This window comes from Oncorhynchus gorbuscha, linkage group LG16 (genome assembly GCF_021184085.1).
Source record: "Oncorhynchus gorbuscha isolate QuinsamMale2020 ecotype Even-year linkage group LG16, OgorEven_v1.0, whole genome shotgun sequence".
In the NCBI taxonomy this organism is placed as follows: domain Eukaryota; kingdom Metazoa; phylum Chordata; class Actinopteri; order Salmoniformes; family Salmonidae; genus Oncorhynchus; species Oncorhynchus gorbuscha.
In genome coordinates this window covers 50,727,006-51,008,336 of record NC_060188.1, presented here as the reverse complement: position 1 = coordinate 51,008,336, position 281,331 = coordinate 50,727,006, and the positions used below count along the sequence as shown (strand labels likewise).

Here is a 281,331-nt window from a genome sequence, read left to right as displayed (position 1 = left end):
AAGCATGAGGAGAGGAAGGACGAGCATGGATTTGTGTCCAGATGCTTCACTAGGAAATACACGTAAGTAACACAACGTCATTGCCAATATTAACAACGATGATACAACTCACAGTGACACTCCTATCCACGAACCTGGCAGACTGTGCAACAGATGAATAACCCATTGTTGCGCAACCCGTCGTAGCCATTTTGTCACCGTGCTGAACAAGGCATCATAAAAAATGTGTGTAGTGTCTCTGTCAGTGACTGTCCAAAATAATGTCTCTCCCATTTGTTTCAATGTTCATTTACATCAACAACAAAAGTCTAGTGATACTGTTATCATGGGTGTGGTCCTGTGAGCCTCTTTTGGTTGATTGGTCAAGCCTGCAGAGGGTTGAGTGTAGCGGAAGGCTGAGCAAAGCAACACCGGCGGCGACTGACTGTGTTTGTATAGTACAGCCAGCCGACCTCCCTCTGCGCTGAGCTCCATGGGTCTCTGTATCGCCATCCACGGGCCACTACATATACCATGACTCTGACAATCAACATTGCCCCACAGGCAGGCTGGAAAGCCTATAATAAATGAAGGTTCTATCGAATTACATTTCAAGAAAATTAAGATGTCTCAGTAAAGTATTTTATAGGCAGCATCCAAATAGAAGCCTTCCTTACTTGCTTAGGCTCATACTCCCCCTGGAGCATAAGCCACCGATAACAGCTTTCCAGCGTATCTGGTCTTGTACAGCAACCTGACTGTGCTGTTATCTCTCCTCCCTGCTCCAGACTGCCCCCTAGTGCTGAAGCTGAACTCTTACACCAGTGATTCTGAATAAAGTTGATATCAAATGACATTAAAGATACTGCATATTGCGAGATAAAAGCACTGTCTGCCTCAGTAAAGTATTTGTGTACTGTACAGTAGCCTGACTGTGATGTTCCCTTTCCTCCGTGGTCCAGACTGCCCCCTATGGCTGATGCTGAGAAGGTGACATCCACCTTATCTCCCGAGGGAGTGCTGACCGTGGAGACTCCTCTGAACAGGCAGGCCATCAAGGCTGCAGAGATCTCCATCCCTGTCGCCATGGGCAGCAGCAAGACCAAGCCCTACGACATGACAATGAGGAAGGGAAGTGGCAATGAAGAGGAGGAAGAAGAGGAGTGAAACAAACATAAACATAAACACACACTCACACTCACACACACATAGTAGACACAGATGAAATGGTTAGACAGAAATAGAGAAGGTAGGCAAAACTGTGATAATTCCACACATATTGTATAGTTACAGTAGGCTCTGGAAATGCATCTATAACGTTATACGTTTCACGTGTGCTCACACTAACACCACTTGCCTGCTGTATCCCACACTGCAGTAATTACTATCTGCATTTGAGTCAAGCCACAACAAAAAACAGTTACACACACACACACACACACACACACACACACACACACACACACACACACACACACACACACACACACACACACACACACACACACACACACACACACACACACACACACACACACACACACACACACACACACACACACACACACGCACACACACACACACACACACACTCTCCTCATTCCTACTATGCGCTTGCTAGGAACTGAAAATGATTAGATCTGCAAACAGTGACTGCAGTCCTGCTGTTGCATCATCATGCTGTGCTTGCTGCCTCTCTCTCCCTCTCTCTCTCTCTCTCTCTCTCCCTCTCTCTCTCTCTCTCTCTCTCTCTCTCTCTCTCTCTCTCTCTCTCTCTCTCCCTCTCTCTCCCTCTCTCTCTCTCTCTCTCTCTCTCTCTCTCTCTCTCTCTCTCTCTCTCTCTCTCTCTCTCTCTCTCTCTCTCTCTCTCTCTCTCTCTCTCTCTCTCTCTCTCTCTCTCCCTCTCTGCTTACAGACGTTAACACAGCCAAGAAGAGCCAGGATACCAGTGATACTGTAGCTAGTCCCAGATCATTTTGTTGACAATGACCATAGGAGTTGGAAAGACTGCACAAACTGATCTGGACTAGGCTAGTGATACACACAGAACACCAAAGAACCAATGGGCCAGCACATGGGCCTCTGACTATTACACCCATAGAAATTATATTCATTCTTTTTCTATGATTTCACCATCCTCTGACTGTTACTGGCCAATCACTGTTGTTAAAATATGGTCTGAAATACTGGTCTGTACTGTAGTTGGATTTGGAAAGCTGTACCCACGTATAACGGTGAATAAAGAGAAATCCTAAAAGCGTGGGCCCCCTTTATCTGTTATCTATTCTATTTAGGTACGATGTGATCTGAGTGATGTGGCACAATTATTAACACGTTGTTTCGAATAATATGATATCAATTATGTCATACTTTGTTGTGGCAGTGGTATCAGTAGCGTCTGACAATCTACCATGTGCTAGTCTGAAGATAAACACAGTAGAGAGAACGGGAGAAAGGAGCAATAGATATCAGGTAGATAGATGGCCAAACCGGAGATTGAGCAACACTGCTGTAAATCACATCCCAATACACATTGATGGGGTGTGATGATCACTGTGTCACACTTTGTCACACACCTGTTTCCTTGGTTGCAGGTACAATAGAGGACTCACACGAAGTGTTGATCAGACCACTGTGGAGAAACCCAGGACTGGCATTAGAAAAGGAAATTATGAGAGGAAGTGTTAAAATCCCTACCGTCACTGTTCCCTACATGGTTATACCATGCCTTAGTACACACACACACACACACACACACACACACACACACACACACACACACACACACACACACACACACACACACACACACACACACACACACACACACACACACACACACACACACACACACACACACACACACACACACACACACACACACACACACACACACACACACACTGTCCCCTCCAGCAGCATGCTATTACTTAATGCCATCTACTGAAGTTCCTGTGGCAGCAGGCTACATTTATACCACAAAAGGTAAGTCTATGCTGTAGATTTGCCATTCTGACATTTTCCCTAAGAGGCTGAATTAACTTACTACTACAGTTGTTTGGTTTTCTCCAACCTTCATTCCAGTTGGAAAGGTCTGTCTGAGTTGGGGGTGTAGTAGAAAGGGGCTAGTTGTTGTTTATTTACAACTTTCATTCTCTTCCAGTTGAAACCCAGGCAGTGTACTAATGCACACGCTCACTAGCTCTCCTCGATTGCTATTTATAGAGGAAGAGGACTGCTTTTTATTCTCTGGGCTTCCGGCAACTTCTCAGACCACACTAGGAAGAAATCTGATGAGCACCAGGAATTTTTGTTCTTTCCCTATCGAGTGAAAAGTTGTTGTTGGCCAGGCTTTGGCATCTTGACCACACCAGGGTTAGGCGGTATCCAGATGTTCATACCATCCTACCATTTCTGTACCATACAGTATTAACGGAAGTGCACACAAATGGCTCTATTTCGAAAAAACGAAACGATTTTAGACATCAGGGATTTTGCAATGAGTAGGTCCGGAGACACATTGGACAAAACCCATTGAGCAGATAATGGCTCCGAAAGCCTTTTGGAGTGGGTCTATGGACTTTTCCATGTGGCCTAGGAGGCCTGTAAACAGTAGCAATAAAAAGTGATTGAATAGGCTGCAAAGATGAAAATGCAGTCAGGCCAATCACATCAAGATTATGATCAGTGATTAGTTCATTGACTCTGTGACTGCCTTGGAAGTGAGGGATCTAACATTAAGTAGCCCCATTTTGAGATGTGAGACATCACAATCTCTTTCAATAATGACAGGAATGGAGGAGATTGCTAAAGCGAACACTGCCATGTTTTGTTTGCCCAACCTAGATCGAGCACAGACACGGTCTCAATGGAGATAACTGAGCTGACTACACTGGCTGTGCTATAATGTTATAATGAACTTGTAAGCAGTGGCGTAGCATGCAACACCGCAGCCCCGAGGTGAGGGTCAAACATGTTATGGTCAACCATGTTCTTTATTAGGCACTTAATAGGCACTTACTATAGTCATTTTATAGTCATTTTAACCTCTTGAGATGGGAAAACATGTTTTTTAGGAAGTTGAAGATGTGCTCTTGATGATCATGTTAAAATGAGGTGAAATCAAACGTTTTTTGGGGACCTTTCTGAAAAGGCACTGAATTGGTTGAACGACTCATTACAGTATCTACTGCAGAGGGAGCTTTGTGGAAGTTCTATTTCAAAGTCACTGATAGGGCAAAACACTGAACTTCAGACTTCTGCTTTTTTCTCGTATATGACTTACCATCCCCATTCCATTTCAATGTCTTGTTAAATTAGTCATCTCTATCTCATCTATCCTATCCAGCTGCAGCCACCCAGCCAACCCTAAGCCAGAGATATCCGGGGCTCGATCTCCATCTCTCAGCCCTGTGTGTGTGTGTCTGTGTGTGTGGGGGGGGGGGGGGGGCTATTAGCAATCAGCTCTCTTATTGGCTGCTTCATCCCCTGGATGCCTCTCCATCCACCCCAACCTCCCCCATCCTCCCTCCATCCTCCCTCTATCCTCTCCACCCAGGCTGACAGGTCTAAGTAGGCCAGCTCGCTAAAGGCAGCAGCCCCCTTAACATGATCTGGAGACAATGTTTATAAATGCAAGGTGGGAAAGAATGGAATTTGTTCAGATACTTTCCCCACCACTCTCAGAGGCATCACTTCAGTATCTAAGTACCAGTTAAAGATGGACTCTTGGCAATTGAGCCATTTTGCACTGCACTGCACCACCACCAATCCCCTATAACTACATTTAACAGGCAACATAAAGCCACAGCACCTGTTCACTGTCTGTAACATATAACTGTCAGGTAGAGGAAAGGTGAAGACAACCAGCGTCCACAGATGATGCCCCTTTCACACCCAATAAACAAATAAGTTCCTCCTTGAACTCACTCACCACATAGGACATCACCCTGAGAAAAATTGATTTCAGAATGTTTGTGAGAGACTGCACCATCAGCAGTACTCTGTGACCAAAAGTGAACACTCACTCCCAAGATCAGATGGATACACTCCAGCAGAGATGTCTGAGAACACAGGGTCACAGAAGCCAGTCAGGCCGCACAGCAGCCTGCAAGACATGAGGACAGGAGACACCTTCCTTATCTGGGAACAAACCAAGAATCCTCTTACCATATTAGTTTGTGACGTGATGATGTATGAGGTCTTTTTCTGCTTGGAGGGCTGAATCACTGTTGGAAATGCAATCCCATCAATCCTGTGTCTCAGACAGTAACAGGCAAAGGTAACCCACGATGACACTGATTGAGCCATGTGCCCCATTGTTAAAAGGTTTTGAGCGTGTAAAAGTATGGTCTGATGGCTTTGTAAGATATAGGCCATGTGTGTGTGTGAGAGAGAGAGAGAGAAATACACACACACACACACACACACACACACACACACACACACACACACACACACACACACACACACACACACACACACACACACACACACACACACACACACACACACACACACACACACACACACACACACACACACACACACACACACATATGCACTACTGTATCTGTATTAGTCATTCTGCCTCTTGCTGTGTATAATATAATGCATACAGGCATTATATTATAGAGAGAGAGAGAGAAATACACACACACACACACACACACACACACACACACACACACACACACACACACACACACACACACACACACACACACACACACACACACACACACACACACACACACACACACACACACACACACACATATGCACTACTGTATCTGTATTAGTCATTCTGCCTCTTGCTGTGTATAATATAATGCATACAGGCATGCGTGTCCTCATCTCTACCACTCACTCCATCCCTTACTATATACATTTATGCCCCCTCCTCTGTTTGATCCGCTGCGAGGAGAGAAACATGAGTAAGCAATCCTCCTCTCTGTGATGAGGGCACTTCTTCTCAGAAGAGTGTGAAGAGTAGGATAATGAGAAAAGGAGCAAATGAGAATGGAAGCAAAGGAAGGAACAGCCTTGACTCAGACTGATTGACAGCTGCATCAACCAATCCCTGCAGTTTATTTTGGGCATCAAACCAATCACTTCAGCAGGTTGTGGGCATAAACCCATCACATCAGCTCGTGGTGGGCATCAACCAATCATGTCATTTGTCTAAGAGACCCCTTTAGTCAGGCTTCTAGTGTATAGGAGGGTTGTCATTTAAATCAACGGTAAATCCATCAGACAAATGCGCTGTGTGTTGTGTGTAGGATATGACTTTTAACAGACTGAAAGACATCCCAGCTCAGCTATGCTGTCTCTGAGTAGCACATGGATGGAGGCCTTTGTGTCGAGCAGAAGCTATGTCATGAATCAACATCAAATCCTATTGAGAAAGTGGCTGTCGAGGAGGGATGTGAGGATGAGCCTTTTGTTATGTAATTATCATCTGCAGACTTTGTACTTTCAGATTTGTAAAATATATTTTTTAAATATTATACTTTAAAAAAATACATATAATTCTGTGCATGTCCAAGCACAGAATGATAGATTATTGTTTCAACTGAATCTTTCTGTTTCAACAGAAAAACATTTCAGCTCCTGCAACAACTAGACATAAAGAGCACACTTCCTCCCAAATTCCAAATGCGCTTCAACACAACTAGCTTTTATCTCCAGCAAAATGGGGATGAGAGAAGTGTATGTGTCTGGTACAGTAGCCCTATAATGAGGAGGACTGCTGCTGAGAGTGGGGGATGCGTATTCTAGCCTTAGCAACAGCAACTGGATTGGTGAGTGCTGATGCTCTAGCCCGGCTACCATTGGCTAAAGCTTTTACAGGAGAACAGGGCATGATAATTCATCTTCTGAAAGAACTTATTTGACAAGACATGGCTTAGTACAGTGCAGAGCCAAGTGAGGATGCATTTGTGTCATTTCATGCTTCACCCTTTCTCACATCAGTAGTATTTCTTCCCCCAATGGTAGGCAATGAATTTGATTGTCATCATATGAGAAGATATGATGGATATTTACAGTCATTTGCATCTGATACATTTTCAGTCAGTAAAGTAAAGCAATTTCAAAACCAACTGGGTATGTGCACTGATAGATACAAGTTTTATCTGGCAAATATGAAAGCTTGGTGCCATTGTAATTTACTGGTAGACTATGTGATGGGCCCCTTGTTCTCTGTCCATCAGCTGTTCTGGAATAGCCCTGCTCTACCAGAATCGTCTGGGCCCCTTGTTCTCTGTCCATCAGCTGTTCTGGAATAGCCCTGCTCTACCAGTCTAGTGTTTCATCAAGGGCTTTTCTCCTTCCCCGTCTTCGATTGACTGTGGAGGAACTGAGCCTGTTACCAAAATCAATAACTACTATGGGGAATGAACACAATCTGCTTACAGATGGCCTATTGACTCCATTTTACTCAGCCAGATAGATTGTGCTTTTGACTTTGGAAAGGGGGTAGGGGTGGGGTTGGATGGGGGTTAGGCCTGGTTCAGTAACATTTCTCCCCTGATTCAGCATGAGGTGCTCTTCTCCTTCTGTCATCCAGAGCTAACGTAAGACCTCAAGTATCAGCCTATACTATAACCTATACCTATACTGAGGTGAAGCCTGGCTCGTGTGTGTGTGTGTGTGTGTGTGTGTGTGTGTGTGTGTGTGTGTGTGTGTGTGTGTGTGTGTGTGTGTGTGTGTGTGTGTGTGTGTGTGTGTGTGTGTGTGTGTGTGTGTGTGTGTGTGTGTGTGTGTGTGTGTGTGTGTGTGTGTGTGTGTGTGTGTGTGTGTGTGTGTGTACGCATATGCCCATCAACCTTGCATTGAAAGAATTTGTATTCAGATGTATTTTCTATGAACCAACAGTTTTATTGATACATACCAGTGTTGCATTTGTTGGACGAGAAAACATTGGGTTTCAGTCATATGAGGCATCTTAACCTCCAGCCAGGTCAGGGGCGATCATAATATTATGGTACAGAAGAGTCATACTTTTGGAATAAGATTTTAAAATCACATTCATATCTAAATGAATGTGAATTCATGTTTAAATTCATGTCACATTCACCTCTAATACTGTTTGCCGATTGCATTATAAATGTATTCACCAATTGTGATGGGAAACCTGCAGCATCTGTCATAGTTCTTTCTATCAAGATGTATTTGTTCATCTATGTTCATCGGTAATGTCACCGTGACAAAATAGGTGTATATGGAGAATAGGCAAAAAAATAGATCTAGGCAAACAAACAAATAAATACATTTACACTTCACTGTCTTAGCAGGGCAGACAACCATAACCATCACTGTGTTTCCAGGTCAGCTGAACAGGTCACAGTTTGATGATGTCACACTGAGGACAACCAGCTGTTTGGCTTTCAGGATGTGACATAGGCAGATGTTACATTAAACCGGCATTGTGTGGTTGGATAAGCGAGTAACCAGCTTTCAAACTTCAGTTGAGAACTGTTGGTGCCAGATGCTAGATTAGATGCAGCATTTAGTTAAGAGGCCCTGAACAATCTGAGAGATTGCATTGGGTGGCACTGGAGGAAGCCTGGACCAAATGCTGCTTTTCAACATGACAGTACACTACAACACAATCTTAGTTAAGTTACTGCAGATTTTCTCCAGTAGAGCAACTCAGTGGCTTGCTGTTTCTTATCCAAAATGTATATGTTATAATTTGTTAACACCAAACTAGAAAAATATATATCTAGCGACCGAGCTATGTACCTAATTACAATATCTATCTATCTATCTATCTATCTATCTATCTATCTATCTATCTATCTATCTATCTATCTATCTATCTATCTATCTATCTATCTATCTATCTATCTAAAAACCTACCTACCTACCTACACTTAGACAAAGGTGCTATCTAGAACCTAAAAGGGTTATTTGGCTGTCCCCATAGGAGAACTCTTTGAAGAACCCTTTACGTTCCAGGTAGAACCCTTTTTGAGTTATATGTTCAACCCTTTCCACAGAGGGTTCTACATGGAACCCAAAGGGGTTCTACCGGGAACCAAAAAGGTTTATCCTATGGGGACAGCCAAAGAACCCTTCGTGTACCTACCTACCTACCTACCTACCTACAGTATCTAGCCATCCATGAACAACTGTACAACTGCATTGACAACAGATGCAACAGAGGTGTTCACAATATATGATAGATATCTCATTATATACTATATAAAATGCACATGTAACTATATTTAGTGTACAATCAATGTATAACTATATCTATCCATCTGTATATCTTCCTTCCTTCCTACCTACCTGTAGTGAACAACAGCTATAACAGTACTACATCTGCCTCGTTGTACTAAAACAGTATCCATTATATTGCCATGACAAAAATGGGAATCTAAGGAGCCCCTTTGGATTCATCAAGAAGAAGTAACATTGTAAGAACACAAAGCAAAACAGCATCAGAAAGTCATCTGAAAAGGCCAAACACCTACTGCTGTATATGACGATAGGAATTCAACAACAGCAGCACTGAAATGTGGACAGAAGAGCTTTGTAATATTTGAATGAAGTTGTTATTATCATTGTTATTATTGTTGTTATTATTTTCTCTTGTGCAACCGCTACATTATTCACATTTTAAGATAGCAGAAGACAGATGAAAGTAAAAATGGTATTAAAAAAAACCTACAATAATGTTTCAGGAGTATTCCTACGTATAAAATCAAACACGGTTCAATCTTGACTATCTCACAGCATCATGTGACATTAAAAGCACAGAAAGGTGACCCAAATAAATGAACTATTTTACAGTGCGATCATTCTACATCTACACTATATGTCACTATGACAAAACCTCCAGACGGTAAGGTCAAAGGTTGAGCTAAACACTGGTGCTGTTTTTCCCCTCTGTGTTTATTATCATTATTTTGGATCCTCCGCCTTTTGTTATGCAAAAGCACAAATACAAGAATTGCATGTCACTATAGCAATGTCCATTACAGATCAATTTATTGTTAACAATCATTGTTTTGGCATAGCGTACTTTCAGCAAATGGAGTAAAGGAAACACAGATTCAAATAAAAATGTCAACAATCCAATATAAAGTATAAATAGAAAATAAATCAGACTGAAGTCTAGTCATTTCATGTTCATGTGAATACGTAACATCCACAGTATAGGTTAATAATAATAAAGTCAAGCTACTGTATATAAATACATCACCAGCATGCACAGTATTATATTATGGAGAATATTGGAGCAGTTATCGTCTTACACTGAAGAAACAGTTTAATAGGCAAGTGCATTTCTTGACAATTAAAAAAGTTAACACAAAAAGAAAATCCACAAACCTCAAATATGCTTTTAGATTGGGAGAGACTATATGCACATTCCTTGTGCCCAAAACTGTCACGCAGCGAGCGTTGAGTGGGAACAAACGGATTCGGTCCAGTCATTTCAGTCAGGCATCTTAATGAGCTTTTCCCAGCTAACTAGTTTATGCTTGTGGCTACAAACTTCAGACAGAATCTTTTAACTTGTCTGCCAAAGCTGGGACTTGGGAGTGTTCAGAATCATTCTGTTTTTAACGGAAATATTTGTTTCGGTTAAAATCATTACAATAACTGTGCTTTAGTTGTCACCCGGCCTGATATTGGCTAAACTATCTAGCTACTTTCCTCTCCTTACAGCAGGATAGCAGTGGTCAGCAAGTGGGGTGAAGGACACACTGTGCCCCATTGAGCAGTAGACTGTATCACGGTGACATCCAGATGGTTACTATACTACCAATATTACAAGTTATTTCTCGTGTAGGCTGCTATGCTACTCTAAATATAATGAAGTGGGATGAAACAAATAGCTACCGCCAGCGAAAATGTGTTACAGCTGCCTGGTGAAGCAACTGCTGCCCAGTAGGAAGCAGCAGTGGGAACTGGGAAGTACCTCGATACAACACTGTTGCACTGGTCATTCACACCGGCTTGTCGTTACGTTAGCTAATTGGCATGTCACGGTGACATCCGGATGGTGACCAATCTACAAGTTATTTCGTCCGTGGAAATAAAAAGCACTTTCTTTTAACTATAACTAGTGCCACGCTACTGTTGTTGTCAGCTAGCCAGCATAAACTAGCTAGCCGGGAAGGGTTCATCAGGACGGCTGACTGACTGTCAGTACCGAATCCATTCGTCTCCACTCACAGCTGTGTGACATACGTCATCAGTTTTGGGCACCAGGCATGTCCATATAGCCCAGGTAATGTGTATTTTGTCCACTGAGTATGTGGTTCCAGTCAACTCAGTGGCATGGATCCAAGATGGTTGTAAACATGAATAAACTGTAATTTAGGACAAAATATTCTGTTGTCTTACAATATCAAATGATCTCCTCTGCACAAATGTTTTGTTGTTGTTGTTTTAGTGATTTTCTTTGTATAGTAGTTTCATATTCTATTAATATGGCACCCCTGACAACCTAGGTAAGGGGAGAGTAATAATAATAATCATAATAACCAGGTGCTTGAAAATGTTTATGTATGTATAGCATATCAGCGCATTAGAGGGCTGCACTGGCTGTGTATTTACTACTTTAGTGACAGTAATATAGTCTGTGACTGAGTACAAACACATTCCTGACATCATGGGAACAAAACATTGGTTATGTATGTTCAATAATCACAGAGGAGACCTGCTTTCACACAACGATTACCATTACAGGGTGATGCACACCTTTTACATTCCATGTTGGTAAATCTGAAGTGGTTAGCTAGAGGTACGATACCTATTTCTCCCTCTCTGGAACCTATTTGCAACTCTTTCTTTTTGCGAGGCGATGACATTCAAGTTTTTTTTTTTTTGCACAAGCTTCTATCTCCCCTTACGATTTTGAATGCTCCTCCTCCCTCACCACATCAGTTAAATAAGGAGCTCCATTTCATTTAGTGCCTTAAGAACAGTCTTTATGCCAGTATGAGGGTGTCATTTCTAACCAAATAGCCAGACTCTACTTCCTGACTGAATGTTTGCGATACAGAACTTCTTCCTCTTAAGTGGTTTGGCAAATGTCGCAGAGGTAATCAAGAAGGAAGGGGTTCAACTATTTATTTTTTAACGATACTAAAAACTAAAATCATCTCCCTTCCTACTCCTCTTTCAACTTTTTCTTAACTTTTTAAATTTGTGTACAAATGAAGAACTGCAGCTGCGGTAGTATCATCAACGGCATAAGTGGCTGCCAAAGTTCCACCAGCCAAATCATTTATTTCTAAGAACTGGTTTCATATTTTGTTGTGATTTGTGAGGGAGCGGGGTGTTGTGTGTATTGGCTGAAACAGGACACGGGAGTCTCTTTAGGGACTCTCTAGTTGTTGGTCTCACCACCCTCGTCATCCTGCTGGTCGCTGGTCCAGAGTGTCAAGTTGTCTCGTAGCAGCTGCATGATGAGGGTAGAGTCTTTGTAGGAGTCTTCGTTCAGGGTGTCCAGCTCAGCGATGGCGTCATCGAAGGCGGTCTTGGCCAGGTGGCAGGCCTGCTCAGGTGCATTTTGGATCTCGTAGTAGAACACGGAGTAGTTGAGGGCCAGACCCAGGCGGATAGGGTGGGTGGGCTGCATGTGCTCCTTGCTGATCTCATGGGCCTCGCTGTAGGACTTCTCAGAGGACTCCACCACGCCGACCCTCTTCTCACCCGTGGCCACCTCGGCCAGGTAGCGGTAGTAGTCGCCCTTCATCTTAAGGTAAAACACCTTGCTCTCGTGCTGCGTCTCGTTGCAGTTCTTGATCAGGAAGTTGTCCAGGAGGTTGAGCACGTCCCGACACACGGTCTCCAGCTCCTTCTCGATCTTCTCGCGGTACGCGCGCACCATCTCCATCTTCTTCTCGTTGCCGTCCGCCGAGGTCTTCTGCTCGATGCTGGAGATGACGCGCCAGGACGAGCGCCGCGCCCCTACGACATTCTTATAGGCCACAGAGAGCAGGTTCCTCTCCTCATTGGACAAGGCCTCATTCAACTCTGTCACCTATGAGACACGGAGGGAGAAAGAGGGACAGCAATGTTTCAGAGTTGCAGTTTACCTTAAAACAGCATTTTAATCTTGTTAATTACTTTTATTGTCAGATTTGAAAATGTTTTTTTCGTTAGGCCAACATGCAATCATTCATTGATGCCATGTTCTCTGACTTCTGCCAACGTTATGGATTGGAAAGGATATAGTAATGCCATGCCATGTGTTCACTTGCTAGCTGAAATCTCCTATTATATTGATATAACCTAAATAGCTATTCACATATCGTCATTCCTGATTCACAACGATCGAGGTCAGAGATGGGCTAACTCCCAGGATCTTCTACACCAGTGATCATGGCATCCAGAGGCTGCAGGCTGGGGTTGGACCACGCCTGCCTGTAGCAGGCTGACATCATCCCCCTGTCCCTGGCTTCTCATTGGCTTTCTCCTGCTCTGAAAGCTTGTTTTGTTTTGTTTCCACAGGCCTGTGTCTGTCTGGCTAGAGGATTTAATCCTTTATACCCCCACGAGAGGAGACCATGCGGTGCCGCACACATCACAGCCATCTTTACATACCTAACCCTCTGCTCTGAATATAAAGCCAGCTACTCTCTGGTTGCAGGTCCCAAATGGCACCCTATTCCATTTTATAGTGCACTACTTTTCACCAGGGCCCAAAGGGCTCTGGTCAAAAGTAGTGCATATGGACGCAGCCTCTGTTTCAGGGCCTAAATTCCCCTCCAATCCCATTCAAAGCAGAGCATGGGGCCCTGGCTGTGGCTGTGGCAGTATAGTTCGCAGCAAGCCCCCTTTGTCTGATGATAGCCCTACTGAATGTGTTGTCTATGGAAAAAAAAATCTTTCTATTCTTAACCTCCCGAACTAGAGAGATTTTGGTGATATTTAAATACACAAAAATCAGAAAAGCACAGAGCTAAACCCACTTGATTGCTTGCTTGATTTAAGCCGCTTTGCTCTCTTGGCCCGTTGGCCGAGGGGTCCAGAAAAACAATCTACAGCTAGCTGTTTGATGATGTCAGCTTGGGAGCTCAATGATAGTTTACTGCCAAAGCTAAAAGCATTGCTTTGAAGGTATATATTGTCATTTTCCAGTGCTGTTAGAACAACAGTTAAACTTAACCCTAACCTTAACCATCAGCTGCTTATCAACAGATAGTTTGTTAATAGTATGACCATATGTCGAGCATCTACAGATGGATAATCCGGACAATTCAAATAAAGTGTGACACTTTGCTCTACTATATTTCTAATCAGAATCCTCAAACGTATAACGAGAACACTTTTTGGTACTTTTTGAAACTTTTGTTAGCCTGGAGGTTCTCTAAGTCTTTCTCCAGCATAGCACATCCAAGGGGCAGATAGTAACTACACTCCCGGCCCTGCCTTTCCAATGACGTCTAGGCCGAAATCACTCCTTTCATCTTTCCATGTCAGCTGTCATTTGATTGAGTAGGAGATTGTTCACTATAATTTATTCTCCAATCTTTCTCAGTTCTCTCTCTCTCTTTCAATTTCTCTCACTCTCTCTCCTCATCTATTTATCTATCTATAGTCTGGAACATATCCCTTTCCCAGTCCCTTTTTCTGCCTCCCCTAACCAATCAAGAGGGGTTCCACTCTCTCCTCCGACAAATTCTGTACATTACAGCTTACAGTACACGTCCAGAATCAGAGCTAGTCATCTATGAGTCATGGCTCAATCTAATATTCCAAGCCGCTTATGATGATTACAGCCCTCGAATTGAAGAAGAAAAGAGATTACTTTGCTGTCAGTGTTTTCTTCTGCCACACATAAAGCTTACTAAATTGTCCAAATGGGAGTTGTTATTTTCGTTGCCACATGCTTGGAGCCTTGGACTGGCTATACAAGGAACTTTTTATTCCTGCAAAAATGTAATATATAAAACACCAAGTTCAACTGCTGATACCGCTCACACGCACAGGTGTATCCTCCAACACACAGAAATGTTATCATATAGGAGAACACTGATTTCACCCCTAACTCTTCCATAACACTACAATCCTTCATAGATCAACTTCCTTCAGTGATTCTTCAAAGTCAAAACAACACACAATTTTTTTTTTTTTTTTTTTTTTTTTTTTTTCACCTTTATTTAACCAGTTCGGCCAGTTAAGAACAAGTTCTCATTTACAACTGCGACCTGGCCAAGATAAAGCAAAGCAGTGCGACAAAAACAACACAGAGTTACACATGGAATAAACAAACGTACAGTCAATAACACAATAGAAAAAATCTATATACAGTATGTGCGAATGTAATAAGATTAGGGAGGTAAAGGCAACAAATAGGCCATAGTTGCAAAATAATTACAATTTAGAATTAACACTGAAGTGATAAATGTGCAGATGATGATGTGCAAGTAGAGATTCTGGGGTGCAAAAGAGCAAAAGTAAATAACAATATGGGGATGAGGTAGTTGGATGGGCTATTTACAGATGGGATGTGTACAGGTGCAATGATCGATAAGCTGCTCTGATTATTAAGGTTATGGTTAGGGCTAGGGTAAGTGGCTAGTTACAACCAGCCAATCCCAGCCTTCTGCTCTGGCCAGATGACTGGCTAGTGTCTACCTACTGTAACAGGGAGGGGCCGAACTCTGAAAGGCAAAAAATATCTATCTATCATGCAATCTTCAGTTTCCATGGGAACTGACTGAGAGATCTGCTTTGTTTGGGACAACCAGATGTTCTATCTCTACAGCCCAAGGACAGGATAAGGAGAATGGCCAGTGGAGGTAGTGGATTGGGGTATAGTGTGGTAGTGGGTCAGGGGAAGGATCTGCTAATACACACACACACAGTCCACAAATAGCTATGTCAAAGACAATCCCCTCTATGGGCTAATTCATAGTATCTCACAAGGAATGACCTTTTCGCCCTATCTGTATCCACTGCTAAAACAACAGATCTTCTTCTTAAAATGTTATTTCAATTGATATAACAGTAGAACAGCTAGCATCTCGCTGACACACGCTACAATTTCAATGCTTCCAAGACAATAATGGACACATTATACTACTGACCTTGAGTTACCTTCATATAATGCAACGTGTTGCATCATAAAGCATCATAAATTGAACAATGGCCATATAGATGACCTCTGGACTGGTGTTGTCGTGCTATTACTGAAAAGGTGGGGAAACAGAGAAATGCGCATGACCAACAGAATAAGCACTTGACACTACTTTACAAACACACACCCGCCCGCCCGCACGCACGCACGCACGCACGCACGCACGCACACACACACACACACACACACACACACACACACACACACACACACACACACACACACACACACACACACACACACACACACACACACACACACACACACACACACACACCATAAACAGGCCATGGGCTTTGTAAAAACATGGCTGCCTTTATTTCAGCAGCCTGGGGGTGAAACAGAAAGGACTGACGGAAGCTGTGGTGCAGGGATCACAATAGAGCCCTCTGTCTGCCAGCAAAGCTCATCAATCGCCCTGGCTCGCTCGTGACTCATCCTCACACTGGCTGCTGTCAACTCCCAAACATCTGTGTGTGTTAAACGATAACAAAAGCAACAGGAAACCAAAAGATCAATTATTTCTCTCTGATGGCTGTCTACTGTGAATCATGGCTCAGGCCCACTAATGTCTAATGTCTATAGAAGGGAAGGCATGTAGCGGAGGAAGTGAGGTTGGTTAAAGTTGGAAAGGGTGCGGAGTGCCACCACACTCATTTTGTTCCACCTCTGCAACCGATCCTACCTACTTGAAGGCCACACATGGATGCAGGGCTGGGTCATTCCTCAAATCTGGTGCCTTTTGGACCAATATGTTTGACTTTCAAAAGAACATATTTGTCAAACTCAGACATATAAATCCTAAAAATTATAGGTGGATTGTTTACACAATGAGATATTTCCACCCTGTTAGGGACATACAACAAATTCGTATCTACAGTTGAAGTCGGAAGTTTACATACACCTTAGACGAATACATTTAAACTCAGTTTTTCACAATTACTGACATTTAAAAATTCCTTGTCTTAGGTCAGTTAGGATCACCACTTTATTTTAAGAATGTGAAATGTCAGAATAATTGTAGAGAGAATGATTTATTTCAGCTTTTATTTCTTTCATCACATTCCCAGTGGGTCAGAAGTTTGCATACACTCAATTAGTATTTGGTATCATTGCCTTTAAATTGTTTAACTTGGGTGAAACATTTCAGGTAGCCTTCCACAAGCTTCCCACAATAAGTTGGGTGAATTTTGGCCCATTCCTCCTGACAGAGCTGGTGTAACTGAGTCAGGTTTGTTGGCCTCCTTGCTCGCACAAGCTTCTTCAATTATGCCAACAAATGTTCTATAGGGTTGAGGTCAGGGTTTTGTGATGGTCACTCCAATACCTTGACTTTGTTGTCCTTAAGGCATTTTGCCACAAATTTGGAATGTGCTTGGGGTCATTGTCCAGTTGGAAGACCCATTTGCGACAAAGTTTTAACTTCCTGACTGATGTCTTGATATGTTGCTTCAATATATCCACATACTTTTCTTTCCTCATGATGCCATCTATTTTGTGAAGTGCACCAGTCTCTCCTGCAGCAAAGCACCCCCACAACATGATGCTGCCACCCTCGTGCTTCACAGTTGGAATGGTGTTCTTCGGCTTGCAAGCCTCCCCCTTTTTCCTCCAAACATAACGATGGTCATTATGGCCAAACAGTTCTATTTTTGTTTCATCGGACCAGAGGACATTTCTCAAAAAAATACGGTCTTGTGCAGTTGCAAACCGTAGTCTGGCTTTTTAATGGCGGTTTTCGAGCAGTTGCTTCTTCCTTGCTGAGTGGCCTTTCGGGTTATGTCGATATAGGACTCGCTCTGCTGTGGATATAGATACATTTGTACCGGTTTCCTCCAGCATCTTCACAAGGTCCTTTGCTGTTGTTCTGGGATTGATTTGCACTTTTCGCACCAAAGTACGTTCATTTCTAGGAGACAGAACGCGTCTCCTTCCTGCGTGGTCCCATGGTGTTTATACTTGCATACTATTGTTTGTACAGATAAACGTGGTACCTTCAGGCATTTGGAAATTGCTCCCAAGGATGAACCAAATTGTTTGGAGGTCTACAATTTTTTTCTGAGGTCTTGGCTGATTTCTTTGGATTTTCCCATGATGTCATGCAAAGAGGCACTGAGTTTGAATGTTGGCCTTGAAATACACCCACAGGTACACCTCCAATTGACTCAAATTATGTCAAATAGCTTATCAGAAGCTTCTAAAGCCATGACATAATTTTCTGGAATTTTGCGAGCTGTTTAAAGGCACAGTCAACTTAGTGTATATAAACTTCTGACCCACTGGAGGTGTGATACAGTGAATTATAAGTGAAATAATCTGTCTTTAAACAATTGTTGGAAAAATTACTTGTGACATGCACAAAGTATATGTCCTAACCGACTTGCCAAAACTATAGTTTGTTAACAATAAATTTGTGGAGTGGTTGAAAAACGAGTTTTAATGACTCCAACCTAAGTGTATGTAAACCTCCGATTTCAACTGTATATACACATAAAATATAAATATATTAGTCATGTATTTAATATCTTTTCTAACAACATTTCCACCCTGTTAGGTGGAATCCTAATAATTGTCCATAGCCTAAATTGTCCATGGCTCTGTGGGTGATTGAGATTGAGTTCTCTATCAAACATATTTTTTTTAAATATACACTTCCATTCAAAAGTTTGCGGTCACTTAGAAATGTCCTTGTTTTTGAAAGAAAAGCACATTTTTTGTCCATTAATACAGAAATACAGTGTAGACATTGTTAATGTTGTAAATTACTATTGTAGCTGGAAATGGCTGTTTTTTTATGGAATATCTACATAGGCGTAATCGAACCCACAAATTATTATGCTCCAGATACTCAACTAGTCTAAAGATGGACAGTTTTATTGCTTCTTTAATAAGGACAACAGATTTCAGCTGTACTAACATAAGTGCTAAAGGGTTTTCTAATGATCAATCAGCCTTTAAAATACTAAACTTGGATTAGCTAACACAATGTGCCATTGGAACACATGAGTGATGTTTTCTGATAATGGGCCTCTGTATACTTATGTAGATATTCCATAAAAAAAATATGCTGTTTCCAGTTACATTAATCATTTACAACATTAACAATGTCTTCACTGTATTTCTGATCAATTTGATGTTAGTTTAATGGACAAAAAAATGTGCTTTTCTTTCAAAAACAAGGAAATTTACAAGTGACCCCAACCTTTTGAACGGTAGTGTATATATTTTATTAATATTAATTTAGCCTAACAGGGTGGACATTTATGAGTGACACAAACAAAATAACTCATGAAATATGGGAAAATATATAAAACAGAGTGTGTATATTTATTTAGCTTTGCCCCGATTTCACACTCAAAGAATTATGACACTTCCTGAACGTTATGTCAATGTGGGAATAGGCTGTTTTCTTAAAGGGGAATTACAACATACTAACAGGGTGGAAAGGGAAATCAGGGTCCTTAAATACAATAATAACAAATACAATAATCATGAACATTTTAAGTAGGATTATAAAATAATGTCCCATAGAAGTTGGTTAATAGCACCCGGGGACAATGCGAAAATGCCTACATCCACAAAGTGCATGAAATTCCTTTTGAGATCCATATCTTTGTGTTTTTATGGTAAAGGACACATAACTTTATCTTTAAACCCCTTTGGATACCACATTTGAAACGAAATAGAAGGTGATACGAGGTGATATTTCCTGGGGACAGAAAAGGCACCAGAATGTAGGAATGACCCGACTAACACAAGAGTGGGCTCAGTCTACATGTCCCTAGCTCCAGATCTCTTCATCGCTTACACCCCCCCAACTCTGTTTCTCTCACCATCTCTCATTCATCCTTCCTGTCATCACTTTCTCCTCATTCCCTTGCACTTCCTCCCTTGCTTTCCCTCTCTCTCTAACTTAAAGTGACATCTCTCCTGCCTACCCTCTCCCTCTATCAGGCTGCAGAGCACAGAGACGACGTGTGCTAGCGCTACCTGACGTCACTAGCTGTGAGAGTGGTGCGAGCGTGGATGGCTGGTTAAGGCAGAGAGAGGGAGAGAGAAAGGGAGAGAGGAAGAGTGGAAAAGAGAGGGTGTTCTGCTGGGAAAGGGGGATGTGAGGGTGTTCTGCTGGGAAAGGGGGATGTGAGGGAGTGTGTGTGTGTGTGTGTGTGTGTGTGTGTGTGTGTGTGTGTGTGTGTGTGTGTGTGTGTGTGTGTGTGTGTGTGTGTGTGTGTGTGTGTGTGTGTGTGTGTGTGTGTGTGTGTGTGTGTGTGTGTGTGTGTGTGTGTGTGTGTGTGTGTGTGTGTGTGTGTGTGTGTGTGTGTGTGTGTGTGTGTGTGTGTGTGTGTGTGTGTGTGTGTGTGTGTGTGTGAGGGAGTGTGTGTGTGTGTGTGTGTGTGTGTGTGTGTGTGTGTGTGTGTGTGTGTGTGTGTGTGTGTGTGTGTGTGTGTGTGTGTGTGTGTGTGTGTGTGTGTGTGTGGGAGTGTGTGTGTGTGTGTGTGTGTGTGTGTGTGTGTGTGTGTGTGTGTGTGTGTGTGTGTGTGTGTGTGTGTGTGTGTGTGTGTGTGTGTGTGTGTGTGTGTGTGTGTGTGTGTGTGTGTGTGTGTGTGTGTGTGTGTGTGTGTGTGTGTGTGTGTGTGTGTGTGTGTGTGTGTGTGTGTGTGTGTGTGTGTGTGTGTGTGTGTGTGTGTGTGTGTGTGTGTGTGTGTGTGTGTGTGTGTGTGGTGTTTCAGGGAGGGGGGTTGCTTCAAGTAGCTCTTTGTTGTTATATAACCATACATGACTGCAGTTTTTCATAGAAGTTTTTCTCTGTCTCTGTCATTGCTGCTGCGGCAGGCTTATAAAAATACAATGCGTAAAAGGCAAGGAAAAAACATGAGTAAGTTAGTATGTTTTTAAAGCCAGGTCCATGTTGGTAGTGAGGGTGATAACCTGCCCTGCTACAATACAGAGAGTGAGGAGGGTACAGCATTCAAGATATACAGCATCAAGGCGGGATTTACGATTCGACACATTTGAGTAATAGCCTACTGTCATTTATAATCTGGAGAATGTTACCTTTCATTTTAGATCAAGCGGTATGAAATAATACACAAGGTGCCAGTGTAATGAGATGATCACAAAAGCTCTGACAAAGGTTCAGGGGACAGGAAGGGGATTGGGGGATCAGGTAGCTCCCGAGTGGCCCAGTGGTCTAAGACACTGCATCTCAGTGCTAGAGGCGTCACTACAGACCCTGGTTTGATTCCAGGCTGTATCACTTTGTTCACCATGGTGTTGTCGAATATTGTTCCCAAGTCCGTTGGTGCGTGTGAGTACCTGTGCTGTGTGTTTTGGGCTTTCGTGCCCTTGTGGATTGCGCAGATCATTACGGGTCTCGTCCCGTGTGATACTCATCGCGCGCTAGTGTTATGTATTCTAGGTACTCCTCGCTATTTTGTTTGGGTTTCAACCCTGTTTATGTTACGTGTTGGTTTGGTCTTTGTCCCCGTGGCTCTACACACGGCACGCCGTAATTTGGGTAAAATAAAAAACCTTGTTATGCATTCCTGCGCATGTCTCCCGAATCATTTATACCAGTGTGATAGGTTTGCTCGGGGTAGGCCATCATTGTAAATAAGAATTTGTTCTTAACTGAATTGCCTAGTTAAGTAAATGTTAAATAAAAAAAATAAAAAATAAAAGCTGCCTATTCAGCAGCATGATGGTCTTTATTTTCTAAGACGGTAAAGTAGGACAGTGTCACACCCTAACCTGAGAGAGTTTTTTATTCTTTATTTTGGTTAGGTCGGTGTGTGACTAGGGTGGATAATCTAGTGTGCGTATTTGTATGTTGGCCTGGTATATGGTTCCCAATCAGAGGCAGCTGTTTATCGTTGTCTCTGATTGGGGATCATATTTAGGCAGCCATTTCCTCACTGTGTTTTGTGGGATCTTGTTGATGTGTAGTTACCTGTGAGCACTCCATAGCTTCACGTGTCATTTGCTCTTTATTGTTTTTTTGTGCGTTTCACGAATGAAAAGATGTGGAACCCATATCACGCTGCGCCTTGGTCCGAGTATGCTTACAACGACGATCGTGACAGACAGACGCTAAAGGAAACATGACATCACAGGGTGACACTGGATGCAACCCTCCTCCCCGCACTTCTCCCCATTCTCTCTCCCCCAAAGGATGAATGAACTGCTTCACCTCAGATAGAAGCCCAGCATGTGAACCATTTCTGACTCAGATTCTGAGTTATAGTGCGAGGGTTCATTCACCCGACTGATGAATGAAAAACATGTTACATCATCAGCCCAACCACATATGCTTTGCTGCTTTGAATTGAGTAGCTGTTAAAAATCCTGTTTATAACGTTGCATATAACACTCAGTGCTTGAATTTGCAAAATTCACGCAGGGCAGGTACCTCTACATATCTACTGCTCTAGTCTAGTTTATTAGGATCCCCATTTGCTACTCTTCCTGGGGTCATCGCTCTAGTACCACAACCAGAATAATTGCTCTAAAATATCAATACCAGTATTGTAAAAATGTCACCATGGTGAAGGAAAATGTAATTATTGAATGCTGTCCAAGTAGACATGCATCACATGCTCTTTTGACACGTTAACGACCGACTAACCGACTGACTTTAGAGGAGGGATCCTCTGCATGTGGGTAGTGACAACGAAGTAGAATGCCAGCATACCACTACTGACAACCACTCGTCATTTCCCCAGAAAATGTAACTAACTGATGGCCGGGGAATCCCTTGCCGCTGATGCCCAGTGGAGTGGCAGCTAAATCACAAATCAGTCAGACACACCCTGATACCCACTGCTGCAGCACAGCCAGGACTGGAGCTGGTGTTGGGGGCTGGGTCGGGCTGCATGGGGCTGGAGATAGGGATGGGGCTGCATCTGCAGGGGAGTCAGGCCGGGCTGGAGCTGGTGTTGGGGGCTGGGTCGGGCTGCATGGGGCTGGAGATAGGGATGGGGCTGCATCTGCAGGGGAGTCAGCCAGGACTGGAGCTGGTGTTGGGGGCTGGGTCGGGCTGCATGGGGCTGGAGATAGGGATGGGGCTGCATCTGCAGGGGAGTCAGCCAGGACTGGAGCTGGTGTTGGGGGCTGGGTCGGGCTGCATGGGGCTGGAGATAGGGATGGGGCTGCATCTGCAGGGGAGTCAGCCAGGACTGGAGCTGGTGTTGGGGGCTGGGTCGGGCTGCATGGGGCTGGAGATAGGGATGGGGCTGCATCTGCAGGGGAGTCAGGCCGGGCTGGGGATGGGACCGGGGATAAGGATGGGGGTGGACTTCCTCCATCTCTGACTCAGCATCTTTTAGAGGGAGGAGCCAAAGCCCTTCTCCTCTCTGACATTATCACCACCTGGCCCTGAAGCAGCCTGCTTTCCTGAAGAGTATAATTCATGACTAATACTACTGCCAGCTTCTGTAATTAAATCTGTGTCTGTGTTATTACAGTGTACTAAAGTAACCCCTCAACATTATAGTGCACTGTTCAAGGTAATTATACCATGCCTTCTATATGGACTAGTAGTCTGTGACAGAGCATTATCTCAGAGGTGGATATAGACAATTTATTTAGGATTTTCTACTTAACGTGGATCGCCTACTATACTCTCTTCTTCTATTCTATTGATGTAATACAGTTTTCCCTGATGCCTATTCTGAGTTTGTAGAGACTGAATATGCTATTGGGTAGATGGTAGGCTACAATAATTGGCATTCATGTTTTTTGGGGTCAGAATGAGGATGAGAGATAGGCTAGACAACCTCAGTGGATAGATCCCAGGGACACCATACTGGCCTGGCCATATCATATAATTGGATTAAGCCTCCATATCATATACTTCCTCAGCTATTGTATATACAGTGAGTAGGCGATATCATCAATTACAGAATTCCTGCATTTCTGAATTGTGGGCTACAGATAAATGGGCTGAGTCTGATTCTAAAATGGTGCAATATGGGTACTGCACCTTGGCACACTGCGACACGCCTAGTGCAAGAAACTGCTATGCCTTCCTTTCAAGGGGGTCGAGGAGGACCGAGTATAAAGCAGTGGATGCTATAATGTGTCTTTGAGATTGAATTCAGAACCCTGGCCATTCTAACACGTTCTAGTCTGCACATTGAATCCACTGCAATATGACAACCACAGAACGTTCTGGAAGGATTTCTGCTGCCACCCACGTTTCAGGTTCCCAGGATCATATTTTATGGGGATATTGTTTATTGCCCAAATCGATATCGGCTACGACACTAACGTTTGCGTTAGGCCTATTCTACACAGGTGGGTAGATTTTATGACATTGTGTGTGTGCGTAAATTGATTTCCTCACAATGATAGATGTGACTAATAATGCATCTTCGCGGGAGATTGTCATGTTTAGGGAACATCATCACAATCAGGGAATGGGACATGCCTATCTCCAACCCTGCTGTCACTCTCATTGCAGTAGCCTACAGTAAACCTAGAGTCGGCTACCAGTAAATTGCTTTCCCTCTGGTGTCTAGCCAAATGTTCATCATTTTATGCGAAGATTCCACTGCCCCTCCCTGCCAATTGTATCTGTCCTTTCAATTTAATTCAGTTAGATCAACAATTAAACAAACAGGTTTCATCTACAGAGCAAGGTGCTTTTGTCGGTTATTGCCTCCTATCATTACTGCCATGCTGTCTAGCTGATTAAAAAGCAACCTTGCAAAAGGCACCGCCCTAAAATCACACAGTCCGCATTCGTTCGCTGTTTTCATCATCTGACAGCGGTATTCCACATTGACAACCCATTTCTACTCGGCTATGAGGTAATAACTGACCATACATAGCTCAATGTTTCAATAAACATGAGCTTTCATAAAGATAATGAACGGTGAGCAAATAATCGCTGGATTTAAAAATGAAACAGATGTCGAAAGGTATGGTGAAAGCCTACATGGGCCTTGCCAGTAAAGTTCCAGAAAATGTCACTGGCATGATATATTGGCTTTCCCCTGTCTTATTCCAGTTAAAGGTTTTGACATAATAATGATCTTTCATGGCATGTTTAATACACCAAATACGGAACACTACAATAATCAGGGAACGATAATTGCCATAGGATACACCACAGTTATTCTTTATGTAAGCCTAGCTACATCAAACAAAACATAAAAAAATGAAAGTGTAAGTATTAGAAATTGGAGGTTATTTATGATTCCTTATAGATACTCAGAAACATGATTCCAAAGCAGAACTTACCGATTTCATGGCTGCTGCCATATCATCATATCTTTCAGCCTGTTCGGCCAGCCTGGCTTTCTGCACCAGTTGCTCGCGATCAACCATTTTAGCTGTCGTTAATACAATGTTATTCTAGAATTGGTAAAGTTTCAATGGTAATATGTCACTCTCAGCAATGCAGTGAACGTTACCAGAGGTCCTCTTGCTGCAGCTGCCGTCTGCTGTCTGCGCGTGCAGACGGGACACCCCCTCCCCCTCCTTACCACTTTCCCTGGATTGCGTCACCACCTGAAAAGGCGTGTCTATGAGAAGTGATGTAACAATCCTTATTGGGAGAACAGTCCGTGCCTGATACCGGTAACAAATAGGATTTTACCGTTAGACTCAGCCGCTATTTACTCTGCGCAGGGTGCTGTGGGAAATGTAGTGGTTTAGGCTAGCATCTTTCATTCTAAACCGCCAAACACACTATAATTGAACAATGGTATGCATATAATCAATGAATGTGTTTCTGTCTGTAAAGAGAGAGGGTTATTCTTATACAAATTCTACCACAGAAGGTCTAGTATAGCCTCCAATAGGGCATTTATGGTGGAACATGTAGAGCCTAGGCTACCTTCCCTATTTGAGTCACTTTGCAAAGTAAATGCTATAAAATAGAATAGAATATTGCAGTCATTTATTAGCCTCTATGTTAAGCAGCAGAGTGCAGGCCTGTAGGCTACTGAACACATCCACCAATAGCCTGTGTTCAGAGAGCTGTCCATGCAGCTTGACCATGTCAGTCAACCATCCTGGCCATAGCCTGGCCACAGTGAGCAGCTGTTTGGATGAGTGATGCTCTTGGCTCTGGTAATAGCACCAAATGGCTGCTGGGTGGGTCGCCTGGTAATCCAAGCAAGGCCTGTTCCTCCCTATAGCAGTTTAGCTCTCAGAGAGTGACTGGTGGGTGGTGGCAAAGAGTGAGTCCGGTCCTACATACAGACAGACCCTTGCCTCGGCACCTATTGCCTAAAAGCTTGAACCTCAACACTATAGCTAGGACTCTGTGTCAATTCAAGTTTGTATTGTCACGTACACAAGTACAGTGAAATGCCTTCCTTGCTTGCTCTTTCCCAGCAATGCAGCAATCAATATCAGTAGTACTATACAAAACAAATAAAAAACGTATGTAGAACAAAATGGAGAAATAGAAATAAGAACATGAGAACGTAAGTCAGCTATATAGAGGGTCAGTTGCAGGGTCAATGCCAATACCATATTAACAATGTGCAGGGATTCGACTGGAGTGGTAGGATTAGATACTGTAGGTACTGTATAGGCGTAAATTGATATACGATAAACAGAGTAGCAGCAGCGTATATGGTGATTGTATGTGAGTGTATGTGCATTTGTGTAGAGTCAGTATGAATGTGTGTGCATGTTATATGTGTGTGTGAGCAAATTAACTGTGTGTGTGTATGTGTGTAGAGTGTGCATAGAGTGAGTGTGTGTGTGTGCATATTTTTATAAAATAGAAGGGTCAATGAAGACAATCCATGTAGCCAATATTTTGGCTTTGGGATAGAAGCTGTTAAGGAGCCTGTTGGTGTCAGACTTGCTCTGGTACTGCTTGCCGTGTGGACACAGATGACTGGAGTCTTTCACAATTTCCAGGCCTTACTTTCACACCTCCAGATATAGAGGTTCTGGATAGCAGGGAGCACTTGGCCCTAGTGATGTACTGGGCTGTCAGCATCACCCTCTGTAGCGCCATACAATCGAGGGCGGTGCAGTTGCCATGCCAAGGAAATGATCCTGCCAGTCAAGATGCTGTCAATGGTGCAGATGTATAACTTTTGAGGATTTGAGTGCCCATGCCAAATCTTTTCAACATCCTGAGGGTAAAGAGTCGCTATCACACCTCCTTCACGACTGTTTGCATTTGTGAGGACCATTTTAAGTCCTTAGTGATTTTGACACAGAGGAACATGAAGTTCGCGAGCTGCTTCACTGCAGCCCCACTTTCGATGTGGAATTCATGATCAGCTCTTTGGTCTTACTGACGTTGAGGGAGAGATTATTGTCCTGGCACCACACTGCCACATCACTGTCCTCCTTCCTGTATACCGCCGTCATGTCGTCAGCAAACTTGATGATGGTGTTGGAGTTGTATGTGGCCACGCAGTGGTGGGTGAACAGGGAGTACAGGAGGGGACTAAGCACACACTTCTGTGGGGCCCCCTTGTTAAGGGTCAGCATGGCAGAGGTGATGTTGCCTACCCTCACCACCTGGGGTTGACCCGTCAGGAAGTCCAGAATCCAGTTGCAGAGGGAGGTGTTCAGTCCCAGGGTCCCAAGCTTGGTGACAAGTTTAGAGGGGACAATGGTGTTGAACGCTGAGCTGTAGTCCATTAACAGCATTCTCACATAGGTATTCCTCTTATCTAGGTGGGTAAGGGCAGTGTGGGAATAAAGAACACTATGTGTCACTCTGAAGCTGCTTCAGGATTGTCAGTGCATTAAAATTTGTACAAATAAAATGTTCTGATTTGCAGAAGGTTGAGGATGCCCCTCCCACATCCTCAACCTTCTGCAAATCAGAACATTTTATTTGTACAAATTTTAATGCATCCTTGTATGCTTGCTTGTGGGTAGAGTAGCAGGACTTTATTGGCCCTAGTGACGGAGGAGACGTGTTGATAGAAGTTGGGCATTACATGTCTAAATGACACAAAATTAAACTCACCGGCAACAAGGAAACCTGCCTCTTGGTGCATGTCTTCCTTCTTGTTTATAGCCTCAAACTGTTCGTTAAGTGCCAGCTTATTATTTTTCTGAAAAATAGGTGGAAAATATGCAGCAATCAAGATAACAGCTGAAAACTCTTTTGGGAGATAGAAGGGTCGACATTTGACCCTCAGGTACTCCAACACGGGTGAACAATGGGTCGAGACTTCCACTGCGCTTGAGTCAGCATACAATTTTCTGTTGATGAAGAGGCAAACCCTTCCCCCTCTCTATTTCCCATCCAATGTCCTGTCTACTCTGTGAATGAAGAATCCATCGAGTTGCCCAAAAGTCATGTTTCAGAAAAGCTGAGAATACTGCAGTTAAGAGTGTCCTGTTGATCGCAAATCCACGATCGGAGGTCATTCTTATTATTATCAAGAGACAGTACATTAGCCAATAGAATGGAGGGAAAAGGTGGCCGTTTTTCCTTTCGCCTTAATATCGCCAGGGCTCCCCTCTCCTGCCTCTTTTTCGCTGGTGTTTCCTCTTGGATAGCCCCAACATTGCTTCAGAATTACAAAAGAGGCCAGGGCAGATGATTCAAATTCAAAGTTGAAGCCAGAATTGAGGTAACTGCCAATCTGATAGAGTGATAGCGAATACATTTTGCGAAACAACAAAAAACGTCAAAAGAATCACATAGCAAAGTTGGGTCGCACTCGCAAGACAGTTCGGCGCCATTTTAGGAGACATGGCAAAATGTCGTTATAATGAGGATGATTATTATAATATTTTATTTGTACACATTTTTGCATCAGAGTGACACATAGCATGCTTTATTCTCAGTTATATATATCATAAAGACCACCTCACAGTAACATCTCTTCACTTTAACATAGCAGTCAGTGGTTTAGCTGTATAAACACCACTATTCTGCTCACAGGTTCACAAATGAGGGGGGAGGAAGATCTACAGGATCCTCTTATCTTTACTGATCTTTTTTTTAAACTGTTTTAATGAAACTTAAATTAAAAGTTAAATTAAAATTGAATTAAAAAATGTATTAAATTAGATTTTTTTTCTACCTATGTACACAACCAACTCCACGTTTCCAAAATGAATTAAACTGTTTAAAAAAATATCTGTATAAAAATAAAAATACAAAAAAAATATGCGTATGTCTTCAACTCTTCGGCAACATACAGTGCCTTCAAAAAGTGTTGCGACCCCTTGACTTCTTCCACATTTTGTTAAATTACAGCCTTATTCTAAAATTGACTAAATGTTTTGTTTTTTTCTCATCAATCTAAACACAATACCCCATAATGACGAAGAAAAAACACGTTTTTAGAATTTTTTGCAAATTTATTACATATAAAAAACGTCAATAAAGTTTGCAGACCCTTTGTTCAGTACTTTGTTGGAGCTTTTCGGCAGCGATTACAGCATCAAATCTTCTTGGCACACCCGTATTTGGGGAGTTTCTCCCATTCTTCTCTGCAGGTCCTCTCTGTCAGGTTGGATGGGGAGTGTTGCTGCACAGCAATTTTCAGGTCTCTCCAGAGAAGTTTGATCAGGTTCAAGTCCGGGCTCTTGCTGGGTCACTCAAGGATATTCAGAGACTTTTCCCGAAGCCACTCCTACGTTGTTTTGTCTGTGTGTTTATGGTCATTATCCTGTTGGAAAGTGAACTTCGCCCCAGTCTGAGGCCCTGAATACTCTGGAGAAAGTTTTCATCAAGGATCTCTCTGTACTTTACCCCATTCACCCAGATGTGACGCTTGGCATTCAGACCAAAGAGTTCGATCTTGGTTTGTCATCATGTTTTTCATGGTCTGGGAGTTTTAAGGTGTCTTTTGGCAAACTCCAAGTGGGCTGTCATGTGCCTTTTTCTGAGGAGTTGCCAATCGACCATAAAGGCCTGTTTGGTGGAGTGCTGCAGAGATGGTTGTCCTTCTGGAAGTTTCTCCCATCTCCACAGAGGAACTCTAGAGCCCTGTCAGAGTGACCATCATGTTCTTGGTTACCTCCCTGACCAAGGCCCTTGTCCCCCGATTGCTCAGTTTGGCCGGTTGGCCAGCTCTAGGAAGAGTCTTGGTGGTTCCAAACTTCTTACATTTAAGAATGATGGAGGCCACTGTGTTCTTTGGGGACATTCAACGCTGCAGAAATGTTTTGGTACCCTTCCCCAGATCTGTGGCTCTACACTATCCTGTCTCGGAGCTCTACGGACTATTCCTTCAACCTCATGTCTTGGTTTTTTCTCTGACATGCACTGTCAACTGTGAGATATATACAGATCTGTGCCTGTCTATAGAGTCTCATTGCAAAGGGTCTATATACTTACGTAAATAAGGTATTTCTGTCTTAGTTATTTAATACATTTGCTAAGATTTCAAAAAACTGTTTTCGCTTATGGGGTGTGTAGATTGCTGAGGATTATATTTTTTTGAAATCCATTTTAGAATAATGCTGTAACGTAACAAAATGTGGAAAAGGTCAAGGGGTATGACAATATCCATTGTTTTTTGTCAAAATCGTTCAAGCTCAGCAAAATTTGGTTTTGAGTCATTGATGGACAGCAATATTCTAACCTTGTCTCTAATTTTCAAGCAGTACTGACACTGGACCATTCAGGAACACTCAACATGGTAAAGAAATGAACTTTTTTGCCTACCAGTAAATAAAAACGACATGCTTGGGTCAAATCCAATAGAACACAACACAGAATGAACCCCTCTGTATTTTCAAGTAATGTGGTGGCAGCATCATGTTATGGGTATGCTAGTCACTGGCAGGGACTGAGGAGTTTGTTAGGATCAAACAAAATGTGAAATCTGAAAGGAGCAAAGCTCAGGTAAAAAGTTGGAGGAAAACTTGTCTCAGTCTTCTGAATTCCTAACCCTGGAATGTTTAAAGTCAAAGGCAAACCAGAATGGCATTCTAACAGGTGTTGAGTGTTCCTGAGTGGTCCAGCCTCAGTCATGACTTAAATGTGCTTTAAATTCAGAGACAAGGTTTGACTATTACTGTAGCTGTCCATCAACGACTCCAAAGCAAATTTACTGAGCTTGAGCAATTTGGACTTTTTCAATGGGTTAATGTTGCCCTAAGAGTTTTGCAAAGTTGGTAGAATCTTATCCAAAATTGTTCACAGCTGTAATGGCTGCTAAAGGTGGTTCCACCAAGTGTTAACTCTGGGGTGTGTATACATACTGTATGTAATCAAGACAACCTCGTTTAATCCTTAAAAAACGAATTTTGAAAATGTTCTGTATTTTTTCTTTAACTTTGAAAATGTGGAGTAGGTTGTCTAGGAAAAAATCCAATGAATTCCCTTTTGAGATGAAACTTTAAGGCAGCAAATGGGAAGACTGTACAAGGGGTATGTAGACTTTCACTAGCGACTGTACATAACATTTCGCACCAATTTCGCACCATGCCATACAGACTCTGGAATAGCTTGGTGAGCCTAACACCTCAATTCATTCAGATTCATTTCCTGACCCCATATAGTTGAGGCATTTCGTTAAACCTGAGAATCGTTGTGCCACTCATGGCAAGAAGCTAACTATCGTTTCTGATGAAGGCTAACCTATTCTTGTGCCCTCCCTCTCAACCCCATTTATCGTGTTATTAAAGTAACATTTCCCAATCATTCATTCCCCATTTTGACTTTTTCAGATTCAGATTTAATCATTGCAGTGACAGATTTGAGCAATCTGACTACTGCCATATTGTAATAATTCCACAATCAGTGTACATGTCACTGACTGTATATACTGTACGCACACATTCACAAACAGTACAGTAGATCTGACTCACCTGCCAGACACACAAATATTAACTCACAGACACAGATGCACATCCTTACATACAGAAATGAAATGTTCACCTTGTAGTGCGAAATGTCTGATACAAAATACGAATGAAGAGGCACAAGCAGATAATTAAGGATGTAGCAAAGGCTTAGATCATATGCCATACTCCACCTGAAATAGCACTGTCTGACAGAGAGAGAGAGAGAGAGAGAGAGAGAGAGAGAGAGAGAGAGAGAGAGAGAGAGAGAGAGAGAGAGACAGAGAGACAGAGAGACAGAGAGACAGAGAGAGAGAGAGAGAGAGAGAGAGACAGACAGACAGAGAGACAGACAGACAGAGAGAGAGAGAGAGAGAGAGAGAGAGAGAGAGAGAGAGAGAGAGAGAGAGAGAGAGAGAGAGAGAGAGAGAGAGAGAGAGAGAGAGAGAGAGAGAGAGAGAGAGAGAGACAGAGACAGAGACAGAGACAGAGACAGAGACAGAGACAGAGACAGAGGCAGAGGCAGAGACAGTGGAGACAAGCTAGCCTTTTCCAAAACCAGACATCAAAATACACAAGTCAGACAGAAAATAATGGGTCATAAGAGAGTTTCATAAGAGAGGACAAAATAGAACACAAGCTAGCTAGGGTGATTATTTACACAATAAAGGTGTCAAATATAACAGATATTTCAGAAAAATAACCAAAATACTGGGGCTTTGGAAGTCATCATGATCAGATTTCAGATATACATCCACCTCTGCTCAGGAATAATACATTAAAAAGCTTATCAAATTAGGAAACATGTGCCAAGAGCACTACAGTACTACATGTACTGTCCATCTTTCTGCCTATGTTCAAACAAATAGATTTGGCCATAGAAATACATAGCCTTTTCTATAGATAGTCTATAGTCTCTATAGAGTCTATTTCTATAAGTTTGGCTTTGGTATTGTGGGCCTGTATTGCTGCTGTTGTTGTTGTTGTTGTTGTTGAGCACCATGCCCTGGTACAGTACACTATGGCTGTGTGTGCGGCTAGTGAGAAGAGGGTTAGTGAGAGGACCTCTATTTTAGTATCTTGACAACACAAAAAGAGCCAGAGAGACAGAGAGTCAGTTTAAAACGTTGGTTTCCACTGTTTATCAAATATTTAAAAAATGTGTACAGCGTTATTTTATATCATATATATTTATATATATTTATAAAGTGCTTAATAGGAATAGATTATTATAATATTTAATCATATATCATCATATGTTAGTTTCTTTGCTTGTTTGTTTGTTGTTGTTGTAGTCTTCCTTATGTTTGGCATTGGGATGAGCTGTTATTTACATAATGTTTACAAGTCCCGGGTTGTGCTACCCATGGCGCCCGTCCTATTAGTTGGCAGTGGAGTTGGGAGGAGTTTGGCGGATCCATGGCGGCGAATCACTGCTGGAATCACGACAGTGAGCAGGTGACGCCGGCGTCTTCAGAGTGGTCACAGTTGTGCACTTCCCAGGATATGTGGGAGCACTGCTGGAGCGAGGCCTCAGAGCCGCTGCACTTCAGATTGTCCAGGAGGATGGTGCCGCTGCCGGGCCCAAAGAAGGCCTCCACACGGGCCGTAGCAGCCTCCCCACAGCCCAGCTGGCGACACACCACCTGGGCATCAGGCATGTCCCAGGCATCGTCGCACACCGTACCCCATTCCGCCCCTGAGAACATCTCCACCCGGCCCTCGCAGCGGTGCTGCCCGCCCACCAACCTCGCCAAGCCTAGAGGGAGAGACAGGGTAGAAACTGTCACATATACTGGAGCAAATAAACATTAAACACTAGAGACACATATCACATACACGATCATAAGACATGATTGAAGTATGATGCATTACATAAGACTGCCTCTGACAAGTGATACTGGGAAGGTGTGTTGATCCTTGGATACCGTGAAACCCAGAACATGTAGCTAAACCTCAACAGGTACAAGACTCACCTTCACTTGGTGGTCTAGTGGTGGGCGTTCTCTCTGTCATCCCAAAGTCATTTCCAGGTCCCACAAGCTGAAAGGCTGGAGAAGAAGAAGGAGGGGAAGACAGTATGAGACTTTGTGGTCCTTCTGTAGCTCAGTTGGTAGAGCATGGCGCTTGTAACGCCAGGGTAGTGGGTTCGATTCCCGGGACCACCTATACGTAGAATGTATGCACACATGACTGTAAGTCGCTTTGGATAAAAGCGTCTGCTAAATGGTATATATTATTATACTTTAATCTGCTGTGTATGTTTCCCAAGGGAGTGGTCATCTACTTGAGAACAACTGTTGATACAGTCCTATCAGAACAGGCTGGAGCACTCAAAACATTGTAGTGAGTTAATCAAGTGATCAGTTAATCAGATATATCAGAAGAATACTGCTCCAGAAGTGAACTTAGTGATTCCCTTATCATCTCACTCAGAATTCAAAGGTTCACTTGTTCACCTAGTCTGCTCTACTAACCATGATTTGATGTAGACCTGAGTAACAGGAATGAAGTCTTTGTCTCTTTCATTCTTTCTTTCTCTACTGTTTGTCTTATTTGTCCTTAAAGAATGGAGGTTTAGCCTGCAGGCTGCCAGTGAAGCTAATGACCCCTGACTTCTCCACTCTATATTTCATGCCACCCAGCTACTCAACCCTGCACGTTAGAGGCTGCTGCCCTATACAGTATACATAGACATGCAATCACTGGCCACTTTAATAATGGAACACTAGTCACTTTAATTATGTTTACATACTGCTTTACTCATCTCATATGTATATACTGTTTTCTATTTGACTGTATTTAGCCAATGCCACTCCGACGTTGCTCGTCCTAATATTTGTATATATTTCTTAATTCCATTCTTTTACTTTTAGAGTTGTGTGTATTGTTGTGAATTGTTAGATACTACTGCACTGTGGGAGCTAGGAACGCGAGCATTTCGCCTCATAACATCTGCTAACATCTGCTAAATATGTGTGTGATCAATACATTTGATTTGATTTGATGCCCTTTGGACCATCTGGGCGGGCGCTTGCTCCTCAGAGACCAACACTCACACAGTTAAATGCACCAGCTCAGCAGGGAAGAGGAGAGATGGATGACTGTGGGGATGGTGACTATGGGGTGACTGTGTGAGTAACTGTGAGCGAAAGCGACAGAGGAGTTTTGTGTGTGTTCATTTGAGTGCGTGTGTGTGAGTGCGTGTGTGTATTTGTGTGTGTGTGTGTGTATTTACATGACTATGTGCCTAGTTGTCTCAGTCTTAACAAGCCACCACTGCAGCAGTACTGCCTGCAGCAGATCAACATATACATTTCTGATTCGCATCGGACAACAGTTATATTGCCACAGTTCCAGTCGGTCTTACGTGTACAGATGACTCCAGCGTCTTCATGATGTCCACAGTTGTGCTGTCCCCAGCCCAGGTGGAAACAATCCGACAGCTCCCCTTCACTGCCCCTACAGTCCACATTGTCCAGCAAGATGGGGCCCGAGCCGTAGCCGAAGTAGGCCAGGGCCTTGGCAGAGATGGCAGGGCCACAGCCCAGATGCCTACACACCACCTGGGCATTGGGCAGATCCCAGTCATCGTCACACACCGTGCCCCACTGGTTGTTGTGGAACACCTCCACACGGCCCTGGCAGCTGCTGTTACCATTCACCACGCGAATGGTGGGCCGCTCTGGAGGAGGAGAAGGAGAGACAGAGGGGTATGAGGAGATGAGGAGAACATTCTTCATGGAGAGGTTCATCGAAAATGGTGGCACTGTGCCTCCCTGTTGCACAATTTAATATTTGTGAATAATCAGCCAATATTACAATAACTGAAATATGAGTTCAGAGTGCATTAGTGGGAGTTTACAATTATCACATGGGGGTGCAACATCATTACCTCTTGTTGTCATAGCAACCGTTGTCACAGCCGTAGTTGCTTCGGTGACTAATTCTGTTTGGTCGGTTACTAGAATAATAGGAGAAATGCATTAGAATCAGAATGATGAGTCAGTTTACACATATGCAAGCTGATGCCTACAGTACACAGCAGAGGGTTTTCCATCGACTGAGATGAGAGACTGGGAGGAGAGTGGGTGGGGTGACATGATTTACTTGCTCCACTACCACCATTGATTGAGTGGCGCTGCTGAGTCACAGATTTTAGACAGAGAAACCTACAGAGGAAACAGCACCGTCTGTTGCTCATAGGATAGAGGTGCAGCAGTGTGGCCTGATGATATGGGTCTGATGAGGGGCTACACTGCAGCTGTTATTGCTATTGTAGTACTGCAGTACATGAAAACGGAAATGACTTCAACAATTACCTGCAGTGCTGGCAGTCTGAAAGAATCCCCTTCCCATGCCCATGGTTTCAGTGTTCATAGGAGGAACGGTAGTGGATCCTGAGCCTGCACAGATAAAACAGACATGAATCGCAGATATTAAAAATAGTGTAAAAGCAATTAGCAACATGAATTTAAGAAAGAGAGCGAGAGTGACAGTGAGAGAGAGAGAGAAAAAGAGACAGAGAGAATAATAAAAAGCTTCTCACCTGAACAGATAACTCCAGCGTCCTCATGATGTCCACAGTTGTGTATCCCCCAGCCCAGGCTGTAGCACTTACTCAGCTGGTTCTCGTAGCCATTACAGTTGACGTTGTCCAGTAGAATCAGGCCTGTCCCGTAGCCAAAATAGGCGTTGGTGGTGGAGGAAACGGCATGGCCACAGTATATCTGCTGGCACACCACCCCTGCGTCTCTCATACCCCAGTCGTCATCACACACCGTCCCCCAGCTGCCACGGTAGTAGACCTCCACCCGTCCCTGGCAGTAGTCCACACCACCAACTAACCGGATTGTACCATCTCCTAAAATATAGGGGAGGGATTCATCACCATTCCATACATCTTCTCAGTCTAAGCCTGGCTTCATTCTGACATACAGTACACAATGGCATAAGATCCTTCAAACTGAATATCTCTCTGTTTCACTATTTAGCTTGGATTCCAGGCTAGATTTATTGAGATCTTGTGTGCAGATGTTGTCTTTATACAACACGTTGAATAAGCACTCTCTTATGAGCATGTGTTCATTCTTTTTCAGTTCATTTTCTGTCCCTCTGTGACAGTGTTTGTAGACGGGTTAGCTGACAACATCACGAAAATTGAAAAGTTGAAACAATACCAAAGTGTCCTCCCTGCCACTGTTTTGGTAAAAGGCTAAGGGCTGGGGCTGGAGAAGTATAACCACTCTCAAATCCATAGATAGCAAAATGATAGTTTAAAGCCCTGTGCAGGCAAAAACAGGATTTTCCTATGTTTTATATATTTAAACACTACGAGGTTGGAATAACACTGAAATTGTGAAAATGATGATAATGCCCTTCACACGCAAGCACTGTTTGAAAAGACTGCCTGAAATTTCACACCTGTTTTGCTGCGATGGAGTTTTGGCCTGACTGGTAACATCACCAGGCGGTAAATTAGTTAATAGACCAATGAGAAAGACAAATAGAGTTTCAAACCTCTGTGCCAATAACAGCTAGTTTTCAGTTTTACCCTCCCCGCTCAGACGACTCTCAGACAGTCCTAGATAAATTCTTGATTGAGAAATTGCTCTTTGCTAAGAAGCTAATTAAAAATTATTTTTTTTACCATTTTAATTGAAAACATTAAGAGTAAAGGTACTTAAATGTGACCCAGAAATGATTTGATATTGAGATAAAAACAGCTGCATTGGACCTTTCAACATGTTTTGAGGCTATACGGTGTTTGTTTCCATTTTGAAGTTATATTCTTCAAGAATAAAAATGGATGTAGCAACTGCAGATTGGCCCTTTATTAAACATATTAAGTGAATAAAATAAACCCTTCTTGAATCAATTTTGTTTATTTATTTTGTGTGTGTGTTTGACTGAAATTAGAGAGAAATAAATGAAATGATCACTTACTTAACCCTGAGTTTCTCCTAGAGGGAGTGGTGGGCTCGCCCATGCCCCGTGACTCCAGCACTGATGTATCTGAGGAGAGACGAGGGAAAAAAAGTAGTGAAAAATTATGTTTTTATTAGTGAAAATAGGTTATTGTATCAGTCACCAGGGATATGTCCCTCTTAGAGATCCTTATAAATTGTAAAGACCCTACCTATAGAAAAGGAATTAGAACAGTTATAGACTAGATTTTTATATATCTCTCTATGGGCCCTACCTTTGCATGTGACAGACACGTCCTCATAGTGGTAACAGTTGTGGATGCCCCAGCCCAGACTTCCACACTGTCCCAGGTCTGTCTCCCCTCCTTTGCAGTCTACATTGTCCAGCAGGACGGGCCCTGAGCCCTGGCCATACTCTGAGATGCTGCCCACCGCCATGGCCAGACCACAGTCCAACTGCCGACACACCACGTTGGCATCTACCATGTCCCAGTCGTCATCACACACTGTACCCCATGTCCCGTTGTGCCAAACCTCCACACGCCCCTCACACCTGTTACGCCCGTTCACCAGACGCACTGGAGAGGAGAGGGAAGAGAGATCCAAAGATACACGGGCAGCGAGATACAAAATAATATTACCAGACGCACTGAAGAGGGGGAGAGCAAAATACAACATGGTCAGAGGATTCACTGAGGAATCAGCAATCAGGGCAGCTGACCTCCCTGCTCTCTCCCACTCCGATGCTGATGTCATGAATGTTACTGTAAGTGTGTGACGTTGTCATATTATCCTGTCAGGAGGCTGGTTTCTAGATCTCATTTAAGTTCATTCAAACCTTGTCCTTTTACTCACTTTGACTACACGCTAGCCACTCTTTTTGTATTCTACATGTGCCACACAACATAGAACAAAAGTCTGTGCAAGCACATAAAAAGCCTACTGTCTGTGGGACAGTGTACTGTGTGTTACTGTCTGGAAATATCACTATCATATAATGATAGTTAATAGTGACAAGAATCCGTTTAGAATAGCTTGTGTAATCCCTTCCACCTTCCAATTTAAGGAACAAAATAAGACTAAACAAGCCACGAGAGAGAGAGGGAGAGATGGAGAGAGAGAGATAGAGTGAGGGATCGAAGGAGATGGCGAGAGAGAGAGAGAGAGAGAGAGAGAGAGAGAGAGAGAGAGAGAGAGAGAGAGAGAGAGAGAGAGAGAGAGAGAAGGAGAGTGAGAGAGTGAGAGTGAGAGAGAGAGAGAGAGAGAGAGAGAGAGAGAGAGAGAAGGAGAGTGAGAGAGATAGGGAGAGAGAGTGAGAGAGAGACAGAAAGAGACAGAGAGAGGGGAGATGAAGCACACACTGTAGCAGAATAAGTCATTCCGGGGGATTAGGTAAATTGAGAGCAAAGGGAAGTGACCTTGTTGTAGTGTCCCTGGGGCACTGATCTATCTCTCGCTCTCTCCTTTTCCTTCCTTTTCCCTCCCTCCTTCCCAAGTTACGTTTGATAGTCTTTTATTCATAAGTTGGATGTAGACATGTATTTGTTGAACATGGGTACTTCAGACAGACAGAAGGTGTGGTGGATGTGGTGAGAGTTGGCGGGAGCCCAGCAGCGCATTGCCAACCTTGAGAATGCGTTGTCTTCATGGCAGTCATCGTCGTCGTGCTATTGGCTGGAAAAGAGGGAGGAAGGAGAGAGAGAAAGAGGGAGAGACTTTGGTCAAATGATTTGTTGAAAGGAGGTTCTTGGCCCTTCATAGTTACTGTATTCTGTATCTACTATATCTATTTTCCTGTAATTCGAGATGCAGCTTGAAAACGCAGCAGGAAGCCTATTTAAACCATGTAGCTAAACCAGCTAAGAAGTCTAACATAGAAATATGTATTGAAGGTTGACACGTTCCAGTTTGTGAACTTTGGGGGGTTTCGTTTTGAGAATGGAAACATAAAAGTTACCAAAATAATACCCACTGTCTCTTTTATTTTTAATAAGGTTTTATTTTGTTACAATCACTGTAGAGTTGGATGTGGAACTGGGCACTCCAGTCAGCCTCAAGTCTTCTTGGGTATGACGCTACAAGCTTGGCACACCTGTATTTGGGGAGTTTCTCTCATTCTTCTCTGCAGATCCTCTCAAGCTCTGTCAGGTTGGATGGGGATCATCCCTGCACAGCTATTTTCATGTCTCTCCAGAAATGTTCGATCGGGCTCAGGTCTGGACTCTGGCTGGGACACTCAGGGACATTCAAAACTTGTCCCGAAACCACTCCTATCTTGGCTGTGTGCTTAGGGTCGTTGTCCTTTTGGAAGGTTAACCTTCGCCCCAGTCTGAGGTCCTGAGTGCTCTGGAGCAAGTTTTCATTGAGGATCTCTCTGTACTTTCCTCTGTTCATCTTTCCTTCGATCCTGACTAGTCTCCCATTCCCTGCCGCTGAAAAACATCTCCACAGCATGAGGCTGCCACCATCATGTGTCACCATGGTGGGGTTGGGATGTTTCCTCCAGATGTGACGCTTGACATTCAGGCCAAATAGTTAAATATTGGTTTCATCAGACCAGAGAATCATGTTTCTCATGGTCATATTCCTTTAGGTGTCTTTTGTCAAACTCCAAGCGGGTGTCATGTGCCTTTTACAGGGGAGTGGCTTCCTTCTGGCCACTCTACCATAAAGGCCTGATTGGTGGAATGCTGCAGATATGGTTGTCCTTCTGGAAGGTTCTCCCATCTCCACAGTGGAACTCTAGAGCTCTGTCAGAGTGACGATCGGGTTCTTGGTCACCACCCTGACCAAGGCCCTTCTCCCCGATTGCTCAACTTCTTTAATTTAAGAATGATGGAGGCCACTGTGTTCTTGATGACCTTCAATGCTACCAAATTATTTGGTACCCTTCCCCCAGATCTGTCCCTCAACACAATCCTGTCTCTGAGCTCTACGGACTATTCCTTCGACCTCATGTCTTGGTTTTTTCTCTGACATGCACTGTCAACTGTGGGACCTTATATATGCGTGCCTTTCCAAATCCTGTCCAATCAGTTGAATTTATCACAGGTGGACTCCAATGAAGTTGTAGAAACATCTCAAGGATGATCAATGGGAACAGGATGCACCTGAGCTCCACTTCGAGCCTCATAGCAAACGTTCGGAATACTTATTTAAATAAGGTATTTCTGTGTTTTATTTTTTATACATTTGCTAAAATCTCTATAAACCTTTTTTTCTTCTCGCTTTGTCAATATGGGTTATTGTGTGTAGATAGATGAGGAAAAACATGCATGTTTTATCCATTATAGAATAAGGCTGTAATGTAACAAAAACTGGAAAAAGTCAAGGGGTCTAAATACTTTCTAAATGCACTATATGTCTTTAACCAAACATCTGATAAAAGTCAATACAGATATAATGATTGAACACCTCTTCTCCCATCATTTAGCAACCACACAGATTCTATATGGTAGTATTGTGTTGACAAACATCTAAGCCTCATTCACTTGGCTATATTGGTATGACTGTGAGAAATCTGGAAATACTCTGTGTTATTCCTCAGGTTCCTTTACTGGGAATTGTTGGGCTGTATGTCTGGGACCATAAAGTTTGAGGACATCAACTGTGTCTCATAGGGGAAGTATAAAGCCACTGAAACTGTGGTTTCTGGTTACCTGCCTCACAAAGAGAATAGAGGAACCTTTCTAAACATATGCCAAAAATAGGTAAATTCACCCATTGAAGACTACCTGGCTCATTGAAACTAAAGGCCCTAAACATGTTATGTTATGTTCGCTATGTGGGTTAGTTATTGAAAGCGTCCTGGTATTAGAATATGGTGTTTCTTTGTTTTTGTCATATGTATTCATAAGTGACGTAAGACTGAAATCTGGGGTGGAAACAGTAACGTTACGTGCATTTCAGAAAAGATGGGTCAGTAAAATGAGAAGAGATTGACTTGGAAATATACTCACTGGATATGGCTCGTCTGCTGATTTTGGTCATATCTTTTGAAATCAGAAAATAAAGAGCAGTATGTCAGGGCACAAAGAGATGTCTGAGATACCACAGCAATCCAATGCATATTTGAAGTTTGTAAACATGTTCTATTTTTAGCAAGGGGTCCGTTCGATCCATAAAGTCCAAAGTAGTATAATCAATAACTACTCAGTCACTCCCCGACTGTATCCCTGTTCCGAACAACTAGCAGAATGTTTGTACTTCAAAGCCTAACTGGGTAACAGCTACTAGAGGCAGGCAGTCCTACAGGGACTTGTTCCTCTGTCCCAAGTACACCCAGGTACGCCAGGTTTTCTAGCTCTGTAAAGGTTACATACACATGTAAATGTTCTGACTTATTCAGCTCATGACTAGGAAAATCATGACAGATCTGTCTCTTTTCAGTACATATCAAAACTAATTTCACCCACCAATTTATCTGCAAGGAGGGAGCATTCCTTGAGCTGGTGTAATGTTCGTTAATTCACCCACCCCCCAAAGCCCATTTTTGCCCCCCTTTCCACCCTCACCCCCCAACCCCCTCCACACACACAGCCCAGACAACTATGGGGTTTAAAAACGATAGTCTCCCAATTCAAAATGAGCAGTGGTGAAATAGCACGCACACGTACACTCACCGATCTGCAGAATCCCACTGATGCCCACCAGTAGTAGGGAACCTAGCAGGGACAACAGCAGCCAGACAACCACTGTCCAGCCTCCACATGGTCTACGCACACAATCTGCTACGCGCTGCCCTCGCATGGCTCGCTGTCTGACTGACGCTCCAATCAGTCTGGGTGCCTGGTGGAACACACACTTACACACACAACCAATCAGTGCACTGGACTCTCTATCTCCGTCTCTGTCTCTGTCTCTCTGTCGCTCTCACACACACATTATCTACCTTCCTGCCTTTTTCTGTTTCTCTTCACTGCTGAAACAGTCCTGGACCCCTAATACTGGTACTCACTGCCCACCACTAGTCTACTGCTACTACTCATAATCAATAACCATTGTATTCCCAACGTAGTGTTGGATAGCTGTTTCTAGTGCAACCCCCTGCAGCCAAATGACTATACAGTAGTGGGGAGTTAGTATCGATGATAGCATCAGGCAAGTGAAGCTTATTGGTTGGAAGTTGGAACATAAATAGTTTCCAAAAACCATGCACTGAACTGAAATCGGTGTGTGTGTGTGTGTGTGTGTGTGTGTGTGTGTGTGTGTGTGTGTGTGTGTGTGTGTGTGTGTGTGTGTGTGTGTGTGTGTGTGTGTGTGTGTGTGTGTGTGTGTGTGTGTGTGTGTGTGTGTGTGTGTGTGTGTGTTCCAGTGATGGAGAGGAGAGGTGTGAGTGGGCACACCATGCTGTGTCTCTGTGTCCACTCCAGATTGATTGGCACAAAAACAACTCCCAGTGTGCCCCAGGACCTGCTGGAGCATGAAGCCGACTGGCCCATTTCCCCAGGCCAAAATGGCTGCCTAGCTGCCTACTACACTGCCACCCCACCCCACCCCACTGGACACTGGCTGGCTGCTAAAACACTGGGCACAGAGAAACTGTTGTGACCTGTGGTGAGCATGCTGGTACAAAATGGATACCAGTGCCATGCATCACCCAGGTGGCAGTGAGTGGACATGTGCCACCGCTACACCAACATTATATTTTCTTTTCAAATTAGTCTATTCTGTACTACAGAGGGCAGTAAGTAAGGGATGCCTGTAGTTATACAGTATGTCTAGAAGGCGTAGACAGTATGAGTGCATCAAAGCTGGGACTAAGAGACTGATAAACAGCTTCTTTCTCCAGTATCCTGCCCTGAACCACCTGCTACACTAGGAAGCACAAAAAAACGTGACCAAAGAATCTGGTTTCATAGGGAGCAGCAAGAAACATTGCAAACTGCTGCTGCTGCTTGATTTCTCTTGATTTTGCCAACAAACAGCTCTTGCCTGGAGGGATGTTTGTTTTTCAAAATAGGTCTGACTCCAGTAATAAACTCTTTAATTGCATACAACTATTGTCCTGAAATCACATCCTCATGCTCATATTTATCCACTGAATTCTGAAGAAAAGTTTGGTTTGTATAATTGTTTGATAAAGCGGTAAGCAATCTAAATGTGAAATATTTTCAAACGTCTTTTTTTGAGGAAAATGCTTCTTTTGCCTATGTCTGATCAGACTTTTGGGTTGGTTGTTTGTCTTTGTATTGGACCAAAAGCCTCTTTGACCTTACAGAGGAATGTGTACTAGTTAGTTTGGGGACTGGGGACGGATGAGGAGGGGAGAAGGAGAATATGATATTGGCCCCTGGAGATAGTGGACATTCCGAGCCCAGGGGCCAACAAAAAGACATTTCTGCTGTCTGTGGTCCCGATCGTCTGGCCTAAACGCTGCTTCCTGCAATCTGTCACTGGAACTCTCCGTAACGCTTAGGCAGCCGATGACACCACAGGGGCGCCTCTCGGCTCCTGGGAGAATAGGAGGAGAGGGGGGTAAGCAGCAGCTAGAAGGGGAGGGTGGCAAGACCAAATTCACCTGCTCATCTTCCTGTAGATATGTGTCCAGTTCAGCTGGATTCTGCCCATATGTTGTAGTATAGTGTAGCTACACTGTATATTACCATAGCAGATACTGTAATGCACTGTAAATACACTGACAGGTCAGCGAGGCCAAGTATCCTCCTCTAACACCCTTCAGCACCAATCAACAGCTTAACAAACCCGCTAACCTTGACCCTGTTCAACTACACTAAACCTGGCCAATGCATTTGGAGCCTCTACCCTGTGTTATTTAATTTAATTGTATTGACGGCCATATTGCATGTATGAAAGGCCATGACATTAAGTTGAAAGATGAAAGGCAGGAGGGAGGAGGTTGTGGAGAGCAGAGGCAACCAGAGGTCATTGTGCTGTCCAATTAGGAATGCGGAGCAGCCCAGCACCATGGCTGTTCCATTGGGCACAGCGTGCTAACAAACCGCTCGAAACCCTGGGACAAATGGTTCAGTTATGAGGGATGAAAAATAATCTAGTCCCCAATGTTGTATTTTTCAATACTCCATTCATAACGGGATGTAGCGCAGATCCGCCGGGGAATAATGTTGCCTTTTGTGTCGGCTGTGCTTCCCCTCCCTCCTCTTTGCCCTGCGCCCCTGAGAAATAGCTGAAAGATCCTCTGCCCCATGAAAATACCCCTGAACGTCCGAGATAACCAGGAATATAACACTCTGACTCTCTCTCACGGTCACTCACACTAAAATGGAGGAATTTTGAACACTTTAAATTGAGATTCTTTGCATCGGTCGACAGGTCCATCTGCCCCTTGTCCATTTCCATGGTAACATCATCCCCACATTGCATATTTCTTGTTCTTTGCCCATTAAGATGCAGCAAATAAGACAGAAGAGTCATATCTTCAATCAGTTATTGACCAAAAGAACATCATTTTCATGCTAACATAGGGTTGTAGAGTTAGAATTGGCTATAATTGTGATATTATTTCGTAATTTTCCAATTACAATGCCACTTTAGAAATCCCTCAATTATTTATGTTCTTGTTTCATCCACTGAAATAGTATTTGATTAACTACAGATTGAATATAGTTATACAAAATCACTGTGGTGAGACATTCAAAAGGCACATTTCACGCTACTTTCCAATCACTGGCTTGAAATATAATATATATTTAAACTAAGAGTTAGGATAATGTGCAATTTGAAAAATGTACCAAACATAAAGAAATTATAAGAATTTTCAAAGATACCTGGAATAAAAGTTGCTCTCTTTTCCCACAGGATAAATAAAATAAAATAAATTTCCAAAAATATCTACAAACAAATTGTCCTTCGATTTTCTGATGGCAGGTAGCTCACAGAACAGTTCCCCAACTCTCGCAGCAGAAAAACATAGGAACTTTGTGTGGAAATAGAGGGAGAAAAAAACAGTCGTCCGGCTCTACATGTACCAAGCTGTCTTTCATCTCCTTCACCTTTCCATGATTATAAGTACCTGGCTTCAGTAACAAGTTTTACTTAAAACATTAAAGACAACAGCATTGTATGTTAATATCCTAATGCCCTGTGACTGCCTATGGTTAGAAGAAGCAGAAGAGAAAAAAAAGGAAATGTTGAAAGCCAACCCTTCACATGTACATCTCCAGTTTCAGCTAGCGCTCATTCAAGGTGCGGTCTTCCTCATCTAAGGGACTGTACAGTCACAAGGGGAGAATATGGAGGAGAGGGCAGTGGCTGTGGCCGTGTGCGTGTGCATGTGTGTGTGTGCGCGTGCGTGTGTCTCCCACCCACAGTCACAATAGTAAAGTAACACAGTGTGAAACTGATTCAATGTTTCAGGTTCAGAGATTTGAAATAGAATTGCACCTTTAGTGTTTTCTTATGTGAAAACAAAGAAACAAAAATGGACTCAAATGTGATTGCAACAGCATTCAAACATGAGACACATCTACAGGACACTGAGAGAGGTATATGTTTTTGTATAAGAGCACAAGCATGACATGATAACGTTTCCATGAGTTGTGAGTTCAGGTACGCCTCCACGCAACAGCAAACCAAGGAAAGTAAGAAGCTCGACAACAATGACAAAATCCAACAAAAGGGCTTACCATAAAAAACTTGCAAAAGGTCTAATTCGAGGCGGAAAGGAGTTGGAGCACTGAATAAAAACGGCAAAAGTTTATCCATTGTTCAGGATGAGTACAGGTGAGTGATGCTTCCTTCCTCGAATAAGTCCTTTTTCATTGTAAGTCCATTTGTTGGATTTCGATGATGTGTCTTTGGTCACACGATACTTCCAGCCCTCACAGAAATATACCTTACATGTTTGTATAGAATAACAACATGCAGGGAATATAGAGCAGTATCGAGTAGACCCCCCCCCCCCCCCAGAATAATTATTTTTAAGTCATAAGAGCACACCTGCTGTGAGGTCAATACAGTACTTGACCTTTTAACTGTCCTCTCAATACCTCTAAACATAAAACCATTTACTGTATACTGTATCGTAAGGAACTTTGTACCAGGATCATGAAGTCGATATCAGTGACAATATTATATTAATTTGAAGAACTGAGGTATTGACAGTGAAAAGATTCTGGTAGCAGTAACCCTACAATCATACATTACAAGCCGAAACAGAAGGCCTCCATCCTCCAATTGCATATTTCTCACACAAGAAAAAGCCCTGGGCCCCCCCATCCCTCGGCTGAATTGAATTGAGCCTCAGCAGAGAAACATGGCTAGCTGCTCCGGCTCATTGTTAAGGTTCTCAAGTGCCAATTCAGGGCGCCTTCCTATGTTGTCACCGGAGTCATCGGATGAGTCAAAATACAGGAATTTTGTTTCACAAGGCTAATCCTCTATAGTCTGAACCTCCAGGATTGGAGCCCAAGCCTGGATCACAAATTCTCTAACTGAGATATTAGCTGTTAGTTGGATCATTTTGTAACCTGCTTGTGAGAGAAAAGGAAAAGCTAGCAAAAGCTAAAGTAACATGGTGCCATTATAAACACCACTACCCTCCTTGATCACTACTTCTCTTAATGCCACCACTGACTGCAATATAAACAAATGCTACATACGACAACTACCACTGATAATCTATTCATATAACATACATTCACCCCATTATTGGAGACCTTGATAAAGATGAGCATAAAAGACTGTAAAAAAGAAATTATACAAATACTGAGCTATATCGTATGCTCAAAAAACTGTTTTATACTAATACAGTTGCTCAGAAAAGGCACCAAGTTTTTTTCTATATATATAATGTTTTTGAGATCGGAGAACCTATTGGAAGGGATCTTAGACCATTCTTTCTGTCACTTCTAATCAAGGTGGGTGGAATCAGGCGCAGAGAGCAGATAGCGAAATAAAGTTTATTCTCCGGTGAACAAAATAAACACGGTCAACCCAAATACACACAGGGTGAAATTATCCAACATAGGATAACAGACTAACCGGAGAATAAGAAACACAATAACACCGACAGACGAAATGAATGACAAAATAAACAATCCCGCACAAAACAAGGGCGGGACAACCTACACTATATACAGACACTAATTAACTAAACAACACACAGGTGAAACCAATCAGACAAAACCAACAGATACACAAAAAGGGATCGGTAGTGGCTAGTAGGACAGTGACGACGACCGCCGAGCACCGCCGAGCACCACCTGAACGGGCAGGAGAGCCAACCTCGGAGGAAGTCGTGACAGTACCCCCCCTGATGCGCGGCTCCTGCAGCGCGCCGCCACCGTCGTCGAGGACGACCCAGAGGACGAGGTGCTGGGCGATCCGGGTGGAGGCGGTGGAATTCTACCAGGAGAGAAGGGTACAAAATGTCCCTCACCGGAACCCAGCATCTCTCCTCCTTGCCGTACCCCTCCCAGTCCACGAGGTACTGTAGGCCCCCCACCCGGCGTCTCGAATCCAGAATGCCTCGAACTGTATTCGCCGGGGGCCCATCGATGTCCAGAGGGGGTGGAGGGACCTCAGACACCTCACCTTCTTGCAGGGGACCAGCCACCACCGGCATACTGTAATACCTAGGAATACCTAGGAAGTTGTAACCTATAATTATTATTATTATATATTACTATAACACACCTTGTTTATTCTCCTCAGGACTTTGAACGGCCCCACACACTGCGGCCCCAGCTTCCGACAGGGCAGGCGGAGAGACAGGTTTCGGGTCGAGAGCCAGACCCTGTCCCCCGGTGCAAACACGAGGGTCTCACTGCGGTGCTGGTCAGCGCTCCTCTTCTGCCGTTCTCCCGCTAACCGTAATGAGTCCTGAACGGCTTTCCAGGTGTCCTTGGAGCGCTGTACCCATTCCTCCACCGCAGGAGCCTCAGTCTGACTCTGATGCCATGGAGCCAGGACCGGCTGGTAACCTAACACACACTCAAAAGGAGACAAGATAGTAGAGGAGTGGCGTAAGGAGTTCTGGGCTAGTTCGGCCCATGGAACATACCTTGCCCACTCACCAGGCCGGTCCCGACAATAGGACTGCAGAAACCTGCCCACATCCTGGTTAACTAGCTCCACCTGCCCATTACTCTCGGGGTGAAAACCTGAGGTTAAGCTAACCGAGACCCCCAGTCTCTCCATAAACACCCTCCACACTCTGGACGTGAATTGGGGACCCCGATCAGAGACGATGTCCTCAGGCACCCCATAGTGCCGGAAGACATGGTTAAACAAAGCCTCAGCAGTCTGCAGGGCCGTAGGAAGACCGGGCAACGGAATGAGACGACAGCACTTAGAAAACCGATCCACAACGACCAGGATCGTAGTACTTCCCTGGGACGGGGGAAGGTCAGTAAGAAAATCCACCGATAAATGTGTCCACGGCCGTTGTGGAATGGGGAGGGGTTGTAATTTCCCTCTAGGTAGGTGCCGAGGAGCCTTGCTCTGAGCACACACTGAGCAGGAGGAAACATAAAATCTCACATCTTTAGCCAGTGTGGTCCACCAGTATCTCCCTCTCAGACTCTGCACTGTCCTCTTGATACCAGGATGACCCGAGGAGGGAAGAGTATGAGCCCACCTAATCAGCTTGTCCCGGACCACCCTCGGCACGTACTTGGTTCCTACTGGACAGTTAGGGGGAGCCGGCTCTGACCGTGAGGGCCTCTCTATCTCAGCATCCACCTCCCATACCACCGGTGCCACGAGACATGACGGTGGAATGATGGGAGTTGGCTCTACTGACCGTTCCTCAGTATCATATAGGCGAGACAGTGCGTCAGCTTTGGTGTTTTGGGAGCCTGGCCGATATGTGAGGGTAAACTGGAACCTAGTAAAAACATGATGATGATTTAGTCTCTTAGCTGCCCGGATGTACTCGAGATTACGATGGTCAGTCCAGATGAGAAAAGGGTATTTAGCCCCCTCAAGCCAATGTCTCCACACCTTCAGAGCCTTGACTACAGCTAACAACTCCCGGTCCCCCACATCATAGTTTCGCTCCGCTGGGCTGAGCTTGCTCGAAAAGAAAGCACACGGACGGAGTTTGGATGGCACGCCCGAGCGTTGGGACAGCACGGCTCCAACCCCAGCCTCGGATGCATCCACCTCCACTATGAACGCTAAAGAGGGGTCCGGCTGCGTCAACACGGGCGCATTGTTGAACAGCTCCTTCAGACAACTGAAAGCTCTGCCCGCCTCTGCTGACCAGCGCAAGCGCACCGGTCCTCCCTTCAGCAGTGAGGTAATGGGAGCAGCCACCTGACCAAAACCCCAGATAAACCTCCGGTAGTAATTGGCAAACCCTAAAAACCGCTGCACTTCTTTCACCATGGTCGGAGTCAGCCAATTACGCACGGCTGTAACGCGATCATCCTCCATCACCACCCCGGAGGTGGAAATACGATACCCCAGGAAGGAAACGGACTGTTTGAAAAACTCACATTTCTCCGCCTTGCAATACAGGTCATGCTCCAGTAGTCGCCCAAGTAACTTACGCACCAGAGACACATGCTCCGCGCGTGTGGCAGAATAGATCAAGATGTCATCAATGTACACTACCACTCCCTGCCCGAGCAGGTCTCGGAGAATCTCATCTACGAAGGATTGGAAAACGGCTGGAGCATTCTTCAACCCGTATGGGATGACGCAGTACTCATAATGACCAGAAGTAGTACTAAATGTGGTTTTCCACTCATCTCCTCCCCGGATACGTACCAGATTATACGCGCTCCTCAGGTCCAGTTTTGTGAAGAATCGCGCCCCGTGAAATTATTCCATTGCCGTAGCGACGAGAGGTAGTGTGATGGAATTTAGACCTCTATAATCAATACACGGACGCAGACCTCCATCCTTCTTCTTCACAAAAAAGAAGCTTGAGGAGACGGGTGATATGGAGGGCTGAATGTACCCCTGTCCCAGCGATTTGGAAACATATGTTTCCATCGCAACTGTCTCCTCCTGGGACAATGGATACACGTGACTCCTAGGAAGTGCAGCGTTTTCCAGAAGGTGTATCGCGCAGTCCTCTCGACGATGAGGTGGTAATTGGGTCGCCTTCCCTTTACTGAAGGCGATAGCCAAATCGGCATATTCAGAGGGAATGGGCACGGTGGAAACTTGGTCTGGACTCTCCACCGTAGTCGCACCAACGGCAACTCCTATACACCTACCTGAACACTCCTCTGACCACCCCTTAAGAGCCCCCTGTCGCCAGAAAATCACTAGGTTGTGTTGAGCTAACCAGGGAACCCCCAACACCACTGGAAACGCAGGTGAATCTATAAGGAACAGGCTAATCTGCACCTTATGATCACCCTGCGTTACCATGTCCAGCGGCACCGTAGCCTCCCTAATTATTCCTGAACCTAATGGTCGGCTATCTAAGGAGTGCACGGGGAAAGGTTGATCTAACGACACCAGGGGAATCCCTAGCCTTAATGCAAGCCCACGATCCATAAAATTCCCAGCTGCGCCTGAATCGACTAGCGCCTTATGCTGTAGAGAGGGGGAAAACCCAGGGAAAGAAATCAATACAAACACATGACCGACAGGAAGCGCTGAATGAGTTTGGTGCTTACTCACCTGGGGTGATCGAGCAGTGTTCCGCCTGTCCTCCCGACTCCTAGACGAGTTCCTCCAGCACCGGTTGGACGTGTGCCCTCGTCGACCACAACTGGTGCAGGAGGACACCTCCTACTCCCCCTCGAAGCCATACCTCCTAATTCCATAGGGATAGGAACAGGGGGGCTGGGAATTGGAAACGACAGGACCTGATCCAAACGCCCGGAAGCAGCCAGCAGGTTGTCGAGACGGATAGCCAGATCGATAAGTCCATCCAGTGTGAATGTGGTGTCCCGACATGCCAGCTCCCTGCGGACGTCCTCCCTGAGACTACATCTAAAATGATCAATCAAGGCCCTGTCGTTCTATCCTGCTCCTACTGCCAAAGTCCTAAACTCTAGGGCAAAATCCTGTACGCTCCTCGTCTCCTGACGCAGGTGAAACAGCCGTTCACCCGCCGCTCGACCCTCGGGTGGATGGTCAAAAATAGCTCGGAATAGGCGGGTGAACTCTGGGTAATTATCCTTAGCCGAGTCCGGACCATTCCACACTGCGTTGGCCCACTCGAGGGCTCGCCCAGTCAAGCAGGAGACGAGGGCGCACACGCTCTCACTCCAGAGGGAGCAGGACGCACGGTAGCCAGGTATAGTTCCAGCTGAAGGAGGAAACCCTGGCACCCAGCCGTCGATCCGTCAAACTCCCGTGGGAGTGTCAGCCGAAGAGCCCCAGAGCCAGATGTGGTCGCAGAAACAGGAGGTGCTGGAGAAGGGGTTGCTAGAGATGAGGTGGGGAGGCCACTCCTCTCCCATCGATCCATTCTCTCCATCATTTGGTCCATAAGAACCAATCTGGTGAAGCACGCTGGTATGATGGAGGACCCTCTCTTCCATCGATGGGAGAGGAGACGCTGCTGCTCGTGCTGATTCCATGCAGGCGCGGGATTCTGTCACGTCTAATCAAGGTGGGTGGAATCAGGCACAGAGAGCAGATAGCGATATAAAGTTTATTCTCCGGTGAACAAAATAAACACGGTCAACCCAAATACACACAGGGTGAAATTATCCAACATAGGATAACAGACTAACCGGAGAATAAGAAACACAATAACACCGACAGACGAAATGAATGACAAAATAAACAATCCCGCACAAAACAAGGGCGGGACAACCTACATTATATACAGACACTAATTAACTAAACAACACACAGGTGAAACCAAACAGACAAAACCAACAGATACACGAAAAGGGATCGGTAGTGGCTAGTAGGATAGTGTCGACGACCGCCGAGCACCGCCGAGCACCACCTGAACGGGCAGGAGAGCCAACCTCGGCGGAAGTCGTGACACTTCCATGCATAATCTTTCCAGATCATTGATATCTTTTGGTCTGCGCTTATGGACTGCCCTCTTCAATTCAAACCACTGATTTGTGGTCAGTCCGGAGACTGAGACTGCCATTGTAAAATGTTTATTTTGTGGTCAAATAACTATTTCTTTGTGGATTCTGACGTGTCCTTAGGGTAATTGTCTTTCTGGAAGATCCATGGACTACCTGCATTGACCCTAACTCTCTAGCACATTGGACTCTTCCCACTCACTCACACATACTTAAACTGACACCCCAACACACAAATAACATTTTATTTTATTCCATTTGATCGATTTTTGGGCAAAGCATAAATTGGAGGAAAAAACACTTCAAAAACTTCACCTCAACTTCACTAGTATCTCAAACAGACCATTTTATGCTTGCTATTTACTCAAAGAACATGATGTCATCTCCCTGAGGAGGATCAACTGGCCAATCAGTGTGGTCTAGAGGAGGATGAGCTGGCCAATCAGTGTGATCTAGAGGAGGATGAGCTGGCCAATCAGTGTGGTCTAGAGGAGGATGAGCTGGCCAATCAGTGTGGTCTACAGGAGGATGAGCTGGTTTATAAGCTAAATATTTTTTTATGACTGGTACAGTATATGTCCACACCATTCTGTTGTTGGAGTACACCCACACCATTCCAACATAGAAAAGCTGCTTTTTAACATACTTAATTACCATTGCTTGGAAGGAAAACTATTTACGTGACTCATTTCAGGAAACTAGGCGTATGTTGTGCCTCACTACTTCAAAGGAGAGCCATTTGAACGTACATTTAAAAAAAATCTAAATGCATTTTTCTGGCAGAACTGCATTCTGGAACATGTGAAGTTTCATGTGCCTTAATAACAAACTTGTATGCCATCTGTAAATATCAATAAAATTGTTAAATTACGAGCCAAGTTGGTTTAGCCACAGAAAAAGACAGCAACATTCCAGCTAGCTGTGATTGACTGAAATAATGAATGGGCTGGACATGCCGAGAGATGGGTTTGGATTGGTCTGCCATGTAGCACGCTTTTGTCTATTTCAGTATGTGTAGATAATCCTTTCTAACACAACTTTTTTTGAAAGATATCATGTAGTAGAACTGCAAAAGTGTTGCTCTCCACTTTCTGGAGGACAGAGTGTTGAAATTAGTGGAATTAGAGTATGATAGCTAAGGGGATGGAGAAAACACCTGTCTCCGGATTACATCTTCAAAGTAAGGGCAACCATGGGATCCATGACAGAGCAGGAGAAGCATCCATCCATGTATACGCGTAAGATAGTCTAGGTAGCTGCATTTTCAGATATTACACGTTTCTATTTTTGTCAGAAAGTCATTTTCATTTCAAGTTTAAGTGTACTGTTAGCTAGCTAGTAGTAATATTATTTGTATCTCAGAGCCATTTGCTTTGCTAGTTATAGCCTAATGTTAGCTAGCTAACATTGAACCTGGTTGGTTAGCTACCTACAGATTCATGCAAGGAAATATAAAGTCATAAATTGGGATTATGGTTCATTGTTTAGCTAGCTAGCTAGTCTTAACAAGAGATTCCACTATGCAAGTAACCATTTCAATAGAATGTGCATGATGTCACTGTGACAACTGTTGATAGACGTAGCTGGTAAACATGCTAGGGCTATCTGCTCCGATTTCAGAGCACTCTCATCTGAGTGTGATAGAGCACAGAATAACTGACAAATTTACAAATGTTCAACACCTGTTGAATATGGCCGGTGTCAGTAAACGTTGGCAAAAAAGCGCAATCAAATTGTTGCCAGCAGCACAGTTGCAGTCACTCTGGATAATATAAAAACAGCCTAGCCAGCTCTGCTAGGGCGAGTGAAATGGTTAGAGTGAGCTGTTCTCTCATTTGTGTCTGGAAGTAGCTGGCAAGCTAGCCAACGTTAGCCAGTTAGCTTGGGTGCTTGACTGCTGTCGTTAGGACAGAACGCTCGGATCAACCCAATTCCTCGGCCTCACATGTGAATCCTTAAAGAGACGGGTGGGGATAAATCTTAAGAGGGTGTGAATGATGCTGAATGGGTGTAGACAAAGAAGAGCTCTCATTTACATTTACATTTAAGTCATTTAGCAGACGCTCTTATCCAGAGCGACTTACAAATTGGTGCATTCACCTTATGACATCCAGTGGAACAGTCACTTTACAATAGTGCATCTAAATCTTAAAGGGGGGGTGAGAGGGATTACTTATCCTATCCTAGGTATTCCTTAAAGAGGTGGGGTTTCAGGTGTCTCCGGAAGGTGGTGATTGACTCCGCTGTCCTGGCGTCGTGAGGGAGTTTGTTCCACCATTGGGGGGCCAGAGCAGCGAACACTTTTGACTGGGCTGAGCGGGAGCTGTACTTCCTCAGTGGTAGGGAGGCGAGCAGGCCAGAGGTGGATGAACGCAGTGCCCTTGTTTGGGTGTAGGGCCTGATCAGAGCCTGGAGGTACTGAGGTGCCGTTCCCCTCACAGCTCCGTAGGCAAGCACCATTGTCTTGTAGCGGATGCGAGCTTCAACTGGGAGCCAGTGGAGAGAACGGAGGAGCGGGGTGACGTGAGAGAACTTGGGAAGGTTGAACACCAGACGGGCTGCGGCGTTCTGGATGAGTTGAAGGGGTTTAATGGCACAGGCAGGGAGCCCAGCCAACAGCGAGTTGCAGTAATCCAGACGGGAGATGACAAGTGCCTGGATTAGGACCTGCGCCGCTTCCTGTGTGAGGCAGGGTCGTACTCTACGGATGTTGTAGAGCATGGGACGGGCCACCGCCTTGATGTTGGTTGAGAACGACAGGGTGTTGTCCAGGATCACGCCAAGGTTCTTAGCGCTCTGGGAGGAGGACACAATGGAGTTGTCAACCGTGATGGCGAGATCATGTAGTAGCTCTCCAGTAGGTGTACCAAAACATTCAGGCCATTCATCCATTTTCTCAAAAGTGAGGTTACAAGTTTATCAATTTTGAAAGCAGAATTTCTTTCCCATTGTTCCTTAACTGTAGTCTATAATATATATTTTTTAGCTTTGAGCCTCTACTTTTATCTAATGTAAAAAACACGAAAAACACAGGGATGTCACTAGCTTACCCCAAATTCCCCTGTAGTAAGTAGTGCAAGGGCATTCTGTAGTGTTGACAACATAATGTAAGAACACAGCCCAAGTGGCCAGGTCCTCTCTCTCTCTCTCTCTCGCTCTTGCTCTCTCTCAACAGCTCAGGACTGCCTGCCAGGAAGGTTATGTAAAAAATGAGAGAAAAAAAGATAGAACAAACAAAAGCCACAACGAATCAGAAACGCTCTTGATTGTGTGCCGCCGCAGAAATGTGCAAGATGATACAACGTCCAGAATAGGAAGGCACACACAGTGAGAAAGCCTGTGATTGTCTGATTAGGAAAATATACATTTTAATTAATGAGAACCACTCAACATTCAACTAATGGAAAGAATATATATCAGTTGTGGGGGAAATAATCTCCAATCAAACTAGCACTGTTCCCCATTCACTAGTCATACTGCCACAGGACAAAATCTGGAAAGCCTGATCTTGAATATTATTGTATGTGCGCAGATAATTGTAACTGACAGTTAGACTTACAGGATATCTCGTTGTCTTTTGTTTGAATTGTTTATGTGTCCGCTGTGCGGGGGAAATGATAATACAAGCGGAACTACGTAGCTAATACTGTTGTAACGGGGATCGTTATTGTAGCAACACACCTTTGGAGGGAAGGCAATCCTGCGCTGCGTTAGCTAAGTTTTCATGTCATCGGGAGTAGTTCATAAACGTTGAAGAGTATGTTAGGATGAAGTGTGAATTCATGCCAGGAATAATAAGTGTGAAGTTTGATTTCCTCCTTTCTGTAATAAGCAGCCAATGAGGTATTTGTTCCTTTATTCATGTGTTAATCTGAACCTGTTATAACGCCGGTTAAACTGTTATGTATGTAAGCACTTCAGAGTTATACCAAGCTAATAAGTCACTCGTAAGATAAGGTTGTAAGAGTGTGCTTAACTGTATTTTTCATTTACTTTATAGTTCTCACGGAAGGTGATAATTCTGACTAAAACTACAGAATAAAGCCGCCAGTTAAAATCAAGGAACGGTTGTGCTCGTGGTTACTGAAGGGAGCTACAGTGAGAACTCAGTGCTCTTCACGAGCAAGAGAGAAAGAAGAATCACATCCAGCTGTAAAACGTCTACAAGATTCCCAAATCCTGGTAGACCCTGTCATCTGCCAGATAAGAGTTTTGCACCTACCTGCAAACTAAGAAGAAAATCTCCACATAAGGAAGCATCGTGAGGCAACATAAGGTCAAGACTAACAGGAAAGTCAGACACGCAAGTACAAGTCAAGGTGTTTGAAGGTGGTCCTAGCCTTGTGAACAGCTAATAAGAGACTTTAAGATTACAATGCGTAAGGACTGGAGATAGTTGTCTATTTCATAAATACTCTGGTATTATGCATTTGCTCTTTCTATCTTAATGTATCACTGGTATGTGTATTACTGAAAAATATTATTTGATACTTACTAAAAATATATATATAGTCACAAACATTAAGGGTCAGCGTACACCTATTAATTATATATTCACATGTAAGTTAATAGTGTAATTGTTTGGTAAGGTGTTTGTTCAAGCCTTTGTTACAAGCATTATACATGTTTATACCACGTACTGAGTTTTAAATTACAGTGAATTAGAGTATAAATTACCTACTCACTTATCCAAACCTTAGCTAGAATTGATTTGACTTGATTTAGAATGTCAGAAAGAGGTAGTTTCACTAAAGGTGATAGAGATGGGGTGGGTCAAGTTGAGCAGCTGCAGCAACACCTCGCAAACTTTGAGCCTTCATCAGAACAAACAGAACAGCAGGAAGAGGCCCAGACTGGTGTGGAGTCACTTCGGCCAGTGAATGATGATACAGAGGCTGCTAATGAGATAGTACAACAAGAGCCACGAAAAGGTGAGAGGGTCCGCAGGTTAACTGAAAAGGGCAGAGAACTGCACGACGAAAGGTGGAGACAGCTCGAACATCGTTTCAGGGTCAGCTATGAGAAGTGGAAGGCTCTGGTAAAGGAAGCAAAACTGTCACTGACAGGCTGTTGCTCTGAAGACCTACTAGAAGACCTCTTAAACAAGATTAGCCATACCTCTACAGAGCTAAACCTTGTCTACGTAAATTTGCGTCATTCCCGACAATGATATACGACGCAGAGTTGATACTTGTGAAGCAGTTACAATGTCTATTATCAAGACTGTAAGGTGTCATTTAAAAGGCAGGGAAGAAGGTCAAAGTAACCAGATAGAGTTGCACTGGAAGGACAGCAATTCCTTGTGCATGTCTGAACTCTCACATAAGTCAAGTCTCAACTATCAGCCCTCAAGTGCTTCCTCCCAGTCTCAAAGCAACTCAAAGGTCAACTCCAGACGCTGAAGCGTGTCATCTGTCAAGAGACAAGAGGCTGCGGCGGAAGTTGCTGCTAATCAAGCAGCTTTAGAAGTAATGGTTAAGCAAGAACGCCAACTAGAAGAGCTTCAGCGACTCGAAGATGAAGATAAGAAGAGGACAGTGGAGCAAGAAGCTGAGGCTGTGAAACGCAGCTTAGAAGAAGCTAGGCTGCGAGTCAAGTTAGAGGTAGAAAATGCTGCTAGACGAAGGACACTAGAAGACAAGCGTAGAGAGTTAGAGAGCCTAGAAGTGCTCAAGAAACTAAATGCTGCCAAGGCGCGAATGCAAGTGTATGAGCAAGATGAAAACTCAGAGGACGAGAAGAGAGAGCTACTCTCTAACTGCAAATATGTGAAAGAAGTCACGCACAGAAGTGGCTCATTTCACAGTCTCTCAACACAACATGTTGTGACAAGCACACAGCAAGAAGATGGCACCAAGACCATGTTCAGGTTACTAGCGGAATCAATCAGTGAAAGCCGCCTCCCCATACCAGAACCATTAACATTCAATGGAGAGCCTCTCTCGTACACTGACTGGAAGGTCTCTTTTCAGACTCTGATAGACAGGAAGAACATACCAACAACTGAGAAGATATATTACTTAAGAAAATATGTCGGTGGGCCTGCCAAGAAAGCCATCGAAAGTTACTTTATGTTAGGAACAGAATCAGCCTACCATGCTGCTTGGACCATTCTTGAAGAAAGGTACGGAAACAAATTCTTCATCGCCAAGTCTTTCAGAGATAAGCTCAATGCATGGCCTACGATAGGATCCAAGGACAGTCTTGAACTTAGAGACCTTGTAGACTTTCTTCGCAGCTGTGAAGCTGCTATGTCTCAGAATAAGGGCCTGGAGGTGCTTAATGACTGTAATGAAAACCAAAAGATCCTCGCTAAACTTCCAGATTGGCTAACTTCAAGATGGAATAGAAAGGTCACAGACATCTTAGAAGAAACGGAGATCTTTCCTAGCTTCAGTCAGTTTGTGAAGTTTCTCACGAGAGAAGCCAAGATTGCTTGCAATCCTGTAACATCCCTTCATGCTTTGAAACCAAGTGAAGATGGGAAACTTAAGACGCCAAGGATTCAAAACCCCGGAGCAAGGGTATTAGCAACTAACTCTGATGAGAAAGATACTGTTACTAGTTGTGTCTTCTGTGAGAAGTCAGGTCACAGTCTCCACAAATGCTGGAAGCTCATGGATAAGCCCGCCGCAGAGCGACAGAAGTTTGTTCAAGAGAATAAATTGTGCTTTGGCTGTTTAAGGCCTGGGCATCGATCGAAAGATTGTGATAACAGGAACACCTGCGACACGTGTCAGAGGAGGCATCCATCCTGCCTGCACGAAGATCGTAGTAAAGAAAGGTTAAGGGATAGGAAGACAGAGCCCCCACGAGATAAGGGGACAAGAGCGTCAAGTGAGGCCATATCTAACAGAGTCGTAAGGGACATTAACACTCACACCTCCACAATCATTCCAGTATGGGTGTCAACCACAAGTGAGCCAGATCGTGAAGTTCTTGTGTATGCACTTCTTGACACCCAGAGTGACACCACTTTTATCCTTGAAGAGACAACAAAGGCTCTCAATACAAGGAAGGAGCCAGTCCAACTGAAACTCTCTACAATGGCTTCAAGAAATACCACTGTGCCCTGCCAGAAGCTGTCTGGTTTGCAGGTTAGAGGGTTTTACTTGGAGAAGAAAATCCCTCTGCCAACGACCTACTCGAGAGAGTTTATTCCTGCAAACAGAGATCATATTCCTACTCCAGAGACTGCAAGAGCATGATCTCATCTTGAACACATTGCTGGGCGTCCTTTGTCGTTTTCGTAAGGGTCCAGTTGCAATCATGTGTGACGTAGAGTGCATGTTCCACCAGTTTCATGTGAAAGCAGAAGACCAAGATTATCTACGGTTCCTTTGGTGGGAGAACGGAGATCTAGAGTCTCAACCCTCAGCGTATCGTATGATGGTCCACTTGTTCGGCGCAGCTTCATCTCCTGGTTGCGCCAACTATGGTCTCAAACATCTTGCTGCCGAAGGACGAGGAAGCTTCAGCGAGAAGTCTATCCAGTTCATAGAAAGGAACTTTTATGTTGATGATGGGTTGACGAGCGTATCGTCTGAAGCTGAAGCGGCCCAGCTGGGGAAAGAAGCAAGAGAGCTTTGCAGCATCGGCAAACTTCGGTTGCACAAGTTTATCTCTAACAGCAAGGAAGTTATAGCCACAATTCCCAAGGAAGAACGTGCCAAGGGTGCCAAAGACCTGGATATGGCTCTGGGTGAACCACACATGGAGAGAGCGCTTGGTGTACTGTGGTGTGTCGCATCAGACGAGTTCCAGTTTAGAGTAGTTGTCAAGGAACGCCCACTCACAAGAAGAGGAGTGTTGTCTACAGTAGCCTCTGTATATGATCTGCTTGGGTTTGTGGCACCCTTTGTCCTGGTGGGGAAGCAGATCTTGCAGCGGATGTGTCGTGACAAAATCGACTGGGATGACCCCCTTCCAGATGACCTAAGTTCCCAGTGGGAATTCTGGCTCCAAGGTCTACAAAACTTGTCTGAAGTAAGGATCCAACGAAGCTACTTGCCATCAAGTTTCAAGGAGGTGCAGAGTTATGAGCTCCATCACTTCTCCGACGCTTGTACCTCAGGTTATGGAGAGTGCTCATACCTCAGAACAATTAAACCTCCAACACAGACGGAAATGGAGTCAGACAGGACAGAAGAAACACAAGGATTAATGACATTGTCATTTTGCAAGATGATACTGCACCACGCAACCAGTGGAAATTGGCAAAGGTTACAGAAGTGTACCCGGGACAGGATGGCCGGGTGAGAAGATTCAAGTTACTGATCAGCGACTCAACCCTAGATGAGGGAGGTAAATGCATCACCAAACCCACCTATCTGGAGAGGCCCATCCATAAGACAGTCACCCTCCTGGAAGCCGATCAAGAAACCTGCAGACCTCTTTCACATAAATCACCGGTGATTGGTGGGAGTGTAACTGACAGTTAGACTTACAGGATATCTCGTTGTCTTTTGTTTGAATTGTTTATGTGTCCGCTGTGCGGGGGAAATGATAATACAAGCGGAACTACGTAGCTAATACTGTTGTAACGGGGATCGTTATTGTAGCAACACACCTTTGGAGGGAAGGCAATCCTGCGCTGCGTTAGCTAAGTTTTCATGTCATCGGGAGTAGTTCATAAACGTTGAAGAGTATGTTAGGATGAAGTGTGAATTCATGCCAGGAATAATAAGTGTGAAGTTTGATTTCCTCCCTTCTGTAATAAGCAGCCAATGAGGTATTTGTTCCTTTATTCATGTGTTAATCTGAACCTGTTATAACGCCGGTTAAACTGTTATGTATGTAAGCACTTCAGAGTTATACCAAGCTAATAAGTCACTCGTAAGATAAGGTTGTAAGAGTGTGCTTAACTGTATTTTTCATTTACTTTATAGTTCTCACGGAAGGTGATAATTCTGACTAAAACTACAGAATAAAGCCGCCAGTTAAAATCAAGGAACGGTTGTGATCAACCTCCATTCAGATGTTCAATCCAACAAATCTCTTGATTGATATAATTGTTATATGAAAAGTGGTGGGGAAGCATAATGTATACTTTCTAGATATCTCAATGTTCTAGTTGGAATGAAAACATTGTTTGTTCTTTGTTACCAAAAGGTGCTATGTGTTGTTTTCTATAAAAAAAGACACTGATCTAACCCTCTCACAGCTATCAAATGCACATCAATGTACATCTATATACTATCAAATGTAGCTATCACACGTATCATATACAGTACAGCAATAAACCATTCAACCAATCATGCCAGTCCTTCCTCAATCTCAGGCCTCTTGTGTCAGATCAAAAGGGTTGCTTACATCACACCAGAACAGATTATTCCTAAACACAAGCTTCAGTTGGCATGAATGCAGTGGAATTTGGCTGAGATCAAAATCAATCATCTTATTTCTGAAACCTCACAACCATCACCATTCATGCCAAACCTTACCCCATTTCAAGCCTTTTGTGTTTCATCGAAAGATGTATTTACAGTCGTGGCCAAAAATATTGGCACCTTTGCACTTTTTAGTAACGAAAAATAAGTTGAAATTTACCAAAGTATTTGTTCTCCACAATTCTTTATTTCACTGTTAAAGTTAAAGAGGCTTTGTTTTTTATTCAGAACTTAATATATAAATTTAAATCAGAAAATAAACAAGAAATGGCATCGACAACATTATTGACACCCTAGACTTAATATTTGGTAACAGCCTAACAGCCTACAGCCTATGGTCAAAATAACTGCAATCAAGCACTTCCTATAGCCATCGATGAGCTTCCTGCACCTCTGTACTGGCAGTTTGGCCCACTCCTCTTATGCAAATTGCTACAGTTCTCCCAGATTTTAAGGGTCCCTTCTCCCAACTGCTGTTTTTGGATCTCTCCATAAGTTTTTAATTGGATTTAGATCTGGGTGCTTTTTGAAGTGTGTTTGGAGTCATTACCCTGCTGGAAGATCAATTACCTTTCGACGGAGATCCAGCTTTCTGACACTTGATCTGATATTGCGCTCCAAAATGCCTTGGTATTCTCCTGATTTCATGATGCCATGCACACGTTAAAGGCACCAATGCCAGAGGCAGGAAAGCAACCCCAAAACACCACTGAACATCCTCCATGTTTGACTGTAGGGAAGGTGTTCTTTTCTTTGAAGGCGTCATTTTGTTTTCTGTAAATGATGGTGATGGTGTGCTTTACCAAAAAGTTATCATTTGGTCTCATCTGTCCACAGGACATTCTTCCAGAAGGATTTTGTTCAGGTGTGTTTTGGCAAATTGCAGTCGGGCTTTCTTATGTGTCTCTCTCAGCAGTGGGGTCCTCCTGGGTCTCCTACCATATAACTCCCTTTCATTGAGTTGGCGACGGATGGTGTGAGTTGAAATTGTCGTACCTTGTGACTGAAGGTCATCTTGAATCTGTGTGGCACTTGCTTTTTCCACCATTTGAAAAAAATCCTTCGCTGCAATCTTCCATCAGGTTTTCTCTTGCAGCCACGTCCAGGGAGGTTGGCTACAGTGACTTGAGCCTTAAACTTCCTGATAACATTACGTACGGTGGAAACAGGAACATCAAGGACTATGGAGATGGACTTGTAGCCTTTAGATTGTCCATGCTTGGCTACAATCTTGTGTCTGACCTCCTTCGATAATTCTCTGGTTTTCTTTATTTTCTCTATGATATTTGCAGTATACACAGCGACACAAAACAGGAGAATGGGTCCTTTTCTCTATTCAAACTGGTTGAATGAGTGATTTCTATATTGCAGGCACCTGCAACTCACCACAGGTGAGTTCAATTCCAAAGTAAAGGAGAAGCATCGGCTTGAGATCTAATTATTTTTAATACTTCTAAAAGGTGCCAATAATATTGTCCGGGCCATTTGAGTATTTCCTTGTGGAATAAGCTAAGATTTAATAAATGATTCAGAATTTTTTGGTTTTGTTCAACTGCAAACCAAAGACATACATATGTGGATACCAAAATATTTTTACATTTCAACAGTTTTCTGGAAGAAATAGTGTGTTATTTGAAAAAAGTAAATTGTATGGAATTTGACTGCAATCAAAACCCGTTATTATAGTTCAATTGTTCTAATCCTTACGCAACTGCTGTATCCTATGCATGCCAACACCTACAGATGCCCAATCTTGGCCCATCTCAGTCCTATTGTGTCTGATCAAAAGGTTGCTTACTTTATATCTATTTTTTGTTGTTGCTCCTTTGCACCCCAGTATCTCTACTTGCACATTCATCATCTGCACATTTATCGCTCCAGTGTTTAATTGATAAATTGTAATTATTTCGCCACTATGGTCTATTTATTGCCTTACATTCCTAATCTTACTACATTTGCACACACTGTATATAGACTTTTCTATTGTGTTATTGACTGTATGTTTGTTTATCCCATGTGTAACTCTGTGTTGTTTGTGTCGCAGTGCTTTGCTCTATCTATGCCAGGCCACAGTTGTAAATGAGAACTTGTTCTCAACTAGTCCACCTGGTTAAATAAAGGTGAAATAAAATTTAAAAAATAAATAAATAAACATGCTTTTCTCTCTCTAAAATATGTTTTAGCTGAAGTCAACACCCATTTTCTTATCTGAAATATTCCCCTCTCAGGCCTATTGTGTCTGGTGTGCTTTTAAGCCTTATTGCATTACATTCAAAGACATTGTTAACCCAGTTAGTGTCCTTGTTAGATATAGAATTGCACCTCGGCAGCAGCCAACAGTAAGAATGACTGTTGCAAAGACAATTCATCGCTATCTCCCTCATCCCTCTTTCCCTCTCTTCAAACTACTAGCTGTGACAGCCCAGCATGTGTCTCAGGGTTCGCATGTCGCCAGACGGTGAACGCCATTCATGGAGGTATCTCTCAGATTCCCGGCTGGCGCTGGTGCAGGAGTCCCACAACAATGATGGCGGAGATGGTCACTAATGATTAAGAAGGTATTAACTTAGCCTCATTTCAATTGCAATCTATGGGATTGAATGACCAGAATCCTACAGTGTTATCTCTTCATCTAACATTTGACATTTTGACACAAGTTCTTGTCGAACTTGTGTCAACTTGAAAGCAAAAAGCTAAAACAGTGTTACTGTAGCTAGCCTCATCTGAACCTTCAGAAAGAACAACGTCCGATGTCTGTCTCTGTATAATGGATGGGTTAATAAAGATGTATCGTAGTATTGAATCTCACTGTCTTATCTGCTTCATCAAGGTGACTCACACCAAGTGTGGTAACATTTTACATTATGACCCATCGGAATTAGGGGGCAATCCCTAGAGATCTGATCTCTTTATATCATATTGCTCTAGAGACATTATGACTAGAGCCCTGTGTTTTGGGCTATCATGTCACATGACCTAGATTTTAACCGCAATTTCTGTTCCAGAAATTAGAATTACACCAAAAAGGAAACCAATTGTCTGAGGAAGGGAGAGTTTGTTAAAAAAGCTTAAAATAAAGGTAAAAATCCAGGTTATGTGACATGATTGCCAAAATCAATGTAGACAATCCCTACACAATAAGGAACAGTCCCTACAGAATTGAACAGTAAGAAACCCTGCTCAACTAAATTACTATACATTTCAACAAAATTGCCATACTACATTATACAATGCTGTTACTAAAGTCATTACAGCATTACTACACAGGGATAAGAGAAACTTACTGTACAGAAAAGTATGTTATCCAAAGAGAGCTCACACTGGTCTCCAACTAAATGTTTGTAACTGTGGTTACTGTGGTGAACGTTTGTAAACGTTTGTAACTGTGGTGATAGAATAGTCTTTATCTACCTATGCCATGACTATTTCAATGAAGAAAAAACATGTACTTTTTTAAATACTTTAGTAGAATCCTGAGGAGAGAGTCCAATATAAATCAGACTGCTTTTTCACATACTGTATACACTATCTACAGCCTCATGGTCTTGTACTGTACATGGTACAAATCGTCTCCTATGTGCTATTATTTATCGACAGGAGACCAGCACCGTGAACAATGATGATCCTCATGAGATGATCCTCTGCTGCTGATAAGTCTGCAAAAAGAACAGCCAGTAATGTTAGAGACAGTACCACTTGTCCACAGAGACACCTTTACTGAACTTCTGATAGCTCTAAGACAATAGTGACACTACCGCCCACCTCTTTGGGTGTGAGACATACCAGTACCCACAAAACAATTAGAGAGAAAGAGATGGATAACACCCATGACATAGTTTTACATAACACTGGACAATCTTAAGGGAGGCTATTACATCCTGTGTTATGTCATTGTGTCACAGAGGGAAATTGGTTATGGTTCTATGGGTTCTCTGTACCATTGCTCTAAATGTTATGCAACACCAAGTTCTTCCACACTGATCTCGACAAACCATTTCTGTATGGACCTCACTTTGTGCACGGTGGCATTGGCATCCACGTTCAAAGCCACTGCCACATGAATCTTTTGAGTTGTGGTGGTTAAAATATCACTGCTAAAATCTGTTAAGTGGTTTTTGATTTGCAGGTAGTTCAATACAGTAGGTAATACAGATCATGCGGACTGGGATATGTTCTGGGATGCCTCTGAGAATAACATTGAAGAATACACTGACACTGCGACTGAGTTCATCAGGAAGTGTATAGGGGATGTTGTTCCCACTGATTATTAAGACCTACCCAAACCAAAAACCGTGGATGATGCTTTTTATATAGCTTTCAAGGAGCGGGTGTAACGCCCGGGGTGTAGTGGAAGAAGAAGTCAGGCGCAGGAAGCAGAGAGTTCAGGGTGTAGTGGAAGAAGAAGTCAGGCACAGGAAGCAGAGAGTTCAGGGTAACGCTACTTTTTATGCACCACAACGGTAAACAGACGCCAACCCAAACAAATGCCCCAAACACGGGGAACTTAAAACAGTCCAGTAAAATACAAACACACGGACAACCGTGACCTACAGCCGTGTACACAAGTACACTGAAATAATCCAGCACAACCAGCAGGTTGGTAAATAAAGCCCAACCAATTAGCCTAAACTAAACACATGTGCAACTAATGAACAGAAAAGGGGGAAAAGTGATCAGTGGCAGCTAGTAGGCCGGTGACGACGACCGCTGAGCGCCACCCGAACAGGAAGGGGAGCCACCTTCGGTAGGAGTCCTGACAGTACACATGAAACGAGGGGTTAATGCGATAATAGGAAGGGAGTTGTAATCTATAACACACCTCGATTATCCTCCTCAGGACTTTGAAGGGCCCCACACACTGCGGCCTCAGCTTCCGGCAGGGCAAGCGGAGGGGTAGGTTTCGGGTCTAGAGATTGGTCAGGAAATCCACTGATAAGTGAGACCATGGCTGTTGTGGAATGGGGAGGGGTTGTAACTTCCCTCTAGGAAGGTGCCTAGGAGCCTTACTCTGGGTGCACACAGGACAGGAAGAGACATAAACCCTAACGTCCCTAGCCAAGGTGGGCCACCAATACTTCCGCCGGAGGCCCCGCACTGTCCTCGCCACCCCAGGATGACCCGAGGAGGGTAGGGTGTGAGCCCACCGAATCAGTTGGTCCCGAACACCAAGCGGCACGTACTTACGCCCAGCCAGACACTGAGGAGGCGCAGGCTCCTCCCGTAACGCCAGCTCGATGTCCGAGTCCACCTCCCATACCACTGGTGCCACCAGCCACTAGGCTGGAAGGATGAAAGTAGGCTCGGTGGACTGATCCTCCGTGTCATAGAGATGGGACAGCGCGTCGGCCTTTATGTTCAGGGAGCATGGTCTATAAGACAGAGTGAACCTGAATCGGGTGAAGAACATGGCCCACCTTGCCTGACGTGGATTCAGTCTCCTAGCTGCCCGAATATACTCCAGATTCTGGTGGTCGGTCCAGATGAGAAAAGGGTGCTTAGCCCCCTCAAGCCAGTGTCTCCACACCCTCAGGGCCTTGACCACCGCTAACAACTCCCGGTCCCCCACATCATAGTTACGCCCCGCCGGACTGAGCTTCCTCGAAAAGAAAGCGCAGGTGCGGAGTTTTGGTGGCGTACCCGAGCGCTGTGATAGCACGGCACCCACCCCAGCCTCGGATGCGTCAACCTCCACTATGAATGCTAGAGAGGGGTCCGGGTGCGCCAACACGGGTGGATCCGTGAACAGCGCCTTCAACCTATTGAAGGTTCTGTCCGCCTCTGCCGACCACCGCAAACGCACTGGCCGCCCCTTCAGCAGTGAGGTAATGGGGGCCGCTACCTGGCCAAAACCCCGGATAAACCTCCGGTAGTAATTGACAAACGCCAAAAACCTCTGCACCTCCTTCACCGTGGTAGGAGTTGGCCAATTACGAACGGCCTTAATGCGGTTACACTCCATCACGACCCCTGAGGTGGAAATGCGATAACCCAGGAAGGATACGGCTCGTTTGGAGCACACACACTTCTCAGTCTTGACGTATAGGTCATGCTCCAGCAGTCTACCAAGCACCTTGTGTACCAGAGACACATGCGTGGCGCGGGTGGCAGAATAGATCAGAATATCATTGATATAGACAACCATGCCCTGCCCGTGCGGGACCCTGAGAATCTCATCTACAAAGGATTGAAAGACGGCTGGATCATTCTTTAACCCATACAGCATGACGAGGTACTCATAGTGGCCTGATGTGGTACTAAACTTGGTTTTCCACTTGTCTCAATCCCTAATACGCACCAGACTACGCGCTCCTGAGGTCCAGTTTTGTGAAATGATTCCACCGCCGTAGCAATGAGAGGTAGTAGGTAACTAAACGGTAGGTAACTAAACCCCACTGTGATGGCATTTAGACCTCTATAATCAATGCAAGGACGCAGACCTCCCCCTTTTTTTTCTAGAGGAGACGGGTGAGATGGAGGGCCGAATGTACCTCTGCCCTAGAGATTCCGTGACATATGTCTCCATAGCCAACGTCTCCTCCTGGGACAATGGGTACACGTGACTCTTGAGAAGCACAGCGTTCACCTGGAGATGTATCTCACAATCCCCCTGTCGATGAGGTGGTAATGTAGTCGCTCTCTTCTTACTGAAAGCGATTGCCAAATCGGCATATTCAGGGGGATGCGCACCGTGGAACCCTGGTCTGGACTCTCCACCAACGTGGCACCGATGGAAACTCCCAGACACCTTCCAGAACACTCCTCTGACTACCCCTGGAGAACCCCCTATCTCCACGAAATCTTAGGATTGTGACTAGCCAGCCAGGAATCCCCAACACCACTGGGTGGTGGAACGAACAGGACCCTCTCCGAACCCTCGCGGGTAGCCAGCAGATTGTCCAGCCGGATAGACACATCGATGAGTTCATCAAGGTAGAGAGCGGTGTCCGGACGTCCCTATGGGACTCTCAATCACAGCCAAATGTGATACAGCCTGGATTATAACCAGGGACTGTAGTGACACCTCTTGCACTAAGATGCAGTGCCTTAGACTGCTGCGCCACTCGGGAGCCCATTGCTAACATCAACAACATCATGCCAGAAACTCTAGACCCACTCCAATTGACATACCGCCCCAACAGATCCACAGATGATGCAATTTCAATCGCACTCCACACTGCCCTTTCCCACCTGGGCAAAAGGAACACCTATGTGATAATGCTGTTCATTGACTACAGCTCAGCTTTCAACACCATAGGGCACAGAAAGCTCGTCACTAAGCTAAGGACCCTGGGAATAAACACTTCCCTTTGTAACTGGATCCTGGACTTCCTGACGGGCCGCCCACAGGTGGTAACTGTAGGCAACAACACATCCCCCATTCTGATCCTCGACACTGGGGCTCCTTATGGGTGCATGGTTAGTCCCCTCCTGTACTCCCTGTTCACCCACGACTGCGTGGCCAAACACAACTCCAACACCATCTTTAAGTTTGCTGACAAAACAACAGTGGTAATAGACCTGATCACTGACAACGATGAGACAGCCTATATGGAGGAGGTCAGAGACCTGGCAGTGTGGTGCCAGGACAACAACCTCTCCCTCCATATGAGCAAGACAGGAGCTGATTGTGGACTATAGGAAAAGGAGGGCTGAACAGGCCCCCATTAACATTGAAGGGGCTGAAGTGGAGCATGTTGAGAGTTTCAAGTTCCTTAGTGTCCACATTACCAACAAACAATCATGGTCCAAACACACCAAGACAGTGAAGAGGGCACGACAACACCTTTTCCCCCTCAGGAGACTGAAAAGATTTGGCATGGGTCCCCAGATTCTCAAAAGGTTCTACAGCTGCACCATTGAGAGCATCCTGACCGGTTGCATCACCACCTGGTATGACAACTGCTCGGCATCTGACCGTGAGGCGCTACAGAGGGTAGTGCTTACAGCCCAGTGCATCACTGGGGCCAAGCTTCCTGACATCCAGGACCTATATACTAGGCGGTGTCAGAGGAAGTTCCAAAAAGTTTATTTAGTAAATATTTTCTTAACTCTATCTCCTGATTTGCATTGCTCGTTGAGGGCTTGTAAGTAAGCATTTCACTGTAAGGTCTACGACCTGTTGTATTTGGCGCATGTGACAAATACAATTTGATTTGCACCGCAATAGTTAAATAGGATAGACCTTTTACTAGAACACAGTATATATACTGAACAAAAATATAAATGCAACATGCAACAGTTTCAAAGATTTTATTGGGTTACAGTTCATTTAAAGAAATCAGTCAATTGAAATAAATAAATTAGGCTCTAAACTATGGATTGCACATGACTGGGCAGGGGTGCAGCCATGGGCGGGCATTATATATTTTTATTTAACCAGGCAAGACAGTAAGCAACAAATTCTTATTTACAATGATGGCCTAGCCCGTCCAAACCCGGACGATGCTGGGCCAATTATGCACCACCACCATCAGAATGAGTTTTTCCTCACAAAATGGCTTTATTACAGACAGAAATACTCCTCAATTTCATCAGCTGTCCAGATTTCTGGTCTCAGATGATCCCACAGGTGAAGAAGCCAGATGTGGAGGTCCTGGGCTTGCGTGGTTACACATGGTTGCGGTTGTGAGGCCGGTTGGACGTACTACCAAATTCTCTAAAGGAGGCTTATGGTAGAGAAAGGAACATTTTATGGCAACAGCTGTGATGGACATTCCTGCAGTCAACATGCCAATTGCCCGCTCCCTCAAAACTCTGTGGCATTGTGTTGTGTGACAAAACTGCACATTTTAGAATGGCATTTTATTGTCCCCAGCACAAGGTGCACCTGTGTAATGATCATGCTGTTTATTCAGCTTCTTGATATGCCACACCTGTCAGGTGGACAGATCATCTTGGCAAAGGATAAATGTTCTCTAACAGGGATGTAAACAAATTTGTGCACAAAATTTGAGATAAATAATATTGTTCTGCATTTGGAAAAATTCTGGAATAGTTTATTTCAGGTCTTGAAACATGGGACCAACACTTAACATCAGTGGAGGCTGCTGAGGGGAGGATGGCTCATAATAATGCCTGGAACAGAGTGAATGATACCATTCCACACATTCCGATCCAGCCATTACCAAGAGTCTGTTCTCCCCAATGTATATACACTCTGGGCTCCGACATTGCTTGTCCTAATATATCTTTATTTCTTAATTCCATTCTTTAACTTTTTAGAACCTTCTGTATTGTTGGATATTACTGCACTGTTGGAGCTAGGAATACAAGTATTTTGCTACATCCGCAATATCTGCTAAATGTATTTTTTATTTAACATTTAAGCAGGCAAGTCAGTTAAGAACAAATTCTTATTTACAATGGCGGCCTACCCCGGCCAATGCCTAACCCGGACAACGCTGGGTCAATTGTGCGCAGCCCTATGGGACTCCCAATCACGGCCGGTTATGATACAGCCTGGAATTGAACCAGGGTCTGCAGTGACACACTGAAATGCAGTGCTTTAGACTGCTGCACTCAATGAACAGGATGCGGTAACATACAGTACACAGGCCTCTGTCTTTTTGTATGTGTGTGTGTCTCTCTATCGTTCTGTCTGTCTCTCACCCTCTCTCTGTCTGTCACTCTTTCTCTCTCTCCGATTCTCTCTTTGGTGCCAGCTGTCTGCCACACGTGAACAGGGAGAGATGGGAATGAGAGAGGGAGCAGCCCAAGGACACCCTGATAACAAAGAGGAGTGTGCAAAACCACACACTTTCTCTCTTTTTCTCTCTCTTTCCTCAAACATAAAATTGTACTGAATCACAAGTGCACACAATCATATTCACTCTGTATTTTATGTTTTTTCATCATCAAATTTTGTGTGAAAGGCTTGGAGTTAATTTCACCAGGCTAATGGAGTTTGTTGGCGTAATTACCAGAGTAGCCTAGATAGCAGACAGTCATTCTCCACATCAGTTCCTTGTTAGCTCAAACTCCCTCCAGTGGCTGAACAAGATACAGTACATTCTCCCCTGGTGGACGTGGCACAATGGAATTGAAAAGATATGTAGCATACCTCAGGGGATCTAATCCATTCAATATCACAGGAAGTATTTTTTCCACATATTTATGCAATCCCAGGTATCATGTTATATGTTCCTGCTGGTCTGGATATATTCTCATGTGAAAAATGTAATAGTGCAAAACCTGTGTTATTCTATTCCCATAACTCAAAGCATGCACAAAGACCTATTTATGACAGGTACAGTTGTCTTCTTTAATGATGAGAGGGGGTCATGTCAGATTGTGATTAGGGAGCTGAGGTCACCAGGGTCCTCTTCACTTTCATCTGGGGTACTGTACTATTGATATAATCGGGTTAAAAAACAGTGTTCAATCTGGTTTAACAAAGCTACTATAGACATGCCCCTAAACATGTAGCTAGTTGAGGTCACCAGGTCTTTTTCACTGTGGTGTGTGTACTTATACCTTAGAGACCCGCCCCTAAAATGTGAAACACAACCCTTCTCATGTTCCTCTCAGTGACGTTTAAGGTAGAAATCAAATCTCAAGGGTGCAGTTGTCACAAAGAAAACAAGGCAAAAAACAACATAGATCAACAAAACAATGTAATGCTTCACAAAACTATTTTTCTCCCTTTCCGAGATTTGGTCGGGTGTGGAGCTGGAGGGCAGGGACAGCTTCCTCCTCTCAGAGTTTGGAAATCAGGGCATCAGGCCAGCATGAGAAAACATTTAGAAGAAAGAACCAGAGGGGAAAAGAGTGAAAGAAAGGGAAGTTCACAATGATCTCTTTTCCCCAATGTCTCAACCTGTAGAGACACCTGACACTACTGATTGAGTGAATTCATATCCCTGTGATGGCAGCAAGGAATAAAACAGCAGATAGTAGCTGAAGGTTGAGTGTGAGAGGAATGTGCAGAGACAAATAGGACACAAACGTTTCTTTGTCACAACAGACAAGAGACACAGAGGAGGGACAGTTACAGGGCACAGCACACAGTCATCTCTACCCGGGGCAGGCTGTCATTGTAAAATAAGAATTTGTTCTTATTAACTGACTTGCCTAGTTAAATAAAGTTACTATTATTTGTTAATAATGTTAGTTCTGTGTGTGTCATAGACCATAGTTACAATGGTGAGGTGCCTGTGTTGAACCAATTATATTTAGCATCTAATAATAGATAACAGTTATTTGTAATTTCAAATACGACTCTGCTAAAAACTCGCAGCCTCCCTTCCTCACATTTCAACATGTGAAATAGTTTATTTGTAATTTTTATCAGCCTTATAAATAACGGGCCATATGCACTTGCACGTGCAAGCCACTAGTGGTCGGTCGACTTACTGTCAACTTGATGACGGGGCAAGCTTAAGTGCTCTTCCAGAGACACTTAGAAAGGAGTAGGATCCTCTCCTGAAGCAACTGGTCCTCCATTGAGATGCGGGGTTCGACCGAGGCCACTACGGTAGTTCGAGTAAATCAAGAACTGTTGTCTTACGTGGGCTTCGGTTGAGGGCTTGTTCTAACTTTAAATTGTAAAGTTATTAGTTATTATTTTAGTAGCAACCGACTGGGTTATAACGTTAGCTATCTAACTTTGTGTGTTGCTGTAGCTACCGTTAGCTAACTGGTGAGAGGTGAGTTTGTAATGCTGTGTGTTATGTCTCGTACCTTGACTGTCATCCACGTGTGGCTACTGGTTTTTAATTAGCTCCCGGGCTAACTAGCAGTCAGCTGATTTAACTAGCTAGCTAGTGGCAGACAGATTAGCCTAGGCAGTCGATAGTGGCTAAACTAGTACAGTAGCGGATGCAAGCGAGACGTTATCTCACTCTTCGCATGTTTGTTGTCAATTCTAGCCTCTTCGCTCCAGGATACCTGTACACACAGCTCCTGGAGCAGAGGCTATGCCAATTCTAGTTTTGGGGCACGATGACGTCAATTCCAAACATGGCCAGAGAACTGTCCATGTAACGTCAATGAGCTACCTAATGAACATTTTATTAGGCTAAAAACAAACATGTTATCCTTGCCTAGCTATACGGCATCAACTTTTCTCAAGTGGCATTGTATGATGCCACTTGTTGCATCCCCGACATTTTCTTGCTTTAGTGTGCATAATCAACTAGCTTAGCTAGCATGCCTTTGCTAACATGTCATCCTTCACTGTGTGTGTGGATTTGAATGACGTCTGCTGCACGTGGGCAGGTAGCGAGGTAGGAAGATGGTTACACAAATTGAGTGACCCATTTCAAACTAGTTTGTAGGATCAATTACCAGTCATTTGTCATGCATGTGTATGGAATTTAACTTTTGATGACTGTTTTCTCATCTTTTGTGGACATGCAAGCAAAGAGTTCCCTAGTCTCACTACATCAACTACCAACCAATTCTCATGAAAGATAAATAAATCATGCAATCACAGTGCTTTGACATCCATCAAACACTGATTTGGATCCTGCCATCTGATTTCCTGCCATCCACCCCCCCCCCCCATCAACTTCTTTACAGTGATCTGCTGTGTTAACTTCATGCTGCTTGTTTGATAAGTATCACCCCACTACATCTCAACCTCCTGCATGACTCCTCCCCCCCATAATCATCTGGCCCTCAGTCCAACTGCATGTGTCCTCCCCTTTCCTGAACTGAGAGGGCCTCCACTAAACTGCATGCGCTCTCCCTTGAACTGAACTGAGTGGGTCTCCCCTCGGCGCGCCTACTTTTCTGTGAGTGCTTCACTGACCATGGGGAAGGACAGGGGGGGTAATGCTATGGTTCTGTCGTCGAAGAGGCCGTGCCACGGGTGGGGGGACCACGGTCGCGACCTGGAAAAGCTGCGTTCGACCCTGGAGGTAGAGAAGTGCCGTAACCATCAGGCTCACCAGAGGTTCTCTCTGGAGCTGCGTCGGCTCCGCGAGGAGGCTGAGAGGGAGCAGCAGCGGGCCCTGAGGGAGCTGACGGCCAGGCACGAGCGACAGAAGGCCCTGGAACTCCAGCGGCTACAGGAGGTGCTGAGGAGGGAGCAGGCTGCTGAGGTGAGACACCTGCTGAGATACAAAGGACAGGAGTTAAAGGCGGTAGGCACTGGGCTGGAGAGGGAAGCTGCCACCAGGCAGGCCAGGGAACTGCAGCGCCGGCTGGTTGAGGAGGCCAACACAACCATCACTAAGTCTGGGTGGAAGAGCAGGGGGGAGAACGTAGACAGAGAGCCTGGTTGTGTTTGCAGCGGTGCCAGCTGCCGTAAGCTGGAGCAGCTGCTGGTGAGGCTGCAGGTTACAGATAGAGATGGAGAGCAGGCTGAGTTCCTCCAGCGTCTCAGACAGGAGCTGGAACTGGAGAAAGACCTCTGCCACCTGCTTGAAGTTGACGGACATGGACGACGACTAGGGACCAGGGAGGTGAAGGAGAGGAACCAGAGCTCCTCCAGGGCTCTCAAAACCAGGCACAGGTCTAAGAGCTGTGTCCATCTCCTCAGCAGCAGCACCACCCAGGACCAGGAAGAGCACTCCCATCGCAGTGGGCCTCCACCACTGGCCCGCTCCATGTCCCTTTCCCAGAGCTCCAAGAGTCCCTCATCCCCTCCACCCAAGAAGAGAACCAGGAGAGAGCATATGAACGTGGCTTCAGGAAGGAACCTCAGTGCAGCTGCCCGCTGCTCCTCTCCCCTGGCTGGGGACACCTGTCGAAGCACCAGCTCCCCTCAGACCACATCCTCACCCCATGCAGGCTGGGACCTCCAGTCTAAGTCGCCTGGGTCAGACAAGTCCTCGCCCTCCAAATACTCTGACAAGGATAACATGGAGGACCACATGGAGGTAAGCTGCTTCATATTTGCATTTTCTCACCCCTCTTTCCTTTGACTATAGGTTGATGAGGTGATTTGAGGTCACCTTTCTGGTCTCATTATAGCAAATGCCATGGCATCAAACTTTCTAATGTGCACATGCATTGATTTTGATTATGTAATGTGTTTCTGATTTGTTATTCAAGTAATTTGGGCATATGCTTTAATAATGCCAGCACAGGCTTTAAAAATGCAACCTTGCATGTTTTTATTTTGCTCAATGAGCGTGTAAGATATGCAGTATAAAGCAAAAGCAATCCTTATAGTCATCGTCTTGGAAGGAGATCAGATAAAAGCTCAAGGAAATTGGATTAGGTCTACTGGTCATAAACACCTGAGTTGTTCCATGTCATTTCAGCAATCCATGACACCCACCATCACATACTATTCCAGAACAATTTGTGTAGTTAGATACAGATAAGATTAGCATTCCTGCAGCATTATTTTGTTAGCTTTAATGATTGTGCCCAAATTGGCCCTTTCTTTGATTTATAAGATTCAATATAGTACCCAACATCCAATGTTAGGCCAAATGTATTCTTTCCATTGTGTAAAGGAATCCAATTAAAGTTGTCAAAAGCCACCCACGGACCCCACACCCCACCCCAACAAGAGGTATGCAGTATGAGTTGACCATGTTTGACAAGTAGTATGGAGCTGCAGTTTGGAGTATTGCTTCTTCATCCTATCTAATGTATTCCATGTGTAACTTGTGATGCAGATACACAGGGAATACGTTTCCCCTATATGCATTTAGCAGTGGAACATTTTTATAATTGCAGGAAATTAGCTTTGAAACTGCAATTGTTCTCTTATCCCCATGCATGATACCATTTGTAGAATTGCAGGAAATTAACTTTTTTTTAAAGCTACATTTTGTTTCTGTCATTTTGTCTTCCACCTGCTAACTTTGCCACCGCTGCCAAAACATTTTTATTAGGGGAAACATTGGTTGAGGTTTTCTCCCATTCAGAGAAATTAGTCACTTGCATGATTTACTATAATGTTAGTGGTGGCTATTTAACAGTCTTTTGGCCTTGAGATAGAAGCTTTTCACAGTCTTTTCTTCCATTTATTAAATGGATCACACAACTTCCTTTGCAACTTTGGGTAGAAAACCAATAGCTTTGGCTCAAGAGGAAAATAAATTGTGTGGTCAAGCCAGTCCACTGTGAATGCAGTTAATGGTGACCACCTCTTAGCAACCTAATGCTTCAACCCTCAGGGCTGTCCCTATGGTGCAATTCTCATATGAAGACTTTTCCTACAAGCCTAAAACTGATGTAATGGGCTAGTGACTAAAATGTTGTGACAACTCCAATATAATACAATTATAAACCTTTGCAGTCATAACATTTGAAAACATCTATGTAGTGTGATTAGTGACATTGTGTGTGTTTGGGACTTTTACCATTGAAGACCATTAGAACTGCTGTCCAATACTTGTTCCATCATGTGGATAGGGGGGTGTTCCTCTGTAAACTAATCCTCCTTACTGTTTTGAAGGGAATAAGATACTCACAAAGGGGACATTTCCTGGACAGAGATTAAGCCTAAGAGAAGGACAAACTGAATTGCTTTCATGGAGGACTGGCTTGAATTGTGAGGATGACCACACAATTGTATTTTATCATGGGCAAAAGCTATCGTCTTTGCAACTTTGGGTAGAAAATCAATGTTATGATCCATTTAATAAACACGAGCAGCAAAATGTATAAAAGGTTGTGGCAGTCGCAGGAACAACGGTATCTAGTAGGGAAAAACATGTTACCCTAATTTCTGGACTATTAAATGCACCTGAATATAAACCGCACCCACTGAATAAAAAAAATAAAAAAGGTATTTTGTACATAAATAAGCCACACATGTCTATAAGCCGCAGGTGCCTACCGGTACGTTAAAACAAATGTCTTTACACAGCCTTTAAACGCAGTTTGTAACAAAAATAGTGTTGTAACAAAAATGGTTGAACGAAACACGGCTTGGAACAACATTTAAAAAAATAGCAGTAAACAGCAGCCTACCAAGAAAGTCATTGGTCCTTGACTATCCTCAAAGCACTTCATGAAACCACTGAAGTGATCTGCTTCGGGTCGGAGTTGAATAGCTCAGAACCTTAGCTTTCCGGGAACAGGAACAATGGTGGCCCTCTTCAAGCACGCAGGAACAGCAGAAACTGTTGATGATAGGGATTTTTTGAAATGTCCTCGCTGTCAGCAGCTCTATTTCCTTTTCCAACAGCCAGATCGATCGCCTTCAACTTGGGATGCTGCATCTATGCCTGCAGCCTTTGTCGATGAGGTTGACAAAATGTCTTAATCACCTCAGAATGATGAAGTTTGAGAGACTGCATTTAAGTCACATTGCAGGCCGTGTCAGTGGCACTGTTTGTCCTCAAAGCGGCAAAAAAGTTATTTAGTCTGCCTGGGAGCAAGACATCCTGGTCCGTGACTGGGCTGGATTTCATCTTGTAGTCCGTGATTGACTGTAGACCCTGCCACATGCCTCTTGTGTCTGAGCCATTGAATTGAGATTCCACGTGGGAAAAAAGTGTACTGACGCTTAAAGTTTGATAGCCTTACGGTGGGAATAACACTCTTTGGTAAATAATGCCAGACACCTTGCCCTGAAAAAGCTAATTTCTCTGAAAAAAATAGTTTCACAGTGAATACATTACAAAGGATGAAGAAGCAATACTCCAAGCCGCAGCTCCATACTACTTGTCAGACCAAGAACTGATACTGTGTACTGGCTGTTGGGGTGGGTGTGTATTCCCATCTGGCTTTTGATAATGTCCCAGTCCAGTTCCTGGATGTTTTACTCATTGCTAGGAAGAATGGTCAAAATCTGATGTTCAGTACTATATTGGGATATTATTGTTTTAATTTAAAATGCCTGTAGGCAATCAGCAAATTTCTTAGATCAAAATAATGTTTCAGGAATGATAAGATTATCTGTTTAACTACGTCAGCTTTTCCGAAGGGGGCGGGGCAGGGCACAATCTGAGATGGTAGAGTAACAATGATCCAAGGTTTTACCACCCCTGGTTGCGAATGGCCCATGCTGATCAAATTTAGGGGTTTGTTTTCAGATTGTCTTTGTAAATAAATGAATGCAGCCTGACTGAACAAATGTTTTCCAGTTTGCAAAGAGTTAAATAAAGTTCCTTACATGATCATTTAGGGATAATACGTGTGATTATAATCGGCATGATTGGTTGGAAGATAACCTTTTCCCATTTGAGACCCTGAGGAATCTAAATCAGGTTTTCATCAAGGATTTGAGTTCCTCCGTTCATCTTTCTGTTGATCACACCATGTCCCTGCTGGTCATCCCCACAGCATGATACTGCCCCACCATACTTCACCAGAGAGATGTTTGGCCCTTCTTTGGACACCGTGTTAGAAACCCTCCAGGCAAGCTTCAATGCCATAAGCAATGTCTCCGTGGCCTCCAAATGCTCTTATTAACATTCACTATACAACTCTCAATCTGTGGCCTCCAAATGCAGAGAAAACGTAAATGCAGCTCTTCAATATCCCTCTGGAATGCCACCCTTGCTCCAACATCAACTCTTGTTGTCTGACTTAGACTGGACATTGACAACTAAAATACTTAGAAGTGTCTGGTTAGACTGTAAACTCTCCTTCCAGACCCACATCAAACATCTCCAATCCAAAGTTAAATCTAGAATTGGCTTCCTTTCGCAACAAAGCATCCTTCACTCATGCTGCCAAACATACCCTTGAAAACTGACCATCCTACCAATCCTGAGTTGACGATGTCATTTACAAAATAGCCTTCAATACCCTACTCAACAAATTGGATGACAGTCTACTCAATGTAAGAAATCACGTTTTGTCAAAAAGCTGCATAGTTTCTACCCACCCATTGCGACCTCTCAGTCGCTCGTTGGCTGGCCCTCGGTTCATACTCGTCGCCAAACCCACTGGCTCCATGTCATCTACAAGACCCTGCTAGGTAAAGTCCCCCCTTATCTCAGCTCGCTGGTCACTATAGCATCACCCACCTGTAGCACGCTCTCCAGCAGGTATATCTCTCTGGTCACCCCCAAAACCAATTATTTCTTTGGCCGCCTCTTTCCAGTTCTCTGCTGCCAATGACTGGAACGAACTACAAAAATCTCTGAAACTGGGAACCCTTATCTCCCTCACTAGCTTTAAGCACCAACTGTCAGAGCAGCTCACAGATTACTGCACCTGCCCACCTATAATTTAGCCCAAACAACTACCTCTTTCCCTACTGCAGCCCATTATTTTTGTTTCTACTTTGCACATTCTTCCACTGCAAATCTACCATTCCAGTGTTTTACTTGCTATATTGTATTTACTTTGCCACCATGACCTTTTTTTGCCTTTACCTCCCTTATCTCACCTCATTTGCTCACATCGTGTATAAACTTGTTTATACTGTATTATTGACTGTGTTTGTTTTACTCCATGTGTCGTTGTATGTGTCGAACTGCTTTGCTTTATCTTGGCCAGGTCGCAATTGTAAATGAGAACTTGTTCTCAACTTGCCTACCTGGTTAAATAAAGGTGAAATAAATCAAATAAAACCATAGGGATGGTGCCAGGTTTTCATCCAGTCGTGATGCTTGGCATTCAGGCCAAATAGTTTAATTTAGGTTTCATCAGACCAGAGACCAGACCAGTTTCTCATGTTCTGAGAGTCCAAGCGGACTGTCATGTGCCTTTTACTGAGGAGTGGCTTCCATCTGGCCACTATCATAAAGGCCTGATTGGTGAAGTGCTGCAGAGATGGTTGTCCTTCTGGAAAATTCTCCCATCTCCACAGAGGAACTCTGGAGCTCTGTCATTGACCATCGGGTTCTTGGTCACCTCCCTGACCAAGGCCATTTTCCCTCGATTGCTCAGTTTGGCTAGGCGGCCAGCTCTAGGAAGAGTCTTGGTGGTTCCAAACTTCTTCCATTTAAGAATGATGGATTCCACTGTGTTCTTGGGGACCAACATCATGGCTTGGTTTTTGCTTTGACATGCACTGTCGACTGTGGGACCTTATATAGACAGGTGTGTGCTTTTCCAAATCATGTCCAATCAATTTAATTTACCACAGGTGGACTCCAATCAAGTTGTAGAAACATCTCAAGGATGTTCAATGGAAATGGGATGCACCTGAGCTCAATTTTGAGTGTCATAGCAAAGGTTCTGAATATTTATGTAAATAAGGTATTTCTTGTTTTTATTTTTAATACATTTGCAAAAATTTCATCCTCCCTATACACCATAACTAAGTCAAAAGATTGGACACATTTACTTATGACTTTTCTACATTGTAGAATAATAGTGAAGATGTCAACTATGAAATTACACATGGAATCATGTAGTAACCAAAAGTGTTAAACAAGTCAAAATATATTTTAGACTCTTCAAAGTAGCCACCCTTTTCCTTGATTACAGCTTTGCACACTCTTGGCACTCTCAACCAGTTTAACCTGGAATGCTTTCTCAACGGTCTTGAAGGAGTTCCCACATATGCTGAGCACTTGTTGGCTGGTTTTCCTACATCACACCTGCTCCTCCATGCTTCATGGTGGGAACCACACATGCAGAGATTATCCGTTCACCTACTCTGCATCTTACAAAGTCACGGTGGTTGGAACCCAAAATCTCAAATTTGGACTCATCAGACCAAAGGACTGATTTACACCGTTCCAATGTCTATTGCGCATGTTTCTTGGCCCAAGGAAGTATCTTATTCTAATTGGTGTCCTTTAGTAGTGGTTTCTTTGCAGCAATTCGACCATGAAGGCCTGATTTCACGCAGTCTCCTCTGAACAGTTCATGTTGAGATGTGTCTTAATTTCTGAGGCTGGTAACTAATGAATTTATCCTCTGCAGCAGAGGTAACTCTGGATCTTTCTTTCCTGTGGTGCTCCTCGTTAGAGTCAGTTTCATCAAGAAGCTTCAAATGTGCCTTATTGACCGACCTTTATGCCTTAAAGTAATGATAGACTGTAATTTCTCTTTGCTTATTTGAGCTGTTCTTGCCATAATATTTGGTAAAAGACCATGTTCTGTATACCACCCCTACCTTGTCACAACACAACTGATTGGATCAAACGTATTAAGAGGGAAAGAAATTCCATAAATTAACTTTGAACAAGGCACACCTCTTAATTGAAATGCATTCAAAATTACTACCTCATGAAGCTGGTTGAGTGCCAATATTGTGCAAAGCTGTCAAGGCAAAGGGTGGCTACTTCACTATTATTCTACAATTTAGTAAAAATAAAGAAAAACCTTTAGTAAAAATAAAGAAAAACCCTTGAATTAGTAGGTGTGTCCAAACTGTTGACTGGTACTGTACAATGAACAAAAATATAAACTCAACATGTATTGGTTTCATGAGCTGAAATAAGATCCCTGAAATGTTCTATATGCACAAAAAGCTTATTTCTCAATGTTGCACATATTTATTTACATCCCTGTTGGTAAGCATTTCTCCTTCGCCATTATAATCCATCCACCTGACAGATGTTGCATATCAAAAAGCTGATTAAATGGCATCATTACACCTTGTGCTGGTGACAATAAAAGGCCACTCTAAAATGTGCTGTTTTATCACACAACGCAATGCCACAGATGTCTCAAGTTTTGAGGGAATGTTTAATTGACAATGTCCACCAGAGCTGTTGCCATATAATTGAATGTTCATTTCTCTACTGTCTGCTGTCTGGACAGCTGGAGAAACTGTGGGTGTGCATAACCAAAGAATTTCTGCACAAATAGTCAGAAACCGTTGTAACCGACTTCAGTGGGCAAATGCTCACCTTTGATGGCTACTGGCTCGCTGGAGAAGTGTGCTCTTCACGGATTAATCCCCATTTCAACTGTGCCAGGTAAATGGCAGACAGCGTGTATGGCGTTGTGTGGGGAGCGAGCAGGTTCTGATGGTACGGGCAGTCATAAGCTACGGACAACGCACACAATTGCATATCGATTGCCATTTGAATGCACAGCGATACCGTGACAAGATCCTGAAGCCCATTGTCATGCCATTCATCTGACGCCATCATATGTTTCAGCATGATAATGCACAGCCCCATGTGACAAGGATCTGTGTACAGTTCCTGGAAGCTTAAAATGTCCCAGTTCCATAGCTTGCATGCTCACCAGACATGTCACCCATTGAGCATGTTTGGGATGCTCTGGATCACCATGTACGACAGCGTGTTCCAGTTCCTACCCATATCCAGTAACTTCGCACAGCCATTGAAGGATGGGACAGCATTCCCCAGGCCACAATCAACAACCTGATCAACTCAAGGTGAAGAGGCGACACCGGGATGCTGGCCATCTAGGCAGTTGCAATGAAAAGCCACATCTCAGACTGGCCAATAAAAGATTAAGATGGGCAAAATAACAGACATTGGACAGAGGAACTCTGCCTAAAAGGCCAGCATTCCAGAGTCGCCTCTTCACTGTTGACGTTGAGACTTGTGTTTTGTGGGTACTATTTAATGAAGCTGCCAGTTGAGGACTTGTGAGACGTCTGTTTCTCAAACTAGACGCTCTACTGTACTTGTCCTCTTGCTCAGTTGTGCACCGGGGCCTCCCACACTTTCTATTCTGGTTAGAGTCAGTTCGCGCTTTTCTGTGAATGGGAGTAGTACACAGCATTGTACAAGATCTTCAGTTTCTTGGCAATTTCTCGCATGGAATAGCCTTCATTTCTCAGAACAAGAATAGACTGAGTTTCAGAAGAAAGTACTTTATTTCAGGCCATTTTGAGCCTGTAATCGAACCCACACATTCTGATGCTCCAGATACTCAACTTTTGTTTTATATTTTATTTCACCTATTTAATTAATTACTTAAATTATACAATGTGATTTTTCTGGATTTTTGTTTTAGATTCCGTCTCTCACAGTTGAAGTGTACCTATGATAACAATTACAGACCTCTACATGCTTTGTAAGTAGGAAACACTGCCGATTTTGCAGGTTATCAAATACACTGCTCAAAAAAATAAAGGGAACACTAAAATAAAACATCCTAGATCTGAATGAATGAAATATTCTTATTCAATACTTTTTTCTTTACATAGTTGAATGTGCTGACAACAAAATCACACAAATGATCAATAGAAATCAACCCATGGAGGTCTGGATTTGGAGTCACACTCAAAACTAAAGTGGAAAACTACACTTCAGGCTGATACAACTTTGATGTAATGTCCTTAAAACAAGTCAAAATTAGGCTCCGTAGTGTGTGTGGCCTCCACGTGCCTTTATGACCTCCCTACAAAGCCTGGGCATGCTCCTGATAAGGTGACGGATGGTCTCCTGAGGGATCTCCTCCCAGACCTGGACTAAAGCATCCGCCAACTCCTGGACAGTCTGTGGTGAAATGGTGGATTGGTGGATTGGAGCGAGACATGATGATACCGAGATTTGCTCAATTGGATTCGGGTCTGGAGAACGGGCGGGCCAGTCCATAGCATCAATGCCTTCCTCTTGCAGGAACTGCTGACACACTCCAGCCAGATGAGGTCTAGCATTGTCTTGCATTAGGAGGAACCCAGGGCCAACCGCACCAGCATATGGTCTCACAAGGGGTCTGAGGATCTCATCTCGGTACCTAATGGCAGTCAGGCTACCTCTGGCGAGCATATGGAGGGCTGTGCGGCCCCCCAAAGAAATGCCACCCCACACCATTACTGACCCACCGCCAAACCGGTCATGCTGGAGGATGTTGCTGGCAGGAGAACGTTCTCCACTGCGTCTCCAGACTGTCACGTCTGTCACGTGCTCAGTGTGAACCTGCTTTCATCTGTGAAGAGCACAGGGCGACAGTGGCGAATTTGCCAATCTTGGTGTTCTCTGGCAAACGCCAAACGTCCTGCACGGAGTTGGGCTGTAAGCACAACCCCCACCTGTGGACGTCGGGACCTCATACCACCGTCATGGAGTCTGTTTCTGACCGTTTGAGCAGACTCATTCACATTTGTGGCCTGCTGGTGGTCATTTTGCAGGGCTCTGGCTGTGCTCCTCCTTGCACAAAGGCGGAGGTAGCGGTCCTGCTGCTGGGTTGTTGCCCTCCTACGGCCTCCTCCACGTCTCCTGATGTACTGGCCTGTCTCCTGGTAGCGCCTCCATGCTCTGGACACTACGCTGACAGACACAGCAAACCTTCTTCTTGCCACAGCTCGCATTGATGTACCATCCTGGATGAGCTGCAATACCTGAGCCACTTGTGTGGGTTGTAGACTCCGTCTCATGCTACCACTAGAGTGAAAGCACCACCAGCATTCAAAAGTGACCAAAACATCAGCCAGGAAGCATAGGAACTGAGAAGTGGTCTGTGGTCACCACCTGCAGAACCACTCCTTTATTGGGGGTATCTAGCTAATTGCCTATAATTTCCACCTGTTGTCTATTCCATTTGTGGAACAGCATGTGAAATGTATTGTCAATCAGTGTTGCTTCCTAAGTGGACAGTTTGATTTCACAGAAGTGTGATTGACTTGGAGTTACATTGTGTTTAAGTGTTCCCTTTATTTTTTTTGAGCAGTGTACTTGTTCTCCCCACTGTACATGCATACAGAGAATAGAGTCGGCCTGAGAATTGAACCCTGTGGCACCCCCATAGACTGCCAGAGGTCCTGACAACAAGCCCTCCGATTTGACACACTGAACTCTATCTGAGAAGTAGTTGGTGAACCAGGCGAGGCAGTCATTTGAGAAACCAAGGTTATTGAGTCTTCCAATAAGAATGTGGTGATTGACAGAGTTGAAAGCCTTAGCCAGGTCGATGAAGACAGCTGCACAGTACTGTCTGAGAATGTATGCACACATGACTGTAAGTCGCTTTGGATAAAAGCGTCTGCTAAATGGCATATATTATTATATTATTATTATTTTATCGATGGCGGTTATGATATCGTTTAGGACCTTGAGCGTGGCTGAAGTGCACCCATTACCAGATCTGAAACCAGATTGCATAGTGGAGAAGGTACGGTGAGATTCGAAATGGTCGGTAATCTGTAAACTTTGCGTTCAAAGATTTTAGGAAGGCAAGGCAGGATGGTTATAGCGCTCTAGCAGTTTGGGTCTAGTGTGTCTTCCCCATTTTGAAGAGGGGGGTGACCGGAAGCTTTTCAATCTTTAGAGATCTCGGGAGATATGAAAGAGGTTGAACAGGCTAGTAATAGGGGTTGCAACAATTTCGTTGGATAATTTTTGGAAAGATAGGGTCCAGATTCTCTAGCCCAGCTGATTTGTAGGGATCCAGATTTTGCTGATGGCCGGGGTAGTGGTAGCCAGGTGGAAAGCATGACCAGCCGTAGAAAAATGCTTATTGGTATTATCGTAGATTTATCGGTGGTGACTGTTTCCTAGCCTCAGTGCAGTGGGCAACTGGGAGGAGGTGCTCTTATTCTCCATGGACTTTACAGTGTACTGAAATTTTTAGGAATTGGTGCTACAGGATGAAAATTTGTTTGAAAAAAATTTGCCTTAGGAAAGCTAAGTGACTCTGTATATTGGTTCCTGACTTTCCTAAAAAGTTGCATATTGCGGGGGCTATTCGATGCTAATGCAGAACGCCACAGGATGTTTTTGTACTGGTCAAGGGCAGGGAAGTCTGGGGTGAACCAAGGGCTCTATCTGTTCTTAGTTCTACATTTTCTGAATGGGGCATGCTTATTTAAAATGGTGAGGAAAGCACTTTGAAAGAGCATCCTCTACTAACCGGATGAGGTCAATATCCTTCCAGGATACCCGGGCCAGGTCGATTAGAAAGGCCTGCTCGCTGAAGTGTTTTAGGGAGCGTTTGACAGTGATGAGGGGTGGTTTACGGACGCAGGCAATGAGGCAGTGATCGCTGAGATCTTGGTTAAAGACTGCAGAAGTGTTTTTAGAGGGCAATTTGGTTATGATTATCTATGGCCCATGGTTACAGATTTAGGGTTTTACCTGGTAGGTTCCTTGATCATTTGTGTGAGATTGAGGGCATCTAGTTTAGATTGTAGGATGGCCGGGGTGTTAAGCATATCCCAGTTTAGGTCACCTAACAGTACGAAATCTGAAGATAGATGGGGGGCAATCAATTCACATATGGTGTCCAGGGCACAGCTAGGGCTGAAGGGGGGTCTATAACAAGTGGCAACGGTGAGAGACTTATTTCTGGAAAGGTTTGATTTTTAAAAGTAGAAGCTCGAATTGTTTTGGCCCAGACTTGGATAGTCTAACAAAACTCTGCAGACTATCTCTGCAGTAGCTTGCAACTCCGCCCCCTTTGGTAGTTCTATTTTGTCTGAAAATGTTGTGGTTGGGGATGCAAATTTCAGAATTTTTGGTGACCTTCCTAAGCCATGCTTCAGACATGGTTACGACATCAGGGTTGGCGGAGTGTGCTAAAGCAGTGAATAAAACAAACTTATTGAGGAGGCTTCTGATAACTTGTAATAATAGCTGCAATCCGGATATCGGGATCGATATGACAACTACCACCAATCAGGCTATTATAGTAGAGTGGCCAGATGGCTGTCACTCCTCAGTAAAAGGCACATGACTGCCCACTTGAAGTTTGCCAAAAGGCACCTAAAGCACTCTGACCATGAGGAACAAGATTCTCTGGTCTGATGAAACCAAGATTGTACTCGTCTGGAGGAAACCTGGCACCATCCCTACAGTGAAGCGTGTTGGCAGCATGATGCTGTGGGGATGTTTTTCAGAGGCAGTGAATAGGGGACTAGTCAGGATTGAGGGAAAGATTTAACAGAGCAAAGTACAGAGAGCTCCTTGATGAAAACCTGCTCCAAAGCACTCAGGACCTCCGACTGGGGTGAAGGTTCACCTTCCAACATCAAAAATAAGCACACAGCCAAGACAATGCAGGAGTGGCTTCGGGACAACTCTCTGAATGTCCTTGAGTGGCCTAGCCAGACCTGTTCAGCGACGATCCACATCCAACCTGATAGAGCTTGAGAAAATAATGGGGAAAAACTCTCCAAATACAGGTGTGCCAAGCTTGTAGCATCATACCCAAGAAGACCAAGGCTGTACTGAGTAAAGGTTCTGGATACTTATGTAAATGTGCTTTGTCATTATGGGGTATTGTGTGTAGATTGATTAGAGGGGAAAAAACAATTTAATCCATTTTAGAATAAGGCTGTAACGTAACAAAATGTGGGAAAAGTCTAGGGGAATGAATACTTTCGAAATGCACTTTTAGATGTCTCATGGAAGGGTGGGATATGCAAAAGGGGTAAAATTTGAGAACGTTTATCTCTTGAATGTTTTGGAATTCGGGTCCAAAAAGTCACTTTCTGAGCACTTATACAATGGGAAAATATGTATGGAAGGTTTTGTTAAAATCAAAAGGGGCGCTGTCAAAAATTGAAATCAAAATGATTTTCCCAGTTGTCTTGCATGTTTGCTCTTTTTCTCTGGCTGTTGTTTTCCTATCAGTGCTCCCTGCCCCCAGTCAGGTTTCAATTAAAGATTGAAAGAGGTCTGACGCAGAGCGGGTGGGAGATTGGGGCTGTATGAGAGGAGAGCATGTCAGGGTTGGTTCCATTCATTGCCAAGGTCACGCTCACTCCAGTGCCGTGTAATTCAAGTTTTAACTGATGAGAAAATGGGGTGAAATGCAGTGAGAAGGAAAGGGTGCATCTGCTCTGTCTTTATCTGGAGAGGGATGCTCTCTTGCTCTCCCTTTAGGTGCTATAGGCCAAGGAATTCACTTTCCATTTTCTTGGAGAGGCGATTAGTTATGACATGCAATAAACATGTCTCCTACAGTATTTGTTGTTTGCTAAATCATTTCAATCATTCCTCCTGGAAATGTGCCTCAGGCCCTGCAATGGTCATGACCAGGATGTACAGAATGAAGCAGAGAAATCCTTGTCTGCATGACACACACCTCTTATCCTCCTGAGGGATTTAGGCTACCAGGGTTGGTGGAGCATGGTGTGAGGATCTGTGGAAGGAGTGATAAAGCATTCTGTTTAATTGAAATAGTGACTGGAGTCTTAAACTTGGCTTCAGACAGGTCGACAGGTTGCCATTTTCATTTTGATTACTCAGTCAGGTGCCCAGAAATAGATCAGCTTTAATGGGATGACGCGCTTACTCACCCTCCCTAATAGTGGAGAGACACAGGTGTAAACCCATGCTGCTGTGTATTATTACTACACCTCTAAATGCATAGATTCTCCAGCCAGCCAAGCTCATCTGTCTGATCCAGCTAGCAAGAGCAGCTAAAAGTGATGCATACACTATCTATTACAGTGCTGAATTTCCCCTTTTTATAGCTTCTGTTATTATAGCACAGACCAGAATACATGATCAGTCACCTTTGGAAGGAAGGCTCTTATTTTAAGGGAAATTCTCATTTCTGTGGCTGGAATATATGCCCAGCCTTGCCTCAAAATAAAGTGTAGATATCCAGGAGAGGGTCGAATTAAGCAGCAATTAGCTAATACATTATTGTATTACTAATAAGCTAAATTAAAAAACAAGACAAATATTGCACCCTAAATTCAAAACGACTTTGTACGAGGCTACAGCAATGTTATGTTTATAAGCTGGTTGGCTACACCACTATTCCAATGTTTTTTGTTGTTGACATATTTGGAGATGTTATTGGTAGATAATCTCTTTACATGCACTCTAAACGTGCCGACCTTATGGCATGCTATGTAAACCAGTGGAATCGATCCTTTTAATGGGGTGATTTGTTCTGCGGTCACGTCTCCTTGTTTGAGTTGCTTGGGATGGTAGAGTGACAGCGTTAGGTTGTAGGTCTGGTAACTGATCATCTGCTGCTTGCAGAGTACTATTTAAACATGGAAGGTCTGTAACTCAATGTGGTGAAAGACCTGATATTGCTTCACCATCATTCAGTTAGAAATCCCAATCTGGAAGGAGTCATTTCCTCATCATGGAATGAGATTCATATTCATTGGACGGCCACTGCAGCATTTACAACTCTCCCCTTTGTCTAGCTACAACTACAGTACATAAGTCAGTCAGCAGGTTGCTGCCTGCTATAAACCAGGACAGGGTTTTCGCTTCAGCAGCTCACCCCAATTTGTCTGGACTATTGACTGTATGGTTATGGTTAGTTCATGCTGTATGGTTAGTTCATGCTTGGCTATGAGTCTACCTAGGTTTGTGTTCATCACCCTGGGAGTACTCTCTCTCTCCCTCTGTTTGCACAATTGAGAAGCAATTAGTAGAGTAGCTGAATGGTCTGACTCTCAGCTTCGAAAGGTATGAATCTCAGCCAGCTGAGCTGCAGGATCATATTGTCAAGTTAATTCGCAAGACACCTGAGTGTGACGGTGACACTGTGTGTATGTTGGTATTTGTGTGTGTGCACAGTATGCCATCGCTCTGCCTTCAGCCAGCCTTCCTGTGTAGCAGTGTGTGTGCCTCCTCTTCGACAATCAATAGGCAAGCAACATCATTCCAGCGTCATCTCCGTGGAAACCAACTCGAGCTGCAGTTGTGATTGGCCCCCTCCCAGAGGCTGTCTTGATGTGATAGGAGGATAGAATCCCTTTCTTCCCACCCCCTCCTCCTCTCATGAACACAAACGCGCACAGTTTGTTTTTCCCCTTCATTTGGTCATCTTCCTTCACCTTAATGTTGTTAAATGGGAAACGGGAATTAGACAGTTCATTGAGCCTCGTTGTTTTTAGCAGCATCGTCAACAAGGAGACCGGCACAGCTGGAGACCACTTTCATCTCAGCCAGCAGAGCAGAAAAGAGAGGACTGGAGAGGAGGTTGGACCTGTTAGTTAAACCAGTCATTTTCACCTGATCTTGTTTGCCTTCTTACACACTATACCAGCAGTAATTCTTCTGTGTTGTCGTCACAGAGAGCCAGAGTCAAGCTCCTCTTCTAAGCGACGTACGTACTGCTAATTACTAGGCTTTCCTTTCCTGTTCCCATTTGTGGAAGAGCAACAATGACCGATCCATCCCTCTGTGGAGTAAGGAGGAGTGGGGAGGCAGCCTCCCTCAGTCAACCTAGCAAGTAGGACCCGTAATCAGTCTGCACGCTTCACTATTCTAATCAAATAGGATCACGGGGAAGTACATGCGTGATCATTGCATAATTTCTACTGCAAATGCTTCATTGTTTGGTGTCTGTGCATGGACGTAAGAAGTGTTTGTCGTGAATACACGATATCCTGCAGTATTTGAAGACTGTTTTTTTGTGGGAGACGTCATTGAGGGCATTTTTCCAGCCCCCCCTAAAAGTTCAAATTTTAAAGGAGCAGCTCTCTGGATTTTTTTCTTGAGCTGGTTTTCTCTTGGATATGTTGTATGGAATATTTGATAAAAGGAACACAACGAGGAAGCCTACCACTTAGTGCTATTTTTGTCACCGTGAAGCTACATTAACAAACTTATGAGGTGGCTGTGTTCTGTTACTGATGAGCCTGGTAATTACATCACTGAGCTTACTGATCTTATCGTGTCAGTGTCGGACACTTAAACTCACCTCAGACCAAGTTACTACACCCCCCCCCACACACACACACACCCCTTTTAACTTACTGAAGATCGAGGAAGAGAAAGAAGGGGACAGGAGGGTGTCAGGGTAAAAAACCTGATTATCCTTGGTAGCGGCTGATCCATGATACCCCCCCCCAGCAGTGAATGACAGGATTGTGTCGCCCTTGCCCCCCCTGTTGGGCCTATTGATTTCTGCTGCCAATGCACTGCCGCTGCCTGCTTGTGACAGTAGAGAGTGATGTATGACCTGTGCACCAGGACCGAGCAGCCACCGGAACCTGAACTGGAGCAGCCTGCATCTGCAGTGGATACAGACATGGAAAGGAGAAGTCGTGGAGAGGCTGAGGCCCCAGGACATCAGAACAGGGAGAGGGATACTACGACAGAGGAGCAGCAGTATACTACTTCTACCAATGGTGACTTAATGGACGAGGCAAATCTAGACTGTGCCACTGTGACACCCACAGCATTGCTGGGCAAGAGACATCACTCACTCTATGAGGACCTCAATGGCTGCGAGGTGGAAAGGTTTCGCAAGGTAAGTCCTGGACTAGAGTATGTTGTGATGGTGTACCTGTAACCCATCTCTACCTTTAAAAAAAAAAATCCCTAAAATAGTTACAATTCCTCCAGATAAGATACACTGCACCTTTAGGACCCCCTAGAGTTGTGCGGTACCGCTGCAAAGTATTGGCTGTTGCATGCATGGATGGTCTGTCAATTATATATATGAAATGACGTATATATGCCATTTAGCAGACGCTTTTATCCAAAGCGACTTACAGTCATGTGTGCATACATTCTATGTATGGGTGGTCCCGGGGATTGAACCCACTACCCTGGCGTTACAAGCGCCATGCTCTACCAACTGAGCTACAGAAGGACCATAGATTGAACTGCTAATCTGACGCAGGTTTCCTGCAGTTTGAAATGGGCCAGTTCTCTCAACTCTGCATAGGACCTTACAAAAGTATGTTGTCAGCTAAGCCTATATGTTTAGGTTGTCAATGAACGTCCTGATCTAATCTTGCTTGAATGCCAGTCTGACTGCAAGTATGACTCAGGTTAGCTGTAGGTTTTCTTTCTTTTTAATCTGGGTCAGTGCTATCGTAGGCAGCTCTGTTTTAGGTTGTCTGTCAATGAATGAACTGCCAGTTTGGTCTGAAGCAGGTTTTGCTGTAGGATCAGGGCTGGGTAATATATTGTGAATGATGGTATGGATCCACATACCGTATGGATTTTTACAGTACTGTCTAAGGTATTTTTATACAGTGTTTAAAAAGAGTATAACTTCTACGATTTGGACTACTTCACCAAAGATATTTATAACTAACCCAAGATTGTTTACAGTGTGTGAATTAAGCATTATGGTCAGAACAAGCAAGGAGGTGGGCAAAGCCAAGCATGAGCTAGCAAGATCCTATTGGCGCATTGTAGTATGGATTTGCATATTTCCGTTAGGGAATGCCTCCTTAAGTGTGCACAATCTCAATTCGACCTTGCAGTCCTGCTAAACAACAAAACAAATGTAAAACTTTGGCAAAGCGTCGAGTCTCCAAAATGTAGTGCACTATAATCGTAACAGATTATTGTAGCTTTGGTAACTGAAACATTTGAGATCAGATGTTTCATTGATGAAAACATTTGCAGAATATCGGCCCAGTTTCACTCAGTTCCATCCTCTACCACTACCCTTGACTAGACTTCCTCTCACTACCATAGTTGGTGATGAGAAAACGTTCTAAACGGATGCTTCAGCTTTAGCCCCTGTGACGTGTCAGGGTAACCCTATCTGTCTGTGACTTCACTGTTAGTTTTATACTAGTTTGTTTGAGAATAAAACCATTGGAATGGAGGTAGCCTACTTAAAATCACTTACAGTTTAAGTCGGAAGTTTACAAATACCTTAGCCAAATACATTTTAACTCAGTTTTTCACAATTCTTGACATTTAATCCTAGTAAAGATCACTTTATTTTAAGAATGCAAAATGTCATAATAATAGTAGAGAGAATGATTTATTTCAGCTTGTATTTCTTTCATCACGTTCCCAGTGGGTCAGAGGTTTACATACACTCAATTAGTATTTGGTAGCATTGCCTTTAAATGGTTTAACTTGGGTCAAACGTAGGTTGAATTTTGGCCCATTCCTCCTGACAGAGCTGGTGTAACTGAGTTTGTCGGCCAGGTAGGCCTCCTTGCTTGCACACGCTTTTTCAGTTCTGCCCACAAATGTTTTATAGGTTTGAGGTCAAGGCTTTGTCATGGACACGCCAATACCTTGACTTTGTTGTCCTTAAGCCATTTTGCCACAACTTTGGAAGTATGCTTGGGGTCATTGTCCATTTGGAAGACCCATTTGCGACCAAGCTTTCACTTCCTCACTGATGTCTTGAGATGTTGCTTCAATATATCCACATAATTTTCTTTCCCCATGATGCCATCTATTTTGTGAAGTGCACCAGTCCCTCCTGCAGCAAAGCACCCCCACAACATGGTGCTGCCACCCCCCGTGCTTCACGGTTGGGATGGTGTTCTTCGGCTTGCTAGCATCCCCGTTTTTCCTCAAACATAACGATGGTCATTATGGCCGAACAGTTCTATTTTTGTTTCATCAGACCAGAGGACATTACTCTAAAAAGTTTGATCTTTGTCCCCATGTGCAGTTGCAAACCATAGTCTGGCTTTTTTTAAGGCTTCTTCCTTGCTGAGTGGCCTTTCAGGTTATGTTGATATTTATGACTCGTTTTACTGTGGATATAGATACTTTTGTACCTGTTTTCCCCAGCATCTTCACGAGGTCCTTTGCTGTTCTGGGATTGATTTGCACTTTTTTCACCAAAGTATGTTAGTCTCTAGGAGACAAAACGCGTCTCCTTCCTGAGCGGTATGATGGTCCCATGGTGTTTATACTTGCATACTATTGTTTGTACAGGTGAACGTGGTACCTTCAGGTGTTTGGAAATTGCTCCCAAGGATGAACCAGACTTGAGGTCTACAATTTTGTTTCTGAAGTCTTGGCAGATTTCTTTTGATTTTCCCATGATGTCAAGCAAAGAGGCACTGAGTTTGAAGGTAGGCCTTGACATACATCCACACGTTCACCTCTAATTAACTCAAATGATGTCAATTAGCCTATCAGAAGCTTCTATGACATAATTTTCTGTTATTTTCCAAGCGTTTTAAAGGCACAGTCAACTTAGTGTATGTACACTTCTGACTCACTGGAATTGTGAAACAGTGAATTATAATTGAAATAATCTGTCTGTAAACAATTGTTGGGAAAATGACTTGTGTCATTTGCAAAGTTGATGCCCTAACCGACTTGCCAAAACTATAGTTGGTTAAAAATACATTTGTGGAGTGATTGAAAAACGAGTTTTGATGACTCCAACCTAAGTGTATGTAAACTTCTGACTTCAGCTGTAGAATGAATTTGTTGCCATCCTAAGGTCATGCACTACTCATAAAACACGAATAAAGGACCTTTCTTGTTCAGAAACAAACTGTCTCATACTGCCATACTGTCCCCAAAAATGTATACTTAGCAAGAGTTGACCTCAACCCATATTTAACACTGCTACAGACTTCCAGTGAAGGTCAATAAGGGGAAGTTTGGAACCCAGAAGATCTCTCTCATAATTGGCCTCTACTCACAGCAAGTTGACTGTTACTAGTAGGGTGAGTGACATGGTGATAGTCAGTTGTATTAAAAACGGTGTACGTTATTTATATTGAACCTTTATTTAACTAGGCAAATCGGTTAAGAACAAATGATTATTTTACAATGACACCCTTGCCAAACCCTCCCCTAACCCGGATGACGCTGCGCCAATTGTGCACCGCCCAATGGGACTCCCGATTACGGCTGGTTGTGATACAACCCAGGATTGAACCAGGGTCTGTAGGGATGCCTCTAGCATTGAGATGCAGTACCTTAGACTGCTCTGCCATTCGGGACATCAAGGATTGTTATGCACACATACACTCAAGTCTAGACACACTAAGTGTTTTCTTGTATTGTGCTTGTCACCTTTCTGTGTCCCAACATTTCTGAATATGTACTAATAGGTTATTAGTGTAGAAAGAGCTTGGATTCTGGTTATGATTGGATTCTGTGGTTAGCAGTAACTGACAAAACATGAGAAAATAACTAGGCTCTTTCCAAGCATCAGTAGCCTGTTTTCACATGGAACTGAATTGCTGTTGGTGTTTTTTTTTATTGAACTGTAGTGTACTAGATGACAATTGCATTTTATGTGGAGAGATTTAAAGGGTAGCTTACATGATTTTGATCAAACAAATCACTTGGTGATTTATTTAGGGAAGGATGGGGCAGAGATAGGTGGAGGGAGGGCGAGCGGGATAGATAGTGGGATGGAGGGAGAGTTTGAAGAGCAGAAGAGAGCGTCTTCCATGTGAGTTCCCCTGAGACGGTCTGTTTTGATGAGCAGAATATGAAGCTAGCTTTCGTGTGTGGCAGTCGTGAGGTAGGACAATCCCCCGCTCGCCTCAGCTTGACCCCACTATGACATCTCTCTTCTCCCTCCCAAATATCTGCTGAGAGGAACAGAAGCACTCCGTCCTCCTGCAAAGGGAGTGAAACCAGACTACTCAGCTTTTGGAGGAACATTCATATTTAAAAGCCCATTGTACAAGTACATCAGGTTAGCTTTTTCTTTTTAAAATCAGTTTTTCGTGTTGGGATTTTCTGAGTATTTCAGAGCTAAAAAATGATCTGTCAATGGGATGCCTGTCGGGCTCTCTCAGGATGCTGGCCACTGGCCTCTCTGCCGTTGCTTATCCTCGTAAACAAAGCAATTAAGTCTCAATAGAAAACAAATATACTGCACCACACACATGCAGACACACACGCGACGTGGTGGTAGATGAATGGCCATCTGGCCACAGGAGCTGAGAGGGAGGGAGCATTTAAATGATGCATTAGCAATTATCTGATGGACCTTTCAGCCCAGTGGGGGGTGATCCCCAAGTATTGTTAAGATGGGAGGTTCTGTCAGTTTTTTTAGAGATGACTATTTATTTTCTGGTTACATGTGGTGCAGAGTGGGCAACCTAGTGCGTGTCCTTATTCCCCTTTACCATTTCCAGCCTTGTGTGTAGTGCGCGGCGTGTGACATTATAGCCCCCAACCCCCACCCAGCTGTTACAGCAGCCTATTATTCAGGAGGTGTGTGTAGAAAAGGAAGGAGTCTATTGCGTGAGGTGATGCTGTCGTTCCTTTGGATCACCAATAAACCTCTGGGCTTTGATCAAATGTATAGAACAGTATAGAATGTCACCTTCTTATTTGAATAATAATGATGCGTGCGAAGGGTACAGAGATATAAATACCCCCCCCCAAAGGCTAACCTCCCGTGTTATTGGTAATGGTGAGAAGTTAGAATGTCTTGGGGGGTATGATCTTAGTGCCTCTATTCAGGATTTTCTGTTATCATGGTAGCATCCACATTATTGTAGAAGTGATCAGAAACTTATTCTATTCTTATTTAGAATAAAAGGGACTCCAAAATGACATAATACATGATTTACCATTCATTTCCATTGAGCACATCTGAAACACATCCAAAACAAACTGCAAATGCATCCAACAGATTTGTCTCCCTTCTCAATCCTGAATCCTTTTAGAGGGTTTGGTATATTATTTTTTTAAGTTTTTGTCCCCCACACAGCCAGGCACAGATGCTAGACCTAACGCCTTTGTGTTTTGTATTGTATCAGTAACTGTTTGAACTGTATAAGTCAGGGTGATGTGGTCATGGTAAAGATTTAAAATCCGCAGAGCACTTAAATTTGGTCTCAAATTGCTATTGTTTGCCACTGCTGGCCACTGTTTTTATGATCTGCTTTGAAGAGTAGTTTTAGGGGATGTGTTTAACATGGTGGGGCTATGAGGCTGTTTGATGACACGCCTGAGGGAGAGGCTAGGGGATAGGAGGTGACTATATAAGCCCCCCAGTGTAGTTTCCTGAGCCCCCCCACCACACAAGAACACACATGCACACCCCTCCTTCTCACCCACTGTCTTCATCAAACAGAATTAATCAGTCTCATATTCTGAAGAATAATCTTGTTTAAAAAAAAATCCTGTCCTTCATCTCGCTGTCTCAATCTAATTCATCCCCCTTCCATTTTGCAACTTTCTGACTCCACAGGAGATTGTCAGTCTTAGTGACACTAGGTGGTTGGTGTTGGTGTTAGTCTGGTGTGACCTGTGGCTGGATAGATGTCAGAGCAGACCTTCCTTGGTGGTCTAAACTCAAAGCAACTGTCTTGATGCCAAATTACATTTCTACTTTTGAGCATCAACCCATCCAGCACAAGGTGTAGTGAGCTGAGGTCATCACTCGATCAATGGCTTTCCACTGGCTGGGTCACGGTTCTGGGTTTTCCATGTGAACACAATGAATCATGTTATCTGATTAGCTGTCCATCTCATCTAGGCCGTGATGCCTCAGTTACAGTTCAGGCCCACAGAAAATAATGAGTAGAGGAATGGATGTTGGATTGGTTTGGCAGTGTTTCACAGAGCCTGTTTTATTGATCTGACTCAATCACTGCCTAGTGCTCTGCTGCTCGCTTTGGCTGGAAAGTTTTAAATTGAAAAGAATCAAAGTTTATTTGTCACGTGCGCCGAATACAACAGGTGTAGAACTTACAGGCTCTAACCAATAGTGCAAAAAAGGTATTTAGGTGAACAATAGGTAGGTAAAGAAATAAGTCAGGTTGATTGAGGTAGTATGTACATGTAGATATGGTTAAAGTGACTATGCATATTTGATGAACAGAGTAGCAGTAACGTAAAAGGGGGTGGTGGGTGGGACACAGCAATTTAGCCAATGTGCGGGTGCACTGGTTGGTCGGCCCAATTGAGGTAGTATGTACATAGTTAAAGTGACTATGCATATATGATAAACCGAGAGTAGCCGCAGCGTAAAAAGAGGGGTTTGGGGGGGTGGGGGCACAATGCAAATACTCCGGGTAGCCATTTGATTATGGCTTGGTTGTAAAAACTGTTGAGAAGTCCTAGACTTGGTGCTCCGGTACCGCTTGCCATGCGGTAGTAGAGAGTACAGTCTATGACTGGGGTGACTGGGGTCTTTTTAACAATTTAGGGCCTTCCTCTGACACCGCCTGGTGTAGAGGTCCTGGATGGCAGGCAGCTTAGCCCTAGTGATGTACTGGGCCGTATGCACTACCCTTTGAGGCCCAGCAATTGCCGCACCAGGCAGTGATGTAACCAGTCAGGATGCTCTCGATGTTGCAGCTGTAGAACCTTTTGAGGATCTCAGGACCCATGCCAAATCTTTTTAGTTTCCTGAGGGGGAATAGGCTTTGTCGTGCCCTCTTCGCGGCTGTCTTGGTGTGTTTGGACCATTCTAGTTTATTGGTGATGTGGACACCAAGGAACTTGAAGCTCTCAACCTGCTCCACTACAGCCCCGTTGATGAGAATGGGGGCGTGCTCGGTCCTCCTTTTCCTGTAGTCCACAATCATCTCCTTAGTCTTGGTTACGTTGAGGGATAGGTTGTTATTCTGGCACCACCCGGCCAGGTCTCTGACCTCCACCCTATAGGCTGTCTTGTTGTTGTCGGTGATCAGGCCTACTACTGTTGTCGTCTGCATACTTAATGATGGGTGTTGGAGTTGTGCCTGGCCATGCAGTCGTGAGTGAACAGGGAGTACAGGAGGGGACTGAGCACGCACTCCTGGGGAGCTCCAGTGTTGAGGATCAGTGTGGCAGATGTGTTGCTACCTACCCTCACCACCTGGGGGTGGCCTGTCAGGAAGTCCGGGATCCAGTTGCAGAGGGAGGTGTTTAATCCCAGGATCCTTAGCTTAATGATGAGCTTTGAGGGCACTATGGTATTGAACACTGAGCTGTAGTCAATGAACAGCATTCTCATATAGGTGTTCCTTTTGTCCAGGTGGGAAAGGACAGTGTGGAGTGCAATAGAGTGCATCATCTGTGGATCTGTTTGGGTGGTATGCAAATTGTTTTGGGTCTAGGGTTTCTGGGATAATAGTGTTGTGAGCCATTACCAACCTTTCAAAGCACTTCATGGCTACAGATGTGAGTGCTATGGGTCTGTAGTCATTAAGGACGGTTGCCTTTTTTCTTGGGCATAGGGACTATGGTGATCTACTTAAAACATGTTGGTATTACAGACTCAATTAGGGACATGTTGAAAATGTCAGTGAAGACACCTGCCAGCAGTTGGTCAGCACATGCCGGGGCACACGTCCTGGTAATCAGTCTGGCCCCGCAGCCTTGTGTATGTTGACCTGTTTAAAGGTCTTACTCACGTCGGCTACGGAGAGCGTGATCACACAGTCGTCCGGAATAACAGATTCTCTCATGCATGCCTCAGTGACGCTTGCCTCGAAGCGAGCATAGACGTGATTTAGCTCGTCTGGTAGGCTTGTCACTGGGCAACTCGCGGCTGTGCTTCCCTTTGTAGTCTAATATTTCGCTAGCCCTGCCACAAGACGAGCGTCGGAGCCGGTGTAATATGATTAAATCTTAGCCCTGTATTGACGCTTTGCCTGTTTGATGGTATGTCGCAGGGCATAGCAGGATTTCTTGTAAGATTCCGGGTTAGAGTCACGCACCTTGAAAGCGGCAGCTCTACCCTTTAGCTCAGTGCGAATGTTGCCTGTAATGCATGGCTTCTGGTTGGGGTATGTACATACAGTCACTGTGGGGACGACATCCTTGATGCACTTATTGATAAAGCCAGTGACTGATGTGGTGTATTCCTTAATGTCATCGGAAGAATCCCAAAACATGTTCCAGTCTGTGATAGCAAAAGAGTCCTGTAGTTTAGCATCTGCTTCATCTGACCACTTTTTTATAGACCGAGTCACTGGTACTTCCTGTTTTAATTTTCACTTGTAAGCAGGAATCGGGAGGATAGAGTTGTGGTCGGATTTTCCAAATGGAGGACGAGGGAGAGCTTTGTACGCGTCTCGGTGTGTGGAGTACAGGTAATCTATATCCCCCCCCTCTCTGGTTGCACATTTAACGTATTGATGGAAATTTGGTAGAACTGATTTAAGTTTCCCTGCATTAAAGTCTCCGGCCACTAGGAGTGCTGCCTCTGGGTGAGTGGTTTCCTGTTTGCGTATTTCCTTATACAGCTGACTGAGTGTGGTCTTAGTTCCAGCATCTGTCTGTGGTGGTAAATAAACAGCCACGAAAAGTATAGCTGAGAACTCTCTAGGATATTCGCGATCGTACCTCGTCTAGTTTATTGTCCAATGATTGCACGTTGGCGAGTCATTTTGACGGGGACTGCAGATTTCCCACTCGCCTTTTCCGGGTCCTGACCAGGCATCCGGCTACTTGTCCTCTGTACTGGTGTCGCTTCCTCTTGCAAATAACGGGGATGATGGCCCTGTCGGGTGTTTGGAGAATGTTCTATGCGTCTTGCTTGTTGAAGAAATATTCTTTGTCAATTCTGCTGTGAGTGATCGCTATCCTGATTTCCATAAGCTCTGTATGTACAAAAGAAGTTACACATAAGAGCACAATTTGTTGGAAGCCCGTAAAACTGCTGCCATTTCTTCCGAGGCCATCGGGAAAGGTAGATGCAGACGATGTGAAATGTAATTTTCAAACGATTGCCTAAATGCAAATTGGCTCATGTGACTCCTTGTGGCGGGCCTGGGTGCCTGCAGGCTGACTTCGGTCGTCAGATGAACAATGTTTCCTCCGACACATTGGTGCTTCTGGGTTAAGCGGGCTGTTGTTAAGGAGCGTGGTTCATGGTTCGGAGGACGCATGACTCGACCTTCGTCTCTCCAGAGCCCATTGGGTTGTAGCGGCGATGGGACAAGACTACCAATTTGGATGTCACAAAAAAGAGGTTAAAGTAATAAAATAAAGGGGGAATCTGAAGATGGAACAACTAGGAAGAGTTGCTAATATGAATAGGATTGTGCCTTTGGTTTCTGGACAATTAAAGAATGTTATGAAAACCAAAAGTAGAGGAAAGAAATCTAGATTTCTCTGGCATATGTGACCGACTGACTCAAATCGGTGTTATGTAGCAACATTTGAAATTGTGTTTTTTACTTTGGATAAAAGTAGAGACTCCTGGCTACAAAATGGTATAGCAATACACTGCATTTTCAAGAAACAATGGGAAAGTAATTCTGCTTTGAAAGTTGCTAAACTTGTAAACTCAATGTTGAGAAAAGGGCCTTTGAATGTTTTGGTACCTACTGAAGAGCTCTCCTTTTGTCTATGCCCATTCAGCATTGTTCACACCTTAAGCCAGCCCCACCCATCTTTTTAAGGATTCGCATTAGGTCATGTGCTGAACAGTGAGTAGTGCAGTAAAGATTAAGACTAAAAGTGATGCTTACCCAGACACACTTGTCTTAATTGATGAGTCATGTGAAAGAAATGCTATAACCCCCAGTCACATCTTGCTAAGTGGATGGGTCTCCAAAGAAGGTGTGAACAGTACAGCCAAATGGTTATTTGTACAGTAGCAATAACAGAAAAATGTCAATATTAATAAAATAATATACAGTATGTATAATAACAATATCAAAAACAATATCAGTGATAGATAAGGTAGTTATATGCATACAATCAGGGGTAAAGTGGCTGAGCTGCAGGATAAAAATAAATAGTAGCAGCACCGTATGGCGTGTGTATTAGGAGAGAGTCACTTGAATAGAGGCACTGCAGATAGTGCTGATATATGGTCTGAAAAAGGGAATCTATATTTGGAGAGCCTGTTTCTGTCCTGCCCTTGACTTTGGTGCAGGGCATGTGATGTCCATAGCCTCTTCGTTGCAAAACTCCCTGATCTTCTCAAAAACATAAGTTTGTCTAGTTGTGTCCAGTCCAGGTGGTGCTTGTACAGGCAGGCCATCTATGGGAGGAATGATGTCGGCGTTACCAAGCATTTGAAACCTGGTTCCGACTGAGGTCGAACGCTCCTTGGCGACAACAATACCAGGCTCCAGGTTATCGAAGCTGTAAACCATGAAAAAACCAAAACGATGTAGAAGATATTACAACCTTGCATGACATCAATTCACCTCCCAAGTTTAGATAAGAAGAAGATAAGTTAGTGAAAAGAAAATGTAACATAAAATGTAATGATTTTCTTTAATGCATCGTTATCAGGTAAGTGTCACTAACCTACAAATGAGCAGAGCGGCAGTACTGCATACAGAAACATCATCCTGGAACCAGAATTGTCTGTGCGTATGTGATAAATAAGATGCACGAAGACTAACAGAAATACACAGGCCAATTTAATTCCACTAAATTAACCTATAAGCATGACTTTCCAAATGTATTTTCATTAGCTAACAGATTAACTGTTAACATCCCTAACACACACATCAATCTAACTCCATCCCTTGTGCTCTCCTCTGCTCCTCTCTTTGACTGAAAAAGTAGAAATTTAATTGTAGAGTTGATCAAATTCTCTTATGTTATTGACTATCCTCGCATAGGCATTGCCTTCAAAGCCTACTTCCTCTCAGAATCTGCTGCAGAAGAGATGCAGAGGTGAGGCTTAGCATAATCACAGAATGTAACGAAGTGACACTTATTATTATTCATTTTTTCTCCACCAGCCCCTTAACACCTCACACCACTGCCTCTGATAAGTGAGTGTGTGACTGATGCCACAGCCAGCCATACAGGCAGCTCTCAGCTGACCCAGTTTAGATCCATGGGAAGAGAAAAGTAGAATGAGGCTCCAGAATTCCTCGCTCTCATTCTCGCTCTCTGTCTCTCTCTCTCGACACACAATTACCCCACCAGACATGCCAGGGTTTTTTTCACAGTCCCCAAGTCTAGAACAAATTCAAGGAAACATACAGTATTATAGAGAGCCATGATTGCATGGAACTCCCATCTCGTATAGCGCAAGTGAACAGCAAACCTAGTTTCAAAAAACAAATAACCCAACACCTCACGGAACAAAGCCTCTCCCCATGTGACCGACTTGTTGTGTGTATGTACTGACGTGTGTAACTGATAGATGCACACTACATGTTAATGTTTTTAAATGTATGTAAAGTATTTTGTCTGTATATTTTGTAATGTTTTGGAACCCAGTGAGACTAGCTGTCACCATTGGCGTCAGCTAATGGGGATCCTAATCAAATACAAATTTCTCTCTCTCCTTTCTTCTCCCTCTCCTGTTTCTTCTCATTTTTCCTCATCTCTCTCATCTTTCCTCTGTCTCTCTCTGTTGATTTTCTTCTCTTCTGCTTCTCCCATCTCTCTCTTGCGGCTCTGTCTCTCTCTGGCCTCCCCTGCTGCTCCAGTGCTTTCACTACACATTTTTTGATGCACTACTTATTTATCAAACTTTTTTACACCACAACCAGTTCCTGTTAGATTTGACAAAAGTTTGCAGAACCTTATTTAAATGTACATTTAAATGAAAGATGACCAGTTGCTTTTGAAAATGTTACATTTCACACACTCCGTGGTCTTTTTCAATATTTTGGTGGTATTCTCGTTGAGCAGTTCCCAAACTATAACTTTTAAATGATTGAGAATCCTCCTGGTTTATCGATCCCACCCCCCCTCCTCATACATAACTAGTTCCCGGCTGCGCCTCATAAAAGGACAGTTTGAAATGCGCCATTTAAGATTATAATTTGTATTACAATGTGTGCATAGGCTCTAGTTGCTTTATCCGAATGGCCTGACTTTTTTTCCCCCAGCTCAGATTTACTTGAGGCATACCACGCAACGTACGAATATGTGTAGTGTTAAACCCTTAACAACCATAGCCTCTAGCCTGGGAGTTGGGCCCTTCAGATCAGTATCGCTATACATGGTGTCCTGTTCTCTTCCCATGATTTTATAAACCCCTTATCATGTGATTCACTCTGCTTTCAAAACATCAGGGGATAGGAGATGCTTGTCTCTGGGTTGTGCTGCACCATCTTTTTCAGGTAAGAGTGCCGCCCACACAGTCTCCAATGTAATTCATTGCTGGAGCTTGTAGGTGTTGGCACTTACAAGCTATACAGAGACCTTAAGGATATCTTTCTATTTTCTCCAACAGTGTTTTTAAATGAGTCTTTTTTTTGTTTGTTATTTAACCAGTCCTCTTACATAGTCTAGTCTTGTGGGTTCATACTATAGATTTCAATCACATCGTCCTATGACTTAAGGGTTAAGGGCAGACATCAGTACAGTCTAGCCCACCCCACATGTGCCAGTGTGGGGGTGAGTGAATGTCTTATGGCAGTCACAAGGTTTGTGTTGTGAGACATTTTATTGGTCATGTTCCAGGTTTTCTTTTTGCAGTCGCACGCCCATATCAGAAGATTGCTGTAGCATATCAATGTGGTTCCTGAAAAGTCAAACACTTCTCTTGCCATTTTTAGATCTGCGGACCTGCAATAAAGACAACCTGGAACATACCATTCCATTGTGTTTGCCCAGATGTGGAGACTAGAGACTTTTTGTTGGGCTGTAGGAGGTAGATTAGGTTTGTCTGATGATAAAGTAGATAAAACCAAAAGGGTTATCACTCTCGTTTGGTATATCCCTGAGGGATGGTGACTTGACACGATCCTCCTGTATACCCCATCCCAGCAGTTCAGATGATATCCCCTAGCCCCTGTATGCACACACATACACCCTTCACCCCCAATGACCTGTGAGCTCAGGATGAATGGCCTGTCTCTCTGTTTCCTAGTGTAATAAATCTTCCACACACAAGCATTGTTCTGCCTCATAATAATGAATGTGTTACAGAGCCCTTTTTATGCTTGGCCATTCACTTGCACATATGGTGATGTTTGGTGAAACAACACCAGGCCATTTGTCTGGAACAAAATAACTGGTGGTGTGTGCATGTTTTCCTACACTATCAGGACAAGTCACCATAATGTTTCGATATGGTAAGAAAGCAAAAATTTAGAAAAGTCTGGACTTTTTTTTCATGTCCTGAATTTGTTAAAATGCTAATTTAGGCTTAAGTTTTAGGTTTGGTTTAGGGTTAGAAAAATAGGATTTTGACCCTCAGAGTGGCGCAGCGGTCTAAGGCATTACATGTTTGTTTCTTCCGACACATTGGTGCAGCTGGCTTTCGGGTTATGCTGGCGGGTGTTTAAGTAGCGCCGACAGGTGGGTCATGTTTCGGAGGAGGCATGACTTCGCCTCTCCTGAGCCCGTTGGAGTTGCTACGATGAGACAAGATTTGAAATTGGTAAGAAAAATGGGGTTTTGACTAATCGGATTTTGAATGGGAATCCATTTTTACTCCCTAAAGTCCTAAATAAATACATACTCAGTATGTAAACATTGAAGTGGTATTATTAAAGTGACTAGTGATCCATTTAATAAAGTGGCCAATGATTTTGAGTCTGTATGTAGGCAGCAGCCTCTCTGTGTTAGTGATGGCTATTTAACTGTGGCCTTGAGAGAGAAGCTTTTTTTCAGTCTCGGTCCCAGCTTTGATGCACCTGTACTGACCTCGCCTTCTGGATGGTAGTGGTGTGAACAGGCAGTGGCTTGGGTGGTTGTTGTCCTTGATTATCTTTTTGGCCTTCCTGTGACATCGGGTGCTGTAGGTGTCCTCGAGGGCAGGTAGTTTTCCTCTGTGATGCGTTGTGCAGACCGCACCACCCTCTGGAGAGCCTTGTCGTTGTGGGCGGTGCAGTTGCCATACCAGGTGGTGATCCAGCCCGACAGGATACCCTCAATTGTTTGTCTGTAAAAGTTTGAGAGTTTCAGGTGCCAAGCCAAATTTCTTCAGCATCCTGAGATTGAAGAGGCGCTGTTGCGCCTTCTTCACTACACAGTCTGTGATGTGTACGCAGAGGAATTTAAAGCTTTCCACCTTCTCCACTGCTGTCCCGTTGATGTGGATAGGGGGGGTGTTCCCTCTGCTGTTTCCTGAAGTCCACGATCATCTCCTTTTGTTTTGTTGATGTTGAGTGAGAGGTTGTTTTCCTGACACCACACTTCGAGTGCCCTCACCTCCTCCCTGTATGCGGTCTCGTCGTTTTTGTTAATCAAGGCCACTGTAGTTGTCGTCTGCAAACTTGATGATCGAGTTGGAGGTGTGCATGGCCATGCAGTAATGGGTGAACAGGGAGTATAGCAGGGGGCTGAGCACGCACCCCTGTGGGGCCCCAGTGTTGAGGATCAGCGAAGTGGAGATGTTGTTTTCTACCTTCACCACCTGGGGGGAGGCTCGTCAGGAAGACCAGGACCCAATTGCATAGGGCGGGGTTGAGACCCAGGGCCTCAAACTTAATGATGAGCTTGGAGGGTACTCTGGTGTTGAATGCTGAGCTGTAGTCAATGAACAGCTTTCTTACATGGGTATTCCTCTTTCCAGATGGGATAGGGCAGTGTGCAGTGTGATGGCGATTGCATCGTCTGTGGATATATTGGGGCGTTATGCAAATTGAAGTGTGTCTAGTGTGGCAGGTAAGGTGGAGGTGATATGATCCTTGACTAGTCTCTCAAAGCACTTTGATGACAGTAGGAAGTCCACTGAGTGCAGGGTGAGCGGCACAATCAGCTCAAACATAAATAAAAGTTGAATGTCTTCTTTTGATAAGCTTCAGAGGGTAAAGCAATAGAAATAATCAAGCATCTCAAAGTGCTAAAAATAGCTCACATATATACAGTGCCTTGCGAAAGTATTTGGCCCCCTTGAACTTTGCGACCTTTTGCCACATTTCAGGCTTCAAACATAAAGATATAAAACTGTATTTTTTTTGTAAAGAATCAACAACAAGTGGGACACAATCATGAAGTGGAACGAAATTTATTGGATATTTCAAACTTTTTTAATAAATCAAAAACTGTACAAGGAGAGTTAACTTTAATCATATGCATGTCAATCTTTCATGGCTCAAAGTAGAGGAGAGATTGACTTCATCAATACTTGTTCTTGTAAGAAGTATTGACATGCTGAATGCACTGAGCTGTCTGTTTTGAACTACTAGCACGCAGCTCGGACACCCATGCATACCCCACGACATGCCACCAGAGGTGTCTTTACAATCCCAAAGTCCAGAACAGACTGGGAGGCTCACAATACTACATAGAACCATGGCTACATGGAACTCTATTCCACTTCAGGTAACTGAAGCAGTAGAATAAAATAAAAAACAGATAAAAATACACCTTATGGAACAATGGGGACTGTGACGAGACCCACACAGACACACTTACACATGATAAGACACGCACTCTACACATATGTACACATGGATTTTGTATTTTAGATATGTGGTAGTGGCCTGAGAGCACACACAATGTGTTAAAACTGCTATGAAATGTAATGGCATGTAATATTTTAAATTGGCTGCAGCTAGTGGGGATCCTTAATAAATACAAAAAATAAAAATGCAAAAATCTCATTAGTCCAATCAATGTTGCTCACCTCCCTGACCAAGGCCCTTCTCCCCCGATTACTCAGTTTGGCCGGGCAGCCAGCTCGAGGAAGAGTCTTGGGGGTACCACACCTCTCCCATTTAAGAATGATGGAGACCACTGTGTTCTTGGGGACCTTCAATGCTGCAGACATTTTTTGGTACACTTCCCCAGATCTGTGCCTCAACACACTCTTGTTTTGGAGCTCTACGGACGATTCCTTCGACCTCATGGCTTGGTTTTTGCTCTGACATGCACTGTCAACTGTGGGACCTTATATAGACATCTCCAATCAATTTAATTTACCACAGGTGGACTCCATGTTGTAGAAACATCTCAAGGTTTATCAATGTAAACAGGGTGTACCGGATAACTCTATTTAGAGTCTCATAGCAAAGTGGCTGAATACTTATGTAAATAAGGTATTTCAGTTATTTTTATACATTTGCAAACCAATTCTAAAAACCTGTTTTCGCTTTGTCATTACGGGCTATTGTGTGTAGATTCATGAATTTTAAAACATTTAATCAATTTTAGAATAAGGCTGTAACGTAACAAAATGTGGAAAAAGGGAAGGGGTCTGAATACTTTCCGAATGCACTGTCTCTCTCTCTTCACCCCACTCCATCTCTTTCTACCTCCTCCTCTTCTCTCTCTGTGTAGTGTTGGCCTCATTACATGCATCTTGTACTCCCACCTCGGTCCTCAGGCTCCCAGACAGGCTCTGGGTCTCCTCTGTTCCTCTGAGATTTGACTCCCTGCCCTCAGACATTTCAGTGGCGCTTGGAACCTACTCTCTCGACGCTGAGAGAGATGGGACCTATGATTATTGTTAATCTCCTACACAATGAGAAACACTGTGAGTGGGCTGAGGGACTGGGGGTTGGCCCGTGTTACTGAAATAGGTTTTCTGAATGTCAATTGCTCTAGCTATATGTGACCCTGAGCTGAGGAGGTGGCTGGGTTGTAGAAAAATATATATTATCTGGGAATATTCGTATCATTGATCTGGTTGTACTTGTACAGTGTTGCAATGATGTGCATGTCTGTTTTGCTGTTATTATAAGAGGGAATCTTCTCAAGATAAGAAACCTTATTGTTAAGATTATTTTTGAAAAACACATTGCCGATTTGGGAATATAAATGATGATATCCCTGTATGTTATTAAAGGGATATGATGTGACACAGTAAAGGAAGCGCTGACATTCCACTTTCCTCTCCAAGGCTCTGAGGCACACTCCGAGTGGTGTGTCCTCTGTTGTCTGGAGCTCCTGTCTGGCATGTCTCAGATTGATGGTCCTGGCAACTCCTCCAGTCCCAGTGTCCCTGCCTCTCAGCCAGGCTGAATATGCTTTAGGGACCCGGCTCGCTCTGTTTCAGGAACATTCTACTCCTTTAGACACGTTCTTCTCTATCTGCTGTTTATCCTCGACGCTCCTTCATAATGTGTTGGGTGGAAACATTGAATATCTTATAGTCAAACCCTATTGTAAAAGCAGGTGAGCTGGTTCTACTCTTTTTGGCCGTTTTGTGTTGGTAACTGAGTGGGTCGTAACACGTCATCCCTGTTACCTATAGATAGACAGGTTAGAAATGTTTTAACAATAACATTTGTTTTTGTGACGCTTGCATACAATTGCCCCTCCCTGTTGCACATGACAAGGTTCCCTTTCCCGGTCAAAAGGGGATTCATGGATGATTTAAGATGAAATTGCCAACCTGTTACAAACAACCATGTTACTTTACTTGGCACTTAATATAGTCCATGTTTTTTTATTTAACCTCTTGAGATGGGAAAACATGTTTTTATTAAGTTGAACATGTGCTCTTTATGACAATGTTAAAATTAGGTGAAGCAGTTTTTTTTTTGTTCACCAGGTTCCAGCACTTGGTGGAACGACCCAATACTTTTCCTATCTGAATTACAATTAAGCTGCCTAGTCATTGTTTTTTCCCAACCTGATATAACCAGTCAGAAGCCTGGTGATGACCGGAGCCTTCTGTTGGGAGCCTGATGAGGACTTTCAGGGGAGGCCGTGGTGTATAATGTAGTGATGGAGTAGTAGCACGTCCTGTGTACACAGTGAAAATGTTGTTGCTTCTTTATGGGACCAAACTCTTCCTAAATGAATTGATGTCCTAATATGATTTGCTCCAAATTGTATTTGAGTACAGTATACTGCCATCCATTTGGTATAAGTCTATAGTGATTACCATTTCCAAATCTTCAAAAAATGGCCTGAGAGTGCCACTGTACTATAGAGCCATACGTTTATTAAGTAAGGTCTATAAATGATATTCATCTATTCTCAACAATAGGCTAATTACCTTTTTGGAGAATAAAAACATTCTGGTGGAAGAACTGTTTTTCGTAAATCCAGAGCCTGTAAAGATCATATCTTCTCGGTCTGTACAATAATCAGAAATAGATGGCACAAAGAGAATCCTATTTTTACATGTTTCATTGATTTCCAGAAAGCTTTTGATTTTGTATATCGGGATATTTTAGCCTATAGAGGTTGATTGACTGGATTGCAATTTCCAATCTCGCAATTCAGTCTCTTTAAAAAGTACCAATTGCTTGTGTGTGTGTTAATGAATATCGTACAAATTGATGTCCCATCCCCTGAGGTGTAAAACAAGGAGACGCCCACTTTGTTTGCTCTGTTTATAAATTATTTGGCAAAGAAATTAAACCGTTAAATATGGGAGTAAGATATGATGATGAAATGCTAAGTATCCTTTTATATGCTGATATTATTTTGATCGCAGAAACAGAACAAGACCCGCAGAATATGTTTATTATATGCAGTCAATTGGTGTATAAGATGGAGACTCATGATCAAATAAGACAAAAACACAGATAATGAATTTTAGAAAACCAGCTACGAAGAGAAGTGTATTTCAGTTTTGTTTTTGGTGAACACTTGAGTTTTACTAGCATTTATAAATATTTGGGTTTTTATGAGTGTGTCCTGTTCTGGACTAGTCAGCAGGAGGGTGGGGTGCTAAGAGGTATTTAAAAATGAACATGTCCATAACAGAGCAAGCAGTACATTGTTTTTTCCCCTTGTCAATCTACATACATTGCCCCATAATGACAAAGCAAATTTTGCAAATGTTTTAAAAATAAAAACTGAAATATCACATTTACGTAATTATTCGGGTTGCATGACTTTTTCCACATTTTGTTACATTACAGCCTTATTCTAAAATTGATTGAATTGTTTTTTTTCCCTCATCAATTTACACAGTACCCCATAATGACAAAGCAAACACTGTTTTTTAGACATCCCCACAGCATGATGCATGATGCTGCCACCACCGTGCTTCACTGTAGGGTTTGTGCCAGGTTTCCTCCAGACGTCACGCTTGACATTCAGGCCAAATGTTCAGTCTTTCAATGAACTTCATCGGATCAGAGAATCTCATGGTCTGAGTCCTTTAGGTGCCTTTTGGCAATCTCCAAGTGGGCTGTCATGTGCCTTTTACTGAGGAGTGGTGGACTCCAATGATGATCAATAGAAACAGGATGCACTTGAGCTCAGTTTCGAGTCTCATAGCAAGGGGTCTGAATACTTGTGTAAATAAGGAATTTCTGTTTTTGTTATTAATACATTTGCTAAAATTTCAAAACACCTGTTTGCTTTGTCATTATGTGGTATTATGTGTAGATTGAGGAACAACTTTTATTTAATCAATTTCAGAATAGGGCTGTACGTAACAAAATGTGGAAAAAGTCAAGTTGTCTGAATACTTTCCGAATGCACTGTATATTATGTAAAACTTACATAAAAGCAAGATATCTCTATATGCACAGGTAAGATCAGGTATATTGCCTCTGCGTATTGAAACAGGTAAGATCAGGGATATTTTCTCTGTATTGAAACAGGTCCGTATTTTGGTGAAATGGAAGAGGAAATGCTATGTAACTATTGTGACCTCGAAGCCATAGAGAATGAATCTCATTTCATCCTCTACTGACCTTTCTAACACGATATACGATTGCTCTTATTCCAGAAAGCACACCAAATATACTGATTGTCTCAAACGCATTAAGAAGGAAAGAAATTCCACAAATTGACTTTAACCAAGGCACACCTGTTAATTGAAATGCATTTCAGGTGCCTACCTCGTGAAGCTTTTTGATGGAATGCCAAGAGTGTGCAAAGGGGTCATTAAGGTGGCTACTTTGTAGAAACCCAAATATAAAATATATTTTGATTTGCTTAACACTTTGTTTTGGTTACAACATGTGCCGGAAGAAATGGCAGAAGTTTTATGGGCGCCCAACCAATTCTGCTATTATGTGTTTGTTTTTTTGTGTTATTTGTACATTTTGTACATAATGCAACCTTATGTATGTATCTTACGGTAAAAAAAGAGATTCTGGATATCAGGACAGCGATCACTCACCTCGGATTAAACAAAGATTTTTTCTTTAACAAGCAAGAAGCACAAGACATACTCCAAACACCCGACAGGGCCATCATCCCCGGAGCCGGATGCCTGGTCAGGACCCGGAAAAGGCGAGTGGGAAAGCTGCCGCTACTGTCAATACTACTCGCTGACGTGCAATCATTGGACTATAAACTACATGAGGTACGATCACGAATATCCTACCAACGGGACATCAAAAACTGTAATATCCTATGTTTCACGGAATCGTGGCTGAATGACGAGATGGATATTCAGCTAGTGGGATATACGCTGCACCGGTAAGATAGAACAGCACACTCCGGTAAGACGAGGGGCGGCGGTCTGTGCATAATTGTAAACAACAGCTGGTGCATGAAATCTAAGGAAGTCTCTAGATTTTGCTCGCCGGAAGTAGAGTATATTGTAATAAATTGCAGGCCACACTACTTGCCTAGAGCTTTTTCAGTTATATTTTTCGTGGCTGTTTATTTGCCACCACAGACAGATGCTGGCACTAAGACTGCACTCAGACAGATGTATAAGGAAATAAACAAACAGGAAACCACTCACCCAGAGGCGGCGCTCCTAGTGGATGGAGACTTTAATGCAGGGAAACTTAAATCAGTTCTATCAAATTTCCATCAACATGTTAAATGTGCAACTAGAGGGGGAAAAAAATTCTAGATCACCTGTACTCCACACACAGAGATGCGTACAAAGCTCTCCCTCGCCCTCCATTTGGTAAATCTGACCACAACTCTATCCTCTGATTCCTTACATGCAAAAATGAAAGCAGGAAGTACCAGTGACTCGGTCTATAAAAAAGTGGTCAGATGAAGCAGATGCTAAACTACAGGACTGTTTTGCTATCACAGACTGGAACATGTTCTGGGATTCTTCCGATGGCATTGAGGAATACACCACATCAGTCACTGGCTTTATCAATAAGTGTTTCGAGGACGTCGTCCCCGCATTGACCGTACGTACATATCCCAACCAGAAACCATGGATTACAGGCAACATTCGCATTGAGCAAAAGGGTAGAGCTGCCGCTTTCAAGGTGCGTGACTCTAACCCGGAAGCTTACAAGAAATCCTGGTATGCCCTTCGACGAATCATCAAACAGGCAAAGCGTCAATACAGGGCTAAGATTGAATCCTACTACACCGGCTCTGACGCTCGTCTTATGTGGCAGAGCTTGCAAACTATTACAGACTACAAAGCGATGCACAGCCGCGAACTGCCCAGTGACATGAGCCAACCAGACGAGCTAAATCACTTCTATGCTCGCTTCCAGGCAAGCAGCAGCTAGGCATGCATGAGAGCATCAGCTGTTCCAGACGACTGTGTGATCACGCTCTCCGTAGCCAACGTGAGCAAGACCTTTTTACACAGGTCAACATACACAAGGTTGCGGGCCAGACGTATTACCAGGTCGTGTGCCCCGGGCATGTGCTGACCAACTGGCAGGTGTCTTCACTGACGGCTGTAATGGTAACTGCTCAGCCTTCGACCACAAGATGCTATAGAGGGCAGTGGGTACGGCCCAGTACATCACTGGGGCCAAGCTTCCTGCCATCCAGGACCTCTATACCAGGCGGTGGTCAGAGGAAGGCCCTAAAAAAGACTCCAGCCACCCTGGACATAGACTGTTCTCTCTGCTACCACATGGCAAGCGGTACTGGAGCGCCAAGTGTATGTCCAAAAGGCTTCTTTAACAGCTTTTACCCCCAAACCATAAAACTGCTGAACAGCTTATCAAATGGCTACCCAAACCATTTGCATTGACTTCCCTCTCCCTTTTTTACACTGCTGCTACTCGCTGTTCATTATCTATGCATAGTCACGTTACCCTTACCTACATGTACATATTACCAAAATTACCTCGGCTAACGTGTACCCCATTCACATTGACTCTTTACCGGTACCCCCTGTATATAGCCTCGTTATTTTATTGTTGCTCTTTATTTTATTTAGTAAATGTTTTCTTAACTGCATTGTTGGTTAAGGGCTTGTAAGTAAGCATTTCACTGTTGTATTCGGCGCAAGTGACATACAATTTGATTTGTAACTTAAAATTCTGCCTGTATTGGTTACATTTGACCATAATCTGTAGTCTATTGTCCATTCTTAATGAAGTTGTGACCAACTGAAGTGGGGGTGATGGTGGGGGGGAAGCAGAGGCGTTGATGTGCATATGCAATATGCATTTCTCTTTGACGAGATTAAGGCTTCGTATCCTTTTGAAGCAGCCAGGATTTAGGTTCTGGTGGAGGATCGAGGGAAGGGGGACAAATCATCTCTAGGCTACCTGAGTGCAGACATAACCCTATTTTGTGCTGACAATGCACTACGTTGAATAATTTGGTGACCCTTGATGTTTCTCACCCCCATCTTTTGAATTTTAAAAGGCCAGACAATGTCCTCATGTCTGACACCTCCTCAGAAACACACACACATTAGCACACGCACGCACACACACCCGACCCCTGGCTTTGGTTTATGTATTTTATCCATGGGCTATGAGATGAGCGGCGGCATCAGTCTTAAAGTATAGTAATTAAGTCCAATGAGGAGAGCGGTTATTGAGGGGTTAAAATCTGAGCCAACCTCCTAGGTCTTTAATAGAGAGGAGGTTTATGAGGATGATGGGACAACAAGCTGCTAAGATCACGCTTTGGAAAGGGCAGGTAAAACATAACATGGCTGGCGATGAGGGTAGTTGGGGGGTTGGGGAGGGGTTCGTATGTCACATGATTGATTTGGCTTTCCTGGTCAATTTGTTATGAATTCCTACCTAGAATAGAATGAAATTGCTAGCTAGCATGAGAGCAAAATTCATGTTTTTGACAAAACAACCATCATCCTTTAAAACCTGCAGTAATATGTCAATAGCAGCACCCAACCATTTCATTTAGCGTAGACCTGGGTTAAGATTAGGTTAAGTAAGAGCCAGACAGAGGTGCCTCGCATGTTACCTCGGCGCTTCAGTGTCTCGGATCCTTCCGTTAGCAGCATATGGAGGGCAGACAGACTGGCAGCGTTGGGGGTTACATCCAGACGGTCCTTTTTTAAATTTTGGGCAGTGCCTCTGGGTAGTATTAACAGAATGACCCACAGGGTCTTTAGTATAGCGAGAGAAGGGGAGTTCTGGGCAAGTGTGTGTTTGTGTCTGCATGTGTGTTTGGGGTAACAGCGGTGTTATTGGGGGAGTGTGTGTGGTGTGTAACATTGGGGGTGTTTTTTGGTGGGGGGTCTCTTTGTTTGTCTGCGGCGCACAAGCTGAGACCCCCCTAATCTTTCATCGTAAAGTGCCCGGTGGCGATGGATCGGTGACAACTGCAGGATGGGATTGGAGAGGACACTTAAGGGTTGTTTCATAACTAATAGATGAGTGGAGGGCCAGGGAGCTGCTTTTATTAATCACCCCTCAGACAGAGCCCACAGTCAGAACTAGCCTCAGCAGACAGATATTGTTGTTTCATTCTCTGGATCTTTGAGATTCGACAGCTTCTTTGGGAGACATTAAGCTGTGTTTTAGACAAGCCATCTACCGGTTTTCCTCTCATCTCAATTAAGATCCTGGGAAATGAAATCTATAGAGAGTCTGCTGAGGCTAGTTCTGGGGGTATTCATTTTTTTCTCTCTAGGATTTTGCACTGTACGTGGTCCCAGTCTTCTGTAGATTTTAACTAACGAGGAAGAGGTTAAGTGTACAAGTGCTATAACAAGATGCCCATATTAAACTTGGGAGTATTTATCTAGCTTGCTTTTCCAAAAAAGAAGTGCTGTAGACACAGTAGTGTACAGTAGCACCACCGGAGACTGAGGAAACATTGCCCCAGCTGGTTATTTATTTACATGGCAATCTACTACTTGAGCATGGTACTAAGTCAAGCTGATGAAGTGTTCTAGAAGAAGCCACTCAAGTATTGCACCGCTTCTTGAATGCCAGCCATCCAATTTGTGTTAAAAACATTTTTTTTAACATCTTCTATGTATCCTAATAGAGCATTCTGTTCATTTTATTTCACAACATCTAACAATACAAGCTCATAAACTGGGGACAACTCATTTCTCTGACATTTATGCTTTCTGCAATGACAACAAATACATGTATTGTAACCCAATGCTGGAAATGAATGACCCAGATTCTTGATTAACAGTGTTGACAAACTGCTGAATTCTGTCAGTTTAGTTCAAGGATGAAACTAAAAGTCTAGGCATTATTTCAATTCTGCTTCTCTTTTGTGCTGTTGTGATATGAGCTCTGTGTTGCTCTAGTCCAGCTTGTTTCAGCAGATAGTAAGGACTTTGTGGGACAGGTGGGTTGTGGGTACTGTAGTCGGGGTACCGCTGAAGCTCTGCACACCACACCAAGATTACAGGCCGGTGGCTGGTGAGGCCTGTCAGTGAGCTTCTAATGAGGAAACCAAAATGGATAGGGAGAAATAAAGGAGATGTTCAGTAAAACAGGGGCTATAAACAGGGACTATTCTCAGCACTCTGTTAAGTGAAATAAAAGACGTTGGCTAATTGGAAAAGAGATGGCAGGTCTCTGGGCATTGATTTTCCCTAACAGATCAGACAGAATGTGTTTGTTTTCCCATCGAATGCACCATGGCAAAAGCTCAATTACATTTTGAACTGAGGTGGAGTAGAGTAATGTGGTAGATGTTATTATGCCATCAGAAGTTCTTTTAAGTACATTTTTGCAGTTGTCATTTCCATTCTCTGGTCATTGTGAGTCTGTAACTGTACAGTGTTGATGTAGGTCAGAGATGGTTAGTTTCTCCTTTTTGTTGTTGTTGGAGAACAGTACTCACTCTTGGGAGGGAAGAAGAGGGAACAGAACATTCTTGCATCACTCCCTCCCTGGCACTTCTGCAGTTTTAACGAGTCTGGGATCATCAAAGGTTCTGTTTCGGGGGTCTATCCCACCGTTCATCACTTCGTATCACTTCCTGATAGATGGTAACAAAGAGGAGAGAAGATCATCAGATTCTGTTTCGGGGGTCTATCCCACCGTTCATCACTTCGTATCACTTCCTGATCGATGGTAACAAAGAGGAGAGAAGATCATCAAAGGTTCTGTTTCGGGGGTCTATCCCACCGTTCATCACTTCGTATCACTTCCTGATCGATGGTAACAAAGAGGAGAGAAGGAAATCCACTCAGTGCCTTCTCACATACTTGTTTTTGTCTAGAAGTAGCGCTGCAACATGTTTTGAACTTCTCTTTCACTTGTCATTGGCTGAAGATGGTATGAGGAATTCTGTCTTTTATTATAACAGGATTCCAGTAGAAAGTGGTTTATGTTCTCCCCTGTCACATACAATATGAATAAAGACGGGGGGATGCATGAGCCGAAAACACCTACTTTATACTACTTGTGCATAACTGATTTGTCCCTTGAATTATACTGTTCTTTAACCTTGAGTTAGTGTACACCAAAATCTCCCATTTGTATTTGTTTGTATTTTATTGAACCTTTTTTTTAACAGGGAGTCATGCTGGTGAGTCCTGTATCAAACATACACATTAATACACATCCATTTACACTATACTCATAAATATACACATCAATACACAATCATATCAAACATACACATTCGTCAGGAAAAAGGTCCTCAATCAGCTGACTGAATTTCTCTAGAGGCACCAACTCTTCCAATTTTCGAGAGCTTTGGAGATCACACACAAGTAAGGTGCAAAAAAAAAAAGAAAAGAAAAAAAGAAATCAGATTTCCCAAACTCAGTGGAGATTGAAGGGATCTCCACAGGGCCAGGTAGCTCATACGTCTGTAGGTTTACAAGTAAGTAAGTTGGGACGGAAGTTTATGCAAGTGGGTTTTATAAACACAGAGTGCAACGCATTGATCTACGAGACTTCATAATGGGCCAGACTACTTTCTGATAGTTGAAAGCAATGATGTATATGATTAATATCACCACTAGTCCCCCCCCATGCCATTTTTGTTAAGAGCTCCCTTCTTTTCCACCCATGAGCCTCTGGTTTGGTCTCTAATGTTAAATATATATATATATATATATATATATATATATATACACACTCTTCCATTCAAAAGTTTGGGGTCACTTAGAAATGTCCTTGAATTTGAAAGAAAAGCATACTTTTGGTCCATTAAAATGACATTAAATTGATCAGAAATACAGTGTAGACATTGTTAACGTTGTAAATTACTATTGTAGCTGGAAACTGCTGATTTTTAACGGAATATCTACATAGGCGTACAGAGGCCCATTATCAGCAACCATCACTCCTGTGTTCCAATGGCACGTTGTATTTGCTAATGGAAGTTTATCATTTTAAAAGGCTAATTGATCATTAGCAAACCCTTTTGCAATTATGGTAGCACAGCTGAAAACTGTTCTGATTTAAAGAAGAAAAAAAACTGTCCCTCTTTAGACTAGTTGACTACTACATACATGCATACACACACACACACACACACACACACACACAGGGAGAATTATTTATTTCAGATTTATTTCAGCTTTTATTTCTTTCATCACATTCTCAGTGGGTCATAAGTTTACATACACTCAATTAGTATTTGGTAGCATTGCCTTCAAATAGTTTAACTTGGGTTTTGGGTAGACTTCCACAAGCTTCCCACAATAAGTTGGGTGAATTTTTGGCCCATTCCTCCTGACAGCTCGTGTAACTGAGTCATGTTTGTAGGCCTCCTTGCTTGCGCACGCTTTCTCAGTTCTGCCCACAAATTTTCTATAGGATTGAGGTCAGGGCTTTGTGATGTCCACTCCAATACCTTGACTTTGTTGTCCTTAAGCCATTTTGTCACAACTTTGGAAGTATGCTTGGGGTCATTGTCCATTTGGAAGACCCATTTGGAAGTATGCTTGGGGTCATTGTCCATTTGGAAGACCCATTTGGAAGTATGCTTGGGGTCATTGTCCATTTGGATGACCCATTTGGAAGTATGCTTGGGGTCATTGTCCATTTGGAAGACTCATTTGGAAGTATGCTTGGGGTCATTGTCCATTTGGAAGACACATTTGCGACCAAATTTTAACTGATGTTTTGAGATGTTGCTTCAATGTATCCACATAATTGTTTCCCCCCCTCATGATGCCATCTATTTTGTGAAGTGCACCAGTCCCTCCTGCAGCAAAGCACCCCCACAACATGATGCTGCCACCCCTGTGCTTCACGGTTTGGATGGTGTTCTTCGGCTTGCAAGCCTCCCCCCTTTTTCCTCAAACATAATGATGGTGATTATGGCCAAACAGTTCTATTTTTGTTTCATCAGACCAGAGGACATTTCTCTAAAAAGTACAATCTTTGTCCCCATTTGCAGTTGCAAACTGTAGGCTGGCTTTTTTATGCAGTTTTGGAGCAGTGGCTTCTTCCTTGCTGAGCGGCCTTTCAGGTTATGTCGATTTATAGGACTCGTTTTACTGTGGATATAGGTACTTTTATACCCGTTTTTCCTACAGCATCTTCACAAGGTTTTTTGCTGCTGTTCTGGGGTTGATTTGCACTTTTCGCACCAAAGTACGTTCATCTCTAGGAGACCGAACACGTCTCCTTCCTGAGCGATATGAAGGTTGTGTGGTCCCATGGTGTTTATACTTGCGTACTATTGTTTGTACAGAACATGGTACGTTAAGAAATTGCTTCCAAGGCTGAACCAGACTTGTGGAGGTCTACAATGTATTTTTTGAGGTGATTGGCGATTTTCTTTTGATTTTCCCATGATGTCAAGCAAAGAGGCACGGAGTTTGAAGGTAGGCCTTGAAATATATCCACAGGCACACCTCCAATTGACTCAAATTATGTTAATTAGCCTTTCAGACTCTTCTAAAGCCATGACATATTTTCGGGGAATTTTCCAGGCTATTTAAAGGCACAGTCAACTTAGTGTATGTAAATTCTGACCCACTGGAATACAGTGAATAATAAGTGAAATAATCTGTCTGTAAACAATTGTTGGAAGAATGACTTCTGTCATGCACAAAGTAGATGTTCTAACCGACTTGCCAAAAATATAGTTTGTGAACAAGAAATTTGTGGAGTCGTTGAAAACAAGTTTTAATGAAGTGTATGTAAACTTTCGACTTCAACTGTATACACACACACACACACACACACACACACACACACACAGGGATGCCATTAGGCTCTCTCTCTCTCTCTCTGTCTTAACGCTTCACTGGTGTCATTGTGTAAGGCCGGTCTGTGGTGGTTCCCAGATTAATGGAATGTAATTATAAACCAGTCTGGGGTGAATATTGTTTTTGCCCCTCTCTCCCTGCTATCGTAATTAAAAAAGGGGGGAGCGGCTTCATTTGACTGTGTGTCGTTTTGGGGGATGGAGGGGAGATGTAGGGCGTTCAGTCTTGCCAAGAGCTGTACACACAAAGTGTCTCAGAGTAGGAGTGCTGATCTAGGATAATTTTTGCTGATCTGGGATCTGTTTTGCCATGTAGATTATAAATAATAAGATTCTATGGACATATTCTAGATCAGCACTTACTCTGAGATGCTTAGTGGATACGGGCTCAGGCCTGTATTCATTAGATATTATGTTCAGATGCAGCAGCAGACTTCATGGCTCATTCAGGGTTAGGACCTCTGGAAGCATTCACACAGTCTCCAGTTTGCTAATTTTGCATTTTCCTAAATGAATCGGAGGTGAGCTATTACTGTAAATGCAGATGGCTCACCAACTGTTACGAATCCCTCCAGAACTTTCATTATGCACACCTGGCCCCTATTCCCAGTGATTAGTAATTGTAGAAGTGTTTTTTTGTTTACCATTGTCCTGTCGATTATTGTTACAATGTCTGTTTTTTTATATATATTTTTATTTTTTTGTGGTATCCAATTGTTAGTAATTACCATCTTGTTTCATCGCTACAACTCCCGTACGGGCTCGGGAGAGACGAAGGTCAAAAGCCATGCGTCCTTCGAAACACATCCCAACCAAGCCGCACCGCTTCTTAACACAGCGCGCCTCCAACCCGGAAGCCAGCCGCACCAATGTGTCGGAGGAAACACCGTGCACCTGGCTACCTTGGTTAGCGCGCACTGCGCCCGGCCCGCCACAGGAGACAGATCCTGGGCGCGAACCCAGAGTCTCTAGACCACCCGGCCTCCCGGGTGGCGCAGTTACAATGTCTGTTGGTCTTTTGAGTACCTGTGCTATGTGTTTTGGCTTTCGTACCCTTGTGGATTGCGCAGATGATTACTGGTCTCGTCCCGTTTGATGATCATCATTGTGTTATTTGAGGTACTCCTCACTCTTTTGTTTAGGTTTCAACCCTGTGTGTTGTATACGTGTTTGTTTGGTCCTCGTCCCTCTGCCTTTACACTGCACGCTGTAATTTGGGTAAAGAAATAAAAAACCCTATTGCGCATTCCTGCGCCTGTCTCCCGACTCATTCATACCAACGTGACACCAACTAGGCTACCTTAAAGGTCCCGCACAATCATCCTATTTCACAAGTAAAAATAGCCTTTGAATGACCAAAACATCACCCATAATAGTTTACACTATTAAAATAAGATTTGAAGATATTGGACCTTTTCTCTCATCTCTTACTATCAGGAAGCCTGAAAGAACAGGCTTAGTGGCAGGGAGTTTATATTATTGAGCTCACCTTGACTGACCGCTCTGAAACACCCTTTTGGTCATTGCCAGGTAAGTGTCAAAGATGATGACCATTGATGACCAGGTAAACAATGGGCCACATTCTGAGCCTAAACAAACTCAGCAAAAAAAAGAAACATCCTCTCACTGTCAACTGCGTTTATTTTCAGCAAACTTAACATGTGTAAATATTTGTATGAACATAACAAGGTTCAACAACTGAGACATAAACTAAACAAGTTCCACAGACATGTGACCAACAGAAATTGAATAATGTGTCCCTGAACAAAGGACTCCACCAGATTTGCCATTACTTGCTGTGAGATGTTACCCCACTCTTCCACCAAGGCACCTGCAAGTTCCTGGATATTTCTGGGGGGAATTGCCCTAGCCCTCACCCAACACGTCCCAGACGTGCTCAATGGGATTGAGATCCGGGCTCTTCGCTGGCCATGGCAGAACACTGACATTCCTGTCTTGCAGGAAATCACGCACTGAACAAGCAGTATGGCTGGTGGCATTGTCATGCTGGAGTGTCATGTCAGGATGAGCCTGCAGGAAGGGTACCACATGAGGGAAGAGGATGTCTTCCCTGTAACGCACAGCGTTTAGATTGATCAGTTCGATGATGCTGTGACACACCGCCCCAGACCACGACGGACTCTCCGCCTACAAATTGATCCGAATCCGCAAATCCGACCGTCACCCCTGGTGAGACAAAACTGCCACTTGTCAGTGAAGAGCACTTCTTGCCTGTCCTGTGTGGTCCAGCGATGGTGGGTTTGTGCCCATAGGCGACGTTGTTGCCAGTGATGTCTGGTGAGGACATGCCTTACAACAGGCCTACAAGCCCTCAGTCCAGCCTCTCTCAGCAATTGCGAACAGTCTGAGCACTGATGGAGGGATTGTGCGTTCCTGGTGTAACTCGGGCAGTTGTTGCAATCTTGTACCTGTCCCGCAGGTGTGATGTTCGCATGTGGACTGCCACTGCGAGGACGATCAGCTGTCTGTCCTGTCTCCCTGTAGCGCTGTCTTAGGCGTCTCACAGTACGGACATTACAATTTATTGCCCTGACCACATCTGCAGTCCTCATGCCTCCTTGCAGCATGCCTAAGGCACGTTCACGCAGATGAGAAGGGACCCTGGGCATCTTTCTTTTGGTGTTTTTCAAAGTCAGTAGAAGGGCCTCTTTAGTGTCCTAAGTTTTCATAACTGTGACCTTAATTGCCTACTGTCTGTTAGTGTCTTAACGACCATACCATAGGTGCATGTTCATTAATTGTTTATGGCTCATTGAACAAGCATGGGAAACAGTGTTTAAACCCTTTACAATTAAGATCTGTGAAGTTATTTGGATTTGGATTTTAAGAATTATCTTTGAAAGACAGGGTCCAGAAAAACGGCCATTTCTTTTTTGTTGTTGCTGAGTTTAGTATACCTCACTATATTCTCTGCAAAATGCTCTCATGGTCAACAGAGCTGATCATGGACTGTTGGATATCAGACAAACAGTAGCAATACACAATTGTTTTTATTTTTTTTGTAACTTATTACAGAATACAGTTCACTTCTTCCCAAGAATTAGTTAAGTCTGAATCACCTTAGAAGCTTAGACATAAGGGAAGGTATGTGAAAACAGCATACAATAAAGTATACTGGACAATTAATTGGTTCCTTCTCTATTAGCTATAAGGCACAAGGTCAGACCCAGATGCAGACAAGGGAGGCAGATGGTTTGAGTCGCATTTTATTCCAAAAGAGGTAGGCAAGAGAATGGTTGTGGACAGTCAAAAGGTCAAAACCAGTTCAGGAGGTACAGAGTGGAGTCCAGGAGGTACAGAGTGGCAGGCAGGCTCGAGGTCAGGGCAGACAGAATGGTCAGGCAGGCGGGTACAGAGTCCAGAAATAAGGAAGGTTCTAAATCAGGAGAACTAGCAAAGGAGAATAGTTAAAGCAGGCGCACGGGAAAAACACACTGGTTGACTTGAACAGACAAGACGAACTGGCACAGAGAGACAGGAAACAGGGATAAATACACCGGGGAAAATAAGCAACACCTGGAGGGGGTGGAGACTATCACAAGGACAGGTGAAACAGATTAGGGCGTGACATTTGCATTATAAATGAGAGTTTTATGTATTGATCAGACATTTACGATAGCCTAAATATTTAACATGAACACTTATGAGAAATAAAGGTCAGCAATAATGGTGAGACATCATTTGACATAATGTATTAGAGCCGTAAGCCTAATATAAGCACCAGGCCGCCCTATAGTGTGCAGCACACGTTGATTCGTACATTTTTTAACACTTCTCACGTCACTTAAAAGTGAATTACTTAGGCTTTAGGAAATTCAACCAACTACAGAGATTGATGGGGAGGGGGACCCATCTGCCCCGTTTCAAGTAAGCAGACCTCAGTCACCCCCAAGATGGAAACGGGAGACAAATCCAGCTATGGCCTCCTCCTTATCAGGTCTCTCACACCGGGCAGACAGGGTCCTGGGATGGACAGCTCGCACAGCTTCCCCACATATGGCGCTGGATCAAGGTTGACCTCAGCATATCCCCCCCTGGTCTGTCTTCACAGCATATCCCCCCCTTGTTTGCCTTTGGGAAAGCTGATTTTGTATCACAGCATTCCTTCTGCGGTGGTTTCCTGTGCAGACAATAGATGTAGAATTTTGTAAAATGTCTATAATTCTAGCTTGATGATAATGGAAAGTGAAATAGTTGATGATGAGCCCCAATGATAGAAGCTACATTAGCTGTAAGATAACAACCCACTCAATGGAATTGCAAATATGATTTTCATGGATAAATGACAAATACTATACATATCACATCTACTTTTGTGGACAACATTCCTTCGTTTCAGCTGTGTGCTGGAAGTTCTCAGGCTCAATGTAGGGGGCTTAGGGATAGAAGAACAAAAACCATATAGTGACTCAGATGTTACAGAAAATATACCGTCAAAGCAGCCACAGTTAGACACAGCCACCGTGTCAGAGTCATCAAACTCTGACAGTCACATTATGGTCAGCGTTGGCAAGGTCCACTGATCCACTGTTAATTTTGGCGTCTTCAGAATAAGCTTCCTGGCAACACCTATCAAATGTTCTCCCCAATTGATAAAGCAACGTGGACTACACACACATGACATGATCGTCATTTTCTGTGCAGCCTCTCCACCCGAAATGAATAGCAGCCACTGCTGTCGGATGTCTTCATTCTTCTGAAAATAGTGTAACGTTAAATTAGCACTATGGCATCCAGTCACAACACAGTGTGTTTAACTTTCGTCATGCTGGTAAGTAGCTTGCTAGCTAAAATTCAGAACACAAAAAGGGGTTTGTTACCAGTTTCGTTCTGCTTGAATAGAGTTTGTAAACAAAGCCGTATGATGTGCACCTGTGATGTTTTTAAGGCGTTATATATCTAAATTAGCTGAGATTATAAAATATCTGGCATTACTTGGCCTTGCATAATGCTGGAAGTAATGCCTGTCTATTCGATCCAAGTGTTTGACATGGGTGTGAGGAGGCCAGTAACTTTATGATTAACCTTCTCAATGTACCAGCTAGTCATTTTTCATACTTGGGTCAACCTACTATGAATTGGTTTTATCCAATTTAGTGTTGTCACGCTGCAAAATGTTTACTGCTTACGATACCTAGTAGTATCACGATACCACGGGGGAGAATTCAGAGTGGCCTAGCACCCTGTCCTCGTGATGCTTGTTCCCGTTTTCTAAACATAATCTATGGATTTTACATGGCTGGGAATACAGATACGCATCTCTTGGTCACAGATACCTTTTAAAAAAAAAAGGTAGGGACGTGAATCTGAAAACCAGTCAGTATCTGGTGTGACCACTGTTTGCCTCATGCAGCGCAACAAATCTGCTTTGCATAAAGTTGATCAGGCTGATGGCTGTGAGAAGTTACTGCAACTGGAACACACTATTGTACACAGATCCAGAACATCCAAAATATGCTCAACGGGTGACATGTCTGGTGAGTATGCAGGCCATGGAAAAACTGTGCCATTTTCAGCTTCCAGGAATTGTGTACAGATCCTTGTGACATGGGGCTGTGCATTATCATGCTGAAACATGAGGTAATGGCGGTGAATGAATGTCACGACAATGGGCCTCAAGATCATCATGGTATCGCTGTGCATTCAAATTGCCATCGATGAAATGCAAATGTTTTTGTTGACTTCAGCAAACCACTTTCCCACGCAACGCCACACACTATTGATGTCTGCCATCTGCCCGGTACAGTTGAAACCGGGATTCATCCGTGAAAAACACACCTCTATTGAAAGTGAACATTTGGCCACTGAAGTTGGTTACGACACCGAACAGCATTCAGGTCAAGACCCGGGTGAGGACAATGAGCATGCAGAAGAGCTTCCCTGAGACGTTTCTGATGGTTTGTGCAGAAATGATTCTGTTGTGCAAACCCACAGTTTCATCAGCTGTCCGGTTGTCTGGTCTCAGACGATCCAGCGGCTGAAAAAGCCAGATGTGAAGGTCCTAGGCTGGCGTGGTCACACGTGATCTGTGGTTGTGAGGCCGATTGGACGCATTGCCAAATTCTCTAAAACAACATTGGAAATGCGGCTTATGGTAGCGTAATGCACATTACATTCTCTGGCAACAGCTCTAGTGGACATTCCTGCGGTCAGCATGCCAATTGCACGCTCCCTCAAAACTTGAGACATCTGTGGCATTGTGTTGTGACAAAACTATAGATTAGAGTGGTCTTTTATCGTCATCAGCACAAGTGTAATGTGTAATTAGCTTCTTGATATGCTACATTCGTCAGGTGGATGGGATCTTTTATTTCAGCTCATGTAACATAGGACCAACATTTTACATGTTGCGTTTATATTTTTGTTCAGTATACATGCATAATGATCTGCATGTCATTTTGGCAGTAAGGGGACAAAAATGCATGAAACCTTCTACTCTTCAGTTAACAGACATATACACACACTCTCCCTCCCTCACACACACTCGGTCTCCCTCTCTCTCATAAACACGCATCACTCTCGCTCCCACATACACACACTGCTCCCAACTTTAAAAACGTTAGGCATCAAACAGAATGTAAGGAGCACCAGAAGGAGAGAGATTTTATGTATAGTTAGGCCTATATGAATCCTACCTTTTTGAAGCACATCTCATTAGTAGCAGACCCTTTCTTCCTGGGCCAATCAAATTTGCCTAGACCTACTGTCAAAGTTACCAGGTTGTTAGCTAGCTAGGTAACATGACTGAACAACGTTGTTTGTTATCAAACCAATAATTAGCAGGCCAGGATTAGTACAAAACATGTCCGGTCACATGGTTTGTGAAATTATATTAAATGTGAAATCGTACAGGGAAAAAAAAGGTAACTCCTGTTATGAGAGTCATTATTATTATTTTATCATTTATTTTACCCCTTTTTCTCCCCACTTTTGCGATATCCAATACAGCCTTGTCCCATCGCTGCAATTCCCGTACGCATTTGGGAGAGGCGAAGGTCGAGAGCCGTGCGTCCTCTGAAATATGACCCTGCCAAGCCGCACTGCTTCTTGACACACTACTCGCTTAACCTGGAAGCCAGCCACATCAATGTGCCGGAGGAAACACCGTACAACTGGCGACTGAAGTCGGCGTGTATGCGGGATGGGACAAGGACATCCTGAACCGGCCAAACCCTCCCCTAACCCGGACGGCGCTGGGCCAAATGTGCGCCGCCTCATGGGTCTCCTGGTCGGCTGCGACACAGTCTGGGATGCATTGCCTTAGACCGCTGCACCACTGGGGAGGCCAAGAGTGTTATTGTTTGTAACAATTTGAGCTAGACAAGCATGCCTGTCACTGCTGTCTGACAGTGAACTTGCAAATCCTATGCTCAGATTGCCCTGTGCTCTTGGTTATGTCAGGGATGAAATGATACACAATTGATCAACTTTGCTCGCTCTGCACGCTGCTCCAATGTATCAAATGTACCAATGTAACAACAGAAGACTGATCAAGGTCTCCAAGATGGCTAAATTATATTTAAAAGACTAATAGAGGATTAGGTGCGCAGGCAGAGCAGACAGAGAGAAGTTGGTGAGTGATGGCTGGAAGGGGATGCAGTTGGCGGATTACAGCTGCCACACATGATATGCACATAAAGGTGAAGTCGGCATTATTGGACTGGTGCAGATAAGATGCAAGTTGCTGTTGCTTATAAAATGTAACTGAACCAATAAACATTTTATAACAAGCGCCAGCCAGCGGTTTTTTAGATTGGTAGGGCTGAAAAAGTACGGGTAGTATCATGTATTATGACGTTTTGGTACCGTGACATTTCCTTGGTACCGGTATACCATGCAACTCTAATCCAAATATCATCACATTTTCACTGTTTGGGACGCTCATTGCCATCAGATGATGCGATGTCTGAATGAGGCAATGGTTTTTGGGGATTTTAAGCATGTTACTATCCTGTTGAGAATCTCAAACAGACAGGCAGAATGTTGAATGTTTTTGATCATTTAAAGGCAGTGAATGATTCAGTTCTATAGAGAACCACATTTTGTTACGGATGTTCTTCTGTCCCATTTCTGAACAGCTTCTAGCACTACTTCCTTCTTTGATTGGGTAAAAACCTATCCAGCTGTGACCTTCCGGCTCCAAAGATGAATCTCCTTGATTCTCCGATTTAGTTAAGAAGTCAGGACATAACTAGTGAATTGATGGCCCACATCCCTAGCTATTCATCTTAAAACATACATTTTACCTGACATGCCTTCTGCTCTTTATAAGAGGACAAACAATGGGATAAACCCTAGCTTGGGTAAGCCTGTGTAAATAGATGAGGCAGTTATTTTCCAACAACGGCTCCATACCCATAGAAATATAATCACATTTCTACGTTCCAGAATGTCCCGGTGGGATCGCAGGTTGCTTTCAGGTGGTTCTGTGTTGTTACCATACACAGTGTACAAAACATTAACAACACCTTCCTAATATTGAGTTGCACCCACTTTTGACCTCAGAACAGCCTCAATTCATCAGGGCATGGACTCTACAAGGTGTAAAGCATTCCACAGGGATCCTGGCAAATGTTGACTCCATTGCTTCCCATCAGTTGGATGTCCTTTGGGTAGTGGACCATTCTTGATATGTATGGAAAACTGTTGAGTGTGAAAAACCCAGCAGCGTTGCAGTTCTTGACACACTCAAACCGGTGCACCTACTACCATACCCGGTTCAAAAGCAATTGAATCTTTTGCCATGCCCGTTTACCCTCTGACTAGCACACACACAATCCATGTCTGAATTGTAGACCATTTACTACCCATCCTAGTTTGGTTTCAAGAGCGTAGGTTCCATTACCCTGACTATTGATTTACATTTTCCTTCACACGCAAAATGGCTCTAACAGATATGTTTGTTTAGTTGATACTCTGTACTTTTTACTCCATCCCTAGTTTGAAGCTGTTTACTGTTCAGTAGACTGCCCTGTGGTCTGTTTGTGGTCTTAAGGTGTCGTGGGGTCTTCTGTCTGTCTGTGGCTGAACAGGTGCTATACGCCGGCCTCAGAGAAAGTGCACACTGCCCTTTCACCTGTCTGTCTATAAGAGAGGATATCTGAGAATCCTAAAGGGTTGAGATGAGAGGGGGAGAGCACCACAGAGAGGACCAGAAGGCTTGTCAGCAGCAGCATTCCTTAACACTCACCCTGTACCTCTGTGGTGGTGGCTAAAACCATACACGCTATAGTGCTCCTGAAAACACGCTATCAAGAAAACAGCCCACTTTGACCTAGGTTGTGCTGACGTTTCTCACAGCACACGAAAGCATCACACACACGCGCTGCATCACACACAGACATACCAGCACCTGTCAGGGTGATGTGCAGGTTGTGCGTGTTCTTCTGATCCGTTGTTTCCTCTCTCATCATGACTCCTGTCAGCTTCACTACAGTATACCAGGAGTCATACAGAGGCTAGGAGGACAGACAGTCTCAATGGGATGTTTTTTAAATTTTTACAATGCTGTAATGGGTTTCCGTTAGAATAGGCCTAACCGTCAGTTCAATTCTCACAAGAAAGGCCATTTTTAAAATACCACCTTGCATTTTTTATGAAAATGAATTTAATTATTCAATCAGCTTTGTAATATTCATATTGTATCCTGTCTACCCCATTGATGCACCATTTGATTCTGTTGTCGTGTTTTTTTTTTTAAAACACCTATACAGTAGTAACTAGGTCAAGTCTCTGAGTCTGCTAAGATCCATTTTGAAACAGCAACATCTCAATGGTCTTTTAAATAACTTCTGTCTGCTGAGTGAAAAAAAGGGGTTACCATGGCAACCAGAGTTGGCCCAGGCTGGTGATGTCAGCGTGTGTTTTGAAACACAGAGACAAAAGAGAGGACGGCTTTCAATTATTTCTGTTTGCATCCAGCCTGATTATGGACTGACTGGTGCAGGCCACAGCCAGGCGGGGTGGAGTGTGTGTATGTGTTGGGTCTGTCTCTGTGAGTGTGTAGAATGTGGGGTGGGCCAGCCTCACCTCACCTCAGTCTTATTACACTCACTCTGTCTGGCAAATACTGGTTCAGGGACACCTGCTCTGCTGCTGAGTTAAATCTGCCTGCCCTACTGAGCCAATGAGCGAGCCAGCTCTGCCTGTGTGTGGGTGGATGGGTGGGGATGGGTGTGTGTGTAAAGCTGAGAGTTAGAGGAGCAGTCTGAATACTAAACCACTGGCCCTGAGCATACATACCTAGCCTGACAGACAGCCTGCAGCCCCTTCTGTTGTCTGAGAGGGGTCGGCAGGTAGTCTAGTGGTTAGAGCGTAGGGCGAGTAACCGAAAGGTTGCTAGATCGAATTACCGAGCCGAGAATGTAAATAGTCCGAGTGGCCATTTGACGAATTGTTCAGCAGTCTTATGGCTTGGGGGTAGAAGCTGTTAAAGAGCCTTTTTGTCGTAGACTTGGTGCTCCAGTACCACTTGCCGCACGATAGCAGACTCCAACCAATAGGCCTCCTAGTGAACAATGACGGGATGTGGATGGGCTCCAACACCATTCGACATCAGGCTGAGGCTGAGCTCATTCAGTCAGTCTGGGCTGGAGCAGGGTTACATCTGACCTGATGGATTGGGCCTTAGTGGAGTGGAGTTCTCCACTGGGTCATACCAGGACACTAGGACACAGTTAGACTGGTCCCAGCTCTGTTTGTGGTGTCTTGCCAACTCGGCAAGATGGCACTAACAAGGATACAGGGACTGTGGCTGGTAAAAACCGACAGGCTGAAAATATCTTGGACACAGTGCTTCACCACTGAGCTCGATAGCTAGGCCAACTCTTTCCCTGGCACTTGCTTAGAAAAGCAAATGAGTGGGCTTTAGTCTTAAGCCTGTGTACGGTGAAGTAGGGCCGGCACAATTACCGTATAACCGGCTGACAGTTAGGGATGAAGACCGCCATGAAAATAAAATAACCATCATAACAAACAGCTGACTGAAGATGTGACGTCCAGGTATTCATGTCCGTTTGAGGTAACATGGACTCTTTACAATAGGATGAAACTTTGTTGCTCCTTGCTGAAACAAGCAACATCTTTTAGTGAACAAGTCTTTGGTTGCCTAGGCAACACCCTATGTAGCAGCAGCACACATGGAAATAGAATGGGCTTCAAACGTCTAACCCTGGCAATTTGCCTGGTAAACTCATTGGTCCACTCGCAATCGCTGCCTGGTATTGGGATACAATAATTTCCATGGTAATGTAGAATGTTAATTCAAATGATGCTAACTGATGTGGCTCATGCAATGGCATGGATATTTTGTAACGTCAGTTGAGTTGAATCAACAAATCACAGAACATATTGATTGGTACACTTCCTGCTTTTACTTCCTGCTTCTACTTCCTGCTTCTACTTCCTGCTTTGCTCCTATGGGTACACTTGCAATGGACACCAGTCCACCCATTATGCCATCATTGTGTTGAATGGAGATGCCCATTCTCTTAATTCTATTTCTATGCTAGCACATGCAGTCAGGAGCAAAGGAGATGCCAAAATATGCATCTTAAGAAAAATTTAAATGTTAATTTGGCTGACCAATAACTCATCTAAAATGTGCATACCTTCATTCTGCAATCACATCTATCTGCCTTGATAGAAAACTGCTAGTGCTTAGGGCTGAGAACTACCAGGGACCTCATAATATGATATTGTCACTATACTTAGGTACTTATACGATATATATTGCGATTCGATACTGCGGTTTAATTAAGAGTTGATGTTCCAAACATATTGCTCACTATACACTGAGTGTACAAAACATTAAGAACACCTGCTCTTTCCATGACAGACTGACCAGGTGAAAGCTATGATCCCTTATTGATGTCACTTGCTAAATCCACTTCAATCAGTGTAGATGAAGGGGAAAAGACAGGTTAAAGAAAGATTTTTAATCCTTGAGACAATTGAGACATGGATTATGTATGTATGCTATTCAGAGGATGAATGGACAAGAAAAAAGATTCAAAAGCCTTTGAACGTATGGTAGTAGGTGCCAGCCGCACCGGTTTGATTGTGTCAAGAATTGTGTCAAGCTACAATTTCCACCACCCGAAGGACATCCAGCCAGCTTGACACAACATTGGGAAGCATTGGAGTCAACATGGGCCAGCATCCCTGTAGAACTCTTTTGACACCTTGTAAGAGTCCATGCTCTGACAAATGCTTTATTTTATTTTTGATTTTACCTTTATTTAACTAGGCAAGTCAGTTAAGAACCAATTCTTATTCTCAATGATGGCCTAGGAACAGTGGGCTAACTGCCTGTTCAGGGGCAGAACGACAGATTTGTACCTTGTCAGTTCAAGGATTTGAACTTGCAACCTATACTCAGTCTGCTGCCGAGAGACTAGAGAGCATGATAAATTTAGATATATATTTTTTTCAGTCATGGAAAAAAACATTACCTAAAAAAAAATGTCAGTATCGCTATGTAACTATCGATCACTGCTAGTGCTGGACTCATTTGGGGAGTATTGGAGTTTTTAGAATAGATTTGATATTCCGTTAGCAGTACAACTGTGACAGACATCCATTCCTGTAGTCTGTGTATCCATCCATCCATTCATCATCTTTAGCATTGCTGCCAGCACGAGAGAGGACCATCATTCATTTCTACATCAGTTTCAGCTCTGCCAATTCATCCCCACAAACTGAATCTGAAATATTTTACAGGAAGATGTCATCTAAAATGGATGGCCAAACATGATGTCATAGGTATCTGGCTGTTGGGCTGTTTGGGTTGAGGCCTACTGTAGCTAAACATTGCTGTTTTCATCACCAGATAAGACCTGTTGAGAGCACCAGTCCAAATGCTGTCTGCTTTCACCCAACAGCATCTGTGGCTTCTGGCACCACCAATCTGCACTGAAATGTAAATGTAAATGCTTGGCTCTCCTTTCATCCCAACGATGAAGCATAGTTTTGGCAGCATCATGCTGTGGGGATGTTTTTCAGTGGCAGGGACTGGGACTAGTCAGGATCGAGGGAAAGATGAATGGAGCAAAGTACAGAGAGATCCTTGATGAAAACCTGCTCCAGAACGCTCAGGACCTAAGACTGGGGCAAAGCTTCACCTTCCAACAGGACAACGACGTTAAGCACACAGCCAAGACAACGCAGGAGTGGTTTCGGGACAACTCTCTGAATGTCCTTGAGTGGCCCAGACAGAGCACGGATTTTAACCCGATCGAACATCTCTGGAGAGACTTGAAAATAGCTGTGCAGTCACACTCCCCATCCATCCTGACAGAGCTTGAGAAGATTTGCAGAGAAGAATGGGAGAAACTTCCCAAATACAGGTGTGCCAAGCTTGTAGCATCCTACCCAAGAAGACTCAAGGCTGTAATCACTGCCAAAGGTGCTTCAACAATGGGGTCTGAATACTTATGTAAATGTTATATTTCCTCTTTATATATACACACTACCGTCCAAAAGTTTGGGGTCACTTAGGTCCTTGTTTTTGAAAGAAGATATATTTTTTGGTCCATTAAAATAACATCAAATTGATCAGAAATAAAGTGTAGACATTTAATGTTGTAATTGACTATTGTAGCTGGAAACGGCTCATTTTTAATGGAATATCTACATAGGCGTACAGAGGCCCATTATCAGCAACCATCACCCATGTGTTCCAATGGCACGTAGTGTTAGCTAATCCAAGTTTATAATTTTAAAAGGCTAATTGATCATTAGAAAACCCTTTTGCAATTATGTTAGCACAGCTAACCTGTTTGTGTTGATTAAAGAAGCAATACAACTGGCCTTCTTCAGACTAGGAGTGGGAGGCCCCGGTGCACAACTGAGCAAGAGGACAGACAAGTACATCAGACAAGTACGTCGCTGGTTCAAATGTCAGTTGTGAAGCTAATAGCAGTGACAGCCATAGCAACTAGCTCACGGATGTGCGTTTCAACAATACTGTGTAACTCCGGTAGGGCAACATCTGAAAAATAGCACCTACTTGGTAGTGTGTACCAGACGGAGAAAGCCAACATCATCCACGACAGAGAACGTTTGATTGTCAAGGGCAATGAATTCCTTTATCTTGACGTTAATGGATTTTGCCTTTGAGTTGTCTCGCTGAAATGTTCTTGAGTCTTGTAAATGACTGCTGGACTTGAACGTGTTTAGTTGTTTGAAGTGTGCGCTTAGTTAATTTTTTTCTGCTTTTGTTCCAAGTCGTCGCTGAACGTCTGGGGTTGATGCACTTTCAAATGAGTAATTAGGTTTGTGGTATTGAAGGATTTCACTTTCTCCCCTCCTTGGGAAATAATAGCAGCACAAACGTTGCATATGGCCTTTTTGTTTTCTTCCTTTGAAACTTCAAAATGGATCCACACAGCAGACATTGTGGGCTAGTTTAAGAATGATGTGTTGCATGTGTAGCGCTGTATTTTTCAAGGTGTCATTACGTCATGTACCTACGTTATATAGGTATGCACGTCAGCTTTGACATCGGTTTTGCACATCGCCGTTAAACTAGACATCGGGCCGATGTTGCCATTTTTAGCTAATATCGGCTGATTCTGATATGCTTACCGATATATTGTGCATCCCTAATCAGTAACATAGTCAATTAAGTTTAATTTAAGATGTTACATGGAATTTATCTTATGAAACATGTTTTGTAAAGATTCAAGCTGAATATTGACTATAGTTGGGATTTCTGTATTAACAGTAGATTTTTGGGATGAACATACAGAACTTTGTTTCAAAGAAAACAGGACAGGTTTATTTAAGAAATTCTGACGTTGATAAAGCTGTAGTATATTTCATTCAACTGCTTGTAATATTAGGTACATTTAATATTCACCAATGCAAATGGTCTAACTCAACCTAACTTGAATGAATTTAAACGATATGGCACTACTTTAACTAAAAATTAAAACAAAAAGGAAATTGTTGTATTATTCATTCATATGATGTGTCTGTTTAATGTAAAAAGTTTGTATGTATGCTTGTTTGCTTGTGGCTATTTTTTGTTGTCTTCATAATACAGGTGAATGCATATTATTCGATCGGATTGTGTGTATGCACAGAGTTATTGGGCTTGCTTTAGCTGATTTAATGGGGCTACAGATGAAAAACAATCCCTTCCATGCAGGACTTGTTTTATTGGCAATTGCTCAGAGACCATATTATTTATTTGTACTGATCAACAACATTTGAACAGAAGAAGCAATCTCTTCTTTTATAAAAGTGTGTGCTGTCTCTTTAAGAAAGTAATGATTTATGAGTCATTTAGGAGGCAGAAAGTGGCTTTATGGTTATGGAATCTAGTGGCAACTAGACAGGAGGTGTGTGAGAAAGAAGAGATAGAGAAGTTAATTGGTTTTTAGTGGTGAGGGAGACTACGTGAATTAATAAAGTTTAGTGACAATCAGCTTTCAAATCGGTATATTTTGCGCTATGGTTAGCATATTATCAGAAAGTACGAGGGTAGTGAATTAATGTTTGCTTCAACTGTAAGCTAATAAGGAAAGTTAGCCTACAATTAAAGCTGGAAGCTACCGGTTCAACTTGCATTGTAAACGTGTTCTGTATGGACATTGTTTTGCGAACAGTAATGAACAGAATCAACATTTCTACATGCTGTGTTGCATTATTCATCTGTGCAGCATGAGTGGGGAAATAACAATACAGCTCTAGCAAGGAATGAGTGGAGCAGGCACTTTGCTCTTTGTACTATAAAGGGGGTGTCCTGATAGACAGACTTGATCCTCTCAATCACGTGAGACACATTTGACAATGGTACTGAACGTAACAAAAATTCCACCGTTTTTTGTACTATTATTTTTCAAAAATATTTTTCAAATATTCGGTATACCATGCAACACTAATGCTCTGTCCGATGGCAAACCCAGATGACCCTACAGTATAACATAGTCTACTCTCTTAGCCGGGGGAACAGTGTGTTAGAGGAGGTGTTTGCCCAGGGGCTGCTAACTGATTGACTGACTGACTCCAAAGACAAAAACCCATCTCACTTCCAGCTCTTCTGTCTGTCCATCTGCTCACTCTCCATCAGACCCTCAACTCTGCCAGGTCTGGCTGCTCCCTCCATCCCTCAGAAGTAATTTAATCAGGGATGTAGTGGGTTTTTTTCAGGGGTTCTTCCTTCCTGATTTTCTGACAGGATCTTACATTCATACATTGAAATTGATCTACTGTAACTGTACCCCTCAAACGAATATTCCTACTTTCTCTCCATAATACACACAGAACAGGGTGACCTCAACTCATGTGTCCTCCATATGGGCATTAAGACCATGGCAGCGCCCCTTGTTCAACTGGTCTTCACATAAACACAAGCTCATGATGGGCCTCTGAACTGGAAATAAGTCAGTCACCCTTCGAACGGTTCGTCCAGCTGGCCGTTTATTGGAGGCGCGGAGGATAGCGAGCTTGTTTGTGTTGTGTCAAGGAGTTGACAAGGGGAAGTAAGGGGAGGGGACATGGTGGATCAACCGCTAAGTCCATAAAACTTTGGAGTCCATGATTACGTCTTAGATGTATGTCAGACCAGATGTAGTTAAGATGGAGGGAGGGCATGTCGGATTATACTGTTGCTTTTTAAATCAAATCAAATGTTATTGGTCACATACACATGGTTAGCAGATATTATTGCGAGTGTAGCGAAATGCTTGTGCTTTTAGTTCTGACAGTGCAGTAATATCTAACAAGTAATCTAACAATTCCACAACAACTACCTAATACACACAGCTAAGTAAAGGGATATTACCTAACCTAGTGGTTAGAGCGTTGGACTAGTAATCGAAAGGTTGCAAGATCGAATCCCAGAGATGACAAGGTAAACATCTGTCATTCTGCCCCTGAACAGGCAGTTAACCCACTGTTCCTAGTCAGTCATTGAAAATAAGAATTTGTTCTTAATTAACTGACTTGCTTAGTTAAATAAAGGTAAAACAATATGTAATATATGGATGAGCAATGACAGAGGCATAGGCAAGATGCAATAGATGGTATAAAAATGCAGTATATACATACGGGATGAGTAATGCAAGATATGTAAACATTATAAAGTGACTAGTGATATATTTATTCAAGTGGCCAATGATTTCAAGTCTGTATGTAGGCAGCAGCCTCTCCGTGTTTAGTGACGGCTATTGCCAGATATGGGTTTGTGATCTCTTTAGTCTCTACTTTCTTATCCGTGCTCTGAGTGTGACTCACTAACAGGTTATAGGAGTTCAGTGCCAGCCAGGCAGGCTGCAGTGTGGTGGGTTGATTGAGCCTTCTCTAATGAAAAGGCCCACTACCCTGAGAGCAGTGTTAGTTGTATGACCAGCAGCATTGGTTTGAAAGTACAAACAATACAACAGTAAGAGGAGGGAGGAGAGGAGGGAGGCTGTATAGGGGCTATGGAGGGAGAGTTGGGAGGCTTTTTGGGACTGTGGGAGTATGGAAAGAAAGAGGGACTGTGGGAGAATGTTTCCCCTGAAGGACAGGAGCAGCTGAATGTCAATGACGCAACACCATGAGAATGTGGTCTGTAATAAGAAAGTGGTCTGGAAGCAGTAAGCAATCTACTGCACTGCAGAGATTCATCAAGGGGACCAAAAGACTAATCACCAAACGTACGGCAACCACGCCACTGGTTTGCTAGAAAGCTGAAATTATTGAACAGCACAAAATATTGAAGATTGTATCTTAAAGCTGGAATCCTGATGATGAAACTGCCACGTCCCTTTGGGATATTACAACAACAAAGACGTTACTGCAAACAACAAACGCTGTTGTTTTTTTCTCCCTTGGACATTTTTAAAAATTGTACCTTTATTTAACTAGGCAAGTCAGTTAAGAACAAATTCGTATTTTCAATGATGGCCTAGGAACAGTGGGTTAACGGCCTTGTTCAGGGGCAGAATGACGGATTTGTACCTTGTCAGCTCGGAGATTCGATCTTGCAACCTTTCGGTTATTAGTCCCAACGTTCTGACCACTAGGCTACACTGCCACCCCGTAATTACATGCGTGATAGAACAGCAGAATATGTAATGCAATGTTTTTACCACACTGCTTGACACACCTTACCTCCGTTCGGTCCACAAAACCAAAACAATAACGAAGGTACTAGGGGCGGACAGTGGCACTTTTTTCCCCCTAATGCAGATTCCATCTTTAATGTAATGTCCTGGCAAGACTTGTAAATGTGGAGTGGAAGCATGTACATGGTCCTGATGTGTCTGTTCTATCTCTGTGTTCCAGAATGGCACTGACTATGGGTTCTTGGTGCGTCAGAACTCTGAGCTGCTGCAAGCTCTGGATGAGATGGAGAAGACCTGCACCAACCTGAGAGAGGAGAACGGCCTGCTGGTGAGCGTTTACATGGACTAGAGTAGAGGTCTGGACAAGAACTAGGGACTAGGTAGAGGCCTCGTCTAGACTAAAGTTGATGATAATCTCACAATTCTTTAAGGCAATATTGCAGAAACTTTTTTCCATTGAAAATTAGCCATTTTGACCAGCAGTGCCACCTTGTGGGCAATCTTTAGGAATCCTCCAATCAGAGCGCAGATATTGGTCAAGTGACCATGGTGGATGTTTTTGAGAGTGAGTGAAAGAGAATCAATTCCTGTTTTGGAGTAAAATGTTAGCCTTTCACGTCTCATGTTGCCTCACTACAATTTTTCTCATGATACGTTAATATATACTGTATACTGACCAAAAATATAAACACAACATGTGTAAACAACATGTGTACAACCTTTAGAGTTTAATTCGGGAGATGGTAACTCTTTAACCTCTCTAGGATAGGGGACGCAAGCGACCCACTTGGCCCGAAAGCCAGGGAAAATTCAGGCGGCAAATTCAAATAAAATGATATAAAAATCAAACTTTCGTTAAATCACACATGTAAGATACTAAATTAAAGCTACACTTGTTGTGAATCCAGCCAACGTGTCAGATTTTTAAAAAGCTTTTCAGCGAAAGCATAAGAAGCTATTATCTGATGATAGCACAACAGTAAACAAAGAGTAGCATATTTCAATCCTGCGGGCGCTACAAAAGAAAACCATAAATAAAACATAAATCAGGCCTTACCTTTGACGAGCTTCTTTTGTTGGCACTCCAATATGTCCCATAAACATCACAATTGGTCCTTTTTGTTCGATTAATTCCGTCCATATATATCCAAAATGTCCATTTATTTGTAGAGTTAGATCCAGAAAAAAACTGCTTCCAATTTGCGCAACGTACAAAATATTTCAAAAGTCGCCTGTAAACTTTGCCAAAACCAAACAAACCAAACAAACCAACTCTTCTTTTCAAGTCTTGCGCAACTCTCAACAGTGTTACCCAGTTCCTAGATGGCCATACTTCTTCATTGCACAAAGGAATAACCTCAACCAAATTCCAAAGTCTGGTGACATCCAGTAAAAGCAGTAGGAACTGAAAACCAGTTCCGAAGAAATATTGTTTCCCAATGAGAACACACTGAACAGACAGAGACCTCAACAACAAAAAACATTCTGAATGGTTAGTCCTCTGGGTTTTGCCTGCTACATAAGTTCTGTTATACTCACAGACATGATTCAAACAGTTTTAGAAACTTCAGAGTGTTTTCTATCAAAATATACTAATAATATGCATATCTTATATTATTGGCATGAGTAGCAGGAAGTTGAAATTGGGCACGCTATTTATCCAAAAGGCCCAAATCCCCATCATTTGCATTAAAAAAGACTGAGATAAAGGGGGCACAGATCCGGGTGCCTTGTCAGAATTCTTCAGTGAGTGGGTAACCCGCCTCTACCAACCGTTCGTTTGGCCAACGTGCAATCACTGGAGAATAAACTGGATGAGCTCAGTTCGAGGCTATCCTACCAATGGAACATTAAAAACTGTAATATCTTGTGTTTCACCGAGTTGTGGCTGAACGGCAACACGCATAATATACAGTTGGCTGGATTTTCCGTGCATCGGCAAGACGAATCAGCGACCTCCGGTAAGACGAGGGGTGGTGGTGTGTATCTATTTGTCAATAACAGCTGGGGCACAATGTCTAATATTAAGCAGTTGCTCGAGGTATTGCTTGCCTAAGGTAGATTCCTAATGAAAAGCTGTAGACCACACTACCTACCAAGAGAGTTTTCTATATTTTTTGTAGCTGTCTATTTACCACCACAAACAGATGCTGGCCCTAAGATCGCACTCAACGAGCTGTATAAGGCCATTAGCAAACAAGAAAATGCTCACCCAGAAGCGGCGCTCCTAATGGCCGGGGACTTTAATGCAGGCAAACTTAAATCTGTTTTACCTGATTTCTACCAGCACGTCACATCTGCAACCATAAAAAGAAAACTTGAGACCACCTTTTCTCCTCACACAGAGACATGAACAAAGCTCTCCCTTGTCCACCATTTGGCAAATCTGACCATAATTAGATCCTTCTGATTCCTGCTTAGAAGCAAAAGCTCAAGCAGGAAGTACCAGTGACTTGCTCAAAACAGAAGTGGTCAGATGGCGCAGATGCTAAGCTACAGGACTGTTTTGCTAGCACAGACTGGAATATGTTCCAGGATTCATGGTATACCACCTCAGGTTTCATCAACAAGTACATCGACGATGTCATCCCCACAGTGACTGTACGTACATCTCCCAACCAGAAGCCATGGATTACAGGCAACATCCGCACCAAGCTAAAGGCTAGAGCTGCTGCTTTCAAGGTACGGGACACTAATCCGGATGCTTATAAGAAATCTTTCTATGCCCGCAAATAAACCATCAACCAAGCAAAGCATCAATACAGGACTAAGATTGAATCCTACTACACCGGCTCTGACGCTGGTCGGATGTGGCAGGGCTAGCAAACCTTTACGGACTACAAAGGGAAACCCAGAAGTGAGCTGCCCAGTTACGCGAGCCTACCAGACGAGCTAAATGCTTGCCTTGAAACTAGCCTAAAAGTCAACACTGAAGCATACATAAGAGCGCCAGCTGTTCCAGACGACGGTGTGATCACGCTTTCCGTAGCAGACGTAAGTAAGACGTTTAAACAGGTCAACATTCACAAGGCCAGCCGGATTACCAGGACGTGTGCTCCGAGCAACTGGAAAGTGTCTTCACTGACATTTTCAACCTTTCACTGACCAAGTTTGTAATACCTACATATTTCAAGCAGACCACCATAGTCCCTTTGCCCAAAAAGGGAAGATAACCTGCCTAAATGACTAAATGACTACCACACCATGGCACTCAGGTCAGTAGCCATGAAGTGCTCTGAAAGGCTGGTCATGGTTCACATCAACACCATCATCCCGGAAACCCTACCTCACTGGGGCCAAGCTGCCTTCCATCCAGGACCTTTATACCAGGTGGTGTCAGAGGAAGACCCAAAAAATTGTCAAAAGACTCCAGTCACCCAAGTCATAAACTGTTCTCTCTGCTACCGAATGGCAAGCGGCATCGGAGGGCCAAGTCTAGGTCCAAAAGGTTCCTTAACAGCTACAACATCTGTTGTATCCGGGGCATGTGACAAATAAAATTAGATTTGATTTGATCCTCAGTTGTCTATTTTCACAGCCATTAAACTGTCTTAAAGTCGCCATTGGCCTCATGGTGAAAACCCTGAGCGGCTTCCTTCCTCTCCGGCAACTGAGTTAGGTAGGACACCTGTAGCTTTGTAGTCACTGGGTTTATTGATACTCCATCCAAATCATAATTAATATCTTCTCCATGCTCAAAGGAATATTTTAAATCAGTGTTTTTTTTTTACCCATCTACCAAAAGGTGCCCTTCTTTGTGAGGCATATGAAAACATCCCTGGTTTTTGTGGTTGAATCTGTGTTTGAAATTCACTGCTCGACTGAGAGTGAATACTTTCTGAAGTTGCACTTCAAAGCTACCATGCTGCACTGTAAACAAATACCTCCAACCTTGGTTTTGTGGAAATAAAGTATATTGTATCTAACAGAGGGAAGGCTTTCTCCACTGTTTAAACACAGTACGACACGCTTTCCACTCTGGGTCCTTGCGATCTCCAGAGTGCTGCAGTGAGTCCCTTCTACATGCTCATTGTGTGGTAACAAGTAGCTCATTTTTGATAAGTGGTGTGACCAAGAATAGATCATTCCTTACCAATGCTCTGTATCTGAGGTTTTATGCTTCTTGCAGGGAAAGTTCTCTCTGCTGTTAAAGTCTGTTTAGTCTCTATCTTGGCATGTCATATAGGCTTCGACAATAAGACAGTAGGAACTTCCTCTGTTATGTCGTTTTATGAAGGGAGCGTATCACCTACACCCAATATCCAATCCCTTAGCTCTGTCTTTAGAGTGGTCTATTGTGCTTGAGGCTATTTCACATCAGCCTTTTTGAGCCACTGGAATAATTTAGGTGAAATATCTCTCCTTCATATCGTTTTACTTAACCGTTTCCAAGCCTTTAGTCCTGTCATGGGACCTGACTATTGTGCTCGAGGCCTTTCACAGCAGCCTTTTTTTGAGCTGTTGAAAAGCATGGAGATGTAATATCTCTTTCAAACCGCTTTTCTAATTGCCCTTCCGCCTGCAAAGCGAGTGAGTGAGCTGCACGCACTGTCAGTCCACCATTCTTGTCTATAGTTTGCCCCAGGTTATTCAAAGTAACCTTCTTACCTAACCCCGTCTTCATGCCTAAGGCCATTCATATTTTGTCTCACCTTAGAGCTTGTGGCTTTACACCCACCACCTCTACGAAAGAAGAGCGTCTCCACTGTTATGTCCAGTACATGCTTTACACATTTACTTGGACAGAATGAGAGCTTTACGGAATAGGGAACAACTTTTAGTTTCTTGGGCACCTCCATGCAAGTGGACCCCCTCTCTCGTTAACTTCTTGAGTGTAGGGGGCAGGATTTTGGTTTTTGGCCAAAAAAAATGTACCCATTTGAAACAGCCTATTTCTCAGACCCACGAACTAGAATATGCATATAATTGTCAGATTAGGATAGAAAACTCTAAAGTTTCCAAAACTGTCCAAATATTGTCTGTGAGTATAACAGAACTGATATTGCAGGTGAAAACCTGAGGAAAATCCAACAAGTAAGTGCTGTGTTTCCTGAAAGCTCTGTTCCATTGAATGCCCTGCCTCCGTTTAAAGGGATATCAACCAGATTTCTTTTCCTATGGCTTCCTCAAGGTGTCAACAGTCTTTAGACATAGTTTCAGGCTTTTATTTTAAAAAATGAGCGAGAAAGATCACATCGCGTCAGTGGATAGCTGGGTGTTCGGAGTTTTGCTTGCGCAACAGAGTGGGGCAGCCATTGTCTCTCCCTCTCCTATTGAAAAAGCTACGATCCCGGTTGATAAATTATTGATTATATATTTTTAAAAACAACCTAAAGATTGATTATAAAAACGTTTGACATGTTTCTGTGGACATTACGGATACTATTTGGAATTTGTCTGTGATGTCATTACCACTCGAGCCTGTGGATTTCTGAACATAACGCGCCAAGGTATTTTGGATATAAAATAATCTTTATGGAACAAAAGGAACAGTTATTGTGTAACTGGGAGTCTCGTGAGTGCAAACATCCAAAAATCATCAAAGGTAGCTGTTTCTAATATTTTGTCTACTGAGAGAGATGTTCTTACATAAACGCTTGTTATGTTTTCGCCGAAAAGCTGTATTGAAATCTGACATGCCAGGTGGATTAACCACAAGCTAAGCTGTGTTTTGCTATATTGCACTTGTGATTTAATGAAAACTAAATATTTTTGGTATTTTAATTTTAATTTGGCGCTCTGCAATTCAGCGGGTGTTGATGAAAATGATTACATTTACAGTTACATTTAAGTCATTTAGCAGACGCTCTTATCCAGAGCGACTTACAAATTGGTGCATTCACCTTATGACATCCAGTGGAACAGTCACTTTACAATAGTGCATCTAAATCTTAAAGGGGGGGGGGTGAGAGGGATTACTTATCCTATCCTAGGTATTCCTTAAAGAGGTGGGGTTTCAGGTGTCTCCGGAAGGTGGTGATTGACTCCGCTGTCCTGGCGTCGTGAGGGAGTTTGTTCCACCATTGGGGGCTAGAGCAGATCTCGCTAACGTGATGGGTGCGTCAAGAAGTGAACAGCTATCCCATTGGATACTGGAGGCTATTATATTGGCTTATAATAGCAAGGGTTTTACAGCCCCCTGAGGGCTCATTCCACCAGAGGTATGGCTATCTCTATGGTACTGTTCAAAGGCATCTCTTTACAATATATGTTTGCGATGTGACATGTTGGGCCACCCCTCGTACGTTTGAGCTTTTTACCGACTGGACGTCACTGCACCTTTGTTGATGTGTACTGTGTCGGAGCCTCTGAGGGGTGATGCTGTTGGGGTTACCCTAGCTTCAGAGGGCATGTCTACGTTACGGGAGTTGGCCATATCCCCATAGTGATACATCGAAACAAGAATTTGAAGAGAACTCATTGTTACTTTCGTAACCCTGGTCCTCTGATCATGAGTGAGATGTATCACCGCATTTCCCTACTCGCAGAGTGCAAGGAAGAAAGGCATGCTTGATAATGACCAGAGGACAGGCGAGTGGCATCTTATAAGGAGGGAGGGGCTCACCTCATTCGCCTCTCGATCTGTCTGTCTCCGAAATATGTTATGTGATTGGTTCTTCGTGTTGTGATCCGCCTGGAACGAATCCCCATAGTGACACTCATATTATCAGAGAACCGGGTTACAAAAGTTTGTCTTTGTCTTTTTGAGTCCTCTACTGTGTTATTTTGGTCCAGTCCTCACCATGCCTGTCCTGTTCTGGCAGTGTCAGTCAGAGCTGCAGGCCTGTGGAGGAGGTTTTTAAATATGTCTCTCCCTCTATCTCTCTGCAGAGGAAGAGCAGTGTCCCAGAGACTGAGGAGAAGGTGAGGCGTCTGAGGAGGAAGAACACAGAGCTGGCTGTCATCGCTAAGAGACTGGAGGACAGGGCACGCAAACTACAGGAGGCCAACCTCAAAGTGGTAAACTACAAGCCTATCACTGTTTTCAGATATAACTATTGCCTTACTGCAGGGTTGTCATACTCATTTAAAATCAAATGTTATTTGTCATGTGCTGAATACAACAATTTAGATGAAATATGAAATGCTTGTTTAGGAGCTCTTCCCAGTAAAATAAATAAATAGTAACACAAGGAATAATATACACAAGAATGTACATGTAGTACAGGTAATAGATCCATTTTCAGGGGTACTATGTATTTTCATGTAGATATGGACAGTGCATTCAGAAAGTATTCATACCCCTTGACTTTTTCCACATTTTGTTACTTTACAGCCTTATTCTAAAATGGCTTAAATAAAACATGTTCCTCGTCAATCTACACACAATCCCCCATAATGATAAAGCGAAATATTAGCAAATGTATTAAAAATAAAAAACTGAAATACCTTATTTACATAAGTATTCAGACCCTTTGCTATGAGCCTGTGCTGTCTCGGAGCCTGATGGTCCATGAGCCGATGCTCCCGTACCATTTGCCAGACGGTAGAAGAGTGAACAGTCTATGGCTTGGGTGGCTGGAGTCTTTGGCAATTTTTTTGGCCTTCCTCTGACACCGCCTGATATAGAGGTCCTGGATGGCAGGGAGCTTGGCCACCGTGATGTACTGAGCTGTCTGCACCACCCTCTAAAGCACTTTGCTGTCAAGGGTGCATTTGTCGTACCAAGTGGCCATGCAGCCAGTCAGGATGCTCTCAATGGTGCAGCTGTAGAACTTTTGAGTATCCAAGGGCCCGTGCCAAATCTTTTCAGCCTCCTGGCGGGGAAGAGGCGTTGCCGTGCCCTCTTCACAACGGTGCGGGTGTCTGTGGACCATGTTAAGTCCTTAGTGATGTGGACGACAAGGAATTTGAAGCTCTCGATCCGCATCACAACAGCCCTGTCAATGTGGATGGGGGACGTGCTCTCTCCTCTTTCTCCTGTAGTCCACCATCAGCTCCTTGGTCTTACTGACGTTGATGGAGATGTTGTTTCCCTGGCACCACACTGCTAAGACTCTGACCTCCTCCCTGTAGTCTGTCTCATCGCCGTCGGTGATCAGGCATGTGGTGAAATTATAATCAAAGGAGAGACATTTAGATTTCTTCAAAACAATTGAAATGTATTATTTATTTACTGCAGTAATGGAGTTGGTAGGTAACCACCCTGGAGGTGATCACTGAGTTACAGCTCTTTATAGCTCTTTATGAATACACGACAAACAGCAGATGTGTGGATTGGGCCAAAAGGTTAGGGGTTGTATGAAAGAAATGAATAATTCACAGCAGACAGTATCTGCTGTGAAGACTGTTCTCAATGTAAAGGGAAACAGGGCGTGGCCCCCAAAACGAGGTTCCTCTCAAGCCGAGCCATCTCCCTCACATTAATGGAACATGGCTTGTTAGGTTTATCACCTAAGGCATCGTAAATCTACTGTCAGTGTTAACACAGACACATGAGAGTTCTAACCCCATTCTGTTACGTCTAAGAAAAATGCAATAACAGTATTATAACAATCTTGTAATTTCGCCACCATAGGCCTACCCCCGTTGTGTCGTCAGCAAACTTGATGGTAGTGTTGGAGTCGTGGGTGAACAGGGAGTACAGGAGGGGACTAAGCACACACCCCGTGTTGAGGGTCAGTGTGGCAGGTGCCTACCCTCACCACATCGGGCCAGCCCGTCAGGAAGTCCCGTATCCAGTTGCAGAGGGAGGTGTTCAGTCCCAGGGTCCACAGCTTGGAGGGGACTATGGTGTTGAACGCTGAGCTGTAGTCTATGAACCACGTTCTCACATAGTTATTTCCCCTCTTGTCCAGGTGGGAGAGGGCCGTGTGAAGTGCAATAGAGATTGCATCATCTGTGGATCTGTTGGGGCAGTATGCAAATTGGAATGGATCCAGGGTGTCTGGGTTGATGGTATTAATGTGTGTCGATGACCAGCCTTTCAAAGCACTTCATCATTACAGATGTGAATGCTATAGGGCTATAGTCATTTAGACAGGTTACCTTGGAGTTCTTAGTAACAGGGACAATGGTGGTCAGCTTGAAACATGTTGGGATTACAGACTGTGACAAGGAGACCTTGGAAAATGTCAGTGAAGACACTTGCCAGCTGGTCTGCGCATGCTTTGAGAACGCGCCCTGGTATTCTGTCTGGCCTGGCGACCTTGCGAGCTTTAACATGTTTCAAAGTCTTACTCACATCGGCCATGAATAGCCAGATCACACAGTCATCCAAAACAACGGGGCATTCACGCAAGACTCAGTGTTATATTTATAGAATCGAGCATGAAACACATTTACAGTGGAAGAAAAAGTATGTGAACCCTTTAGAATTACCTGGATTTCTGAATAAATTGGTTATACAATTTCATCTGATCTTCATCGAAGTCACAACAATAGAAAAACACAGTCTGCTTAAACGGATAACACACAAACAATTATAATTGTTCATATTTTTGAAAAAGTATGTGAACCCTTGGATTTAATAACAGGTTGACCCTCCTTTGGCAGCAATAACCTCAACCAAACGTTTTCTGTAGTTGCGGATCACACCTGCAAAAGGTCAAGAGGAATTTTGGACCATTCCTCTTTACAAAAATGTATATTCCTCAATATTCTTGGGATGGTGTGGTGTGAACTGCTCTCTTGAGGTCATGCCACAGCATCTCAATCGGGTTGAGGTCAGGACTGACATATTTTCTTCTGTTCAAGCCATTCTGTTGATGATTTACTTCTGTTAGGTGATGCAACAGGACAACAACCCAACTTCTGTTGAGCTTCAATTGGCAGACAGACAGCCTAACATTCTCCTGCAAAATATCTTGATAAACCTGGGATTGTTCTTGTTGTTGTCAATGATAGATAACAAGCTGTCCAGGCCCTGAGGCAGAAAAGCAGCCCCAAACCATGATGCTCCCTCCACTATAGTTTACAGTTGAGATGAGGTTTTGATGTTGGTGTGCTGTGCCTTTTTCCTCCACACATAGTGTTGTGTGTTCCTTCCAAACAACACAACTGTAGTATCATCTGTCCACAGAATATTTTGCCAGTAACGCTGTGGAACATCCAGGTGCTCTTTTGCGAACTTCAGACGTGCAGCAATGTTTTTTTTGGACAGCATTGGCTTCTTCCATGGTGTCCTCCCATAAACACCATTCTTGTTTAGTGTTTTACGTATTGTAGACTCGTCAACAGAGATGTTATCATGTTCCAGAGATTTCTGTAAATCTTTAGCTGACACTCTAGGATTCTTCTTAATCTCATTGAGCATTCTGCTCTGTTCCTTTGCAGTCATCTTTGCAGGACAGCCACTCCTAGGGAGAGTAGCAACAGTGCTGAAATTTCACCATTTATAGACAATTTATCTTACCGTGGACTGACTTTTAGAGATACTTTTGTAACCCTTTCCAGCTTTATGCAAGGCAGCAATTCTTAAACTTAGGTCTTCTGAGATCTATTTTGTTCTAGGCATGGTTGCAACAAGCAATGCTTCTTGTGAATGGCAAAAAACTCAAACTGATGTGGTAAACTCTTCAATGCTATCAGATGAATCCTTGAACATATCCCAGTCTGTACTAGCAAAACGTCTTATAGCCTCGCGTCTGCTTTATTGGACTCCTGACGTACTGAGGGCATCAGTGTTACTTCCTGTTTGAGTGTTTGCTTGTAAATGGGAAGCAGGAGAATAGATTTGCCGAAGAGAGGACGAGGGAGGGCCTTGTATGCGCTTCTGTGGGTAAAATAAAAGGGGTCTAGACTTTTAGCGCTTCTAGTAGAGCAGAAGAAGTGAGGTTTTATGTCTGCTGCATTAAAGTCTCCGGTTTCTTGTTTGTTTATGGCCCCATACATTTTTTTGAGTGCCAAAGTGGAGTTGGCGCTCTTACCATGAGGTTTTCTATATCAGGTGAGCAAAAGCTTGAGATTTCCTTCACACTGGAAGCTGCGCACCAGTTGTTGTTTATTAACAAGGCGGCCTCAGGACATACCCGTGGCCGTCTGATCATGCTGCTGCATGGGGAAACCACTGAGTTCTACGTACATAGAGTCATCCAGCATGTCTACGCAAGGTATATAATATTGCAGCTTTTTAAGTCTCTGATAGGAGACTCTCGAACAAAGCTCGTCCATCTGATTCTCTAGTGACTGGCTATTTGCCAATAGGATGGAAGGGAGTGCCGGTCGATTTTCTCTTTGTCTCAGTCTCACCAGGATACCGGTTCGTCTACCCCATCTACGCCCGTGGCGTTTTGGTAGCCCATGAAACAAAGGAATTGGTTCCGGTATGAACAAGGGAACAGGTGAGTGTGAGATGAAGTCGGATTTGAAGTCGAAATTGAGGTTAGTAACTGTTGATCTGATGTCTAGAAGTGATTGGCAGTCGTACACTGAGTACAGAAAACATTAAGAACACCTGCTCTTTCCATGACATAGACTAACCAGGTGAAAGCTATGATTCCTTATTGATGCCACTTGTTAAATCCACTTCAATTATTGTAGATGAAGGGAGGAGGCAGGTTAAATATGGATTTTTAAGCCTTGAGACAATTTAGACATGGATTGTGTATGTGTTCAATTCAGATGGTGAATGGGCAAGACAAAAGATTTAAGTGCCTTTGAACAGTAGTAGGTGCCAGGCGTACCAGTTTGTGTCAAACTGCAAGACTGCTGGGCTTTTCACGCTCTATAGTATCCTGTGTGTATCAAGAATGGTCCACCACCCAAGGACATCCAGGCAACTTGACACAACTATGGGAATCATTAGAGTCAACATGGGGGGCCAGCATCCCTGTGGAACGCTTTCAAGTCCATGCCCCGAAGAATTGAGTCTGTCCTGAGGGGAAAAAAGGGTGTTCCTAATGTATGGTATATCCAGTCTGATAGTATGAACTTTCTGTACAACAAAAAGTAAAGATAAACACAAAAAAAGTCACTAAATAACGTAGTCAGGGTTAGAACTCGTAAGTAGTCGATGCCATTTCCTAAGCGGCCAACCTCAAAGTGGTACACACACTGCCTATTACCATTTACAGGAATAGCTAGTGCCTTCCTGCATGGCTTAAACCTCTTCTCACTGCTCTGCTGACCTGATTTCAAATAGTAGTTGTTTTCTTTCAAATACTTTGAGCTGTGCCTACGCTTGAGCCTGCCTGCCAGCTACATTTCATTCAAATACAGGTAAGGTATTTGAAAGAAATTAAATACTTTGAACCAAGGTCTATTTCACACCTCTGCAGGGGTTCCCAAACTTTATTGGCCCATTACCCCATTTTGATATCTGAAAATGATTTAGACCCAAACCATGTGTAAAACAATGTCATTAACAGCCAATGTTGACTTTTTAAATTGCTGCTATGGCAGTCAATTGCAAAGTAATCTGACATAAGATAAATGATCTCACCAACATTAATGAGATAGGTGTGCTTGATGCAGGTCGCATTGGAGATGATCAAAGTCAGGGGGTGTGGTTGACCGTGGGCACCTCATCTCTCCTGTCACATCCAAACTAGATCGGTATTTGTTTTTAATGCAGACGAGAGCACTAAATCAGCGTACCATGAGTTATAATGCTCCGAGGGAGACGGCACAGTAGCCCTTTGAGTCAGGAACCAAAACTCCTCCATAGTGACCCGTGAATGCGTTGTCTGCAGCGTTCAGTCACATGACAGTTCGATCAGCTGTTCGATTTCACTTACTGGCATGTCAACTGAGCCAGGATCACAGTCAAACAGATTTAGCTGATTCGGTCACTCATCTGTAGAATTTTGCTGTATTTCCCCTGCATGTTTGCATTCAGTGCGTTCACTTTCTCGAATATGTCCATAACATATGCAAGGAGGACACATTTTCTTTTCATTAAACAGAAATTCAACAAAGTCTGTTTTTATATTAATTGCAAATGACAACTGTTCCTCTCTAAATTCAAAAAATCTTCCCAACACTCCAACCTCGATAACCACCAAGCCTCGGTGTGAAATAAAACATTGTCATGCTCTTAACCAATATCTCCAAATAGTTTTGTGAACAAGCATGCACAATGTAGTTTACAATTGAAGTTACCAGCTGCATATCTCTGAGTCCTGTGCTCAGCTCTTTTGCCGTCAGTTGCTCTAGGTGTATCCATTATAGCTCAGTGGGTGATATGATGAGTCTATATGGCAGAGGGAGACATTCATAATGTGCAACGGCCTGCCCACTGCCCGTAATACAGTGCATTTGAAAGGTATTCAGACCCCTTCCCTTTTTACACATTTTGTTGTGCTACAACCTTATTCAAAAATGCATTAAATAAAAAAAGTACTCATCAATCTACACACAATACCCGATAATGACAAAGCAAAAACAGGTGTTTGCAAATGTATTACAGATTTTTAAAAACAGAAATACCTTATTTACATAATTACTCAGATCCTTTGCTATGAGACTGGAAATTGAGTTCAGGTGCATCCTGTTTCCATTGATCATCCTTGAGATGTATCTACAACTTGATTGGAGTCCACTTGTGGTAAATTAAATTGATGGGACATGATTTGGAAAGGCACACACCTATCTATATAAGGTCCCACAGTTGACAGTGCATGTCGGAGCAAAAACCAAGCCATGAGGTCGAATTAATTGTCCATAGAGCTCCGAGGCACAGCGGGGAAGGGTACCAAAAATTTAAGGTCAGCATTGAAGGTCCCCAACAACACAGTGGCCTCCCATCATTCATACATGGAAGAAGTTTGGAACCACCGGCCAAACTGAGCAATTGGGGGAGAAAGGCCTTGGCCAGGGAGATGATCAAGAACCCGATGGTCACTCTGACAGAGCTCTAGAGTTCCTCTGTGGAGATGGGAGCACCTTCCAGAAGGACAACCATCTCTGCAGCACTCCACCAATCAGGCCTTTATGGTAGAGTGGCCAGACGGTAGCCATTCCTCAGTAAAAGACACATGACAGCCCACTTGGAATTTGCCTAAAGGCAACTAAAGGACTTAGGCCACGATGAAACCAAGATTGAACTATTTTGCCTGAATGCCAAGTGTCACGTCTGGAGGAAACCTGGCGCCATCCCTACGGTGAATCATGGTGGGGATCATTTTCAGCAGCAGGAAGACTAGTCAGGATTGAGGGAGAGATGAACGGAGCAAAGTACAGAGAGATCCTTGATGAAAACCTGCTCCAGAGCACTCAGGACCTCAGACTGGGGGCGAAGGTTCACCTTCCAACAGGACAACGAGCCTAAGCACACATTCAAGACATTGCAGGAGTGGCTTCGGGACAACTCTCTGAATGTCCTTGAGCGGCCCAGCCAGAGCCCGGACTTGAACCTGATCGAACATCTTTGGACAGACCTGATAATAGCTGTGAAGCAACGCTCCCCATCCAACCTGACAGAGCTGGAGAGGATCAGCAGAGAAGAATGGGAGAAACTTCCCAAATACAGGTGTGCCTAGCTTGTAGCATCCTACCCAAGAAGACTCAATGCTGTAATCGATGCCAACAGTGCTTCAACAAGGTACTGAGTAAAGGGTCTGAATACTTATGTAAATGTGATATTTCCATTTTATTTTCAATAAATTAGCAAAAATGTCTAAACCTGTTTTTGTTTTGTCATTGTGGCGTATTGTGTGTATTCTAGAATAAGGCTGAAACGTAACAAAATATGGAAAAAGTCAAGAGGCCTGAATACTTTCCGAAGGCACTCTATGTCCTTGTGAATAGCATCCCCCGCCAGTAACGAACAAAAGTCATTGCATTGGCATCTAGGCCCTCACCGCTAACATCCTTTTGGAGAGTATAAGGTGAGGAGTTTGAGTCGTTCAGTCAGAGTTTCCTCTTGATTGCTAGCTAAGGCATCAATTCTTAGGGATTAATGTGAGTTTCTGTCCCTCTGCCTCCTCACATATTATTTTCACCATATCAATTGCGTCCGGTAATATCAAAGTCTCTGCAATAGTGTGTGGTTACATAGCGTTGCGGGCTTAGCCATTCACCATGGGAATGATTCAAGTGCAACGGTCAAGTGTGGCCTTTCCCACGATCTAAGGGCGCGCTCTGGTTGAATTATTACTTTCATATTTGAATCATTTAGATTGAGATTTTTAAGGTTAACCACATTACAGTTATTTAGAGAGACAAAGACAACATTATTGTATATTTTTTTAATTGGACAAAAGTAGAGACTTCGAGCTAGAAAATGGTATATCATACACTGCAGTTGAGGAACAATGGAGTAATTCTGCTTTGAAAATAAACCTGTAAACCCAGTTTTGGGCTGAAAATGGCCTGTGAATTTTTTGGTACCTACTGAAGAGCTCTTCTTTGTCTACACCCATTCAACATCATTCACACCCTCTTAAGCCTTAGCCCCACCCATATCTTTAAGGATTCACATGTGAGGCCATGTGTGAAACAGAGTGAATAAGGTAGTCTAGTAATGGTAGTAGTAAAAATGCAATTTATCTAGTCCTTGGCCTATATCCCAGTCTTACTTTGGTGCAGGTCATGCTCTTCTTCACATTACCTGTCACGGTTTTCATATGGTGAAGGAGAGTCAGACCAAACTGCAGCGTGTCAATTGCGATCCATGTTTATTTAAACAAACGTAAACATGACTAAACACGAACACTACAAAACGAAAACAGCCTATACGTGTCAACTAACATCGACTCAGGACAATCACCCACAATACAACCAAAGAATATGGCTGCCTAAATATGGTTCCCAATCAGAGACAACGATAAACACCTGCCTCTGATTGAGAACCACTTCAGACAGCCAGACAGCCATAGACTTTCCTAGAACACCCCACTAAGCTACAACCCCACTAAGCTACACACCACATACAAAAACCCATGTCACACCCTGGCCTGACCAAATACCAGGGCGTGACATTACCATCTCTGATAAACACACACTATATCAAATACAATCAAAGTTTGTCATATGCACGGTATACAAAAGGTGTAAACGGTACAGTGAAATGGTTACTTTCATAGTGGAGTCTTTTGTTTAGTATCTAGCTAGCTAGCTAAATAATTAACCATCATCTCAACTCATACGACCTTGCACCATGCATGAATCTGCAGGTAGCTGAAGCTAAACAACTAGGTTCAATGTTTGCTAGTTGGCTAACATTAGGCTATAATAGCCATGCAAATGTGAATAATATTACTACACAGATCATATGCGTAACATTAGCTAGCGAGCCAGCCAGCTAACGTCAGCCATCTAACTAACAGTACTCTTTAATTTGCAATGAAAACGACTTTCTGACAAAATTAGAAATGTATGATATCTGAAAATGTAGCTAGACTTTTACCTATATACATGGATGAACGCTTCTCCCTCTCTTTCATGGATGGCATGGTTGCCATTAGTTTGATGACGTAATCCAGGGACAGGTGTTTTAAACAACAACCTTCTGTGTTTTCTTTTAAACTCTCTCCTCATTTGGGGCTCCCAAGTAATGCAGCGGTCTAAGGAACTGCATCTCAGTGCTAGAGGCGTCACTACAGATCCTGGTTCGATTCCAGGCTGTATCACAACCAGCTGTGATTTGGAGTCCCACAGGGCAACGCACAATTGGCCCAACGTCGCCCGGATTAGGCTTTGGCCGGGGTGGGCCGTCATTGTAAATAAGAATTTGTTATTAACTGACTTGCCAAGTTAAATAAAGGTTAAATTAAAAAAATTGGCAATCATCTTTCTACTTCCACCAGGCATTCCGCTGATTTCAAAACTCGGTCAACTTCTTCCGTAAATCAGGGATTTCCTCATCGTCTGATTCATTTTCAGAGTCCGATAGAGTCAGCATGGCATGATTGTCCTCAAGAAAGTAGTCTATCACAACTTTTTTCCCCCACTGATCTTTGTTGATAGAGCCTGTTAACTTAACGGCAGCAATGTTGAGCAGTAGCAAAAATATTATCTTTCAAAAAATGCAGCGGTAGAAAGGATTATCTACACATACTGAGCAGCTCATGTTATAGACAGAAGCACGCTAAATGGCAGACCAATCCGAACTCATCTCTCGGCTTGTCCAGCCAATCACTTATCTCAGCCAATCATGGCTAGTGGGAAGATTCCTGTATTTTTCAGTGGCTAAACCAACTAGGCTACTATTTAACAATTGTATTTGTATTTACAGATTGCATACATGTTTGGTTTTTGCATTTTAATAAATAAATAATGTATAAAATAACAAGTAAAAATTCCTCTCATGTGAAGTATTGACATGCGACATATGCCTAGCTTCTTGAAACAGGTCACATATTGGTAGGTGGGTAAAAACAATCCCTTTGAGCATGGTGAAGTTATTAATTCAACTTTGCATGGTGTATCAATACACCCAGTCACAAAGATACAGGTGTCCTTCCCATCTCATTTGCCGCAGAGGAATGAAACCACTCACGGATTACACCATGAGGCCAATGGTGACTTTAAAACAGTTTGAGTTTAATGGTTGTGATAGGAGAAAACGGATGGATCAACAACATTGTAATAATACTAACATAAATGACAAAGTGAAACGAAGGAAGCCTGTACAGACTAAAACATATTCCAAAACATGCATCCTGTTTGCAATAAGACACGAAAGTAAAAGGTAAAAAATGTGGCAAAGAAATTAACTCTATGTCCTGAGAACAAAGATCTATGTTTCGGCAAACACAACACATCACTGAGTACCACTCTTAATATTTTCATAAATGGTGGCTTAATCATGTTATGGGTATGCTTGTCATCGGCAAGGACTAGGGAGTTTTTTAAGCATGAAAATAAATGGAGTAAAACTAAGCACAGGCAAAATCCTGGTTCTTTCCAACAGACACTGCGAGACCAATTCACCTTTCAGCAGGACAATAACCTAAAACACAAGGCCAAGTATACTCCGGAGTGTCTTACCAAGATGACATTAAATGTTCCTGAGTGGCCTAGTTACATTTTGGACTTAAATCTGCTTGAAAAGCTATGGCAAGACTTGAAAAGCAATGATCAACAACTAACTTGACAGAGCTTGAAGAATTGTGTGGTCTGAGGCAGGCGTTAGATTAGAAGTTTTTCAAGTGCAAAGTTAATAATGATGGTTTTGGGAAACAGATCAGAGATTTAACAATGCTCCAACAAAAGTATTTAGAGGAAGAGATTCCTCCTGCCCAGACGAGTAACTCCCCCATCCCCCTCTACCACATTTGGGCTAATCACGCACATTAGTCCAGTGTGCCACCTGTACAACCACCTGTTTGTACCCAGGCCACCAGGCCCGCAGCCCATTGGCTACCTCAGTATTCCACACAGCACCTGTTCACCTGCCTGAGAGAGAGAGACCCTTTCTCTATCCCTCTCACCCTCCCTCTCTCTCCCTCTCCCTTTTCTTCTCCCCCTCTTTCCCCTTTCCCATAGACAGCAAAAACAATACAAATAAAGTCTCAATCAATGAAAAATGAGAGGAACCTTTAAGAGTGCCAACGCTGACTTCATTATAAGGGCACAAGGCGAGACCCAGATGCAGACAAGGGAGGCAGATAGTTTGAGTCTTTGATATTTATTAAATCATTCCAAAAGGGGTAGGCAAGAGAATGGTCGTGGACATGCAAAAGGTCAAAACCAGTCCAAGAGGTACAGAGTGGCAGGCGGCCTCGAGGTCAGGGCATGCAGAATGGTCAGGCAGGGGGGTACGGAGTCCAGAAAACTGGCAAGGGTCAAAACCGGGAGGACTAGCAAAAGAGAATAGAAAAAGCAGGAGCACGGGAATAATACGCTGGTTGACTTGAACATACAAGACGAACTGGCACAGAGAGACAGGAAACACAGGGATAAATACACCGGGGAAAATAAGCGACACCCGGAGGGGGTGGAGACGATCACAAGGACAGGTGACACAGATCAGGGTGTGACGTTCATAACAATTGGACAGGGCTGATTTATATATAATGTTATTTTTAGACTGTATTTGATATTTAAAACACTTTGAAATGCCAGTTAGGCTTGGCTCGCTTAACTGCTGCTCCCACGGACAGAATGTGGGCAATTGTTTTATTGTGATTTAAGATTGTTTTGTGAGTGAGAGTTGGAACCTTGAACGACTTGCCTCCAGCAAATATACAGGTGAAAAACAATCCTTTCTGAGAGGGTCAATGGGTATAAGTATACGTTTGTGATGAACAGTACTTCTTAATATTCTATTTTCCATCCGCTTTGTGTTGACCCTTACCCTCTAACTCTTCCCCTCTGTCCAGGTGAACGCTCCAGTTCCGGTGCGGCCTGGGGCGGTGGAGCAGTACAAGAGGGCGTTTGCCCGTCAGAGAGCCCGTGACCTGGCACAGCATGCAGATACACTGCTCTACAAGGACAAGGAGATTGCTGCCCTTCAGCAGGAGTGTAGGCAGCTAGAGACCCGTCTGGGCACAGCTGAAATAGAATCCCTTCAAAACACTCTTTCAATACCAATCTAATGCAGGTAAAAACCTTGGCTTGCAGCCTCACCTTTCAGATGTAAAAATCACCTTGGCTTGCAGCCCTCAAACGTGCGGAACATTTCAGATGTAAAAATCACCTTGGCTTGCAGTTTCAGATGTAAAAATCACCTAGGCAGCTAGAGACCCGTCTGGGCACATTTCAGATGTAAAATCACCTCCACACCATTTCAGATGAAAAATCATTGGCTTGCAGAAAGAATCAGAATACCCATTCTAGTGTCTATACCCAATTCAGGTGCAAAACACTCTTTCAATACCAATCTAATGTTTGTGTTTGAGATCGACTACTTTGCAGTCTGTCTGTGCAAAATCACAGATGTAAAAATCACCTTGGCTTGCAGCCCTCAAACGTGCTGAACATTTCAGATGTAAAAATCACCTTGGCTTGCAGCCCTCAAACGTGCTTTCAGATGTAAAATTTCAGATGTAAAAATCACCTTGGCTTGCAGCCCTCAAACGTGCTGAACATTTCAGATGTAAAAATCACCTTGGCAGCCCTCAAACGTTGAACATTTCAGATGTAAAAATCACCTCAAAACGTGCTGAACATTTCAGATGTAAAAATCACCTTTGCTTGCAGCCCTCAAACGTGCTGAACATTTCAGATGTAAAAATCACCTTGGCTTGCAGCCCTCAAACGTGCTGAACATTTCAGATGTAAAAATCACCTTGGTTTGCAGCCCTCAAACGTGCCGAACATTTCAGATGTAAAAATCACCTTGGCTTGCATCCCCTCAAACGCGCTGAACATTTCAATGATAACAGGTTATCTAACACTAGCAGTCTGCCCACAAAAGGCTCTCTGTGTCATCCATTGTAGTCAGTCCTATTCACTAATCTCATCAAAGGACTAAAATGCCTCAGCTTTGCCCTCTGTTGGTCTGGTTGGTAACTGCTCTTGAAAACCCTCTAAGCCTGAACTAGTGATTGAGCTGTACTGATACAGATGTGTAGATAGAGAGACCACCCTCTCCTCATGGCTATGATCTAAGTGCCTGATTTAAATTACTCCTCTCTATGCCCGTCTGTGACTAAGAGCTCATTTTCTTGCTCTGAATATCTGCTGGGAGTACTACTACAGAGGGAATCCCAGGATGAGCTGTGGACTGAGTTGATGGTAATGATCAGTGGCGGACTTACAATTAGACAGAAGAGGCAATTGCTTCAGGCCTCACATCTACAACATCCGTAGAGTACGGCCTTTCCTCGCCAAGGAAGCGGTATATGTCCTAATCCAGGCACTTGTCATCTCCCGTCTAGACTACTGCAACTCTCTTTTGGCTGGGCACACCGCTTGTGCCATCAAACCCCTGCAACATATCCGGACTCCCAGTGCACACGGTGAAAAACGCAGCTGCTTCTTTATGGGACCAAACTATTTCAAACTTTTTAAATTGAAACGTTTTCAATGTTTAAAACATAGCGATCGGATCGTAAATGGAGGCAGCTGAAGTTTGAATCCCGTGAGGGTGAAATACAGTCAATAGACAGATTTGTCGGGGATTGTTTGGCGAGTAATCTGGCTAGCCTAGCTATAACATTACATTTAGTTGGATATCTAACGTTACCTTGAACAGCAATAACAGAAACATATGGACACCATCTACACAGTGGTGAGAAAAGCATGGAGACAAATTTATCAAAGAAAGAAAGTGCCAATAGCATGGCAAATGTCATGACGGAGATAAGGAGTCTAGGTACAAAAATTGAAGTAGAAAAAAAGAAAGAAGAAATGAAGCTGTGTATTGAAAAAGGAATGAATAGTAAAGTTGACAGCTTATGTGTATCTTTGGAGAAAGCAATTTAGTATAATCATACAGCTCTGCCGACTCAACTGGAGAATAATAACAAGCAGCTACAAGGCCACATTGCTCTTGAAGTTGGACGTCTGGAGTCCCATGTATAATTCCTAGAATCTGGGAGAATAGGCGCTGCCAAAACAAAGTTCGACCCAGACATGTCTATCATAATGGCATGTCTGCCAATAAGTGAAACGCATTTGTGTCAGCAACAACAGCAACACTCACATGAAAGCCCCAAGGGATTCTAGGGGAGTGGGAATATGTGTAAAGTATGATATGATGAAAGTATATAAAATTGACATTATCGATAAAGCCCTAGAAGGAATTATTGGTTTGCGCTTTGAACATAGGGAGTCAGATTATTGTTTTGTTTTCATGATATTTGTCACCTGAACAGTCCACAGGGGGTAGAGATGGATCCTCCTTCTATAGTCATTTGTTAAGTCAAGTATACCTATATACAGAAGAAGATGCTATTTACATATGTGGGGATCTTAACAGTTGAATTGGGAGGTTAGATGACTATATAAATGATATTGATGATATTCCATCGCGTGTTGCTTTGGATGGCTTTGTTAATCATCATGGAGAGACCCTATTAGAATTCCTTCAGGACTCTAAAAGGTCATTAATGGAAGGATATGCCACTTAAGCGATAACTTTACATCCATATCTGGCAAAGGAAAAGCTGTGGTGGACTATATAGTTAACCTGGAATTGAAGGTGTTATCTCCTACACAGATGGTTGAAGAATGCAAATGTTTTGACTTAATTGGAGAAAAAAGTAGACTTCCTGATCATTCTCTTTTATTTATCATATTTTCTGTTGGCCACAAACGTTCTCAACCACATTCCCAGTGGGTCAGAAGTTTACATACACTCAATTAGTATTTAGTAGCATTGTCTTTAAATTGTTTAACTTGGGTCAAACGTTTTGGGTTTTCAACAAGCTTCCCACAATAGGTTCGGTGAATTTTGGCCCATTCCTCCTGACAGAGCTGGTGTAACTGAGTCAGGTTTGTAGGCCTCCTTGCTCGCACACACTTTTTCAGTTCTGCCCACAAATGTTCTATAGGATTGAGTTCAGGGCTTTGTGATGTCCACTCCAATACCTTGACTTTGTTGTCCTTAAGCCATTTTGCCACAACTTTGGAAGTATGCTTGGGGTCATTGTCCATTTGGAAGATCCATTTGCGACCAAGCTTTAACTTCCTGACCGATGTCTTGAGATGTTACATCAATATATCCACATAATTGTTTTTCCTCATGATGCCATCTATTTTGTGAAGTGCACCAGTCTCTCCTGCAGCAAAGCACCCCCACAACATGCTGCCACCCCTGTACTTCACGGTTGGGATGGTGTTCTTCGGCTTGCAAGCCTCCCCCTTTTCCTCCAAACATAACGATGGTCATTATGGCCAAACAGTTCTATTTTTGTTTAATCAATGTCTACACTGTATTTCTGATCAATTAGATTTTTCCTAATGGACAAAAAAAGTGATTTTCTTTAAAAAACAAGGGCATTACTAAGTGACCCCAAACTTTTGAATGGTAGTGTATATATGTATGTATATTATTTTACTGCTCTAGGGATGTAATTATTGTTTGGATAACCTTATTTACTATTATGTATTGATTTACTTTTTCACTCTTTATGTGATGCACAATGCAGAGAACACCGGAGAATAATTATCATTTAATTACAATAGTGAATTATTGTAATGTTTGTTGATGTGTCAATTAATCCCATAAGGGATAGGTTTGCTAATTGGCAATTTGACACGAAAATAAAATTTCATTAATTGATTTGTTCGTTCATTCCAGAATGCGTCAGACCGCATGGTGTTCAACCTTCCTAAGTTCTTCCATGTCACCCCGCTCCTCCGCACAGTCCTCTGGCTTCCAGTCTAAGCTCGCATCATCTTCAAGACCCAGGTGGTTGCCTGCAGTGCAGCAAGAGGAACTGCCCCTCCTTACCTTCAGGCTATCCTCAAACCCTACATCCCATTCCTAGCACTCCGTTCCTCCACCTCTGGTCTCTTGGCCCTCCCACCCCTACAGGAGGGCAGCTCCCGCTCAGCCCAGTGAAAGATCTTCTCTGTACTGGCGCCCCAATGGTGGAAGAAGCTTCCCAACCCAAGCTGCCCCCCAACCCCCCACTCCCCCGACAAACAACCCGCTATAGTGGGCTGCTGGAAGGGGGGGTTTTGCCTGGCCACTGTGCCCAGGTTAATGAGGCCACGTTGTTGACAGAAAAGGCCTCAAAAAAAGTTCATGAATCCATACAGCCAAGTAATAATTCATCATAGATCAATAATTTATTTCCATACATATATATTTCATATCAATGTTAAAATAATCCAGGTTCTTCTCATAATAGTAGAAACAAGTGTCATTTAATAACCCACAGTCTGGTTAATAATATAATGGACTATTCCACATGCATCGTTTCACGCAATATGATTGAAAATGTGACTTTCATTGAAATGAAGCTACAGCATTGAGGCACTTTCAGAGTGGGGCAGAGAAAATACATTTTTATTTTAACTGAAGTTAACCTTTACCTAAGTTAACATTTATTTAGTAAAAAGCCAGGTGCTGCTGATAATGCTGCCATCTTGTCGAAGCCCATGTATCTCATGCTGTCTGGCAAAAAGTGTATGGCATGTCATATTCTTTTTGGCCAGATATATACAGAGGGGCGCTGTTTCCCTCGCTTGGATGCTTTCTCCGGTGAGATAGTTTCAGCCACTTACGAATTGAAAGAAAGTTGGCAGGTACACATTGCACTGTTAGGATGCTGGAATTATTTTGGGTGAACGTGCGAAGGTAGCCTACTTTTTGAAGTGATTTGTATGTCATTCAGATGAAAACATCATGACTGGTTGTGTTCATGGCACATTAAAAGGTAATCCATGTTTACAGTTAAATTACATATCGTTACTCTAAAACCCATACAAAATGTGTGTGGGGGTGCTCAGACTGACCGCTGCCTGGGGCCTCCAAGTCACTAAGTGTGCTCCTTGTGATGATAATATTGAGGATGATGATGGCAGTGTCAGTATGTTCACCGGTGTTTAACCCCACCAGAGCCTGATGCATCAGGTCGCAATTGTAAATGAGAACTTGTTCTCAACTTGCCTACCTGGTTAAATAAAGGTGAAATAAAAAATAAATAAAAAATCACTTTATAATAATGTCACCAAGACAAGAGGGAGAGAGACATTGTTTTCCCAGCCTGAGCGGAAAAGTCCTCAAGCATTACAATGCATTGTTTCACATCTCTTTGACATCTGTGTGTGTGTGTTGCAGGGCTGCCCTATCCCGTCCAGCGTGGTGGAGTTTGAGAGGCTGCTGAGGGAGTCCCAGAAGGAGGTGCTGAGGCTCCAGAGGCAACTGTCAGTCTCCTCCTCCAGAGTCACCTCCTCTAAAGAAACCTCCTGCAGGGAGCACAATGGCCACGACAGGCCCTGCACACCTGAGGAGAAGAGGAAAGAGAATGTAAGGATTGGAACTATTTAATGATATAATAAATACCATTTAGCAGACGCTTGTATCTAAAGCGACTAACAGTCATTTGTGCATGGCGCCAACACTGCCCCCTGTTGATGGTAAAGAGCACTACATCAGAGCGGTATAGGAACGGAATACCTTTTGCCCTGTTAGAAAGAGAACTCAAAGCAACAGACCTGGATTCAAAAACGTTTAAAAATCATTTTGAATGCTTTAGCTGTACCTGATTGAGATTGCCTGTTGCGATGTAACCAATAGAAAACTCTTAAATGCACAAACCATACCCACCTGGCACCAGAGATACTTTTGAGGAGATGGGAAACTCCATTGGAATCATATTAACGCTCATTGTGTACTTTGCCTGTACGTACGTTGTCAATGGCCCACGCAGTGCATTTTGGGTACACTCTGACAAGGAGATCTCTCCTTCAAGGCATCAATGGGAGTCAATTAGGCGCTAGCACAAAATCCAAACATGAGCACAAATTGATCAAGAAGCTCAATATTACAACATTTTTCCAGAATTTGAGGTAATTAACTTGTTCTCTGTAATATCGTATAACTTTGAAATCGTGACATTACATACTTTTGAGGAAAATATACCGACTTCTCGACTCATACCCTGACTTTTAGAAGGGGTTGCGTGATGATTAGCTTATCAACCGCGTGACGCAGCATGACAACACAAAGGCGACTGGTGGTCAGTCTGCTGGGCAGAGCGTAATACTTTTCTCCATTCATTTCCCACTGGGATTCTTATCTCCTTCTTTTCTAATATCTCTGCTGGCACTTCAAGCAGGCTAAAGCAAATGATACAATTATTAGAAATATTTCAAATGGTGTATTCCCACCTTATATTAGTCATTAGGATTTTATAAAAACATTAGTACAAATCAAATTGTATTTGTCACATGCGCCGAATACCACAGGTGTAGACCTTACCGTGAAATGTTTACTTATAAGCCCATAATTAACCAACAATGAAGTTAAGAAAATAGAGTAAAGAAAATATTTACTATATATTCAAAATAAAATAAAAACAGATCACAATAAAATAGCAATAATGAGGCTGTATACAGGGGGTAACAGTACTGAGTCAATGAGTGTGGGTACAGGTTAGTTAAGGTCATTTGTACATGTAGGTAGGGGTAAAGTGACTATGCATAGATAATAAACAGCAAGTAGCAGCAGTGTAAAAACAAAGGGGTGGGGGGGGGGGGGGGGGGTCAATACAAATAGTCCAGGTGGCCATTTGATTAGTTGTTTAGCAGTCTAATGGCTTGGGGGTAGAAGCTGTTAAGGAGCCTTTTTGCAAGGTCTCTGACCTCCCTATAGGCTGTCTCATCGTTTCTTGGTGATCAGGCCTGCCTTCGCTATGTCTTCAGCAAACTTAATGATGGTATTGGAGTCGTGCTTGGCCGCGCAGTCTTGGGTGAACAGGGAGTACAGGAAGGGACTAAGCACGCACCCCTAAAGGACACCCGTGTTGAGGAAAAAAATAGCACAAGCAATGTGTGTAACCTAGAAGTACCCACCCAGATGTAACTGCCCATCTAAGTTCTATTTATCTCCAAACACCACATTTTGCTTCCAGTGTGCCTCTGTCCAGATGTTGAGGTTTAAACCATCCAGCTGCTGTGGAATGAGTACAGTGCTGCAGCACTTCCCAAAAGGCAGCACAGCGCGAGGCTGAGTGTGTGGTGACGTGACGCAGCGTGTTTTGGGCCAAGTTTGAGATTAGGCTGAAGCTGACTGACTGACACGGACCGGGTCATGTCTTTTCATTACGAGGGGTGGATGGGATAGATATAATAGCTCTCTGTGCTGTGCTGTGCTGTACTCTCAGGGTTATGCTGATAGAGCTGACTACAGTAATCTGCCTGACTGCCAGGGGACGTAATGAGATGATTCCCTGTCTTGAACTTGGGCCTGATTTAGAGAAACAAGTCACACGCTCACTCTGCTCTCTCTGCAACACTGGTGACTAAAGAGTTCTTAGAAATAGTTAACTCACTACACCCAGATGTGACGGCAGGATAAACCAGATGTCATGAAATGTTCACATTTTGGTTGCAGACTCAATTTAATAAGATGTAAATATATAAATTAATAAAACACTTTGGTTTAAAAAGAAATACATCTTAAGACATGCATTTCAAGACATTAATGACCTTATTTATCTATGTATTGTATGACAACAAAGTTAGAGTCAAAATTCACTTTGCTCTTTGCAGCTTAGATGAGAATGCTGGTTCTGGTAATCTGTCATGTGTGTGACACACACATACACACAGAGTGACACGCACATGCACGCACACCACAGAAAGGGGCCATGTTGTGTGGCTGTCCACTCTAATCCCCTTTAACAACAGAATGGTACAGTCCAGTAATCCTCTCTCTGTTGCCGTGGTAGCAGTGAGAGGGTTTTGGATGGTAGGTAACGTTAAGACTCCAGCCGACTCTCCTACCATACACTTTCCTAGCCGATCACCCGCCTCGCCCCTGCCTTGCCCCTGCTCTGGATAATTGGGGGCCGGGGATAGCCTTGACGTTGCCACAGATCACTGGAGAGGGGTAGGTTGTATGTGGTGGAGGTGTGTGTTGGTGTCTTTATGTCCCAGTAACTCTGTGTTTGTGGTTAACCTTGTAGTATACCCCCTAGGTACTGTAGGACTCTAAGCTAGACAGGACAGTTTCAGGAGAAATCGTCAGACATATCTAGCACTTTGCAGAATAATCATCCAAAGTGCAATATAGTTAAGGTTTAGGAAATCTAGATATTATATGTCTTTGAAACGGGCAAGTGGAAATGTCATCAGATTACCATAGCCCGCTGCCTGTAGCTTCAGCTTGGCTGCTCTGTTGGCATTACGTGTTCTCTATGTTATTATTGCACATGATGAGTCCCAACTAAGTGGATTTCTTCTGCAGATCTAATATCGCTGTTGCATTTCACAAAAAAAATCCCACGGCCGAGGCCTACTTGTGGAGTTGCAGTGACGCCTTTCTCCAAAACCTGCTTTGGAACTGTCAGTCAGATATTTCAGATCCCAGATGTGGGAATTTAGGCAGCAGCCAGCAGCATATCGTTCCGTGAATTAGTGACCGCCAGGCCCGGATTGTGGACAAAGCAGCATTATGATAGCAGTATGGCATCGCTGATGATACTACGTAGCTGTATTAAAACAGAAAACCAAACCAGCAGCCAGGCCAATCCAATCCATTTAAGGTGCTTTTAAAAAGAAGTGATCCAGTTACCTGTTTCAGTAGTCCACCACAGGGATTACACCAATGTGCTTATTGCATCCAGGCCCAGGGCTGTGCTGACTGAATGGGATGTGACACTGCTGCTGTAAGCATGGACCTGGCCTAGAGTACCTTAACCTAGGGTGTAAATCTATGGTATGTTTCGTGTGTACAGTATGTCCATGTACAGTAGCATGGACCAGGCCTTCCATGCTCTACCTAATAGTTGGCGTAGGAATAAACATCTATTTTGTGTAAAGAAAGTGTACCCAAACATTCTTCAGCCCAGGTGCTCGACTGAGGGACTTGAAAATCAAGTAAAAACATTCCTTCAACGGGTGAATATCAAGGTCAATAAAGAAAAGGTACTGTTTCTGCATAGATCTGATTATTTATTTATGGGACATACAAACAGGACTGTCTGTAGTATATGTGTAGTATTATGCTTAGTATATGCTTTATTAGTTACCAATGTTCTTCTGGCATCCTGGACCAGGGCTGACTGAATGGGTTATTTTGACACTACTGCAGTAAGCATTGACCTGGCTTACTGTATGGATGGACCACCTATAGGATGTGTATGGTGCTTTAGTCAGAATGGAGCTATAGTATGTGTAGGTTGAACAGTGGGTGCTTTAGTAAGCATGGACCTGCCCTACTGTCAATCAGTATCCATTAAATAAACCTAGTGTAGTGGGCATGTGCTATTGAAAGCGTGAGCCATGCTTTAGGTCGATGCGCTTTAGTATGTTGTAGTCCAAGTATGAATCGGGTCTTGTGTGACGTTTTATAGGCTCTGCGTTTCGCCATGGACCGGGCCTTGTGTTGCATTGTCCATGTCGTATGTGTGTAGGCCTCGTGCACATCATGCTTTAGTAGATATGAACTAGGCTTTTTGTGCAGTTGTTTTATAGTTAATAACCTACAGGTTTGATAACCTCAGGCTATGCCTTGTGCTGTGTCAGGTAAAGTGGTGCATGTGTGGTCCAGAGATGGTTGCCAAGGCCAGGTGTTTGTTGTGTAATCATGCACCACTCCTGTGGCTTCATGTGGCTGGACACAGAGTTAGGCGGAATTCATGGTTCACCGCCTATTATTACAACTTCACAAGCCTCATCTAATTGGCTCTTATCGAGGCATGGACGTGATGTCAGAATAGACTGCAGACTAGTATCACAGGCTGTGAACTATGATTGAAGCTTGTGTTTTTTGGGGTAACAAAGCCTCAGGAGTGGACGCAACGGTCATGGTGTGGTCATAATGGAAAGACTTCCCACTTGCTTACCACCATACAATGATCAAATACAACTGAAACGTACTGGGCGAGTTTTGTCTAGTGGTAGTGCTGCCGACTCCACGCTAACCGTCAGGTTTGCCACTTTCTGTCCTATGGATCTAGCTGATCTGTCGTCTCCTCTCTTTCCTTGCTGTGTAAATAAAGTACAAAATCCGGATAAAAACTAACAAATGAAACAATGTATTACACTAAAAACCAACAAAAATAACATTGCTTCTGCCACATGCCCTGCAGAAGTACTTTTCTTAACCTGCCACTGTGGCAAGCCGTTACAGATGAGTAAAGCTAGTAGTTACTGTAAGTGAAAAGAAGCCAGCCATACCCATAATTGACTAAAAAGTTACATTGCATAATGTTGCACAACGATTCCATGAACAATGTGCATGTTCTGACATTTTGAGTGATTGGTTTAGTGGAGTGGGTTGAGAGCTTCAAGTTCCTCCATGTCCACATTCACTAAGGACCTATCATGGCCCAAACACACCAACACAGTCGGGAAAAGGACACAGCAACGCCTCTTCCCCTTCAGCAGGCTGAAAAGATTTGGCATGGACCCTCAGATCCTCAGAGGGTAGTGTGTACCATCCGGTACATCACTGGGGCCGAACTCTCTGCCATCCAGGACCTCTATACCAGGCAGTGTCACAGGAAGGCCCTAAAAATGGTCAAAGACTCCAGCCACCTAAGTCCATAGACTGTTCCCTCTGCTATCGCATATGGCAAGTGTTACTGGAGTGGCAAATCTGGGACCAAAAGGCTCATGAAAAGCTTTTAACCCCAAGCCATAAGACTGCTGAACCGTTAATCAAATGGCCACCCTGACAATTAACATTGTTTTTATAATTATAAAGGAGGTCCATGTCATTTTTTCCCCCACTGACTCTTGCACTGGTTCTATGCACACTCACTAGACTGTACTCACACATACTACACTAACATACACACACTACGCTCACACTCACAAAAAACACACATGTATATTGACGTCACATACACACACACTCGCAAATAGACCCACTTTCACACACGATACTGTTCTGTTTATTATCTATCCTGATTGCCTAGTCACTTTTACCCCTACCTACAGCTGAAGTTGGAAGTTTACATACACCTTAGCCAAATACATTTAAACTCAGTTTTTCATAATTCCTGACATTTAATCCTTGTAAGTATTCACTGTCTTAGGTCAGTTTGGGATCACCACTTTATTTTAAGAATGTGAAATGTCAGAATAATAGTTGAGAGTGATTTATTTCCTTCATCACATTCCCAGTGGGTCAGAAGTTTACATACACTCAATTAGTATTTGGATTCAATATCAGCATGGGACTTGTCTGTTTACACACAGAAACAGCACTATACGGGTTAAACACAGCAAGTCATAACACTGCCTGTTGGCTGACACGTTACTACAGTTTAGTGACAAAATTGCATCCATGGGTGGACCTGGGAGAGCATAGGCCCACCCACTGGGGAGCCAGGGCCATCCAATCAGAATACTGGCTGGTCTCAGACGATCCCGCAGGTGAAGAAGCTGGATGTAGAGGTCTTGGGCTGGCATGGTTACACGAGGTCTGCGGTCTATTCCACTCCTGAGGCCAGTTGGACATACTGCCAAATTCTCTAAAACGACACTAGCCTAGGCTTATGGTAGAGAAAATAGCAATTCTCTGACAACAGCTCTGGTGAACATTCCTGCAGTCAGCATGCCAATTGAACGCTACCTCAAAACATCTTTGGCATTGGATTGTGTGATAAAACTGCACATTTTAGAGTGGTGTTTTTTTGGGTCCCAAATACAAGGTTTCTTGATATGCCACACCTGTCAGGTGGATGGATTATCTTGGAAAAGGAAAAATGCTTACTAACAAGGATGTAAACAAATTTCTACATTTTTTTATTTTTAGAAATATGCTTTTTGTGCATATGGAAGATTTCTGGCATGTTCTATTTCAGCTAATGAAACATGTTGCGTTTATATTTTTGTTCTGTATATATCACATAGCTCACACTCAACACATTAGGCATTATGCAACATCGTCTCTCTCTGTGTCTTCCCCTCAAATACTATCTGACCTGCATGCCACACTGCCTGAACTCTGATAATCTGTGGCTCTGATCTCTGAACCTCAGCATTGTGGGCAAACACTCAAATTCCCTCCTTATACATGCCTATCTGAGCTCAGGGGACCGCCCGCTTTCACTCCCTCACTTCCCTAGAACAATGGACTGGGCTTAAGTGTAATGACAGTCGGACAGTAGTCTACTCTACAGTTCTATTTTAGGTTCCACTCCTGATGTTTCATGAATATTTTTTTGTTGCTCATAATAACCTTAATAATGATAATAGTAATAATAATATAGTTATTTTCCTTGGCTCGTGTTCTATATTGTAAGTGTGTGAGTGCTCATGTGTGCAAGTATATTATGTGGTCTCAAAATGGCTAGCAACACTGAGCAGTCTCTTCATAGAGCTATAAGCACTTGATATAAGTCACTTCAGAGAGTTTTCTCTTCACATGGCGCTGGCTGGTCCTTACTTTGATCCTGTTACTCGGTCATAGCCTTGTCTGCACTAGCCTAGTTCTACAGGATTAGATAAGTAGGTGTGGCTCTAAAATTAGAGACCTGATTCCTGACTCTTAACCCGCTGAAGCTAGGGTGACAAGGAGAAGACACTAATGTCATACAGATCCAGAGCCACTTCCCCACACTTAGTCCCCCCCCCCCAGCCACAGCTAACAACAGACTTTCAGCATGCCTATAGAGGAGGGCATTCTACTTGTATTGCACTGACACAAACGACTCTATGATTGGCTGAAAGAAATTGATAATAAGAAGATGGTGGGAGCTGTACTCTTAGATTTCAGTGCAGCCTTTGATATTATACACAATAATCTGTGTCATGGAAATTCTACACAGGGACACGGGAAGTAAATCTTAAGAGTCATTGTTTATTAATAGATAACTGGAGACATTCCAACAAACTTAATGCACCATATTACTGTCTGTCTGGAGCTCTAACGGGGCAGTCCCGTTAGATATCTTATATACTGCTTACAGACACGTTACCTACGCATTATTTAACTTATTCATCATTCATAATTAATTCATCATTAATGTTTGGTTCATGCAAAATATTAAAGTAAAAAATCAATCCAACACAAACTGGCATTAACTTCTTATGGCTGCAATCCCGTTAACGGGAGCGATATGACAACAGCCAGTCAAAGTGTAGGGCGCCATTTTCAAAACATCAAAAATCTCAAAATTAACATTCCTCAAACATACATGTATCTCATACCATTTTAAAGCTATTCTTGTTGTTAATCCCACCACAGTGTCCGATTTTCAAATATGCTTTACAGCAAAAGCACCACAAACTAAATGTTAGGTCACCACATAGCCACAGAAAATCACAGCCATTTTTTTTCAGCCAAAGAGAGGAGTTTCAAAACGCACAAATAGAGATAAAATTAATCACTAACCTTTTATGGTCTTCATCAGATGACACTAATAGGCCTTCATGTTACACAATACATGTATGTTTTGTTTGATAAAGTTCATATTTATCAAAATATGAGTTTACATTGGCGCGTTACATTCACTAGTTCCAAAAACATCCAGTGATTTTGCATAGCCACATCATTCAACAAAAATACTCATCATAAATTTAGATAATAATACAAGTTATACACATGGAATTATAGATATACCTCTCCTTAATGGAACCGCTGTGTCTGATTTTAAAAAACCTTTACGGAATAAGCCAGCCATGCAATAATCTGAGACGCCGCTCAGAAAAATTTGTCACAATAGCCGCTATGTTGACGTCAACATAAACAATAAATGACATGATAAATATTCCTTTACCTTTGATGATCTACATCAGAAAGCACTCCAGGAATCCCAGGTCCACAATAAATGTTTTGTTTTGTTCGAAAATGTCAGTTATTTATGTCCAAATACCTTCTTTTGTTAGCGTGTTTGGTATACATATCCAAACGCTCATTCTGGTCAGCGTGACATCAAAAACTTTAAAAAGTTATATTACAGGTCGAAGAAACATTCCAAACTAAGTACAGAATCAGTCATTATGATGTTTTTAACATATAGCTTCAACAAAGTTCCAACCGGAGTATTCCTTCTTGTCTTCATGAGCAATGGAACACAAGTGAATACCATGAGGAATAAGCATGATCAGAAAATGGCTGCTTGATAGACACCTGATGCATTCTGCTATCATTCACTCCCACAACACCATAGAAGTCTCATTACAATTTCTATTGATGGTTGACATCTAGTGGAACCCCTAGGCAGTGCAACATCATTAATATCTCAAGGGGATTTCATTGGGGACTCTGGTGTATACATACAAAGCTCAGATTTCTCACTTCCTGTTTTAATTTCTCCTCAGAGTTTTGCCTGCCATATAAGTTCTGTTATACTCACAGACATCATTCCAACAGTTTTAGAAACTTTAAAGTGTGTTCTATCCAATAATAATATGCATATATTAGCAACTGAGACTGAGGAGCAGGCCGTTTATTTTGGGCAACTTATTCATCCAAGCTACTCAATACTGCCCCCCAGCCATAAGAAGTTAACAAACAGAAACAACACAAAAACAGCATTCTTAATACCACAACTGACTAAACAAGTCCTACAGGCTCTAGTTTTGTCATATCTTGACTACTGTCCGGCAATATGGTCAGGTGCTGCAAAGAAAGACATTAAAAAATCTACAGCTGGCTAACAACAGAACAGAACATATTGCCCTAAAAATGTTCCAAGACAGCTAATGTCAACAAAATGCATGTTGACCTTTCATGGCTCAAAGTAGAGTAGAGATGGTCTGCCTTCACTTCTCCTTTTTGTTAGAAATATGTGTTAATAACTCCAAACTGTCTATTCAGTCAACTAACTTACAGCTCTGACAGACATTCATATTCCACAAGGCATGCAACTAAAGGTCTCCTCATTGTCCCTAAAGCCAAAATGAATTCAAGGCAACGCACAGTAATATATAGAGCCATGATAGCATGGAACTCCTTGCCATCTCAAATCACTCAAGCAAGCAGCAAAAGTAGCTTTAAAAAAACGAATAAATCCTCACATCACAGCACAACACGTCTAACCTAAATAGCGATAGTGTCTCCCTCTCGAGCACATCTGGTGTTTGGGTTCAAGTTAAAGATAAGATGTGCCCTTGACATCAGGATATCAGGGCTTTTTATCAGAGAAAGCAATTGTAAGCAAAGCCTCAGTAGAGTAAGAACATACTGCTCCTGATGATATGATAGTCTGGTCAGCTTACTGATGTTCGTTTTATTGATGTGTATAAAAGTCTATTCTTATTTTTGTGTGTGACTGGTGGAGGCTGCTGGGTGTGTGGTGAGGAGAATGGGAAATGGAAATGGGAAACAACTCCATAAGAGAGAACTGTAGGAAACTCGATATCAAGGGGACCTCATTCATTTTATGAATTTGTCCAAAGGCCACGCACTATACCTCAGTTAAATCTTTATGGGCGGTAGACTGCAACACGGCAAATGTTTGGTTAAGTTCATATCTATGCACTAGACAGGGCAAAGGACGTAAGTGAAGCTCTTCTGACTTTAAGTGTATTGATGGAGCTCTAAAAAGTCCACATATGAAGCTGAAGGATTAAATTGATACTCTTATCTGCAGCTCATGGCTATGAGCAGGGGGTGATAGACTTCATAGAAGACTCAATCTGATGATGAATCTGTTCCCGGGATATTTATTGATGCTCTACGATGAATCTGTTCTATTTATTGAACGGAGTGGAGTGATGGAGCTCCAAAAAGTCTACGTATGTAAAGTGAAGGTTTCAATTGAAACTTTAGATATAAGAAACTCCAACACAGTTGCTGAGGTGATTAAAGTGAAGCCTTAGCGAGGAGAACACTCCATCTGTAGTTCATTTATGAGTTGAGTGGCATGGTTGCTAGGGTGACATCTGTGGTTGAAGCCTTAGCTGGAGGAATTATTGTGTTTCCATTGTAATTTTCATTGCACTTGCATTCAGTAGCATCTATGAATTATTATTATTATTATGAATAGTATTGACGTCAAACGTGAGAACCAAGGACACGGGCAGTTCCTCATGTTGTGAGATTCTCCTTAGTGTTTACAGAACAACGGGTTCTGAGAGATCAGGATCAGGACTTGCAATTGTAACAGTAAGCAACTGTAACAAAATGGATGACTTCAATGTCGCTGTTATTATGAGTACATGTTGCATGGACTGCTGAGGCATAACGATATAAAAGTGTGTATTCTTATTTTAAATGTATGTAGTTCTGTACCCGTCTATTCATTGTATGTATTGTCATTTGTTTTGCTACATATAATTTATGCCGTTTTGTACCTGTCTATTCATTGTATGTATTGTCATTTGTTTTGCTACGTATAATTTATGTCGTTTTGTACCTGTCTATTCATTGTATGTATTGTCATTTGTTTTGCTACGTATAATTTATGTCGTTTTGTACCTGTCTATTCATTGTATGTATTGTCATTTGTTTTGCTACGTATAATTTAAGTCGTTTTGTACCTGTCTATTCATTGTATGTATTGTCATTTGTTTTGCTACGTATAATTTAAGTCGTTTTGTACCTGTCTATTCGTGTTTTGTGTTATGTCATTTTATGTAGTTCTGTCCTTCAGCTGTAATTGTCTATTTCATGGTATGTATTATGTCATGTGTTCTATTTTTTGTGGAACCCAGGAAGAGTACCTGCAGCTTTGGCTGTAGCTAACATGGATCCTAATAGAATACTAATACATCAGCGCCTGTATTTATAAAGCGTCTCAGATTAGGAGTGCTGATACAGCGTCGGTTTTCCCTTCTCATAATGAATATGAGGGGATGCCCGATACTCGTTCAGCACTCCTACTCTGCTTAGTTGATACGGGTTCAGAAGTACTCTCTTTCTCCTAACTCTTAAGAATCGCCTAACTCTGAGCAGTGTATTATAATCGTAAAGGAATGTCCATTAAAGGAGAGGAGGGACTCTCCTTTCTAAAGAATCATTTTAAGAGTTACATCCAGTCTGCTAGTATTGGTATGTGAGTCACGGTTCAGGCTGGAGGGATTCCCTGTGGATTAGATGACTGTGTAGAGGAGTCCGAGGAGTCAGGCCACTGGGAAGGAAGAAAGGCTGGAGGATAGCTGTATTATAATCCCTGTCTATCTGTCATTTGGTTGGTGCTGGGAGTCAGGTTTATATTACACAACCTTGAGGTTGATATAACACATTTGTGTTCTGCTATTATTCTGCTATGTTCTCTTTTAGTCACTTTGTTTGACACAGCTCTCTACACACGGGGAATGATGCTCACATCTAATTCACTGAAACACTTTTCAATCAAGCCATTAGCCAAAGAAAATTGTTTAGTCATGGTTTCCTTAGATTTGAATGATGGGCTTTGCACCTCTGTCGGTCTGGGTATAATTATGTCTTGTCTGGCTTTAGCCTTAGAGCCAGTGTGAAACTTCTGATTACTGTGCTTCATTACCAGACCTGGGTTCAAATACATTTCAATATCTGGTATTTTAAATAATTTTTCTGTGTATATGAGTTTTTCAAATACTTTGCAAGTGTATTTCCAAATACATTCACATATCATTTTAAATAAAATTATTTGAATGTATGTGAAAGTAATTTAGATATTTGAACTCCAGGTCTGTTCATTACGTTGACATATGTAATACTCAAGGTGTCAAGGTTTGCCCTTGCCTTACTCAGTTCTTTAGCTTCTTTAATCTGTATCAAGTGAGGTTTAATTATTATGTGCACGGATGCGCTTCACACTGCTACAACGTGGAAACTACGGAACCAAAACAACGGAGAAGTTTAGCCTCGCGCTTCAACGCTCTTAGTAGTTGCGAAAATTTACTTTGTGCATGCAACGTCATCTGCAGAGTCTGCCCTCTAGGCTTAATTGTGAACTTTCTGGTTTGTGCCCTTGGCAGGTTGCAGCAGAGACCCCGTGTGTGGCGTTAGATGAGGCTCCATCCAGGTGTGAGGAGACTCCCAGAGAGGAGGAGGAGTCAGGGTCGCGAGTGACCCCACCCTCACTGGGCCTCTGCCCCGCCCCCACCCCTAGCCTCTCCCACCAGGAGGAGCACACAGAGGAGCAGCGACTACAGTTGCTGGTGAGAACAAATACATCAATGCCACAAACACACCCACACTCACACACATATGATTGACCCACTCACCTTGTACAATATACAACCCTGTCATGGCTAGCTATACTGACACACATGCACCTACCTCTTGTTGGAGACTGGACTGATATTATGAGTGAGATATGATGTAAGGTTTGCTTGTAGTCTGGAGGATGGCTCACAGACAAGTAATCGTTAGAACAAATCAGGCCACAGGTCTTCGCTTTTTAATAATCAATATTGTCGTGCTGCAGCTGTTGCATCTAGTCAGTCAATTAGCCACTGAGTCCCCCCACACAGCACACATAACAGTCCTTGTGCAGTCATCATAATGCTTGGTTATTCTGTTGTGTCTGGCGATGGATGTTGAAATAAGCCGGGGGGGGTTTTTTCCATTTTTTTTCCTTCATTTCGCTACTGGGGGTTGGGGGGGCCTGCATGACTGTGCATGTAAGCTGCATTTAGAGTAATTAAAGAATGCTAAGCTTGTTAATACCTCGTTGTTACCATGTCAGAGGTCAATATGGAAATCAAGAGCTTATATTTTATTGTGCAGACAAAACAGATTGATCGTGATTTGTGCAGACACTTTTTTTGTCAAACGCAAAAATGATATGTTAATATGCTTCGACATCTGATATACACGACAGGGTAAAGTAGACATGGTACTGTAGCCGGGCAGGCTCACAGAACAGTGTGCATGTGCATGATAGTCTTACTGTCTGACGCCAAATAGGCCTGTGTCACGTTTAGGAATAGGCAGCCAAAAAAGCTCCTATTTCGAACACCGTGGTCAGATGGCAATGGGGCGAATAGGGTCCGATATGTTTCTGACGCTCGCAGGTCGTGTAGTCGCTGTAACGTGACATGCTCTGGCTTCCTTTTCAGGAACAGGAGCTGAGTAAGAAGAGAAAAGAATGTGAAAACCTTGAGCATGAAGTAAGGAAGAGACAGAAGAAATGTCTAGATTTGGTAAGAAACCCTCAGGGTCCATCCACTCGTGTGTTTGTTAACTACTGTACTCTCAGCGTGCTACTACCAGTGGACCAGGTGTTATGACCAGTGGTAGCTAGTGAAGTGAGAACATCCCACTGGAATGGAATGAATGGAACAGTATCAACCACATGAAACACAAGGTTCCAATAACTCCATTCCAGCCATTACATTACACCCATCCTGAAACAAAAGTGACACCAGCCTCCACTGATTTACAGCACTATTACGGCTGTACTACAGTATAGTGACTATACTCTCAGTTGACTGGGACTGACGAGAAATCATGGCTTCGTCCCTGGCTGTTGAATCTGAGTCTTGTCTTCTTGTTGTCGTTTGTGCTCTGACAGGAGAGCCTGCTTGAGGATGAGCGGGGCAAAAATGAACAACTAGAGGAGGAGGCAGATCTCCTCAGGAGGAAGGCACAGCCGCTCGACCAGGTCAGTCTCCATTCTATTCCATTGAGGGCCTCTTAGGCTTACGGTTGTTTTAGATGACAGAATAAATCTCGACATTATGGTTCAAATTGGGAACCCTCAGCAGTCTTTTCTGTCGTGAACCTTCAGTAGACCGGAAGGGCTTCTGTTTCTATGTTGGAATGGGCCAGTATTTGTTTTGTCTGTCCTTCTCCTGCTGGTCATGAGGAATGTCAGTACTCTCTCTATCCCCATCTCTCTCCCCATGCCTCTCTCTCAGGCCCGGGTTGAGAATGAGGAGCTGAGGGAAGACCTCTCTGAAGTGACCGCTCAACGTGATTCAGTTCTCGAGGAGAACCAGAGACTCCGTGCCAAACTGGAGAACCTAGAGCAGGTCCTAAAGGTACAGGGTCACATTAGTAGTGTTGCCAGTATGCATTTATTAGTAGTGTTGCCAGTATGCATTTATTAGTAGTTTTGCCAGTATGCATTTACTAGTAGTGTTGCCAGTATGCATTTACTAGTAGTGTTGCCAGTATGCATTTACTAGCAGTGTTGCCAGTATGCATTTACTAGCAGTGTTGCCAGTATGCATTTACTAGTAGTGTTGCCAGTATGCATTTACTAGTAGTGTTGCCAGTATGCATTTACTAGTAGTGTTGCCAGTATGCATTTACTAGTAGTGTTGCCAGTATGCATTTACTAGTAGTGTTGCCAGTATGCATTTACTAGTAGCGTTGCCATTTTAATTTGTCTGGGAATTTGCCTCATGGAAGCCGAGAGTAGAGACTATAGAGTCATTATGTAAGTGTTGTTTGACTACATGAGATACGTGTCTCCTTTGATTGCTTGCAGCATATGCGAGAGGTCGCCGAGCGAAGGCAGCAGCTGGAACTAGAACATGAGCAGGCACTGGCTATCCTCAAGTTTAAACAGGATGAGATCAAACGGCTACAGCGGGTGAGCAGCACAGTACATGACCTCGGGTCCTCTGTAGCTCAGTTGGTAGAGCATGGTGCTTATAATGCCAGGACAGTGGGTTCAATTCCCAGGACCTATACGTAAAATGTATGCTTATATAAATGGCATATACAGAACATCTTGGCCATGTTCTGTTATAATCTCCACCCGGCACAGCCAGAAGAGAACTGGCCACCCCACATAGCCTGGTTTCTTCCTAGGTTTTGGCCTTTCTAGGGAGTTTTTCCTAGCCACCATGCTTTTACACCTGCATTGCTTGCTGTTTGGGTTTTTAGGCTGGGTTTCTGTACAGCACTTTGAGATATCAGCTGATGTACGAAGGGCTATATAAATACATTTGATTTGCATTCGGGAAGTAATCAGTCCCCTTTTCCACATTTTGTTACGTTACAGCCTTTTTATCAAATGGATTATATTGTTTGTTTTTTCTCATCATTCTACACACAATACCCCATAATGACAAAGCAAAAAATGGTTTTTAGAATTTTTTACAAATGTATTACAACCATTTTTTTTTTTTAAACCTTATGTACATAAGTATTCAGACCCTTTGCAATTAGTCTTGAAATTGAGCTCAGGTGCATCCGGTTTCCATTGATCATCCTTTGAGATGTTTCTACTACTTGATTGTCGTACACCTGTGGTAAATTCAATTGATTGGTTGCAGTGTATTCAGACCCCTTGATTTTTTTTAGGTTAAAGCAGAGCTATTTTCAGTTCTCTCCAGAGATGTTAGATCGGGTTCAAGTCCGGGCTCTGGCTATGCCACTCAAGAACATTCAGAGACTTGTCCTGAAGCCACTTCTGCATTGTCTTGGCTGTGTGCTTAGGGTCGTTGTCCTGTTCGAAGGTGAACCTTCGCCCCCAGTCTGAGGTCCTGAGCTCTCTTGAGCACGTTTTCATCAACGATCTCTCTGTACTTTGCTCCGTTCATCTTTCCCTCAATCCTGACTAGTCTCCCAGCCACCGCCCCTGAAAAATATCCCCACAGCATGATGCTGCCACTACCATGCTTCACCGTATGGATTGTGCCAGGTTTCCTTCAGGCGTGACGCTTGGCATTCAGGCCAAAGAGTTCAATCTTGGTTTCATATCAGACCAGAGAATCTTGTTTCTCATGGTCTAAGAGTCCTTTATTTAGGTGCCTTTTGGCAAATTCCAAGCGGGCTGTCAGTGCCTTTTACTGAGGAATAGCTTCTGTCTGGTCTGCTCTACCACAAAGGCCTGATTGGTGGAGTGCTGCATAGATGTTTTTTTCCTTCTGGAAGGTTCTCCCATTTCCACAGAGGAACTCTAGAGCTCTGTCCGAGTGACCATCATGTTCTTGGTTCTCTCCCTGACCAAGACCATTCTCCCCCGATTGCTCAGTTTGGCCGGGCGGCCAGCTCTAGGAAGAGTCTTGGTGGTTCCAAACTTCTTCCATTTAAGAATGATGGAGGGAACTGTGTTCTTGGGGACTTTCAATGCTGCAGAAATGTTGTGGTACCCTTCCCCAGATCTCGACACAATCCTGGCTCTGAGCTCTACGGACAGTTCTTTCGACCTCTTGGCTTGGTTTTTGCACTGACATACAATGTTGACTGTGGGACCTTATATAGACAGGTGTTTGCCTTTCCAAACCATGTCCAATCAATTGAATTTACCACAGGTGGACACCAATCAAGTTGTAGAAACATCTCAAGGATGATCAATGGAAACAGGATGTACCTGAGCGCAGTTTTGAGTCTCATAGCAAAGGGTCTGGATATTAAGGAAATAAGGTATTTCTGTTTTAAGTTTTAATACATTTGCAAACATTTCTAAAACTGTTTTCACTTTGTTATTATTGGTTATTGTGTGTAGATTGCTGAGGATTGCTTTTTATTTAATCAATTTTAGACGTACCATAACAAAGTAGAAAAAGTCAAGGAGTCTGAATACTTTCCAAATGCACTGTATATAATCACAACTGCCAAGAAACCCTGTTCCTAGCAATCACTCAGCAAAACCCAATCAAACTCAAATAAAAAATGTTGTCATGAATTATATTATGGGTAATTAAGACTTTGTCCAGTAGGAGGCAGCCTTTGGGTGCAGGGCTGTTTGTTTTGTTCTAGAGAGAACTTTTGAGAGGGACTAGATGTGAACTAATAAATAAAAAACAGTGTTTATTTTTCCATTCAACAGGCTGAGTTTTTTGCCAAGAGGGAGCATGAGGGGGTGGTACAGTTGCTGGAGGTAAGTCTGGTCTTGATCTTGTATTTTTATGGTGCCAATAGAGGTCTAGAGCTTGTGTTTCTATAGTGCAGACAGAGGTCTAGATCCTGTACTTCTATGTTTCTGATGATATTTCTATTGGTGCAGAGGTGCGGTTGTTGTAGTTCTATAGACACTACATTATCATTCCCTCTCTTTCACATGAAGGTAGCCTGGCTGTGTAACACAGGACTGTCTATAAAAGGCAGGGCCTCCCTCAACATGCTATAGTATAGGCCTAATGGCTAATGAGGCTGAGGTGAAATTGCACGCTCGAGGGGAATATATCAATATTTATCTACGTAAGCTTGTGGAAGTCACTGACTCTCTCTCTCTCCCCAGAGAAGTGAGAGGTAGAGTGTGTGAGAGGTAGAGTGTGTTCGTTTAGAGCAGGGATCATCAACTAGATTCAGCCAAGGGACAATTTTTTTCTTGAGCGGAAGATCAGGGGGCCGGAACATATTTACAAATCATTTGTAGACTGCAAATTGACCCCAAGAAGCCCAAACAGATATAGTATTTTACCAAAGCATAATTATTTCAACCCTTGCTTACATTTGTGTACGACCACATATATCTCTCTATTATGCGTGGGAATACTTTGGAAAAGATTTCCAAAATAAAAATCCCTTGGAGATGATTTGCTAGTGTTTTTACAGTATTTTTTGTTCAACAATTTAAACAGTGAAAGAACCTCCGACAGACTGATCATCATAGTGTATACTGTCATTGTGTCAGTAAACCCTTTGTTATGCATTGTGTTAATGTGTTGTGTTTCTCTGTGTAAAATGAAGTGTGTATGTATTCTGTTGTAGGACTTGATCCAGCTTGTGTTGCAGAGGGAGCTGGTACAGTACCGTTACGCTCATGTTTTGTTTGAATTGCTCATTACTATGCCTCCTACTCTCTTCTTCTCCATCCCTCTAAACAAAGAGCATCACTTGTAAAAGTCTCTCTCTCTCCCTCCAGAGGAGGTATGGAAGACGGAGAGAAATAGTGATGAGATCATAGTGTCTATACGGTCCGTTTCTATCCCTATCTCTATGATTTACGCTGACAGACTCTTCTCTCTCAGGACCTGGACTCTAATCTATTAACCATGTTTTTCTTCCTCAACTCCACTTTTCACAAGCATGAGTTTTGTTTTTGAAGTGCTTTTTTTCTGTGCTTTGTTTCCCTGCTAACCAGACAACTCTGGACTGCATGCAGGTACCGGCAACACAAAGCCTCTGTCCTGATACTCTAGCCCAGATCCCAACCTCATCCACCCTGTTACCAACCCCCACCTTAATTAAGCCTCTGTGTAGATAGATAGACAGACTACTACACCTTGCCTTTACAAAGTCCTAGACACAAGTGTCCTTGCAGCAAGTTAGTTTGAGAATCAGGGACAAATTGAAATGTGACCGGTGATACCCTGATTAGGGCTGTGGCGGTGATTGTCAAGCAAATAACTGACAGTCTCACGGTAACTTACCTTTTTTTACATAAACACATTTAGCATCTCCTGGCTTCCACACATAGCCTACAAGCCACTGATGCAGACCTTTGGAACATCTGCATTTTTAAAAGTCTAGTAAATCCATGTAATACAGCCTACAACTTCACAATGAATCCATGTAATACAGCCTACACCTTCACAATGAATCTATTATTTATTTTAGACCGGTCTAAAGAAACATTAAGTGAAGAAAATGTAGTCTATTTCAGAAGAACAGAATAGCATACTGAGTTGTCCTTATGTTAGGCCCTGATCTGGCTATGCCATATGGCTGTAGGCTACACTAGTTAATATAGCAGACAAGATTCGCTTAGAATTCTGTGACATTATTTTATACTATTTTATAGTATGAAGAATACAATTTAACATAACTGAATAAAATAGAAAGTATATTTTCTCCCAAAAATGGGGGAGTGTGCACATGCAGCTGTTCTATGTTGAGCGGTTAACAAAGAAACAGGTCCTCCTACATGCTGAATTTAGATGTATTTATGCAACTTTAGGCTAAATGTTTAGATGATGGGACTAATGATGATTTGAAAAAAGTTGCATGAAAGGCATCAGTCTCTCATTCACAATTTGAAAAGCACTTGATAATATTCTCACCAGGCCTTATGTAACTTTACTTGTGATACAAATGTTGGGCTGTATGTTTACATGTTTAATACATTCTAAGGCTGCATTATGTGACTCTAATGATCATTTGAAAAAAGTCGCATGAAAGGCATGAGCTCTGCTTTGTTTTTTGCGCATGCTGTACACACTTCATCAGTCTCTCATTCACAATTTGACAAGCACTTGATAATGCCTCAAATTTCCTTGCTGCGTTCCCTTTGTGTGGCCATAATGCCAACTAAAAGGCTGAATGCTAAAAAAAACAAATCCATACCCTTTGCGGCCAGTGGCCGTTGTGCCCTTGGGCTTAAATTAAGAATTATAATTTGTGCCGAAACACCTCTCACTCACATGGCTCCATCACGTGATCTGGTCTTTCTCACAGGTTACAAGTACAGGCTGCGCCAAGACATCGGGCTCTAACTGCGTGTCCTTGTCCAAGGCGCATATTGTAGATATGGGAAGAACTGTCCACATTTTACTTTTCGTCAGCTGAAAAGCAAAAGCACTAGCATATGTCAATCTACTATCCCCCATAGTACAAAAGTTTACCTCTAAATATTCCAAACATACATAGTCTGGAACAGTTGTGGTATGTGATAGATCCCAAATTAATACAACCACTAGCATCAAATAACCTGTTTTAAGGAATGAGCCTGACGCAGCAGATGAGAACGTTTAGCTCAAAATGTTGATAAACTATTAGGCTATTTCTTCACATTATAAGCACAGCAATGCGCACAGGACAGTAGGCTATAAGCGCAAATGTTCCATTAGCAGGAAAACACCATTCTCATAAGTGACCAAAAATGCAATTTATACATGTTTTGCTTTTATTATGAAGGTGCATTTTTATGGTGAAAATGATCTTCCCCAAACTAGAAACTCACGCGCTGCGTATGTATGCCAGTTAGGCTCTACACCCGTTGTACAGCTGATTAATGTGCTTCATTTTAAGAAGTTATTTGTTCACTTTAGTTGTGATACAAACCTTGTCAAAACATATAGGTCTAGGCTACATGAGGTGTGCGACTGTGATTTGAAAAAGTTGCACAAATCATAATGCGCTGTTTGCATTAAGCTAGGCTGTCACGCTGGTATAAAGGATTTGGAGACAGGTGCAGGAATACACAATAGGGTTTTTTAATACTCCCAAAACAAACACATATACAAAAACACTGGCCTGTACCCAAACAAACAAGCGAGGGTAAACCTCGTTGAATGACACGGGACGATACCCGTAAAACACAACATGCTGCGTGCTTTATAAAACAGCTGCACCAACGCATAGGTACTCACACCACCAACGGACATGGGAACAATAACTGACAAAGACAGAGGGAACATATATAACATACTAATCAGGGGAAATGGGAACCAGGTGTGTGTAATCCGTGACATAGGCATTATTCACAAGTGATAATAAATTATTCACAAGTGATATGCTAATATTGTCACCCATTACACTATTCTTGATTTAATCTTGTCTTTACATATACTAAATAATATGTGTGAAATATGTTTTGATTTAGAATAGACCATTATCATGCACCTGTCTAGAAAACAGGGGCAACGGGAAAAAAATACATGTCATCTAGGCACTTAAATAGCGATTGGTGGACACCTTTCACATAGTTAATTTCATGCCAGCCAGGTAGGCTATACTCCTGTTGTGAAGAGAAGCAATGTGTTAAATATTAATACATTTGAGAAATAAATATAGTAGGCCTAGCCTACAGAAAGCTGATGGGATCCTCCTTTCTTTAATAGAGGCCATCACTCTGTTTTCTGACGCAATTGCATAGCCTATAGAAATGTTGCACAACATGAGCTCTGGGGACTTTAATAAAGCAAATCTGAGGAAAACGCTACCGAAGTTCTATACCTGAAGTTATTGGTTTCTAGGATGTATTTATGGTAAGGCAAAGATGGCCTTGTATGTTTTCTAGCTACAGCAGAGGTGGTCTATAGTGTTGTAACAGGCTTTGAATACAACATGACAAGGTTATTTGGGCTCTCTCTGAGAGGTGATAGGCTCCATCCAGGCCGGCATGTGTCAGTGTACTGTCCTATGTGCCTTTTCCTACACGTCTGTGTGGTTCAACCAGTTACATAACAAGCCTAGTAGTAATTGTGTTCATTTTAAATAATCCCTTTGTTGACATGGAGAAACCCTCTGATGCTGGCTGGCCCTCTGTGTGTGAATGTGTATTAGTATGTGTATTGTGTGCGCTAGCACTGTGTGTATGGAAGTGTTTAACTATACACGTCCACACACACACACAGAGAGAGAAAGAGTGGAGTGTGATGGAGGGAGGGAGTGTGAGAGAGTGAGTGAGGGAGGGAGGAAGTGGAGTGTGAGAGAGTGAGTGTAGGTGATTAAAGTCAGTGTGAAACAGGTCAGGCCGAGTGATGCTGCTGTTAGATTACTCTATGGCACGAAATCCAGTCCCCCGCTGGGCTGAGTAAACTGAACCTTGTTCATAGGAGAATTGGCTTGGTTCTTAAGCTCAAGGTGTTAAGATAGAGTTAGCCTGCTTTCTTGGCAGTCGAGCTGTGACCCTGACAGTGGGGCTTCTCACTCTCTTCCCTCTCTCTCGCTGCTCTCTCTCTCTCTCTCTCTCTTTCTTTCTCCTCAACGTAGTTTTGAATCTCACTATTGGGAGCTTGATCTATCCTATAGTCAGCACAGTGACTCAAATCTCGTTAGAGAACGGGTAGCATGCCCCCACCAAAACAAAACAACTTTTGTGAACCAACACTTGCACTTGACTTTTTCCGCCCCTTACTAGCTCTGACTTTGCTGTTAGCTACTTTATTGAGGAAAGATGTACTTACTATGACTATGGTTATCTTAAGATGAATGCACTAATTGTAAGTGAGCGTCTGATGAATGACGAAAATGTCATACATTAGCTGGATCTACTTGCTCTATCTCCCACTTTGTGACTTGGTTCATGTTTGAGTTCGAGCAGTCATTTGGGACAGACTGTGCTTGGTGGTGTAGGTGAGAGGTTTGACAGGAAGCTGTGTCTGTGTGAGTGCGTGTGTGTGTGTGTGTGTGTGTGTGTGTGTGTGTGTGTGTGTGTGTGTGTGTGTGTGTGTGTGTGTGTGTGTGTGTGTGTGTGTGTGTGTGTGTGTGTGTGTGTGTGTGTGTGTGTGTGTGTGTGTGTGTGTGTGTGTGTGTGTGTGTGTGTGTGTGTGTGTGTGTGTGTGTGTGTGTGTGTGTGTGTGTGTGTGTGTGTGTGTGTGTGTGTGTGTGTGTGTGTGTGTGTGTGTGTGTGCACACATGTGTGTGTGTGTGTGTGTGCACATGTGTGTGTGCACATGTGTGTGTGTGTGTGTGTGCACATGTGTGTGTCAGTGCATGTGTGTGTGTGTGTGTGTGCACATGTGTGTGTCAGTGCATGTGCGTGTGTGTTTCGTTTAGCTAGGGGCCCTGTCACATCACTACCAGGAAACTCCCACCACAACCGGAAGTGAAAGCAGCCGGTTATAGAAACTCACTGGGGGCTGATGCTAAACCCTGTTAGAGTGTTCTGACTGAGCTGTGGCCGTGGCTCTGTAGTGGCTTTGCTAGTGTGACTGTGAGCGCTGCAGAACTGTGTCGGAGGACATGCAACTCGCTGCAAACTACGCTTCAGATTCTGTTTGTCACCCACAAAACCACCTCCTACTAAGGCCTTGAAACCTGTTATTCACCCTTCTCACTCCTTTTCCCGCCTTTTTGTCTTTTAATTTGATCCTAAATGTGATAGTAATTGTAAGTGAATGTTTATGCATATGATAATAAGTCAATTTCTTTAAGTTGATATTCCAGTAGTATCATTTTTAAATAGGCAGATTGTCAAAGTAGGCCACCACACAAATACCCTTTCATTAGCCTATGATATTTTGTTTGCCTAGGAGCTGAAACTAAATCCTTTGTATGTATGTGTGTGTGTGTGTGTACCTCTATCTCTCTCTGTGCTGTCTTCAGTCTAAGGTGCGCGAGTTGGAGGATAAATGTCGCAGCCAGAGTGAACAGTTCGGCCTGCTCAGCCATGAGCTGGAGACCTTCCGACTGCAGGCCGGCAAACTGGACCTGGCCGGCTCCGCACTCCTCACTAACCATGCCCTCTGCCATCTGACCAACGGTGTGGGCCTCGCTGGGGGTAACCATGGCAACCGTTATTACCATCATGTTCCTGATACATGCCAAAGGGCAACCTTTGTTACCATGATATTACCCTAACCATTCAACCATATCATATTACCGTCACGACACCAATACATTCCACATGCTCACTCATATTCCCTTCATGAGATGCACTCCCCATCCCAATAAATGCATCTTCATATGTCCTTTGTATGCCCCCTCAGGCTCATTTTCACTACTAATACTGAATCTCCCACAGGCACAGTTTACGAAATATGGTCTATAGTTTCTACCAAGATTGATTGTACACATGAAGATTGCTAAACTAAAGAGTGCTTATTCCAACCCTGGATCTCCATGTAGGATTGTGTTGGTATTACTTTTAAATCGACATGATTACGTTTGAAAGGGATTCCGCATGCATTCACTTTGATGCAGACCCGGACTGAGAACATAATATATTGTAATCCTGGCCGCCACTGGCTTTAAAGTATCCCTTCAAATCTCTATTGTATCCCTCCCTCCCTCCCTCCAGCCATGTACAGTGGGTGTGCTGTTTCTGTTGTAGATCAAGGTGGCCTACCTATGGGATGATTTGAACTCTCTGGGTGATGATATGGACTTCTGGAGTCTGGAGGAGAGAGAGACTCTCCCTTAGCACTCCTCGCTACCATGTACTGCTACTATTCCTAGAGATCCTGGGTCATTGAGACTTGTCACTGCTACCATGAGCACTATCACTCCCTTTCCTGGTCTTTTTTTGAGTAACTTGGTCCCTGAAATCACTGTTAGGTTAATTGTAACGACCCACATATTCACAATCAATTGGTTTGGTTTGGTGGGGCCTGCAGTGAGTGGCTGTATGAATGATGCCACACATATACAATCCCTCTCACACAAAGGTCCCAAACACACACAGAGGTGTGGTTCAACAACGGTGAGTGAGTGATATCCGGGATGTATGTGTTAAGCCCCTTAGTTCTTTCTGGCCCCTGTGTGCCATGTATGGTGCTGTGCTCGGGGGTCATGACCTCTAAGCACAGAGACAGATGGGGACAGGAGGGTTTTACTCCCTCCACTCCACTGTTTAATCAGCCAGGGACCTAGAACACCAAACTTCAATTGGATAACTACAAACAGGTCACAGAAGAGGGTGTATGTTTGTAGCCTGAGGTGGTCCAGTTGTCTAGGCCACTGCCTCCAGAACACATGTACTTGTGCTCACATGGGTTCCAATCCAACCCGCTGCTCTTCTAGCACACTTTCTCCTCCTAACTTTCCTGTTACTCTCTCGCTATCCTTTCGATGAAACATGAAAAAAGCGGAGAGATTTGTTTGCTCATGAAGTATCTTCCTCCTCCCTGTAGATGTGGCGGCAACTCTCCAGATGGGGGCCACCCCTCACGCTGCGGGTCTCACACGCTCCCCCACCACCAAGCACCGTGAGCTGCCCACCATCAGCCTGACCAAGTCCTCCAGCTCCCCCAAGTCTGTCTCTGACACCACCCACCTCTCCCCAAAGTCGGCCGAGTCCCACCACAGCCCCCATCACAGCCCACGCAGGACCAGCCCCACGCCACACGAGGTGAGAGCTCTAACACATCATTTATCCCGATGTATTGCATAGGGATTAAGTCACTACTTAATTAATATGGGGAGTTTCTTGTTCAACTTAAAAACATAGTACCGTAGTCTCACTAACGGTAGGACTAGATGACAATTTCAGATTGGCTTAGTATTTGAGTTTTGCTTAAAGGGATACTTCAGGATTTTGGCAATAAGGCCCTTTATCTACTTCCCCAGAGTCAGAAGAATTCGTGGTTACTGTTTTTATGTCGGTTTCCAGTATGAAGGAAGTTAGAGGTAGTTTCGCGTGCCAATGCTGACTAGAGTTAGCGCAATGACTGGAAGTCTATGGGTATCTACTAGTGACACACACAATAATCTTCTACACAAAGAGATTAAGATACTTTTTTGCATTAGACATGCTGCTGACATCTTTAATCATGACAATAACTGCAATTTTCAATTAATTGGATTCAAATATTCCTCAAGATCAAACGGCTCGTATGGATTGCCTCCTCCTTTTCAACTCTATGTTTAGGACAGATTGCTTGTTGAGATTAACAAAATGGCACAGTCATTCCTATGGATTTGCTCGTCAGACTTCATGGATTTAAAAACGTCATTCGCCTTTCTCTCATGTCTCTCACACTGTACTATCAAACAGCCTAGGTTTAAATAAATAAAGGCAAATACAACACATACATTGCTAGAGATAAGTGAATAGGACCCTGTTGCGGTTGGGTGGTCTAACTCTTCTTTCATACGGTGTCCAGCTTTGTGCCTCAACCTTTTTCTCTCTCTCACACATGGCACTGTCATGTAGCATACTGGCCAAAGACAAATGCAGCACTTATTATACAATTCAAAAGATAAGACCCTTTTGGGTTGGGGCTTTTAAACCATTTCTTCCATGTTTTAAAGCAGCAGACCTCTCCCTCATCCAGTGTCCAGCTGTGTGTTGTAGCTAGCTGATGTCTGTCCTGCGTGCCCCAGCCAGCCAGTGTTGGGTCTAAGTCTCTCTGTAGTAGATCTTTATCCTCCCTCCCTCTCATCCATCTAAACCAGCCAGGTCAGGACAGGCAGCACCAGCAGCAGCTAGCTCTCTAAAGCTCATATTTAGTGAGATAATCCCACTGCTGTGGATTATTAAGGTTGTAGTAGTTGTAAGTGATTATCCTTAAAAGGTTTTTTGCTGGCAGGGAGCGATGAAAAATATGCCTGTTACTTATTGTTTATGCATAATGTATCACTCAGACCCTATAATTAGACATACGGCCAGTCGACAAACAAAACACTCAACGTTTGTGTCAGTGTGTGTGTGTGTGTATCTGAACCCTATCAAAGTAGTGCACTATATAGAGAGATGTAGTGCAATATAGCCTATGGGGAATAGGGTGCAATTTCATCCTACTGGCAGCGATTGTTTGTATGTTTGTGTCGGCCTACAGCAGGGGTCTGTGGCCAATGGGCCAAAACCGGCCTGCAAGTGATTTTTTGGGGTTCTACAAAGTTTTTAGTTAAGATATTAAAATGTACAAAAATGAAATCACCAGGAATTAATCGCCAAAATATTTGTATTTTATGCAGAGACATACAGTGGGGTTCAAAATGATTGGATCCCTTGATAACCTGTATGCTCTCGTTGGCTGGCCCTCGATACATATTGGACACGATAACAACACCCGCCCGTAGCACACGCTCCAGCAGGTATATCTCACTGGTCATCCCCAAAGCCGACACCTCCTTTGGCCGTCTTTCCTTCCAGTTCTCTGCTGCCAATGACTGGAATGTATTGCAAAAATCGCTGAAGCTGGAGACTTATACTTCTCTCGCTTATTTAGTTTCATTCTGAGCCATTTTCTTTTGCCAAATTAAGTTCCAAATGTAATGTTTGCAGCAATATAACATCCTGCTCGTATTTTCCCTATTAAAATTTACTTGGCTTACTTTTGATGTCACCCTAATAAAATTGTGAAGGTTTGGTGTGGTGAGGCAATAAGTATATTTATACTGCAGGCGTATGATATGAAGGCAGTGCGCACCAACTGACAGTTGAACTTGATTTGAGGAATAATGCTTTAGTCCACTGGTTCCCAGACTTTTTATAGTCCTGTACCCCTTCAAACACTCAACCTCCAGCTGCGTACCTCCTCTAGCACCAGGGTCAGCGCACTCTCAAATGGTGTCTTTTGCCATCATCGTAATGATGATGGCAAAAGTAGTAATCATACTATACGATACATTTATTAAACATAAGAATGAGTGAGTTTTTGTCATAACCCCACTCATAACCCCACTCGTGGGCAGTGACAAAGAGCTCTTATAGGACCAGGGCACAAATAATAATAATATAATAATATAATAGTAATCAATCATTTCTTCAGCTCTTTATTTGACCATCATACATATAAAACAGTATTTGTTCATCGAAAATTGTGAATAACTCACCACAGGTTAATGAGAAGGGTGTGCTTGAAACGATGCACATAACTCTGCAATGTTGAGTTGTGTTGGAGAGTCTCAGTCTTAAGTCATTTTCCACACAGTCGTCTGTGCCTGTATTTAGTTTTCATGCTTTTGTGAAGGCCGAGAATCCAATCTCACATAGGTACGTGATTACAAAGGGCATCAGTGCTTTAACAGCGTGATTTGCCGGCAGGATACTCTGAGCGCAGCCCAGTCCAGAAATCTGACAGTGGCTTCTGATGAAATTACATTTTACAGAACCGCTTGTTGCAATTTTGATGAGGCTCTCTTGTTCAGACATTGGTAAGTGGACTAGAGGCAGGGCATGAAAGGGATAATGAATCCAGTTGTTTGTGTCATTCGTTTTGGGAAAGTACATGCGTATTTGCCCAACCAACTCACTCCGGTGCTTCGCTATATCACATTTGACATTGTCCCGTAAACTTGAGTTCATTTTCACACAAAAAATCATACAATGATGGAAAGACCTGTGTGTTGTCCTTGTTAATGCAGACAGAAATGAGCTCCAACTTAATCATAGCCTCAATGTTGTCCTGCACATTAAATATTGTTGCGTAGAGTCCCTGTAATCCTAGATTCAGATCATTCTGTCGAGAAAAATCATCACCAAGATCACGAGAAACTCTGCATCATGCAAGCGGTCAGACAAGTGAAAATTATGGCCAGTAAAAATAACTTTAAGCGTGTCTCCCAATTTTTAAAAAATACATACAGTGGGGCAAAAAAGTATTTAGTCAGCCACCAATTGTGCAAGTTCTCCCACTTAAAAAGATGAGAGAGGCCTGTAATTTTCATCATAGGTACACTTCAACTATGACAGACAAAATGAGAAAAGAAATCCAGAAAATCACATTGTAGGATTTTTAATGAATTTATTTGCAAATTATGGTGGAAAATAAGTATTTGGTCACCTACAAACAAGCAAGATTTCTGGCTCTCACAGACCTGTAACTTCTTCTTTAAGAGGCTCCTCTGTCCTCCACTCGTTACCTGTATTAATGGCACCTGTTTGAACTTGTTATCAGTATAATAAACATCTTTCAAGCTGTCAGGCATTCCCTTAGCAGCAAGAGCCTCTCTGCGGATCCAGCAGTGAACCCAAGTGGCGTCGGGAGCAACTGCGTGCATGCGCATTACCACTCCACTATGTCTCACTGTTATGGCTTTTGCTCCATCAGTACAGATACCAACACATCTTGACCACCAAAGTCCATTTGATGTCACAAAGCTGTCCTGTACTTTAAAAATATAATCTCGTGTTGTCCTGGTTTCCAGTGGTTTGCAGAAGAGGATGTCTTCCTTAATTAACCCCCCCATAAATGTAACGGACATATACCAGGAGCTGTGCCAAGCCCGCCACGTCTGTTGACTCATCCAGCTGTAACAGACATATACCAGGAGCTGTGCCAAGCCCACATCTGTTGACTCATCCAGCTGTAACAGACATATACCAGGAGCTGTGCCAAGCCCGCCATGCCTGTTGACTCATCCAGCTGTAACAGACATATACCAGGAGCGGTGACAAGCCCGCCATGCCTGTTGACTCATCCAGCTGTAACGCATATAATTCACTAGCTTGTATGCGAAGCAGTAATCGTTTCAAAACATCTCCTGCCATGTCACTGATGCATCGTGAACCAGTGTTGTTTGATGAAGGCATTGTCTGTATAGTTTTTTTGGCCTTTTCCCCCAGCATTCCCCCAGCCATATACACGGCAGCAGGAAGAATTAAGTACTCCACAATAGTATGGGGCTTGCTTGTCCTAGAAACTCTGTAGCTCTCCATATAAGACGTTTGTTATTAATGGTATCTGTTACTCAAAAGTCGTCTTAATTCTCGCTCAAAAACGGTGGCTTATTTTTATGTTTTATTTTATTTCATTTCTAAATGTCTGCGCAAGAGTGAAGTTTTCATTGAGTTGTGAGATAGTACTTTTGCACATATAACACACTGAGGAAAGGCACTACTCCCCATATATGTGAACCCCAAATCAATGTAGTTCTCATCATATTTGTGCCTCTTCGATGGTCCAACGTCCCTGTCTGTTGTTCGGTGCTTTCCCGGGTAAGGGGGCAGTAGCTCTTCGGCTGCATCAGATTCACAACTGTCAGTGTCCATGTCAGCTGGGCTAACAACAAATGTAGAATTACTGATGCTAGCATTGGATGTGCTCGTGGAAGCAGAACAACTTGTGTCATCGACAGGTGCAGGTGTAGTACCGCTGTTAGTAGCAGTACCACCAGTAGAGCTGGTATGTGTATCTATGGATGCGGCCTTACTTTTTTTAACCATTTATCAATTTTCGAGCAAACGGAATGAGCAGCAGCTACATTTGGCTACAAAGGACAGTTAGTGGAATTCCCGCGAGAGAGTAACGGTTAATGCACAGCTGACATGCAGGTAAAAATAAGGTCAAACGGATTTCAGTTTCCCTGCATTAAAATCACCGACCACGAGAAGTGCCGCCTCTGGGTGTGCATTTTCTTGTTTGCTTATGGCCCTCTACAGCTCGTTGAGTGCGGTCTTAGTGCCAGCATCGGTTTGTGGTGGTAAATAGACAGCTACGAATTATATAGACTCTCTTGGTAAATAGTATGGTCTGCAGCTTATTATGAGGTACTCTAACTCCGGCGAGCAAAACTTGAGACTTCCTTATCATTAGAGGTTGCGCACCGGCTGCTGTTAACAATGATGCACACCCCTCCCCCCTTCATTTTACCCAATTATAGTCATGTTCTGGACAAAAACTGTCCCATGGCTGAATCTAGTTGCCTACAGTATCAGCCAGAGGTAAACATAGGCAGTCAGATCATTAAGCTGATACTGTGTGGTATTAAAGGGAGCATTTTCAGAGAAGAGAACATTCCGTATAAGCAGCTTGTTAGTGGCCAGTGTCCCAATCCACTGTGAATTGTGCCCATTGCCCACATTATACATAAATCTCATTGCACAATCTCTGAGGGAGTAAGTCAATGGCAGAAAAACATATCCTGCGTGTGGCCCTAGTCTTCTACTCTTCAGGAGGCATTGGTCCAGCCAGGTGTTGGGAAGATGTTGACCTGCTGGCAGCTCAAGGTTCCAGTAGAAATTATATACAGTGGGGAGAACAAGTATTTGATACACTGCCGATTTTGCAGGTTTCCCTACTTACAAAGCATGTAGAGGTCTATACTTATGTCATGCAATAACATGCAAATTAATTACTTAAAAATCATACAATGTGATTTTCTGGATTTTTGTTTTAGGTTCCATCTCTCACAGTTGAAGTGTACCTATGATAAAAAATTACAGACCTCTACATGCTTTGTAAGTAGGAAAACCTGCAAAATCGACAGTGTATCAAATACTTGTTCTCCCCACTGTATATAACACTAAGGAAGCACTTTTATCCAAAGCCACATACATTCCAGTGAGTGTATATGTTGTTTGTATGAATATGTGAAACTGTAGGAATTGAACCTGGCTATGAATGGACATTGCTCGCAAGCACCAAGCTCTTACCAACTGAGCCATCCAGTATAACAGGGTTCCAGTGGCCTCATTTGTTGACTGTTATGTTCTAAGGTTGACACAGCCAGTGAAGTGGAGGAGTTGGACATTGATGTGTCCCCAGCACCTTACACCGCTCTCAGAGGAGCCGCCAAGCTACAGGTCTTCATCGGCAGATACAGGTAAGGACTGACAGACACAGATTTGGCCAAAGCAGCAGTATGCCTTCACTAAATACCGAAGGCATACTATTTAGTAGATTGAATTGGAGACCAGTTATATATTTTTTTCTCATTTAACATTTACATTTAAGTCATTTAGCAGACGCTCTTATCCAGAGCTACTTACAAATTGGTGCATTCACCTTATGACATCCAGTGGAACAGTCACTTTACAATAGTGCATCTAAATCTTAAAGGGGGGGGAGGATTAATTTATCCTATCCTAGGTATTCCTTAAAGAGGTGGGGTTTCAGGTGTCTCCGGAAGGTGGTGATTGACTCCGCTGTCCTGGCGTCGTGATGGAGTTTGTTCCACCATTGGGGGGCCAGAGCAGCGAACAGTTTTGACTGGGCTGAGCGGGAACTGTACTTCCTCAGTGGTAGGGAGGCGAGCAGGCCAGAGGTGGATGAACGCAGTGCCCTTGTTTGGGTGTAGGGCCTGATCAGAGCCTGGAGGTACTGAGGTGCCGTTCCCCTCACAGCTCCGTAGGCAAGCACCATGGTTTTGTAGCGGATGCGAGCTTCAACTGGAAGCCAGTGGAGAGAGCGGAGGAGCGGGGTGACGTGAGAGAACTTGGGAAGGTTGAACACCAGACGGGCTGCGGCGTTCTGGATGAGTTGTAGGGGTTTAATGGCACAGGCAGGGAGCCCAGCCAACAGCGAGTTGCAGTAATCCAGACGGGAGATGACAAGTACCTGGATTAGGACCTGCGCCGCTTCCTGTGTGAGGCAGGGACATACTGTGCGGATGTTGTAGAGCATGAACCTACAGGAACGGGCCACCGCCTTAACGACAGGGTGTTGTCCAGGATCACGCCAAGGTTCTTAGCGCTCTGGGAGGAGGACACAATGGAGTTGTCAACCGTGATGGCGAGATCATGGAACGGGCAGTCCTTCCCCGGGAGGAAGAGCAGCTCCGTCTTGCCGAGGTTCAGCTTGAGGTGGTGATCCGTCATCCACACTGATATGTCTGCCAGACATGCAGAGATGCGATTCGCCACCTGGTCATCAGAAGGGGGAAAGGAGAAGATTAATTGTGTGTCGTCTGCATAGCAATGATAGGAGAGACCATGTGAGGTTATGACAGAGCCAAGTGACTTGGTGTATAGCGAGAATAGGAGAGGGCCTAGAACAGAGCCCTGGGGGACACCAGTGGTGAGAGCGCGTGGTGAGGAGACAGATTCTCGCCACGCCACCTGGTAGGAGCGACCTGTCAGGTAGGATGCAATCCAAGCGTGGGCCGCGCCGGAGATGCCCAACTCGGAGAGGGTGGAGAGGAGGATCTGATGGTTCACAGTATCGAAGGCAGCCGATAGGTCTAGAAGGATGAGAGCAGAGGAGAGAGAGTTAGCTTTAGCGGTGCGGAGCGCCTCCGTGATACAGAGAAGAGCAGTCTCAGTTGAATGACTAGTCTTGAAACCTGACTGATTTGGATCAAGAAGGTCATTCTGAGAGAGATAGCGGGAGAGCTGGCCAAGCACGGCACGTTCAAGAGTTTTGGAGAGAAAAGAAAGAAGGGATACTGGTCTGTAGTTGTTGACATCGGAGGGATCGAGTGTAGGTTTTTTCAGAAGGGGTGCAACTCTCGCTCTCTTGAAGACGGAAGGGACGTAGCCAGCGGTCAGGGATGAGTTGATGAGCGAGGTGAGGTAAGGGAGAAGGTCTCCGGAAATGGTCTGGAGAAGAGAGGAGGGGATAGGGTCAAGCGGGCAGGTTGTTGGGCGGCCGGCCGTCACAAGACGCGAGATTTCATCTGGAGAGAGAGGGGAGAAAGAGGTTAGAGCACAGGGTAGGGCAGTGTGAGCAGAACCAGCGGTGTCGTTTGACTTAGCAAACGAGGATCGGATGTCGTCGACCTTCTTTTCAAAATGGTTGACGAAGTCATCTGCAGAGAGGGAGGAGGGGGGGGATTCAGGAGGGAGGAGAAGGTGGCAAAGAGCTTCCTAGGGTTAGAGGCAGAAGCTTGGAATTTAGAGTGGTAGAAAGTGGCTTTAGCAGCAGAGACAGAAGAGGAAAATGTAGAGAGGAGGGAGCGAAAGGATGCCAGGTCCGCAGGGAAGCGAGTTTTCCTCCATTTCCGCTCGGCTGCCCGGAGCCCTGTTCTGTGAGCTCGCAATGAGTCGTCGAGCCACGGAGCGGGAGGGGAGGACCGAGCCGGCCTGGAGGATAGGGGGCATAGAGAGTCAAAGGATGCAGAAAGGGAGGAGAGGAGGGTTGAGGAGGCAGAATCAGGAGATAGGTTGGAGAAGGTTTGAGCAGAGGGAAGAGATGATAGGATGGAAGAGGAGAGGATACAAAAAAAGGAAAAGGATACAAGGTAGTGGTCGGAGACTTGGAGGGGAGTTGCAATGAGGTTAGTGGAAGAACAGCATCTAGTAAAGATGAGGTCGAGCGTATTGACTGCCTTGTGAGTAGGGGGGGAAGGTGAGAGGGTGAGGTCAAAAGAGGAGAGGAGTGGAAAAAGGAGGCAGAGAGGAATGAGTCAAAGGTAGACGTGGGGAGGTTAAAGTCGCCCAGAACTGTGAGAGGTGAGCCGTCCTCAGGAAAGGAGCTTATCAAGGCATCAAGTTCATTGATGAACTCTCCGAGGGAACCTGGAGGGCGATAAATGATAAGGATGTTAAGCTTGAAAGGGCTGGTAACTGTGACAGCATGGAATTCAAAGGAGGCGATAGACAGATGGGTAAGGGGAGAAAGAGAGAATGACCACTTGGGAGAGATGAGGATCCCGGTGCCACCACCCCGCTGACCAGAAGCTCTCGGGGTGTGCGAGAACACGTGGGCGGACGAAGAGAGAGCAGTAGGAGTGGCAGTGTTATCTGTGGTGATCCATGTTTCCGTCAGTGCCAAGAAGTCGAGGGACTGGAGGGAGGCATAGGCTGAAATGAACTCTGCCTTGTTGGCCGCAGATCGTCAGTTCCAGTGGCTACCGGAGACCTGGAACTCCACGTGGGTCGTGCGTGCTGGGACCACCAGATTAGGGTGGCCGCGGCCACGCGGTGTGGAGGGTTTGTATGGTCTGTGCAGAGAGGAGAGAACAGGGATAGACATACACATAGTTGACAGGCTACAGAAGAGGCTACGCTAATGCAAAGGAGATTGGAATAACAAGTGGACTACACGTCTCGAATGTTCAGAAAGTTAAGCTTACGTAGCAAGAATCTTATTGACTAAAATGATTAAAATGATACAGTACTGCTGAAGTAGGCTAGCTGGCAGTGGCTGCGTTGTTGACTTTGTAGGCTAGCTGGCAGTGGCTGCGTTGTTGACACTACACTAATCAAGTCGTTCCGTTGAGTGTAATAGTTTCTACAGTGCTGCTATTCGGGGGCTAGCTGGCTAGCTAGCAGTGTTGATTACGTTACGTTGCGTTAAAAGAACGACAATAGCTGGCTAGCTAACCTAGAAAATCGCTCTAGACTACACAATTATCTTTGATACAAAGACGGCTATGTAGCTAGCTATGTAGCTAGCTACGATCAAACAAATCAAACCGTTGTACTGTAATGAAATGAAATGAAAATGTGATACTACCTGTGGAGCGAAGCGGAATGCGACCGGGTTGTTGAGTTCTATTCGGAAGACGTTGGCTAGCTGTTGGCTAGCTAGCAGTGTCTCCTGCGGACCGAAGTGTGGATGCGACCGCTCGATCCAACCCGGAAGTAGACTTTCTCACTAAGAATGTTATTCATTTTTGTCTTATCTCAGCATTCAACTGTAACAATGTGATTAGATGGGTAATGTTTATAATACATGATAATGTGACTTTATTTTTTCCAAGCTATAACCCCTATGATGGTCCAAATGATAACCCAGAGGTGGAGCTGCCACTCACCGCTGGGGAGTACATCTATGTTTATGGCGGTATGGATGACGACGGCTTCTATGAAGGTGGGCCTTCTCCAAAACCTTAAAGGGGCAATCAGCAGTTGATACATGCAAAACATTCATTCTTAAAGAAAATAACGTATAAATGCCTCATGAGCTTAATTCAACTGTTGTACTCCCATCAAAACCCCCAAAATAAGGTTGTTTTACGCCAATGTTTGTAAACAACGTTAACAAACCCTATATAGCCTCAAAACATGGTTCAAACTATAATTTTGATATCATGGATGGTCAGTCCTTGCATCTGAATTTGAATTTAAGTGGTTACATTTCTCCAAATCCATCCCGTAGCTTTTTACCAAAACAGGGGCTGGGATGACACCTTGTTATTTTTTCTACTGCTCATTGCCACTTTAATTTCACAACAGTTTTATAAAGTTAGCTTTTTTACACTGAAAGTTCCCATTTTAACACTGACATTTTAACACGGTCAAGGTTTTTAGTGTCGACATACCAAACACAAGTCTGTCTCTCTGTGTCCCCCTGCAGGTGAGCTGATGGACGGGCGGAGAGGGCTGGTCCCCTCCAACTTTGTGGAGCGCGTCTCAGATGACGACATGATGAGCGCCCACGTTCCAGAGGGCACGGACATATCCCACAACTCCTTGCTGGACAGCAGCCTGCACAGTGCCAGCCACCAGCACCACCTCCGCCTGGGGAGCCCAGGTACCTCTGAGAGGACCGACCCTACGTTTGCAGCCTCCAACCCAGGTCCCCTATCCGTCTCTTTCCCCTCAGGGGAGCAGGTCCCGGCCCCCACGGACCCCTCCCTCCGACCCCTCCTCTCCCCAGCCCCCCTCACCAACGGCCTGGACCTAGACCTGGAGGTGGGGGTGGACACTGTGCCTTACCCGCGCAAGCTCACCCTCATCAAACAGCTGGCCAAGAGCATCATCATTGGCTGGGATGGGCCCCTGGTGCCAGCGGGCTGGGGCAATGTGTGGAGCTACAATGTGTACGTGGACCAGGAACTGAGGCTCAACGTGCCCTTCGGCTCTCAGACTAAAGCTGTCCTAGAGAGACTAGACGTCAATCTCAAGGCCTATCGAGTGTCTGTGCAGAGCCTGACTGAGCGCGGCAGCTCAGACCAGCTCCGTTGCTCCATGCTGGTGGGCAGGGACGTATGTGTGGCGCCCACCCAGCTCAGAGTCGACCGTGTCACCGCCACCTCGGCCAGCCTGTCGTGGCTGCCCAGCAACAGTAACTATGTGCACATTGTGTCCTTGAACGAGGAGGAGATGGAGCTGGTTAAGGCTGGCAGCTACTCGCTGTGTCTCAGTAACCTTACGCCCAGCCTGCACTACACGGTCAAGGTGGAGGCTCGGCCACACCAAACCCCCTGGGAGCTTCCCCAGGAGAGGCGGGAACACAAGACCGCCACCACTACCTTTACCGTGCTGGCCGCAGGTAAGTGAGCAACCAGGGTAGAGAGATACTGGAGATCAAAGAGGGCTGAAGAACTGCCGGTTAATTTTTTACATGAAAATATATTCCACTCACCTGGTGTTCCCAGATCTTTAAAACAGGCCTTGATTAGAGAGGACAAATGAAATCAGGCCCTGTTTAAGACCTAAGATTAGCTTGTCTTCTAATATTTATTACCTCCACTCCCAGGTCCCCCTGATGCTCCTCTGGATGTGCAGCTGGAGCAGGGGCCCTCCCCGGGAATCGCCCTTATCAGCTGGCTGCCTGTCACCATCGATGCTGCTGGGACCTCCAACGGAGTCCGCGTCACCGGATACACCATCTATGCTGACAAGAAAAAGGCAATAACTGTAGTGTTGTGTTTCTGCACCTGAATGCACTGGAAACAGAGGAGAGTGTTTAAGGTTTTGGGTGTAATGGGGTTGAAATTATGCTAAGAGGTAAAGGCTTTTGAAATGAGTTTGAATCAGTGTGTCTGTCAAGCCAGTGTTTTCAGAGAGGTTCTGTGCTCTAAAGACCCATTGAGTCTGTTGCTCTCTTCCTCAAGATGCTGGTTTGTGTTTAAATGTGCCATGGTATTTTCAGTGCTTCAGCTTGGGCTGTGAACAGTATCTGTGATAATGGCTTGTCCTATACCGCTGACTTTTATATCCTTTAAGTGTTTTACGTCTCTGTGTGAGGATAGTGTGTGTGAGGAGTGTTTTGCTGTGAGGATAATGTGTAGGAGTGTTTTGCTGTGAGGATAATGTGTAGGAGTGTTTTGCTGTGAGGATAATGTGTAGGAGTGTTTTGCTGTGAAGATAATATGTAGGAGTGTTTTGCTGTGAAGATAATGTGTAAGACTCTTTTGCTGTGAAGATATTTTGTGTAGAGAGTATGTGTCTGTGCTGCTGACACTACCCATCTCCTCTTCTGCCATACCCTAGGTGTTGGAGGTGTCATCCCCCACGGCAGGCAGTGCCCTAATGGGCCCGTCTCAAATCCAGTCTCTTATGACGGCCCACCAGCTCACCGTGCGCACCATGTCCGGCCACGGGGAATCCACCGACTCTGTGCCAGTCAACGTGCCCGCCAAGCTAGCCGCCATCATGACGGACCAGGCCTCGGCTACCTCCGCCCCTTGCTCCTTGTCACCCCCCGTTCACCAGTCACCACCCTACCAGTCACCCCCTGCCCACCAGTCACCCCCCTTCTTGTCTTCATCACCACCCGTACAGCCCCAATCCCCGTCCTATGGGAACTCAGCTGCCAAAGTCTCCACGCTACCCTACGCCACGGCCTCACCGCCGCTAGACGCACACGCCATGGTCCCTAACGGGGGGCTGCCCTCTGCCAACTCTCCCCCAGTCCACACCCTCCACACAGAGGCCTCCTCCCCACTCCCTGCCTCGTACGCAGAGGCCTGGGCCAACCCCTTAGCAAAGTCTCCTGCTCCCCCTCGGGATGCCTTGGCAATGCATGAGGCCACCATGTCACCTCCCGTAGCACCAAACTATCAGGCCAAGTTGCCATCAGTACCATCAGCCTATGAGGCTATGATGTCACCACCAATACAACCAGCCTATCAGGCCATGCTACCACCAGCCTCTCACATCAACACAACGGTACTTACAGTAATGCAACAACACCTCCTCTAAAAATCTTATCTATCTTTGTTGCGGCATCACACAATAGTAAAAAAAATTGCAATCATCTTATAAAGTAATTCGCAGTGCTACTGAGATGGTATGATTCATGAAACGTGTTCAAGCAGGGATGCAGGATCAATATATTTTTATGTGTAACCTAAACCAGTGATTGTCAAAAATTTTGGGTTGACAATTACTCTATTGTTGCTATATTTTACTCTCAATATAGGGCTCCAGAATTGCACATTTATTCTGTTCAATAGAGATTAATTTGCTTAGCAAATTAAATATCACATAAGGTAATTCATTTGGGGCTAATTCACCATCTGAGGAAGTGGAAACTCAAAATGCATTAGGTAGATCGCTAAATATAATATGTTGCTAGTTAGCTGTGTAATTGATGAATGTAACAGTAAATGTAACGTCCTAAAAACTTTGCAGCATACCCATTTATGTCTATAGCCTTTGCAGTCTCCGCGCACCGTCAATGTTGAGAGTAATACCTGCAGAAAGCTGAGACCCTCCTCTCACCAACAGGCACAGCTCCTTTCAAAACGTTTATTGCATTTTTTTTATGTTGCAATAATTTATCTCTCCCACTAGCCTACTCAGCGCGAAAGGAGAAACAGACACAGGGACGGACACAGGGACAGGGAAGACACTTTCATGCCGGGATCAGGAAAATAATGCACTTTAGACTACTGTTATGAGTGACCAGCTTGAATTTGCAGTTCGCACCGATCCGACCAATCAAACATTTTACTCACACAGCCTAAGAATCGCAAAATGTGACTAAATGGTCTCAGTCTGGAGCCTTGCAACTGCTCTAGAATATATAGTACTAGAGGTATGTTATTATCTAGTTTACATTATTACAACTATTTTAACTAAGTGTATGTTGTATGTACGCCTGTCTGTTCTCCAGGTCAATGCAGCCTTGCCCCCCAGCCAGAGTCCAGTCCCAGGCCTAGTGCCAGCAGCCATGGAGCAGAGCAGAGCAGTCACAGAAATCCCCGGAGCTCCCCGTCCCGTCATGTCCATCACAGACTTTCTCCCCATGGAGGACTACTCCCGTGCAAACCTTTCAACCCCTGAGCCCTGCCCCACCCCACCCCAGGACAGACACTCTCTCCAGCCCCCCAAAGCCCCCTCTCCCCTGGAGTCAGAACCAGACTACTCCATGGAGAGGTCGACCACACGCCTGGTGTCCATGGAGGAGTTCCTCAGGCAGGAGAAGGACCCAGGCTTCAGCAGGCAGCCACAGGTTGGTTAGTTAGTTATTTAGTACTGATTGTGGTTTTTTGGAATGTGATACATTAAATATCATTGCCAGTTTTCTGGGCAGATGCAATACGCCCGTCAACTCTGAAGTGTTCTTTATTGTTCCAATGTTCCCCTCACATTGGCTAGTACTCTGTGCTTTAATCCTCTGATGATGTTCATTGCCGAAAGAAACTCTTTCTCACCCAGCCTTTCTCAACTCTTTCTCATCCAGCCTCACCCCTTGACTAGATGAACCAGTAACTCATCTAGGTCTAGGAAAGGCTGTGGGATCATTACCTCGTATTTATCAACATGGTGCTTTCGACTAGGGGTCGTGACCCCATATAGTTTTTTTTTTAAATATATATTATAATATCGTCTTTGTATCTCAAAATCATTGTAAAGCGGTTACCCTTAAAAATCTAAATGAAAATTATTCAAATGTAAAAGATCAAATTCAACCAGAGAGCACCCTTAGCTCATGGGAAAAGGCCGCACTTGACAATTGAGCTTGAATCTTTCCATTGTGAATGGATAGGCCTGCTACGTTATGAAACCACACAATATTGCAGAGACTTTGATATTACCGGAAAATAAAGTGTGAGAATTTCGAGGCACAGAAACTCACATTAATACCTTTGTCAGATAGGAAAAAATTCTTATTGGAGAGAGTTTTTCAAAAGCGAACCATTCCCTAGGCTGTGCATGTTTCTAACAGAAAACAGCATCAGTAAGTATCCCACATGAGTGATGACTGCTCACCTCCAATGCTTGGAATAGCACTTTGGGACCTGCTTTCCAATCAGTTTGACTGTGATCCTGGTTCAGTTGACATGCCGGTAAGTGAAGTCAAACAGCTGATCGAGCTGTCATGGGACCGAATGCTGCAGACAATGCATTTACAGGTCACTACGGAGGATTTTTGGTTCCTGACTCCAAGGGAATCCACTTCCGTCTCCCTCTGAGCATTAAAACTCATGGCACCCTTCACCAGCTCATATCTGTGTGGAGCTGGATTCAGTGCTCTCGTCTCCATATAAAAAATATGTGACAGCAGAGACGAGGTGCGTACCGTCGACCACGCCCCCTGACTTTGAGAAGCTCTGACTGGACATGCATCAAGCACACCCATCTCATTAGTGGTGGTGAGATAAGAGAGATTATGTTAGACTCATTTGCTATTGACTGTCATAGCCACAAATGAAAAAGTAAACATTGCATGTTAATTACATCATTTCTTTCAAATGGTTGGGGTCATGCAAACTTTCAGATATCAAAATGGAGTTGTGGGCTAAAAAGGTTTGGGAACCCCTGGACTAGAGAGCATTGAGGATAGTGGCATTATACCAAGACATACCAACGTTCATAGTAAAATTTCCTACTATGAAAATGGGCATTTGGAGGATTTACCTTGTCAATTTACATTTCATTTGTATTGACATGATTGGTTATTCCACATGCTCTAAGCCTGTCCTGTTGTACTGTGTGGTTGTGCTCTGTGTGTCAGGGTTATGCTGTTGGCCTGGTGGAGCCTCCGTACGGTGCAACAGAGAACAGTAGGGGCTCGGACCTGTCTGATATCCTGGAGGAAGAGGAGGAGGACATGTACTCAGACCCCCCTGGACCCGCCCTGGCCCGGGGATACACCACAGGAGCCGACAGGGTAAACATTCACTACAAACACTTGATTTTACTGATCTTGCTGAGGAGGACAGCCTCTGTTTTTGTTACGTTTGCTTTACTTTCCTTCTTTCATTCTTGAATTCACTCACTGTTTTGATTCTTTTTTTTGTTTTGTATGTCACACTTCACCCCTACCTTATGCCACCGTGCCCTGCCCAACCTGCTCACATCCACCTCCTTCCTGAACTCCTATCTCCATCTCCTACATCCAACCTCTTACCTTCAACCTGTGACACCCTCTCCTCTGTGACCCATGACCCCTGTAGCCAGACCAGTGGGAGGTGCCAGACAGTGACGAGGAGATTCTGGAGAGTATCCTGAAGCTTCCTCCACAGGCCCAGGCTCAGGCCTACCACTACCATCACGGTCATCATCACCTCAACAAGCACCTGTTCAGCATCCCAGAGGTCACTGATGAAGAAGACAACAGCGTGGACGAGGACTATAATCACCGTCGCCACCGAAGACAGTCCCAAGCCAGGCCCAGCCGCACACACCTCCAACCCGATGACCCCCACTACCACAGAACCCGAGACCAGCCCCACCACCACCACCACCACAGCAGCAGAGCTGAAGCCAAAGAGCCTTTACCCAGACACAGTGGTGGTGGTGCTGTTGTCAGGGCTCGGCCCCAGCACAGGGTCCACTACGCAGACAGAGTAGACAGCATCAGCTACCCTGAGGAGGGGGAGCTGGTCCTCGGGCCCAGTAAGGAGATGTGGGTGCGTCAGGCCCCCCAGAAGGTCCACAGCAGTGGGGGTAGGAACGGAGTGGGGACGGTTGCCCTGGTAGGCGGGCTAGGGGACAGGCTCAGAAGAGAAGCCTTGCTACGGAGTCAGATGGCGGTCGCTGCGTTAACGTCCCAGGCCACCGGCCACGCACCATGCTCCTACCTAGTCAGCAAGACCGTTCGGACGGTCAAGTCCCCTGTGGGCTCGGTAGCAGAGATCGACATTGAGTATGGGACTGACGAGGAGGATCCATTGACCTATGACCGCGGGGAACGCGGGGAGGTGGTGGTGGAGCAGATGAGTTCTGAGTGGTGGGTGGAGGGGTCACCACCTGACCCCCTCACGCTGGCCCTGCGCCGGGGAAAACCTGCCCTCCAGGCCATTGCAGCTGCTGCAGCAGAATGGGTGTGTTCTCACTCGTTGTACCCCGTGGCTGTATTTAAATTCCCTCTTCTCTACCGGCGTCTGTGTAGTTGGCTTGTCATGCGTCGCATGTCCCCTTTATCTGAGATCCCAGCGTCTGTCTGTCTGTCTGACGGCACCGTTGCTTCTCCAGACTCAACCTGAAAAACCACCTGATCCTTATTGCATACTACTCATGTCTATAACCCTGCAGTCCCTTACTGTACAAACTGAATGTAAGTTATTGTCCTATGTGCTGCTGTCTTTCTCTCTGACTGACTGTCTGTGTGTGTTTATGTTGACCAGGAGCCTGGCAGAGACCTGTCGATGGAGGCTAGTGCTGGGTGGAGCGGACAGGCTGAGCTCTCTCCTAAGCTGACCAGGGCAGAGGCCAGGCAGGAGCTCAATGGTCAGAATCTCATTCCTCACCCCCCCACCACCCCCCCCTCGAGCGCTCTCTCTCTCTCTCTCTTTATCTCTGTCTCTCTTGTTCTGCGATCTATCTCTCTCTTCCTCTCTCTCTGTCTGCCTCTGTCGGTCTGTCTGTCTCTGTCTCTCTGAGAAAGACATCAGGATGTTAGATTACGAGTTTGTGTGTGTGTGTGTGGGGGGGATAGGGTGATTGGGGAGAGCGAGAGATGGCCTGTAAGCTTAGAACCGGCTTAACTTCAAAATGGCTCGTCATGACATGAGATGGATGAGAGGAAGAGACAACCATGAAAATAGTACCCTAGATTAGCCCACAGTGAAACGAACCAAGCTGGAGTCTCTCTCTCTGCATCTTTCTCTCGCTCTCTCTTTCCATCCCTCCTGTCTCTCATTCTGCCTCTTTCACTCTCTTTCTCTCGCTCTCTCTTTCTCTCCCTCTTTCAATCTCACAGCTGTGTTTTCATGGAAAAGCTCACAGATATAGTGCTGCTATTCTCAGCGGCAGGTGGAAGAACAAGGAACGTGCAGATACATACATAGGACACACACACATGCGCTCTGCACGTACGCCCCCACGACACTCGAGAGGGAGGGAGGGATCAGCGAAGATGTTGTTCTCACATACAGTATCTCCAGATATCTATACAGACAGAGGATATGAATGTGGTCTTTTTCTTCCTGTCAGCTCTGCTCTGCTTGCCTATAGTCTGACTGTTGCTACATACAGATGGGCTGATCCCTCCTAATGAGATCGAACCTTGTCTCATTGGTGCAGCTTAAGTCCTAGTTAACTACAGCAGTTCACATTCCCTACACTGCCCTATAGGCCTGCATATAGGTCTAGGTAATCAGTCATCTTGATCCCTACATCACATAGATCAGTGATGGGCAACTCTAATGGGGGTGGGGGCCACAAAAATGTCTGAATTCATCATAAGGGGGCGCAGTGACTGGCAGGTCTGTGTACCCACATCCATATACACACATATGCAGTCAGAACTGGCCCAAGCCTGTTAGGGACCTGAAACAAAACACCCATTTTAACAGAGTGGGAGTGGGCTCTTCCATGTGGATTTCGAGAACTGTGGGAGTGTGGGCAAGAGGGATGTATGTGGGTGTGTGTGACCAGGAAAATCCAGGTGTATGCACAGCAATGCTTAGGCTAGCTGTTGCTCCAAATAATGTCGGATCTGTTTGTGTGTTTGCATGAAGAGAGCATGGAGCCTGCGCGGCCTATAGGAGACAACGAGGTGCGTATCTTTGTAGCGCTGTTCCCCTACGACCCGGTTAACATGTCCCCGAACCCTGATGCTGCTGAGGAGGAACTGCCCTTCAGAGAGGGACAGATCATCAAGGTATGGCCCCAACTGGTTAAAATGATAGTATTGCCTGCTGGAATAGTGATATCCCTAGCACCATGTTTTACACACTCTCTCACCTAATCTATCATTAATTATAGGCTGTTCAAGGCAAAACGTTTCTTCTATTGATAAGTTAAGACAGTAATAGCTCAACCTAACGGCAGCCATCTAGTTTTCTCTCTTCACCTTCCCCATCCTCCATTTTCCTGTACAGATCTACGGAGATAAAGACTCAGACGGGTTCTACCACGGCGAATTGAACGGTCGTCACGGTTACGTACCGTGTAACATGGTGTCTGAGATTCAGGTGGAGGATGAGGAGACCAGAGAGACACTCCTGCAGCAGGGCTTCCTGTCTACCCACGCAAACATGGAGAAGATAGGTAGGCACAACTGTCAGTAACAGCACCAGTCAATCATCAAAGGGTTTTACATCTGTCAGTCATATCAGCCAATCCCAGCAGGGTTCATTCCACAAGTGTCCAATTTAACAGGGCCCTTCTCTGATCCAAGTTACCCACTGCCCATGTAATCAAACAATCAATCATGTACATTTGAATTGTATTATTCTTTCTGTTTGGTGTCAGTTCAATGGTTTGTGTTGATGTTGTCAGCCTGTACACTTCACGTTACAATATGCACCAACTGCGGTCTAACACTTTTCAGCAGGTGTGGGTAGGTTCTTTGTCGTTTTGTTTTAATGAAATCTCCATTGTTCATGTTGTGGAGTGGAAGTGAAAGAATGTGAAAATGGCAAAACAGAAGTACTGTAGCTATGACCATTAGGGTGAAGTATCAGATGTTGTGAGTTTCATAACTGCCAACAGATGCTCCATTTTTATTTTTTTACTCCTCTCTTACTAGTCTTGAAATCAACCTGCTGTGACTCGATAATATACTGTACTTCAAACTTCAATCATTTGAAATGAAAGCAAAAGTCTTTCTTCACCACAATCTGTTGGGGGAAATCCTCACAACCGGTAAAACAGCAGCTGCGTCTTAGTTAATGGAAAACATTCATTTCACCTATTAACTTTTTACTGTAATTGACCCATTTACTTTGTAAGAATTAACAAAACTGGCCAAACTGCACTATTTGATTAAATTCAAAACGGGAAGAAAATATATAATCTGAGGGGTATCCTACTGAGCAAGCAAGATCTACTCGGGGTTTTCTAAAGCTAACCAGCTTCAGGTAGCCTCACATTCCAGCTCAGGCTTCATCCATATACACGCCGCTAACTCTAGCAGACTTGTAACTGCACGTACATATCCCACGTTGTTAGTCGAACGCCGAACTTTTCATTGAGACAATGCTGAAGCATTTATTAATGGGAAAGTCAGTGCCACATTTTCATTTGTGCCGAAATCAAAATGAAGCAAAAGTTATCTTGCAAATTCAGCAGGCTATGGGGTGAAATGGTCTTTTAGAAATGCCTTCTCTTTGGTGTGCTTATCAATGCATAAGCACCTTGTTTCCCACTCCTATCGATAAAATAATTGTATTAGAGGTCGACCGATTATGATTTTTCAATGCCGATACCGATTATTGGATGACCAATAAAAGCAGATGCCGATTAATCGGGCGATTTTGATTTAGATTTGTTATTTGTAATAATGACAATTACAACAATACTGAATGAACACTTATTTTAACTTAAAATAAATCAATAAAATCAATTTAGCCTCAAATAAATAATGAAACATGTTCAATTTGGTTTAAATAATGCAAAAACAAAATATTGGAGAAGAAAGTAAAAGTGCAATATGTGCCTTGCTCAGAACGTGAGAACGTCTGAAAGCTTTTAACATGAGTTCAATATTCCCAGGTAAGAAGTTTAGGTTGTAGTTACTATAGGAATTATAGGACTATTTCTCTCTATACCATTTGTATTTCATATACCTTTGACTATTGGATGTTCTTATAGGCACTATAGTATTGCCAGTGTAACAGTATAGCTTCTGTCGAACCAGGGACCCTCTGCACACATCGACAACAGCGACCCTCGAAGCATCGTTACCCATCGCTCCACAAAAGCTGCAGCCCTTGCAGAGCAAGAGAAACAACTACTTCAACGTCTCAGAGCGAGTGACGTGACGTCACTGATTGAAACACTATTAGCGCGCTCCCCGCTAACTAGCTAGCCATTTCACATCTGCTACACCAGTCTAAATCTCGGGAGTTAATCGGCTTGAAGTCATAAACAGCTCAATGCTTGAAGCACAGCGAAGAGCTGCTGGCAAATGCAGGAAAGTGCTGTTTGAATGAATGCTTACAAGCCTGCTGCTGCCTACCACTGCTCAGTCAGACTGCTATATCAAATCATAGACTTAATTATAACATAATAACACACAGAAATACGAGCCTTAGGTCATTAATATGGTCAAGTCCGGAAACTATAATTTCGAAAACAAAACGTTTCTTTCAGTGAAATACGGAACCGTTCCGTATTTTATCTAATGAGCGGCATCCCTAAGTCTAAATATTGCTGTTACATTGCACAACCTTCAATGTTATGTCATAATTATGTACAATTCTGGCAAATTAATTACCGTCTTTGTTAGGAAGAAATGGTCTTCACACAGTTCGCAACGAGCCAGGCGGCCCAAACTGCTGCATATACCCTGACTGTGCTTGCACAGAACGCAAGAGAAGTGACACAATTTCCCTACTTAAAAGAAATTCATGTTAGCAGGCAATATTAACTAAATATGCAGGTTTAAAAATATATACTTGTGTATTGATTTTAAAGAAAGGCATTGATGTTTATGGTTAGGTACACATTGGTGCCACGACAGTGCTTTTTTTCGTGAATGAGCTTGTTAAATCATCACCCGTTTGGCGAAGTAGGCTGTGATTCGATGAGAAATTAACAAGCACCGCATCGATTATATGCAACGCAGGACAAGCTAGACTAGTACTATCATCAACCATGTGTTGTTCACCAGTGATTATGTTAAGATTGATTGTTTTTTATAAGATAAGTTTAATACTAGCTAGCAACTTACCTTGGCTCCTTGCTGCACTCGCGTAACAGGTAGTCAGCCTGCCACGCAGTCTCCTCGTGGAGTGCAATGTAATCGGCCATAATCGGTGTCCAAAAATGGCAATTACCGATTGTTATGAAATTGGCCCTAATTAATCGTCCATTCTGATTAATCGGCCGACCTCTAAATTGTATCATAATAATTGTATTTGTCATACGAAAGTTTTACTGTGCGTGAAGTTTCAAATGTTTTCTGTCATTACTAAATGACTTGGTATTTTAACATTTCACTTTTTTTTTTACACACAAAAAAATATTTGATTGAAAAAATCTTTAATCCGTCTTTCTCAAATGAAGGGGATGATAATGCAATCTTTGCGAGAGGGAGGGAATCTGATTTTATTGGTCCTCAACTCGCGGCTCAGATACTTCATTCAGGATAAGTAGAGTTATCCCTGAGTTAGCCTGCCCCGGAGCAGGTTTGTTCTGGAGGATTCGTTACCATAGAAATATACATTGGGGAGAACAAGTATTTGATACACTGCCGATTTAGCAGGTTTTCCTACTTACAAAGCATGTAGAGGTCTGTAATTTTTATCAAAGGTACACTTCAACTGTGAGAGACGGAATCTAAAACAAAAATCCCGAAAATCACATTGTGTGATTTTTAAGTAATTAATTTGCATTTTATTGCATGACATAAGTATTTGATACATCAGAAAAGCAGAACTTAATATTTGGTACAGAAACCTTTGTTTGCAATTACAGAGATCATACGTTTCCTGTAGTTCTTGACCAGGTTTGCACACACTGCAAGCAGGGATTTTGGCCCACTCCTCCATTACAGACCTTCATCCAGATCCTTCAGGTTTCGGGGCTGTTGCTGGACAATACGGACTTTCAGCTCCCTCCAAAGATTTTCTATTGGGTTCAGGTCTGGAGACTGGCTAGGCCACTCCAGGACCTTGAGATGGGTCTTACAGAGCCACTCCTTAGTTGCCCTGGCTGTGTGTTTCGGGTCATTGTCATGCTGGAAGACCCAGCCACGACCCATCTTCAATGCTCTTACTGAGGGAAGGAGGTTGTTGGCCAAGATCTCACGATACATGGCCCCATCCATCCTCCCCTCAATACGGTGCAGTCGTCCTGTCCCCTTTGCAGAAAAGCATCCCAAAGAATGATGTTTCCACCTCCATGCTTCACGGTTGGGATGATGTTCTTGGGGTTGTACTCATCCTTCTTCTTCCTCCAAACATGGCGAGTGGAGTTTAGACCAAAAATCTAGATTTTTGTCTCATCAGACCACATGACCTTCTCCCATTCCTCCTCTGGATCATCCAGATGGTCATTCTGGGCTGATCCCTCACCTTCCTCATGATCATTGATGCCCCACGAGGTGAGATCTTGCATGGAGCCCCAGACCGAGGGTGATTGACCGTCATCTTGAACTTCTTCCCATTTTCTAATAATTGCGCCAACATTTGTTGACTTCTCACCAAGCTGCTTGCCTATTGTCCTGTAGCCCATCCCAGCCTTGTGCAGGTCTACAATTTTATCCCTGATGTCCTTACACAGCTCTCTGGTCTTGGACATTGTGGAGAGGTTGGAGTCTGTTTGATTGTGTGGACAGGTGTCTTTTATACAGGTAACGAGTTTAAACAGGTGCAGTTAATACAGGTAATGAGTGGAGAACGGGAGGGCTTCTTAAAGAAAAACTAACAGGTCTGTGAGAGCCGGAATTCTTACTGGTTGGTAGGTGATCAAATACTTATGTCATGCAATAAAATGCAAATCAATTTGATTTTATACTTAAAAATCATACAATGTGATTTTCTGGATTTTTGTTTTATATTCCGTCTCTCACATTTGAAGTGTACCTATGATAAAAAATTACAGACCTCTACATGCTTTGTAAGTAGGAAAACTTGCAAAATCGGCAGTATATCAAATACTTGTTCTCCCCACTGTACCTGACTAAAAAGTGACCCACATTCGTATGACTGGTTATCCCACATTGAACTCAGAGTTAACCAAAGTTACCCCACTGTCTCTTCAAACCTGATTGGTAGGATACCCCTCTGTAGTTCAGCCTATCTGCTTTGTATGCTCTCGTAGTTTGTCTTCACTTAGACTTGATTGTGTCACTGACTGTTTTAGGATAATCATTCCAGCTTCAGCTTTTGCCAAGCCTAATTCTCTTTTAGTTTTTCATCGACTCTGTGTCATGCAAATCACTTTTCACTTTAGCTCTGGGGGCTAATTGCTTTGGACCCCCACAAACACACACACAGGCGCACACACACACCCTCAGGAACCACACACAGCATTACCCACCCTGCCAACTAGATCAAGCTGACAAACAATGTGCTTCTATTTCCTGCTTATCGTTCCCCCACAATGATCTCTGCAGATGTTTTAGCCCTTTCACTTCCACTTGGTCTCACCTGCTGTGTTCTGTTGGCTTTTTATTATTATTGGTTGGTTGGTTTTTAAAATGGCTTTTTACGGCCTTCAAAACTCATTCTGTCTCTTGTCTGGTCTGCTTCTTCACGATTTGGTGTCTCTGTCTGTCTGTGTTTTTCTTTATGGTTTCAAATTTGGTTTCCCTTTTTAAAACTCCATAAAGGCACTCGCTCACATGCAAAGCTTCCGCGTCGGCCTGTCCCACCGCCGAAACCGAGACGATCCAAGAAAGGTGTGTCTCGCTGTCGCTGCTGACTGGCTTTCTCTCTCTCCTTTCTCCTTCCCTCTTGCCCACTCTTCCCTTGGTCTGCCTTTTTTTCTCTCTATTACACTCCGTCTTGCTCACTGACCAGAGGGGATTTGTGGATTCACAGTATTAAATATACAGAACATTATAATGATCTGCCATAGACTGAGATGTAGTAGGTCGTTTTTTTGTTGTTGAAATATTAATGCACTTATATGCATGGTTAAAGCATTTGGATATAGGAGTTGCCATAGTTTCAGTGCGGTCCCACTCTTCAGCATCCCCTCTGATCTCCTCCATCTATCTGTGCCTCTGTCTACTCCTGTGTGACTGTCTGATATCATATCTGGCCTCAGGCTGCTCTCTCTAGGGTTGGCTTTGGTTTCTACGTTTTGGTTTGGTTGTACTACTGAGTGTGTCAGAGCCAATTAGGACCAGAGTGAAATGCTTTAACCTGCTTCTCTCTCCCCACCCTACCCTACCCCACTCCCATCCCTATCTACTCTTCCAGTTGAGTCTACTGCAATGTGGGAGGATAGCTTAGAATCTTCCAGTCAAGGTTTGTAATGTATCCATCATTGGCTCTCTCTCTTTCTGCCTCACAAGCATGAAGGGACGCCCGCTCTAGCATCGACTGAAAACCTGCATGTATTAGACAAGATACACATGACATCATCATTATGAGACCTCTCTAAACATTTCTCTAACTGCTCTAGCCTCCACCTGATACCTGCAAGTGAGTCGATCCATGAAATGAGTACCTTTTGGGTAGTGTAATTTTGTGCAAAAAAACATTCACTAATTGTTTACAATCTGCCATCAAGAGCACATGTTCAATAAAAACATGTTTTCCCATTTATATAGTAAGTCTCAAATAAAGTAACATAGTTGACCATCATCTTTCATCTTAAATCAGCCAGAAATCGCCTTGCGTCTGGGGGAATAGAATATTGTTATGTGTAACAGGAATCACACAAAAATGTAAGTTGTTATAACATGTTTAGCCTGTCTATCTATGGGTAACAGCCCAAAACTCCAGGAAATGTCCAAAAGGAGTAGAACCAGCTCACCTGCTTCGACACCAATAATGTGTATAAACCGTGGATTGCTGATTCTATGTAATGGCCAATGAGAAGCTTGAAATCACTGTACGCTATATTAGCACTCCCCAGAAGGAGCATTCCTCCATAGGAATTCATGGAATTCTACAGTATTTCAATAAAATGTTTCAAGGACAAAGTTCTATGTACAATGAACAAAAATAAAAATGCAACATGTAAACTGTTGATCCCATGTTTCATGAGCTGAAATAAATGATCCTAGAAATTGGCCAAATTTGTTTACATCGCTCTTAGTGAGCAATTCTTCTTTGCCAAGATAATCCATCCACCTGACTGGTGTAGCATATCAAGAGACAGCATGATCATTACACAGGTGGACCTTGTGCTGGAGACAACAAAAGGCCACTCTAAAATGTGCAGTTTTGTCACACAACACAATGCCAAAATTGGCAATTGGTCTGTTGACTGCAGGATTGTCCACCAGAACTGTTGCCAGGGAATTTAATGTTAATTTCTCTACCATAAGCCGCCTCCAACGTTGTTTTAAAGAATTTGACAGTACGTCCAACCGGCCTCACAACTGCAGACCACATGTATGGCGTTGTGTGGGAGAGCGGTTTGCTGATGTCAACACTGAACAGAGTGCCCCATAGTGATGATGGGGTTATGATATGGGCAGGCATAAGCTACGGACAACAAACACAATTGCCTTTTATCAATGGGAATTTGAATGCACAGTGATACCATAATGAGATCCTAAGGCCCATTGTTGTGCCTCCATCACCTCATGTTTCAGCATGGTAATGCACGGCCCCATCTGTACACAATTCCTGGAAGCTGAAAATGTCCCAGTTCTTCCATGGCCTGCATACTCACCTGACATGTCACCCGTTGAGCATGTTTGGGATTCTCTATGACCGTGTGTTTCAGTTCCCGCCAATATCCAGCAATTCAAACAGCCATTGAAGAGGTATGGGACAGCATTCCACAGGCCACAATCAACAGCCTGATCAACTCAATGCGAAGGAGATGTGTCGCGCTGCCTGAGGCAAATGGTGGTCACAGCAGATACTGACTAGTTTTCTGATCTACGCCCCTACTTTTTTTAAAGGTATCTGTGACCAACAGATGCATATCTATATTACTAGTCATGTGAAATCCATAGATTAGGGCCTAATGAATTTATTTCAATTGACTGATGTAAAATCTTAAAGTGTTGCATCTTGTGTTTTTTATATTTTTGGTCAGTATATTTAAGTATTGTTGTGGAGCAGTACTCAATAACAAAAATATAATGAGGCACCGATATGACATTTTTGGCCAGTACCGATATCTGATATTTTCCTTGCCCCCCCCAAAAAATGATAACCGATATTTAAAATTTTAGGGGCCTTAAGCATTCTAGTACAATTAAATAGTTAACACACACACACACATGGACGCAGCGGCCTAAGGCACTGCATCTCAGTGCAAGAGGCGTCACTACAGTCCCTTGTTCGAATCCAGGCTCTATCACATTCGGCCGTGATTGGAAGTCCTATAGGGCAGCGCACAATTGGCCCAGTGTCATCCAGGTTTGGCCCGGGGTAGGCCATCATTGTCAATAAGAATTTGATATTAACTGACTTGCCTGTTATGCAGGTGAATGAGGACCCAAAAGCGACTTGGCGAAAACAGAGTCTTTAATCCAGTAAAGTAAATATACAATCATAAAGCACAATTCCACTCGTAATGACGAGAACAGACTGGAGACTCGATCATGAACTGCAGGTTGCCTCGGGAAGGCACTTGAACGTAGCAGACTCAGACACCTGCTCACCACGCAGCATCTGAGGGAAACACGACACGACAGGGCGATACACAGACACAGCACGGTGAACAATAGACAAGGATCCGACAGGACAGGAACGGAAAACAAGGGAAGAAATAGGGACTCTAATCAGGGGAAAAGATAAGGAACAGGTGTGGGAAGACTAAATGATTGATTAGGGGAATAGGAACAGCTGGGAGCAGGAACGGAACGATAGAGAGAGGAAGGGAGAGAGAAAAAGGGGAACGAACCTAAAAAGACCAGCAGGGGGAAAACGAACAGAAGGAAAAGCAAAATGACAAGACAATATAAGACAAAACATGACAGTACCCCCCCACTCACCGAGCGCCTCCTGGCGCACTCGAGGAGGAATCCTGGCGGCAACGGAGGAAATCATCAATAAGTGAACGGTCCAGCACGTCCCGAGATGGAACCCAACTCCTCTCCTCAGGACCGTAACCCTCCCAATCCACTAAGTATTGGTGACCCCGTCCCCGAGAACGCATGTCCATGATCCTACGTACCTTGTAAATAGGTGCGCTCTCGACAAGGACGGGAGGGGGGGAGCGAAGACGAACGGGGGTGCGAAGAAAGGGCTTGACACAGGAGACATGGAAGACAGGATGGACGCGACGAAGATGTCGCGGAAGAAGCAGTCGCACAGCGACAGGATTGACGACCTGGGAGACACGGAACGGACCAATGAACCGCGGAGTCAACTTACGAGAAGCTGTCGTAAGAGGAAGGTTGCGAGTGGAAAGCCACACTCTCTGGCCGCAACACTACCTTGGACTCTTAATCCTACGTTTATTGGCGGCTCTCACAGTCTGTGCCCTGTAACGGCAAAGTGCAGACCTCACCCTCCTCCAGGTGCGCTCACAACGTTGGACAAACGCTTGAGCGGAGGGAACGCTGGACTCGGCAAGCTGGGATGAGAACAGAGGAGGCTGGTAACCCAGACTACTCTGAAACGGAGATAACCCGGTAGCAGACGAAGGAAGCGAGTTGTGAGCGTATTCTGCCCAGGGGAGCTGTTCTGCCCAAGACGCAGGGTTTCTGAAAGAAAGGCTGCGTAGTATGCGACCAATCGTCTGATTGGCCCTCTCTGCTTGACCGTTAGACTGGGGATGAAACCCGGAAGAGAGACTGACGGACGCACCAATCAAACGACAGAACTCCCTCCAAAACTGTGACGTGAATTGCGGGCCTCTGTCTGAAACGGCGTCTAACGGGAGGCCATGAATTCTGAACACATTCTCGATGATGATTTGTGCCGTCTCCTTAGCGGAAGGAAGTTTAGCGAGGGGAATGAAATGTGCCGCCTTAGAGAACCTATCGACAACCGTAAGAATCACAGTCTTCCCCGCAGACAAAGGCAGACCGGTAATGAAGTCTAGGGCGATGTGAGACCATGGTCGAGAAGGAATGGGGAGCGGTCTGAGACGACCGGCAGGAGGAGAGTTACCTGACTTAGTCTGCGCGCAGTCCGAACAAGCAGCCACGAAACGGCGCGTGTCACGCTCCTGAGTCGGCCACCAAAAGCGCTGGCGAATAGACGCAAGAGTGCCTCGAACACCGGGATGACCAGCTAACTTGGCAGAGTGAGCCCACTGAAGAACAGCCAGACGAGTGGAAACAGGAACGAAAAGGAGGTTACTAGGACAAGCGGGCGGCGACGCAGTGTGCGTGAGTGCTTGCTTAACCTGTCTTTCAATTCCCCAGACTGTCAACCCGACAACACGCCCATAAGGAAGAATCCCCTCGGGATCAGTAGAAGCCACAGAAGAACTAAAAAGATGGGATAAGGCATCAGGCTTGGTGTTCTTGCTACCCGGACGGTAAGAAATCACAAACTCGAAACGAGCGAAAAACAACGCCCAACGAGCTTGACGAGCATTAAGTCGTTTGGCAGAACGGATGTACTCAAGGTTCTTATGGTCTGTCCAAACGACAAAAGGAACGGTCGCCCCCTCCAACCACTGTCGCCATTCGCCTAGGGCTAAGCGGATGGCGAGCAGTTCGCGGTTACCCACATCATAGTTGCGTTCAGATGGCGACAGGCGATGAGAAAAATAAGCGCAAGGATGAACCTTATCGTCAGACTGGAAGCGCTGGGATAGAATGGCTCCCACGCCTACCTCTGAAGCGTCAACCTCGACAATGAATTGTCTAGTGACGTCAGGAGTAACGAGGATAGGAGCGGACGTAAAACGTTCTTTTAGAAGATCAAAAGCTCCCTGGGCGGAACCGGACCACTTAAAACACGTCTTGACAGAAGTAAGAGCTGTGAGAGGAGCAGCAACTTGACCGAAATTACGAATGAAACGCCGATAGAAATTAGCGAAACCTAGAAAGCGCTGCAACTCGACACGTGACCTTGGAACGGGCCAATCACTGACAGCTTGGACCTTAGCGGAATCCATCTGAATGCCTTCAGCGGAAATAACGGAACCGAGAAAAGTAACTGTTATGCAGGTGAATGAGGACCCAAAAGCGACTTGGCGAAAACAGAGTTTTTAATCCAGTAAAGATACTTTACAAAACAAAAGGCATAATACTACTCGTAAAGACGAGAACAGACTGGAGACTTGATCAAGAACTGCAGGTTGCCTCGGGAAGGCACTTGAACCTAGCAGACTCAGACACCTGCTCACCACGCAGCATCTGAGGGAAACACGACACGACAGGGCAATACATAGACACAGCACGGTGAATTATAGACAAGGATCCGACAGGGCAGGAACGGAAAACAAGGAGAGAAATAGGGACTCTAATCAGGGAAAAGGATCGGGAACAGGTGTGGGAAGACTAAATGATTGATTAGGGGAATAGGAACAGCTGGGAGCAGGAACGGAACGATAGAGAGAAGAGAGAGCGAGAGAGTGAGAGAGGGAGGGGGAGAGAGAGGGATAGAAAGAGGGAAAGAACCTAATAAGACCAGCAGAGGGAAACGAATAGAAGGGGAAGCACAGGGACAAGACATGATAATCAATGACAAAACATGACAGTACCCCCACTCACCGAGCGCCTCCTGGCGCACTCGAGGAGGAACCCTGGCGGCAACGGAGGAAATCATCAATAAGCGAACGGTCCAGCACGTCCCGAGACGGAACCCAACTCCTCTCCTCAGGACCGTAACCCTCCCAATCCACTAAGTATTGGTGACCCCGTCCCCGAGAACGCATGTCCATGATCTTACGTACCTTGTAAATAGGTGCGCTCTCGACAAGGACGGGAGGGGGGAGGGAAGACGAACGGGGTGCGAAGAAAGGGCTTGACACAGGAGACATGGAAGACAGGATGGACGCGACGAAGATGTCGCGGAAGAAGCAGTCGCACAGCGACAGGATTGACGACCTGGGAGACACGGAACGGACCAATGAACCGCGGAGTCAACTTACGAGAAGCTGTCGTAAGAGGAAGGTTGCGAGTGGAAAGCCACACTCTCTGGCCGCAACAATACCTTGGACTCTTAATCCTGCGTTTATTGGCGGCTCTCACAGTCTGTGCCCTGTAACGGCAAAGTGCAGACCTCACCCTCCTCCAGGTGCGCTCACAACGTTGGACAAACGCTTGAGCGGAGGGAACGCTGGACTCGGCAAGCTGGGATGAGAACAGAGGAGGCTGGTAACCCAGACTACTCTGAAACGGAGATAACCCGGTAGCAGACGAAGGAAGCGAGTTGTGAGCGTATTCTGCCCAGGGGAGCTGTTCTGCCCAAGACGCAGGGTTTCTGAAAGAAAGGCTGCGTAGTATGCGACCAATCGTCTGATTGGCCCTCTCTGCTTGACCGTTAGACTGGGGATGAAACCCGGAAGAGAGACTGACGGACGCACCAATCAAACGACAGAACTCCCTCCAAAACTGTGACGTGAATTGCGGGCCTCTGTCTGAAACGGCGTCTAACGGGAGGCCATGAATTCTGAACACATTCTCGATGATGATTTGTGCCGTCTCCTTAGCGGAAGGAAGTTTAGCGAGGGAATGAAATGTGCCGCCTTAGAGAACCTATCGACAACCGTAAGAATCACAGTCTTCCCCGCAGACAAAGGCAGACCGGTAATGAAGTCTAGGGCGATGTGAGACCATGGTCGAGAAGGAATGGGGAGCGGTCTGAGACGACCGGCAGGAGGAGAGTTACCCGACTTAGTCTGCGCGCAGTCCGAACAAGCAGCCACGAAACGGCGCGTGTCACGCTCCTGAGTCGGCCACTAAAAGCGCTGGCGAATAGACGCAAGAGTGCCTCGAACACCGGGATGACCAGCTAACTTGGCAGAGTGAGCCCACTGAAGAACAGCCAGACGAGTGGAAACAGGAACGAAAAGGAGGTTACTAGGACAAGCGCGCGCGACGCAGTGTGCGTGAGTGCTTGCTTAACCTGTCTTTCAATTCCCCAGACTGTTAACCCGACAACACGCCCATAAGGAAGAATCCCCTCGGGATCAGTAGAAGCCACAGAAGAACTAAACAGACGGGATAAGGCATCAGGCTTGGTGTTTTTGCTACCCGGACGGTAAGAAATCACAAACTCGAAACGAGCGAAAAACAACGCCCAACGAGCTTGACGGGCATTAAGTCGTTTGGCAGAACGGATGTACTCAAGGTTCTTATGGTCTGTCCAAACGACAAAAGGAACGGTCGCCCCCTCCAACCACTGTCGCCATTCGCCTAGGGCTAAGCGGATGGCGAGCAGTTCACGGTTACCCACATCATAGTTGCGCTCAGATGGCGACAGGCGATGAGAAAAATAAGCGCAAGGATGAACCTTATCGTCAGACTGGAAGCGCTGGGATAGAATGGCTCCCACGCCTACCTCTGAAGCGTCAACCTCGACAATGAATTGTCTAGTGACGTCAGGAGTAACGAGGATAGGAGCGGACGTAAAACGTTCTTTTAGAAGATCAAAAGCTCCCTGGGCGGAACCGGACCACTTAAAACACGTCTTGACAGAAGTAAGAGCTGTGAGAGGGGCAGCAACTTGACCGAAATTACGAATGAAACGCCGATAGAAATTAGCGAAACCTAAAAAGCGCTGCAACTCGACACGTGACCTTGGAACGGGCCAATCACTGACAGCTTGGACCTTAGCGGAATCCATCTGAATGCCTTCAGCGGAAATAACGGAACCGAGAAAAGTAACGGAGGAGACATGAAAAGAGCACTTCTCAGCCTTTACGTAGAGACAATTCTCTAAAAGGCGCTGTAGAACACGTCGAACGTGCTGAACATGATTCTCGAGTGACGGTGAAAAAATCAGGATATCGTCAAGATAGACAAAAACAAAGATGTTCAGCATGTCTCTCAGAACATCATTAACTAATGCCTGAAAAACAGCTGGCGCATTGGCGAGACCAAACGGCAGAACCCGGTACTCAAAATGCCCTAACGGAGTGTTAAACGCCGTTTTCCACTCGTCCCCCTCTCTGATGCGCACGAGATGGTAAGCGTTACGAAGGTCCAACTTAGTAAAGCACCTGGCTCCCTGCAGAATCTCGAAGGCTGATGACATAAGGGGAAGCGGATAACGATTCTTAACCGTTATGTCATTCAGCCCTCGATAATCCACGCAGGGGCGCAGAGTACCGTCCTTCTTCTTAACAAAAAGAACCCCGCCCCGGCCGGAGAGGAAGAAGGCACTATGGTACCGGCGTCAAGAGACACAGATAAATAATCCTCGAGAGCCTTACGTTCGGGAGCCGACAGAGAGTATAGTCTACCCCGAGGAGGAGTGGTCCCCGGAAGGAGCTCAATACTACAATCATACGACCGGTGAGGAGGAAGGGAGTTGGCTCGGGACCGACTGAAGACCGTGCGCAGATCATGATATTCCTCCGGCACTCCTGTCAAATCGCCAGGTTCCTCCTGAGAAGTGGGGACAGAAGAAATGGGAGGGATGGCAGACATTAAACACTTCACATGACAAGAAACGTTCCAGGATAGGATAGAATTACTAGACCAATTAATAGAAGGATTATGACATACTAGCCAGGGATGACCCAAAACAACAGGTGTAAAAGGTGAACGAAAAATCAAAAAGAAATAGTCTCACTGTGGTTACCAGATACTGTGAGAGTTAAAGGTAGTGTCTCAAATCTGATACTGGGAAGATGACTACCATCTAAGGCAAACATGGGCGTAGGCTTGTCTAACTGTCTGAAAGGAATGTCATGTTTCCGAGCCCATGCTTCGTCCATGAAACAACCCTCAGCCCCAGAGTCAATCAAGGCACTGCATGTAGCACCCGAACCGGTCCAGCGTAGATGGACCGACATAGTAGTACAGGATCTAGATGAAGAGACCTGAGTAGTAGCGCTCACCAGTAGCCCTCCGCTTACTGATGAGCTCTGGCCTTTACTGGACATGAATTGACAAAATGTCCATCAAATCCGCAATAGAGGCACAGGCGGTTGGTGATCCTCCGTTCCCTCTCCTTGGTCGAGATGCGAATACCTCCCAGCTGCATGGGCTCAGTCTCTGAGCCAGAGGAGGGAGATGGTTGCGATGCGGAGCAGGGAAACACCGTTGACGCGAGCTCTCTTCCACGAGCTTGGTGACGAAGATCTACCCGTCGTTCTATGCGGATGGCGAGAGCAATCAAAGAGTCCACACTGGAAGGAACCTCCCGAGAGAGAATCTCATCTTTGACCACTGCGTGGAGTCCTCCAGAAAACGAGCGAGCAGCGCCGGCTCGTTCCAGTCACTAGAGGCAGCAAGAGTGCGAAACTCTATAGAGTAATCCGTTATGGATCGATCACCTTGGCATAGGGAAGCCAGGGCCCTAGAAGCCTCCCCACCAAAAACTGAACGGTCAAAAACCCGAATCATCTCCTCTTTAAAGTTCTGGTAATTGTTAGAACAATCAGCCCTTGCCTCCCAGATAGCTGTGCCCCACTCTCGAGCCCGGCCAGTAAGGAGTGAAATGACGTAAGCAACCCGAGCTCTCTCGCTAGAGTATGTGTTGGGTTGGAGAGAGAACACAATATCACACTGGGTGAGAAAGAGCGGCACTCCGTGGGCTGCCCGGAGTAGCAAGGTGGGTTATTAACCCTAGGTTCCGGAGGCTCGGCAGGCCAGGAAGTAACAGGTGGCACGAGACGAAAACTCTGGAACTGTCCAGAGAGGTCGGAAACCTGAGCGGCCAGGTTCTCCACGGCATGGCGAGCAGCAGACAATTCCTGCTCGTGTCTGCCGAGCATGGCTCCTTGGATCTCGACGGCAGTGTTACGAGCATCTGTAGTCGCTGGGTCCATTCCTTGGTCGGATCCTTCTGTTATGCAGGTGAATGAGGACCCAAAAGCGACTTGGCGAAAACAGAGTTTTTAATCCAGTAAAGATACTTTACAAAACAAAAGGCATAATACTACTCGTAAAGACGAGAACAGACTGGAGACTTGATCAAGAACTGCAGGTTGCCTCGGGAAGGCACTTGAACCTAGCAGACTCAGACACCTGCTCACCACGCAGCATCTGAGGGAAACACGACACGACAGGGCAATACATAGACACAGCACGGTGAATTATAGACAAGGATCCGACAGGGCAGGAACGGAAAACAAGGAGAGAAATAGGGACTCTAATCAGGGAAAAGGATCGGGAACAGGTGTGGGAAGACTAAATGATTGATTAGGGGAATAGGAACAGCTGGGAGCAGGAACGGAACGATAGAGAGAAGAGAGAGCGAGAGAGTGAGAGAGGGAGGGGGAGAGAGAGGGATAGAAAGAGGGAAAGAACCTAATAAGACCAGCAGAGGGAAACGAATAGAAGGGGAAGCACAGGGACAAGACATGATAATCAATGACAAAACATGACAGTAACGGAGGAGACGTGAAAAGAGCACTTCTCAGCCTTCACGTAGAGACAATTCTCTAAAAGGCGCTGTAGAACACGTCGAACGTGCTGAACATGAATCTCGAGTGACGGTGAAAAAATCAGGATATCGTCAAGATAGACAAAAACAAAGATGTTCAGCATGTCTCTCAGAACATCATTAACTAATGCCTGAAAAACAGCTGGCGCATTGGCGAGACCAAACGGCAGAACCCGGTACTCAAAATGCCCTAACGGAGTGTTAAACGCCGTTTTCCACTCGTCCCCCTCTCTGATGCGCACGAGATGGTAAGCGTTACGAAGGTCCAACTTAGTAAAGCACCTGGCTCCCTGCAGAATCTCGAAGGCTGATGACATAAGGGGAAGCGGATAACGATTCTTAACCGTTATGTCATTCAGCCCTCGATAATCCACGCAGGGCGCAGAGTACCGTCCTTTTTCTTAACAAAAAGAACACCGCCCCGGCCGGAGAGGAAGAAGGCACTATGGTACCGGCGTCAAGAGACACAGATAAATAATCCTCGAGAGCCTTACGTTCGGGAGCCGACAGAGAGTATAGTCTACCCCGAGGAGGAGTGGTCCCCGGAAGGAGATCAATACTACAATCATACGACCGGTGAGGAGGAAGGGAGTTGGCTCGGGACCGACTGAAGACCGTGCGCAGATCATGATATTCCTCCGGCACTCCTGTCAAATCGCCAGGTTCCTCCTGAGAAGTGGGGACAGAAGAAATGGGAGGGATGGCAGACATTAAACACTTCACATGACAAGAAACGTTCCAGGATAGGATAGAATTACTAGACCAATTAATAGAAGGATTATGACATACTAGCCAGGGATGACCCAAAACAACAGGTGTAAAAGGTGAACGAAAAATCAAAAAAGAAATAGTCTCACTGTGGTTACCAGATACTGTGAGGGTTAAAGGTAGTGTCTCAAATCTGATACTGGGAAGATGACTACCATCTAAGGCAAACATGGGCGTAGGCTTGTCTAACTGTCTGAAAGGAATGTCATGTTTCCGAGCCCATGCTTCGTCCATGAAACAACCCTCAGCCCCAGAGTCTATCAAGGCACTGCATGTAGCACCCGAACCAGTCCAGCGTAGATGGACCGACATAGTAGTACAGGATCTAGATGGAGAGACCTGAGTAGTAGCCCTCCGCTTACTGATGAGCTCTGGCCTTTTACTGGACATGAATTGACAAAATGTCCATCAAATCCGCAATAGAGGCACAGATAGAGGCACAATAGAGGCACAATAGAGGCACTGACCAGTAGCCCTCCGCTTACTGATGAGCTCTGGCCTTTTACTGGACATGAATTGACAAAATGTCCATCAAATCCGCAATAGAGGCACAGGCGGTTGGTGATCCTCCGTTCCCTCTCCTTAGTCGAGATGCGAATACCTCCCAGCTGCATGGGCTCAGTCTCTGAGCCAGAGGAGGGAGATGGTTGCGATGCGGAGCAGGGAAACACCATTGACGCGAGCTCTCTTCCACGAGCTTGGTGACGAAGATCTACCCGTCGTTCTATGCGGATGGCGAGAGCAATCAAAGAGTCCACACTGGAAGGAACCTCCCGAGAGAGAATCTCATTTTTGACCACTGCGTGGAGTCCCTCCAGAAAACGAGCGAGCAGCGCCGGCTCGTTCCAGTCACTAGAGGCAGCAAGAGTGCGAAACTCAATAGAGTAATCCGTTATGGATCGATCACCTTGGCATAGGGAAGCCAGGGCCCTAGAAGCCTCCCTACCAAAAACTGAACGGTCAAAAACCCGAATCATCTCCTCTTTAAAGTTCTGGTAATTGTTTGAACAATCAGCCCTTGCCTCCCAGATAGCTGTGCCCCACTCTCGAGCCCGGCCAGTAAGGAGTGAAATGACGTAAGCAACCCGAACTCTCTCTCTAGAGTATGTGTTGGGTTGGAGAGAGAACACAATATCACACTGGGTGAGAAAGGAGCGGCACTCCGTGGGCTGCCCGGAGTAGCAAGGTGGGTTATTAACCCTAGGTTCCGGAGGCTCGGCAGGCCAGGAAGTAACAGGTGGCACGAGACGAAGACTCTGGAACTGTCCAGAGAGGTCGGAAACCTGAGCGGCCAGGTTCTCCACGGCATGGCGAGCAGCAGACAATTCCTGCTCGTGTCTGCCGAGCATGGCTCTTTGGATCTCGACGGCAGTGTTACGAGCGTCTGTAGTCGCTGGGTCCATTCCTTGGTCGGATCCTTCTGTTATGCAGGTGAATGAGGACCCAAAAGCGACTTGGCGAAAACAGAGTCTTTAATCCAGTAAAGTAAATATACAATCATAAAGCACAATTCCACTCGTAATGACGAGAACAGACTGGAGACTCGATCATGAACTGCAGGTTGCCTCGGGAAGGCACTTGAACGTAGCAGACTCAGACACCTGCTCACCACGCAGCATCTGAGGGAAACACGACACGACAGGGCGATACACAGACACAGCACGGTGAACAATAGATAAGGATCCGACAGGACAGGAACGGAAAACAAGGGAAGAAATAGGGACTCTAATCAGGGGAAAAGATAGGGAACAGGTGTGGGAAGACTAAATGATTGATTAGGGGAATAGGAACAGCTGGGAGCAGGAACGGAACGATAGAGAGAAGAGAGAGAGAAAAAGGGGAACGAACCTAAAAAGACCAGCAGGGGGAAAACGAACAGAAGGAAAAGCAAAATGACAAGACAATATAAGACAAAACATGACATTGCCAAGTTAAATAAAGGTTACACACCACACTGACCCCCCCCAAAAAATTGTTGGCATTTACGTATGTCCCCATTACCAGTAAAAAAGAATCAAAACCTATTTTCTTTCACTTACTTGCTGTGCTGTTTCGTTGTTCATTTCTTGTCGTTTCATTCTCAACCAGGATTTCTATGGAACGCCGTTTGGGTCTTTGCGTGTCCAAATAACACTATTTGACGTGTCAAATAAGCTTGTTGACCAATCAGGATCTGAATATGACTGCACGTCACATAATAACTTAACGCATTCATACGTTTTTTACATAGTGTAATCAATGTGTAATAACTATCACTCGTATTTCATATGTCACAACGATGCATCAATACGTATGCTATGATTGCTGGTAAAGTTGCCTCGCGCACCTGCAGTGCCTAGATAGCTTATGGATGCAAACACTGTTTTTCCCCGAAAACATAGCAAAATGACAGTCTGTTTCAGTAGATGTAGTTAGCTAGCTAACTACATAGCTAGGTGCCATCATCTAAAATAACCCTAATTTATAAGACAGTTCTTATTTGATTAATGGTGGTTGGACCCATCCATGTGAAGCTAGCCACAGTAAGGATTAGCCACAATAGTGGATTTTTTTTGGTTAGCCTTCAAAATAAAAGTATGGCATAATTCTACTATTTGTATTCATTTGCATCACTGTCAATGACATATATTTATTTTGAAGGCAAACCGCAAATTCCACTATTGTGCCTAATCCTTATTGTGGCTAGCTTCACAGCACATAACCTGGTCCGGTCGAGCTTCACAAACCAGATGAAGCTAGCTGGCTGCTTATAACGTTAACTTTGGGCAACAGGGTTAAGTAGCTGGATAGCTATTTTTTTTCATTAAATGAATTTTAATTTCAGTGGACGAACAACAAGTGGCAACCTAGCTAATACTTACAAGGATTCCTAAATCATTGCTAAGAATAATGAACATGACTGCAGTTTCTACTAGTCATTGTTTTCAGAAGTTGCTGTCGAACAAATTATGCTTTATTACCAACATGGTATTGTAAATGCATCGTTCGTAGCCGGTGTTTGCATGTTTGCAGACTTTTTTTGTACTACTTTGACAGTGCTACTGTATCCTTTTTGATGCACAAAGACCCAAACGGCGTTCCATAGTATGTATGTATTATGTATGTCGTGAAGCTAATAGCAGTGACGCTATTACTGTGTAACTCCGGTAGGGCAACATCTGAAAAATAGCGCACTTGGTAGTGTGTACTGGTTCTTGACCAGTCGGCGAAAGCCAACATCACCCACAACAGAGAATGGTTGATTGTCAAAGGCAATGAATTCCATTATATTGGCTTTAATGGATTCCGCCTTTGAGTTGTCTCGCTGAAATGTTCTTACTGTTTCATATGACTGCTCGACTTGTTGACTGCTTGATCCACACAGCAGACATTGTGGGCTAGGTTAGGAATGCTGTGTTGCACGTGTAGCGCAAAATTTTACGTGGCGTCATTACGTCATGTACCAACATTATAGGTATGCATGGCAGCTTTGACATCGTTTTTTTAGCATCGGCGTTAAACTAGATACAAATGTTGGCATTCTTAGCTAATATCGGCCAATTCCGATATGTTCACCGATATATCATGCATCCCTAAAAATATATATATTTTATGGAATAATATTGTTTTTATATATAATTTTTGTAACTGTTATTTTCAGTTCATTTGATAATTTAAAAGTGTGCATTAAGATGTCTATAATGGAAAATGCTTGTCATACAAATGTAGACATTAATACAAGCAATTTCTTAGCTTCCAAACAACTAGGGCTTTACAGTGATGGTGAAAACTTGGGAGAAATTTTATGGTTAAGTGGGTGGAAATATTCCTAGAAGTAACAGAGTCTGCCCAATTTGGCACTAGAAAGTCTTAATTCATATAAAATATCTGATTTATCGAATGTTCCGTGTGGTCTATATTACAGGACACTTCATGTAATATATAACCATCTTTTAAAATTCAATATTGGTGCACAATGTCTACTTACAATATCAAAGGGACTCATTTTGTGGAACGACCCATGCATTACACTTGATGACATCATTAACATGCGACCTCTCTAAATCTGTCTCATGCCTTATCCTGCTGCCACCAAGGTCTGCCTGTGTTTCTCCTATATTAATCCTATATTAATTTAGCAGTGGCGTGCCGCCACTCCCAATAAGAATAATACAAATAATTAACATTTCTGCCGAGACAAGCTTTCAACATCAGAGTGACATCAAGTTACAGATCTTCCTCAGATTATCATCAGGTCATCCGAAAAACCTTCAAGGTAACTAGCTAGATAGCTTGTAATCCTGGAAGTGGAGCCAACTCTGTTAATAGATGTATGTACAGTGCATTCGGACCCCTTGACTTTTCCCACGTTTTGTTACATTACAGGCGTATTCTAAAATGGATGAAATTAAAAATATCCTCATCAATCAGGTTTTTAGAAATGTTTGCAAATTGATTGAAAATAAAAAACAGATACCTTATTTACATAAGTATTCAAACCCTTTACTATGAGACTAGAAATTGAGCTCAGGTGCATCCTGTTTCCTTGAGATATTTTTACAACTTGATTGAAGTCCACCTGTGGTAAATTCAATTAATTTGACATGATTTGGAAAGGCACACAGCTGTCTATATAAGGTCCCACAGTTGACAATGCATGTCAGAGCAAAAACCAAGCCATGAGGTTGAAGGAATTGTCCGTAGAGCTTTGAAACAGGATTGTGTTGATGTACAGTTCTGGGGTAGGGTACCAAAAATGAAGGTTCCCAAGAACACAGTGGCCTCCATCATTCTTTAATGGAAGAAGTTTGTAACCACCAGTACTTTGCTAGAGCTGGTCGCCAGGCCAAACTAAGCAATCGGGGGAGAAGAGCCTTGGTCAGGGAGGTGACCAAGAACCCTGCTGGTCACTCTGACAGAGCTCCAGAGTTCCTCTGTGAAGATGGGAGAACTTTCCAGAAGGACAACCATCTCTGCAGCACTCCACCAATCAGGCCTTTATGGTAGAGTGACCAGAGGGAAGCCAGTCCTCAGTAAAAGGCACATGACAGCCCGCTAGGAGGACTCTGACCATGAGGATCTTGAACATCTCTGGAGAGACCTGAAAATAGCTGTGCAATAGCTAAGTGACATCACTACATGAACTCTCATGTCTTTTCATGTTTTGCACTTACAGTTCACTAACTGTCGAGTGAAAACAGGCTAAACTGGCGTGACTCTTATCTGACCCTCACCATCTTGCTTGCCTGCAAGGAAATGGGCCAAAAACATCATCATCAAAGCCAACCACTGCTATTTTTAATCTTTTAATCTTGGTTTTCCCTGTGATGGTGTGAAGCTAGCTATGCACTGCATGATTCTGAGTTACTATGAGCTGCATGCTGACATGGAGGTTCAAATGAACAGGGTGTGCCACTCAGAAATTGTAAAAAATCTGGTCCTAAATTTGACTCTGTATTTCTGTGTTGGATCGACAGATCCCAGCCAGTCTGGTGTTGCCATGGCGAACCCAGCAGGTCCCGTTCCTCGCAAGATGAAGGCCATCTTTGACTACGACCCTCGAGAGAGTTCTCCCAACGCTGACATTGAGGTAAGCGACATGATAGTCCCTGTAACAAAAAAGGCTTGTGTTATAGTAACATTTTTAAAAGAGCAAAGTACACATTTCTGATTCAATTGACAATAAAGCTGTAACAATAATGTTCTATTGTTTGCAATGTTCCCGGAACTGCCGTGCAGAAGAAAGATCAGTTGATGCTGAGAAGCAGAAGATTGAACTTCACTCAACTTTCTAGAGTTTTCTGTTAGTTAACACCTATCAATATTTCCTTTTACTGTGGGAAATGTGATCGAATCAATGCAATATTAGCCACTTTGAATGCAACGTACAGTACCGAAACAAAATTAACTATCCAAGAGATTTTGTTGTAGGCAAAGCACATTGGAGTAGGATTCTATTGCATTGACAGGCACGACTCAGGCCCGTATTCTACAAACCAGTGTGCCATAACCAATCAGAGCTGCACTAGGCCTATATTGCCATATATTGATCTGTGCCATTCACTTTGAACTGGACTGTGTTTATAGCATGAGCAGTCGTGAGTGGATGTGCTTGTTTAGAGATCAAAGCGAGAGCTACAAGTAGCAACGTGTGCACATTTGTTCATATAATTTGCTAGTTAGTGAGTTATTAGCCCAGTTATAGTTCACTCCCCTGCAACGGGGGAGTGATTGCTTCCTACAAGAACACTAAACGTGCATTTCTAGCCATCTTTGAAAAGTTTTGTAAAGAGCGTTTTTTTTGTCTTAAAGGGGTAGTATTGTATTTTGAGACAAGTTTGAATAAGCTAAGTAGCCAATAGGCAGAGGGTAGCATAATTTGACTGATTCTCTGTAATAATAATAATCACAGTTGACCACTGTTAAAACTGTAACTTAACGAGGGTACTGCCTACTGTAGTCCTAACCATTGACACCCAAATAGCTGCCAACTTGATCCATGGCTTGATCCATAAACTTGTATCCCAGGCTGAGACAGAGTCACCTGAAGCAGTAAAGCTAATTGTGGGAAAATGTAACATGTGCATTCTATCTGAATATTTACCATCATACCAGCAATTTGTTACATGTTCTACCCATAATTAAGCCTGTCTGGACCTCTGTTATGGTAGCATCCCAGGTGCGTATTTTTCCAAGGCACTACCCAATCGTGGGGATTCAGCTCATCCCAGTCTACAAACCGTGTTTGCAGTGAGAGAAGGCTAAAAAGGTGGAGATTGACAGCTGGACTCGTGAAGCTACTGAAGCCCTGCAGGACTGTATGAGTCCACTGACTGGGTGGTCCTGATGGACAGCGCTGATGACCTGGAAGAGGCAGCGGATACTGTCTCTGAGTACATTAGTTTCTGTGAGGATCTCGTTATTCACAAAAATAAAGTCAACATGTTCCACAATAATACATTGTGGGTAACTCTGGAATTAAAAGAGCTCCCCAATCAGAAAAAAACAAGTGTTTAAATCAGGTGTCAGTAAAGGGGAAAGGAAAAATCTTCAGAGGCAACTCAAAAGCAAAATCAAGAAGTGCAAGGCAGCCAACACAGACACATTAGAAAACCTTTTCAAGGACAGTAGGAAAGCCTGGCAAGGGCTATAAACCATCACAGGCTATAAACCAATAACATTGTATGACCGTCAAATGATCTTACCCTTGCAAATGATTTGAACAGTTTCTATTATAGGTTTGACGTGTGATTTTACATCGCAGAGAAAAGTCTCCTTTGACAGTATAGATAGCATACCAGCTGTTGATTTACAGATCTCTGTGAATGATGTCAAGCAATACTTTCAACGTGTCAACCCACGAAAATCATATGGTCCAGACGGCGTTAGCAACAAGGCACTTCAGGCATGCGCCGACCAGCTCGCATTACCGTTCCAGAAGCTGTTCCAGCTGTCACTGGACAGTGGGATAATTCCAGACTTATGGAATAAGTTGCTGATTGTCCCAGTAGCTAAAAAAAAAGGGGCCAAAAGAAAATAACGATTTACGCCCTGGAGCCTTGACATCTTGACTTATGACATTTTTTGAAAAAACAAATTCTCTCTGGTTTCTCATCCCAATTAGATCCAAACCAATTTGCCTACCGTGTCTCCAGGGGTGTTGATGATGCGTTACTGGTCATGTTGAACAATATCTACAAACATTAAGAAAAGGCAAATAGCCTAGAGAAAATGTTATTCATTGACTTCAGTAGTGCATTTAACACCATCCAACCACACCTACTGGTGGATAATCTGGTGAATTTGGGTGTCAACTCTCTACTGATCAAGTGGATTAATAGTTTCCTTGTGAACTGTACTCAACAAGTGAAGTTTAACTCCGCCATCTCTACATCTAGAACGGTTAATGCGGAAGCCCCTCAAGGTTGCGTACTTTCACCAATACTGTACACACTGTACACAAATGATTGTCAAGCCCACAAATGTGACTCACCACCTGGATTCGTTCTTATGTAGCAACATTTGAATTTCATATTTTTTTTTTACATTGGATAAAAGTAGTAACTCAGAACTACAAAATGGTATATAATAAACTGCATTTGAGGAAGCAATGGGAAAGTAATTCTGCTTTGAAAGTTGATCAACTCGTAAACTCACTTTTGAGAAAATTGTGGTATTACTATTGGAGAGCCGTTTTTTGTCTACACCCATTCAGCATGGTTCACACCCTTTTAAGCCTTAGCCCCACCCATCTCTTTAAGGGTTGATCCGTGCATTCTGTACTAACTTTCCAGCTACTTCCAGACATCTAAGAGAGCAAGAACAGCTCACTGAACATTACTCACCCTAGTAGAGCTGGTTAGGCTGTTATGTTATCTAGAATGTTGGTGACTGCAACTGTGCTGTCAGATTGTCCATTTGTAAATTCAGAGCGCACACTGGATGCTCTGACCAATAAGTAGTGTTGTTCTGAAAGCTCTGACCTCACAACGACAGTCAAGCACCCAAGCTAACTGGATAACATTGGTTAGCTACTTCCAGACACATAATGAGAGTGTTCTCTCACTCTGACCATTTTACTCCCCCTAGCAGAGCTGGTTAGGCAGATTTCATGTTATCCAGAGCGTTGGTGATTGTAATTGTGCTGCTGGCAACAATTTAATTACACTTTATTGCCAACGTTTACTGACACTGGACATATTCAACGGGTGTTGAGCGTTCAAAAATGAATCAGGTATTCTGTGCTCTGGCACACTAAGACGAGAGTATTTTGTTAAGAAATGTAGCTAGATAGCTAGCTAGGTAAACAATTAATACCAGAGCAAGGTGTAACGTTAGTTAGCAAGCCAGCCAGCTAATGATAGCTAGCTAGCTAACAGTACGCTAACTTGAAATGAAAATACTTCGTCAAAAGTAGAGTGCAGTCTTTGGTTAAGACATGTAGCTAGTTAGCTAGCTAAACAATGGACCAACAGCTCCGCCCCCCCCACAGCTACTCGCCCAAGCCTCTCCAGGTTCTCCTTTACCGAAATCCAGATAGCAGATGTTCTGAAAGAGCTGCAAAACCTGGACCCGTACAAATCAGCTGGGCTTGACAATCTGGACCCTCTATTTCTGAAACTATCCGCCGCCATTGTTGCAATCTCTATTACCAGCCTGTTCAACCTCTCTTTCATATCGTCTGAGATCCCCAAGGATTGGAAAGCTGCCGCAGTCATCCCCCTCTTCAAAGGGGGAGACACCCTGGACCCAAACTGTTACAGACCTATATCCTTCCTGCCCTGCCTATCTAAGGTCTTCGAAAGCCAAGTCAACAAACAGGTCACTGACCATCTCGAATCCCACCATACCTTCTCTGCTGTGCAATCTGGTTTCTGAGCGGGTCACGGGTGCACCTCAGCCACGCTCAAGGTACTAAACCCCTGCCCCTGAACAGGCAGTTAACCCACTGTTCCTAGGCCGTCATTGAAAATAAGAATTTGTTCTTAACTGACTTGCCTGGTTAAATAAAGGTAAAATAAAAACGATATCATAACCGCCATCGATAAAGGTACTGTGCAGCCGTCTTCATCGACCTGGCCAAGGCTTTCGACTCTTGTCAATCACCATATTCTTATCGGCAGACTCAGTAGCCTCGGTTTTTCTCATGACTGCCTTGCCTGGTTCACCAACTACTTTGCAGACAGAGTTCAGTGTGTCAAATCGGAGGGCAGTCTCTATGGGGGTGCCACAGGGTTCAATTCTCGTGCCGACTCTTTTCTCTGTATATGTCAATGATGTTGCTCTTGCTGCGGGCGATTCCCTGATCCACCTCTACGCAGACGACACCATTCTTTATACTTCCGGCCCTTCCTTGGACACTGTGCTATCTAACCTCCAAACGAGCTTCAACGCCATACAACACTCCTTCCGTGGCCTCCAACTGCTCTTAAATGCTAGTAAAACCAAATGCATGCTTTTCAACCGTTCGATGCCTGCACCCGCATGCCCGACTAGCATCACCACCCTGGATGGTTCCGACCTAGAATATGTGGACATCTATAAGTACTTAGGTGTCTGGCTAGACTGTAAACTCTCCTTCCAGACTCATAACAAACATCTCGAATCTAAAATCAAATCTAGAGTCGGCTTTCTATTCCGCAACAAAGCCTCCTTCACTCACGCCGCCAAACTTACCCTAGTAAAACTGACTATCCTACCGATCCTCGACTTCGGCAATGTCTTCTACAAAATAGCTTCCAATACTCTACCCAGCAAACTGGATGCAGTTTATCACAGTGCCATCCGTTTTGTTACTAAAGCACCTTATACCACCCACCACTGCGACCTGTATGCTCTAGTCGGCTGGCTCTCGCTACATATTCGTCGCCAGACCCACTGGCTCCAGGTCATCTACAAGTCCATGCTAGGTAAAGCTCCGCCTTATCTCAGTTCACTGGTCACGATGGCAACACCCACGCATAGCACACGCTCCAGCAGGTGTATCTCACTGATCATCCCCAAAGCCACACAATGTATATAGACTCTCTTTTTTTCTTTTTTTTCCCCTACTGTGTTATTGACTTGTTAATTGTTTACTCCATGTGTAACTCTGTGTTGTCTGTTCACACTGCTATGCTTTATCTTGGCCAGGTCGCAGTTGTAAATGAGAACTTGTTCTCAACTAGCCTACCTGGTTAAATAAAGGTGAAATAAAAAATCACAACTCCTGACGTTACTACCCTGCATGAATCTGCAGGTGGCTAACCAACCAGGTTATATGGCTATAACTAGTCAAACAAATGTGTCTGAGATACGAAGAATAAGATCATACACATAATGTTAGCTAGCGATCCAGCCAGCTATTGTTAACTAGCTAACAGTACACTTTAAATAAAAAAACACTTTCTGTCAAAATCTGAAACGTGTAATATCTGAAAATGTAGCTAGCTAGATAGACTATAATACCTGTGGTCTGAAATTGGAGTAAGTTAGATAGCCGGAGCGAATTTACCAGCTAGTATGTCTACCAACAGTTGCGGTGACATTCTATTGAAATGCATACTTGCATGGAGTCTTTTGTTAAGACATGTAGCTAGCTAAACAATGGACCATAATCACAACTCATGATGTTACTATCCTGCATGAATCTGCAGGTAGCTAACCAACCAGGTTCTATGGTTTTAAATAGTCAAGCAAATGTGTCTACGAAGAGTAAGATCATACACAATGTTAGCTAGCGACCCAGCTAGCTAACAATACACTTGAAACCACTTTCTGTCAAAATTAGAAACGTGTAATATCTGAAAATGTTGCTCGCTAGACATCTTACCAGTATACATCATGGTTGGAAGCATCTCCTGTCTGACTCCATGCATGGTGGCCCTTAGTTTGCCAAAGTAATCCAGACTGGTGTGTTCTCCATCTCCTTAGCTATCATACTCTAATTCCACTGATTTCAAAACTCGGTCCTCCAGAAAGTGGAGAGCATACACATAATGTTAGCTAGCTAACAGTACACTTTAACTTGACATTAGGTTTATGCAGTTTTACTACGCGATACATTAATACTCTATACATAAAAATCAGCGTCTGACACGATTACCTAGACATACTGACCAGCTCCAATAGACAGACGCGTGCTATATGGCAGACCTATCCAAACACATCTCTCGGCATGTCCAGCCCACTCATTATCTCAGCCAATCATGGCTAGCAGGAATGTTGCTCGCTTTTTCTGTGGCTAAACCAACTAGGCTCGTAGTTTTAACAATTGTATTTGTATTTACAGATGGTATACAAGTTTGATATTAAGGCACATTAAAGTAAACATGTTCGAGAAGGCATTTATGCCAATCAAATGTTTTAATTACGTTCACACAGCCCTCCTGTGAAGTCGTGACTTGCGATATACGCCTACTTTCCTGAATCGGGTCACAAATACTCTCAATTTGCAGATGACACCGCTGTTGTTGGTTTTCTCTACCCAGACCCAAGCCTCTCTTCAAGGTTTTGACAGAGAAATGGCAGTTCGTCCAGTGGTGCGCTTTCTTGAAATAAACGTTTAAAAAACTAAATTGGAAGGAAAAACTCCACTACCCCCTACGAAGATCAATGGGGAATCAGTCGATAGAGTGACCACAATGACCGTGCCTTTGCAAAGATGAAGAAATTGCAACAGAGAATGTTTTTTTTACGCAAACTTAACCATTTTAATGTAGACCGCCATATCTTACATGTTCTAGAAATCTGTTATGCGGAGTGTACTGTCCTTTGATTCTGATATGCGTGATTGGAAACATGCGAGTGCAAGACCAAATCAAGCTTCAGCGCTTGATGAAGACGGCGGGGAGGATAATTGGACAGTACTCATCCCTTTCACTCAAAACTCATTCACAGCAGCAACCGGACAAGGGGAAAGTGACTTTTTCAAAAGAAAATCAAAACAGAGATATATGTGTAATGCATCGTCTGTTGGTCCCTCAAGTATACAGCAAATTACACGTTCAATTTGAATGTGTAGCTATTGCACTTTCATTGAATTACTTTGTGTAGATTCTGTGTTTCCATGTTTTATGTACCGTCTTTTTAAGCACATGACCAAATTCATTTCCCCCTGGTGGGATAATAAAGTTCATCTGAATCTGGTCTTCTCTATCGTCCTCTGCAGGCGGAGCTGACCTTCAGTGCCGGGGACGTCATTTATGTGTTTGGTGACATGGACGATGATGGCTTCTTCTATGTGAGTGTACAAGCATACACCTTTTCCAAAGAGAACAATGCAGCTATCTCTCATGTAAACAAAAACACTGAGAAGGTTGTAAGCACTCTCTTTTTGATACCGTTTCAACACTTTAAAGGCATGACCATTTGAATGACAGGGGAAGCTGTTGGATTAGATAGTAGTAACATTAGTTGTTGTTGTAGTAGTAATACTGTTGTAGTTGATGAACAGACAGGCTAGTAGACCGTCTTTTTATTTATTTATTTAAAGGTTATATGTGATGTCGGTGTCTAATGTGTATGCGGGTGTTTCCAGGGCGACCTGAACGGACACAAAGGCCTGGTCCCGTCTAACTTCCTGCAGGCTATGCCAGAGGCTCCTCGGAAAGCCCCACCACCCGACCCTCAGCCTCCGCCTCTAGCAGAGCCCAGGAAAGAATTACAGGTGCGTCTGTGTACGGGTTACGCCTATGACACTGTGGATACATGTGTACAGTACATCACCAACTGCTTTGAGGCCAAACACTGATGATGGCCTAATTGCCAAAAACGTTTCTAGCCCGTTGCCTCTCAGAGCACAAATAGAAGCATGAAAATGTTTAAGTGTTTTTGTGAAGGTGTATCCCCACACAGCATTTGATGTTGCAGAAGACTGCCCATCTTTCTATGCACTTATTATCGACCATTTTCCAAAATATTCCCTTTTAATTTTGTTTTCATATCTATGCTTTTTTAGTCGTTGTATGCATTTGTCTTTTTTGGTTGTATCTATAATTTCCGTTCTGTTTTTACATTTCTTTTCTCCTTCTGTTTCCTGCATGGCCTTTTGCAGAAGCAAAAACGAACTGTGCACTTTAAGACTTGAGCGTAAGTGTCTCTGGGGCGGAAACACCCTCCCAGCAGAGTGCTAGCAACTAGTGCACCCTACTCCCTCCGCCTTGTGCTACTCTTTATCATTATCCTTCCTACCGTACCAGTACTAGTATGTGTAGTGTCCTGTCTTTTGGGTCCCCATGTTCATGAGGTCAGGCCCAAGGTGGTGTGTTGATGGGTTGAGATTTCTGAACATCTGGGTATTCTCCACTTATCCATTCCCTACCCAACCGTTCTCCTGTATCCCTTGGCCTCCATTATTATTTTTAGACTCCCTGATCTTTAACACGTTTAGCTTTTAGAGAGTCAAATGTTCTCTCTGTTGCGTGTTGATGTTAGTTGAATCAGTTCATGTACAATGTACGTTACTGACTCTTAGTAGGATTGTTGTTGATAGTTTGTTACTTAACAGTTTTATTTGGATAGACAGATTCAGTAGAATCCTGATAACAATAAGGAAACAAATGATCAGAAGGTTTTATTTTCTTATACTCTGTTTGCATGGTTTCCCTCCACAAGGTGAGCCCGAGCACCTCCATGGAGCAGACAACACCAGAGGAGGTTCCACATTCACCCCTACAGACAGGGCTGACTGGCCCAGTCCACACACACATCCACCACCTAGACCTGAATCCATCCACAGCAGCAGCCATGATAGACCCCTCCATGGACCCTGGCCCAGGCGCATACTATCCCAAACCAGCCCCAAGACAAGCCGCCCCCAGAATCAACACCTCTCCACCCCACGTTCCACCAGAAAGCCCCTCAAAAACAGACCAGACAGATGCCTCCCCACCAGGCAAGAAAAAGAAAGGCTTCTTCTCCAAAGGGAAGAAGCTTTTCAAAAAGCTTGGATCCAGCAAGAAGGATTGAAACTTGGGACATTTACCCCCCTCTTATTGAAAGCACTTTTACATGTTTGTTATCAGTCTTTGTTGTCTTAGTCTATGTTCATTTAGTTGGAGTGTTCTGTCATTACAGATACACTAACTTGGCCTTGGCCGATATTATACAGCTAAATATACCGCTTCAATGGGCTTTCTTGATAATACCAGCTGTCAATAGTAATGGATTTTTTTTAAGGCACTATAACTCCACTATGTGTAGGACAAGGTCTATGAGGAGATTATTGTTTTTAAATACGTTTTTGTAGGGTTTTAGGATAAATGTTGAAAATGGGATCTGTGGTAAACACAGGCTTAGGAGATCTTATACGTTTTTTTTTATGAGATCATCTTCATCAGCTAATGTCACTTTTTGTGAACTTTCAAGCATTTATGTTAGGAAAAAAAGAACATAAAGGCTTCATAATTCATAAAGGTTATGTTAACTGACTGATATTATTTCATAGAACAGAAAGTATAAGATCTCCTAAGCTTGTGTTAGTTAACCTCAGACCTTATTTTCTACATTTATTTATCCCAAAACCCTGTTCTTTCCCCATTAATTTTCCCCATAGGAATGGTTGAACAAACCAAAGGTAACTCATTTCTGCTTTTTTACGACTACAAGCTGGCGAGCTCTATATGTGGAGCATATTTTGTCTGTATCCGAAATGGCACCCTATTCCCTTTATTGTGCACTACTTTGGGAATAGGGTGCCATTTCAAACGCAGAGATTGTCATATATAAAACGTGGCAGCATCACTGACAGCATGCTAATGAGCATGTTGAAGTATTTAAACTCCTAACCTGTGCTGTGCTTACAGGCTGCCTCTAAATACCCACCAATTACCTAATACGTGTTAACCATTAGTAGTCCGCACCACTCTGTGAGGGTTTGTACTTAACGTTCATCTGGAAGGATTGGATTTGCTTTGAGTTGATCAGATGCAGAGGTGATGTTCAAATGCTGCTCTAGACTCCCCATCGTTAGCTTTTCTACGGTCCAACTCTATCCGTGGTCCAACTCTATTCGTGGTCCAACTCCGTCCATGGTTCAACTCCGTCCATGGTTCAACTCCGTCCATGGTTCAACTCCGTCCATGGTTCAACTCCGTCCGTGGTTCAACTCCGTCCGTGGTCCAACTCCGTCCGTGGTCCAACTCCGTCCGTGGTCCAACTCTGTCTGTTGTGGTTCAACTCTGTCCGTGGTCCAACTCCGTCCATGGTCCAACTCTGTCTGTTGTGGTCCAACTCTGTCCGTGGTCCAACTCTGTATGTGGTCCAACTCTGTCAGTTACACTGAGGATGGAAGAAAACATCTCTTTATCTGTTGCCTGCTGTTTCTCATCCCTGTAAGTTTTCAGGTCGATCTGGAATCTATTCTACATAGATGTATTTTAAACACCAGTTTGGTCAGTGAGTCGCTCTCTGTCCCATATCAAAAGTATTGTTTTTAACGCTAATTGTACACTTTCACTCATTATGAGCTCACTACAGTATAGCTGAATGGAAGTTTAACTCCGTCCATTATGATTGACAACCATAAAGTCATTTATTTTAGATCGTTGAAGTTGAGTATGTTTGGTAAATTGTGTTTTTGGTCTGAGGAAGGATGGATCTTATGGCCTCCTGAAGTGTGTAGACAAAGCGAGACTGACGGTGGCGAGACTGAAACCTATCTATGCTTTTCTGTCTAACGTTGGCGCACAGAACTCATACTCGTGTGTGTGTGTGTGTGTGTGTGTGTGTGTGTGTGTGTGTGTGTGTGTGTGTGTGTGTGTGTGTGTGTGTGTGTGTGTGTGTGTGTGTGTGTGTGTGTGTGTGTGTGTGTGTGTGTGTGTGTGCGTGTGCGTGCGTGCGTGCGTGCGTGTCTGGGCGTGTATGGGGTAATTTCCTGTCACTGTACTGTCATAGTATAGTCCAGGGTCTGTCTTGAGTCTGTCCTTATTCTTTCGGTGTAGATGTTTATTTTGTAAGGACAATGAACACTAAAACGTTTGGAAGTGTTCATTTTATTCTACCATGGTTAACAACTCAACTCATGCACTGTAGCTGCATTGTTTGATCCAGCTGCTCCATCCAGTATAATATGCAGTAATAGTTTTCTGAAGGTGTCCAAATGACAGGCGAAGTTAGTAAATGTAATAAGTTGGTTTTATTTGTGTGTTGTGTTGAATACAGGGCTGGTGTTAAATGTTAATCATTTCTCAGGTTCAACTAGTTTTAGTCACTCAGCTCTGCTCGGTTGAGCCACCTCGTTTCACTAAAATGTGTCTGTTGAACCGCAGAGGGAGATTCTTGCCAAAACATTAGGTGCTTTATCCGTTACTATAACGAGGAGATATCAAGCATGAAACACCAGGGGTGTGTTCATTGGGGTGAAATAGCTCAAAATATACAGCATAGTATGTTCTACCTAATAACAGCCTATGTGAGACATGTTTGTTCTATAGGCCACAGTTTTATCTGCAACTTTCTGAACATTGCTTGCGACCCATTGGATTAGCCCCAGCAGAGGGCGGAGTCTAAGCACACCTACTCCAGACGTTGGAGGAGGCAAATTGGGTTTCTTTGATGCTATGAATGTTTTGAGTTTTATTTATGTATTATTTTAATTGTATAGTTCTATCAGTGTTACAAATTAAAAGGGACCATAACGAATAGCAGAAAACGAGGAAACATCGGTTGCGCCACTTTTGAGCTGGCCTTGAATAATCCTGGTAAGAAAGCAGAGATGATATATCAGTGCTGTACTGTACGAGTCGGGTTGTACTTTAAAGTGGCTGAACATTTACAGTGGATATTTGTATTACTTCACAGCCTTTAATGGACAAATGTTCCCCTACCTACCTGCTCTAATCTGTAGTCAGAAAGCTAGTAGCATTCATTGTTGTTGCAAGCTTTAGGAGCGTACTACTACTGCCCATGTCTGTCACCACACAGGCTACATCTACCCTGCTCCTGCTCTGCTATCTAAATAGGACCTTAACCCTTAGCAAGCATTTTGATATAGTTGACATAATATTTAGCCTTACGAGACCTGTTTAGTCTTAATATGTTGTTTACACTACTTTATTGATTGCATGCATAATAATGTTGTTATACCCATATTTGGCCTTATTTATTATCGTCATATTTATGTATAGGTCTAACGTTACTTGGCATTATGTTTGCAATATTTTAGTCATCTGATTTGATTATTGATGCAGTGGAAGCCAAGTGTGGAGTATTATGGAGTTTCAGGAGTCTGTGTGTGTATGTGTATTATAATTTACAGCTAGCTGTAAGTGCGGCACTATGGGGCTTTGGACTATAAGGTATGATCATATTTTCATACAGAGAATGGAACTTTTTGTTGTCTTTCCTGACCTGTATATATGCTTTCTTTTGAAAACAAGGGGAAGATTTACCTTTTGTATCTTAAGGTTTGTATTAACCATTTTTGGAAAAGCTCACCTGTAAATATGTTTTTGTTTTGATTTTGTTAATATTGTTTTTCAGATGTCTTTTTTGCATGTGGAGGCAGTGTTGTTGATTTGAGGAGCAATAACTCAGAAGTAGTGCACAGAGGACTTGTTGACTTGAAATGGTGGCGATTTCTTTCAATATGGATCTTTTTACAGGAATAAAGTATATTTTCACATAAAAAGCACTTGTGCTCTGGATTATTATGTGAATTTTGATTTTGACTTGGTGTTAAAAATGCAAAATGCAAATGAAAGTATAGTTATAGAAAATACCAAAAAATGCACATTTTATTTCATTCTTTATTGAGCACAAATTTTGCAATACCCTTACCAATACAGACTTATCGATATGCATCATACATTTCTAAATCAAAAGCATAGAATGATACAACATAGAATGATAAGACCTCTATAAAGGACCAGACCATTAACAGCTCAACGGAAATTAGTATATCTTTACAGTTTGAGACATTTAAAACATTTGTTCAGAATTGTAATATACGAAAACGCATTCAGTGCCTCACATTGTTTTAAGGAGACGCATGAGGTATTTCCAGCTTTGTTCAGTGTTGGGTGGGTGCACAGCCCATGTGAACTGTAGGGGGTGACACTCTGAGTTGCGCACACCACCACTATGTGAAAAAAGCGGGTTCCTCTTTTTCTCATTTCCTGTATGTGAACAGTCTCTCTTCAGGCGCCATTTTGGTTGCTATGTCTTTGTCACCGTAGCCAACAGTACACTCATCCATAAAGTAGGAAACACTACACTGTGGTGAGGAGTTTAGTAGTGCTTTCTACTTTATGGATGACTGCACTGTACTTCCTCCAATGTCTTCCTTTCCCCCTTCTTTCGCTTCTTCTCCTGCACCTGCCTCAACACTGGTGCCCATTTCTTTATCCAGGTTACTCTCATTGAGATAAACTACATTTTTCAAGAGAGACCTGGTCCAACCAAGACAGCAGCAGGGGGGAACAATGTTTGAAACAAATATCAGACATACTGTAACAACTTACAGCCATAGACACGTCATAAAATAAAATATTTAGATTTCAATTACAGAAACATACAAGCGTCATAGATTTTTTTTTAAATATTGCTATAGAGCTTCCTATAGAGTAATGGTCATGTACAATTGTATAGTTATGAGGAATGATGCAGTTAGTTTCACATATTTGAGAGAGAATAAAATGCACAGGTTCTTAATGCCGAAGAGTTTTAGCGTTGATCAAAGGCAGTAGAAATGAAGGGGAAAAGACAACACCTCCCCTTCCCTCAAACGGTGCCCAGAGTCAGTTTCTCTAACTTAGATCAGTACAATGGCATTGTTCTGTTCAGACAACATACCAACGCCATTGTACTCAGCTAAGATCAGTCCATTGAGGCATTATCTGGCGGAAGCCATTTTGTCTTACATGAGTGAGCTTTTCCCCCTCTGAAGACAGGTGAAGTAAAAACGATTCTCCTAACAATGTTACAGCAAATATGATTGTTGGTTAGTAAACTACTTCTTATTCACTTGAAATCTAAAGACAATGCAATACTCCAAAATGTCCCAAATGTATCCCCATTTCTGTTTTACAGTGAACATTTGGTATGGTTTCTTCTTTTTAAATTAATGAATGAGGATTTCACACTATTACTATATACATTTTCCCCCACACATTGATCAACTGTACACATTGACATTTTAGCGTCGTAGAGAGTGAATGGACTAGTAACAATGGCCCCAATTAGAATGATCTCTCCTTACCTAAATTTGACGATTTCTATTCCATCTCATAACGAAATAACATAATTTTTTCATACTGTACCTGAGTGAAGACTCCTTTGTCTCTACAAAAGGTGAAGAGCTTGTCCAGCGGTCTAGGTGCCCGGTGTCTTCTCCCCTCCCTAGAAGAAGTGGATGAAGAAGAAGAAGTTGTCTCCTTTTTAAACCTCTCCGCCCACGTGGTACAAACCACAGGAAGAGGTCTAACAGTCACAGGCGTTTTCTCCTTCTCCTTCCGTCTCGCTTTTTCTCCTTACGTCTCTCTTTCGCTCTTGCAGATGCAGTTTACAATGCCTTTCATGCATACGAAGAAACACACAACAGACACATCATCCTCTAATCTACATGTATTAGTTGATTTTCAAATCAAACCATTTTGAATCCAGAATCCACCCTGGTTATTTAAGACCTATTCTCTCACAGCCCCATATCCAACTTTATCCTCAGAACTTTCTTCGATCATCTTTCTTGGTAGGAAATTAGGCCAAAGGAGGGAAGTCAATGAGCCAATACATGTCAATAGACAGTTTTAGTGCATAAACACGATAATTTATGAAGTAAACGTACGGCAGGGTAGCTTAGTGGTTAGAGCGTTGGACTAGTAACCGAAAGGTTGCAAGTTCCTATCCCTGAGCTGACAAGGTACAAATCTGTCGTTCTGCCCCTGAACAGGCAGTTAACCCACTGTTCCTAGGCCGACATTGAGAATAAGAATTTGTTCTTAACTGACTTGCCTAGTTAAATAAAGGTAAAATATACCAACTAGGAAACTGAGGGCCCTCTCAGGACTTTAGGCCCCTAATCACATCTACTATCACCCCAATAATTTTACAACCTCGTGTTCCTTTTCGTGTAAAACCACGGTAATCCCCTCTTATCTCCTTCTTTCTCTCTTCCATTGGCTTTTGAAACCATGCTCTCATCTGTAATCTAGACTGCTTTATATTGTCAATAACACGGTTGCAAAATGAAAAGAGAAACTGAAAACTTTCAATGATGAGAATCAATTGGAAGAGAGAGATAAACTACGATAGTGTTCATGATGAGCGTGTGCGTATGTCTCTTCACAAATATCACATCTAGTGGTCCTTCTGTAGCTCAGTTGGTAGAGCATGGCGCTTGTAATGCCAGGGTAGTGGGTTCGATCCCCGGGACCACCCATACGTAGAATGTATGCACACATGACTGTAAGTCGCTTTGGATAAAAGCGTCTGCTAAATGGCATATATAAATGGCATATATATATATATATATATATAGTTCATTTTCTATAACTTAGTTATAGTTACAAGAATATCAGGTGAGATCAGTCAGGTGAAAGAAATCTATTGGTTTTACCAGAAGGATAAGTCGTGCCAAAGGGTTAGTTGAGCCACCCCTTGTTTCTAGAATATTCTACACAGAATTAATCATGTGACCAAATATTTAGGAAGAGGTCATAATTTAATGGAGTCTGTGAAGGAAAAATGCATTTATTGTGTTAAAGTTTTCTTGATGCTTTTATCTAAACCAAAGTAGATCATTTAAAGACTGTTTTATGCATCAGTTAGGTTCTCTATAAGTTACAATATGACATCCTAAACCTTGCATGAAAGTGCATCTTCGTAGCTGTGTGGGCTAATACAGTACAAATGGTTGCTCTGGGGGAAATTTGGCCAGGGGCAAGTTGGGCAAATGGCTCACTATACCCCATACAAATAATGATTACATTGTCAATTATAATGCTAAAACGTATAGTTTTTTTGCAATTTGTCATGCAGATGAACTCAAGATAGTGCATTTTTATTGTTACAGAGCAGACACAATCATGCCCTGTGTATACAAATGTCAAACTAGCAGGGGTCTTGCCCACTTTGAGGTTCTTGAAAGAGCAGCCAAGGAACTGAGAGGAGGGAAGAAGTCCGTTCGAGCAGCAGCAAGGAATGAAAACATTGATCGAATGACACTGAAGAGGTACAATGACAAAAAATAAACCAAACATGGACCTGTTTGACAAAGAGGCTAGATAGAGGCACACATGCTCTTGTCTGATGACATGGAGTCTGAGCTTGCTAAATATATCAATAATCTCACAGGACAGTTTCATGGAATTAGTAGCCTTAAATCCAGAAAGGCGAGCCGCCTATGCTCTATTTACCCCAAAAGTTGTGCCAAGAGACCACTTTTACTGAACAACCTATGCTTTCAAAATGCTTAAGTTTACATTAATTCAGATGATTTCAAGGGATACACAACATCCTGAAATATATGTAGATATACAGTATTTGTTAGAAAGAATACTATATTTCCCCTGATGTAGTGATGCTAAATGTAAAGAATAACTCAACATACCACAGCACACTACATGGCATCATTTATTTTAATTCATTGCTCAGTGTCTTTACCTGCATTGGTATTGTGCAACTGTCTGATAATACTATTTCAGGAAGTACCTGTTGAAAAAAAAACACATGTTATTTCCTGTGCGAGGCCTACACCTGCACTGTAGTCTTCACACATACTGTATGTCACTCTCAGTAGCTTTCTTTTTCCTTTTCTTGAAAACAGGAAATACTGTACTTGCAGTATATACATATGTTTATACTGTATATAGGCATTCTCATAGGTAAGATTAAACTATATGGATTGGATTATGCTATAAAGTAGCATAACATAGCTCCTCCCCTTTGCCCTGATGACCTTTGGAGAAAGGCTCACTATGGTATATCTAAAACGACTTGTTACACACATTGTTCTTGCTGGCTTCATAGCGAGATATTTTCATGTCTAAGCAACCCACAGCTCAGCTCAGAGAGAGATGGAGGAAGTGGGGGAGGGCTGCCTGCACCACAGCAAAGCACCAGAAATGTGCACATTAGAAAATACACTTGACTTCTTTTAAATGCTTGCAGAAAATACGTTCATTCATTTTCATTTAAGTTAGCAGTTTTGAAAGGCCTTGACATTAAACTTTGTATAGAAGGCATAGGGACCAAATCAGCTTGTGAATCAGTTTGGTGCCAATGCAATCAGACTTGATCACTACTATTTTATCATGTATGTTTTGATTTGGGCGTACACATTTCCAAACCAATGAATGCAAGCCAGTAAAATTTGGATCAAGTTCGGCCTTTGTACTTTATCAGGTGGAGCTGAGCTCTACACAGTCCTCTCTCTCCCTAGGTCTTTGTTTATAAGAGATGGGTCCTTAGGGGTCTGGTGGTGGCAAAGTTAAGTTTTATTTTCCACTCTACAGTTTGAGGGACTTCACCACCGTTGCTGTTCACAGCTGAAAGGCCAGAGAGGTTTCAATTCCCTCTTCTACCCTACGATGTAAGAACACTCTCACCAGTACAGCTGTGGGGAGTGGTTTGTAACTATGACAACCTAGGAGATGGAATGGCAATGGGTGGGAGAAGGGGAGTCTATGGGGTTGGAAGAGATGAATGAATATGACAGTGGGTGTTGAAATGTAAGGTTACTTGCGTAACCCAGGTTCTCTGATATTGTGAGTGAAATATCTCACATATGGGATTCACCAGAATCTCAGAAGCTCGAAGAACCTATTACACATCTGTTGGTCAGATAGGTCGAGTGGAAAGGAACTGAGCCCCTTCCCCCATTATAATGAGCCACTCGCCCGCCCTCTGGTCATTCTTGAGCATACCGCCTTCCTCACACTCTTGCGAGTAAGGGAATGCAGTGAGATGTCTCACTCACGATATCAGACAACCTGGGTTACGCAAGTAACCTTGAGTTCTTTTTCAATTATTTGTTTTGATATCTCACATGTGGCATATGCGCTCCGATGCCTCCTATATCGCAAACATGCGCTCCGATGCCAGGTAGTCTCAACGTTTCAACCCTCAGAGGTCCCGTGAGCATTTCTATGTTTTATGTTTCTATGATTGTCTATCTCTATGTTTTGGCCAGATATGGTTCTCAATCAGGGACAGCTGTCTATCGTTGTCTCTGATTGGGAACCATACTTAGGTACCCTTTTTCCCACCTGTGTTTGTGGGAAGTTGACTTTCTTTATGGCACTTAGCCTTAAGCGTCACAGTTTTGTTTTGTAGTGTGTATTGTTTTGTTCTGCGTTTTTTCTTAATTAAAGAACATGTACGCTCACCACGCTGCACCTTGGTCCACTCCTTTCATCAGCCGTGACAGTCTGCTCTACCTGAAATTACAACCAACAAAAATGGAAGAGGAAAATGGAAAGGGGAAAAAGGAAGGAACTGGTTGTCGGCCCTGCATTAAAGACCACAATTGGTTAAAGAAAATTGTGACAAATACAAATGGTTACCGGTTTCATTTGAGGACCAAAAAATTGACAGCCGTGTTATATAGATTGCAAAATCGTTGGGAGATATTTTTGACGTACCGATTCCATGCCACATGGTATATGAACCGATACGTAAAATGGCGACGGATTCAAGACTTAGAATTTCTCAATTAAAATTATTCTTGCAACCAATATACTTGTATTTATATGGGGGATACACCCTTCCCAGCTCTGCAGATTTTGCTGTGAAGAGGCAGAATCCTTAGATCATTTGTTTTGGTACTGCCCATATAGTATGTAGCTTGTTTTTGGTCACAGGTCCAGGAATGGCTGAATAATTGCAATATTTACCTGGAGCTAACCTTGCAGATAGCACTACTGAGTGATCTGAAAAGTCGCAGTCAATTGATCAATAATATAATAATAATTTTAGCAAAACATTTTCAATTTACAATCTGTAGAAACAATGAGAATAGGAAGGTTCAGAGCTTTTGGGAAACATCACGGCACAGTTGAAAAATATATGGCAAATAGAAATCCAATATGGATGGTGTTAAGAGATGGAGGAGAGGGGTTGAATGGAGCTGAAGGTTTGGACTAATAACAACTAGAAACAACAAGATACTGTGCCCGTAAAACGTATCTAGGTAAAGAACTTTTTTTGAAAGAGCACAGTTTGAAAGATTTGGCAAATAGAAGTCAAACTGGATGGACATCAGAAATAGGTTGAGGAAGGCAAGGACTAAAACAAACAAAATAGAACTATTGTAAAATAGACTGTGTCCATAAAATGTATATAGAATGTTTAAGCTGGAAATACAGGCCTAAACCTTGTTGTTCACTAGTTTGCTCCAATTGGGGGAGGGGTGGAAGAGTTGGAGGGTAATAAAGGATTTATTTATTTTTTAATATATATATAAATAAACATATATGCAGAAAATACCTCATCCCTACTGTAAAATATTGTGGTGGATCTTTGATGTTATGGGGCAATTTTCCTTCCACATGTCCTGGGGTCCATGTTAAGTTAAGGTCAATGACATCAGGAACTTTACCAGGACATTTTAGCCAAAAGGCTGGGTTCCTTTGCCAGGAGGCTGCAAGTGAATCTTACAACAAGGCAATAGCCCCAAGCAGACATCAATATCCACAAAAAAAAATACTTAATTGACAACAAAATCATCATTCTCCGGAATGGAACCCTACTGAACCTATGATTTTGAAACCTATGATTTTAATTGAAGAGGGAAGTCCAAAAGCACAGGCGAAGGATATCAAAGATCTGGAAAGATTGTGTAAGGAGGAATGGCCTAAGAATGTTTGTTTATTGGGAAGATACAGTTGAAGTCGGAAGTTTACATACACTTAGGTTGGAGTCATTAAAACTTGTTTTTCAACCACTCCACAAATTTCTTTTTAACAAACTATAGTTTTGGCAAGTTGGTTAGGACATCTACTTTGTGCATGACACAAGTAATTTTTCCAACAATTGTTTACAGACAGATTATTTCACTTATAATTCACTGTATCACAATTCCAGTGGGTCTGAAGTTTACATACACTAAGTTGACTGTGCCTTTAAACAGCTTGGAAAATTCCTGAAATGATGTCATGGCTTTAGAAGATTCTGACTGGCTAATTGACATCATTTGAGTCAATTGGAGGTATCCCTGTGGATGTATTTCAAAGCCTACCTTCAAACTCAGTGCCTCTTTGCTTGACATCATGGGAAAATCTAAAGAAATCAGCCAAGACCTCAGAAAAAAAATTGTAGACCTCCACAAGTCTGGTTCAACATTGGGAGCTATTTGAAAATGCCTGAAGGTTCCACGTTCATCTGTACAAACAATAGTACGCAAGTATAAACACCATGGGACCATGCAGCCGTCATACCGCTCAGGAAGGAGATGCGTTCTGTCTCCTAGAGATGAACGTACCTTGCTGCGAAAAGTGCAAATCAATCCCAGAACAACAGCAAAGGACCTTGTGAAAATGCTGGAGGAAGCAGGTACAAAAGTATCTATATCCACAGTAAAACGAGTCCTATATCGACATAACGTGAAAGGCTGCTCAGCAAGGAAGAAGCCACTGCTCCAAAACCGCCATAAAAAAGCCAGATTATGGTTTGCAACTGTACATGGGGACAAAGATCGTACTTTTTGGAGAAATGTCCTCTGGTCTGATGAAACAAAAATATAACTGTTTGGCCATAATGACCATTGTTATGTTTGGAGGAAAAAGGGGGAAGCTTGCAAGCCGAAGACCACCATCCCAACCTTGAAGCACGGGGGTGGCAGCATCATTTGGTGGGGGGTTTTGCTGCAGGAGGAACTGTTGCACTTCACAAAAAAAGATGGCATCATGAGGAAAACAAGTATGTGGATTTATTGAAGCAACATCTCAAGACATCAGTCAGGAGGTTAAAGCTTGGTCGCAAATGGGTCTTCCAAATGGACATTCACCGCAAGCATACTTCCACAGTTGTGGCAAAATGGCTTAAGGACAAAGTCAAGGTATTGGAGTGGCCATCACAAATCCCTGACCTCAATCCCATAGAGCATTTGTGTGCACAACTGAAAAGTGAGTGCGAGCAAGAAGGCCTACAAACCTGACTCAGTTACACCAGCTCTGTCAGGAGGAATAGGCCACAATTCACCCAACTTATTGTGGGAAGCTTGTGGAAGGCTACCCAAAACGTTTGACCCAAGATAAGCAATTTAAAGGCAATGCTACCAAATACTAATTGAGTGTATGTAAACTTCTGACCCACTGGGAATGTGATGAAAGAAATAAAAGCTGAAATAAATCACCTCTACGATTATTCTGACATTTCACATTCTTAAAATAAAGTGGTGATCCTAACTGACCTAAGATAGGGAATTTTTACTAGGATTAAATGTCGGAAATTGTGAAAAACTGAGTTGAAATGTGTTTGACTAAGGTGTATGTAAACTTCCGACTTCAACTGTAAGCAAACTTGGGAATGACAAGCCAGCAACGAAAGTTGACACTACACATCCAAGTATACCGGACCAAATTATGAAAGACAAGAATTTAACTTTTGAATTCTGTAAAGTTAGTGTGGAAGAGATTTTAAAAAACAACCCCACCAGAGTTTGATAATCTGGATGGAAAATTACTGAGTATAATAGCAGACAATATTGCTACTCCTATTTGCCACATCTTCAATTTAAGCCTCCTAGAGAGCGTGTTGCTGTCAGGCCTGGAGGGAAGCTAAAGTCATTCTGCTACCCAAGAATAGTAAAGCCCCCTTTACTGGCTCAAATAGCAGACCAATCAGCCTGTTAACAACCCTTAGTAAACTTCTGGAAAAAAATTGTGTTTGAACAGACACAATGCTATTTCACAGTAAACAAATTTACAACCTAATTTCAGCATGCTTACAGGGAAGGACACTCAACAATCACGGCACTTACACAAATGACTGATGATTGGCTGAGAGAAATTGATGATATAATGATTGTGGGGGCTGTCTTTTTAGACTTCAATGCAGCTTTTGACATAATCGATCATAGTCTGTTGCTGGAAAAACATGTGTCATGGCTTTACACCACCTGCTATAATGTGGATAAAGAGTTATACTTGTCTTGCAGAACACAAAGGGTGTTCTTTAATGAAAGCCTCTCAATTATAATCCAGTTTGAATCAGGAATTCCCCAGGGTAGCTGTTTAGGCCCCTTGCTTTTTTTTTACAAAGACATGCCACTGACTTTGAGTAAAGCCAGAGTGTCTATGTATGCGGATGACTCAACACTATACATGTCAGCTACTACAGCGACTGAAATGACTGAAATGACTGCTGCAGTTAGTTTCAAAGTGGGTGGCAAGGATTAAGTTAGACCTAAATATTTCTAAAACTTAAAGCATTGTATTTGGAACAAAACACTCACTAAACCCTAAACCTCAACTAAACCTCAACTTTAAGGAGTTAAGATGCAATGTGAACATGATCAAACACAAGTTAACCCTTAGTTTCCAAGAAAAATGGTCAATGTGGAAATTGAGCAAGTTGAGATGACTAAACTGCTTGGAATAACCCTAGACTGTAAACTGTCAAGGTCAAAACATATTGATGCAGTAGTAACTGCCTTTGGGGAGAAGTCTGTCTATAATAAAGCAATGCTCTGCCTTCTTAACAACACTATCAACAAGGCAGGTCCTACAGGCCCTAGTTGCACCTTGACTACTGTTCATTTGTGTGGTCACGTGCCACAAAAAAAGGACTTAGGAAAATTGCAATTGGCTCAAAACAGGGCAGCATAACTGGCCCTTGGATGTACACAGAGAACTAATATTAATAATATGCATGTCAATCTCCCCTGGCAGGAAGTGGAGGAGAGATTGACTTCATCACTACTTTTATTTATGATAGGCATTGACATTGAATGAATGCACCGAGCTGTCTGTCTAAATTACTGGCACACAGCTCGGACACCCATGCATACCCCACAAGACATGCCACAAGAGGTTTCTTCACTGTCCCCATGTCCAGAACAGACTATGAGAGGCACATAGTACTACATAGAGCCATGACTACAAGGAACTCTATTCCACATCAAGTAACTGACACAAGCAGTAAAATTAGATTTAAAAACAGATTTAAAAAACACCTAATTTAAATGTCTTGGAATGGCCTTGTGAAAGCCCAGATCTCAATCCAATTAAGAATATGTGGTATGACTTAAAGGTTTCTGTACACCAGGGAACTCATCCCCTTGAAGGAGCTGGAGCAGTTTTTCCTTGAAGAATGGTCAAACATCCCAGTGGCTAGATGTGCCAAGTTTATAAAGACATACCCCAAGAGACTTGCAGCTGTAATTGCTGCAAAAGGTGGCTCTACAAGGTATTGACTTTGTGGGGGTGAATAATTATGCCTGTCTTATTTGTTTGTTTCACAAGAAGAAATGTTTTGCATCTTCAAAGTGGTAGGCATGTGGGTAAATCAAATGATACAAATCCACAAACAATCTATTTTAATTCCAGGTTGTAAGGCAACAAAATAGGAAAAATGCCAAGGGGGGTGAATACTTTCGCAAGCCACTTAACACATGGATTTAGTACTGTAGATACAGTGCCTTGCGAAAGTATTCGGCCCCCTTGAACTTTGTGACCTTTTGCCACATTTCAGGCTTCAAACATAAAGATATAAAACTGTATTTTTTTGTGAAGAATCAACAACAAGTGGGACACAATCATGAAGTGGAATGACATTTATTGGATATTTAAAACTTTTTTAACAAATCAAAAACTGAAAAATTGGGCGTGCAAAATTATTCAGCCCCCTTAAGTTAATACTTTGTAGCGCTTTGTAGCGCCACCTTTTGCTGTGATTACAGCTGTAAGTCGCTTGGGGTATGTCTCTACTCCCTCACGACGCCAGGACAGCGGAGTCAATCACCACCTTCCGGAGACACCTGAAACCCCACCTCTTTAAGGAATACCTAGGATAGGTTAAGTAATCCCTCTCACCCCACCCCCCCTAAGTTTTAGATGCACTATTGTTAAGTGACTGTCCCACTGGATGTCATAAGGTGAATGCACCAATTTGTAAGTCGCTCTGGATAAGAGCGTCTGCTAAATGACTTAAATGTAAATGTAAATGTCTATCAGTTTTGCACATCGAGAGACTGAAATTTTTTCCCATTCCTCCTTGCAAAACAGCTCGAGCTCAGTGAGGTTGGATGGAGAGCATTTGTGAACAGCAGTTTTCAGTTCTTTCCACAGATTCTCGATTGGATTCAGGTCTGGACTTTGACTTGGCCATTCTAACACCTGGATATGTTTATTTTTGAACCATTCCATTGTAGATTTTGCTTTATGTTTTGGATCATTGTCTTGTTGGAAGACAAATCTCCGTCCCAGTCTCAGGTCTTTTGCAGACTCCATCAGGTTTTCTTTCAGAATGGTCCTGTATTTGGCTCCATCCATCTTCCCATCAATTTTAACCATCTTCCCTGTCCCTGCTGAAGAAAAGCAGGCCCAAACCATGATGCTGCCACCACCATGTTTGACAGTGGGGATGGTGTGTTGCTTTTACGCCAAACATAACGTTTTGCATTGTTGCCAAAAATTTCAATTTTGGTTTCATCTGACCAGAGCACCTTCTTCCACATGTTTGGTGTGTCTCCCAGGTGGCTTGTGGCAAACTTTAAACAACACTTTTTATGGATATCTTTTAGAAATGGGTTTCTTCTTGCCACTCTTCCATAAAGGCCAGATTTGTGCAATATACGACTGATTGTTGTCCTATGGACAGAGTCTCCCACCTCAGCTGTAGATCTCTGCAGTTCATCCAGAGTGATTATGGACCTCTTGGCTGCATCTCTGGTCTTCTCCTTGTATGAGCTGAAAGTTTAGAGGGACGGCCAGGTCTTGATAGATTTGCAGTGGTCTGATACTCCTTCCATTTCAATATTATCGCTAGCACAGTGCTCCTTGGGATGTTTAAAGCTTGGGAAATCTTTTTGTATCCAAATCCGGCTTTAAACTTCTTCACAGCAGTATCTCGGACCTGCCTGGTGTGTTCCTTGTTCTTCATGATGCTCTCTGCGCTTTTAACGGACCTCTGAGACTATCACAGTGCAGATGCATTTATACAGAGACTTGATTACACACAGGTGGATTGTATTTATCATCATTAGTCATTTAGGTCAACATTGGATCATTCAGAGATCCTCACTGAACTTCTGGAGAGAGTTTGCTGTACTGAAAGTAAAGGGGCTGAATAGTTTTTGATTTGTTAAAAAAGTTTGAAATATCCAATAAATGTCATTCCACTTCATGATTGTGTCCCACTTGTTGTTGATTCTTCAGAAAAAAATACAGTTTTATATCTTTATGTTTGAAGCCTGAAATGTGGCAAAAGGTCGCAAAGTTCAAGGGGGCCGAATACTTTCGCAAGGCACTGTATGTGGTAGTGGTGGAGAAGGGGCCTGAGGGCACACCGTGTGTTGTGAAATCTGTGAATGTATTGTAATGTTTTTAAAATTGTATAAACTGCCTTAATTTTGTTGGACCCCAGGAAGAGTAGCTGCCGCTTTGGCAGCAGCTAATGGGGATCCATAATAAATACAAATACAAATCCCTCCCAATGTGTTCTCCCATCTCATAAAACATTTCAGAAATAGAATCAGTGTCGTTATTTTTACAATAATTTTGACCCCTATCTTAAAAATAAAATAACATTGTTACTTGTTAAACAAAATCTCTTTCTCTGAGCAATTGTATTACTATAAAATAATATAATGTTAAAAAAGTATGAGCATACAATATAGCTTAGAATATTATTTATTTTATACAGTCTTTTTTGCTCATCTTTATCAAGGGATCCAATCATTTTGGCCCCCACTATACATGTAATAGGATAAGAGGATGAAAGAAGTCTGGAAAGTTATCCAAAAAGGTGGCATTGTCATAGTGACACGGAAAATCATAAAGTGGTTGACATGAGCTATGTTCGAATACCCATACTAACATAATGTATACTACATACTTAATGAGTATATACTACTACTATTAGTTCATTTTAGTATACTGTAAACGGTATCCTTTCAGAACGGTATCCTTTCAGTTGAGCATACCAGCGCTACGTCTGTCTATCGGATGTTGATGCTGTTGCTATGCCACCTCTTGCTAGCTGGTTAGCATAACAAATTACTAGAAAGACATATGACTTCGGGTGTGTTTGTAAATTACATCTGGAGTGCCAGAGTGCGCTCTGGGAGTTCATAAATTCAGAGTGTTGTCAGAAGTTCATTCTTAAATTCAGAGCGTTTCCCTCTCGGAGTGTTCAGAGCGCACAGTGGACGCTCTGGCCAAGGAGTAGGGTTGAGCCGAGCATTCTGACCATCACAACGGCAGTCTAGCACATAAGCTAAATGGCTAGCAACCTCCAGCCACAAATGAGAGACCACCTCACTCTGATCATTTTACTCGCCCTAGCAGAGCTGGTTAGGCTGTTCTCATGTTATCCAGAGCGTTGGTGACTGTAATTGTGCTGCTGGAAACAATTTAATTACGCTTTTTTGCCAATTCCTGACACGGGACATATTGACCATATTCAACAGTTGTTGAGCATTCATAAACTCATCATTTATTCTGCGCTCTGGCACACTCAGACGAGAGAGCTCTGAAAGTAGATAGCCAGAGCAAATGTATGTCCATTGAGAACACACAACAACTATACAATTTAGCTAAGAATGACGTAAATAATCAAGTCAATAAACGTTGGATAGTTAGTGAGATAGCAAATAGATAATATACTGGCAAGTTCAATGTATTAGTAGCCTACCAACGTGAGGTAGCTAGCTAACATACCGGTACCTACTGCTGTAATGATATACTATGCAGGTCATGAGGATAGCATAGCCAACGAATTGTCAGCCAACATAATGTGTAGCGTAACTTATTTGGAATGTCTACTTTATTACATTGCTTTTCTACTTTATTACATTACATTTTCTTAACATTTGCCATAATTAGATAAAGCATTGAATATGTATCCGCACTTGTTTTACTTCGACTGCATATTTTCCACCATTTTCTTCAAGTCATAAAACATTGTGATGCTAAGCCCATTTTCTGTTGAATTGCATTATGGGCCCTAAAAGCACAGAACTTGTGTCCACTGCTTGTAAACTTTGGATTTTGGCGAATGTAGTACATCATCCAGGAACTTTTTACATTCTACCTATATCCATACTATGACCAATAAGCATACTACGTACTCAATTTCTGTCACAAATAGTATGGTTAGTGCGATTAGGATGTGTACTCAAACACAGCTATAGTTCCCTTGTGCTGCTGAATGAAAAAACAACGGCCTTTCTGAAAACGAGTCTCTCTTGTGCTGCTTACATGCCAGACTGGCCTGCCTACAGCATATTGATCGTCTGCTAAATGACTTAAATGTAAATGTTTCAAGAACACTGAGGTCGTGCGATGAGAATATCTGTTTTAATCTTCAGCCACAATCATTTTTTATGTCAAGTGATGTTTTAGAATGAACCAGATGTCCAACGGATTAATAATTCATGGAAGATCAATATCATATAATGACGAACAAATACAGACTACATCAGACACGGAATACCTTGAACTTTGTATCAATACGTTTTTATTTGACAATGGCCAATATGTTGTGAAGTTGAGGTCATATGTGTGAGTCGGGATATAGGCCATATATGTATGTGTATGGTATGGGTACTATAACAAGGACCCTGGCTTCCAGTTGTTAGGCGTCTGTGTGAGTGCCAGAAGGGAAGTGATCAGTGCCTGTCTGTTTGATAAACACAAGGCGGAGGGCTTTCAAAGACCCACACTTTCCCTAGCGAGATAGACCTTATCTGGGCCGGCAGCCATTTCCCCTCCATGCCCCTGCTCTCCCTGGTCCTCTCACACGATGTGCCTCAATTGACACCCTATTGTCTATGTAGTGCACAACTTTTGACTTGGACCCTTAGGCTCTGATCAAAAGTTGTGCACTATATAGGGAATAGGGTACCATTTGTGATGTACACCCAGTTTAATTTAGTCATGTGTCGACACCAAACCACCCTGCCACTGGATAGTCCTGCTGCCCCACTTCTGCCCTCCAATCCTCCAACCACTGTCTGTCTATACGTGCAAGCCATGGCTAACCTGACTCGTCTGAAGTTTCGTTTCAAATCAAATTTGGTTTCGAAGTGTATTTCCTAGCAAAAATGTTTAGGTAAGATATTATATCCTCCATGTACTTAGTAGAACCCCCATTCTCTCAGTTCTGTAGCTGTTCTGAATACTGCTAAAAAGAGGAAGTTTCATCAGCTCTTATGAAACAGAGTCACGAGCAACAGCACACGTGCGTCCTGCTGTTGTAATGTTCAGAATCACCCTTGCTGCCTTTATCACCTTCTTTAATATCGACCCTCCCTTCTTGCTGCCAAGTTTACTGTAAACCTAAGCAGTGAGGGTACAATAACAGCTTTGGCCCAGACATAAATCATGTCGGAGCCTCTACTGAGATATCTTTCAGCTTGTTTCTTCACTTTTTCATTATGTGTTCATACCATAAGATGAGTTTGATAGATAACCCAGAAGTTACAACCTCAGCTAGACATAAAAAAGACACAATCCAACAATGGATTGAATTGAGACATTCCCCTTCAATATACTGATAGAAGCGTATACATGTCCAAATAAGGGCAAAACCATTCATAGCAGCCTCAGCCACCAATGAGACCTTGTAGGCCTGTGTGTCCGTGTGAGCGGCAGACAAAAGAGGATGCGCTTTCGTTCGCAGAGGGAGGCGGAGTCTGATGATCTCTTCTGCAGGGGTTGGTGGCATGACCACATAGGCGGAGCTGACAACAGAATGAGCCTTCCCGACAGCGCCTGCCTACCCTGGCCTGCGGTTGACAAGGGTTTCTGTACCGAGACGCTGATAGCTGGTTCACATTTTTTTTTTTTTCACCCACCAGCTTTCGTGAAATGACTCAGAATGCCCCAAACTATACATCTAGTATGTAATCAGAAGGACCATGCAAAATGTGATAGAAGTATAAAAAAATATATATCATCTTACATACTACACATGCAGTTTTCCATTAGTTAGGGGAACATTCTATCTATGTTAGCAAAAGCCTTCTGAGAACCTTTTTAGCATGTGTTTGGTGCTAAAGTTAGAACATCCCCTTAATTTCAAACAGAAGTTATCTAGAATGTGGTAACAATGTTCTCAGAATACGCAACATTAATGTTCTAGTTGCATTTTATAGGACATTGAAAGAACATTCATGTTTTCTGAGGGTTAGTTAAATAAACCATGTAGAACAAACATGTGTCTCTGATTAGGAATCACATCAGCTCTTGTCATTGCATTTCTATCGGAGAATATTCCATCAACGTTCCATCAAACATATATAGACCATCAAGGCCTTGATTGGTGAACCACTGAGCCATTCACAGCTCTTTGTTAAGGGAGTCACACATTGTGCCTTTAACATAGTGTTTTCAATGTACATATGTGACATACATGAATACATTATGCATGTTCATTTATATAGTAATTATTATTCAACATGTTCTCACCTGGGATTTGAACTCACAACCACTTGGTTCAAGGCATTCAGATCTTCCTGCTTCTCCACCATGTCAGTGTCATTTACCAGCTAATTTGACTATTCTTTCATCATTGATTTGATTGATTTGTTTCAACAATTTAAGCGGCTTCTGTATAGTTATCTAATGTTGGTGGGGCATATTAACCTGTTTTAATGATACTCCTGAATCACTATGATCAATAAAAGTGTTTCTTGAGTGTACTTTTAACAGAGCTGAGATTTACTTCAAAGTGCATTCATCCTATTGCTTACACATATGAAGTTGTATCAGATATGCACAAGTGCCTAGGGAGGAAGAGGTTAAGGTTGCTTCTGGACAGGTCCTAATACTGGCCCAATAAGTACATGCAACAGAATATGCAATATTAATGTAGATGCGTTTTATGGGACGTTGCAAGAACGTTCATGTATCCAGTTTTCTGAGGGGTAGTTACATAAACCATGTAGAACATTCTGATTAGGAATCACATCAGCTCTTGTCATTGCATCTCTATCTGCAATATTCCATCATCGTTCCACTAAACATACACAGAACATGGTTGCCCTGATTTCAGAATATATTATATTAATGTTCTAGACACCTTCAATGAGAACATTCCTGTTCATAAACAATGTAGAACAAACATATCTCTGATTAGTAATCACATCAGCTCTCGTCATTGCATTTCTATCTGTAATTGTCATGGGTGCTCCCTCTGGCCTCTTGGTCTCCAGGCTGCTCGTTATGGCGCACACATGTCACCATCGTTAAACGCACCTGCACATCAACCAGACTCACCTGGACTCCATCACCTCCCTGATTACACTCCCTTTGGTTCCTTCCCCAGGCGTTATTGTTTATGTTCCTGTGTCAGTTCAGTGTGTTGGTTGTGTTTCTTATTTTGTATTATGTTTTGTGTTTATTTATTAAAACTCTCACTCCCTGAACTTGCTTCCCGACTCTCAGAGCACATCGTAACAGTCCTAATGTATTGCCGAAACATGGCCCAAGTGGTAGCGTTACTTCTGATAGAAACATACCCAGAACATGGTTGTCATATTCTCAGAATATCAGATACAGTGCCTTGCAAAAGTATTCATCCCCCTTGGCGTTTTTCCTATTTTGTTGCCTTACAACCTGGAATTTAAATTGATTTTTTATTTGGATTTCATGTAATGGACATACACAAAATAGTCCAAATTGGTGAAGTGAAATGAAAGACATTCAAAAGAAATTTAAACGGAAAAGTGGTGTGTGTATATGTATTCACCCCCTTTGCTATGAAGGCCCTAAATAAGATCTGGTGCAACCAATTACCTTCAGAAGTCCTATCATTAGTTATATAAAGTCCACCTGTGTGCAATCTGTGTCACATGATCTCAGTACATATACACCTGTCTGAAAGGCCCCCAGAGTCTGCGGCACCACCAAGCACCATGAAGACCAAGGAGCTCTCCAACCAGGTCAGGGACAAAGTTGTGGAGAAGTACAGATCAGGGTTGGGTTATAAAAGAATAGTGGAAACTTTGATCCCATATGGGGCACCATTAAATCCATTATTAAAAAATTGAAATAATATGGCACCACAACAAACCTGCCAAGAGAGAACAGTTCATTCACTACATTTCTCAAAATCACCAAACATTCAAGAAAAATAAAAAATTGTCAAATTATATCTCAGACCTGGAGCATGTAATATCCAATGCTTATTTGTATGACTTATTAAAAACTGCCGATGAATGGCTGCAAAAGATATACAAAGCCTCATAGGCATATCATATTTTTTAAATCTGTGATTACACTGGCAAAATTGGAAAGAAGTGGAAAATTTAAAAAGTGTGCGGAATAATGGTAATGTCTTGCTGACAATTACCTTTATATTTTAGCATGTTGTGAAGAATGAGAATTGTTCCACTGATCAGGTAAATAAAGTAGAAAATAAAATCTCCTGAAAACAAGATTACATAAATCTCCCCCGACACCCTTACCAAATAACTGTTCTATTTATTGTTCCCCCTTTAGAATCAAACTTACACTTTTGGATGATTCCATAGTTACAAATCAGTTTACTATACCAAAGTTCCCTGATAAAATATACTGTAGGTTTGTCTGCTGCCGAGGGAACTAATGCAAGTGTGGATTACAATGGCTTTAGTACATGCTGTCAAAAGGCTGCGTTCTGCAATAGGGACGGGAGTAACAGCAACCTACGTGAGGCGACGTTGGCTCCCTCTGGTGGGATTGCGGGAGCTGGGCAACCCGACACGGACCGCTCTAAGTGGAGGTAATTAGAGAAAAGTCTGTCTTAAAGTTGTTTTTGCGGACTAAAACCTCCCTGTCAATCTCTGCACGCTCAACCCAACACCCCACGGTTTACTACACCTAATTTTCTTGACAACATTGTTCATAAAACAGCGCTACCGTGCAACTCTTTTTACAATTGTATACACTCAGTGGAGAAGGTTCTCTGTCTCCATTCACCGCTGCAATCTTGAGGGGCGTTTCTTTAAAACATGCACCCAATCCCCTTGATCCCTTACATAACTAGACCAATCATATGCTTCAATGTAGTTCACAGTGTTGTGTCAAGACAGGACAATTAGAGGTTCCGCTCGTGATGTTTAATTGCAGGCGCAGATGCTACGATTTCAAAACGATTTGGAGTTGAAAAGTTAACACGCTGACTATACAATGGACTAATTAGCCAAATAAATGTAGTCTTTTTCAATGCGTTAGATATAAGCGGTGTGCCGTGAGAGTGTGAGAAGAGGGTCAAATACGTGTCTCATGGCCAATGCGTAAGAGTTGGCAGCTTTGCTTAGTCTTGCAATTAAATCAAAGGGGCAGTATTGCGTCAAATCAAATATGGCTGCCATAAAAACTGAATTTTGTAAATAAGAAACATTGATGTGTACAACACTCATGCCTATACGGACAGTTGGTGTGAATCAATTTGATTCTGAATCCAATATGGCCGACATGATTACACTCAAACACCTTAGCCAGCATAAACTAGCCCTTGTTAATTTTGTATTGTTATTCTGTCTTCAAAATGGTTTCATAAGGCTCTTGGTATATCTACTGCAGTACTATGAATGTATTTATTATGGATCCCCATTAGCTGCTGGCAAGGCAGCAGCTACTCTTCCTGGGGTCCAGCAAAATTAAGGCATTTGTAGAATTTAAAAAACATTACAATACATTCACAGATTTCACAACACAGTGTGCCCTCAGGTCCCTACTCCACCACGACCACATATCTACAATACATAACCCGTGTGTGTGTGTGTGTGTGTGTGTGTGTGTGTGTGTGTGTGTGTGTGTGTGTGTGTGTGTGTGTGTGTGTGTGTGTGTGTGTGTGTATAGTGCATATCAAATTTTATTGGTCACATAGATGTGTTTAGCAGATGTTATTGCGGGTGTAGCGAAATGCTTGTGGTTTTAGCTCCGACAGTGCAGTAATATCTAACAATTACACAACATATACCCAATACACACATCTATGGAATGGAATTAAGCATATAAAAATATATGGACAAGCAATGTAAGAGCGGCATTAAAACAAGGTACAGTAGAATAGTATAGGATACAGTATATACATGTGAGATGGGTAATACAAGATATGTAAACATTATTAAAGTGACTAGTATTCCATTTATTAAAGTGACAAGTGATTTCAAGTGTATGTATATAGGCAGCAGCTTCTATGTGCTAGTGATGGCTATTCAACAGTTTGATGGCCTTGAGATAGAAGCTGTTTTTCAGTCTCTCGGTCCCAGCTATGATGTACCTGTACTGATCTCGCCTTCTGGATGATAACGGGTTGAACAGGCAGTGGCTCGGGTGGTTGTTGTCCTTGATTATCTTTTTGGCCTTCCTGTGACATCAGGTGCTGTCGATGTCCTAGAGGGCAGGTAGTTTGCCCCCGGTGATGCGTTGTGCAGACCGGACCACCCTCTGGAGAGCCTTGCGGTTGTGGGCGGTGCAGTTGCGGTACCAGGTGATACAGTCTGACAGGATGCTCTCGATTGTGCATCTGTAAAAGTTTGAGGATTTTAGCTTCCTGATTTCTTCAGCCTCCTGAGGTTGAACAGGCACTGTTGCACCTTCTTCACCACACTGTCTCTGTGAGTGGACCATTTATGTTTGTCAGTGACGTGTACGCCGAGGAACTTGAAGCTTTCCACCTTCTCCACTGCAGTCCCGTCAATGTGGATAAGGGGGTCAACTATAAATGCTGTTATTGTGAAGTGGAAACGTCTCTAGAAGCAACATCAGCTCAGCCGCAAAGTGGTAGGCGACACAAGCTCACAGAATGGGGCCGCCAAGTGCTGAAGCGCATAAAACTCGTCTGTCCCCGGTTGCAACACTCACTACTTAGTTCCAAACTGCCTCTAGAAGCAAAGTCAGAACAAGAACTGTTCGTCGAGAGCTTCATGAAATGAGCTTCCATGGCCGAGCAGCCGCACACAAGCCTAAGATCACCACGCGCAACGCCAAGCGTCGGCTGGAGCGTTGTAAATCTCGCCGCCATTGGACTCTCGAGCAGTGGAAATGCGCTCTGTGGAGTGATGAATCATGCGTCACCATCTGGCAGTCCGACAGACAAATCTGGGTTGCCAGGAGGACTCTACTTTCTCCATGGGGCATCCGCCAACTATAAAGTTTGGTGGAGGAGGCATAATGGTCTGGGGCTGTTTTTCATGGTTCAGTCTAGGCCCCTTAGTTCCAGTGAAGGGAAATCTTAACGCTATAGCATGCAATGACAATTTAGACTATTCTGTTCTGGCAACATTTCGGGGAAGGCCCAAAGCAAGGTCCATATAGAAATACTTTGTGGAGATTGGTGTGGAAGAACTTTACAAGCATGGCCAGTGCCCTGACCTCAACCCCAATGAAAATCTTTGGGATGAATTGGAATGCTGACTGCGAGCCCAACCTCACTAATGCTCTTGTGGCTGAATGGAAGCAAGTCACCACAGCAACGTTTTAACATCTAGTGGAAAGTCTTCCCAGAAGAGTGGAGGCTGTTATAGCAGCAAAGGGGGGAACCAACTCCATATTAATGCCCATGATTTTGGAATGTTTGATGAGTAGCTGTCCACATACATTTGGTTATGTCATGTATCTAGGAGCATATGCGACCAAAATGGTAGCACTTTAGAGCCCTGGTCGAGTATTGAGAATATACAATTAACTGCCTTTGAACGTGACAAACCTGGGGGTAACCGCCCTGTCAATGTCACAGCATAGACACCTGGCTTGAAGTTACCTGAACAAGAAAAAGTGAAAACTAACACAATAGCACTACAACAGAATGAAATGAAACTGAATAAGGGGCTGAATAATTTTGCACGCCCAATTTTTCAGTTTTTGATTTGTTAAAAAAGTTTGAAATATCCAATAAATGTTGTTCCACTTCATGATTGTGTCCCACTTGTTGTTGATTCTTCACAAAAAAATACAGTTTTATATCTTTATGTTTGAAGTCTGAAATGTGGCAAAAGGTCGCAAAGTTCAAGGGGGCCGAATACTTTTGCAAGGCACTGTACCATCTTTCGATTCCCCTTCATCTGAAGGTACGACTCAGTTGTCACAGCCATCATATTCAAACTGGTCAATAGTCTGTTTAGGGACAAGAGAAAGATGGATTGAATGATTACACATATAGTTAGCCATGCGCATTTCCACACGCCCTAGATCAGAGTTATATTACACACAAACATTTCAGCAAGCTTTACATTGAATAGATAGCAGCAAGCTTTTAAAAAAGTTGCATTCGATAAATAGTAATTAATGTTAGCTAGGAAACCTCATGTAAATGACTGTTTACAAAGGCATGCCACTGCCAAGTGTTTGACTTTGCTAACATTAGCTTGCCAGGATAGTATTTGTATTTACCTTCACAAGAGAACATAGAAGGCATGCCCGCAAATGGTGGAGGTCCTTGGGACAAGTCTCCAAAGCCATCGAGACAAATAAGTTGATATTTCAAGAATCTACCTGCAAAATCAATAGTTTCAAAACCCTTTTTTGAGCTTCGAAAGGCCCGTAATCGCTTCAAACCTCGGTTTAGATAGCACAGACACAACGTCTATATTGAAGGTTAGGGACACAGTTGTTCCCACTTCTTCCTTCATTTAAAATTCCATAATGCCCCAGGGCCTGAGATGGTGGCACTGCCATTTCCATAAAAGTCACGAAGTCCACCTACTTAAACATGCAACATATCTGGATCCTGCTGATGAGAGGCCAACTCTGCAGCCTATCCAACACCGTGGAGTCTTCAGGACGACCATTCGTTCCCTTAACCCTTTTACCAGCCTCTACATAGAACATTCTCTGGACTGCCCTGACTCAGGCAACCTCATTCTCTTTCGCTCTCATCGGGCATTTCAAAGATGTAGCTTCTTGGTTCCCACCAAATCGGACATGATGATTCACATACCCCCAACTTCACCCAGGCAGGTAGGGATTCCATATCAAAAACAGAAGAACAGACAGACTCTTTACTTTTACTCCAATCACCACACAATTCATCCGACGTACATAAACCATTCCAAGGATATTCTTAATTTGTTCAACCTTGACGTCCCACAAGACGCCAGATATTACCCCCTTTACGGGTGCCCTGCTCTGGAGAGCAACGCACAACATGGCATATTTATCTGTTCCTCGGACTTACAAGCCCACTTCTCGTGATCCTCACAACCTTTACTTTACCCCACTACCTCTTCCACCAGTTTGGATATCTGAAACAGGTTTCTAAAGTTTGGTATTTCATCCAGTTGCTCATCTTCAAAAAAAAAATGCACTCCTACAAGATAAATGGGGACTCTAGCTGAGCTCTTCATTTTGATCTCCAACACAACTTTGGTCCGTTTCCCATTTTTTGGACAACAGTCCCATCATCCTCGATTTGGCTTCTACCACCATTAGAATCTAGATCCACATTTGCTACTGCAATTTAGTCAAATAAAACCCTTAGGGTGTCTCTCACAGTTGCAGTGCATCTGCACATGACACGATAATTCAGACAGCCAAGCGAGCTTTGCCCTCATGTGGGTGCTAGCAAGCAGGCTGGGGCTGGAAGCTATAGGGAGCTTTGATTGGTCAATAGCATTGCTATATCGCAGAGTATTTGCATAAAGTTCAGCTTTCTCCTACTTTGGTCCTGCCCTGTTCACGCACCCTCGTCCATGTTCCCATCGCCCAACAGTCCCTCCGCCAACTTCGCTTCCCTCCATTTCAAATGAATGGGGATCCTTTGTTTAATCGCCCCAATCATGTTATGTGGAAATGCACTGTTATAATAGATTTACACATGGAACGACAGGGAGAGATGACACATCTGAAGCCATTCCGTTACTATTCTTTGGGTACTGAATTCATTTTACGTGACGTCGGCACTCTAGTCCAACCACACTAGTCAAATCAAAATCTAATCAAATGTTATTGGTCGCATACATATATTTTGCAGATGTTATCACAGGTGTAGTGAAATGCTTATGTTCCTAGCTCCAACAGTGCAATAATACCTAACAATACAAAACAATACATGCAAATACAAAAAAAGGAATTAAGAAATATAGAAATATTAGAACGAGCAATGTCAGTCTGGAATATAATATATGATGTGATGGTGTGTATAGACTTTATGGACAGTATGTGAATAGAAAAGGTATACAGCAGTAGTTATATAGGATGAGCCGTGACTAGAATACAGTAAATATGTAGAAGAGTTCAAATGGTTATTCCATCAAACTTAAGGTGACCAGATTTCTGAAATGAAAACCGGGGACATTTCCAGTTCGGCGGTCAATATATCATTAAAATATCCAATGTTATTATCTATGAAATAAAAAAGGGGGACAATTCCGATTTCATGTATTCAGTCTAACAGGCACACTGCGATAGACAGAGAACAACTATATTACAGAAACACTACAGACAAGACAGAACTGTCCAATCTGAACAGCCATTCAGTGGTCCTGCTAGAATAAGAGCAGAAGAGAACATGAGCAAAATTGAAAAAACAGACAATAGTATATGTGAAATACTTAACATAAAAGAAATAAGATGCTGATGAGATTGGTAACTACATAATATACTTATTCCAACCTAATCTGTATATTTCTCAAAAGAATGTATTTTCTTCAGGATTGCTCTGCCTTTGGCCAGCTTCTCCATGAACTCCTGGCAGGGGAGGTTAAGGTTTGTCTTCACAATAAGCATGGCCTTGATGGTAGGAACAGTGAAGCTATTTCTTGCTGCTGTCCATATATCATTCATTTGGGAGAACACTCTCGACTGGTGCATTACTTCCAGGTAAGCACATGACAACAGACGCTAATCTAGCCAGGAGAGTGTGTGGGATGTCATTCTATTTGAAGTCGGTAACCACCGTGCTCCATCTCTGACTAAGCGGTGTCTCAGATGTTTTCCATTCTTCAAGCGATCCCCCCTTTAGGAACTCTTGCAGGCCAGTAACTTCGTAACACAATGCATCCTCATTGATGGTCACATTGGGGCATTTTTCCTGCAGTGTGCCTGCTGCCTTCTGGATCTCATCACGCAGAGGTTGCCTTTTTAAAAGGAGACAATGTAAATATTTTAGATTATCTGTGTGCTTTCCCAATGCTTGCAAGTAGTTCACAGCCATAGTGAAGAATGATTGGGATGTTTTGAGAAAGCTCTCTTTAGACATGTCTCCATTTTCCTCTAGCTCTCTCAGAAGTCCTCTGACCAAAACTGGAATGAAGTTTTCATCACATCTTGCAGTCAATTTTGCCTCAACCTTTCTCAGAATTGCAGCGGAGTCCACAGCACAGTGGTCCTGGCCTCCAAGCATCTTGATCGTGTCACTGAATATAGTCAAGTTTCCATGGACAAAGGCCAGCCAAAGTTCAGTCAGTGGATCTTCGAACATTGTTCGTAGGACAACAGGGCATTTGTCTTCAGAAATAAAAAAGGATTTCAATGGCACATACATTTTCAACACTCTTTTTAGAGCAAGGAGCATGGACATCCAGCAAACATTGCTGTGTCCTAAAATATTATGGTACTCCTGGCCAACAAACTCACAAAAGCCGTTCAGTCTTTCTACCTCTGACAGTGAAAATATGAACATAATTCAAATATCTTTGTGAGCAGATACTCAACATCATATCCAAAGCTGTTCTGGCCGTGTTATGATGTGGGCAGGACAACCTAAGCCAATCACCTACCGCTGCAGAGCATTTTTATCTTTGGTATGGACATTGACCCTCCCCAGCCTATTCAGTCCTCCAAAGTTGGTATTTGTTGCCGGCAGAGAATGTTTTCCAGGTTACATTTTTGGATGACCACCAGGACCTCAGCTGCAATTTCCTCTGCTGTTTCTCCATTCAATTCAACAAAATCAAGCAGTTTTGTTTCCACAGATGTGCTGCCATCATATATCTGACTACTATTGGCAGCAGCTTTACATGTCCAAGATTGGACGCATCAATGGACAGGGACACAAATTCAACCTGGTCTAGGTCCTGTTTTACCAAAGTAGTTGCCCATGTTACTAACACGTTACTCACTATGGCGTCACATTTTGTCCTAGCACATGTAAACTTTGGCTCATAAAGCTTCCGTGTCAGTTGTGCTGTGCAGTCCATAGATCTGTAACTATGATTGTGTCTCATAGTGTGGTATGCAAAGACACCCGCCTGCACAGCTAGACCATATTCTTCTTAGGAAGGCTCTACCCTCTTGAAGAATGTGGTGACAGAGGACATACCAACACGGGCAATCAGAGGCTTTATGCTTTTTTGTCTGCTGATGTTCTACCACTGCCGTTCTTCACTGGCTGCCAATTGAAAGAGAAGATGCAGTGAACCATTCTATCGTCTTGACCTATGTGTATGAAATGGAAATGATCTCATCACGTTTATCATAAAAAGTGCATTTCCATTTCTTGGAAAGAGTCATTGTATCTCCTCTGTCTGCTCTTCTTCACTCTCCTTGTGCCACTCTTACTTATGCTCTTAACTTTTTATTCTCCTCCAATCTTTCTCCTATTTTCTTCTTTTCCTTCTCTTCACCTTTCCACCTCACTCTCCTTGCTTCACTCTTTTTACTCCCTTCATTTTTCCTTCTCCTTCCTCTCCAATCTGTATTAATAAATAGCATACTGTAGCGACCCGCACAGACAGCTGTGTGTTATGTGTTAGGCTAGGAGGTGGTTGTGTTGTACTGACCAGTACCCGGTGTTCGCGGGGTCCGACATGTCAATCAACCTGCTATCTGCCAATCACGGGAATGCCTGGAATGTTCTGATGCCGGGCATCCTGGTGGTTGGCGGAGTGGCGTGGAGGAGGGTTGGGCAGGGGGGTGGAGCATTGGAAGTTAAGACCAGGTTCAGCCTTTGTTCTCTCTCTCTTACGTCTGGGCTTCACAAGAGAAGGTCACGATTGGCTTGTGGGTTATCTGTCATCTATTTGGCGTGTGCTACGGCCCAAACAGTAGCCTCTGCCAAACAGTAACCGTCAATTCGCAAACTCAAGCCTCTGTCTGGACAATTGTTCATTTATGATCTAGTCAGGTCATTACAATACTATCAGATAACCAAAGTATTTTAACAGATTCCCATTGCTTGCCTCATGTTTGTATTTTATCTCAAAAACATTGTTTGGAATAATAAATTGTCAGGCTCTGTAACCATATCTTTACCTTTCCTCCTCTGTCTCCTTCCTTCTCTTCTTCCTAACCAGTCTTCCTCCTCTCCACTGCTAATGCTATCCATGAACATTTCTAAATATATTTTCACACTACTTATTATAATGCCAAACCATTAAAATTGTAATCTACAAAAATATTCTCTGAATAAATTGTGCATTCATTTAATTTCATATTTTCAAAATAGCCCGTCCACTGCATGTTTACATGTGGACGTTTTTTAACCTAGCTACCATAACAGTAGCTAGCTAACCTAGTCGACATAGGTTATGCTAGCTAACGTTATCTATTTAAAACCTTATAGAGCAGATCATATATCTATATAATAAATTGTGACATTATAATATCACTAGCTAGTATCTCAAACTAGTGTAATTTACCTGTAATTTACCAGATCATATATCTATATAATAAATTGTGACATTATTATATCACTAGCTAGTATCTCAAACTAGTGTAATTTACCTGGCTTGAAAAGACGTTTGTGGTGATGTTGTGGATTCACTTGACACTTGCTTCTGGACGAGTTTTCCACAGCAGTCTTCTCTAAAACTATCGCGAGCAAGTAGTTAGAAGAGTGAATGAAGCTGCTATAGCAAGCAGCCCCTTCAATTGGCCTAAAACAAGCACAACGCGATTGAGACGTCAATCCGTAGGCTCTGCTGCCCGGTCTTTCTTGCCAGGTAAAATATTTCACTTTGCAGTCTGTTTTTAACGCACAGTTAAAACCGGGGACATTTTCGGGGACAGCTCCAGCCGGGGACAGGCCACCAAAAACGGGGACGTCTGGTCACGCTAATCAAACTTCAAATTATTAGAATATAGTACGCAACGCTGAACAGAACAACCAGGTTGAGGGTCAGTGGCCGAAGCCCGCGAATAGGAATATTCCAAATTCAGACAGAAGGGGGAGTCAGATCGCTATGATCGCCAGGAACTTTACTTTTGGTGTCTAATTTTAATTGTTGCGCTACTTGTGCTGCATGTTGATGTTAAGTAGGCAGCTACAGTAGCTGAATGATGTTAACATCTTCGGGTTTTATTTAATTAAATGTATTTTGTTTCATCTGGGTGCTACGTCACTTACTAACACCCTAGTATCAATCAGTAGCTCCGGTTCTCCTCAGTCCGACAAAACACTGAGAGTGAAGGGCATGTTTTGCAAATGACTCCTTTGTAAAATGTCCATAACGTGAAATAAAACATCCTAAGTTTGATGCTGTAGATATTGTTATAAGGGAGTGTGAGACTATTGATACATGTCACTTTCAGAGTTTTATTGTTATTGATATAGTTTACAAAGTGCTAAAAATCATTGCTGTTGCTAGCTAGCATGCCTTTCTGTGATGCATACAGTTAGCTGAGCTTCTGACTGATGCTATCGTTGCATTGTGGGAGATGTAGGTTTAACCCTCTATGGTCTGAATGGGATTAAGGTGATTTCACGTTGTAGCTTGTTTGTAATTACAGTGTTTTTGTACATTAGTTATTGTATTTTAATACGGTCAACACTGAAAGCACCTAGAAATGTATTGGGGATGTGAGACAGGATATGTGTTTTACCTTTCTTCATGCTCCTGTATAGAACAACTTGTCAGATGCATTGGAGACTGATGTGTTCCTGTCCTGTCTTTTCACAATACTGTTGCAGGTATGGTTCTATTGTCAAAGAATTAAGATGATACATTCTTTGTATTAAGGACTGGTTATTATGTTATACTATACATTGTGGCTTTATGTATGAATGTGATTGTGTGAGTTTGAGAAAACACAGAGAGAAAGAACAACTCATCAGATAGTGCATTGGAGACTGATGTGTTCCTGTCCTGTCTTTTCACAATACCATTGCAGATCGGCATAAAAGCCAAGAAGACTGTCGTGGTGTCGTTCTTCATTTCTTGGTTCTCCTGTGGTACATCTAAAGACCGCTACATATACATATGGGGGGGGACCTCTAAAACAGTATGTAAACATGATTAAAGGTGCCCTGTGTTCAATGACTATGTAGGGCAGCAGTCTCTAAGGTGCAGGGTAGAGTACTGGGTGGTAGCTGACTAGTAACAGTGATTAATGTGATGTGTTGGGCTGAGCGCACCACCCTCTGGTGAGCCCTGCGGTTGTGGACGGTGCAGTTGCCATACCAGGCGGAGATACAGCCTGACAGGATGCTCTCAATGGTGCATCTGTGGATGTTTATGGGGGTCTTAAGGGCCAAGCGGAATTTCTTCAGCCACCCGAGGTTGAAGAGGTGTTGTCTGTATGGATAGACCATTTCAGGTTGTCGAGGAACATGAAGCTTTTCACCCTCTCCCCTGTGGCCCTGTCAATGTGGATGGAGGCGTGCCCCCTCTGCTGTCTCCTGAAGTCCACGATCAGCGCCTTCATTTTGTTGACATTGTGGGAGAGGTTATTTTTCTAGCACCACTCCGCCAGGGCCCTCACCTCCTCCATGTAGGCTGTCTCGTCATTTTTGATGTTGGTAATCAGGCCTATCACTGTTATGTCATTGCAAACTTGATGATTGAGTTGGAGATGTGCGTGGCCATTCAGTCATGGATAAACAGGGAGTACAGGAGGGGGCTGAGCACGCACCCTTGTGGGGCCCTCATGTTGAGGATCAGTCTCGGATCAATTCCATCCTAAATCGTGAAGTTCAGTTTAGTCAGCTATTCCTACCCTTAACACTAACCTCTTACAAGCTCCCAGCCATTCAGGACATACATGCCAGGTGGTGTCTGAGAAAGGCACAAAAAATGGCCAAACACTCAAGCCACTCGAGACATGGACTGTTCTCCATGCTCCCGTCCATGGCGGTACTGTGCATCAAGGATAAGACCAACAGACTCCTAAACAGCTAACTATATACTGACTCTATGCTCTTCCACAGGTCTCTACCTACTCAGACACACACACACATTCACTGTCACTCTTACTCACACATACTCATTACTGACGCGACACACTTACACCCACATGTACACACCCCTACTGCTAAGATGATTATTGGTTTAGATGTATTTTCTTTCTACACACAAATACCCCATAATGTCAGAGAGTGAAAAGAAGGAAGCCTGTACAGAATAAAACAATTCCAAAACATGCATCCTGTTTGCAATAAGGCATTAAAGTAAAACTGCAAAAAACGTGGCAAAGAAATTGCATTTATGTCCTGAATACAAAGTGTTATGTTTGGGGCAAACAACACATCACTGAGTACTGTACCACTCTTCATATTGTCAAGCATGGTGGTGACTGCATCATGTTATGGTTATGCTTGTCATGGAAAGGACTAGGGAGTTTTTGGGATAAAAAGAAACAGAATAGAGCTACGGTAAGTACAGGCAAAATCCTAGAGGAAAACCTGGTTCAGTCTGCTTTCCAACAGTCACTGGGAGACAAATTCACCTAGCAGCAGGACAATAACCTAAAATGGCCAAATATACAGTGGGGCAAAAAAGTATTTAGTCAGCCACCAATTGTGCAAGTTCTCCCACTTAAAAAAGATGAGGCCTGTAATTTTCATCATAGGTACACTTCAACTATGACAGACAAAATGAGAAAAAAAAATCCTGAAAAACCCTGGAGAGAAACAGCACATAGAGATCGTTCACTACAATCTTCTGGGTGATAACCAAGTGGAGCCCAACACTAGAGGTAAAAATAGTGCCTGCAGTCCTGACGGATCATAAAGTCATATGGCTGACTATATAAGAATGTGCAATAATTATGATAAGAAATACTCTGGATGTTATTGGAAATTAAATAACTCATTGTTATTGCATGATTTACAAAATGTGATTAAGAATCTAATTTGTGTTTACTGGAATTTAGCTACCTCTAAGCAGAATATGGGAAATATTGGGAACAGCTGAAATGTAAAATCCTCTCAGCCTGTATTACCTATGGGAAACAGCTTGCTTTAAGAAGGAGATGTGAGGTAGTTGTGCTTTCTAAGAAAATTGCTGACATCAGAGATTGAGCATCTTGATCTTAATGAGGAAGCTAGAGGAGCCTTCATAAGATCCAGAAAACAATGGCTTGAAAAAGGCAAAAAGAACAGTAGATACTTTTTTAATTTGGAAAAGAGAGGGGAAATCGACACACTTTGAAAATGTAAGATTAATGGGGTAACCTCTAAGGATAGAGAGGAGTTATCAGACTTTACCACTAAGTTTTATGAGAATCTTTAGTCTTTAGATAACAGTTTGAGTGACATTAAGGATCTCCTTGATTTTTATAGAGAATTGTGGTATCCTGGGAGGTCTATCGCAGGAGTTGGTGATAGAGGGGAGGTATGTGCCGCGACGTTGGCTCCCTCTGCTGGGAGTACACAGGCTGGGCACCCCGACGCTGATGGCCCAAGTCGAGGTAATTAGGGGAGAGTGCCAACCAAACGTGCATGCCACATAAAGGGAGCACTGTGGCACACCGTAAGGGAAGACACGGAGCAGAATCTGAGAAGGACCGAGCCCAAACCTAAGTTATTTTGTTATGTTTATTTTGTTACCAAGTAAAGTTGTGTTTTCTGACTACAACATCCCTGTATCTGTGTTACTCTGTCCCCGTCTCTGTGTTAATGCACGCTCAACCCAACACCCCACGGTTTACCACATATGGTGGAGAATATGGGCACCTCAGTAGCTTTGGGTGCCGTGCGGTCGAGAGTACGGAGATTACCATGGAGGTAAACTCGCTCAGTTTATCCTCAGCCAGCAGAAGCAACAGGCTCTCCAGGAGCTAGCACTTGTGGAGCAGCGCCAACAAAACCTCAGACTGGTAGCAGAGGTAGCCCAGTTGAAGGGTGGGATGTCTCAGGAGTCTAGCCTGAATCAGTTCCTGGTCAAGTTAATGGAGGAAGATGACGTGGCGATGTATTTGTGCACCTTGGAGAGGACTGTGCAGAGGAAGGATGGCCCAAGCCCAAGTGGGCCAGCCTTTTGGCACCCTATCTCTCTGGGAATGCCCAGAAGTCCCACCTCGACTTCAACGTCGACCAGGCAGCGAATTATGAGGGACTCAAACGTGAGATCCTGAGCCGATATGGATACAGCCTCGCACACTGTATACAACTGGTCCACCATCTCCCCCCGCGCTCAGATTAACAACCTGATGCGTCTGACCAAGGGCTGGCTACTGATAATCTACCCGATAATAGATCAGATTCAATTTAGACTACATAAGCCTACAAACAATTACAATGGCAAAGTCACAAGAAGGGCTCTCGACTTTGAGCAGAAGCCATTCTTGTTATTATTGTGACTATGCCATTGTAATTGTTTGAGCTCCTCTATGGCCGTAGGGCCCTGCGGACTGCTGGACCCAGTCAAAGAGGTCTGGAAGGAGCAACCGACCCCCCTTCGCAGCATGGTGGAACACATGGAGGAGATGAAGGAGAGGATGATGGCAATTTGGCCAGTGGTGAGGGAGCACATGGCCCAGGTGCAACGCGCCCAGGAGCTCGTATACAACCGGAGGCCTAACCACGAGAGTTCCAAATCAAATCAAATTGATTTATATAGCCCTTCGTACATCAGCTGATATCTCAAAGTGCTGTAGAGAAACCCAGCCTAAAACCCCAAACAGCAAGCAATGCAGGTGTAGAAGCACGGTGGCTAGGAAAAACTCCCTAGAAAGGCCAAAACCTAGGAAGAAACCTAGAGAGGAACCAGGCTATGTGGGGTGGCCAGTCCTCTTCTGGCTGTGCCGGGTGGAGATTATAACAGAACATGGCCAAGATGTTCAAATGTTCATAAATGACCAGCATGGTCGTATAATAATAAGGCAGAACAGTTGAAACTGGAGTAGCAGCACGGTCAGGTGGACTGGGGACAGCAAGGAGTCATCATGTCAGGTAGTCCTGGGGCATGGTCCTAGGGCTCAGGTCAGTTGAAACTGGAGCAGCAGCATGGCCAGGTGGACTGGGGACAGCAAGGAATCATCATCATGTCAGGTAGTCCTGGGGCATGGTCCTAGGGCTCAGGTCCTCCGAGAGAGAGAAAGAAAGAGAGAAGGAGAGAATTAGAGAACGCACACTTAGATTCACACAGGACACCGAATAGGACAGGAGAAGTACTCCAGTATAACAAACTGACCCCAGCCCCCGACACAAACTACTGCAGCATAAATACTGGAGGCTGAGACAGGAGGGGTCAGGAGACACTGTGGCCCCATCCGAGGACACCCCCGGACAGGGCCAAACAGGAAGGATATAACCCCACCCACTTTGCCAAAGCACAGCCCCCACACCACTAGAGGGACATCTTCAACCACCAACTTACCATCCTGAGACAAGGCTGAGTATAGCCCACCAAGATGTCCGCCATGGCACAACCCAACTGGGTGAGAAGATCCTGGCAACCATCTCTGCAGCACTCCACCAATCAGGCCTTTGTAGTGATTGGAAGCCACTCCAGTAAAAGGCACATGACCACCCGCTTGGAGTTTGCCAAAAGGCACCTAAAGAATCTCAGAACATGAGAAACAAGATTCTCTGGTCTGAGGAAACCAAGGATTGAACTCTTTGGCCTGAATGCCTAGCGTCACGTCTGGAGGAAACCTGGCACCATCCTTACGATGAAGCATGGTGGTGGCAGCATCATGCTGAGGGGATGTTTTTCAGTGGCAGGGACTGGGAGACTAGTTAGGATCGAGGCAAAGATGAATGGAGCAAGGTACAGAGCGATCCTTGATGAAAACATTATTATTCTACATTTTTCCCTCTCCCTTATTTCTATGTGTAATCCCTCTGGCTGTTCAGTTTGTGTTTTGCATGTTACTGTTTAATAAAATTGCACGCCGTCACCATGTGCCATGTGCTCAAGTTGAAGCCAAATTACCTTAGCCATTAGCCCAATGTTGATAGATGCATCCAGCTATATACTTATGTGGGTGAGTGTTTTATTTAATATGATAATAACATGCATTCAATATGATTGAATACATGTTATTAACACAGTGTGCTAGTAACATATCTTGAGACTTCAGGAACTAGCTTGACTGCTATGTTAAACAACTGCATTAATCGTTGCTTCGGTTATCAACAGCCATGTGGCTATTGTAGTCTTCACTGTAGGTAGAAAAACAGGGATCTCTAAAGTTGCCCCAGGTTGTAACGGTATTCGTCATCGGAAGATGAGGAATCATCGGACCAAAGCGCAGCGTGGTAAGTGTTCATGCTTACCTTATTAAAACTGAACTCTAATAACAACGGGAACCACCGAAACAGTCCTGACAGGTGCAAAACACTAAACAAAAATTAACTACCCATAAAAACCCTGTGGGAAAAAGCTACCTAAGTATGGTTCCCAATCAGAGACAACGATAGACAGCTGTCCCTGATTGAGAACCATATCCGGCCAAAACAAAGAAATACAAAAACATAGAAAAAGGAACATAGAATGCCCACCCAAATCACACCCTGACCAAACCAAAATAGAGACATAAAAAGTCCTAAGGTCAGGGCGTGACACAGGTGAGGCAGGCAGCATGCAGGCAGCATGCAGACGCATTACCTAATCGGTCTGGAACCAATTGGCACGTTTGAGCGAATCACTTTTGTCAAGATGGTGACCATAGTTGGTCATTGTCTTTCAATGTGTGTTGAAATAGGTTATAAAAATTGTCCAACTACATGTCGACTGCATAAAAGTGATGTGATCAAAGGTAATGTTTCTTATGAAGTCGCCTTCAAGTTGCTGCAGTTGTTCTTTGGGTTTGATTGGCGGATCGCAACCAACTTTTAGGTGTATACCACCACCTACTGCACTGTTTCTGTGTTTGGCCTGATATGCTTCTCAATCAGAGGCAGATGTCTCTGATTGGGAACCATATTTAGGTAGCTTGTTTTGTGTTGGGATTTGTGGGTGATTGTTTCCTGTCTTTGTACCAGATAGGACTGTTTTCACATTTGTTGTTTTGTAATTTGAAGTGTTCAATTGGGATTTATTATTAAAGAAGAACACTCACAACGCTGCAGTCTTCTCTTTTTTTAAATTTGTTTTATTTTTACCTTTATTTAACTAGGCAAGTCAGTTAGGAACAAATTCTTATTTTCAATGACAGCCTAGGCACAGTGGGTTAACTGCCTGTTCAGGGGCAGAACGACAGATTTGTACCTTGTCAGCTCGGGGGTTTGAACTTTTTTCACCACCTTCCGGAGACACCTGAAACCCCACCTCTTTAAGGAATACTTAGGATAGGATAAAGTAATCCTTCTCACCCCCCCCCTCCCCCCCTTAAAATATTTAGATGCACTATTGTAAAGTGGCTGTTCCACTGGATGTCATAAGGTGAATGCACCAATTTGTAAGTCGCTCTGGATAAGAGCGTCTGCTAAATGACTTAAATGTAAATGTAACTTGCAACCTTCCGGTTACTAGTCTAACACTCTAACCACTAGGCTACCCTGCCACCCCAGGAAGAAAGCTAACAACACTGTTTGACATCGCTAGAATTTCTGTATTTTCATCGTAAAATAAAACAAAACATTATTATGATAACATTCCACCCATGAATCCAAATAGGGAACTTATGGTCATTGACTGCAGGAAAGGGCTACAAAGCTAACTACTTTCATTAGCTATCAATATGCACTTGATTAAGTTGTCACTCTGATTTGGTTTGTTTTTGGATTCTCAAACAGCCGAAGATATGGAGCTCGAAGAAGCACACCTCACCATTCCCACCAACCCCAACAACGTCCCTACGAAACTGCCTGGTGAATAACCCCAAAACTGCCATGTGAATAACCCCAAAAATCAAACAATATGTTGGGGATCCCTGTGGTGTTAAAGCAGAGCTGCTGTCACCTCAGAAGCAAATGTTTGACACCATTGACTGTTTCAAAACGACCAACTTTACAAGTTTAAACCGCCAGCTGAATCTTTGTCGGTTCAGGAAGATGACCCATGGCCCCAGGGGCTCGGGAAAATAATGATTGCTCAATGGACAGGATACAACACCACTTCCAACCCCAACTTCAAACAAGATCCATCCAAACTGCTGGTGAATCTAAAGAGGCTGAGGAGCAAAAACAAGGCGAAGATGGAAGCTGCCCAATAAGTGAACTGTCGGTCCCCCAAAAGTTTCTGGCGACTCATGGCCAATAGTGATGGTGGTGAGGAGGAGGTCAAAGTAAAGAAAAGAGCTTCACTCAAATTGTCAATCATGTCTGTAACCTGTATTTAAAATGAAACCAGTAACTACAGTAATTTAATTGCCAATAACTCAAATAACAGTCTTATTTGTGCCATAACATGTGTTTCATAATGTCTCAGCCTTGCTATAATTCGATGTTTCCACAGGCTACATGTTTGTTCGACAGGTACACCGACCGTCTCCTTACCAACAGTACAACCAAAGCAGAATCCAGACCATGAAGGAGTATGATTGGACCCCCATCCCACCCCGCGGCTGTATCATGGGTCATGGAGATGTCCCCTCCCCTACGACCATCTACACAGACAAGGGAATCCCCATATCCGTCATCCACCGCTTCCCTTCAGACACTTCCTGCTCTGTGCAGTCCAGTCCAGCTACTGCACACATCCAGCAGGCTTCACAAAGCCTGGCAAACCCTAGGCCCAAATTCAACACCTTCATCCCTCACCATGCTGGTTTTTATTCCCCTGGTAACTATAATAAACCGTGCCATGGAAGCACCCATTAACTACACACAGAAACACTTTGATTTCCTCATAAACTGCTGTAGAGGTTTAATTAACATACTTTTTGATTGTGTTTGTTTCAATGGACAGGTTCAATGTTCAATGGACTCAAACTGCCATAGTGTCCACCAGACAACTCCCTCATACTCTCATTACAGCTACTACCAGGTAGGTTGAAATCAAACTGCTAGGCCTACTCATACAGCAGCATGTCGGTGAATCTGCCCAGTTAGATCTAAAATTCAATATGCATGGAAATATGGGGAGCATATAAGTCAAAATGTAATGCTTGAACATGAAATTGCGGGGCTTTTATGCATTGCTATGAAATTGATATGATTAATCCTGATTTCTAGCCAACCTGTCCTGTGGGGTTTTAGTATCATGGCAATCAAAACCAGGACTGGCAGAGCAGGGAAAACAAGGAGACCAAGAAGAGTGAAGTCAACTTGGACACAGTTTTCCAGATAGTGGACGAGCTGCACCACAGTTCCCCCAAAATACGCATGGTCAAACTGTAAACCCCAGAGCGCCAGCATCCGGTCCTGGCCACCTCTATATCATCAGGGCCCCAGCCCACCACCAATATCAACAGCTCACCATCTCTTCCCAGATTGACTCCTCTGTCAAATCCAGCTTCCTGCCTGGCACAATACTGATGGATGCCAGCACAGTGACTCCACGAGGGTCCATCATTATAACAGTCCCGGTGAACATGCCTTCTCAAGGAATTGCCATCATGGTCGGTGGTCATGCAGCTGATCAGCCAGTCAAGAGGGAGGAGGAACCTTTGCCTGTCGACGCCTATCAGAAGGTTATCTAGCCTAGCTTAGTAAAAACATGGTACATGGAGGCTATTATTCATCAAGAAACAAACCAGGGTACCTAAGCTCATCGTATAGTTTAATAATTTGAGGTTTAAAGAATTTAGAATTGTGAATGTAAAGAGAAAGCAAAGATACTCAGTCCATATTCCTTGGTTATATTATTTAAAAAAAACATGTATCCTATGGATGGTTATCAGGGATCCTGATGAACTCTGTTTTATAATAAGAGGTTGATCATGCTGCGATTTATCCCAGTGCCCTAAGGAAGCATCCAAGTACATCACCAAGGTGAAGGACGTAAAGGAGATCAAGGGGGTGGATGCAGAGGTCTGCAGTGTTCTACATGACGTTTCAGTGTTCTACATGACGTTTCAGTGTTCTACATGACGTTTCAGTGTTCTACATGACAAGTTTCAGCATCCT

At 43.5% G+C, this 281,331-nt stretch overlaps 4 protein-coding genes and 1 long non-coding RNA gene across 13 annotated transcripts in view; 2 read left to right on the top strand and 3 right to left on the bottom strand.

The window, feature by feature from the left end:
• LOC124000592 (heat shock protein beta-1-like) overlaps positions 1 to 2,237 on the top strand; it is a 7,757-nt gene extending 5,520 nt beyond the window's left edge. The window contains exons 2-3 of the mRNA XM_046307086.1: positions 1 to 62; positions 942 to 2,237. The exon at positions 1 to 62 is cut by the window's left edge and continues 2 nt beyond it. Of these exons, the coding sequence (XP_046163042.1) occupies positions 1 to 62; positions 942 to 1,146 (267 nt within the window). The 3' untranslated portion in view covers positions 1,147 to 2,237. The remainder of the gene's footprint in view (positions 63 to 941) is intronic.
• Positions 2,238 to 9,959: 7,722 nt separating this feature from the next.
• LOC124000591 (14-3-3 protein gamma-1) lies at positions 9,960 to 25,562 on the bottom strand. The gene is made up of 2 exons (XM_046307085.1): positions 25,331 to 25,562; positions 9,960 to 12,985 (listed from the first exon to the last, which is right to left on the bottom strand). Exons 1-2 carry the CDS (start codon positions 25,415 to 25,417, stop codon positions 12,329 to 12,331), a joined length of 744 nt encoding a protein of 247 aa, XP_046163041.1. The 5' UTR covers positions 25,418 to 25,562; the 3' UTR covers positions 9,960 to 12,328.
• Positions 25,563 to 32,239: 6,677 nt separating this feature from the next.
• Positions 32,240 to 45,721, bottom strand: LOC124000469 (scavenger receptor cysteine-rich domain-containing group B protein-like). 2 transcript variants are annotated; one of them, XM_046306838.1, is made up of 12 exons: positions 45,498 to 45,721; positions 42,372 to 42,552; positions 41,709 to 41,741; positions 39,376 to 39,423; positions 38,025 to 38,327; positions 37,769 to 37,837; positions 36,372 to 36,686; positions 36,145 to 36,228; positions 35,718 to 35,786; positions 35,193 to 35,507; positions 33,799 to 33,873; positions 32,240 to 33,581 (listed from the first exon to the last, which is right to left on the bottom strand). In XM_046306838.1, the coding sequence occupies exons 2-12, from the start codon at positions 42,496 to 42,498 to the stop codon at positions 33,265 to 33,267; spliced, it is 1,755 nt and encodes a 584-aa protein (XP_046162794.1). In that variant the 5' UTR covers positions 42,499 to 42,552; positions 45,498 to 45,721; the 3' UTR covers positions 32,240 to 33,264. The 2 variants fall into 2 exon arrangements, with proteins under 2 accessions (XP_046162794.1, XP_046162793.1); XM_046306837.1 differs by lacking the exon at positions 45,498 to 45,721 and having other exon boundaries at positions 42,372 to 42,774.
• A 27,752-nt stretch (positions 45,722 to 73,473) lies between these two features.
• On the top strand, positions 73,474 to 242,761 carry LOC124000649 (peripheral-type benzodiazepine receptor-associated protein 1-like). 8 transcript variants are annotated; one of them, XM_046307182.1, is made up of 32 exons: positions 73,474 to 73,722; positions 74,436 to 75,900; positions 138,733 to 138,840; positions 145,344 to 145,472; positions 157,718 to 157,890; positions 163,068 to 163,260; positions 175,818 to 176,000; positions 176,904 to 176,987; positions 177,359 to 177,448; positions 177,705 to 177,827; positions 178,280 to 178,384; positions 180,572 to 180,622; positions 181,456 to 181,488; positions 186,736 to 186,910; positions 188,262 to 188,479; positions 194,513 to 194,619; positions 198,439 to 198,548; positions 199,035 to 199,952; positions 200,160 to 200,311; positions 200,897 to 201,574; positions 202,524 to 202,862; positions 204,369 to 204,524; positions 204,811 to 205,680; positions 205,984 to 206,086; positions 207,319 to 207,461; positions 207,682 to 207,850; positions 213,081 to 213,149; positions 213,676 to 213,723; positions 230,127 to 230,239; positions 237,299 to 237,370; positions 237,668 to 237,796; positions 238,744 to 242,761. In XM_046307182.1, exons 2-32 carry the CDS (start codon positions 74,830 to 74,832, stop codon positions 239,095 to 239,097), a joined length of 7,266 nt encoding a protein of 2,421 aa, XP_046163138.1. In that variant the 5' UTR covers positions 73,474 to 73,722; positions 74,436 to 74,829; the 3' UTR covers positions 239,098 to 242,761. The 8 variants fall into 8 exon arrangements, with proteins under 8 accessions (XP_046163138.1, XP_046163144.1, XP_046163140.1 ...); XM_046307188.1 differs by adding an exon at positions 238,184 to 238,218 and having other exon boundaries at positions 73,474 to 75,900; positions 238,744 to 238,882; XM_046307184.1 differs by lacking the exon at positions 181,456 to 181,488 and adding an exon at positions 181,829 to 181,849 and having other exon boundaries at positions 73,474 to 75,900.
• A 101-nt stretch (positions 242,762 to 242,862) lies between these two features.
• LOC124000252 lies at positions 242,863 to 244,583 on the bottom strand. The gene is made up of 2 exons (XR_006832561.1): positions 244,389 to 244,583; positions 242,863 to 243,518 (listed from the first exon to the last, which is right to left on the bottom strand). It is a non-coding gene; the product is annotated as an uncharacterized LOC124000252 (long non-coding RNA).
• Positions 244,584 to 281,331: the final 36,748 nt, after the last annotated feature.

Coding starts and splice junctions, on each gene's coding strand:
- LOC124000469 (XM_046306838.1), bottom strand. CDS start 42,498: ATGCGAGGGCAGCGCGTAGCAGATTGTGTGCGTAGACCATGTGGAGGC. Junction 37,838..38,024: donor CGTGTCTGTCACATGCAAAG/GTAGGGCCCATA, acceptor GTCTCTCCTCAG/ATACATCAGTGCTGGAGTCA. Junction 36,687..37,768: donor TAGGAGAAACTCAGGGTTAA/GTAAGTGATCAT, acceptor CCTATATTTTAG/GAGATGGTACAATCCGGTTA.
- LOC124000591 (XM_046307085.1), bottom strand. CDS start 25,417: ATGGTTGATCGCGAGCAACTGGTGCAGAAAGCCAGGCTGGCCGAACAG. Junction 12,986..25,330: donor TGGCAGCAGCCATGAAATCG/GTAAGTTCTGCT, acceptor CGTGTCTCATAG/GTGACAGAGTTGAATGAGGC.
- LOC124000649 (XM_046307182.1), top strand. CDS start 74,830: ATGGGGAAGGACAGGGGGGGTAATGCTATGGTTCTGTCGTCGAAGAGG. Junction 75,901..138,732: donor ACATGGAGGACCACATGGAG/GTAAGCTGCTTC, acceptor TCTGTGTTCCAG/AATGGCACTGACTATGGGTT. Junction 163,261..175,817: donor AGGAGAAGAGGAAAGAGAAT/GTAAGGATTGGA, acceptor TGCCCTTGGCAG/GTTGCAGCAGAGACCCCGTG.